This window comes from Procambarus clarkii, chromosome 75 (assembly GCF_040958095.1).
Source record: "Procambarus clarkii isolate CNS0578487 chromosome 75, FALCON_Pclarkii_2.0, whole genome shotgun sequence".
Taxonomy (NCBI): Eukaryota; Metazoa; Arthropoda; class Malacostraca; order Decapoda; family Cambaridae; genus Procambarus; species Procambarus clarkii.
Genome location: NC_091224.1, coordinates 24821326 through 25109683, shown reverse-complemented (window position 1 = coordinate 25109683; position 288358 = coordinate 24821326). Strand labels below are relative to the sequence as shown.

Sequence of the window (288358 nt, the reverse complement as noted above, 5' to 3'; positions counted from 1 at the left end):
CGTCTTGCAGTCGAGGATCCCGTGTTCGATACCGAAGCGGGAGAGGAATGGCGCGCCTGCGTTTCCTCTCACCTAATGCGCCTGTTCACCTAGCAGTAAATAGGCATCAGGGAGTGAGTCAACTGCTGTTGGGTGGCATTCAGGGGGGGAAGGTTTTAGTATATAGGAAGACTTCCATAAGCCTAATTACATATTTCCTCTCCCCGGCAGCACAACTTATGAATGGGATATTATGTTTTAGTGTACAAAAGTTAGATATCTGATTATCAAATAGATATCAAAATATCAAAATATCAAAAAGATATAAAAAAAGAAGATAGATATCTTAGGTTAGATATCTGGATTCTGTTGTTGATATAGCTTTGTCTGAGTGCCAAGATGTGATAATATAGTTTTCTTGAGAATGTTCTCAAGTCTTCTTTCTTGAGAATGGTCCAGGACGGACCGAAACGTCGTCGTCCCTTCACCTTCTAGTGTGTGGTCTGGTCAACATATTTCAGCCACGTTATTGTGACTCCTCAAACCTTGTCAGAATATAAAGAACAAAGGTTAATATGCCAGTGAACGATACTCTCGGAGCAAAGGTTTGTTCAACCCGGTCACCGATGATCCCGTGCTTGTTCAACCCGGTCACCGATGATCCCGTGCTTGTTCAACCCGGTCACCGATGATCCCGTGTTTGTTCAACCCGGTCACCGATGATCCCGTGTTTGTTCAACCGGCCGTGCTTGTTCAACCCGGTCACCGATGATCCCGTGCTTGTTCAACCCGGTCACCGATGATCCCGTGCTTGTTCAACCCGGTCACCGATGATCCCGTGCTTGTTCAACCCGGTCACCGATGATCCCGTGCTTGTTCAACCCGTGACTGTTTCTGTGCTTGAGGAACCTGGTGACTGCAAGCTGCCGTCAGTTCTGCACAAGCACCAAGGACTCCCCGCCTCACCATCTTCCTTACACGGCCTTACACTTTTTACACTTTACACTTTACACTTTACACTTTACACCTTACACCTTACACCACTTTACACCTTTACACCTTACACGGCCTTACACTTTTTACACTTCCTTACACATCTTCTCATCAACAACAAGGAAGGTGGTAATTTCTAAAGAAAAAGCTAACACACCTAATATTATAAAGCTACACATACACACACACACATATACACTCATACACACATACACACACACACACACACACATATATACACACACACATACACACTCATACACACACATATATATACACACACACACACACACATATACACACACACAGGGGGCCTCGTAGCCTGGTGGATAGCGTGCAGGACTCGTAATTCTGTGGCGCGGGTTCGATTCCCGCACGAGGCAGAAACAAATGGGCAAAGTTTCTTTCACCCTAAGTGCCCCTGTTACCTAGCAGTAAATGGGTACCTGAGAGTTAGTCAGCTGTCACGGGCTGCTTCCTGGGGTGTGTGTGTGTGGTGTGGGAAAAAAAATAGTAAACAGTTGATTGACAGTTGAGAGGCGGGCCGAAAGAGCAAAGCTCAACCCCCGTAAAAACACAACTAGTAAACACACACACACACACACACATATACAGACACACACACATACACACACACACACACACACACACACACACACACACACACACACACACACACACACATATACACACACACACACACACACACACACACACACACACACACACACACACACACACACACACACATATACACACTAGTAAACACACACACACACACACACATATACAGACACACACACATATATACACACACATATACACACACACACACATATACACACACACACACACACACACACACACACACACACACACACACACACACACACACACACACACACACACATACACACATACACACACACACACACACACACACATATACACACACGTGCCCTGTTCCTCCCGGCCGATCGATGTCATTTAAAAATGTAGTCAAGTTAAACAATACACGGAGGGCGTCAGCCAATCAAGATGCACACTGCCCTGATAAAGTTATTGATTATTACTCACACTCTAGCAACACAGAGAGAGAGAGAGAGAGAGAGAGAGAGAGAGAGAGAGAGAGAGAGAGAGAGAGAGAGAGAGAGAGAGAGAGAGAGAGAGAGAGAGAGAGAGAGAGAGAGAGAGAGAGAGAGAGAGAGGTATGTAACCAACAATGAGGAAAAGGCTGTATTATTACTGACAGATCTTTTTGCTGCCAAGAACAAGGTGAGTGATCCAGACCAACAACCTCCACGGTGTGATCACTGTGTCAAAACTGTTTGTAGTGGTTATTAAACAGGATGAAGATCAACACTGCCAAGCCACTGGAGATGAATGAGGCGGTGAGGTGAGATAAACTCACCTCACCACTCACCTCACTGCTTCACCGCTCACTCCACCAACTCTTCACAGGTCAGGGACTAACAACTTCCCTGAGGAAGAAGGCTGATGCAGCTCCAGTCGTCCCAAAAAGGAAGAGTCGCTCACTAGTCTGGAAATCAAGATCAGCGTCGCTGCTTTTCAATTACAATCTAGCAACAAATGCCATAAATTTTTTTACTATCATCGTTAACTGTATAGTCCGATGACTACAAGAATGGTCGTTCACCTGCAATGTCTTGTGCTGCTACACTGGATGTTACATGTGCCTTTGATCAAGCAAAGCTTCAAGCACTAGGGTACCTCCAGCGCCATCTTACAATTAATTAAAGATTGCCTTTAAGAATAGGCTATGGTTAATCCTCAACGGATCAGAATCTGAAAGCAAATCAATTGATAGTGCAATCCGGACCAACATAACTGGCAATAACCTAGTAACTCATTAATGACGTTGGTTTCTTGAAGATGAGGCTCCACTCTTCAGTGACCATCAAGAGCCTGTCCTCAACCTAGCAAGCAAGATAGCCAAGAAACTTACACCTCAACGGTGCATCTCATAACTTCTTGACAGAAGAGGTTGCAAAACTTTATGTGAAGTGCAAGAGAGAGAGAGAGAGAGAGAGAGAGAGAGAGAGAGAGAGAGAGAGAGAGAGAGAGAGAGAGAGAGAGAGAGATGTGGGGTGTCAACAACAGTGATCTGTGAAGCCTTGGTCTGTGCACTCAAAAAAATCACCAAACATATTTACAATACACCCCCCTCCCCCCCCCCTCCCCCAGCCTCCTGCAACAGCTGACTAACAGATGGAACAGAACACAGTTTCCAGGAAGACTTTACGAGTTCACTAAACACCATCGACCAGGAGACGGGGTCTGAAGGATGCGAGGCAGTGAATGAGTTAACATCAATATTATCAACTTAATCAGCTGAGCTATTCAGCAGGTAATCTGTTCAGCAGAAAAGATCTAGAGGATCACTCTCAACCAATCACACCATCATCACACGAGGAACAACTCAAAAGATTATGACTTCTGGCGAGGGAGATGTTAAGAGCCTCGGGTTGACGTCGGAGCACTAACTGGGCCTAACAAAAATAGGGCACTAGTACCCCTATGGGAGGCCTAAGCCTCCCTCATTCGAGAGAGGCGTCAGTTCCGAGATATAATACCAGAGATTGAGCCTCTTCATTAATACTGCCCCCAGACTCTTCACTTTTGTATTAAGGCTCCAGATCCAACACATCCGCAATGTAATGCCAGACTTTCATCGTCCACAATGGGGCATCGAACCCTCCCCGTCACAGGGAGGGAGGAGATGGTACACATTGCTGCCCAACATCCTCCACAGGTCTAGCAGAAGGTCTCCAGTGTTCCCAAGGAACAGTGACACACACACCACCTCCCACTAGGCACCACGAGACACTGCTAGTAGGCCAGAATGACTACTGAAAATCGACTTGAGAATGGTCCAGGACGGACCGAAACGTCGTCGTCCCTTCAACTTCTAGTGTGTGGTCTGGTCAACATACTTCAGCCCCGTTATTGTGACTCATCGCCTGCAGAATGACTACTGTATATAACACCCGGAATGTATATGAGGACAGGGTGAAGGAACTACTGGTACCATCGGGGATCGAACGTCGACTAGCCAAGAAGCCAAAGAGGGCGTCGTTCTACCCATCAGCATAAGTGGAGTCAACTACGATTAGTGAAACTAGTCTTAGGTAATATGATCAACCCCATATACCGCTAACCTCTCTGGACAGCACTTGGACGGGTCACACACAACAGCATAACGTAAGGCAGGAAGGAGTTCAAGAATCACCTACTAGGTTAACCGGTTTGGGATCTCAGCAAGAGCCGGAGCCTGATGGAAGAACAAGAGCCGGAGCCTGATGGAAGAGCAAGAGCCGGGGCCTGATGGAAGAGCAAGAGCCGGAGCCTGATGGAACAGCAAGAGCCGGAGCCTGATGGAACAGCAAGAGCCGGAGCCTGATGGAACAGCAAGAGCCGGAGCCTGATGGAACAGCAAGAGCCGGAGCCTGATGGAAGAGCAAGAGCCGGAGCCTGAGGGAAGAGCAAGAGCCGGAGGAGCCTGAGGGAACAGGAGCAGTAGCAACAACAACAACAAGAGCGTGGCTGGGGCGGTAGTTAGGGGGACGGCGCCCCCTGGACGAGTGCCCTCGAGGCCTCAAGAGCCACACTCGTCCACATTTTCCACGGCTCAGAGTGCCACAATTACCTCGGCCGCACATCGATTTACGCGGCGCCCCGCGGCCTCGGCGGCACCCCCCTCGTCTGGCCAGGACACCTGCCAACCTGCCACGGGAGGTCACAGGGGAGGTCACACGCTAGGTCAGATGGGGTCACATTCAGCCGGGCAGGTCATATAGCGCCAAGTCACAAACACCCACTATTGAGGAAGGTCGTGCCAGGTCGTGCCAGGTCAAGGCACTTCCACCACCCGCTGAAGGAGGTCAGGGACTGATGTTAAGGTGCATTACATCCCAGGGACGAACTATCCCATATGGAGAGCGCCGAAACAGAAAGTGGTTACTTCATCAATGATGGAACAAAGTCGCACAACGAGTAGAACAATGAACACAATGCCAAGATGCCTGCCAAGATGTTTGACAAGATGCCTGCCAACCAAAGCTTCAGGGAAGACAGAGATAGTTTGCTCCACATGTCGACAATAGACTTGAACAATGACAAGAGGTAGTTAGCATCAGACACACGGCCGCTGTCAAAGTAGAGGAGGCTTTTTGGTGTAGTGTTGTGAATGAAGGCCTATCAGCCTCTGAAGGGGTTATTAACGCCATCCAAATTACTTACTGACCAACCAGCAAGAATAATTTACTCCTCAACATCGTCCAGGAAGAGAGTAAACTCAGTGTATATGTGAACAAAGAAGCGGGATATACGTTGCATATATTCCTTGAAGAAGTACTTATGCAACTTTATATGTGAAAGGAGACATGGACGCAACAACCTGAAACATGTCATCCAAAAATGCTAAGACCTTAGAGCAATTGTGGGTGAAACGTGCATCACTGGATGAATACATTCCGAGGCATCACTGGATGAATACATTCCGAGGCATCACTGGATGAATACATTCCGAGGCATCACTGGATGAATACATTCCGAGGCATCACTGGATGAATACATTCCGAGGCATCACTGGATGAATACATTCCGAGGCATCACTGGATGAATACATTCCGAGGCATCACTGGATGAATACATTCCGAGGCATCACTGGATGAATACATTCCGAGGCATCACTGGATGAATACATTCCGAGGCATCACTGGATGAATACATCCCGAGGCATCACTGGATGAATACATTCCGAGGCATCACTGGATGAATACATTCCTAGGCATCACTGGATGAATACATTCCGAGGCATCACTGGATGAATACATCCCGAGGCATCACTGGATGAATACATTCCGAGGCATCACTGGATGAATACATTCCTAGGCATCACTGGATGAATACATTCCGAGGCATCACTGGATGAATACATTCCAGTGTATCACTGTATGAATACACTCCGGTGTATTCACTCAACAGTTTTACCAATGGGGAAGCTTCCTCAACTGTGAGTACAACAAAATATTCTAGACCTGGGTAAAGGGGAAAACTCATCCAAATGTATCCTAGCAGTCCTGGCCATATCCTGTGTATCCTGGCAGTCCTGGCCATATCCTGTGTATCCTAGCAGTCCTGGCCATATCCTGTGTATCCTGGCAGTCCTGGCCATATGCTGTGTATCCTAGCAGTCCTGGCCATATCCTGTGTATCCTAGCAGTCCTGGCCATATCCTGTGTATCCTAGCAGTCCTGGCCATATCCTATGTATCCTGGCAGTCCTGGCCATATCCTGTGTATCCTGTGTATCCTGGCAGTCCTGGCCATATCCTGTGTATCCTAGCAGTCCTGGCCATATCCTGTGTATCCTAGCAGTCCTGACCATATCCTGTGTATCCTGGCAGTCCTGGCCATATCCTGTGTATCCTGGCAGTCCTGGCCATATCCTGTGTATCCTAGCAGTCCTGGCCATATCCTGTGTAGGTTATCTTGAGATGATTTCGGGGCTTTAGTGTCCCCGCGGCCCGGTCCTCGACCAGGCCTCCACCCCCAGGAAGCAGCCCGTGACAGCCTACTAACACCCAGGTACTTATTTTACTGCTAGGTAACAGGGGCATAGGGTGAAAGAAACTCTGCCCAATGTTTCTCGCCGGCGCCTGGGATCGAACCCAGGACCACAGGATCACAAGTCCTGCGTGCTGTCCGCTCAGCTGACCAGCTCCCTGTGTATCCTAGCAGTCCTAGATATTTCCTAGGTATGCTAGGGCACCGTGTCCTAGCATACATACTAGCCGAGGTCACCAGGCCGTCACTAAGCTTCCCAGTGTTAATCTCATCATCAGCAGCTCACCGGCTTATTCACCTTGGTGAGTATGTCTGTCAAGTGAGGAGTCTCTGCCACCAGCTGTCATGTGTATGTATGTATATGTGTGTGAGTGTGTGTATGTACTCAGCTATTTGTGCTTGCGGGGGTTGAGCTCTGGCGCTTTGAGCCCGCCTTAAACGGGTACAAATCAAAGATTTATGCAACATGACTATATAATAACATACACAAGCACACATTCATGTCAGAGAACAGCAGCAGCAGCAGCAGCAGCAGCAGCAGCACCATCACCACCACCACCACCACCAGCAGCAGCAGCAGCAGCAGCAGCAGCAACAGCAGCAGCAGCAGCAGCAGCAGCAGCAGCAACAGCAGCAGCACCACCACCACCACCACCACCACCACCACCACCACCACCACCACCAGCAGCAGCAGCAGCAGCACCACCACCACCACCACCACCACCACCAGCAGCAGCAGCAACAGCAGCAGCAGCAGCAGCAGCAGCAGCAGCAGCACCACCACCACCACCACCACCACCACCAGCAGCAGCAGCAGCACCACCACCACCACCACCACCACCAGCAGCAGCAGCAGCAGCAGCAGCAGCAGCAGCAGTACTGCCAGCAATAGTAGTAGAAAATCACACAAATATATAAACTAGCCTTTGATGGGATGGGGTAATATTTATATGATAAAGAATTAATGAAGGTAAAAAAACCTTTCCCATACTCTCTATCCATCCTACCATTAACCCAGAGGGGCAGACTGCCCCGTCACATCCTCTTCCATCTTCCTTTCCCTCTACTGCCCCTTGTTACTCGGCCTCCTCCTCCTCCTCCTCTTCCTTACCTCCACGAGTCTCCCTCCATTTGGTGGCCTGAGGCTCCGCCAGGGGCCGGGGAAGACGCCGCTGCCATTTCAACAACTAAAAACAGGAAGGGTTGGGGCGCCCTGCTCAAGAACCCCCCCCCCCTCTCCACCAGAAGTATGCACGGATGGAGATAGAGAGGCAAGTAGATAGTTGATGGGGAGACCATCCTCGAGAAGGATATGGTTTAGGGGAGAGGGGAAGTGATGGAGTTAGGGTTGGGGGGGGGGACTTGTTTTTGGTAGGGATAATTCCTGCTTCATGCAGATCGGCGTTCAATCCCCGACCGTCCAAGTGGTTGGGGCACCATTCATTTCTCCCGTCCCATCCCAAATCCTCATCCTGACCCTTTCCCAGTGCAATATAGTCGTAATGGCTTGGCGCTTTCTCCTCATAACTCCTCCTCCTCCTCCTCCTGCGCGGGCCTTAAGCTTAATGGTGCCCCAAGTGGTTGGGGCACCATTCATTTCTCCCGTCCCATCCCAAATCCTCATCCTGACCCTTTCCCAGTGCAATATAGTCGTAATGGCTTGGCGCTTTCTCCTCATAACTCCTCCTCCTCCTCCTCCTGCGCGGGCCTTAAGCCTCTGACTGGCCCACTAAGTCTTACTGGTTTCTCCTGTCTTGCTTAGGCGGTGGGTAGGAGAGCTGGAGCGTGATAGGGGATGGGTGAGGACGATGGGTTAGGGTGAGTGAGGGTGGGGTAAGGGATGAATAGATGCAACTCTGCCCTAAGGCTAGTAGTGAGAACTACTAGCATTAGGGCAAAAACTTAGGTCGTACAAGTGCGTGCACTCACCTAGTTGTGTTTGCGGGGGTTGAGCTCTGGCTCTTTGGTCCCGCCTCTCAACCGTCAATCAACTGGTGTACAGGTTCCTGAGCCTACTGGGCTCTATCATATCTACACTTGAAACTGTGTATGGAGTCAGCCTCCACCACATCACTGCCTAATGCATTCCATTTGTTAGCCGTGTGGTGGTGATGGTGATGATGGTGATGATAGTGATGACACTAGCGAGGCAGGATGGGACCAGCAGAGGATGGTGTGTGTGGGGGGGGGGGAGCGTTGTATCAGCTGTGTGTCCGCGAGTAACGTGACACATGTATATTCTGGCCAGAAGGTTCTCTGGGTACTGGCCGGCCTGAGAGAGCGTGTGTCACGCTGCCCATCATTACCCTTGTGTACTCTCTTGTTAACGGCTCTTTGTACTTGATTTGCATAATAGTCTCTAAAGTCTCACATGAAGTATGTGTAGAATGTCATCATTTGTCATTTGGTAGGAAAACGCGCACACACACACACACACACACACACACACACACACACACACACTGTATCATCAGGTAACAATCATGGAGGCCAGTGTGTGTGTGTGCTTAGGATTAAAGAATTCTTACTGGCTGGTCAGTAAGCTATTGTGATAGCCTGCCCCCACCCCCCCAGTGGGTACAATATCCTAGAATAACGTTAATTCAACACTGATGGAATTACTTGTGGATTCTGTGGGTCAGAAGTTAGTAGACCTTAATCCTGACACGAAATCAACAAGATGAGTTTAAAAAGCGTGTGTGTGTGTGTGTGTGTGTGTGTGTGTGTGTGTGTGTGTGTGTGTGTGTGTGTGTGTGTGTGTGTGTGTGTGTGTGTGTGTGCGCGCGCGCGCCAAGACAGTAACTCAAAGAATAATTAACTTTTAATATAACAAATAAACACGAAGCCTCACTTCTCAAACAAATATTTTTTAATCACTAAAACTACACAAAACTAAAAAAAAATGAATTTCTAAAATAAATCGAAAGAAATGTCAATACTGATATAATATGATCTTTAAGAATAGACAAAGGTACGTTAAAGAACAGACTGTTCTTAGTTATTGTTAACAACTTTTCTTACTTTATCATTTCCTTACAATCCGACGTCTGTGGGAACCAGGCAGAACCAACACTCTTAATGCAGGCGAGGAGTCACAATAACGGGGCTGAAGTATGTTGACCAGACCACACACTAGAAGTTGAAGGGATGACGACGTTTCGGTCCGTCCTGGACCATTCTCAAGTCGATTGTGAATTCGACAATCTCAAGTCGAAGTCATCCTCACCATCGACTTGAGAATGGTCCAGGACGAACCCAAACGTCTTCGTCCCTTCACCTTTTAAGTGTGTGGTCTGGTCAACAACACTCTTTTTGATCGCAAACATAACACGCATTTATGAGCCTTTTGTACCAAGGGCTGTTTTGGCGAGTTGCTCAATAGCAGAGATTATAATTGCTATTTAAATAGTATAAAAGTATGTATATAGATGTCTTCCATTATCCGCGTGTGACAGACAGTGGGCGGAAATGACGAAGCGTGGGAATGAAAAGCCATGCACAAATCCACAAGGTCCGTGACGAGGATTCGAACCTACATCCGAGAGCATCCCAGACGAATCCACCCCTTGTGGATTTGTTCATTTGATGCATCACGCTATTGGGATTTCTGTGCGTAATGAAAAGCCATTGTTCTCGCATCCTCTTAGGAGCAACGCCTCCGGGGATCTCCTCAGGTGTCCTAAAGATCTCGACCAGACAGAAAGACGTCCTGGAGGAAGGTGGAGCAGGAGTCTTAAGTCGCCTGCCTCATCTTCATTATCGTTGGGAATCCGTCCACTAAGGACCTCCGGGAAGATGAGAACACCGCCATCATCGAGGCTTCCTCTTGTTCTTCACCTTTTGAAGCCTAGGAGGTGATCTCCGCCCCTCCTCCTCCTCCTCCTCCTGCCCAGGATAAGGTCCTGGGGGCCAGAGGTCTGGAGAGGTACGGGTCGTCCACTGGAGAGACGCAGGACTGAATCTGAGCAGCTAATTACCGTCAAGTTCTTACTCCTTCCGAGTGAGTGAGCGCGGAGAGAGGCCGGGAGAGTGGCGAGAGTGCGGGGATGGAGGGGGGAAGAGTAGCAAAAAATTAGAAGAGCTGGAGCTGGAGCAGTAAGGGGTAGGGAGGCACACGGGGGGAGAGAGAGAGAGAAGGGTGGACGGAGACAGCACAAGAGGAAGGAAGCAGAGTGAATTGGTAGAATTGGGGTAAGTGAAGAAGAGGGGCGGTGGAGTGCAGGACTTTGGAGACAGGCTAATGAGTGAGGACAGATAATGAGGGGGAATCAGAAGGGTGAATAAATCAAGAGAATTTGACCAGGGGGAGGGAGAGGACACACGAACACGGGAGAGGTAAAGAACAGGCGCAGAGTGTATTTGCTGGAGAAAAGGGGAACAAGGGAAGACAGGACTTAAAATACATTAAAACAGAAAGAAAGATATACAAGAGAATATGTGCAATAAAAGGGTAATAATACTTGAGAAAGCTACGAAGAGTAGAAGCTGTGTGCAGACTCGTTAAACAAGATACTGGTGAAGACAGACCTTCTTCTCTCTCCCACTCCCTCTGTCTCTCTTCTCTCTCTCCCACTCCCTCTGTCTCTCCCTCCCTCATTCTCTCGCTCTCTCCGTCTCGTGGAAATAACTGCCAAACTGAAAGCAGGAAGGAGCAACACGAGGAAGAGAGAGCGAGCAATGATGATACAAGTGAGCGCTGTATGCATAAATTACGAAAGGGGGGAAACGAAAAGCGAGAAAAATCACTGCTGAGGCTAACGAATGAGAGACAGACGACACGACGGATCACAAAACACACCAAGAGCAGAGAATATGTAAATAATTAAATTATGCTGTTATGTGTCAAGACGCATAACACAGAACACGGAAATGGACAGGGAAGATAAGAAAGGATAAACAAAGCGAGGAGAATAAAGAGAAACTGAGACATCGTGGCACCGAAAATAATGATGAGTAACTGCTGAGCAAATCATTATTCCATTAAAGTATTGAGATTATGTTACCATCAAATTCCACCTCCAGATCACTCATGTCAACACTTGATCACCTGATCGTCAGGGTAAACACTCCCTCCCCCCCCTGACCCCCCCGACACCTCCCCCTACCCCCCTGACACCACCCCCAGCCTCCTTCACCCCTCCCTCCCCCACCTCCAGTAGTATACACACTGGATAAAGATATTAATACAATATCAATATATACGAGGAGCGCCATTATAATGACCCTTAAGACCATTATATTATGATGGTCGCCATTACAATGAGCCTAAGACAGCCTGGCGATATAGGCCTATATATAATGACGCCACTAATATATGTCCACGCACCATAGCCCGCACCGTTCATACCATACCTTGAGGTTACCTCGAGGTGCTTCCGGGGCTTAGCGTCCCCGCGGCCCAGTCGTCGACCAGGCCTCCTGGTTGCCGGACTGATCAACCAGGCTGTTGGACGCGGCTGCTCGCAGCCTGACGTATGTACAACCAGTACTCACGATAATGGGGTGAGAATAGCTTGAGCTACCTCATCCCTTTGTGTGTATTTTACCTCAATAAACTTATTTCAATTTCAATTTCAATTGAGTACTCACTACACCAGGCTCTTGTCTCCATTCGCCACTTCAGAAAAATACAACTCTATTTTGCCTTTCCAAAAACTTATGAACCCAAAAACGCAACTAACTTATTGAGGCCGGATGCATAGATGAAGTCAATATTCCGGAACTTTAATTCGAATACGTCGCAATTTTGACGGATTGGTCGATTATATAAGAAAAACACGAGGTATTAGGAGAAATAAGGAGCCGAGTCAGCGCGCGTGGTTTCTTTCACCTAATGCCTCTCTTCACCTAGCAGAAACTATAGGTACCTGGGAGTGAGAGATGTGACACAGACGTGGTTCAGCAGCTGACTTAGTAGTTACACACAAATGTTAAAGATAAAAAACAATGTCCACACTACTTCTCTTCTTCAGTGTTCACTTAACGTGACGTCTGCTGTATTTTTATCCGTCCGCCTCTAATTGGATGTATTGCAGAATTAAAAGAATACAACGCGAGAGTTGCATATGCAGAGTCACGTGCATGCGAGGTGTGTGTGTGTGTGTGTGTGTGTGTGTGTGTGTGTGTGTGTGTGTGTGTGTGTGTGTGTGTGTGTGTGTGTACGTACTCACCTAGTTGTGTTTGCGGGGGTTGAGCTCTGGCTCTTTGGTCCCGCCTCTCAACCGTCAATCAACTGGTGTACAGGTTCCTGAGCCTATTGGGCTCTATCATATCTACACTTGAAACTGTGTATGGAGTCAGCCTCCACCACATTATTTCCTAATGCATTCCATTTGTCAACCACTCTGACACTAAAAAAGTTATTTCTAATATCTCGGTGGCTCATTTGGGCACTCAGTTTCCACCTGTCTCCCCTAGTGCGTGTGTCCCTTGTGTGTGTGTGTACTCACCTATTTGTGCTTGCGGGGGTTGAGCTTTGGCTCTTTGGTCCCTTTGTGTGTGTGTGTGTGTGTGTGTGTGTGTGTGTGTACTCACCTAATTGTGCTTGCGGGGGTTGAGCTTTGGCTCTTTGGTCCCGCCTCATTGTGTGTGTGTGTGTGTGTGTGTGTGTGTGTGTGTATGTGCATGAGTGTGTGTGTGTGTGTGTGTGTGTGTGTGTGTGTGTGTGTGTGCATGAGTGTGTGTGTGTGTGTGTGTGTGTGTGTGTATGTGCATGAGTGTGTGTGTGTGTGTGTGTGTGTGTGTGTGTGTGTGTGTGTGTGTGTGTGTGTGTGTGTGTGAGTGTGTGTGTGTGTGTGTGTGTGTGTGTGTGTGTGTGTGTGCATGAGTGTGTGTGTGTGTGTGTGTGTGTGTGTGTGTGTGTGTGTGTGTGTGTGTGTGTGTGTGTGTGTGTGTGTGTGTGTGTGTGTGTATGTGCATGAGTGTGTGTGTGTGTGTGTGTGTGTGTGTGAATGTGTGAGTGTGTGTGTGTGTGTGTGTGTGTGTGTGTGTGTGTGTGTGTGTGTGTGTGTGTGTGTGTGTGTGTGTGTGTGTGTGTGCATGAGTGTGTGTGTGTGTGTGTGTGTGAATGTGTGAGTGTGTGTGTACACCTAGCCTTGCCTTCAACATCATTTTCTTTCATCATAGGTGTGTTCACACGCCAGAATTAGCAGTTACTCCGTCTCGCCCTCTACCATTACAAGTATTACTGCACACTTAACATACTTCCTCAACCTCCTCCCACTTGCTCCTCTTTACAATTTTCAACTCTGTTCTTTCCTCTATTTTTTTTTTGTTCAAACTGCATAGCTTGTCTTCGTCCACTTCGTCTGTATCTTTGAGTATCTTTAATGTCAAGATCGGGTCTCCTCTGTGTTTCTGAATCTCCTATCTCTATTATTTGTGCTATAATAGTATTATTAACTTACAAAAATATGTGATCAAAAACGTAGGCGTTAACACAGAGGACCTATTAACACAGAGGACCTATTAACACAGAGGACCTATTAACACAGTGGACCTATTAACACAGAGGACCTCTTCTTGTGGCAGGTCAGCAGACGATGAGTTACAGTCACTTAGCAGAAGATATGATGACCAACCCACTCATCAGTAAATGAACAAAGGACGACGTTTCGCTCCGTCGTGGACCATTATCATTATCCATAATACATCATAGTAGTCCAGGGCGGACGGAAACATCGTCGTTTCTTTATTTTATGACGTGTGGTTTTGTCATTATTATAATAAGATAATAATAAATAATTATAATAATTATAAAAAATAACAATTATAATAAAGATAATAGTCATAATTATTTGCCATGAAATATAATCCTTGTTCCTAATTCCTACTACGTTCAAACCGGCAAACAAGTAACACAAACGAGCCAAACCACACTTTGGCACTTGGCTCCCAGGAAAACAGCAGCTTCTAGGAGCCAACACATCAGTTCTCTCACAAGAGAAACAACACCATTTCCAGAAGCTGTGCCTAAAAAACCTGCCCTCCCTCCCTCCCTCCCCCCCCCCCCCGACACCACCAGGCGCGCGGAAAGTTTCCTCTGCCTTACTGAAGAACTAATAACTTTTTCCCCCCGCGAGAGCCGTGTGCGCCGCTGACAGCCCATCTCTCCTCCTGGGCTAAATATGCCACAACTGATTTTGTTCCCACGTCACTCTTCCGGCCGCCAGCATCAGCAACAACCCTTACAAAAACATCCCCATGAAACACCAGCGGCGGCGTGTAGCAGCACGCACACACGTTGGCAAGAGCTTCAAAAGCCTGGAGAGAAGCAAGGTTCAGGCCAGAAAAGAACATGGGGTCAATCTAAAAAATCAGTGAAGAGCGTGGAGTGAGGAGCACCCTGGAAACACAAACCGAAACTGTCTCTATTTTCCGCTTGTTACAACTTGTAATAAAGTTGTTACATCTTGGCTTAACGTGTTTATGACGTATTAGAACGTTGTTACAACGTGCTATATTGGTTGTTTTAACTGGTTAGGAGGTGTTAAACCTTGTTCGAACGTTGCACCAACGTCGTAGTTTCGGTGTGTGATTGGTGGGCAGGGAGCTGAGAAGAAACCAAGGGAAACCAAAGCGCCGAGCCATTACGACTATATAGCACTTGGAAGGGGCCAGGATAAAGATTTGGGATGGAACGGGGGAAAGGAATGGTGCCTAACGATTTGGACTCGGGGATTGAACGCTGACCTGCATGAAGCGAGACCGTCGTTCTACCGTCCAGCCCGAGTGGGTGGCTTCATGAGGACCGAAACGTCGTCGTCTCTTTCACTTTCTAGTGTGTGATCTGGTCAACATATATCAGCCATGTTATTGTGACTCCTCGTCTGCACTTGGGGAAAGAGGTTATAGCCACAGTACTGGTAGATGCGTAGGCCTTTATGATAGTCTGCTGGTGAGGGGACTCATGATTGATTGATTGATGAAGATTAAGCCACCCAAAAGGTGGCACGGGCATGAATAGCCCGTAAGTGGTGGCCCTTTTGAGCCATTACCAGTATCAAGAGCTGATACTGGAGATCTGTGGAGGTGCGACTGCACCCTGCGTGACGGGAGATGTCTCCCCGTGGGACTCATGCCCGGGGAAACCGTATATATATGAGGGGTGAGGGAGGGGAGACTGAATTACGGGCTATTCATGCCCGTGCCACCTCTTAGGTGGCTTAATCTTCATCAATCATCAATCAGGAGAAACTCTCACTCCTCACAACTGAGAGAAACCATCTCCTCACACCCATCACCTCATGTCGTATCCATTAACAATACGGCACATTAGCACAAATTAAGATACAGTAATATTAACCTTTTTCTGCACATTGGCCTCAATATGCTCGTTGCTTGGGTTGGTAGGTCAGACAAAACAGTGGCTTTTTTAGTTGTGACAAATCTAGAGAACTGGCCGGACTCTCAAGAGCGTAAGATGATGGAGGACTTCCACAGAGCGCACTCACACCTTCAACAATTTCTTGACAATTAGTTAAAACCTTCGGTTACTATGGCTCAAAATTGGGACCAGAAGCAAAATTTGAAATTATTTAAGACAAATTTTCGACATACTCGACTATGTGAGAATTACTCACATAGTCTAGTAATTACATTACATAGTATTACATTAATACATACATAGTATTACATTAATACATACATAGTATTACATTAATACATACATAGTATTACATTACATAGAGACTTACATTATTACAGTATTACATGTCATGCGAGTGCGAAGCATTATTACTTGTTCAATACTCTTTATTGTCCCGTTTAAATTGTTCTTAATCTGTCTCAGTACGTGTCTGTATCTTCCTCTGTCTCCCTCTCTGTCTCTCTGTCCATGCCTGTGGGAGCCCGTCTCTCTCTCCCTGTGAGTCAGGTATGAGGCGAGGAGGAGGAGGAGGCACGCTGGGGGCTGCCAATATGGAGAGGTAACATGCACAAGCTCGCCATATTTACCAAGGATCCTCTCATGTTTTCACCAACAGATTTACAAGGCAATATCTGCACGCCTCAATGTTTACGACACTTTTACATGGACGGCAAACTTTGTAAATCTGCGACGCCATTTATTAATTATTGCCGATTTCCGCGCCAGTAACTTATTTTGTTTAATGTTGACTATACATATTATTTAATTTGCTTATGATAAGCAAGTTGAAATTGATTTAATTAATTCACTTTATTAAATTAATTAAGCGAAATAATTAAATTGTCGGGGGACAGCCAGCCAGTTTATTCATACAGTACATGTTAGGCTTATATTAAGGTCCCACCCCCCCCCAGGTTGAAATATTGACCCCCCCCCCCCCCCCGATAACAACGATGGGTTGCATCCTGCTCACTAACTCCTGGGTACCTATTTACTGCTAGGTGAGCAGGGGCATAAGGTGATAAAAAAAACGTGCCCGTCTATTTATGTGCCGGCCGGGATTCAAACTCGGAATTTTTGATTGAGTCGGGAACGAACAAGACCGTACTACCGGGCCCTTAAATTACATGAAAAGCCATTACTGCAAGCACAGATTATATATACAGTACATCCTGGCTGTTTATATATATATATATATATATATATATATATATATATATATATATATATATATATATATATATATATATAACCACATATATATATATATATATATTTCATATGTGGCAGAATAACCACATATGAAAAATAGAAAATGCTATTTTCTATTTTTCATATGTGGTTATTCTGCATACTTGGATCAGTGTTTTTGTGATCATTGTTGCATATATATATATATATATATATATATATATATATATATATATATATATATATATATATATATATATATATATATGTGTGTGTATATCACGAAAATAAACACGTGATTAAGAATGTGACAGTGTCAGACCACGGAGGAAAAATGAAACGGGAATTTCCTTAAGTACTTTCGTATATCACCTTCTGAAGATGTATTTAATATACGAAAGTACTTAAGGAAATTCCCGTTTCATTTTTCCTCCGTGGTCTGACATTGTCATATATATATATATATATATATATATATATATATATATATATATATATATATATATATATATATATATATATATATATATATATATATATATATATATATATATATATATATGTCGTACCTAGTAGCCAGAACTCACTTCTCAGCCTACTATTCAAGGCCCGATTTGCCTAATAAGCCAAGTTTTCCTGAATTAATATATTTACTATAATTTTTTTCTTATGAAATGATAAAGCTACCCTTTTTACTATGTATGAGGTCAATTTTTTTTTATGGGAGTTAAAATTAACGTAGATATATGACCGAACCTAACCAACCCTACCTAACCTAACCTAACCTATATATATAGGTAAGGTTAGGTTAGGTAGCCAAAAAAAGCTAGGTTAGGTTAGGTTAGGTAGGTTAGGTAGACGAAAAAACATTAATTCATGAAAACTTGGCTTATTAGGCAAATCGGGCCTTGCATAGTAGGCTGAGAAGTGAGTTCTGGCTACTAGGTACGACATATATATATATATATATATATATATAGATATATATTATATTATATATACACACACACGTGTGTAAATCACGAAAATAAACGTGATAAAAAATGTGACAGTGTCAGACCACGGAGGAAGAGTTGAAACACGAATTTCCTAAGTACTTTCGTATATTAATACATCTTCAGAAGGAATGACCTTCTGAAGCCCACAAGCATCATTCCTTCTGAAGATGTATTAATATACGAAAGTACTTAAGGAAATTCCTGTTTCAATTCTTCCTCCATGGTCTGACACAGTCATATATATATACATATTATATATATATAAACATACAACCTGGTGAAGGAAATCCTACCTGAGTACCTAGGTCAACAGGCAGGGGTACATAATCCCAACTTTGCGGTCTGCAACACCAAATGGGTTTCTCTCGCAGGACCAGCACCCCAACCACCACCTTCTGAAGCCCATAAGCAATCCAGCTGGGATCGCCCCATTGCCGACCAAGATGCTGCGACATGCCTAGAAGCTGCGACAACACATGACACTGCCCGACTTGTTGTAGCAGCTCCCCATGCAGGTGACTTCCTATTAGCAACCCCAATGTCAGCAACCGGCACCCGTCTCACACCGCAGGCCCTCCGAATTGCCATGGATCTCCGCCTCGCTGCTCCAATCCACACCGAATACAGGTGTATTTGCGGCGAGGCAGAGGCCGACAGGTACGGACGGCATGGCCTTCTCTGCCAAAGGACAGGAGGATGGCATGCAAGACATGGCGAGGGTAATGACATTAAGAGAAGCCTTACCAAACCCGGTTTTCCAGCAGAGAGAACCTGTTACCTAATGCCCCGCAACTCTGATGAGTCTGTCGGTCGCCCAGACGGAATCACGGTGAACCCCTGGAAGAATGGTAGACAGTTGGTGTGGGACTACACTTGCGTTTCATCTTTGGCCAACACCTATGATGACTTCAGTGCTGCATAGGCAGGAGGAGCTGCCAATCACCGGGAAGCTGCCAAGTCACGTAAATACAGATATCTTGATCACCATTACAATTTTGTCCCCATTGCCTCAGAGACACTTGGTGCCTGGGGTAAAAGTGAGCCTAGTTTTTTGAAGGAGCTAGGCCCAAGTTAATTGAAACAACTAGAGACCCTAGAGCTGCCAGTTTCCTCTTTCAGCGCCTTAGTGTGGCGATCCAGAGAAGAAATGCTCACTGCATCCATGGTTCCTGCCCACCATCTAAGGAGCTGGAGGAACTCTACAACCTGTGACAAGTAGCCTTGTACCCTGCATCAGCCCACCTTCAATAAATTGCTGTTTTCTTCTTTGTTTACGTCAAAGAAAATGAAAAATATTCAGGGAGTAACTACAGTAAATAAAAATAACAATTTGATAAAATATTATTATATTATTATATTATTATTAAAGATAAACTAAAACGATTGTCATGTCGTTCAAAAATACCTGGACAAAAGTGTATGGGGCAACACATGGCAGATGAAATTTAATGTGAATAAATGCCACGTTATGGGTTGTAAACCCGTGGAACCGCCTGCCTACCCGCCGAAGCCGTAAACACCAAAACTCTGCTGGGTTTTAAAATACAGCTGGAAAAGATCGGGGCAAATGGGGGGTACCTTTGACAAGCCGCCGGCTTCCTGTCCTCGTCGAGGGCCACTAGTATTAGTGGTAAATTCAGGTTATGCAATGTGGAATAGGAGAAAATTTGCTACGCACACCTTACAAATTATGTGAAAGGCCTAAAAGAACTGTCATAATAAAGGAGATCTAGGGGCTGGTTATGGACAGGAAACTGTCACCTGAGAACCAATAAAGAACATTGTGCGACAAGTCTATGTTACGCTGTCAAACTTTACAATGTATCTGTTATCATTTTATTAATTCTGCTAGAATTTACCTACTTAAAATTATCTGTTAGATTAAGGACCTGCCCGAAACGCTGCGCGTACTAGTGGCTTTACAAGATTGTAAATACTATGCTATGTATTCTCTCTAACCCAATGTACCTTTTTGTATATAAATAAATAAATAAATAAATAAAAATATATAAATACTGTACGTGGATAACGAAATGTTAAAGACATTTTTCACGACCTTTGTGAGACTGAAACAGGAATATACAATGGGTGTGTGGTGCCCATATCTTATGAAGCACATCAACAAACTGGAAAAAAATGCAAAGACTTACAATTAAGTGGCTTCAAGAACTGAAAGACAAGAACTAGGAGGAGAGGCTTGATGCGTTAAATGTGCCAACGCCAGAAGATTGAAGAAAAAAGAAGATATGATCACTACGAACAAAATAGTTACAGGAATCGACAAAATTGATGGAGAATTCTTGAAACCCGCAACTGCAAGAATAAGTCATAGACTCAAACTAAGGAACAAAGCTGCCGAAAAAGCATTAGAAAGTTCACTGTTGCAAACAAAGTGGTAGACGGCTGGAACAAGTTAGGTGAGAAGGTGGTGTAGGCCAAAACCGTCAGTAATTTCAAGTGTTATATGACAAAGAGTACTGGGAAGACGGGACACCACGAGTCTAGCTCTCATCCTGTAACTACACTTAGCGTTTCGGGCATAGATAATTACCTATGCGTGTTAATGGCTTTGCAAGAATGTAAAAATACCAATCTTATGTAATTTCGCAAACCCATTGTACCTTCTTGTAAATAAAATTATTACTATTATTATTATTTATTATTATTATTTTATCTGTTTCAATTATTCTCGGTGGTTTGGCTCTTGTTTTCCTATATAGAATTATTTATTAATCTATCCAATAATATAATTAATAATCCTTATTATTTTACTAATTGATCCACTCCTGCATTTTAAGCAGGTCTCTTGAGCTGATGGAGATAATGAGGTGGGTTGAGCCGCACCTTCACATTCCTACTTTCTTCCTGATATATATCCAGGTGATCGAGATGACCTTGTGGATTACAACCTGCCCCTTCACTTTCTTACACTTTCTGTATTTTGCAGCTGATCGAGATGAACATGCGGGTTGAGTGCAAGTGTCACGGCGTGTCCGGCTCCTGCGAACTGAAGACTTGCTGGAAGGCCATGCCAACCTTCAGAGAGGTACTCCATTACCATAGACTTAACTATTTCTTCTTTGAATAAACACCCCCAACCACTTGGGCTGGACGGTAGAGCGACGGTCTCGCTTCATGCAAGTCGGCGTTCAATCCCTGACCGTCCAAGTGGTTGGGCACCACCATTCCTTCCCCCGTCCCATCTCAAATCCTGACCCCTTCCCAGTGCTATACAGTCTTAATGGCTTGGTACTTTGCCCCCTGATAGTTCCGTTCCGTTCTTGAATAAACTTCCAATGGTTTGAGAGATATGTAACTTACAGATTGTGTCCATTAGCACTGACAGTTATATCCCGGCAAGCGCTGCTAGGGAACCGTAGGATCAACGGAGAACAACACTGAATCAACGTTCTTTACCCAGCTTTGCCCGGGGGAGTAATGACTTAAGACAGTTGGAAAATCAGAAGATAATTTGCTTGAGAAGACAGTTAAATAATTATTTTGCCCGTAAGAGTTTATGGAGAATTACTAACTGAGAAGCACTTCGCTAGGGTTGCTCTCATTATGTTGCAACCAATGACTATTCAATGTATAGAATTTATTTATAAAACAAAAAAATCCAATTCGTAGATTCCGGTAAGTTTATCGGATCCTTTATACTGTTTACTTCTGAATGACCTCATGGATCCACTACATGAGCATAGGCCTGAAATCTCCATATTCATTTTTTTTAATAATTTAACATTTGCAATATAGCAAAAATATAAAAATATAACTTAATTGTCACTTGGGAGAAGATTGTAACATGTGTACTAAGAAGTGTTGGTGAAGCAAGCAGTGTTGAGCGAGGCTTGGCTCATTCTCTGGCACTTGTTTTATGGATTGCAAACATTTAAACGCATGTTTACTTAAATAATGACAATTTTTCGAAAAATTATCAGCAGTGCGACACCATTCATAGCAAAAAGAAGGCAGAGGACATTTACCGCCATCTGTTGAGCATTATCACACTTCAACAACATCCTCTGCCACTGAATTACCTGTCCATTAGTCACAAATTCCCCTATACACTTTCTACCTCAACTTCAAATTAATAAACCTTATTCATAAATGTTTGTACACTTAAAAAGGCGTTAATTTACACAAAAACTACATTACCACTCACCTGATCTTTCGGCCATGACTCAGATCGGTGAAATCCTAAAGGAGAAGTTCGACGGGGCGACGGAGGTGCGCGTGAAGGAGGTGTCCGGACGGGCCGAGCTCGAGCCCAATAAACAGTACTTTAAGAAGCCCACCGAGGTGGACCTGGTGTATGTGTCGTCGTCACCAGAGTACTGCGACTACGACATAAACAGTGGCTCACTGGGCACCCACGGCAGACGCTGTAACAAGGTCAGGACTATCATTATTCTCATTAAAGAAACAATGATAATATTTACATAAAGAGATCAACAGTAATTGATCAATAAACTTGAACAGTTCAAGTTCAAGTAAGTTTATTGAGACAAGAAAAAAATACACCTCAAAGGGATAGAGTAACTTAGGCTATTAGTAATATAGTAAAAATAAAAAATCATAATAGGAATTTATACTGATAACCAGCATGTAATATATTTTCATAATGTTTATACGAATCGACAAACTATCCTCCAAATATTATAATACTGGCAGCAAGTACTATAGTCTTGGATGATGGTTTAGAATCGGTATGTATATTTTCCCCCCTAACTAGTCTTTATGTTTCAGACGTCGCGCGGGTTGGACGGCTGCGACTTGCTTTGTTGCAACCGAGGCTTCACCAGCTTCCAAGAGCGTGTACAGGAACGCTGCTCTTGCAAGTTCCACTGGTGTTGCTACGTCAAGTGCAGAACCTGTATACGCGACGTGACGGTCCACACGTGCAACTAGCGAGCGTCGCCGCCACTCTCGAAGCCCTTCCGTTCCTCGGGCTGCTGCTCTTCCCTCCACCCGACTTGTGTGACTAATGACGGTGCCGTTCGCCAGGTCTCACGTTGGGAGGTTGAAGCGCTTGCTGGCGGAAATGCATTTGCAATGTCACACTTACCTGAACATAGTCTAAGTTCTTGTATTTATGGGAATATTTGATAGATTAAAACAAAAAAAAATACATGTACAATTTTAAGCCATAAATTATTAGATTTATCGAGATTTTTCCAGCATTACAAAAAGGTGCCATTGTCGCTTCGTAGTGAGCCGGACCTGATGTGAAATGTCTCCCTCGACAAAACATAGTGAATATGAGCTTATAGTGATGTTGAGAGATCATCTCCAGACTGTTTTCTTAAGGTGGTAATACCTATGGAAGTGCGGAGTCACTGTGGCAATCTAAGGAGCTTAAATATCCCATCCCAAACACTGTAAATAAACCCCCCCCCCTCCCTTTATTCTTAGGCCTGTAGTATAGTGGTTTAAAAAAAAATTACATTTTAGAACAAAGAATATTCGTAGACTTGGTGTAAGATCTTTGGAAGATCGAATTTTGTACAGAAGTCTTATTGATTGTTATCTTAATCAAGTCTCCCCTGTTATTTTGTAAGATGAACACTAACAGTCCGCTACAAGACGATCATATACTGTATAGTTCTTAGTTCCTCCTGCTGCCCTTGTCTTGTTTCATACACCACTAAGCTCTTCCTCGAGATCATCTTGATAACCTGCACACAACTTTATATAATTACGCCTAACCTCATGTATATACGTCCTGTTTTAGGTTTTAAGCTGAATTTATTATATATATATATATATAAACATACATATATATTACTGTATATGTCCTGTACAGTTTTTATATTTTTTTTGCCCCCTAGAAACACTTACGTGTGTCTTACATTGAGCAGGACAGTACTAGGTTTGACAAGTGTTCCGGATGTTTACAACTGTTATTCATCTGATGATAATTCCTGACGCAAAATATTACAATGATTTGCCAAGATGACGAGGAAAGCCAGTGAACATCTTGTATACTTGATGCCTTTATCAAGTGGCTCGAGCATAATATTGCAGAACGTTGTACTGTATTACAAATATGTATTTGAGTGTGTGTGTTGGCCGTACAAGGTTAATCTTGGGAAAGTAATGCAATTACCGTTTTGAAGTGCGTTTCCAACACTACTTTCAAAAGTGTATCGTGTCATCATTTTATATAATTATGAAGTGTTGTCTTCACAACTAAGTTATGGTGTTGCTACAATGACTTACAGCAGGAAATGTAAGTCTAAACTTGGTTTGTATAAAAACCAAATCTGTACTAACTTTTATCCCAGCTTATAAGTCCATTTTTATTGCCACGTTGCTTTCATGCAGTTACCCCTGAATGTTTCTCTTCGGATACAATAAACATGACGTCTGTCTTATCAAACAATCCACGTTCAGCTTATGGGCAAAAATCGAACCTTAAAGGTCATGTACAACCACTTTTTATCCAAGTAAAACCTGACAAAATTAGGTGTATTATAAAAAATAAGCTAAGTTAATAAAATATTATATAAAAACGCGTATATGATGATCTAGCATGGAGAACTATGCTTAACTATCTCTGTCATGTTTCCTCAGTGTAAAAGACACGAATGAAGGCATAGACTAGCCTAGTGTTAGGCCAATAAGCCGTACGGATGTCTCGACAAACAAAAAGTTCACCACAAACATGAATATTTATATTTTCCAGACCTGTAGCCTAACAGTAACGTACAGAAACTGTTACTTGTGTAATTACCTGAGTGTTGGCCAGCTAAGTGTAGAGGCAGGAAGAGAGCCATGCTCGTGGTGTCCCGTCTTCCCTGTAACCTTAGTCATGTGAGGCTCTCATGTTTCACATAGTATTGGCGTGCATTAACCCGTATTGCATTTATTACATCTGTCTATCTGCATGCAAAAAGAAAATTTCGGTATGTCTACCGACAGCTTAGTTTTTTTTTGCAATTTGAATTTATGGCATTTTGTACTCGATGTTGCTGATTTTGTGGTGTGTGTGGTGTGTGTGTGTGTGTGTGTGTGTGGTGTGTGTGTGTGGTGTGTGTGTGTGGTGTGTGTGTGTGGTGTGTGTGTGTGTGGTGTGTGTGTGGTGTGTGTGTGGTGTGTGTGTGGTGTGTGTGTGGTGTGTGTGTGGTGTGTGTGTGTGTGTGTGTGTGTGTGTGTGTGTGGTGTGTGGTGTGTGGTGTGTGTACTCACCTAGTTGTACTCACCTAGTTGTGCTTGCGGGGGTTGAGCTCTGGCTCCTTGGTCCCGCCTCTCAACCGTCAATCAACAGGTGTACAGATTCCTGAGCCTATCGGGCTCTGTCATATCTACACTTGAAACTGTGTATGGAGTGAGCCTCCACCACATCACCCCCTAATGCATTCCATTTGTCAACCACTCTGACACTAAAAAAGTTCTTTCTAATATCTCTGTGGCTCATTTGGGCACTCAGTTTCCACCTGTGTCCCCTTGTGCGTGTTCCCCTTGTGTTAAATAGACTGTCTTTATGTGTGTGTGTGTGTGTGTGTGTGTGTGTGTGTGTGTGTGTGTGTGTGTGTGTGTGTGTGTGTGTGTGTGTGTGTGTGTTCCTTCTAAGTCATAAGCACAGATATTAACATAAATAATAATAAAGCCTAAGAAGAATAAGGCTTTAATGGCTAGTAATATGTTATTTCGTAGGAAGAGTAATATACCGAAACATTTGATGCTTTACTCATTAAAATACCTAAGACTGAAAAACGAAGCTGTGTCTATATTACATTATATAACAATTTCCTTTGTTTAAAGTTGGCAAGCGCGCATGGAATGAAGTTTTGACTGGACCGCTCCACATTACAAAAGTGACCGTCCGAATTTAAAACCAATTATTAAAAATGCGGAAACAAGTATCACAATTCAAAAATATTGTTTTTTTTATACTGTATTACAATTGCGTCTGAGTGGTAGAATTTATTATTTTAAAATAATTTTAATTAAATTTTGTACTGTACATGACTTACGTGAAATTAAGAATGACTGACGAGGATTTCATTGAAAGTAAAGTGCATGGTGCCGGGGCAGGTGAGTCCCTGTTGCCGGGGCAGGCGAGTCCCCTGTTACCGGGGCAGGCGAGTCCCCTGTTGCCGGGGCAGGCGAGTCCCCTGTTGCCGGGGCAGGTGAGTCCCTGTTGCCGGGGCAGGCGAGTCCCTGTTGCCGGGGCAGGTGAGTCCCTGTTGCCGGGGAGGCGACACACCGCATCGCATTCAAATACGATAATTATCCTGACGGTACAGCACACACGGTAGCCTCCCATCCAAGGAGTTGGATGCCAAGTTCGTAACGCTGACTCTCAAGTCATACTGATAATGCACACTCAGAGACGCTCCTCACACATGCCAAACCCAAAAACTACTGAATTACTAACCATCGCATTCTTGCAAGACGAGACGCCTGTGTGTATGTGTACTAGTGATAAATAAGAAACTTCACCATGTCCAAGGAATGAGAATTTAAAACCTTTCAGGGGAAGTCTACACACATCATAGCAATACAAATTCGTACGAAACGGGCCAGAAGAGCATTACTAAGCCTAGCCGACAGGTTCCGTAATGCCTAATATACAAAGAGCTGTGTTCTATTTTCAGAAATATTTGCCAAAAAACTTTCAGATTTGAATGAACGGAGTTTATAATATTTATTTAATCAATTTCAAGTTTATGTAGGTCTAGTTATACTCACGTTAATATGCATATTTTGACTCGAATATAATACATGGTTACTTAAATGGAAATAATATCAGATAAAATGTTCGAAATATTTAAGATAATCCGATATATATATATATATACATATATATATATATATTATATATATATATATATATATATATATATATATATATATATATATATATATATATATGTCGTACCTAGTAGCCAGAACGCACTTCTCAGCCTACTATGCAAGGCCCGATTTGCCTAATAAGCCAAGTTTTGATGAATTAATTGTTTTTCGACAACCTAACCTACCTAACCTAACCTAACTTTTTTGGCTACCTAACCTATAAAGATAGGTTAGGTTAGGTTAGGTAGGGTTGGTTAGGTTCGGTCATATATCTACGTTAATTTTAACTCCAATAAAAAAAAATTGACCTCAAACATAATGAAATGGGTAGTTTTATCATTTCATGAGTAAAAAAATAGAGAAAATATATTAATTCAGGAAAACTTGGCTTATTAGGCAAATCGGGCCTTGCATAGTAGGCCAAAAAGTGCGTTCTGGCTACTAGGTACGACATATATATATATATATATATATATATATATATATATATATATATATATATATATATATATATATATATATACATATATATATATATACATATATATATATATATATATATATATATATATATATATATATATACATATATATATATATATATACATATATATATATATATATACATATATATATATATATATACATATATATATATATATATATATATATATATATATATACATATATATATATATATATATATATATATATATATATATATATACATATATATATATATATATATATATATATATATATATATATATATATATACATATATATATATATATATATATATATATATATATATATATATACATATATATATATATATATATATATATATATATATATATATATATATATATATATGATATATATGTTGTAATCGGGCCTTGCATAGTAGGCCAAGAAGTGCGTTCTGGCTACTAGGTATATTTCTCGACAATATCCAGTACTTGTGGGAAGTAGACGCGAGGAAGAGTCTAAGAGGAGCATATCATCAACATAGCACAAGAGCTATTGAAAACCAGAGGTGATCAAGCACGCTAACCTCTACACTAGCACGGGTTTGGTTAATAAGTCAGTATCCAGATACAATCGAATTGGTTTTGGTGCTTTCTCCTTATAATTACCTTACCTTACCTGATTCTGTCATCAAGCAGTCACTGAAGTCTAGATAAGTTTACCGGTGTCTGGGGGATCGCTAAGTTTACCAGACCTAGAACAACTGTAGCGTTGCTAACGTTCCCATAGTCGTCGAAGCCTCGGTAAGTTTACCAATGTGAGGGCCAGCTGTGGTATCAGTGTCAGTTAAACTTTGCAAAGTTTACAAGAACCAATGTAGCCTAGCTAAGTTTATCAGAGCCAATGAAGAATAGTAAAGTCACGACCGGGAGTAATTTTGACAGTGCCATGGTTTCAGTCATAACACCAGGTCAACTGAAAGCCCATATACCCATAGAAGACATAGTATATCACATCCCTTTGCCTGGCCTCCCTTGTCACTTGTGCGCGAGGCCTACCCCTCAAGTACTGGCATCTTTCCGTTAACCTATTCTACCCCTTCCCCCCCCCCACACACACCATTTTCGTGACATTATAGCAACACACAAAATACACAATAGCAAGCGGTTATAACTTCCACGAGTATCACCGTTGAGATATTTTGTCAGGTTTGACAATGATAAATATTCATAATCTATTAAATGTCGCCAGCAATACATATTCTAGATGCATAAAAATATCCAATAAACATATATGAAGGTTAAAAGCCAAAGACGCCACGCATCTCATTACACCAAACAAAAGCACGGACACTATGCTAGACTAGGCTGCGCCATTCATAATAGACTGAACCAGTTCCTATAACAGAGGATCAGAGAAAATTGACTTCACTCTCTATTCATACTAAATAACAGGAGAGGTAATCATCTGCGCCCGGGTCTCTTTCCACCCCCAACTTTCCCACTACCACTCTCATCTCATTCCGTATCCCGCTCTCCACCTCTCTCCCCAAAGATCCTCCCTCCCTATAACACCTCTCCCCTTCTATCTGAAAATTTACGGGCTATTCATGCCCGTGCCACCTTTTGGGTGGCTTAATCTTTGTCTATCAATCAATCAATCTGAAAATGTAACACACCACTAAATGCACGTTCATAGTTTTCAAGTCAAGAAATCTAGGGACTCAGCCGGCCACCTTTCGCCAATTCGGTGGGTAGGGTCATTATTCATTACTAGGCACGACTCTGTTTTAATAAGACCAATAGGACTTCGACTTGCCCATGTCCGTCCCGTATCCCAGACCATTCACCCTGCAAAGTTGGGCGAGGCTAGCCCTCAGTGTCTAGCCTCCAACCATGGATAGACATTATGTTTGATAGGATTACAACTACAAAAACCTTAGGTTATCACTGGCTATAAGAAATGTTAGTGCGTGTTCGATGCACGAGGCAAGGCGATGCTGTTCCAACACTTTAATGTGAAGTGAATTTTCAAGAAAAGTTTCAGTCTTTACAAATAAATAGATTCAAACGACGAGTTTTATGATTCATTTAATAAATGAATCATTTAATCAATGATTCATATAATCAATGAGGTTGATTATATGTTTATCAAAGGGATCCAAACTGTTAATATTATTTGTTTTGCAGCAATAAGTTTTGCGAGAGTATCCGTCTCTGAATTTGTGATTTTTACATCTGGTTCATTTGGTCGTGTCCTCATTGTATTTAAATTATATTACATATATATATAATATATATATATATATATATATATATATATATATATATATATATATATATATATATATATATATATATATAACAATATCAGACCACGAAGGAAGAATTGAAACAGAAATTTCCTTAAGTACTTTCGTATTTGATAATACATCTTCAGAAGGGTGAAGATGTATTATTAAATACGAAAGTTCTTAAGGAAATTCCTGTTTCAATTCTTCCTTCGTGGTCTGACACTGTGTGTGTGTGTGTATATATATATATATATATATATATATATATATATATATATATATATATATATATATATATATATAATATATATATATATATCTATATATATATATATATATATATATATATTATATATATATATATTATATAAACATTTTTCCATTACCTAAATGTCTCTAATGTCATCAATGAAATGTATGCAACGATCGTCAAACAAATTGTAATATAGATTAAAATTCCCAGAGTTGTTTTATTCTTGTAGCCACAGAAGGCGGCCATTAGCGCAGTCACCAACCACTAGAGAGCAGAGTTAAGTAACACCCACAATAGGCTCGGTACTAACTTTAGAAAGAGAGACTTCAGGCAGCCTACTTCTCTAATCCTCTCCCGGGAACTGAACCCGGGGACCTGGCACCTGAGTCGAGATATAAATATTAAGCCAAAGGATATTCTCTCGGTACGACCTAATGATACGTGAAACACAGTTATCATCTGTCTTACCACAGCTGTGTGAGTTGTGGTGTTGGTGCCGACGGGGCCGTGACGGGAGCTGCTGTAGAGGTATTAAGTAGGATAAGTAAGTGGACATTACCGCGGGAACACCGAATGTTTACACAAAATGTATCGCCTTCTGAATCATGGCGCCGCCGCTGCCGCCGCTCCACCAATGGCACACTAGCACGACCTACCAACCTACGAAACTTATCCTTGTAATATTACACTTCACTTGTAGCGTAAATTTACTACTTTTAAGCAAAAAATTTTGTTATTTTTATACAGATGCATTCCCTGAAACTTGTAGAGCAGTTACTTAATTCTTATCAAGCAAATGTATTACGTTGTTAATCATAGATTTTTTTTAAGAGGGTTGGCAGCTCTGACTCAAATTCAGGGAGCTTTTTGGTGTCTCAATACTGTTGCTCTTCCTCATTATTTAAGGCTTCGGATAACTAATCATTTTTTTACAAACTTAATTTTGTGCACAATAAAATATTACTCTTGTTATAGAGTAAATACAATTTTTGTCCCAACTAACACATATTAATGGAAAATAACAGTGAATGCTTAAACCTAAATCATTGTCAAAGAAACCAATGCGAACAATTGAATGTCTCGTTCAATCAGAAGTTTCATATTTCGAAATCATTTTCGCGGGCAAGAATATAATACGCGTGACATCTATTTATTAAATTCATACATACCTGAATGCTTGGTTTCCATATACAACTGAAGTAAGCTTAAATTTTTAAGTGTTTCTAGTTTTGTCGTCGCCTTTAACATCAATAATTAAAAAAATAGACCTTTTAATGCGAATACTGGAACATTGCAGTCGGCCTGACATATATAACTAGAAATTCACAACGATCGTTCTATATCGTAGCACGGGTGATGGATTATGTAGTGCGAGATTATAATTGAAGGAGTTAGAGAACTGTGAGGGATCCGAAGCTTCCCAACACACTTCAATCCCAGGCTTAAAGCTTAAACCTAATGTATAAAATCTGCTGTTAATTCAAATCTTTCACAAGTTATATCCTCTGAAGAAACAGGAAACGCTGAAATATACGGCCAGAGGCACGACCGACAACTTCGTATATTCACAAGAATTCACTCAAGTTGTATAAAACTTACAAAGTCGTACTTAACCCATTCTTCAACACATACAGACTAAGCTATTTTTTAATAAATACTTTTAATAGCGAAAATAATTATATTTTGTAGGCACGACTGACACCTAATTCTAATGTATTTATCACTTTGTCATTTTCCATAAGTCAAACAAGCGATTGACTTTGACTATTAATTTTAAATATAAATAATACCAAGAATCAGAGCTACCGCGATAGGCTTCAATATTAACCTGAATAATTAAACCTCTTTTAATCCTAGTATTTTACCACAAAATGAATATACACTTTTAAACAATTAAGGTTACATGGTTTATTTCTACAAGATTGTCTATAATCATGCCGCCAAGGCTTAACATGAGAATGCTTCAAGAATAAGGATCCTTCCCTTGGTAAATAAAGAAATATAATATTATATTTACACTACTTATCACTTACAAAGGGATCAGTTCTGAAAGTCACTGCATTACTACATTCTAAACTCTGGTGCCATCTCCCCGTGATTTTACTTCCGGCAAAACATCAGCATTAGCCTACACTTCCTCAGAGGCTACAAATTACAACCCCACAACAAATAACAACTTTATTCCCGACATGAGCTACAGGAAACATTCGTTCGTCAATCTACAACATTCTTCACATTCTAGTAAGTGGACTACACAAGAGAACTGAACCCTAAGCAACACTGAAGGATGTTCTCACCATAATGTATAATATATTACACCTCGGTACAATGTACACATATTCCTGTACGAAGCTCGTGTAGTACTTAGGTTTTAGTGTTAATATTCCCACACAAAATATATATATTTGTAGTCCTCTTTTTCTTTTGAATGACGTTATTATATTCCCTTTGTTTACGGCTGGTTGTACCTAATTAAAAAGTACTTTAAATAATAACATTATATATATATATATATATATATATATTGAAAATCTACCACATCTGAAAGGTGAAATGTATAGCTTTAGCACCTTCGACCGTATTAATTCTGCTTTTGACCCAGGTTCCAAGAGGGTTGAAAGCGCTAAAGCAATACATTTCACCCTTCAAATGTAGTAGACTTTGATATTTGCATCAATGAAATACTGGTGGGTTTAGCAGGCTGCGCGCACATCAACCCGGCATGTGCGCCTTTATTGCTGCGCACGTTGATGCCTCTAAACATCCTCACTACCTTGCACAGTTAGCTAATAAAATACTGATAAACGTAACCAAATCTTAGCCAGAGATAAGCAACATAATCCATATTCATTCGTTATTACATTGATATTAACACTCATTTACCTTCCATATTGTTTTGACTACGATGTCGAGCACCACACTTAGAGAAGTTGTCCACACTTAGAGAAGTTGTCCACACTTAGAGAAGTTGTCCACACATAGAGACGTTGTCCATACATAGAGAAGTTGTCCACACATAAAGAAGTTGTCCACACATAGAGAAGTTGTAAACACTTAGAGAAGTTGTCCACACATAGAGAAGTTGTCCACACATAGAGAAGTTGTCCACACATAGAGAAGTTGTCCACACATAGAGAAGTTATCCACACATAGAGAAGTTGTCCACACATAGAGAAGTTATCCACACATAGAGAAGTTGTCCACACATAGAGAAGTTATCCACACATAGAGAAGTTGTCCACACATAGAGAAGTTGTCCACACATAGAGAAGTTGTCCACACATAGAGAAGTTGCCCACACATAGAGAAGTTGTCCACACATAGAGAAGTTGTCCACACTTAGAGAAGTTGTCCACACATAGAGAAGTTGCCCACACAAAGAGAAGTTGTCCACACATAGAGAAGTTGCCCACACTTAGAGAACTTATCCACACGTACACACAGTTATGCTCACACTAAATTACTTAATTATGTCATCACATTTCTAGTATATTTAAGAGCACATCATTTACAAATAAAATAAAATAAAAAATTAAACAAGTGACCAGATACAAAAATAACAAGAAACTAATTACAATTCTGTACGAACGCTTTCGTGACTTAGGAGACACAGAGCACGTCGACTGGCTCAGGGAGATCAAGGTGCAGGGGTAAAACCCATGAAAATAGGAATAAACAAATGCCTTTTCACATGTATACAATGCTCTTAGGTAATTTCCATTTATATTACATACAAATACATTTACTCACTTCTTACAATCGGCTTCTAGCAAATAATAAAACTAAATGCAGCATTATTACTAAATTACGTAAACGTATGATAATCGAATAAACTGAGAATAAAAAGCTGAGAGACAGATTTTAGCTGCTATTTCGCAGCTAATTATTTGAGCCCAAGAGATGTGCCAATGCTTTGATGAACGTTTAACACCGGCCGACAAAAATAAGTCCTGAACTACGTAGACTCTCATACCAGGAACCATTGAGGGCCACAGGGTTAACAGCATCGTAAACCAAACATGACAGGGCTGATATCATCAAACTTTTGAAATATTGAACAACTTGGAGGATGTTGATCTAGACAACTTCTTCAATAATAATATAATAATAATAATATTATAAATATTAATAATAAAATAATTATTAATTAATAAAATAAAATTAATTAATAAAATAAAATTAATAATTATAATAAAATAAAATAAGTGTAATAATAAAAAGGAGCAACGGAGTCAAGCTCAACAAGCCACAAAGACAGAAAACAGATGTTCTTCACCCATAGGGTTATAAACTCATGGAACCCCCTACCCGCTCAAGCCGTGAATACCAAAACACTGCTGCTTAAGAGACAAAAGATAAAATCATCAGAACAAATGAGGGGACCTTTGACAAGCCGCCGGTTTCCTGTCCTCGTCAAGGCAACTAGCGAGAGTGACCCTCAGGTAAAGAAATTAAAATAAATCACAGCTCTCATGATCTGTGCCCCAAAAAAGGACAGGAAAACACCAGTCCATCCGGGACACATCATTGGCCTCACTACTTCGTCTTATTTAAAACCTATATTTACTTAATATCATGAATCTTAAAGCACAAGATCATGAATGAAAAATTGTGAGATAAGCTAATTTCATTCACATCTCTATAGGCTAGCACACTTATACAAACTTAGCTGTCGAAAAATAAATACATACATCTATTTATTTCTGCACATAATTGTGCATTCAAGTTTCATATTGTTGTATCATTAATGTGAATACCTAATGAGGTATATAGATTTTATATATAATTTAACCTTTAGTACAGAAAGCGTTCCTACTGTTGCTAATTATCACTCATGCCTACATCCGCCAAACAGACAATACAATAGTATACGCTGAAATATATTTTCTATGGTGCCGACGCTTGAACCAAAGAAAACGTATTAGAGATCGAGGTATACGACTTGTGTAGCGGTAACTGCACCACAGGCGGCGAGGACGCTGGCAGCGCAGACGACGGCGGTGGTAGAACCCACAGCAGAGATGATAGAACCCATGCACGACGACAGGATAAACTGCGCCAGGAACACCATTGATGACACGATTGCCACGTCGGTCCCCAAGCCGCGCACCTGTTGCTCCGGCCCGTTGCTTGCCAGTACTGCTGACCCTTCGACAGTCTCAGCCTGGAACTGTTGGTGTTGAGGAAAGTTGAAGTGATTATTTAATATAGCTTTTGTAGGTGTGAACGTTCATTAAGAAACAATGCGTTCATTTTCAAAGCTACTCCCCCCCCCCCCTCCCACACACAATACCCTTCCACTTCCTATCAAGATCTTCTCTAACACAGCAGATAAGGTCAAGAAGAGAAGCCTCAAAGTCTTACCCATCTCAAAGCATATTAAAGGAGAAAATACAAGAAATAAATACAGATATATTGGTAGCGGAGACTATGCTCGCAAGAATGATAATCACTGACGAATTTTGTTCGAACCACAACGCTGTAAATGCTTCACCCACATACTACAAATACATATAATCGCCAACAGAACCTAAACACCTAACCTAACCTATATCTAAATATGCACAATATGCTAATATATAATAATATTAATTTATATTTGAGAAAATTCACGTTTTAAATGAACAGAATGTTACAATATATGAATGCGTCTTTGGGGTCGACTGCTGGATGGACTGGACTTGGTCTGAGGTCGGGATGAATAAGCGAGGTAGTCGCGTCCCAACTTGACCAAGGAAGTGGTCATAGTAGAGCAGAGTAGGAGAGTCATACTTCAAGGTAAGATGAGTTGTGGTGTAGACTCGTCTGAGATCATCACGTATCATCATGTGATGATGAGCATGGGTCCCCAGCGGTCGCCACTCTACACACAACTATATCAAACTTCTTGAAAGCAAAGTCTTACAATAGCCCAAAAGGCTATAATGTTATATTATTCTAAACATTACACACAGAAATCACACTAACGTGATGCATAAAATGAACAAATCCACAAGGGTTTCAACCCTTTTTACCCTGTCGTAGTTCAGTCGATTAAGGCAGTGTCTGGGATGCTCCCGGACGCAGGTTCGAATCCTCGTCACGGCCCTTGTGGATTTGTTTATTCTAAACATGGTAGCAAAATCTACAAAATCTACATCATTATGACTACAAAAAAGTGTTAACCTGAAGATATCCGTCTCATTCTAAAACAAACATCTTATTTAAAACATTAAATATTCTACTTTCTATAAAACTAGATATATAAACTGGTCATAGTTATACAAATACTGATGGACGAATGTACAATTACAACGAACTGTCCAATAAATATATCGGGATTATTGTCTTTAATGTAAACCTCTTGAACGACACGGAAGAATACTTAAGCTGCGAGTGCTTCCTCTCATCCAATAGTTTAGAAATGAACACTAAATACAAAAATATTCTCTGCAAGTACATCACTTTACATGGACGGGTGTACAAGTACATCACTTTACATAGACGGGTGTACAAGTACATCACTTTACATGGACGGGTGTACAAGTACATCACTTTACATGGACGGGTGTACAAGTACATCACTTTACAAGGACGGGTGTACAAGTACATCACTTTACATGGACGGGTGTACAAGTACATCACTTTACATGGACGGGTGTACAAGTACATCACTTTACAAGGACGGGTGTACAAGTACATCACTTTACATGGACGGGTGTACAAGTAAACACCTACACAATACTGAGGACCCCTCCCCCCCCACACAAGGGAATAAGAACACATGTGAACCACCAGCCCGAGATATTGTAATGGAGAGTCATGAGTAGTGTGAAGCACCTACCTGCCCCAGGGTGGATGACCTACCTGCCCCAGGGTGGATGACCTACCTGCCCCAGGGTGGATGACCTACCTGGCCCAGGGTGTGGTGGTAACCCAGCCTGGGTTACCCAGGTGCAGTAAGACCCACCGTCACCCAGCGGTAGCGACAGTGAGGTACGTACTGTCTGGGAGGCATGGTAGGGCTCAAGCAGAAGGTACAGTGGGTACGTACTGTGTGTCAAGCAGAAGGTACACTGGGGTACATACCGTCTGGGAGGCATGGTAGTGGGCGACTAGGAGGTAGGGCATGGTGAAGAGCGTAGAGTACATGACGCCGGCGCAGCAGGAGAAGAGGATGACGGCGGCCGGGTGCCTGAGGGAGGCCATGCACACCATCCCCACACTGTACACCAGTTGGCCCCACACGTACACCGGTCTGGCCCTGCCCGACACAAACACCTCCGTCACAGCCTGCACATACACCCACCTTACACCTCTCACCCAACACAAACACTATACATATTAATACACAACTGGTTTTCCACTGTTGGGGACCAGGAGACTGTCAGGCTTACTGACGTTCTGCTAAGCCTAAGCACTCTCAAGGTAGCAGCCACAACAGTTGACTGACTCACAGGTATCTATCTGCTGCTAGGTGAACACAGCACTCCGGCATAACACAAAAACAAAAGCTTTAAATGTCTCGCCTTGTCCAGGAATCGAACCAGGGGACTAAACGGTTGTGAACTGACTGTGCTTAACTATCTTCCTCATTGTATAATAATGTGGTATCTATGAATGCGAGTGCCTGAGGAGACCAGGGACGCGGGTTCGATCCCACATTATAAGTTTAGTATCTTTTAACTTCCTGCTTATTACCGTGCGTCAGTAAGGGCGGTAACTTACCTCCTGGCGGTAACTTACCAACCTCTTGACGAGACCTTCTATGAGGAAGGAGTAAACAGAACAGGAGAGGGAGTAGAGGGCCATCCCCCAGCACCCGAAGCGGACTCCTTCCTCATACAGCTCCTTCTCTTCCGTGCCATCTGGAGCCTGTAGGAACCCTTCTTCCATCAACACTACATATATTTCAATACTAAAATAACAATATGGAAAACTTGCCAGTCAAAAATAATATTTTGTATACTTCTAATCCATGATTTGCTTTTATTTTGGCTATTAACTTCCTGTGATGCAGATCATTGTTGTGGAATATGAAAGAGGTGTAGCGGCGGGACTCACCCCCGGGTCCCCGCCGAACACAGCCTCGCCCACGAAGTCGGTGAAGTAGAGAGAATAGCACACCAGAGACATCCAGCAGAAGAGATTGGTGAGGCACAGCACGCGCAGCGACTGTCAGGGTGACACAGACTGTCAGGGGTGACACAGACTGTCAGGGTGACACAGACTGTCAGGGTGATGCAGACTGTCAGGGTGACACAGACTGTCAGGGGTGACACAGACTGTCAGGGTGACACAGACTGTCAGGGTGATGCAGACTGTCAGGGTGACACAGACTGTCAGGGTGACACAGACTGTCAGGGTGATGCAGACTGTCAGGGTGATGCAGACTGTCAGGGTGACACAGACTGTCACTTACATTATATTTCATGTGCGGGTTTGATTATTAACTTATAATATTCAATTAAATATTTACTTTATAATCAGCAGTCCTGTATTTATTCTGTTCAAATTGACTTTTCCACTCAGACTGGCCCTTGGAGCCACGTTAGCCAGATATTATAGTGAAAGAGCTGGCACAAGAGCCATAGAGCCATCTGGGGACATGTCTGGGACCAGTAGCAGCCTACTCTTAGTTCTGGGGTGGACCCGGGCCCAGGCCACCACACCTAGAACCCCTCCCCCCCCCCCTCACCCATAAGAACCAACCCTTAACCAGTGGCACATATCCAGGACCTGCCCGAAACAAGCAAGAACCAGCACTAAAGTTAACCAGGAACGATTCGAGTAAACTAAGCTAGCAAGAATACATTAAGAAACATGGCCTCGCACTAGGACCTTAAGACCCCCCCCAGAACTGACTGTGGGACTGCTGAACCCTACACCCTGAACCAGTTGGACGCTCTCTAACCCCCACCCTGGAGCCTTACGACCATCCTAGACCCTTCAAGTCTCACCCTAGGCATGTACACGATGGAGAGAAGGTACTGTCGAAGGGTCGCTCCGGGCACCGCTGCTTCTTCAATGTCTGCCAATATTTCCTCCTCCTCCTCCTCGCCGCCCGCCTTCACCACCGTCGTCGGGTTCTGTAAGACACGCCAGCATCATCACTACTTCGTGATACCCTTCAAATATGAAGAACTCTGAGGAACACAGAACAAGGTGACTAGTACACCCGCCATGTAACTGGCTTTGTGTACTCTCTAGGTTACTTTGTAACTCTCACAGACCTATCGCCACTCTCAAACAAGTCATCACTTTATTAACTACAAAGATGAATTAGAAACATTGGCAGTAGTAGATGCCTACGTAGTAAACAATTATACTTGTCAAAACTGCACCTCCCAACGAGACGTCACTTAAAAAAATTATGTTACAAAACCTAACTAAATCTAACCTAACCTACTTACATAATATTTGCCCCCAAACAGCATACAACGTACATACAGATATGTGCTCACATTAACATAGCAATACTGTACTGTGAATATTTCCTTAGCACACAAGGATGCTTTCCACACACCAGCAAAATATTATTGTATATCAGCAGGAAATATATATCCGTTCACAGTATATAAAGACTTGTGTCTGTTGTACGTCTTGTGTCTGCGGAAGATCTTGTTCCAATGTAGAAGGTCTTGTGTCTGCGGAAGATCTTGTTCCAATGTAGAAGGTCTTGTGTCTGCGGAAGATCTTGTTCCAATGTAGAAGGTCTTGTGTCTGCGGAAGATCTTGTTCCAATGTAGAAGGTCTTGTGTCTGCGGAAGATCTTGTTCCAATGTAGAAGGTCTCGTGTCTGCGGAAGATCTTGTTCCAATGTAGAAGGTCTCGTGTCTGCGGAAGATCTTGTTCCAATGTAGAAGGTCTCGTGTCTGCGGAAGATCTTGTTCCAATGTAGAAGGTCTTGTGTCTGCGGAAGATCTTGTTCCAATGTAGAAGGTCTTGTGTCTGCGGAAGATCTTGTTCCAATGTAGAAGGTCTTGTGTCTGCGGAAGATCTTGTTCCAATGTAGAAGGTCTCGTGTCTGCGGAAGATCTTGTTCTAATGTAGAAGGCCTTGTGTCTGCGGAAGATCTTGTTCCAATGTAGAAGGTCTTGTGTCTGCGGAAGATCTTGTTCCAATGTAGAAGGTCTTGTGTCTGCGGAAGATCTTGTTCCAATGTAGAAGGTCTCGTGTGTAATGTAGCAAGCCTTGTGTGTAAAGTATAAAGTGGTGTGTGCGTAATGTAACAGAAGTGTAAAGCGTAGGAGGTAATGTAGCAGGTGGTGTTTACATCACTGTGTAGACGGTAGCGTTTATGATGGAGGAGGCGGTGGTGGGTATGGGAGAGTAGCGGCCACCCTCTCCACCCACCTGCTGACTGAAGGAGGTCTCCTGCTGTGGCTTCTCCTGGGCCAGCTTCTTACCGTAGCCCTGGTCCTCGTAGCCCTGGCCCTCGTAGCCCTGGCCATCGTAGCCCTGGTAGCGCTGGGCTTCAATTCCCTCATCCGGGTCGTGGCCATTCTGCTATTACGGTCAGAAAAGCAAGATCGTGTTACTGAAAACGAGACATTATCGACAGTTCGCAACCAATTCTAATCACAACTAAATAACACAAATATGAAAAGAATAATCAATAATGAGACTGGAAGGAGTGATGAGTGATGCGTCAACTCCATGTCTTTACAACTCTACACCCAAAATGTTACACCGCTCCTGCAGTACTGAGGGCCAGCCTCGCGTCCTAACCCCCAGAAAGCAAAATAACGTAGCTGGAGAAATTCCAAGAGATTGATGGTAGAAAAGACTAGTCCCAGAGCTGAGAGGCGTGACTTATGAGGAAAAAAAATAGGGGAATTGAATCTCATGAGCAGGCGATGAGTCAATCATGAATCATGATACAGTATCATGAATCTCATGATACTGCAAAAACACGCTACAGGCGCACGCGCGTGTGTGTGGGAGAGAGAAATATATGTAGTAGGTATGATAGAGGAAATATATGTCGGGAATCAGTACACTAGACAACCGACGCTTAGAAAGGCGGGGTCCAAGAGCTAACAGCTCGATCCTGCAGGCATAAATAGCAAATGCACACACACACACACACACACACACACACACACACACACACACACACACACACACACACACACACACACACACACACACTTGCGAGTCCTCGTGGAAAGTGCACCTCATCTGGCCTTACCAGAGATGCAAATTATAATTAACGAGAGGATTTAGCCAGCAGCTCCGCCGGGAATCTGTGATTCATGATAGATCACATCATGATCCACGACGCCTTCCTCCTCACATTAATTTACTTCTCTGCACCACTTTCTGTCGTGTCCACTTTATGGGGTCCCCATTTTCTGGGGTCCCCACTTTCTGTGGTCCCCATTTTCTATGGGCCCCATTTTCTGGGGTCCCCAATTTCTGTGGCCCCTATTTTTTTTACAGTGCTAGCTTCGTGTGCCTATTTTTGTGATGTTATATTTACACTGAAGCAATCCCCTTCCCTTCCTTCCAATTTAAAACTTCAAAACCAAATTCTCTGGTAATTTCCTCGACACTTACCGTTTACGTAGACACATTCCATGGCACTTACCAACGTAATTCCCGACACTTATCCAGATACTTCCTCCAGACAGAAAGGCCCATCCCAAGACACTTACACCTAGTTACTTCCCCTAGACACTTACAGTGTCAGTGTCGTACAGTGTCGACTGTACCCTGGCACAGTCCAGCCCGGATACTCACCGCCAGGGGGAGCGAGTTAGGCCGGAGTGGAGGTAGGCCGGTTGTGTTCATACTGCCGTATCCGGCCTTGGCTTCCTCGTCCTCGTGGCCAGCCGGCTGATCCGTCGACATGCCCTGGTGGCGGGAGTTCACTTATAAATCAGGGACATGTTAATGGTAAACACATCATTACGTTAATTAACAACTCAGTAGTGAGTGGTAATGACCCCGAATTGTCAGCATGACAACAGTTTGAGCCGGAATATAAGGCAGTTGAGAGAGGTGCAACATTGCGTTACCTCGTTAAATCAGCTCATTAACAGGGACAAGATAATTAACGACACCTTTACCTGTAAATTCGTATCAAGGAGGTTGTTGGCTTCTTATCGCTCCAGGCATTAATCACTAATAACAACAATAATAATAATAAAATAATTATTATTATTTTTAATGCCATAATCATAACTTTATTTTACTATATCAAACAACTTCACGATCAGGATACAACATGATATACATAAGACAGCTTCACATACAGAAGATAACGTGACATACAGGACACAGCTTCACATACAGCGTTACCTATCAATAAAACGTTTAACTCTCAGTATAACAATATATTATTTACTTGTCACCATTGTATATCCTAGTGAAGCAATACCTTGATGTGTATACATCGTGATGTGCTCATACACACATTCGTACAAAACAGGATTCAGCCCAACCAACATTTCACCTCAAAGGAGACTTAGCGCGTAGATCACATCCTCTAAAACTTTCTCTCAAAACATTGACCAAAAAAAAACATGATTTACTTCCTAGAAACAACACTATTACCTCTCAAAACAAGATTTGCTTTTTAATAGCATATTTACCTCAGAAAATATGATCCGCCAATTTACGAAAAACTATCAAATTTAAAAAAAACAAGAATAACCAGAAGCCAAAGTCAGCGTCTTGTGTGTACACAAACAACATATTAACAGTCTCATGGGAAGTGTGTTTGCTGGGAGTCCGCAGCCCACGTGATTAAACCGTAAAACACGCTTGTAAAAGCACACAGACACACACACACACACACAGGGTTAATACCAAACCAGACAGTGCTTCTTGTGTGCTATATTACCACAGGAGCACACAAAGGGATAGAAGTCAGGAGAGAGAGAGAGAGAGAGAGAGAGAGAGAGAGAGAGAGAGAGAGAGAGAGAGAGAGAGAGAGAGAGAGAGAGAGAGAGAGAGAGAGAGAGAGAGAGAGAGAAGACAGGAGAGAGAGAGAGAGAGAGATGGAGGGCTCACCTTCTGGAGTTGGGCCTTGGTGGAGTTGCGGAGGACGTCGAGGGGGATCTCCCTGAAGGAGTAGAGGGTGCTGACGACGCAGGCGATGAAGATGAAGGTCACCAGAGTGAACACCGCCTTCACATGCCCTCCCAGCATCACTCCTGCCGTGGGCGGGGGTGTTGAGGTGGGCGTGCGGGCGGTTTGAGTGCAGAGTGTGGGTGTATACATGGGTGAGAGCGTGGATGTGTACGGGTCGCCCCAGTAAACACACGTATGGATGTGTATGTGGGGTGGACACAGAGTAATACATTAAGCTGACATAAAATCACACAAACACATATACAGTTTACATGACAAATATTCAGTTTGATGTCCTAGTTACAAATATAATGATGTGAGAAGATAGGAAGGTCCGCGTGGCGGTGCTCACCAATGAGAGTGGAGTCCCAGTTGATGCCGCCCATGGCGTACCCGAAGCCTCCTCCCAGACCAGCCATGATGGTGAAGGTGGACAGCCCCACGGCGTGGTCCTCTGCCGCCGCCACCACCACCAGCAGGAGCACCAGGAGCACCAGCAGGAGCAGGAACACCAGCAGGAGCACCACCAGCAGAAGCATCAGCAGGAGCAGGAGGGAAGATAATTATCAAGAGAAAACACTAAGCTATGCCGACTATATACTCGTCCTGGGGGGAGAGAGGAAGTTAGTCTGGCTAATGTCTTTTCTTCTGGAGCTCCTGGGTTGAGCTTCAGCTCTAGTATCCCGTCATACTACCTGTTCTTGCAATGACTTGTGACCTGTAAGGCTGTCCGTGTTGGCACTGTCTACCATCTCCTCCCTTACACTTACGTCCCGAAGTGGGGGGGGGGGAGGTTGAAATTCAATTGTTTTTTTCAAAGTCTTCGCTTTGAAAAAAAACAAAATATTACTCTGTATCCATCATTATCTCACTCGACACTAAGTGTTATCTTTCCCTTTTCACAATTGAAATTTAATATTTTCCCCCCACGGCTCGATCCTGTTCATGTTCTACACCACCCCACCATCCATTATCACGGTCATGTTTAACGTGATCTCCACTCACCTGTTGTACACAAGTCTGCAGGTTTTAGAGGGTGGAAATCTAAATATTTTGTAGGGTGTTAGTCTGAATGTTTAAGCAGGTGTTTACCCGGGTGTTTGGAAGATTTAACGGGTATTTGTCTGGATATTTTTGTTGTTAAAGTTTGTAAGTATTGGCGAGGAGAGTTGAGTGTGTATGAACACTGCCAGGTCCGAAGCCTCACACACTCCAACACGTTACACGGAAACCTGCTCCCAACTCATCCAATATTGGTGTAGCGGTGGCAGCCTGCCTCTGTCACGCTACCAAACTTTTCCTCCGCTCTACACAACCCACTTCTGCCTCAAGCACAAAAAACATTTTCGATAAACGTTGAAAAAGAGAGAGAATTGTCTCTCGCTCTGAGGTGTAATTTATAAAATAGATGACTATAATGTTTTATGAAGAAAATGACATGAACGTATCATCAATATGAGGCGATCGTAATTCGTTAGTCTGTTAATAGCCTCATGTACTTATTATTTGAGAATAGCCTAATTTACTAAATATTTGAGACTAAGTCGAGGGTTCCTTGAGTATAATGACATAGAGCACTAAATGGTAGAGTAGAGCTTTATGAACTTATAAATTTATGAGCACTAAATGGTAAAGTAGAGCCTTATGAACTTATGAGCAGAACTCAAAAACCACTTCCAGGCCTCCTTAAAGCACCGGGTCGGTCACTTTTACAAGTGCACATTTCCACCGCCGTGTTCACACTCCACGTCAGTGATGCCATCTGCTGATCCGGTTATTACTTTTTTAATTGGATTCTCACATTTTATAACGTCGGAATTGAGTATTATAGATGAAAGGAATTCAGGTAGATTTAGCGCGATTCTTGTCCTCTCTTTTTTTAAATTCTGAAATCTGGAAATGCTCGCGTGTTCAATCCCACCTCAGTCCAGGTCAACAACACTGTCACCTCCAGTTAATATTGGACAGTTAACCTCCAGTTAATATTGGACAGTTAACCTCCAGTTAATATTGGCCAGTTAACCTCTAGTTAATATTGGACAGTTAACCTCTAGTTAATATTGGAGAGGATGATGAGTCACAATAACGTGGCTAAAGTATGATGACCAGACCACACACTAGAATGTGAAGGGACGACGACGTTTCGGTCCGTCCTGGACAATTCTCAAGTCGATTGTGGCTCATTCTCAAGTCGACAATTGACTTGAGAATGGTCCAGGACGGACGCAAACGTCGTCGTCCCTTCACATTCTAGTGTGTGGTCTGGTCATCAATATTGGAGAGTTAACCTTCAGTTAATATCGCAAAGTTTACTTCCAATGAATACTGTCAATAATCCAACCTTTAAGTAACACATTATACAAACTTTAATAAACTAAGTAACTCAACTCAATCGAACAATGCTCAAAATTGCACAAATTAAAACAACCTCAAACAGGTAAGAAGAATTTTTAAACTTAAGGACAGTGCCGAGTTCCCCATTTAAAAGTTTTATTAAAAAAATGTTAAACATCGAAAAAATTAATAAATCATATTTTAATAATTTTGAGTGACGTTAGTGTGACTTCTGCTCTGCATGTTGGCAGTAAACAAATTGCCAGAGCGACAAATCTCTCTTCAGGGAGACATTCAATTTAATTAACACGGTGGTTGTTATTTTATATTTAATTAATCCCAAACTTAAGTGGGTGTCTTAGTTCAGAGCGAAGTTGGCTGCGTATCGTGACCTCTGAGAGCCACAGGGCCCCCAAGAGCCACAGAGACCAAGAGCCACAGAGACCCCAAGAGTCACAGGGACCCCAAGAGCCACAGAGACCCCAAGAGTCACAGGGACCCCAAGAGTCATAGTGCTCCCAAGAGCCACAGTGCTCCCTAGTGAGCCACAGGGACTCCAAGAGCCACAGGGACTCCAAGAGCCACAGGGACTCCAAGAGCCACAGGGACTCCAAGAGCCACAGGGACCCCAAGAGCCACAGTGCTCCCAAGAGCCACAGTGCCCCAAGAGCCACAGTGGCCCCAAGAGCTACAGAAACCCCAAGAGCCACAGTGCCTCCAAGAGCCACAGGGACCCCAAGAGCTACAGAAACCCCAAGAGCCACAGGGACCCCAAGAGCCATAGGGACCCCAAGAGCCACAGTTCCCCCAAGAGTCACAGTGCCCCCAAGAGCCACAGTGCCCCCAAGAGCCACGGGGACACGGAGGCGCCACCATCCCCACTCTTATTGTGGCTGGCGGCTAAGTCCCGCTAAGTCTTCAGCGCCGCCATGCGAATATGAAACACTGCTGATAGGATTTTGTTGTGTAAATTAATTGAAACCTTAAGACGAGCGGCTTTAAGGAAAGAAAAGTTAGCAATTGGTGGTGTAAAGTAGCTAGGAGCTGCTCTCTCTCTCCAGGCCTGTAGGGCGTCTCTCGTCTCTGGCAGCCTCGGCAGCATGCAAAACAAAGATATCATTCCCTTATTACATAAACAAAATTACTGATTTTTTATCAAGACCTCCAGTTTTTTGTGTATATTTTGTGCGGGTAAAGTGCTGTGTGTTGTGGGAGGCGGGGGTGTGTTGTGGGAGGCGGGGGTGTGTTGTGGGAGGCGGGGGTGTGTTGTGGGAGGCGGGGGTGTGTTGTGGGAGGCGGGGGTGTGTTGTGGGAGGCGGGGGTGTGTTGTGGGAGGCGGGGGTGTGTTGTGGGAGGCGGGGGTGTGTTGTGGGAGGCGGGGGTGTGTTGTAGGAGGCGGGGGTGTGTTGTAGGAGGCGGGGGTGTGTTGTAGGAGGCGGGGGTGTGTTGTAGGAGGCGGGGGTGTGTTGTGGGAGGCGGGGGTGTGTTGTGCGCACCTCTATACTTGCCACAGCTGGGCTAAAGGTTTATATAATAAAGTTTGGTGTTTGAGATGGACCCGGGTTTTACATTTTTGGTAATAGTGATGCTTAAAGTTCATGTATCATAGTCTGGATTATTTATCTTATTCTAGATTAAGTATCATGTCTAGATTATGTATAAATTTCTCAACGTTTGCTATCACCTAATACCACTTGTTCACCTAGCAGTAATCAGGTACCCAGGAGTTAGTCAGCTTGTTGTAGGGGCTGCATCCTGGCGAGTCAGTAGTTCTATCTTGGGGGGGGGGGGGACCTCGATATAACCCTAACTTGCATATATATACACTGGCTGTCTGTTTCCCCAACACAATGAATTATAATAAGAGATTAGATGGAGGACAGGGGTACGGGCTCACCATAGCCCGTGCTACATGGACATTACGTCCTGAGTAGCTAAATCTGACAGGGAGTGAGAGAAAAGGAGGTGAGAGAAAAGGAGGTGAGAGAAAAGGAGGTGAGAGAAGAGGTGAGAGAAGAGGTGAGAGACTGACCGGGAATGGTGACGTCGAGCAGGTAGGCCCTCGAGGGGCTCTGGCAGGCGTCGGCGTCGAAGTCGAGCAACATGGTGCCGACGATGGTGAAGAAGATGCCCCACGGGTGGGACTGGTACCCGGTCTTGTCCTCCTCCTGCTGCTCCTCCTGACCTTCAGAGACTCCTGGCGGCGCTGCTGACGAACCTGTCGGTCGGACACTGTGTAGAGCTGGCTCTCTTGAGGGAGATCTTCAGTGTTACCTCGCTACACTACCGTAAACTGTCTACCACACGACCTGTCTGCTGCTCTCTCTCAGTCACAGACGATGTGTATGTAAAGTGGGCTGTCTGTCAGCCATCGTGGCTGATCTCTTTGGTCTGTATTTCGTATATTAATACATCTTCAGACTCCTTCTGAAGATGTATTAATATACGAAAGTACTTAAGGAAATTCCTGTTTCAATTTTCCTCCGTGGTCTGACACTGTCACATTTTTAATCACGTGTTTATTTTCGTGATATACACACACACACACACACATTTATATATATATATATATATATATATATATATATATATATATATATATATATATATATATATATATATATGCGAACAAGCCTGAATGGTCCCCAGGACAGTTTTTGCTGATGAGTTTTCAGTTATATATATATATATAACTGAAAACTCATCAGCAAAAACTGTCCTGGGGACCATTCAGGCTTGTTCGCATATATATATATATATATATATATATATATATATATATATATATATATATATATATATATATATATATATATATATAATGTCACGAGGGGAAAGGGGATAAAAGTGACAGTCAGAGGCGAGCAACGGGGGATCTAGAACGGAAATAACAGGTGGCGTTGCAAAGCGATTTGGTTAAGATTGGAAGTCTGTCACAGGGAGACAGTTGTACACGCGCGTGTGCGTGTGCGTGTGTGTGTGTGTGTGTGTGTGTGTGTGTGTGTGTGTGCGTGTGTGTGCGTGCGTGCGTGTGCGTGCGTGCGTGTGTGTGTGTGTGTGCGTGTGTGTGTGTACTCACCTATATGTGCTTGCAGGATCGAGCATTGACTCTTTGTGTGTGTGTGTGTGCGTGTGTGTGTGTGCGTGTGTGTGTGTGTGTGTGTGTGTGTGTGTGTGTGTGTGTGTGTGTGTGTGTGTGTGTGTGTGTGCGTGTGTGTGTGTGTGTGTGTGAATATTCCCCTAAATATGTTAGCTGAGTGGAGCAGTAAGTAGAGAGACCCGCCTTAGTACCCGCCCCCTCACCCCACACACTTTACCAGCATCAATGAGAGAGACGTTGTCGGGGTCCTGGAGCTGGGTGACGACCTGGGTGATGGTGCTGGCGTTGAGGAAGCCGGCCTCCGTAGCCGTCATCAGCTCACTCACCTGTCACACATAACGGAACATCAGAACAACACAACCCACGACTCACACCTACCCGTCTAAAGGGAAGTAACAATAACAATGACGATGACAAGACGGGTGAGGACCTACCTGCTGGGAGGTGAAGGGGTCGTTGGAGGAAGAGGTGTTGGCGAGGGTCGTGGTGTTCCAGTCGTCTCCAAGAGCTAGGCCGATGGCCTTCCCATTGGGCACCAGCACCAGGCCTGCAGCAGGCAACACACTCAGTCACCAACACAAAACACCAAACAATGGATATTAATGTGGGTATATATAATATACCCACATGTGAATATGTAGTAGTGAAATATGAGACTACGACCGTCCCAAACCTGAGGAGAACCTCAGTGGATCGAACTCATAGTCAAAAAGTGGTGTAGGAGTCCGTAGAATGGGACGGGTTGCATCAGGGGGGGGGGGGATGTTGTGGGTCGCAGAGGGTAAAAATGTGGGTTGTGGGTAAATACTGGTTTGGAAATAGGGTTGTTGATATGTGGAACAGTTTTACCGGGTCACCTAGTATAAATGGGATCACTTGATTGATTCAAGCGAAGGTTACACATATATATAGGACGCTGGCAAATATTAAACGTCCTTGAAAATACATGTTCTTTCAATTCAGTATATACACCATGTGTAAAGCCTATACTACAATATGCAGCACCGGCCTGGAATCCGCATCTTGTGAAGCACAAAACCAAAATTGAAATAATGCAGAGATTTGCATAAAAATTAATGCGAGAATAAAGATGGAGAGATTACTAGTACAGAGTCTTGAAGACACCTGAACCCTAGCACAGTTATGCCTCTCCTGCTCTGACAGGGTAAGACAACTGCTACAGAAACTAGTGAGTTATTAAGCACTTAACCACTGAAGGTGATTAAGAGATACTTTTACAAGCTCAGGTTATAGTTACATCACATACATTGTATAACAGACGCATTATATAGTCAATCTTGGGTACAAGTCTAGTATATCATCAAGTGTTCCAGTATTCATATAGTTTTTAATTTCATATAGTCCAGTATTCATATAGAGTTCAGCATACCTCAGCCCAGGAGGGCGAAAGTCAGTCAATATGGGATATTCTACAATATAATGTTCAAGGGAGTGCATGTTTTCTCTTTCACAAAGTTGACACATTGTGTATTCGACATTTGCGTTTTGAGAGAGCTTCTCTCGTACATACAGTAATGAAGCGCGTCAATGACTGGGCAAGTACAACTCAAACCGAACTTGCAGGTATATACCTTGCCACTGAAGTTTTAAAAGACAAAGGCAGTGGACTTATATACTGTGACTCGCAGAGTGCACTCCTGGCATTGAACGCACATAGTAGTGACACCCAGAAAATAGTCAGTGATATACGAATGAATGTTTTAGCTGCTAAAGAAAACAGATTTGAAATTAAATTCCTCTGGATATCATCACATGTTGGCATCTCAAGGCATGACACTGTTGATATGCTTGCAAAGACAGCCTGTAGGAAACCAGTAGTAGAAATTGACATTGGTATTTCATTAGCAGTGACAAAGAGAACACTTAAATCATTATTTAATGAAAATCTTATTGACCCAACACATTCACAAAGACCTGAAAGTTGTAGCATTAAACATTATGATAAATATCGTGAGGTAAGTAGTGATAGGTAAGTAGTAATAGGTAAGTGGTAATAGGCAAGCACCACAACCACACCACCACAATCTGCTTCACGCTTCACCAGTCACTGTCCGAACCCCTTCCCCCTTCACCATCCCCCACCATCATCCCTCATACTGGTGTCCTCTTCCTCACACTCTACCTCACCCTCACTACCCGCCTCGCCACACTCACTGTCCCACACACAGCCACAGGTGATGGTGTCATGTTGACGATTTATCACATGGATGTCATTGAGGAGGAGAAAGACGTCACCTTTATGTCCCGACCACAAACCTGACGTCTACTGCAGGTATGTTGACATCTCCTTGAAGGTATGTGAGAGGAAACGCTTAAGACAGCTTTAGGAATCTTTCGAGCTTAAGTCTGTGCTTAGCTTAACATGAAATAGCCAAGGTAAGCTGCCTTTCACAGATGTGAGGCTCAGAAGGGAACTGTGGTGGAGCCTGTAGCAGTTCCCTTGGTACAGGCTGGCCTACTGGAGCCTGTACCTAGGGATCTGACACAGGAAGTAGGTCTTAATACTGATGTCAACCATGTGCCTTCACGCAAGAGGTCAACACTATAGAATCTGTTGACCAAACCACACACTAGAAAGTGAAGGGACGACGACGTTTGGTCAACATATTTCACCCACGTTATTGTGACTCCTCGTCTACACTATAGAATCTGTCAGTATAAAACTCTGCTTCAGGAACGTCTTTCCGACGCCCATAAGACGGAGGATAGAGTCCTGAAGGCCACAATGGACAGAAAAGTGGCCCTTAGGGATGACATCTTAGCAGTAGATGGCCTTACCAGATGCTACAAAAGTAACGTCCTGAATGAGAGGAATGTCGTCTGTGCCTTCACACAACCACTTGGGAGCTGTCAGCCACAACGATGTCAGTGTATAGGTAAGACTACACCATCTATTTCAAGACGTATGACTCCTGGTGGGTGTGACTGGGTGTAGAGAGCTCCTGGTGAGTGGCCCGAGTCATTAACTGGGTTTTAAGACTCCGCAGTTTCTCTCCCTTTCCCTCTCCTTCTACCTCCCGTTCCCTCTCCTTCTACCTCTCTTTCTCCCTCCCTCTTCCCCTCTCTTTCTCTCTCTCTCATAGGCACTTGTTCCAACTTGTCTATTGTTCCACTGCCTTCTTCCTTCCTTCCTTTCTTTTAATCTTTCTTTCTCCTCCTATAATAACGTTTCTTCTCCTTTCCCCCCCCCCCCATACATATCTCTTTATTGCCTGATATCCTTCCCTTTAATATGTTGGAAGATGGACAGCTGTTGGAGGCTAAGGTAGAGGCGGCTTGGGGTTGGAGGGTGACTGGTGGAGGTTTACCAGTGAAGGAGCAATGTTGGAGTGTTGGGTGGTGGAGGGTGAGAGGGGGGATAGATTACGGATAGAAGGGGGGGGGGGAGGTTGAAACTGGAGGCGGGGGGGCGGGGGATAGGATAGATAGAGCCAACTGGTGTGTCAAAGAGTCATCACGTAAGGCTAGAGAAGTCTCCTCTCTGGCTCTATCGATCTATTGTTTTTTGTTCTATTTTGTTCATCCTTCCTTCCTCCTATCTCTCCGTCTTGTCCTTCTTCCTATCTTCCATTTTCCTTCTCTCCAATAAGTCTCTCCCTCACCACCTTCTCCCTCCACCAGGAGCAGCAGTTACTGACGCGCCAATAACGAGAACCACAGCCTTTACGGAAGTGTCATTTCCGGTATGCAAATTAGGTCGACATTGCTTCATTATCCCAATAGGAAGGTGCTTCACCTGACAGGTAAGTCGATACTTCTGGATCACTCGCGTCTCGCCTTGACTTAGTAAACTATGCAGGCTGGCAGGCGGCAACCGGGGCTCAAGAGACGGAGCTCAATCCCCAAAGTAACATATAGGTGAGTTCAACCAGGTGAGTAACTGAGTAACACCCCCCCCCCCTCCCCCGATGGATAGACCGACGATCTGCAATTGTAATGTAATCTCTATATACCTCATTCTTTCCTCACAGCTCTGCTTACTCATATCAACCCTCCTGTTTACTCACAGTCCTGAGTCTTATCATAAGACTCATGAGTCTTATAATAATATAAGATTATTATATATATATAAGAAAGCGCCTTCTCATAAGACTCATAATTATTATTCTGTTCTCAGAATCGTAAGCCAGAGATTAATTGATCAATATGAGAGTTACGAGTCTACAATGATCTACAATGATTCAGATTTATGAATCTATGATGATATTTTAATCTCCAACGAGATTTATGTCTACAATGAGGTTTTATTAGTGTATAATGAGACTCGTTCTTTAATTATATGGGACGATATACCGAAGGGGAAGGGGGTAGGGGAGGGGGGGAGTAAGGGAGGGGGGTGAAGGGGGAGGGGTATATATATGTGGGGGATGAAGACATATATGGGGAGGGGGGAAGTTGAGGAGAGAACTTGTAAATACCAGCAGACGACCAGACAAGGGAACTCACTCAGAGTCGCGCCTTGCTAGCAAGCAGCAGCAGGAGCAGGAGCAGGAGCAGCAGCAGCAGCAGGAGGAGGGCAAGGGAGAGGAGGTAATAAGAAGAGATGGTGTAGAGAGTAGTGAAGAGAGAGAGAGAACAATAACAACAGGCAGTTCAGTAGTGACCCAAGATGGACACATAGACACACACGGAGACACAGCCACCACGTGTCACAGGGACACAGATCTGGTGATACAGTCTCACAGTGAGTGGTTATGTGTCACTGAAGCGTCACTTAACTAGGAACCACTTACCGAGGATAATGGTGCAGTAAGCGCCACGTACCGAGGATAATGGTGAACTAGGCGCCACTTACCGAGGATAATGGTGCAGTAAGCGCCACTTACCGAGGATAATGATGAACTAGGCGCCACTTACCGAGGATAATGGTGCAGTAAGCGCCACTTACCGAGGATAATGGTGCAGTAAGCGCCACTTACCGAGGATAATGGTGCAGCAAGCGCCACTTACCGAGGATAATGATGAACTAGGCGCCCCTTACCGAGGATAATGATTAAGTCAGCGCCACTTACCGAGCATAATGATAAACTAGGCGCCCCTTACCGAGGATAATACCAATAGAGAGGAGGATGATGAAGGGCCGGCGGCGGCCGAGCCTGGAGCGACAGTTGTCAGAGAGGGAGCCGAGGATGGGGGTGAGGAAGAAGCCGATGAAGGGACTGAGGCACCAGATGAGGGTCATGTGACGGTGCTGGACGCCGATCTTGAGCAGCGTCGGCGACACGAAGGCCGTCTCGGCCGCGTAGCAGAACTCTATACCCATCACCGCCGCTGAGATCCGCACCATCTCCATCCTCGTCTTCCGCCTGAGGGCAACACACACATCTTAAATTACATTTTTTTTTAACATTTTGCCCCGAGGGGCGAGGTTATTGGGCAGCGTCACTCATCTTGTGAGTGGTCACACCGCCGTAGCAGCGTGTATTACACTCCCCAATAGGAAGAAAACCCGTCGTAGCAGCGTGTACTACACTCCCCAATAGGAAGAAAACCCCCTGGGTTGTTCATCCTAAGTCAGCAGAGTATATCTTAGTGAGTAGATTATATTCTACACCCACTCTCTCTCTGTGAGAGTTTGTCTCAGACATCTCTGAGATATGTGAGTGTACCTTCCCTGGCCCCCCCTCCCCCCCCCCTATCACTTACCGGCGCCCCCAGCATTAATCACGGGTCAGGTTCATCTACTGGAGTAATTATCCAGACCAATTAGTGAGGTCAACACTGGCCTCCTGTATCTTCCCTAGCAGACTGGGGCAGGTTATGTTGATCCCAGCGGCGGCCCTCCCCCCTCCACACACACACACACACACACACACACACCTACACCCACACACCTACACCCACACACACACACCTACACCCACACACACACACCTACACACACACACACACACACACACACACACACACACACACACACACACACACACTCTTTCTCCTACACCCACAGACACACCTACACCCTCTCCTATACCCACACACACACCTACACCCACACACACACCTACCCTTACACCTGTGTATTTTCACCTAGTTGTGCTTGCGGGGGTTGAGCTCTGCTCTTTCGGGCCGCCTCTCAACTGTCAATCAATTAACTGTTACTAACTACTAACTATTTTTTCCCCACACACACACCCCCAGGAAGCAGCCTGTAACAGCTGACTAACTCCCAGGTACCTATTTACTGCTAGGTAACAGGGGCATCAGGGTGAAAGAAAATCTGCCTATTGGTTTCTGCCTGGTGCGGGAATCGAACCCGCGCCACAGAATTACGAGCCCTGTGCGCTGTTCACTCAGCTACCAGACCCCTGTGAGTGAGTGTGTGTGCGTGTGTGTGTGTGCGTGTGTGTGTGTGCGTGCGCGTGTGTGAGCTCCAAGGGAACAGGAACACAAATGGGAATATAAATTTTAATCCCGGGATAAGAAACTTTTAAATTAAAAGTGAGGTGGACAGAGAGAGGAGGACCCGTCAGGTGAGTGAGATCTGTCTCCTTATCTCTCACCTCTCACACCAGTGAGACACCAGGCGTTGCTCTGTCTCTCTCTCTCTCTCTTACCTCTCACACCAGGTGTTGCTCTCTCTCTCTCTCACCAGTGAGACACCAGGCGTTGCTCTCTCTCTCTCTCACCTCTCACACCAGGTGTTGCTCTCTCTCTCTCTCACCTCTCACACCAGGCGTTGCTCTCTCTCTCTCTCACCTCTCACACCAGGTGTTGCTCTCTCTCTCTCTCACCTCTCTCACCAGTGAGACACCAGGCGTTGCTCTGTCTCTCTCTCTCTCACCTCTCACACCAGGTGTTGCTCTCTCTCTCTCTCACCTCTCACACTAGTGAGAGACCAGGTGTTGCTCTCTCTCTCTCTCTCTCTCTCTCTCTCTCACCTCTCACACCAGTGAGACACTAGGCGTTGCTCTCTCTCTCTCACCTCTCACACTAGTGAGACACCAGGTGTTGCTCTCTCTCTCTCACCTCTCACACCTGTGAGACACCAAGCGTTGCTCTCTCTCTCTCTCACCTCTCACACTAGTGAGACACCAGGTGTTGCTCTCTCTCTCTCACCTCTCACACCTGTGAGACACCAAGCGTTGCTCTCTCTCTCTCTCACCTCTCACACTAGTGAGACACCAGGTGTTGCTCTCTCTCTCTCACCTCTCACACTAGTGAGACACCAGGTGTTGCTCTCTCTCTCTCACCTCTCACACCTGTGAGACACCAAGCGTTGCTCTCTCTCTCTCTCACCTCTCACACTAGTGAGACACCAGGTGTTGCTCTCTCTCTCTCACCTCTCACACCTGTGAGACACCAAGCGTTGCTCTCTCTCTCTCTCACCTCTCACACTAGTGAGACACCAGGTGTTGCTCTCTCTCTCTCACCTCTCACACTAGTGAGACACCAGGTGTTGCTCTCTCTCTCTCACCTCTCACACCTGTGAGACACCAAGCGTTGCTCTCTCTCTCTCTCACCTCTCACACTAGTGAGACACCAAGCGTTGCTCTCTGTGCTCCCAGGATAGTCTCTTACCAATGGATCACTAATGGCCTCCAACGAAGGTCCTAGGATCACTATCACAGGAATGAACTAGGCACATTTCCTAGTAATGATCTAACAACAGTATCCTAGGAGTAGTTCCCCAGGAATGAGCTAAGAATGACAAAGAATGATCAAGCAAGTCTCTCAACAGAATAATCTAGGAATAGTGCCCCAGGAAAAAAAAGAGTAATTCTGGTTATTGTCATAATACAATGCTTACGAGGTGGGAGTGGTAACAGATGTTAGGTTAGGGTAAGGTAGGGTAGGGAGGAGGGTGATGGGGAGGGAGGGGAGGTAGGAGGGAGGTAGGGATAAGGAAGAAAGGGGAATAGGTTAGGTTAGGTTAGGTTAGGTTAGGTTAGGGTAAGGTAGGTTAAGGTAGGGTAGGGAGGAGGGTGATGGGGAGGGAGGGGAGGTAGGGATAAGGAAGAAAGGGGAATAGGTTAGGTTAGGTTAGGTTAGGTTAGGTTAGGTTAGGGTAAGGTAGGGTAAGGTAGGGTAGGGAGGAGGGTGATGGGGAGGGAGGGGAGGTAGGAGGGAGGTAGGGATAAGGAAGAAAGGGGAATAGGTTAGGTTAGGTTAGGTTAGGTTAGGTTAGGGTAAGGTAGGGTAAGGTAGGGTAGGGAGGAGGGTGATGGGGAGGGAGGGGAGGTAGGAGGGAGGTAGGGATAAGGAAGAAAGGGGAATAGGGGAAATCCATTTTCTGTTTATCTGGCGTCTTGCTGGCTCCTCCCCCCCTTTCCCATTACAATTCTATCTCCTTTCTCCCCCCCCCCCTTCCCCCTTCCAGGTGGGTGCAGGAGTAGAAGCCTAACGCTATAAGTTTTCCCCCTGAAACACAACCCGCCAATCAATTTACAACCAGTTCCCCAGTTGTAGGTAGGTGAACAGGAGGTGAAGAGTTAAGGTATTTGCCATTCTGTAAACAACCCAACCTCTCAACCTAACCAGGACCCTAAGAACCCAAGCAACCCACCTAACCTATTGAATTCGATGCATAGAAAACGAGGATGTTTGTGAGCCATTGTTTAGCTATTGTAGTTGTAATGTTGATTAAGATAATGTAAAAAATAGTTATTAGTTAAGAGGACGGGTGCCCAGTCAATCGTTCTTGGGTAGACGCTGGGAGAATATGTCTAGATTTACCATTTGTGCTTGCAGGATCGAGCTGTTAGTTCTTGGACCCCGCCATAGGTTGCTCAATGTGCTGACTACAATTAAATATTATAGCAAGGGGACTGCACAATGCTTCAGTTGCCTTCTTTAGTATCTAAGGCGATATTTTGTCTGGTGTTGCAGCTCATGTCACATCCAGTTTGTGTAGTTACTTTACTACTTCTGGCAACACAGCCATCTAAGTGAGGTGTTCCCGTGTAAGTCTGCCCTCTGCTCCCAGCTTGACCTTCTGGCAACACAGCCATCTAAGTGAGGTGTTCCCGTGTAAGTCTGCCCTCTGCTCCCAGCTTGACCTTCTGGCAACACAGCCATCTAAGTGAGGTGTTCCCGTGTAAGTCTGCCCTCTGCTCCCAGCTTGACCTTCTGGCAACACAGCCATCTAAGTGAGGTGTTCCCGTGTAAGTCTGCCCTCTGCTCCCAGCTTGACCTTCTGGCAACACAACCATCTAAGTGAGGTCTTCCCGTGTAAGTCTGCCCTCTGCTCCCAGCTTGACCTCATAACTCCTGTGGTGAATCAGGTTCCAGCTTGAATACTTCCTGGAAGATTTTAAGTTGATAATATTCCTCCTTATTCTTTGTGTGTCCTTCCCTTATGTCACGTCTGATAACATGATCGTTCACAGTTATCTTCCTCCTGATATGACCATGGGACAGTTCTGGCCCAGACTTTGGCTCAGACTTAGTCTTGTATGCATGTGATCCTCGTACTGCTTCTCTGCCACTCTCTTAGTTGTTCAATAAACCCTTGAACTATATGTTTAACACATCTCTAACCCTGTCCATGGAGGACAGAAGAAAATGTATATATATGCTGGTTAGCATTGTAAATGTGTGGCCACGTCTGTGGTAGGAAAAACAAAACTTAGTTTCTGTGTACCTATTTCTTTCCTCTGTGTATGCGTTGTGATTTCCTTCTGTTCTATGTTCTCTGTATTTCCTTCATGTGTTGGAAATTCCCGACGACATTTCTAACTTCTAACATAATATGCAGAAACTAATATTGCTGCTGATTTTGTATTAATCCAAATTAAACAAATTACTTTAGTTACTCATTCAGAGAAAATTGAATTCGTAGCAATTTTCTCCAGAAACGAGATTATGTTCCTACGTAGCAGGAATGAATTTAATAACAATATAATTAATCAATAAATACTTAATTCATGTCTCCCTTAACTCTTCTGTCTTCCAGTGTCGCGAGGTTCAGTTCCAGGAATCTTTCCTCATAGCTCATACCTCTCAGCTCGGGGACAAGCCTGGTGGCATACCTCTGAAACTTTTCTAACTTCGTTTTGAGTTTAACTAGATGTGGACTCCAGGCTGGAGCCGCATATTCCAGTATTGGTCGGACATATGTGGTATACAAAGTTCTGAATGATTCCTAACACAAATTTCTGAAGGCAGTTCTCATGTTTACCAGCCTTGCATACGCCACTGATGTTATCTTTTTGGGCTTCAGGGGACAGGTCTGGTGTGATATCAACCCCCAGATTTTCCCCTCGTCCTGACTCCTGAAGGATTTCCTTTCCCAGCCCATATTGATCACTTTGCACTTGCTCGAATTAAAATCTAGTAGTCATCTGTTGGACCATCCCTTCAGTCTGTCCAGATCATCTTGTAGCCTCTTGCTGTCCTCATCTGGCTTAATCCTTCTCAAAATTTTAGCATCATCAGCAAACATTGAGAGGAATGAGTCTATACCTTCTGGAAGATGATTCACGTATATCAGGTTCAGGATAGGTACGAGTACAGAGCCCTTTGGGACTCCACTGGTGACATCACGCCAGTCTGAAGACTCACCCTCACAGTAACTCTCTGCTTCCTGTTGTTTAGGTACTCCCTTATCTACTGGATAACTCAACCACTTTCTCCAGCTTGATTCTCCAACTTGTGCAACAGTTGTTTATGGGGGACTGTGTCAAAAGCTTTCTGGCAATCCAAGAATTTGTGTGTGCGTGTGTGTGTGTGTGTGTGTGTGTGTGTGTGTGTGTGTGTGTGTGTGTGTGTGTGTGTGTGTGTGTGTGTGTGTTTACTGTTTGTACCTCAGAATCAAACTCTTAGCTCTTGGACCTCATCTTTTTTGCCATCTACCATCTTATGTACTGACACTCTACCAACTGTTTTCTCTCAATATACTACCCCCCGCCCCCCCCCCCCCTCTCTCTCTCTCTCTCTCCAACCACTTAACTTTCACACCTTCTCTTCACTTTTCTACTCTCCCCTTCCGAAAGCCTTTTTCTCTTACCCCCCCTCCCCTCCCTCTCCTCCCCCTACGTCACTCCCCATCTCCCTCCCTCACTTGATTCTTTTATAATCCCTTCTCCTCCTCCTCCTCCTCCCTTCCCCGCTCCTCCCTCTTCTCCAACTTCATATCTCCAACACAATTCTGGTCGGCAGCTTCCTCACTGGCCTCTCCTGGCTTGCCTCCTCCACCGTCCCGTCACCTGTTCCATCACGGCCATACTCTATAGTCATTTCCCTCCCCCCCCCCCCTACCTCAGTCATCCCTCAACCTGCCCTGATGCCCTTAATCTCTTCTGTCATCCATGCCTCCCATACTACCCTTACCCCCCCATCACCATACCCTTGTATACATCCCGCCAGTGTTGCTATCGCCCCCCCCCCCATCATGGTATGCCCCCCCCCCATATCATGGCAGTGGTCGGTGGCGTCACACACCATTACAACAATCACTGACTGTGAAACAAGCGACCACAACACTTGGGTCGGGTCCCACACCCGCCACGATCTCCTCCCTTGTCCACCCCCCCCCCCCATCCTGTATACACACACACACACACACACACACACACACACACACACACACACACACACACACACACACACACAGAGTGTGTATGTGTGTGTAAGCCATAGAGACGTTAGAAAGAATTGTTTCAATTTCAGACTAATGAAATTGCCTAATGGAATGCACTAGGAAGTGATGTGGTGGAGGCTGACTCCATACACAGTTTCAAAGTGTAGATATGATAGAGCCCAGTAGGCTCAGGAACCTGTACACCTGTTGATTGACAGGTGAGAGGCGGGACCAAAGAACCAGAGCTCAACCCCCGCAAGCACAACTAGGTGAGTACTCACACACACACAAAGAAGAGAGAGAGAGAGAGAGAGAGAGAGAGAGAGAGAGAGAGAGAGAGAGAGAGAGAGAGAGAGAGAGAGAGAGAGAGAGAGAGAGAGAGAGAGAGAGAGAGAGAGAGAGAGAGAGAGAGAGAGAGAGAGAGAGAGAGAGAGAGAGAGAGAGAGAGAGAGAGAGAGAGAGAGAGAGAGACAGAGAGCGAGAGAGAGAGAGAGAGAGAGAGAGAGAGAGAGAGAGAGAGAGAGAGAGAGAGAGAGAGAGAGAGAGAGAGAGAGAGAGAGAGAGAGAGAGGGGGAAGAGAGGGGGGGGGGGAGTTGGTGGCCGTGTTGATTTTTATGGATTATATTGTGCGGTGTTGATAGATTTTTGAGGCTGGTAGGGGTTATGGGGGTGAGAGTGATGGGGGAAAGTGAGGGAGAGGGGGAGAGGTGAGAGAGGGAGAGTAGTTCCTTGTGGAGGGGGGGAGAGGGAGGGGAAACTTTTGAGGACGTGGGACTAGGGAAATGTATTTAGATTTCACGCGGGGATTAGTGTGTGTGTGTGTGTGTGTGTGTGTGTGTGTGTGTGTGTGTGTGTGTGTGTGTGTGTGTGTGTGTGTGTGTGTGGACCAGGACCAGCCCACATCCATCACATACCTTGTAAGTTACAAGTTATTTACAATATTATTTATATTGATATTACTTATATTAAATATAGTCGTGGTAGTAATAGTGGTAGTAGTGGTGGTGGTGGTAGGAGGACAGTACAACTAGTAAAAGTAGTAGTAGTTTCAGAAGTAGAAGAAAGAAAAAGTATTTCTACCACCATAACACCAAAACGTGTGACGTTAAACATGAAGGAACACAGAGGATGGTAATGTGTAAGTCTAGCACCGTGACCCGGGCGGCACTTCCAGTCTCAGCACCACAAGATAACTCCAGACGGAGATCTTGGATATGCCAGGATAACGTGCAGGCAAGATGCCCAGGTGTGACTCCTCATTACTGGAGGACCTCTGGAGAGAGAGAGAGAGAGAGAGAGAGAGAGAGAGAGAGAGAGAGAGAGAGAGAGAGAGAGAGAGAGAGAGAGAGAGAGAGAGAGAGAGAGAGAGAGAAAGAAAACTTTCTCAAGAAGTAAGAAGGTTCATCTCCAGTCTTGACCAAGTCTGGTGGGAACGGTCTGACCATCAGAGTCTAGAGCACCGTCGTCACGACGATCTTACTGTTATGTACAAGGTCAACATTCTAAAAGTACCGCACCTGGCCCAACTCCGTGGACAACCAGTAGTTGGCACCCGTAGCACTAGGCTCCCAACAGTCTCGTGCTGGAAATACCTTTCTCAAGAACATCACTCCATCAGCGATCATTCACTCTTAGGCTGACTGGCATCAGGAACTTGTTCACTCAACAGGTTAATACACGGGAGATCAGGTCAACTGATCACATGAAGGCTCTGGCACACAGTTGGCTACAGGCTCATCCTCTTCCTTATATTATTGTTACCTAATGTTCTTAATGAATAAAGTTTATTCCTATTAATACATATAATAGGCTCATGAAATAAATGCGACTCTAGGAGTGGGTTTCATCTAAGCAGAGCTACGATTACAGCTCTTGCTTGTAGTTTCACCAGGTTCCCTATATGATAGTTCCCTATATGATAGTTCCCTATATGATAGTTCCCTATATGATAGTTCACTATACGATAGTTCACTATACGATAGTTCCCTATATGATAGTTCCCTATATGATAGTTCCCTATATGATAGTTCCCTATATGATAGTTCCCTATATGATAGTTCCCTATATGATAGTACCCTATATGATAGTACCCTATATGATAGTTCCCTATATGATAGTTCACTATACGATAGTTCCCTATACGATAGTTCCCTATATGATAGTTCCCTATATGATAGTTCCCTATATGATAGTTCTCTATATGATAGTTCCCTATATGATAGTTCCCTATATGATAGTTCCCTATATGATAGTTCCCTATATGATAGTTCCCTATATGATAGTTCACTATACGATAGTTCCCTATATGATAGTTCACTATACGATAGTTCCCTATATGATAGTTCCCTATATGATAGTTCCCTATATGATAGTTCCCTATATGATAGTTCACTATACGATAGTTCAATATACGATAGTTCCCTATACGATAGTTCCCTATATGATAGTTCCCTATATGATAGTTCACTATACGATAGTTCACTATACGATAGTTCCCTATATGATAGTTCCCTATATGATAGTTCACTATATGATAGTTCCCTATATGATAGTTCACTATACGATAGTTCACTATATGATAGTTCACTATATGATAGTTCCCTATATGATAGTTCACTATATGATAGTTCACTATATGATAGTTCCCTATATGATAGTTCCCTATACGATAGTTCACTATATGATAGTTCCCTATATGATAGTTCACTATATGATAGTTCACTATATGATAGTTCACTATATGATAGTTCCCTATATGATAGTTCCCTATATGATAGTTCCCTATATGATAGTTCCCTATACGATAGTTCACTATACGATAGTTCACTATACGATAGTTCACTATATGATAGTTCCCTATATGATAGTTCACTATATGATAGTTCACTATATGATAGTTCCCTATATGATAGTTCCCTATACGATAGTTCACTATACGATAGTTCACTATATGATAGTTCACTATATGATAGTTCCCTATATGATAGTTCACTATATGATAGTTCACTATATGATAGTTCCCTATATGATAGTTCACTATATGATAGTTCACTATATGATAGTTCACTATATGATAGCCTCAAAGTACATTCTTATGAAATAAATGAGTCTCTAGGAGCAGACTTCAGATGAGAGGAGGTAGGATAACAGCTCTTGCTTGCAGTTTCACTAGGAACGTCATTTGACAGGCCTTATGAACCCTAGTCTTAGTTAAAACAAAAGCGGGGGGGGGGGGGTTATTAGGTAAGAGTTGAAGCGCTGCTTTACACTCCTAAGAGGTTAATATAGTTACCTTGAGGTGATTTCGGGGCTTAGCGTCCCCGCGGCCCGGTCGTCGACCAGGCCTCCTGTCGCCTTAGTGGCGACATATTTGATACAAGTGTTCACATTCACACCTGTTGCTGCTTGTTCATCTACCACCACCCGCACCTCGCCTCCGGATTAAGGCTATCTTGAGGTTATCTTGAGATGATTTCGGGGCTTTAGTGTCCCTGCGGCTCAGTCCTCGACCAGGCCTCCACCCCCAGGAAGCAGCCCGTGACAGCTAACTAACTCCCAAGTACCTATTTTACTGCTAGGTAATAGGGGCACAGGGGCATAGTGTGAAAGAAACTCTGCCCATAGTTTCTCGCCTGCGCCCGGGATCGAACCCGGGACCACAGGATCACAAGTCCAGTGTGCTGTCCGCTCGGCCGACCGGCTACAGCACAAGTGTTCACTAGGACCAGCACCTTCTACTTCTCTGTTATTGAAGATTCAGCTACTCGGAACAAAAAGTTCGAAGAAGCACGGGCTATGGTGAGCTCGTCGTGGACTTACCTGGCACAGGAGTTGAACTGTATTTTGTGTTCTACTTCTCAAAAGGAACATGAGATATACTCCCCCTCCCCCCTCACCGTGAACTAAACAAGACATCACGTACCTTGACCAGACCACACACTAGAAGTTGAAGGGACGACGACGTTTCGGTCCGTCCTGGACCATTCACAATCGACTTGAGAATGGTCCAGGACGGACCGAAACGTCATCGTCCCTTCAACTTCTAGTGTGTGGTCTGGTCAACATACTTCAGCCACGTTATTGTGACTCATCGCCATCACGTACCTGTAGATGTGAGAGTAGTCGTCGCCTTCCCCGTGGTTCAAGTTGGTGATGGCCCGCTCCTTCAAGCTGTCCACCTTGGACCCGGTCTTCTCCCTCAGCTCGTGGAGGGTGCCCGAGGCTCCCTGCTCCTTCAGTGTGCCCCATTTATCCTTCAGGTAACTCTTGAAGACGTGCAGGCCGCCCGTGTACGAGGCCAACTTGTCCTCCATCTTTGTGGACTTCTGGGCCCTTTTGCGCGAGCTTTCTCCGGATTGGTTGGCGAGCTCCTTAGATGCGACACCTGATTGGTGGATCGTTGCCGGTTATGTGTTTTTCTTCTCACACGTTCTATTATAATATTTAGTTTATCTGTGTCATTTTCTGAAATTTCTAATTGGAATCATATAAAAGTTAATTGTTGTTTTATCAAATTAACTTCTCCATTGTTATTTTTCAATGAATCGCCTCAAACACAAGTACTTGTCAATTTATTGTAGTTGTTTCATTTTTATTTACCAATGCCAAGAGCCGGCTCGTACAGGCAGCCTCACACTTATGCTGTAAAGACCAAAGTCTCTTATAAACTATCTGAAACATATATTCATTATTATTAAAAGAAGGTGGACGAGAGAGAGAGAGACAGAGAGAGAGAGAGAGAGAGAGAGAGAGAGACAGAGAGAGAGAGAGAGAGAGAGACAGAGAGAGAGAGAGAGAGAGAGAGAGAGAGAGAGAGAGAGAGACAGAGAGAGAGAGAGAGAGACAGAGAGAGAGAGAGAGAGAGAGAGAGAGAGAGAGAGAGAGAGAGAGAGAGACAGAGAGAGACAGAGAGAGAGACAGAGAGACAGAGAGACAGAGAGAGAGAGAGAGAGAGAGAGAGAGAGAGAGAGAGAGAGAGAGAGAGAGAGAGAGACACACACACACACACCAATAAACTGGTTAGAAAAAGCTTTAAGATAACAAAATAAACAATAATTCCACCAGTTTCATTACTGACAATATATCAAAATATTATAAATGATGAGAAAACACAAGACAATAACAATTTCTTGGGCTCCTGGAGGTGTTGGTGGAGTTGGTGTGAGAGGCTGGCCAGGCAGGGCGAGGACCCTCTACACTATTGCTGCAGACACATTCTGAAACCCTTTTGTGGCTGGCTTATAGCAGGGGATGGGAGGCTCTGTGAGTGTTGTGTGTGTGTTTACAATTTGTGCCTGCAGGATGGAGCTCTTAGCTCTTGGACCCCGCCTTTCTAACCCTTGGTTGTCTGATGTACTGACTTCTTACCTAATTCTCTCTATCATATCAACTATATGTATTTCTGTCTTTCTCCATCACACACACACACACACACACACACACATAGAGATCTGGAGGTTAATATCACATCGAACCTGTTCCCAGAGGCCCACATCAATAGGATATCATCAGCGGCATATGCTACATTGGCCAAGATAAGAACTACCTTTAGAAACTTGTGTGAGGAATCATTCAGGACCCGGTATACCACTTATGTCAGGCCAATCCTGGAGTATGCAGCTCCAGCCTGGAGTCCATACCTAGTTAAACACAAGACAAAGAAAGAAAAGAAAAAAGGGGTATGCCACCAGACTAGTCGCAGGACTGAGAGGTATGAGCTACGAGAAAAGGCTACGGGAGCTAAACCTCAGGTCTCTGGAAGACAGAAGAGTAATGGGGAGACATGATAACCACCTTCAAAATTCTCAGGGAAATTGAAAGGGTGGACAAAGACAAGCTATTTAACACGGGTGGAACACGAACAAGGGGACACAGGTGGAAACTGAGTGCCCACATGAGCCACAGAGACATTAAAAAGAACTTTTTCAGTGTCAGAGTAGTTAACAGATGGAATGCATAAGGCAGTAATGTGGTGGAGGCTGACTCCATACACAGTTTCAAATGTAGATATGATAGAGCCCAATAGGCTCAGGAACCTGTACACCTGTTGATCGACAGTTGAGAGGCGGGACCAAAGAGCCAGAGCTCAACCCCCGCAAGCACAACTAGGTGAGTACCATGGGGGAAAATGAAGGAATATGAAAAATTAATTATAAATCTTCACATACAAAAGAACACACAAACAACTGTTCACTCTATAAAATAAATATTTAAAATACATTTATGTTCGTGATAATTTATGTAAACATATTAATACTTTCAATGACTGCAATATAACAGTTGCAAAATGATTTTGTGACAATTTTCTAGTATCTTATTTTGTCATGACAATTAATCACTAGACATTCGTTCTTAATCTTTACAGGCTGCATAGTTTGGTAACCACTAGTTAATTACCGTAAGATCACTAGTTAATTACCGTAAGATTACTAGTTAATTACATCACAATTACCGGTTAATTACATTTGAATTAATGATCGTTTTCCTTACAATCACCTTGGAATCACTGGTCATTTTCCTTACAATCACTAGTTAATCACCTTAGAATCACTGGGTAATTACCTTGGAATCACTGGTCATTTTCCTTATAATCACTAGTTAATCACCTTAGAATCACTGGGTAATTACCTTGGAATCACTGGTCATTTTCCTTATAATCACTAGTTAATCACCTTAGAATCACTGGGTAAATTACCTTTGAATCATTGGGTAATTACCTTAAGAGTCTCTGTTTAATTGCCATCGAATCACTGTTCAATCCCCCTCACAATTACTTGGTAATTACCTTAGAATCACTGGACAGTTACCTTGAACTGATCACTTGTAGTCAACATTCAATAAGTTTATAATCTCTGGTAATAATTTATTACATGTCTTTAGATGATTTAGATTTAGACACTTCTGAGTGTTTAGACACCCGCCACACATCACCAGACTGTTGGTATACGCCTGAGACAACCAGGGACCACTCTTAAGACGTCTCTGGCTTCGGTTCACTACCAAGGATCAGCTTTACAACCGCTGACAATATGGTGCTAACCGACACCACTGATAACACCACTACCACCACTGATAACACCACTACCACCACTGATTATACCACTACCACCACTGATAACACCACTACCACCACTGATAACACCACTACCACCACTGATAATACCACTACCACCACTGATAATACCACTACCACCACTGATAACACCACTACCACCACTGATAACACCACTATCACCACTGATAACACCACTACCACCACTGATAACACCACTACCACCACTGATAACACCACTACCACCACTGATAATACCACTACCACCACTGATAACACCACTACCACCACTGATAATACCACTACCACCACTGATAATACCACTACCACCACTGATAACACCACTACCACCACTGATAACACCACTATCACCACTGATAACACCACTACCACCACTGATAACACCACTACCACCACTGATAATACCACTACCACCACTGATAACACGTCCGCTACCGCGAAGACCTGCTGGGAACTGACCACTGACGCGTCCGTGTGTGTGTGTGTGTGTGTGTGTGTGTGTGTGTGTGTGTGTGTGTGTGTGTGTGTGTGTGTGTGTGTGTGTGTGTGTTGTAGTGATAGGATTAGTACATGCATGGAGGACGGAGACAGAAGAGGAAAGGGAGACACGAAGGGAGGGAGGTAGATAGGACTGTTGTGGGAGAGGTAGAGTTACAAAGAGAGGGAGAGAAGGAGGACAATCCCGGAGAAGCAATAGTAGTGGAAAAGGGAGAAGGGAAGGCAGACAGGGAGAGAGAGAGAGAGAGAGAGAGAGAGAGAGAGAGAGAGAGAGAGAGAGAGAGAGAGAGAGAGAGAGAGAGAGAGAGAGAGAGAGAGAGAGAGAAAGTGTGTGGTGCATCATATTCGAGAGAATAATCCTCTTACAGTGAGAGGTGTGGCTTCATCTATTGTGGGGGAGGGAGGGAGGAAACAGAGAGAGGGGGGGGGAGGGAAGAAGAGTGGGGGGGGGGGGAGGCAGAGAGAGTGGAAGTATGGAGACAGAGTGGGGGGTAGAAGGTTTGGTAGCACTAAAAGTAGACGTTCTATATCAATTTTATCTTTAATGAACATAACTGTGACTATGTCGACGCCATCTGTTGAGCGCACCCGACCCTAATTCTTTTAGATGGGGAAGTGTGACGATATCATCACCAAGTGTTGAGCAAAAATAGTTGAGCGCCCCCGAACCCATTTTCTGTTCCCCGGTGGAAGGCTGTGATCTTAATGACACCTGTTTAGTTTCCTTATGCAGGCGATGAGTCACAATAACGTGGCTAAAGTAAGTTGACCAGACCACACACTAGAAGGTGAAGGGACGACGACGTTTCGGTCCGTCCTGGACCATTCTAAAGTCGATAGACTTGAGAATGGCCACCTCTACAAAATCAGACTAGAGTCAAGCCCATTCCTGATCCACTTGAGAATGGTCCAGGACGGACCGAAACGTCGTCGTCCCTTCACCTTCTAGTGTGTGGTCTGGTCAACTTAGTTTCCTTCTTATTATCCATCTGTTACTCCGCAGAAGTGATGTGGGTGGTACCTTGGTCGACAGGAATCAGTTCACCCTGAACAGTTCTGAACTCTAGACGTGTTCCAGTGGGAAGGAAGGAACTGTCAGGGGGAAAGCGCCAAGCCATTACGACTATATAGCACTTGGAAGGGGTCAGGATAAGGATTTGGGATGGGACGGGAGGCAGGAATGGTGCCCAACCACTTGGACGGTCGGGAATTGAACGCCGACCTGCATGAAGCGAGACCGTCGCTCTACTGTCGGTGTAGACTGTGATTTGTCTGTGATACTTAGTGAAGTATTGGGGAGTGGACCGACGCATCTTGGGATGGCCAAGTTGAGCTTAGAGATGGAATTAGTGTCCGTCTGTTCAGGCTTGTTATAGTGGAGGCCAGCCAGTGTGTTGCTGGAGACCTCTGGTGTTCCAACACCACGATCTCTCTTGGACCTTGGAACACTGATCTCTCTTGACCTGTGTCGACCTCGACCCGCCCACAGTGGGCATGTGACCCACAGAGTGCAACAAGGTTAGGAGAGGCGGGACCCAAGCATCAGCCTCCAACCTCCAACAGCTACCAATATCACCATGGCCAGTTTTCGTCACTGCCACCAGTACCATCACCATCATCACTACTACCATCACCACCATCATCACTACTACCATCATCACCACCACCACCTAGATCTCCAGCACAGTAACCGTCACAAGACCGACGAGGAGACCGCGGTCTCCAGCCACGACCTTTACCACACTCGCCCTCACGACGCTGGTCTCCGGACACCATCACCGGGGAGGTGGTGGAGGGAGAGATGTCTCCGTCAGCGTCGCCTGCAGGGAATAAGATGAAAACGCTTTAGATAAGACGCGGATAAATAATGGTAGTGTGTGTGTGTGTGTGTGTGTGTGTGTGTGTGTGTGTGTGTGTGTGTGTGTGTGTGTGTGTGTGTGTGTGTGTGTGTGTGTTTTAAACCTGAAATAATATCGCTGTTTGTCCTCACAATATTTGTTGAATCTACTTCATGTAAAGTTGCTAAGGACAAGGTCACCTAAGGTCAAAGGTTAAGGGCCTAAGGTAAATTAAATCCAGATTCAAGGTTATCATATAAATTTTTGTCAATGGATCGGGTCAAATGAGGTCAAAGATCAAGGTGAAGTGTTGACAAAGAATGAGATTAAAAATGCTCTTGGACAAGACTTAAACATTTAAGCGGAAACTGGAGCTGTGTAGGTCAGTTATTTCTAGAATGTTTAGCAACATTTCTTCCTCCTGTAACCTATTTCGGTCCCCAGTGTGTCCCGGTAAGGCTTTTGTGGCTCGTATTGTGGAGTGTGAGGCCTGTGTAGCAGAGAGAGAGAGAGAGAGAGAGAGAGAGAGAGAGAGAGAGAGAGAGAGAGAGAGAGAGAGACGAGAGATACGAGAGAGAGAGAGAGAGAGAGAGAGAGAGAGAGAGAGAGAGAGAGAGAGAGAGAGAGAGAGAGAGAGAGAGAGAGAGAGAGAGACGAGAGAGGTTGAGAGGATAGAGGTTGAAGAGGTAATGCATCATATAACTGATACAGGAGCTTCGCTGCTGATGGAACCTCCAACAAAGGTGATGAACTGAGGAAAGACCTCAGGAAATAAAGCCAGTTGCAATATCAGCCATGGCTAGAAGACTTGCAGGAGCGGTCACCTGTGCAATGATGACTTGTATAATGTGCTACTTGTATCGGCAAGCTACAAAATGGCTTTCCGGAACTGAAAAGCAAGAGTTACGAGGAGAGACGAGAGGCTTTAATTATTCCAAAACTAGATAAATAGAAGAAAATGTGGTGATATGATCACCACTTACAAAATACTAACAGGAATAGACTAAATTGACAAAGATGAATTCCTGAAACCAGCAAGTTCAAGAGGATACAGAGTCAAGCTAAGGAAACAGGGGCTAAGAAATATTATAACATTTTATTTTGCAAACAGAGTGGTAGACGGTTGGAACAAACTAAATGAGAAGGTGGTGGAGGCCTAAACATTCAGTAGATTCAGAGCATTATACGACAAAGAGTACTGGGTAGACGGGACACCACGAGCGTAGCTCTCATCCTGTAACTACACTTAGGTAATTACACACACACACACACACACACACACACACACACACACACAGGTGGAAACTGAGTGCCCAAATGAGCCACAGAGATATTAGAAAGAACTTTTTCAGTGTCAGAATAGTTAATAAATGGAATGCATTAGGCAGTGATGTGGTGGAGGCTGACTCCATACACAGTTTCAAATATAGATATGATAGAGCCCAGTAGGCTCAGGAACCTGTACACCAGTTGATTGACAGTTGAGAGGCGGGACCAAAGAGCCAGAGCTCAACCCCCGCAAGCACAATTAGGCAAGTACACACACACACACACACACACACACACACACACACACACACACACACACACACACACACGCACGCACACACAAACAGACCGAGTGCAACATACAAGACAAAGGACTATGCATAAAGGTAATGAGCAATGATGATACTGTAGCTGAGGCACAGACGAGGAGTCTGGCCACAGCAACACAGCCCCGCCCCCACAACACACTCCCTCTCAGTGTACCAAGTGTTAACAAGTGCCAAGGGCTCCATTAACTTGTTTACGGTGGCTGGAAGTAAACACACTTTAAATGTATAAATAAGAAATGTCGAATAACAGAATCACTGTTAACATCAGAGTGACACGAAAGGTGACGAGGCTCCTTGGACATAGAGGTGAATACTTGTAGGTGGACAGGTGAGGGGGAGAGGTAGGGAGAGTGAGAGTGACCAAGGGGAAGCCCGCCAAGGTCCTGCACCAGCTTACATGTGTGTGTGTGTGTGTGTGTGTGTGTGTGTGTGTGTCACGTCCGAGGCAGAAAATGACAAGGAGATGGACAAGGTTTCATTCACCTGCTGCCCCTGTTCACCTAGCAGTAAATAGGTACTTAGGAGTTAGAGAGCTGCTCCAGGATATGTGAGTATGTATTAGCAACATATGATACTATATACGATGGAGGAAAATAGGTCCAGAGTCAGCACATTAGGCAACCAACTATTAGAGAGGTGGGGTCCAAGAGCTAAAGGTCTATCCTGCAAGCACAACTAGGAAAATACACATGCATACAAATTCCTAACATTAACACTTGCCGCCAGAGACCTCCGTCAACACGCCGCCAGAGACCTCCGTCAACACGCCGCCAGAGACCTCCGTCAACACGCCGCCAGAGACCTCCGTCAACACGCCGCCAGAGACCTCCGTCAACACGCCGCCAAATCCCATTATCAGCCAAATAACTCACACAGCCTACGCCAAACTTTGTAATTCAATAACCAGTAAATTCCTCCACTATTCATCCCATCTTAAATTCTGCCTCAAATTCTTATTTCATACAGAATATCTATTATTAAATCCTTAAATTCTGACCACGTTTTAAATTCTGCATCAAACCTCAAAATATTAAAACCTTTCTCAATATATATAAATTATTCACCATATAAAATAACACGTGGCGTTCTCACTCTTACCTAAGACCTCGTAATGAGCATTACGTCAAGGTATATTCACGGAAAATTACGAACTCTGCATAATATCGTAAGAGAGGCTTTTTGTGGCTTAAGTAAGAGAACGCATAAACCAGAGGGGAGACTATAGCATTAAGGCTTCCCATGGACGCCATGTTTTATGGTTATCCCGGACTATACGACACCGTCTCTGCCGCCTCGGCACCCGCACACTTACACCCTTGCTACGGGCGAGGGGCCAGATTCACGACGCATTTACGCAAGCACTTACGAACGTGTACATCTTTCCTCAATTTTTGACGGCTTTGGTTACATTTATTAAACAGTTTGCAAGCATGAAAACTTGCCAATCAACTGTTGTTAGTGTTATAAACAGCCTCCTGGTGTTTCGGAGCTCATTAACTGTTTAATAATTGCAAACAAAGACGCAAAAGATTGAGATAAGATGTGCAGGTTCGTAAGTGCTTGCGTAACTGCTTCGTGAAACTGGTCCCAGGAGAGGTAGACGATCTCAGTGTTGCGCTCTACCGCTGGACGGTAGACGGACGGTCTCGCTTCGTGCAGGTCGCCGTTCAATTCCCGACCGTCTAAGTGGTTGGGCACCATTCCTTTCCCTCCCGTCCCATCCCAAATCCTTATCCTGACCCCTTCCCAGTGCTATATAGTTGTAATGGCTTAGTGCTTTCCCCTCATAAATCCCCCCTATCTCTTTCCATCCCTCCCTTTCCCTTTCTCTTCCTCCCTCTCTACTCAGTTCTTCCTTCCCTGTCTCCCTCTCTTCAGTAAACAAACAGGAGATAGATACAATAGACTCACAAACAAAGCCACCTCATAAAAGACCTCCCCCCCCCCCCCAGAGAGACAGAGAGCTGTGGGATCAGGTCGTGTTGGTCGCGTCTTTCAGAAGCCTTTGAGTCCTCGCCCCCGCCTGCAGACCCTCCTACACAATATTGCCACTCGGGGCGCCGCTGGATCATTAAGAACGACTATGAATCCGAGATTTATAAGAACGTAAACAAAAATATAAGAGAAAAACGTCATTTCTGCTTCCACCTTTACATGCAATGGTTTACGACGTATCCTTCAATGTAGATTTTAATTATATATGTAAAAATGTTTTACATCTTGTTTGTAAAAGTGTTTTAGAGTTATATAATGATTTTTCAGTCTATTTATACCTGTGTCAACATTTTGTAAGTTGGGGCATTTAATTATAATTCAAATTGGTAAGAGGATTGTTTCGTGATAAAGGTGTGCAGATCCCTGTCTCAAAAACAAGGTGTAGAGACTTGGAGGGGTAGGAAGGAGGTGGAGGAGCTGAGAGAGAGAAAGTAGCGAAGGTTGTGGTGAGAACCCGGGATCATTTGTCCTCTCATATCATATTCCTTCCTACCACTGACTCAACCAGCTGTTGGTGCACCACCCCAACCACCACCACCACAACTACCACCACTACAACTACCACCACTACAACAAGTACCACCTTTGCCCACCATTCCTACATTCCGTCGTCATACTCTTCACTAGTGTCTAGTCTAGTCATGCTGACTTAGCACTTTCACCTCAAGATTTTCACACCTTAATAAACTTTATTTAACGAAGTAACAGCAAAGAAAAATTATAAACTTTCCCAAACTGAAGACGTTGTCTGAACCTCTGAGAAAGATGTGAAAAAAATAGGCCGAATTACTAACTAAAAATTGAGGTACCTGGAACAACGGAGCCTAGCCCGACCCTGCAAGGACATCTAGGTGAGTACAACTAGGTGAGTACACACACACACCAATAAATAATATGTAGGCGTCTTTAAATGTGAGAAAGTGATCGTTTACAGCAACAAATAATTAGGGGCCAGCAGGTGTGTTAATTAAAGGAAAGCGCCACACCTGTCCGTGTCATCAACAAACACACACCTGTCCGCGTCATCAACAAGCCACACCTGCCCGCGTCATCAACAAACACACACCTGTCCGCGTCATCAACAAGCCACACCTGCCCGCGTCATCAACAAACACACACCTGTTCGCGTCATCAACAAGCCACACCTGCCCGCGTCATCAACAAACACACACCTGTCCGCGTCATCAACAAGCCACACCTGCCCGCGTCATCAACAAACACACACCTGTCCCGCGTCATCAACAAGCCACACCTGCCCGCGTCATCAACAAACACACACCTGTCCGCGTCATCAACAAGCCACACCTGCCCGCGTCATCAACAAACACACACCTGTCCGCGTCATCAACAAGCCACACCTGCCCGCGTCATCAACAAGCCACACCTGCCCGCGTCATCAACAAACACACATCTATCCGCGTCATCAACAAACACACACCTGTCCGCGTCATCAACAAGAACACACCTGCCCGCGTCATCAACAAACACACACCTGTCCGCGTCATCAACAAGCCACACCTGCCCGCGTCATCAACAAGCCACACCTGCCCGCGTCATCAACAAACACACACCTGTCCGCGTCATCAACAAGCCACACCTGCCCGTGTCATCAACAAGCCACACCTGCCCGCGTCATCAACAAACACACACCTGTCCGCGTCATCAACAAGCCACACCTGCCCGCGTCATCAACAAGCCACACCTGCCCGCGTCATCAACAAGCACACACCTGCCCGCGTCATCAACAAACACACACCTGTCCGCGTCATCAACAAGCCACACCTGCCCGCGTCATCAACAAACCACACCTGTCCGCGTCATCAACAAGCCACACCTGCCCGTGTCATCAACAAGCCACACCTGCCCGCGTCATCAACAAACACACACCTGCCCGCGTTATCAACAAGCCACACCTGCCCGCGTCATCAACAAACACACACCTGTCCGCGTCATCAACAAACACACACCTGTCCGCGTCATCAACAAACACACAATTAAGTTTTCCGGAAAGATATTTTCCAGAAATATATGTTTTACCCCCACATATGTTACATAGCTTCCAAGCCCAAGCTTCAGCTCCTGGGCACAGGCAGCGTGGCCTCGGGGCCGGGCCTGGGGGAGTAGAACAACTCCCAGAACCCCATCAAGCAGGTATATAAGCCTTTGCAACTGTGTGCCGTTTAAGGCAATGCTTCCCGACACCTTTATGTGGTGTAGTATGAGGGTAGTACTGCTTTACAGTAGCAGTGGTACCTTTATCACCTCTCTTACCTTCTCCAGGAGGTCCCTTCCCTCCTCTCTCTCAACGGGGTGAGAATAGCTTCAGCTACCTCATCCCTTTGTGTGTATTTTACCTCAATAAACTTATTTCAATTTCAATTTCAATTTCCTCTCTCTCCCTCCTACTTTATAAGGTAAACTATTGTTCATGTAGCAGTTATTACTGCAACTATGTGTAGTCACTTTAGGAGGTATAAGAGGTCTGGGGCCAGATTCACGAAGCAGTTACGCAAGCACTTACGAACCTGTACATCTTTTCTCAATCTTTGGCGGCTTTGTTTACAATTATTAAGCAGTTAATGAGCTCCGAAGCACCAGGAGGCTGTTTATAACAATAACAACAGTTGATTGGCAAGTTTTCATGCTTGTAAACTGTTTACTAAAAATAACCAAAGCCGTCAAAGATTGAGGAAAGATGTACACGTTCGTAAGTACTTGCGTAACTGCTTCGTGAATCTGGCTCCTGGGGTCCACACCCTGCCCTCACTATCCCCAGGTTGGGGGGGGGGGGTGCTGGATAGGAGACACACCTAACCAATCCCAGTGACGACAAAACGAAAAATACTGGAAACATTCTTCCCTTCGAGGTTTATAGAAGAGGGAATTAGATCAGCGAGTCCTTGTTGTCAGACGACTGTGGAGTGGCTGTCCTCCCTGGCCAGACTGGTGCAGGCTCCTGATTGGTTGTCCTGGCTACCTGTCCTCCCTGGCCAGACTGGTGCAGGCTCCTGATTGGTTGTCCTGGCTACCTGTCCTCCCTGGCCAGGCTGGTGCAGGCTCCTGATTGGTTGTCCTGGCTACCTGTCCTCCCTGGCCAGACTGGTGCAGGCTCCTGATTGGTTGTCCTGGCTACCTGTCCTCCCTGGCCAGACTGGTGCAGGCTCCTGATTGGTTGTCCTGGCTACCTGTCCTCCCTGGCCAGACTGGTGCAGGCTCCTGATTGGTTGTCCTGGCTACCTCTCCTCCCTGGCCAGACTGGTGCAGGCTCCTGATTGGTTGTCCTGGCTACCTCTCCTCCCTGGCCAGACTGGTGCAGGCTCCTGATTGGTTGTCCTGGCTACCTCTCCTCCCTGGCCAGACTGGTGCAGGCTCCTGATTGGTTGTCCTGGTTACCTCTCCTCCCTGGCCAGACTGGTCCAGCCTCCTGATTGGTTGTCCTGGCCATCTATCCTGTCTAATTATTTTCCTGACTTGCCCTGAAGAGATAGTCTGTCAGACAGTCCAGCGGGCTTGGCCTTGACCGAGCTTTATCCCTCACCACCCTCATGCCCCTGTTCACCTAGCAGAAAATAGGTACCTGGGAGTTAGACAGCTGCTACGGGCTGCTTCCTGGGAATGTGTGTATGTGTGTGTATGTGTATGTGTGTGTGTGTGTGTGTGTGTGTGTGTTAGAGAGAAATATGTGTAGTAGATATAACAGAGGAAAAATAAATTGACAAAAAAGGCGGAGTCCAAGAGCTAATTAACTCCATTCCGCAGATACAAATAGATAATACAGATAGTAAATACACACTTCCCACTTCTGTCAACTTTCTCTTCAGTTTCCCTGTGGCTCGCGACCCGATATTGGATGGATTGAGAGGTAGACGGCTATCAATCGTGGTGTTGGTCCGGGAGAATTTGTTCACTTGTCCTTGTATGAATGGTGGGTAACGACGGGTCGCAAGGCGGCTATAGGTGCTGGTGACGTGGACGGGGACGGAGAAGGAGAGGTCTGGTGGATAGGCGTACGGCTGGGAGTGTGTGGGGTAGGACACTGTTGAATCATAGGGATAGCAAAGGTTGAGCGGGGTGGATGTCAGTGGCTGGAGTATTCGGAAAAAGAGATATGGAGGGATAGGTGGAAGGGGGGGATAATAACTGTGAATAGGAGGATAGGTTTGTGGCATAAATGAGATAAATGGGGGATATTAAAGCATGAGTTGAAGAAGGATAGGATAGAACTAGTATTATACCATACACATTGTTTGGTCATATTGCCTGCGACAGGAAGCCTACTACGATCCTTTGAAGACCTACCTGGTTGATACCTGGTTGATGGGGTTCTGGGAGTTCTTCTACTGCCCAAGCCCGGCCCGAGGCCAGGCTTGACTTGTGAGAATTTGGTCCACCAGGCTGTTGCTTGGAGCGGCCCGCAGACCCACATACCCACCACAGCCCGGTTGGTCCGGCACTCCTTGAAGGAAACAATCTAATTTCCTCTTGAAGATGTCCACGGTTGTTCCTGTAATATTTCTGATGCTCGCTGGTAGGACGTTGAACAACCGTGAACCTCTGATGTTCATACAGTGTTCCCTGATTGTGCCCATGGCACAATCAGACGTTGTGGTATCAGATAGGCCCTACGTTGGCCTATCCTCTGCATCACCCATTCAGTCATGGTTTATAACCTGACTGACGCCCAGCTGTCTGCTAAGGCAGGCTATCACCAGGGGGCCAGATTCACGAAGCAGTTACGCAAGCACTTACGAACCTGTCCATCTTTCCTCAATCTTTGGCGGCTTTGTTTACAATTATTAAACAGTTAATGAGCTCCGAAGCACCAGGAGGCTGTTTATAACAATAACAACAGTTGATTGGCAAGTTTTCATGCTTGTAAACTGTTTAATAAATGTAACCAAAGCCGTCAAAGATTGAGGAACGATGTACTCACCTATTTGTGCTTGCGGGGGGTTGAGCTTTGGCTCTTTGGTCCCGCCTCTCATGTACGTGTTCGTAAGTGCTTGCGTAACTGCTTCGTGAATCTGGCACCAGTTTTCCAGTCTCGCTAAAGTGTCTAAATCTGTCTATAAATATTTGTGTTTTGTTCCTGATATTATTACTACCATTGTTAAGAAAATAAAGAATATTGTTGTCACAATGAAATAATTTTTAGATATAAAGATACAGTGATGAGTCGGCTCAAGCTGTTCTCAACACGTTCAGTACATGTTCATTACTCACTCGTCACAAGCAACACAACACAACCTGATGACAAACATTTACATGTGTGTTGTAGGAGGTTATCAGCCAACATACAACACAAGAGTTAAGCAGACTGGAAACATGGCAACACCGCCCACACAATACTCTGCAAGGAGTTAATGAATTACGTCAGAAATAACTATACCACATCCCGTAAACACACTTCCAGGGTGTGTTATAGAACGAGTGGGCGGTGAGGGCGGTGAGGGCGGTGTGGGGGGTGAGGGCGGTGTGGGGGGTGAGGGCGGTGTGGGCGGTGAGGGCGGTGAGGGCGGTGAGGGGGGTGAGGGCGGTGGTGCAGGAAGAACACTTACTGCCATACTGGAGCCATCAGGAGGGAGCCCAGGAGCTGAGATCACCAGCCACTAGCCCCGGGAGGATTGGAGCCTAATGAACCACACACGTGGGGGGGGGGTGGGGGGGGGGCGACAACCCCGCCCAAAATCAGGCAAAAGTTTTACCAGCCGCTCCAAATGGGTTCAGTGTTCCGTGTTGTCATATTAGACGACGATATAATCCACAGTATTTGAGGTAGACTTGAGTAACTGAAGGCGGCTTACAGTGTGCTCTGCTGCCCGGCGTGAATTACGTCCTCCACGTCTGGTAATTATTTAATGGCAACAATTGTAGACGATTGATTGATGAAGATTAAGCCGCCCAAGAGGTGGCACGGGCATGAATAGGCCGTAAAACAATTGTAGATGAAGATTAAGCCACCCACGAGGTGGCACGGGCATGAATAGCCCGTAAGTGGTGGCCCTTTTGAGCCATTACCAGTATCAAAAGATGATACTGGAGATCTGTGGAGGCGCAACTGCACCCTGCGTGACGGGAGATGTCTCCCGGACCAAATGGTGACCAAATGGTGGAACAATTGTATGATGATGATGAAGATTAAACCACCCAAAAGGTGGCACGGGCATGAATAGCCCGTAAGTGGTGGCCCTTTTGAGCCATTACCAGTATCAAGAGCTGATACTGGAGATCTGTGGAGGTGCGACTGCACCCTGCGTGACGGGAGATGTCTCCCGTGAATCAACAATTGTAGATTGATTGATAAAGATTAAGCCACCTAAAAGGTGGCACGGGCATGAATAGCCCGTAAGTGGCGGCCCTTTTGAGCCATTACCAGTATCAAAAGCTGATACTGGAGATCTTTGGAGGTGCGACTGCACCCTGCGTGACGGGAGATGTCTCCCGTGAATCAACAATTGTAATATAAACTCGTAATATATACTGCATCTTAGACCTTCAAGTCAGGTGGGACATGAAGATCAGGGGGCCAGATTCACGAACAAGTTACGCAAACACTTACGAACCTGTACATCTTTTCTCAATCTTTGACGGCTTTGTTTACAATTATTAAACAGTTAATGAGCCCCGAAGCACCAGGAGGCTATTTATAACAATAACAACAGTTCATTAGCAAGTTTTCATGCTTGTAAACTGTTTAATAAATATAACCAAAGCCATTAAAAGATTGAGAAACGATGTACACGTTCATAAGTGCTTGCGTAACTGCTTCGTGAATCTGTCCCCCAGGACGGGCGTAGTGGTGACCAAGGAGTCTATGGTGGTTCTCACCATACCTTGAGGTTACCTTGAGGTGCTTCCGGGGCTTAGCGTCCCCGCGGCCCGGTCGTCGACCATTCCTCCTGGTTGCTGGACTGATCAACCAGGCTGTTAGACGCGGCTGCTCGCAGCCTGACGTCTATACATGACCTCTCCTCCTGCTCCTCCTCCTGGTGGCCTGGAGGTTAAGAGGCCGTGAGGCAAGAGGGCGTCAAAGCCTGTTAGTCCCGGGGAAGACGAGGCCACACACACGTCTGCTACACGTCAGACCTGACATGTGGAATCCATTAGTGTGACGTCACGTGCCAACACCCGCTAAAGAAATGACGGGACGCCGTCAACCCATTTTCTATATATTCATTTTCAATGTGTATTAAGGGGTAAATTGAAGGAAAAACTGCTTCTCTATATAATAGTTTGAGATAATTATTAACAAGTTTTGTTAATGTGGTGTAAAGTTCATGTTTTTAACACCGAAACAATATGAACATTACTAATATAAATATCAATAACTCTAAAATATTTATAACAATAAGAGACCACACTATGTGGCACAAGGTTATGTGGGTCAGTACATAGACACCACATATATACTGAGAGGTATACCTCATCTGTGTATATACGCTGACAGTATACTTGAGTCTACCGGCTGACCTTTCCCAGAATACAACATACAACAGATGTTGTATTCGGGCACTTATTTCCTACTTGTAGAACAGGTGGATCAGATGAGAGGAAATGTTACCCAACCGTCTGTCAGGCGTTTGACCTGTTATCTTCAATCAGGTGCCTCCAAAAATCACATGAGACAAGCCCATGACATCACCCTAACAAGAGAAATGTTGAATAAAGACACTTGTACAATAGACAAAACCCAAGATGTAAGAAGATTAAAAATTCTTGAAGCAATCCAAATAAAAGTCGAACAACCTACCATGAACACCCAAATTACAGAACTATTCCCTCTACCCACCATGATAGTAAGAACAAGACAGGAACATGAAGATGCCAATATAGAAGACACTGCTCAACATGCTACGCCCACTACACCTGATTAATCTTTGTATGCGTTTCATATTCTCAAGACAATCGACTTGAGAATGGTCCAGGACGGACCGAAACGTCGTCGTCCCTTCATCTTCTAGTGTGTAGTTTGGTCAATATTCTTGACCCATTTGTATTGGCCTATTTGTCTACACCTGACCCCCAGAATGGTATAAATCCAATATTCCCTGTACTGTCCCATCACTTGAGAATGAACCATGTAGGTTCGAAACACTGTGTAATTTTATAATACGTGTAATATATTCTACAGTTAATTATTTTTTCTTCACTTCGAACGAAGATGACATTTGGAGAACTCCTCTTCCAATTAAACCAAGATGCAAGAACACTGTCAGAGGGATAGAAGCCCTAAACAAGAAAATAATCAATACAGAATATGCAGTTATATTCAATGAAACATTAATAATATTATATATATATATATACACTGTCACTGCTGACTGTTGAGGCAGGCCAGGTGAGAGATGAGGCAGGACAGGTGAGAGGTGAGGCAGGACAGGTGAGAGGTGAGGCAGGACAGGTGAGAGGTGAGGCAGGACAGGTGAGAGGTGAGGCAGGACAGGTGAGGGTGGAGGAGACACAGGCAGAAGGGAAGGAAGAGGATACGGGAATAAGATAAAACATACGAGGTAGAAAGGTCAGAAAAATGGGAAGAGAAAGGTGGAATAGGGGAGAGAGGATAAGAGGAAGCAACTGGGATTGGAGACGTGATACTGAAATAGGGAGTAGGAAGATATAGAAGAGGGAAGTAGAGAAAGAAATAAGGAATCACAGGGTTACTAAGTAGGGGGAAGGAAGAGAGGAGGAGGAGGCGGCAGGAAGGAGGTGGAACCGGGGGGGGGGGGAGGAGTGCCATTAAAGTACCTCTTACGGAGAGAGGAACAATCAATATAAGACCCCCCCCCCCTTCCTCCTCACCGTTCCTTCCCTTCCTCATCTGTAATTGTTTCTCACAAGACTTCCCGGAGACTTCAGTGAGGAGAAGTGTCTCTGTGGAGATGTGTAGTGTCTCTGTGGTGGTGGTAGCTACCAGCCACTGTGCTGGTAGCCACTTAACAAACTACTACAACAATTACTCCAGCAAATAACACGATAACATCATAAGTGCAAATATTTTTCAGTACACTCATATTTTCAAAGTTCATTAGGCTATAAGAGCCTAGTTACTCAAATGTTCCACATTTCTTTAAAATACAGTTTCACTAGATTATATTAAAGTGTCTTTCACTCAAACTCTTCCCCCCAATTACTTGACAAATATAAAACTCGTCAAATGAGGATTTCTAAAACACTTTGATCTTTGATATTTTATTCCCCCGTTCAAATCTTTAATTTCAAATAAAAAACTGTTTTCGATTTGTGCATTTCAACCCTCGCGGCGAGTCATATTTGAACCGGTTCTCGGTCCTATCAGCGTCCCACGGACCGGTTCTCGGTCCTATCACCGCCTCAGGGACCGGTTCTTGGTCCTATCAGCGTCTCATGGACCGGTTCTTGGTCGTATCAGAGCCTCATGACCGGTTCTCGGTCCTATCAGCGCCCCAGGGACCGGTTCTTGGTCCTATCAGTTCCTCAGGGACCGGTTCTTGGTCCTATCAGTGCCCCAGGGACCGGTTCTTGGTCCTATCAGCGCCTCAGAGACCGGTTCTCGGTCCTATCAGTGCCCCAGGGACCGGTTCTTGGTCCTATCAGCGCCTCAGAGACCGGTTCTCGGTCCTATCACCGCCTCAGGGACCGGTTCTCGGTCCTATCACCGCCTCAGGGACCGGTTCTCGGTCCTATCACCGCCTCAGGGACCGGTTCACGACCTGATCATCCTCATTTTCAACGTAAATGACCTACAAATAAGACTAACCTCAAAAGTCTGAAAACTCGGTGATGACTCAATGTGTTATGACAAGAATGGAGAGCTTGTCTACACCTAGAGCGGTACCACTTAGCCCCAACCACTTGGGCTGGACGGTAGAGCGACTGTCTAGCTTCATGCAGGTCGGCGTTCAATCCCCGACCGTCCACCAAGTGATTGGGCACCATTCCTTCCCCCTCCCCCCGTCCCATCCCAAATCCTTATCCTGATTCATTCTTAGGGCTAAATGGCCCTATAATGGCTTGGCGCTTTCCGCTGATAGTTCATTCCTTCCAATAAAACTTTATCCATCAAAATGGAAGTTGCAAGGAACACAGTAGACGGGAGACAGTCTACGGGAGACAGTCAGCTGGGCCAGCAGTCATCAACAGCTCATCAACCTGTACATGTGTTCTCAAATTTTGGCGACTTTGTTTACATTTGTTAGTTTACCAGCATGGGAAACCTCCCAGTCAAATGTTGTTATTGTTACAACTCCTCCTGGTGCTCAGGAACACGTCAGTTGTTTAACAAACGTAAACATACCTGCCGAATGTTGAGAAAAGATGTACAGGTTCGTAGGTACTTGCGTAACTGCTTCATAAATTCGAGATGAGAATTATTTTAGTTCCCATTACTCAAAGTCTCCCGCCTCTCCTCTACACACACACACACACACACACACACACACACACACACACACACACACACATAGCAACAAGTGTGTGTGTGTGTGGATCTCCCACACACACACACATAGCAACAAGTGTGTGTGTGTGTGTGGATCTCCCACACACACACACACACACACACACACACACACACACACACACACACACACACACACACATAGCAACAAGTGTGTGTGTGTGTGGATCTCCCACACACACACACATAGCAACAAGTGTGTGTGTGTGTGTGGATCTCCCACACACACACACACACACACACACATAGCAACAAGTGTGTGTGTGTGTGTGTGGATCTCCCACACACACACACACACACACACACACACACACACACACACACACACACACACACACACACATAGCAACAAGTGTGTGTGTGTGTGGATCTCCCACACACACACACACACACACACACACACACACACGAAGCTGATAGCAGCATCCCAAAACTTTACACAATCTTAACACTGCGGTAAAGTTTCACAGGGGCTCTCCACCACCTCCTCAGACCCGCTCCTGTATTAAATCGCTCCGATCCCTCGTGTCTTGATTGAGGCCAAATCCATTTTCGTTGTGGGGAAGAAAACGGAGGAAGGAGCAACAATTGTCTTCTGGAGATAAGACAAGACACGGCTGGCACTGGGCTGAGAAATGCCACTATTTTCTCTTTATTTAAGATTACAGAAAAAAAGTGGATGTCCACGAAATTACAAAAATATACTTTATACTGAATACAGAAATGTAAAGTTTTTATTTTGAGTTTGGTTTGGTATTAAGTTAAGTCTTAAGGTCCACGTCACCTGGTCATGTCTTCTCCTTACCTTACTGACCAACCGGTAAGTATAGCTTAGTCCTGAACAAAAGTACCTATTTCCTGCTAGGTAACTGGAGCATCAGGGTGAAAGAAACTCTGCCCATTTTGTTTTCTCGCCAGGAATCGAACCCGGGCCACAGGATTATGTGTCCAGCGTGCTATCCACACAGCCACCGGCGCCCCCCACCAATGTACATGTACATACACGTGTGTACACGTGTACATGTGTGAGCATGTGTATACATGCGTTTCGTTTTTATATTTACTTTTGAAATAATTAAATATTCAACTACTTCCTACCACCAAATTACGGGCTCACCATAGCCCGTGCTACTTGCAACATTTTGTTCAATGTAGCGAATCTTAAACAACAACAACAACAAGAACAACCAATTCCAGATATTTGCTCGTTTGTGTCTAATTACCTTTTATAATCCCTCGTGCTGTTATAGCTCGACTCCTTATCTACTTCGTTAATTCCCTTAGAGTCTTACATTCCCTTATCTCTCATTATCTCTCATTTTCCTCTCCCTAGTGTGGTGAGAGAAGTTCCCTCAGTCTTTCCTAACCTTCCCGCCCCCACAGCCCAGGAAGAAGCCTTTCCTAATTTGGTTTCAAACTTTTATAAATTGAGGGGTTCCATGCCGGGGCCGCATACACAAGAATACAAGTGTCTCCCTAACCAAACACAAGTCCTGCTCCTCCCAGGCGATACTGTTCTCAAGTATACCTTGAGGTTACCTTGAGGTGCTTCCGGGGCATAGCGTTCCCGCGGCCCGGTCGTCGACCAGGCCAACCCGTATAAGTATACACAGTATAATATATACAGTATAATATAACCACAGCCTTACTCCCATATTTACAATTTACAAACGTGGGGTCTACACTTATGCATAATGTAAATCCTGGACGATGAATACCATGAATTATGTAAACCGCATCGCTCGCTGACATTGTGCGGGGCTGGGTTTTATTCATTTTTTGCACCACTGTTGGAAAGGAACTTCTCGGGCATATGCATACTGGAAATCTATTTAGCAGTGTAGCCCCTGGGATGGTGAGTAGTCCCTGGGATGGTGAGTAGTCCCCTGGGATGGTGAGTAGTCCCTGGGATGGTGAGTAGTCCCCTGGGATGGTGAGTAGTCCCCTGGGATGGTGAGTAGTTCCCTGGGATGGTGAGTAGCCCCCTGGGATGGTGAGTAGTCCCCTGGGATGGTGAGTAGCCCCCTGGGATGGTGAGTAGTTCCTGGGATGGTGAGTAGTCCCATGGAATGGTGAGTAGTCCCCTGGGATGGTGAGTAGTCCCCTGGGATGGTGAGTAGTCCCCTGGGATGGTGAGTAGTCCCTGGGATGGTGAGTAGTCCCTGGGATGGTGAGTAGTCCCCTGGGATGGTGAGTAGTCCCCTGGGATGGTGAGTAGCCCCCTGGGATGGTGAGTAGCCCCCTGGGATGGTGAGTAGTTCCTGGAATGGTGAGTAGTTCCTGGGATGGTGAGTAGCCCTCTGGGATGATGAGTAGCCCCCTGGGATGATGAATAGTCCCCTGGGATGGTGAGTAGTCCCTGGGATAGTGAGTAGCCCCCTGGGATACGTAACTGTCAAATTATCATCCTGAATACGAGTACTTTTAGGCTATTTAGTGCCTGTGACTTTCCTGTCATCTAACCTACTGTTGTTGAGTGTCAGCTGAGTGCTGTCACTCAACCACTCTCTGTAGCATGATGACTCGCCCACCTCCTCACTCACTCATCGTGATGAGTTATGTTGGAGAGTATATTCACTCGGGTTGTGATGAGAAACTCTACGGAGTATTTGATAAAGTTTTCACTAACTCGTAACATAAATGTTAGACGTTAAGTTAGGATGACAAAGTTAGGTGGTAATATAACTTATTTAAGCTAGAATGATTATGTTAGGGCTAACGTAATCATTGTGTTATGTTATATTAATATGACTAAGTTAAGTTTAAATTTGTTTATGTGTTAAGATAGGATTACTAAGTTAGGTGTAAGTTTAACTTCTCTGTATTTTTGTACTTAACCTGCAGCTGTATCATGTTTGTCTCCAACACTTAGGTAATTACATCATAAGTGTAGTTACAGGATGAGAGCTACGCTCGTGGTGTCCCGTCTTCCCAGCACTCTTTGTCATATAACGCTTTGAGTGTGTAAGTCTGCCTGTGTATGTCTACGTGTACTCATCTAGTTGTATGTACGGGGGATGAACTACGGCTCTTGGGTTCTGCCTGTCGACCTTTAATCAACTAGTAAATAGGTTCTATAGTCTATTGCATTGTCATATCTACATCTAAAGCTGTTTGTGGAGATAAGGACTCCACGCTGTAGCGCAAATTCCAGGATTGGTCTGACATAACAATGTACAAGATTATCAACGACTCTTTGCTCAGATTCCTAAAAGCAGTTCATATATTAGCCAACCTCGCGTATGTCGCTCGTGATATGCTTTTGATGTGGGCTTCTGGGGACAGATTGGGTCGTACATTAACCCCTTCAAATTTGTTCTCCGTTCGAATCCAGGAGTATTTCCTCTACCATATGTCCGGTCTTCTATTCCCTGAGCCTAATCGTAATTTAAGTAAACTACCAACGGGAATAGATTCCCCTTCGGTAGTTTACAAAAGTTCGGAATAGGGTCGACCCCAGCACTGACCATGTGGAACGCCACTAGTAATATCCTGCCACTCTGAGCTCTCTCTCTCTCCTGTCATTATGATTATTCTTTGTTGTTACAGAGGTGCTCCTTTATCCACTAGAGTATCACCTCTGTCACCGCTGCCTCTTTCTCGGTTTTGTGCACTAGTCTCCTCTTGGGTAGTGTCGAAGGCTTCCTGAATATCTGCAGTATTTGTGTCTGGCTCTGTCTGACTGTGTGTCTATCTGGCTGTGTCTGGCTGTGTCTGGCTGTCTGGCTCTGTCTGGCTGTGTGTCTGGCTGTGTCTGACTGTGTGTCTATCTGGCTGTGTCTGGCTGTGTGTCTGCCTGTCTGGCTCTGTCTGGCTGTGTGGCTCTGTCTGGCTGTGTGTCTGGCTGTGTCTGCCTGTCTGGCTCTGTCTGGCTGTGTGGCTCTGTCTGGCTGTGTGTCTGGCTGTGTCTGACTGTGTCTGGCTGTGTGTCTGTGTCTATCTGTCTCAGGTAATCAAAGAGCGGCATCATTACCAAGCCTTTACAGGCGTCACTGACGGGTCTTGGGGGGAACTCTGACAATGGCCAGCTAATTACAATTCACAGATTAAATGTCATGCTCACACCTGTGTTGTTGCAACCCTCCCCCCCTCCCCCCTCCCTAAGCAACTTACGCGACCCTCAACACACACACACCGTCTCACCCACACACACACACACGTAGATCCCAGGTGGTCATACCCCACGACGTAGAACTCCTTATATATGTGCAACATATTATATATATGTGTGTTATGCATCACTAAGACATATTACCGATCACAATACTTTCACTCAAATCATAACTCCACAAATATGGCAATGTAGACATGTAGGAAAGGTTTAAGGGTATTGTAGTGAAGACATCACTGTACAATGGGTATTGTAGTGAAGCCATCACTGTACAATGAGTATTGTAGTGAAGACATCACTGTACAATGGGGTATTGTAGTGAAGCCATCACTGTACAATGAGTATTGTAGTGAAGACATCACTGTACAATTGGGTATTGTAGTGAAGACATCACTGTACAATGGGGTATTGTAGTGAAGCCATCACTGTACAATGAGTATTATAGTGAAGACATCACTGTACAATGGGGTATTGTAGTGAAGACATCACTGTACAATGGGGTATTGTAGTGAAGACATCACTGTACAATGGGGTATTGTAGTGAAGACATCACTGTACAATGGGGTATTGTAGTGAAGACATCACTGTACAATGGGGTATTGTAGTGAAGAACATCACTGTACAATGGGGTATTGTAGTGAAGACATCACTGTACAATGGGGTATTGTAGTGAAGACATCACTGTACAATGGGGTATTGTAGTGAAGACATCACTGTACAATGGGGTATTGTAGTGAAGCCATCACTGTACAATGGGGTATTGTAGTGAAGACATCACTGTACAATGGGGTATTGTAGTGAAGACATCACTGTACAATGGGGTATTGTAGTGAAGACATCACTGTACGATGGGCTGTATTACTGCACTGCGCCAGGGTATTTAGCACCTGTTGCTACCTAACTATAACATGTTAATTTTTAAAAGGTAAAACTATTTAATTATCTTACCCAAAGATCCAATAACGTGGTGATGGCGTCCCCCTTCCACATCCAAACAAGTTACTTAATGAGAAAATTTAAGAGCAATAGGGTGGGATCGAACTTGCGTCTCCGGGCTCCCCTGATACGCACACTTCTAACTCACGCAAGGGCGATATTTAAAGTATCAGAAAGTATTTAAAACAAAAAAAGTCGAGAAACGTGAGTTCGATCCCCAGTATTGCTCTAAAACCCTCATACTTATATGAGTACCACTTATATGAGTAGTTATAAAACACTTATACACGCCGCCATTTTGATTTCAATCTGTAACTTAATGTTACACAAATTATAGACATTTTACGTGTCTTCACTTTAGTGCTGTTACCGCCACCAACACAAAATTGAACGATGTAACGAGCAAAACTATCAACAGCTGTCAACGCAACAACTTGTACAATCGTTATATGGTAGAGCTTGTAATTAGTGATCTTAGATAACCGCTATCGTGGCGCAACGTCACCTGGGTTGAGGGAGGGGGGTTGAGATGGAGAGTAGAGGGAGGGAGAGGTGTGGTGGGGAGTGAGGAAGACAGTGAAAAGGAATATGTAGAGAGCCTAGCGCCTCTACAACTCGTGTCCCAGCCACTCTACAGCCTCTACGACCTGTGTGATCGTTCTAAGCCCGGGCTCAGAGCTCTAAGGTGTATTCTAAGGTGTACAAAATACGATCAGTTACATTTGAACAAGAAAAATCAGTTACATTTGAATCAGTTACATTTGAACAAGAAAAATCCTAACCAAGTGGAGAGGCAGGGAGAGAGAGACAACAGAGAGACGGTGGAGAGGAAGGGGCTGAGGAATGGAAGAAGAGGAACAGGGAGGAATGAGTGTGTGAATGAATGGAAAGGGTAGCGATGGATGAATGAGGGAGAGAGGGAGGGAGGGAAAAGAATGGGATAGGTTGAAAAGCGTGGAGGAGGAGGAGGAGGAGAAAGATAATAAGGGAGTGAGTTATTGGTATAGAGAAGGAAAGGTGTAAGGGAAAGAAATGGAAGGGATGAGGTGTGGGAACAGAGGAAAGCTAGAGAAGGGAATCTGAGACGGAAGTACTGAAGTATGTGGCGCCGAAGGTCCTAAGAGCCACATGAGGAGTAAATGAGAGAAGAGAGGAACTGTCAGATGGAGGGAGATGGTGATTAGGGAATGTGGGAATGAGAAAAAGATGATAATAGACAGAGAGATAATGATATAATGACGGGTAGGGGTAAAGGAACGGGGAGAGAAGGGGGGTGGGGTTTGAGGGGGGGTTACTTACCTGTGCGGTGATGGGGGGGGGGGTAGGTAGGAGCGTCTCCGTCAGGATATTGAAGGTGGTGTATCAGGTGATGGTGATAGCTGGGAGGTGTGGGGGGTGGTAGGTGGTGGTGAGGGGTAGTGGGGGGTGGTTGACGGGGGTGCAGGTGGGTGGTGGGAGTACATGGGGGGGGGTGAGACCTGCCAGAAGGAGAGGTGGTGCCGAACCCTGGCGGGCGTGTTGGTAGTCTTACACTTGGTCGCCCGTGGAGTGGTAGCACCTATAAAGCCCAATAGGCTCAGGAACCTGTACACCTGTTGATTGACGGTTGAGAGGCGGGACCAAAGAGCCAGAGCTCAACCCCCGCAAGCACTATTAAGTGAGTACAATTAGGTTAGTACGCACACACACACACGCACACAAAAGGTCTTTGGGGCCTCGCGGCTAAGTGTACAGCGCTTGGGGGTCGTAGTCCTAAGGGCCTTGGTGCGATTCCCAGCCGAGGTGGAAACAAAGGGGCAGAGTTTCTTTCACCCTGAAGCCGCTGTTCACCTAGCAGTAAATAGGTACCTGGGAGTTAGACAGCTGCTACGGGCTGCTTCCTGGTGATGTGATGTGTGTGTGTGTGTAGCAGAGAGAGATATATGTAGCAGACATAATGGAGTAAAAATAGATTGGTTAGAAAAGGCGGAGTCCAAGAGCTAACAGCTCGATTCAGCAGACACAAGTATTAAATACAAATTAATACCACACACACACACAATACACCATCCTCATCCACCACAATCACCACACCACCAACACCACAGCGGGGCGGTAATATAAACATATACGAGACAGACAGGTTATATTATCTTCAATGACACAAGACTCCAACATGATCCACCGTCCACCACAATCCACCAGGACAGGAGATGGGATAGGCGAGGGGCGGGCGGCTGGGATGGACATGTTTCGGCACGTTATGCCTTAACGCCTCTGCATCTAGCAGTCAACAGGTGCTGGAGTCAGGCAGCTGTTGTGAGCTGCATGACGGGGAAGGTCAGAATAATTTGTCAAGGAGGCCCTAGATAACCCTGAAGGGCTTCCTGTCCCAGACATTGGGAAGGAAAGACAGGAGCCGCGCCAAGCCTCGCGCCATCACCACCAAGACACACGCAAATCTTCAACGCTATTGATCATCATCGTGCAAGTTTGTTGAAGCAACAAGTTGCTGTGCCGCTGGCAAGGCTGGAGGCGCTTGTCCAGCAACAGTTTGGTACCTCGGGCGGAGTGTCTCAAACTCACCAGCAAACACCTTCAAAACGTTACGATTTTTGCACGAAATATGACAAAATCTACATAAATAAAAATGGAAATGTTCGTTTGTTCAAAATAGCAAATTTCCGAAAGTTCTCCAGCGATTGCTTTGAAATTGTTACACAACGTTCCCTTCGCATTTGAGCAGATTTCTATATACATACTATATAGATATCACGTCTGTGATAGGAAAAACTTGTATATAATAAAACAGTAGCCTCACAAAAATTGAAAAAAGCTATAAAAATACTAGGCTAGCCCGCCAAGGAAAACACGTGCAGGAAAATTAAACATTAAAACCAAGTGTTATACAAGCGTGATAAGAAAGACTACTATTGAAACATCTTTCCGGTGTTTTACAGACCAAAGGACAAAGACCATTGTTGAGGCTACGTACATACTACAGTGCTCGCTAAGTGATCACCCTAGGTAACCTGTAGTCTATATGACCCGTAGCCTGTACCTCTGGGGTACAGGCTACAGGTAACCTGAAGTCTATATGACCCGTAGCCTGTACCTCTGGGGTACAGGCTGCAGGTAACCTGTAGTCTATATGACCCGTAGCCTGTACCTCTGGGGTACAGGCTGCAGGTAACCTGTAGTCTATATGACCCGTAGCCTGTACCTCTGGGGTACAGGCTACAGGTAACTTGGAGTCTATATGACCCGTAGCCTGTACCTCTGGGGTACAGGCTACAGGTAACCTGGAGTCTAGGGAATCTGTAACCGAGGAAGTGGAGTTGGCAACAATAATAATCTGTGAAGCAGTTGTCACATTTGCGTCAAAAAACTGTACCTAAAATGCTGTAATCTGTACATAGTGTTTTGCGAGTCCCAAAAATTTGTGTTAGGCTACAATATATTCCAAATTATAATTAGAATAATTATAATTTGCCAAAGTATAATTAGAATATTGTCATTGTGTGAATGATGCTTTGCTAAAACTAAATATTAATTGTAAAAGGAATTCTACACATTTTTAACAAGAAATATAATTGGTTTTATCTAGAGTTCAAAAAACTGCTCGAATGAAAATGTCAGAAACATTCGAAAATAGTTATTATTTGTTTCATATTATTGTTTATTTTTACTATTGTGTTGTCAGTGATTCACAGACAACTACACTACTGTCAATGGTCCACAGACAACGGCGTTAGTAACAGGAAAATTGTACATTAGTTCCACAACAACGGTCCACAGCTTACCATTAACAGTTGGGGTCCTCCGTTAACAGGAGACAAGGCGGGGTCATTGGCGTCTAAAATGGCTTGCTTTACCAAGTTGAAAACGCTTTCCAAGTTGTGAAAATTACCAGTAACAAATTATGAACAAGTTAACACTTATCTCCCCCTTCCAAATCAGTCAACACTTTCATAAAATTAACAAAACAGTCAAATAAAACAACTGAAATATGTAACTTTTAGTCGAACTTAAGAAGCGTTACTTCACGGGAAGTTTGAAGAGGACGGCGGACGACTGAGACCCTCTCCCTCCTGTGTCTCTCGCTCAACAAGTCTCTTCCATGCTCACCACCAGCCTTATATCCCCTCCCATGCCTCCCTCTCACCCCTCTCACTCCTCTCCCTCTCACCCCATCCCCCCCCCCAGAGAAGAGGCTCCCTCTCTCCCAAACTATGATTCCCTCTCTACTTTATCTTTTTCGTGTCCACTATGCTTTATCATTCCCTCCCCTTCCCACACGATACAACACCCCCCATCCCACACGACACCCTTCATTTTCATTGGTTCTAGCTGGCTGACCAATCTAAGCTTAATGAAATTGAAAGCCATTGGCGTCTACGGTTAACCACTGATTGGGCCAACATTTTGTGAGGGGCAAATTCCAACAGCTGGGTCGTTATTTTGGACCAACGCTGCAGGAACGCCATGATAATTGTCCTCACTGAGTTTGCGCTGAAAAATATACCGATTACCAGTCAGTAATGTCCTGGTTGAACGGGTATTTTCTAGAGTAAAGTCTGTGAAAAATAAACTGAGACATTGAATGGGACTAGAGCCTTTGACATCAGTCTTGAGAATCAAAACATATATTTTTCAGTGAACAATCTTGTACAATGGACACATGGGTTTGTTAAAACATATATCCCGCCTTACAAGCCTACTCACATTTTTGAAAACGGGCCACACAAAGGTCCTCAGGTGGATGTAGTATATATGGATTTTACTAAAACCTTTGATTAAGGTATCTCATGAAAGACTGGTAAGAAAATTACAGGCCCATGAAATAAATAGTAAAATGTTAGAATGGATAAAACAATGGTTCAGAGTAAGAAAACAAAGGGTCGTGCTAAATGGAAACGAATCTGAATGGAGAAATGTGAAGTTGTGTGCCACAGGAGTCCATTTTGGGACCAACCCTATTTGTCATATACATCACAGACATAGATGAGATTATTACAAACCACATCATCATATTTGCAGATGACACAAAGATTTATGGTAAAGTGGTAAATGATAATGATATTGAAGCCTTACAAAGAGATCTACATGAACTCCACAAATGGAGTTTGTGTATATAGTTTTATACTCATTAGGGACTTTGCGGTCCCTAATGAGATAGGGACCGCATATCCATGCAGTCCCATCCATTATGTTTCATGCTACAAATATTGGTAAGTTACCCTATTATCGCATTATTTTTTATTAAATACGTGCATTGATTATATTAATAAAAACCATTATGTAGTGCGTTCTGTGCATTAAAACATATTACTCTGAAACCCGTACGAGTGGGTATATTGGGCCTTTTATTACAAATTCGCTGCTTTAGACGTTGAGATGGCGACTTTTAGTAGACGAGACGTGGGAAGGCGAGTATGGAGTGACTATTGTTATGACTATTGTTATGGCAGGCACCTGGGGGAAGGCGAGTGTGGCGTGACTATTGTTATGGCAGGCACCTGGGGGAAGGCGAGTGTGGCGTGACTATTGTTATGGCAGGCACCTGGGGGAAGGCGAGTGTGGCGTGACTATTGTTATGGCAGGCACCTGGGAGAAGGCGAGTATGGCGTGACTATTGTTATGGCAGGCACTCGGGGTAAGGCGAGTGTAGCGTGACTATTGTTATGGCTGGCACCAGACAGCGCGCCACAGTTTGCAAACATCACGTGGTAGTGGACTCTCCAGCTCCAAGACAAAATAAAATCAACATTAACAATAGGGCCACGCTTCATAAAGAAGACAACAGGTAAATGAGCTTTTCTTGAGAGGCATATGAACTAAAGTTTACACCAGGACGGGCTGTCAGGGAAGTAGGCTCAATAAATTCAATTTAGACTATGGTAAGTTCCCAACTTGCTTGGGGGTCACGCCTGCCACAATTAAACACTGCGACCTTATTTTGTTTTTATTTCTATATACAAGAGTTTTTACATTCTTGTACAGCCACTAGTGCACACAGCGTTTTGAGCAAGTCCTTAATCGTGGTATTCCCCGGAATACGACCCCGCCAAAAATAGTTTAGCAACCAGGTACCCATTTTACTGTTGGGTAAACAGAGGCTCCAGTTAAGGATTTGATGCCCAGTAAATCCTCCCCGGCCAGGATACGAACCCATGATAAAGCGCTACAGTACCGTACAGTTAAGGATTTGACGCCCAGTAAATCCTCCTCGGCCGGGACAAAGTGCTCGTGAAATGCCAGGCGAATGTCTTACCAGCTACACCACGAGGACCGCACCTTATCACACTCATCATATCTAGACCTAATGGGAAACCAATTCCATCCTCATAAAATAATTAAAATACCTTTATTATTATTATCAGTATACTGAATATCATGTGACCACCAAGGTAAGCAGACGACTGGCCTACCTCTCCAAATACCACGCAAACGACGGTTTCGTATATTTTCATGGCTGCTGTGGTTGATTAGGATAGGCTGTTAGGTGGGGCGTGGGTGGCTAATTCACAGTGAACCTCCATCACTAAACGGGCAAAGTTCCTCCTCTATAGTTGTTATCAGCCTGAAGTATATAAATGAGGTTTATAAATGATACCTCTTTCATTTCACCTTTTCACTTTGGGGGAAACACAAACTTTGTACATAATAGCATATCAAAGGTTACAAGGGAAATAGGCCTAGGGAAAATATTCTGTATGGTCATGTGTCACGTTTCTGGCTGGAGCCAGAAAACAAATTATGTGCACACCTTTTACTTTGTGATCATCATTATTTCCATACATCCAGAAATGAATTCAATCATTAATTTAAATTTTGCTGTGAAAGGTGAATTTAATACGTTAGAGAACATACTGCCATAACAGCACTTACAGCCCCCCCCCCCTCCCAACAGGAGGGTGCTATACAAGCACCCACAACATAACCTACATTATGTTGTGGGTACAGAGAGAATCTTTTTAAGGACAAAAACAGTCAAATACAGATTTCTTAACTCTAACAATGTAGGATTTATTATAATAAAAAACAATTCTAATGTAATCTTTTATGTAGGCACCAGTTTCTTTACTGGTGGTCAAGGCAGTACAGTATTCTCCTCTCGTACTGCAGATTCAGCAACTCTGGATCTGCATCCCAGCTGTTGTCTCCATCCCAAATCTCCATGGGAACTTATATTCAAGATGAACTCTTCCTTTAAAACATTTTTCCTTGGCCACCTCCATTCCATTCATAATGATTGAGGTCGTTGGCTGCAACTGCATTGTACCCGTGTACTGTAAAGAATCGTCAAGTTGTTCCATCCTTTTTTCCTTGTTTACAGTGTCGTGATGCTCATGCCTGATGATGCCTATAGTTTGTAGTTCTAAGCCTATAGTTTGTAGTTCTAAGAGTTACCTTCAGCACCCTCAGCAGATCTCATTCATTTCCACATATATTAAATTTATAGAAATTCACAGGGACTCTTATCACCCTCCCCTGATAAGCATTTTCACACATCATGATTTCAACATTTGTTCTGCTTTTCCTTCTTTTTTTAGGCTTTGTTATGCAGCTTTTGAGTCAGTGTAAATCACTGCTCCTCGAAGTTTTATAATGCCATAACAATGGCAATGAGCTTTACTTGCATTGAGGAGGTATAAGTCTGAATCTGTATTTCTAATTGCACTATGCTGCTCTAACTTTGCCGTTAGTACAATTAACAGATCCATTGGTGTAGATGTGATGCAATACATTTCCTGCCTCTATTAATTTCCTCAAAATTCTCATCCTTTATTTCCTGTAGTAATTTTATTGTTATCATACATTGTCCATCCTTCTAGGAAGATGACACTGTATCCCTACAGGCATGCACTCACAGGCTTGCACATTTTGTAGTGTTATTTTCACACATTACAGTCATTGTTTTGTCCATAAAGTTTGCTCTAGCAATTTGAAAAGCACCATCATGGTACAGGAAATGTCTTCATAACATTCAGCACCTCCAAGTCATAGCACGCTAACTCATGGCACATATTACGCAATACAGTAGTTGTCTAATTCTTTCAAAATAGTACACTGCTCTATGTGCATGTATCCAAATAGCACACCACTGCATATCCTATAGGCTATCTTATGTATCCATAATCTTATGATTAAGTAAAGGTTGTTTTTTTTTAGATTCACTTATGATTTAATGAGAATTAAAATAACCTGTTTACCGTACATACTGTATACTTATCTTTATTCATTTTATCTGAGGGCCCATCTTTTCTAGTGGCCTTGATGGGGAACAGGAAACCAGCATCTTGTCAAAAAGATATTTTTACCTAGAATTTTTCCAGCCGAATTTTAAACGAGTGATGTCTTGGCATTTACATCTTCAGACAAAATTCCAAGGGTTTACTCTCTGTTGACTATAAAAATCAGACTACAGTACAGTACAGTATTATACGCCTGCCGAGCCCAGGATATGGGTGCTTTTTTTTTCTTCGTTGACTGACTACATTCACTTTATATATTTTCTTTTGACAGTTACTTACATCTTTATACATTTTAAATATTTTGATATAAAAAGCAATGAAGGGGCATAGCAATTTGTTAAAATTCTTGAGATGATTTCGGGGCTTTAGTGTCCCCGCGGCCCGGTCCTCGACCAGGCCTCCACCCCTAGGAAGCAGCCCGTGACAGCTGATTAACACCCAGGTACCTATTTTGCTGCTAGGTAACAGGGGCATAGGGTTAAAGAAACTCTGCCAATTATTTCTCGCCGGCGCCTGGGATCGAACACAGGATCACAAGTCCAGCGTGCTGTCCGCTCGGCCGACTGGCTCCCTGTGTAAGCTGTGTAATGTTCATTTATTATTCCTTATTATTTCAATTAAATTTTCTAATTTAATATCATGAGAACACCTCATCATACTGAAATGAAACTTAAAATACCCAGTACATGTTTAATTTTGAAACAAAACTCTGGATATTATTGATATTGAGTAATGTAATTCCAAAACAATTTTGTTGTTTTCTCATGTGATAGATATCCTATAATGTTTAATCCATTGACTTGAAACAGTAATTATGAATAATCATACAACTAGGATTCCTTTCATTACTGGTTGGTGTATTTTTTTCTGGTTTTTGTATTAAGGCAGGTATTATCTCCCCTATTTCCATATATGACTAACCATCCTGTGAGATGGCAATATTAGTTGAACCTATAAGTAGTTTGTTTATCTACACTGTGTAATATCTCGTATAGAATAGGGTAGCAGCACATTGCTGTGTATACCTTTTTTTTTTTTTTTTTATTAAGGGGTGGACATTTTCTATTGTGTATCATATTTGTTAATTCACTGACAAAATACCAATGTAGAGGTTATACTGTACCTATTTTAGCACCTTATGACCTTTAGGAAATTAAAATTCAGAATTGGTTAAAGTACAATATTGTAAGTAACATTCTGTATAGCAAGTGGAAGTAGGTACTTGCTGTGAATCAGCACACTAATACCATATACATTTTCCTTTTCACAGGTGAAGGAACACAAAGTTGCATAGAGTCAGTCTCAGGAACTTCAAGTGATATGGCAACTTGCTAAATGACCAAATACTGTGTACAGGAGAGAATCTTTAAGCTGTCTTTTATTCTTGAAAACTCCTTCAAACTGCAAGATTTTTGCAGTTTGTATTTTTAGATTTGCCCTTGAATACTAAGGTGGTGTACGAGGAGAATTGATTACATTTTTCACATTGTCTTCCCCCCTCATACAATAATGGCATCCAAGAAAAGATCACTCTCTGATGACTATAGTATAGCAAGTGTTGCAAAGCGCAGGCATTTTCCACTTACAATAGCAGAAAAAGTGGAAATTTTGAAGAGAAAGTATGCAGGATTTCCTATGAAAACTATTCGTGAGAAATTTAATGTATCTGTGACCACCGTTTATGATATAAAAAGACAGGAGGACAAAATCCTGAAAACTTATGCTGAAAGTGACTACATTACAATACATGATAAGAAGCTAATGAAACTAGCCAAAAATATGTGCAAGGAAATGAAGGCTAAAGCTTTAAAACATCCAGTCAATAGTGAGACATACAAATATTTTAATAATGTTACAGAAAATGGCTTATTTTTATCATTTTGCGAGGATAATTATGCTCCAACACACAAACCCACTGAAGAAACAAGACTTGATTTTTTGTGGAGCGAGAGTGAGTATGAGAGTGACACCGAGTGTGATAGTGAAAGCAACAGTGAGAGTGACTGTGATGAGTCCCAGGAGAAGACTTCCATGGATGAGGGAATGCAGCCATTTAATATTTCCATTATTGAGGGAATACAGGCCTCTGGGAATATTTCCTTGAATGAGGGAATACGCCTTGGTAAATGCTATATTAGCTTTCTTGAGGAGAGGAGCTTTATGACCTCAAATAATTTTAAAAGTATTAACAGGATTCAGAAGAAACTGAGAAAGGAAATTTCCATGAATGCTGGAATACAATCTCAGGAGAATATTTCCAATAATGAGGAAATACAGCCACAGGCAGGTATTTCCACGTATGAAGGTATACAATCTCGGGAGAATATACCCGATTTACCGATTATGCCCAATAATGAAGAAATACAGCCGCTAGCAGGCATTTCATTGAATGAGGAAATACAATCTCAGATGAATATTTCCATTAATAAGGAAATACAACCACAGCCAGATATTTCCATGTATGAGGGAATACAACTTGGCAAATGCTATATTCGCTTTCTTAAGCAGAGGAGTTCTATAACTCAGGAGGATATTACAAAAATGTCTAAGATTCTGGATAAACAGATAAAGCAGTGGCCAAAAAACATCCAGCAAGCAACAATTCTGGACTTCTTTAAGCAGGTTTCCAAGAAATAAATAATAAAAGAAGCTGGAGAATATTATACCCAAGTCCTATACAGGACTGTATACAATATTGTAAATTCTCCATTACTGTATCTATCGAGTACAATACTGTACACGACTCAACTTGCTTTAGTGCAATTGTGTGTTCCAAATGTAGACCGCTACACACTAAAGGTGTGTGCACATAGAGATGAGGACAGGCTGGATAACTACAATCGAGGCCTCATTTCTTTTAAGTCTACCTTGCAAGTAGAGTATTTTATGTAATTGCCGTGAGTGAGCATTTTATAAGGATGTAGAGATTACTGTGTCATCCAAATTTTCATAGGTGATCAGTGACAAAATACAGTATAGGATATATTATACAAGGAGGGTGAAAAAATCAGTAGGACCTATGGGGAGGATTTGAACCTGTGCTCTGGGTACTCCCAAGCAAACACCTTAGACCACTACACCACAACATGGTAAAAGCATTGCAACCTGGGATTCAAATGAATCCTCTAGATTCCAGGAGGCTTACACTGAAGCCTAACCCGTGTTTCAAGGAATGCCCTCTATACGCTGGCTTATAGTCTAGGAATTCTACCTCCCACACTTTTCAAATGCACAAAGAAATCACTATACAGGGGGTTATTCAAGGAAGGTATCTAATTAAATAAATCAGGAATAATGGTCTTCCCCTCTACCTTTCTCCCACTTTGTCTCCCATTCTCACACACTGTTGGGTTTTCCCACATGAAACATCAGAGCTGTGCCAAGCAATTTACTTTGCCAAGTGAAGTCAAGTAAATCAAACCTATTATTTTTCTATTGCATAGTATACTATTTAAGTACCCATTTAATTTTGTCATAACTTTACACAAAAGCTAACTATAAACATTCATTAAAGCAAAGTAAATGCTGCAGATACTTTATAATGAATAATGAAGTGAATATGAGAACTGGCTCATTGCCATATACTTTCCGCACTGCATTTTTCAGCTAGTGCATTGTTAATTTCGGTTATTTTTATTAGGTTGCACAAGTTATAATTCAAGTATTAAATAGTGCTAAGAGTGCACCTCTTGTTTACTCTATACTGTAATTTAATTAAAATGTTAAGTTTATGTACAAAACAGTATGTACTTCAATGAACCTTCAAAACTGTAATATTTAACATGTCACTATATAATTAACTATTTTGCAAATCATTGTGTGTTCACTTACTCAAAGTGTTTATTCACAGTATTTGTAATGTTAAGTACAGTACAAGTGACTAGTTGCTCTCACTCTCTCTCTTGAGTGTGCCACTCTAGTGTTAAAATACTGTAAATGTAAAGAATGCGTGTTATGTAGACTTTTGTAAAATATACAGATATACTGTACTGTATATTCTTGAATGATTCTAACTACATAATAAAATCAAATAATAAATGAATTGTGTGTGTTTTTGCTGCCAAGAGCTGTATTTGAATTTTGACATTGTGATCACCAACAATTGACAAATAGTGTCCCAAATAATCTAAATGACATTTAGATACAGTATTCAGGGCTATTATTTGTATCGGTCTAATTATGGGGCATTTTTATGGACTTTCAGAAAAATAATTTTGGATAGCATTGACTGGCTGTAATTCAAGAAACACAAAAGTCAGAGTGAGGACTAAGTAAAAAGCCACTTATAAAAACTACTTTTATGAATATAGTGACATGTTAATTTATAAAAAAAATAAAGAAAATGTATAATTTCCCAAAACCTTGAAGCCTGATGATTGGTTATAATACTCAAGTGCTGTATAGCAGATTGTTGGGTGTCTTAATATTATACTGGTAGCCTATGTGGCTTGGTGCTCTTCTTGTGATACTGTATATATAATTAATCATTCATTTGCTATTATAATGAAACCTTGTAAGTCGTGAGCATATTCTCTCTTCTGGCCTTTTTTTGGTTTATGAATGCAATAACTTAAGAGATACACAGTTATAACTTGAGTAGTTATGAGTATGTTACTTGAAAATAGTTAAATGTCAGAATAGGACTCATATACTTTTATATTATTTAATAGCAACAGAATAAAATATTTTTGTATTTTATGATTACTATTCTTGATAATAAAGACTATAGTACTGTCTTGTATTCTTTTTCACTTTACCACTTATTTACTATACAGTACTACTATTTTGGAAACGTTTTGTAGTCTTGTATGGCAAGCACTTAATTGGTTTTATATACAGTATCTTACCATAAGTTAGCAAAGATCATTATCGTCTAGGATTATGTTCATTGGCATCTTTCTCTGTGTTTGTGGGAAGCATCTGTCTGATCAACAAAACTTGGACATTCAAGGAAATATAACCATGGTACTGTATGTTGACCAGACCACACACTAGAAGGTGAAGGGACGACGACGTTTCGATCCGTCCTGGACCATTCTCAGGTCAACTTTCAATCGACTTAAGAATGTTCCATGGACGGACCGAAACGTCGTCGTCCCTTCACCTTCTAGTGTGTGGTCTGGTCAACATACTTTAGCCACGTTATTGTGACTCATCGCCTGCATATGGTACTGTATACCACCTAGTACTTAGCAAATACATCTGCGGTACACTTGATTACATTTCTGGTATACTAACTAGTATCTGGAGGCAACTGGTACATTGTCTAATATCTATCTGGAGGGCTGTGATAAGGGGTACCCCAAATATTACTCTTAGGACCATTATTGTTTCTAGTCAGTTTGAATGTACTATGCAAAAGAATGAGCTCATGTAAAGTGATGTTACAGACAACAAAAGTAATGAAGAAAGTGTGCTTTTGTGCTCTACAATGGTAGTCGGCCCGTCCTCCTGTTTTGGTAGTATTGTACATACTTTAGTTAAAGTAACCTAATATAGTACATGCATGTGCTATACTAGGCCTAGGAATATTTGATTTAGCTTCATTTGTCTAGCTATAAAGTGAATAGTACAAAGTTCTATAATTGCTTAGTACATCAATGTTTGTACTAATGGTGCACATAGTTACAAAAAATACTATCTAAACAGGAGGATAGATTGGAGTGACTTAACAAATAAATGTAATGCCCAAATAATTAAAATGCACAGAAAGGAGTAGACATGAAACCATCACCATCCACAACTTGAATATCAAGTAATAGCTTTAATATCAATGATTTAAAAAAAAAATGCACCAAGTAAATAAGGGTCAGAGGCTCCTCTATCCCCCATATTCTAGTATGATGGGTAAGTACACCATCACCCTGATACCTCCACATCAACAAACAACACATCACTACAGTACTTTGATCCTGTCCAATTCACCATTTCCGTACATCTGCCTGTCATCATTACACCCCTCTAACAGCCATCTATAGACTCTCCACCCCACTTTCCTTCCAGCTGCCTGTTCTCATTACATGCTCTATTATTCATTATACTTCATGTTCTTATTTTAACACTAATCAATACAACACCTCACATTCTATGATACGCTATTCAGCAAAGGATATCTCGATTGACTACAGTCAAAACGCATCGAGGGAAGGACATCCAGACGGTAAATTTACTACTACATTTACTTCCTGAAATATTTTACAATATTTTGAATATACTATTTAATAATGACTGAGCATGCCCATTTGTTCCTTGATAGGAATAACTTATGATTTTTTCATAGTTATTTTTATTATTCATATAATTTTACCTGACTGGTTTCCATTCAGTATCTTAACAATGCCTCATCACATTGACTGGAAACTTAAAATACCCAGAACTTAAGTTTAAGCAAACATGTATGGTTAATGTATATTGAAATTGAGTATTGCAGCCCTATTGTAGTATGGTTTATCCCATGTGATATCTTGAGAATGCACATTGATTTAAAACTGACAATGCAGTACTTATGTGTGTGATCCTAAGACTAAGACTGTGACATTATTGAGTGGTACAGCCTAATGGCAATTATTTTTGGAAATTGTATCTCTTGTATACTGATATGAACTCTTGTAACACCTTGTATACTGGAGGGCCAGATCCCAAATCTACACAATAAAATACCAACATACCAGAGTGAATGATATGGAATAAAATGCAGAATACTGTACAACCAGTGAAGAGCAGAGGTGCCATAGGCATAATCAGAGAATACTGTATAAACATCAGAGGTCCACAGTTGTTAGACATACTCCCAGCGTGTACAAGAAACATTGCTGGAACAAACGTGGACACCTTCACGAGAAAACTAGATAGTTTTCTTCAAGAAGGGCAGGACCAACTGGGCTGTGGTAGATATGTGGGCCTGTGGACCGCTCCAAGCAGCAGCCTGTTTGAGCAAGCTCTCACAAGTCAAGCTGGACCCATTGGGAAGCAGAACTCCCAGAACCCCATCCAGATCCAGATTGTATATGACTTAGTATATAATGTAGTATAAAGTGTATAACATTTTCATATTTGGCATCTTGCTTAAAATACCTAATGTAAACTTATCTACAGTTGCATCTTTTACCCCCTGTAGGAAAGGGGAATTTTAAGTTGATCTCTAAAACAAGAACAGTTAAAGTACCGTAATAGGTAGCCAATATTTTGTACAGCAATTAGAAGTAGATAAGTGTTGTGTATCGGCACTAATATATTTTCCTTTTCACAGGTGAGGGAACACAACAGCTGTGTGGAAGTTCAGCCTGCAGAGCCTCTGGTGGAAGCTTGTTAACTTTATTAGTGCCCTCTCGTGTACTGTAGAGAATCTAAGGTGTTTTTTATTACTGAAAACTAAAAATTCACACATTTTTAGTTTCTTTTAATTATATTCACAGAAACCGTAGTTTCTGGTGCGAGTGTTTCCTTGGCCAGCACCAACAGTCTGCCCCTTTTTACTGACTTAGTTGTTGGACTTGTGCATGTGGTCTTTACTGTATTTTTCATATTGTTGTCCTAATAATGGCCTCCAAGAGATCTCTCCGGATTGCTGACAGCAGTGCAGCAAATGTTGCAAAGCGCAGGAATTTGCCACTGACAATAGAAGAAAAGGTTGACATTTTGAAGAGAAATTATGCAGGTTTTTCACCGAAAAAGCTTAGTGAAGGAATATGACATAAGTGTGCACACGATTACTGGTCTAAAAGGTCACCAAGACAAAATTCTGAAAAGGTACGCAGAAAGTCAGTACATTACAATGTGCGATGAAATTCGAATGAAAGATGCTAAAAATATGTGCAAGAATATAAAGCGTAGTGCTGTTAAGGAGTCAACCAATAACAAGAATGTTGTATACCTTACAGAAAATGACTTATTTTTAGCATTCTGCATGGATGATTATACTCTAACAAATGAACCAACTGAAGAAGAGGGGCCTGATTTTGTGTCGAGTGACAATGAAAGTGATACTGAGAATGATAAGAGTTATCCTGGAAGTGACAATAAGAGTGAGCCTGGAAATGACAATAAGAGTGATCCTGAAAGTGACAATAAAAGTGAGCCTGGAATTGACATTAAGAGTGAGCCTGAAAGTGACAATAAGAGTGACACTGACAGGAACATGTCCCAGGGGGGAAATTTATATTAATAAGGAAATACAGTCTTAGTAAAAGATTTAGTGAATCTTTAATCCCATATTCATTTAAGAGATTAACTTGATAAAAGTAATAGCCCTAGGATAATTTTTCCATGAATGAATACAGTGGTGAACACTATACAGCATGTGCTTTCTTGAGCAGAGGAGATATGTAAACCAGCGGAAAATTAACAATATCTACAGGAGGAAAAAGAAAGTAATGAAGGCAATTTCCATGATGGAGAATACAATCCCTCATGCATGGAAAATATTTCCATGCATGAGGATATAAAGTTTGGTAAACGGTATACAGTACTATATTCACTTTCTTGTGTGGAAGAATTTCATAACTTGAATATTTGTAGTATTCCCTGATTCAGGAGAAATTGATATATTAGATCCCAAGTTAAATAAAGCTAGTAACAATGCCGGACTTTTAGTAAGGCTTCCTATAAATGAATAACCACCTGTGCAATACTATACTCAAACCCTATATGGTACAGCACTATGTTGACCAAACCACACTAGAAAGTGAAGAGACGACGACGTTTCGGTCCGTCCTGGACCATTATCAAGTCGATTATGATAATGAATCTACTTGACAATGGTCCAGAACGGACCGAAACGTCGTCTCTCCAATTTCTTGTGTGGTTTGGTCAACATTTTTCAGCCACGTTATTGTGACTCATCTGCGTACTCCCTATATTGTACAAACTCCCTTTTCTATTAAGTACAGTATACTACAAGACTCAATGTGTGTATTTTAGTAAAGTTCTGTATATCTACTTTAGAACTACCTTGTACACACCATGTTCCCTCCTGATAACACGTAAGGCTAACCATCCTGTGAGATTGGGATATTAAAAGAACTTAGAGCTAGTTTTTTATCTGCACTAATCTTTTATAGAGAATGGGGTAACACCACATTGTTGTGTATACCTAAGCTGCTTGATCATTATAATAAAGGCTTTGCTTGCAATCTGTGTTCGACTCCCGAAGTTTCAAGAGGTTGCGCACCATTCCTTCCCTCCGTCCAATACCAATTTGTCTGGTATCTTCAAAGTACTATACAGTATAGTCTTATTGGCTTAGTGCTTTCTTCTCAGAATTACCTTAGGTAAGAAGTTTAGTTTAGTTCATTTATTATGTACGCCATATCCATCATGTATAGTCTCAAGTAAATAATTATCAAAAGAAGGCACCAAACTTGTATAGTCTCAAGTTAAACAAATTACATGTTCAGTGAGCTAGTTTCATGCTTACACACACCGCCCCATCCAGTGGGTGACGGTGGAAAGGTTTGTCACTCGCATTTGCTTCCTACAGTTAACAACGAAATATTTTATTACAATTTCTGGTAGTAGATAATTTTGAATTGAATATTCAAACATTTCTTGAACATTATGTACAAATATAATGTAAAAGCTTCTGTAAACTACCCGCCGAGATCCACGTTAGATCTTGTGTGACCTCTTATCCTGTTACACTGCCGCTACCGCTCACAGGAGTCGTCTGGGGTTCATGACAATATATTAGCAGTCGCTGACGACAATCTGCCACCGCCCTAACTAGTTGTGTCTGCAAGATTTTTAATTGCATGATTAACACGTGCCTTGGGTAGTTTTTGGAATAAGCATTGCCTCCATCCCAATTTAATTTCCGGAAATGTATTACTAGTCTAGATATAGAGGTTTATGTTCAGAATGCTTTCTCGGCGGGTAAGTGGGTAATAGTCGTTTTTATAATTTGCCATACAAAAACACTAAAGACAAGAGGATAACCATACACACCAAGAAGTGCACACACTCGATTCCCGGGATCAGCGTCCCCACGGCTGTCAAAGGTAAGTTGTACTTGCTGGGTGATCAGCAAGCAGTTTTATGGTGGGCTTAATAACCTTCCATAGGTTGGTAGTGTTAAGCCAACGCCAAACCAAAGGAATGACATACCTGGAGGTGTACCCACTTTTAGTCCTCGACTATGCAGACGAGGAGTCACAATAACGTGGCTGAAATAAGTTGACTAAACCACACACTTAGAAAGTGAAGGGACGATGACATTTCGACCCGTCCTGGACCATTTTCAAGTCGATTGTTTGAAATTAAAATGTTTATTCAGGTAAAGTACATACATACAAGGTGTAATACAAATATTGATGAATTTCTAGATAGAGCTAGTACATACAATGTGTATGTGTTCCCCCTCACAACACAATCTTGGACTATGTTGGTCATTAGGCTATGGTTGTGGTCTTCATAACACTTCAGAGTGTAGGCCTTATCCCCAACAACGAACTAAAAGGTATGACTGCTTGGACATGTAACATTTTAGCCACATTGCATTCGTCTGGCCTATGAGGCAATTTGCAACTATTCCTTCAAACCTACTCAGACCGTGGTTTTAGAACAAACTTCGGGACCATTTACCGTTTTTATAATTGCCAATATGAGGAAGTATCCAATCAGAGTAGTGTAAGTAATAGATCACTTATCTATAGTCTTAATGGACCTCTCCCGACGGGTTTTGTACTGCGACTTGTATTGACTTAGTCTGTTGTTGCTGTTGCCGACCCGTCGATTACAGTATATCCTTGTTCAACATCAACTTGCAATGAAAGCATATCCTCCTATAGGCTAACAAATACGGCTTTAAATTTTCTGCTACAAAAACTACTATAAATCAACATGTATCAGAAGATAAAGGCCTGACGGCTGAGTGGCTAGCGTTTGCGTGTTCGTAGTCCTAAGGAGTCTTTTGGAATCTCCGGCGGATGTGGAAACAAATGGGTAGTGTTTTTACCTAATACCCCTGTTTGCCTAGCAGTAAATAGGTACCTGAGAGTTAGACAGCTGCTATGAGCCGCTTCCTGGGGATGTGTGTGTGTGTGTGTGTGTACGTGTGTGAAAACTAGGATTGAGGACTTGCCCGAAACGCTAAGCGTGCTAGTGGCTGTACAAGATTGTAAATACTCTTGTATAAATAAGATAATAGCTGTCCTCGTATTGCAGTAGCAAGACACTCACCTGGGTTCGTATCCTGGCCGGGGAGGACTGACTGGGCGCCAATCTTTAACTGCAGCCTCTATACACCCAGCAGTGAATGGGTACCTGGTTAAACGATTTGGCGGGTCGTATTCCAGGAAAAATTAGGATTAAGGACCTGCCCGAAACGCTATGCGTGCTGGTGGCGTCACAAAAAATGGGAAAAACTATTGTATGCATGAATTAAAAATAAAAGATAATGGGAAGCTCCTACAGGGATGACCTTAATCGAGGGTCATTTATGTCCATTACCTGCACATACGATGTACTAAAACTCGTAGTTCACTGTAAGTCTTGACACTTACCTCTTTGGAAGAAGATAGGCAAACACCTCACTTGTACTTCTCTCTTGTGGTGTCTACATTATATTACGGGTGTCCCGCGTGTATCCGTGAGCGTAGACCGTAGTGGTGCTGACGCCGCTCTGGACCACACTGGTGGGCACACAGCTGTTCTGAACAGTCGTCACCTTGGGCGTTGTTCATCTGTGACAACAGTGAACGAGGTGTTCCGTCGTTACCAGCCACGCTATGGTTGTTATTGGCCTTGCCAGTACACATCAACGGCAGCAGTCTAAATACAACACTATACGCTGCGCGTACTAGTGGCTTTACAAGAATGTTATTACTATGTTATGTATCCTCACAATCCCAATGTACCTTCTTGTATATATATAAATAAATAAATAAATGTAGTTACAAGTACGGTCATATTGACTTAACCTGTGATCAAATCAAATTTATATGCAGCCTAGTCTTTATATATATAGCCAGCCTTCTCTGGTGATTGTCTGTGCAAATATTTATAGTAAGCAAACTTTGGATGCCTGTCTAGGATTTTGAGTAATATGTAATTCAGGATTAAACATTTTGATAGTTATTGTAAATAACTGACGAGTTGTTTGAAATTCTTGGATGTTTGTGCTCATATTTAATTACGCAGTGATGTGGTATGTAACTAATTTTGACGACAAAGTTCATATTTAGCTATATCTTCATAAGCATGGGGTTGCAAACTCTCGGAAATAATTATAGATGAGCCTAACCTAGATTTAGTAATATCTATAAGTCTGCAGATATTAGTAGGTGACCCCATATTGTCGACCCTTAGATACAAGTTCCATTGTCGGGAGACATCAAGCTTGCTAGGCTTGTTGCCTAGCAATTATTATTTAAATCTTCCAATTATTTGACCTCCAACGTCAATTACAATAACTGGTATATAAATAGCTAAGCACATTAGGAACTATTTACAATACAATTTTTAACACCTAAAATCGCAAAAGCTGCTTATTATTAACATTATGCAATTTGCATGGCAAGAAGTAAGGACAACAGGATGAAGAATCAGAGCAAATTTTTACAAATTTTATTGTAAAACACCTTATTTACAATATTAGCTACATATAAAATATATAGTCTTTAATAAGTCAAACACAAATATCTTAGAACCATAATCAGTATGTTAGACTAGACGTCTGCTTTAGCAGACTCCAAGTTGTCTGCGTGTTGGTGCTGGGGTACTGCTGAGTATAGAAGTAGAAGCTCCTTGGTAAATATACTGCTCCACTTTTAGAGAACTGAAGCCTACTTGACCACACCTGCCTTAACTATATTGGTTAGCTTACCGAACGACCGCTGTTCTTTAAACCCTATACTGCTGTATGTGAAACTGGATGACCACTCTTGCACATTAAGAATTTATAAAGTTAAAACCATCTATACAAAATGTGTAGTTTTCTGGGTATGCATTTATACATATTTTGCGTCACCTTTGCTGCATGCACTGTTTGTCTTCTAGATACTTAAGGGAGTAGTAGTTTGTGGTATATCTAACCAGTACCACGGAAGACCCATCTACACGCACCCTGTTAAACCAATACTGAAATATACAGTACTGTCCTGGAATCCGCATATTGTGGTGCATAAAACCAAATTTTAAAAAGTACAAAGGTTTGCAAAAACATTAGTTCCAGAGCCAAGAGGGTTGAGCTGTGAGGATAAGATACAAAACTTTATATAACGTACAAAGAAATACGAAGACATTTGATTAAAGTCAGTATATATAAACGGGTTGAGCAAATACTGTAATCTAAGACCAAGGTGTAGGCTGGCACACTGACGCTCCTTGGCATGGACACATCATGCCTTCTACACAAGGATGTCGCCCTTGACAGCTATAAAGCTCTCAAGTCTGAGAAGCCATACCACAGTGTATCTCCAGTCTCTTTTATAAGACCCTCAGTTGTGTATAAAAGTTTCCAGCTTCATTTATAGGAGGACTTGTTAACCAACGAGAACTGCGGCATCTGTTCTAACCTAAGGTGCCAGAAAGTTACCTGGCACATTATTCGACGAGTCTTGCTGTAACATCACACGACACCAAGAAGGATGGCAGTATTTTCAATGGGAAAAAAAGCTACGTTGGAAATCATTGGTGTAATAGGTACGCTGAGACAATTCTATCAACATTAGGGGCTCAAGACTTTATAATCCCCCGGCTTCCTGTCCCCCGTCGCTTCGGATTCATAGTCCTGAGGTTCCGGGTTCCATCCCCGGTGGAGGCGGAGACAAAGGGGCAAAAAGTTTTTCACCCTAATACCCTTGTTACCTAGCAGTAAATAGGTACCTGGGAGTTAGACAGCTGCTACGGGCTGCTTCCTGTGGGTGTGTAACAAACAGGAGACTTGGTCGAGGACGCTTAGCCCCGAAATCATTTCAAGATAACCTGACCTCTCGTGGTGTTCAATAGAGAACTTGATAAACATGGAGTTGACCAGACCACCAACCAGGGACGTTGATCCTCACAACCAATGCAAGTAACAGCAAGGTAAGTAATTATCAAAGAAGGCACCAAGCCGGGAAGGCTATGTAGCACCATCAAATGTGTGGGATATTCAAAAGGCATTAAATATCACTAAGGATACCAATACGAGAACAAAAGTGTAAGGCGAACAATATCAAAGGTATTCGATTCACCAAGGATTCTATCGAGGGACAGGTGACGGCGAGGGATAGTCGGGAAGAAAGACGCTCGCACATCCTGCAAGTCAGGACATTCAACAAGGATATGCACGACCGTAAGAGGGACAATGCAGTTTAAACAATAAGGAGCAGGGCGGCGCTCCATTAAGTGACGTAACCTCTCCAGAGCCATTTCCCACCGCCGGTTAGGAGGAAGGCCACGGAGACACACTACCCTTAAGAGCTCGCAGCTTGTTACTGGTAACAGAAGACCAACGACCCTGCCAACGAGCACGGATGGAAGAATGAATAATAGGGTAGAAGTGGAAATATAGAACACCTTTGCGAGAAATTGGACGCATGCGGATAGCCTCCTTTGCGGTAGCATCTGCTCACACACATTTAAGTAAACACCAATATGGCTGTGAACCCAGCAAAACTCTGCTGTCTTAAATCTGCTGGAGATAAACAGCCAAAATTGAATTTCGACGACCACAAGATTGCAGGATTAAAGGACTTTAGAGCCATGAGAGCACTGCGAAAGTTAACTAGCCGCAGGTAAGTTATGTTGAAATATACACTTGTGATTATCTAATACACACTATCCTATTCTTGGCACCTAAATTTCACTCAAGTGATACTGTCACTGAAATATACACATCTTCCATATTTTTTCCCATGACACTTTATAGAATGTGAACATTCTAGACAGACCAGGTTTGACAGATCTGCCAGAACATACAAAATATTCACAGGATCAAAATATTCACAAAATATTCTCTTGATGCAAAGACTGCCGGAGGACTAGCTTGAACTGCAAGATTCTCTCGCCTCTTATATTGCAAATTTGACGAGTAAAAATCCTCGTAATTTTCTCAAGAACATCAATGACCTGAAAACTCATTTTCAGAGTTGTTATATAACTTATAACTAAGGATCGGTTATAACTTGAAGATAAAGAATAAAAAAGAACCTTCTGAAACTCTTGATGGTAGGAAAAACGTTTATTAATGTCAAAACGTATAATAATCTGAGGTAATCATCGTTGCGGCTGAAGACGTCAAGAAAACATCTTTCTGGAAGTCTTGACGCTCCTGAGCGCCTCTATGACCTGGACCCTGGAGAGTGGACACGAAGGGTAGATAGAGTAGCAGGGAGAGGGTTCCAGTCCTGTGGCCAGCTGGCCCATGTGCGCTGCCAGCTGGTACTTGTAGACGGGAGAGTCCGGGCCCTCCAGCGGCAAGTAATTCCTGAAAATAACATCGTCTTAAAACAGGATAATGCCCAAGTGAACGTAACTGCTCCGTAAATTTTCTATGCAAAATAAGTAACGGGAGGAGGTAAGACTGTGTACACAGGACTACTGCAGTGGTAGTCCAACACGGGACCTGTTCATTCATTGCACAACACTGAACAGTATTGTGCACTGAATGAATCGGGCTGCCAGAGCGTGATAGCCTAGCAGCCTGATGTTCCAGCCCTAAGCTAATATTTTAACCCTAGCTGTAATGAACGGAGGAAATGTGAAAGATGAAGATGGTGTAGGGCCCATGAACGTTACGACAGTGGGGGAGAAGCATGCACATCATTACCGTTAAGGTGCAACAACTTTTATTTCCAGTGAAACTAGAAAAACAATGTCGACACGTTCAGAGTAGAAGGTAGACCAGCCAACATGAAGCAGATGGCCGATATTTATTTATTTATTTATTTATATACAAGAAGGTACATTGGGTTTGTGAGAATACATGGCATAGTATTTACAATCTTGTAAAGCCACTAGTACGCACAGCGTTTCGGGCAGGTCTTTAATCTAACAGATTATTTTAAGTAGGTAAATTCTAGCAGAATTAATAAAATGATAAATACATTGCAAGAAAAAAAATGAGATGAGAGAGATTAGCAAGTATATTAAAGCTCTGATTGAACAAGATTTACATGTTCTACATGATCTACATGTTGAACAAGATTTACATGACATGTTGAAGATTTACAACAGTGAACAGTAGGAGACAAGAGGGGAGGGTAATACACGTGATATAAGGCAGGATGGTAACAAAAAAATCTGATGGATCCACTGGAAATTTTCCAGAACGACAGGACGCGCATTCCTAAAATATATATGTTAGCATTTTAAAAACAAAATTTTATATCTGCTAAAATCGAAATTTAGAAATTTGTGTAAGTGCTTGGGTTGCTTCTCTGAATATTAAAACTGTAACCAAGGTGTCTTTGTAACCGGACTCTTCTTACAAATCTCGCGATTACAGAACATTCTGTACCCCATCTGTGCTTTGATGCTAGAGAAGGAGTATTCCCCCCCCCCCGTCATCAATGTAACATTTAGATTAAATTTTGGAGTTTTGTTATTGAACCCATTAATGCCACAGGATGGGTTATGGAGGTCTATCACCCACAGGATAGGAATTGGGGGTCCACTACCACCCACAGGATGGGTGCGAGGAACATAATGAACTAAACAACTAGTGCGAAATACTAACAAGAGAAGTGGCTAATGTGACAAAGGCCATTTAGCAAGATAAAAAACCTATATAAAATGAGTATTTACAACGAACAAATTAATTAAAAACCAAATAATAAATATGTAAACGCGAGCTGGACGAGCTAACCTGAAGAGATTGATGATATCGAGCTCCAGTCTGGAGAGGTCTGCCTGGGAGGCCTGGGCGTGCACCTCGCACACAAAGCGAGGTAAACACGAGTAAAGGTCGAAGTGGAACATGGGCGTCTGCACGTACCATCCTGGAAGACAATTTTGCTATGAGAAAATAATGAGCATTCCTGAACTTCCCGACCACACGCACTACCTACTGAACTATGATAGGCTTAACTGTTTCTCTACGAGAAGTACTACCTGACTTGACTTGAAGTTAGTGATGCGGTTTAATGATGGTGTCTGCAGAAAGGTATGGATGCGTTCACATGCTTGAAGAGTACCTAGATTTCTAATGCTTTAACAGTATCCCCTCAGTCAAACTCTGTAATGAGATTGTCAGGTTTTAGTAGGGGGGAATTTAGTATTTCATTCTTAACAAAAAGATTCTAGGCATTCTTGGCAAACTAGAGCCATACAATTTAAATGATATATATTATAAGACAACCTCTATGGTACCCATACACAAACTTCTAACTAGTATCCTCATCTGTGAACACGGGATAATAACACAGTAAACTAATTTATATGTTGCCAACACCAAAGTAAACTCGCTGCCAAGCAATTCGCCAAGGCCAAAATTAATCCCATGCTCGAAATATACATATATGACTGCAAATTTTTAAAACTAATTGTTATCTATACAACTTTTTCAAGAACGGGAAATTTCCGAAGGCCATGGAATTATAAGGGAACCTTTGGCAGGCCGCTGGTTTCCTGTCCCTACTGAGGCAACTAAAGTTCCCCCCCCCCCCTCAGAAAAATTCAGGTAACTCACGGGACTTGGCCTTGAGAGACTTGGCAAAGGACGGCGTCCCCTCCTCATCTTCCTCGTCTTCTAAGTAAATGTTGCTATATTCGTGCACATTGTTGTGTCCAGCTGCTCTCTTCTTCCTCTCCTCCTGACCTTCCAGAGACTTGTCCTGCCTCCGTGATGCTATCTGTGAAGAGGAGACGTCAGAAAATGTATCACTTATTCACCAACATGTGTATTTTCACCTTTCACAACCCACTGTACCTTATTTGTGTTATTTACAAATGTGGAACAAGAGTGCGGACTGTAAATGCCGAGATCTGCGGCGCAAAACACATGAAGACAAGGACAAAATAGTGACAAAAAACAATAAAGCCCTGGCAAAAAAAAAAAAAAAAAAAAAAAAAAACACTGAAACCTTTGCAAAATAAGGAAAAATGGTGGCAAAAACTGACATCTATGTTGCAAAAACTGACATCTATGTTACAAAAACTGACATCTATGTTGCAAAAACTGACATCTATGTTGCAAAAACTGACATCTATGTTGCAAAAACTGACATCTATGTTGCAAAAAATACTGTGAATAAACACAAAACCACAGCTAGTCACAAATGGCATTGTCACGTGTTTTGACACGCTGATACTACTTTATAGCTCTATATCCTATCATGAGGATACGAATTATATTGTAATGACCGCTTCCCTCTGTCGTAATAACCGCGGCCTCTATTGTAATAACCCAATGTTCCCCAGTATTAATCCTGTTATCTTGTTATCTCTCGTGATCGTAATATACGCTCTCTGTTGTACATCTCTGTCTCTTCACTCAATACCCCAGCTCAACACTGTTACAGTCCAGCATGACCCCTCACTGGACTGCCACGTATGTAAGAGGAATATTAAATGAGGAAGATACACCAAGGACAAGGGTTATTAGTTAAAAAAAAAACAATAACAAAACACATTTACACTGCCACCACCTTCCTGACCAACCATACCTGAATGTGTCAATCACCGATCCCCCAGGAAGGCAAGGAATCAGTAACCATGGGACTCCGGGTAATATGAATTTCAGAAATAAATTTTGGAAAATTAGTTTGTGTAATTTACGTTACTTATTTAAATCCAAGGGCAACTTTAGTATCGATTAATTGTTAGGAGAACCTGGGGGCTTCCAATACAACACCTAAAAATGACAAAGTAGCAAAATATATCAAAGGGGAGTTAAGTGAATACCACTGGACAAGCTATACAATTTATTTTATGAAACATGTAAATTAAGACAATTTGAACACATCACCTATTCTATTTCCCTAGAGGCACAATGGATATTTACCGAGGACACAAAACTCAAGTGCACTATACCTTAAATACCCGCACTACGGCCACGATGTTGATGGCTGCCCTCAGCCCCGAGGATACGGGCTTGCGGCCCTGTTCCTAATACACTCCCAAGACACACTGATGAAATTTAGTTTTTCCAACTTATTGCTGGGAAGGATTGCTCCTCCCACCATCTACTACAGCCCCAGGGCTCCACCCATTATTTTGGCAATGGCCAACCATTTAACACGTAGGCCTGAGGTCTGGCTCTCTAGGGCCAATAAGGACTTGGCCCTTATCTCAGGCCAATCACCTTCACTGATCTGTCGTGGAAAGCTACATGAATTTCTGAAGATTGAGTCAGCTCTCCCCAGCTAAAGAGAAGAGGGACAAGGCGCGTCTATGGAGCCCAGGCACCTGCGAGCAATGTTTACAAAACTGATAATTTATGTTCAAGCCTGTCTCCTCTAAGATAGGAGTAGGGACATTTGACTCTGCCTGGTATGGGGAAGGCCGCTGCTGAGAGGGAAAGAGAGGGAACATTTGAGTGGGGAATTGAGTGGGAGAAGCCAAGGTATCCACGACCACCCTACCCTCAGGTCAACCTCTTGACCCTGACAAATGGGCGACAGGGGGGGGGGGGAAGAGGAGGAGACGAATGACGGCCAAGGGGAGGGGAGAAGGAAGGAGGGGACAGGGAGAAGGAAAGGAGGGGAGAAGGGGAGGGAAAAGAGGGGAGAAGGGAGAACCAGAAGGGAGAACCAATGATCTGAGCCCCAGATCATTACAATATGGCAACAGGTACAACAAAACTAGGAGGCGAGGCATAATAACTAGATCTCCACAAGATACAGCCCCGCTCCTGGTAAGGCCACTACGGGCTCACCATAGCCCGTGCTACTTTGGAACTTTTGTTCCGAGTAGCTGAATCTAAAAAACAACAACAATTAGAACAAATCCACAAGGGCCGTGATGAGGATTTGCCAAATCCTCGTCACGGCCCTTGTGGATTTGTTCATTTAATGCATCACGTTAGTGTGATCTCTGTGTGTAACAACAATTAGACCTCACTCCCCCAATAGTCACTAAAAAATTAATGATCAGCTTAGCGCATGAAGTAAGCTTAAGACACGAAGAAAGGCTGAACTGTAAGAAGCAACAATTAGGTCAGCGTCAGGGGTCAAGGGTGACCACAACAGCCCTCTGGTACCGTCCATGCTGCTTGCAAGCCAGACATGCTACAGTTTCCAAATCTAACTCCAGTGTCATACTTGCAAAGTTAATAAGGTGTAAACTTCACAAAGTAATTATCAAAGGAAAGCACCAAGCCAGGGAGATACTCTACACAAAACTGTAGTAGGAATTGAAACAAAATTTAACAAAACTGCCTGAACAGGTTTAGATTATAAAGGGATAAATTGTTCAAGTTTATTTTATTTTATAAAACTTTCACAAATATAAAATGGATTACCGTTCTTTGTTTGAGACTTTCACTGAGGCTACACATAAGGAGCAGAAGAGGCTTTCACTATACATAAGCATAACTGGCCGACCCCTCGCAGTGTTCAAGAGAAAACTCGATAAACACCTCCAAAGGATACCTGATCAACCAGGCTGCGAGCAGCCGCATCCAACAGCCTGGTTGACCAGTCCAGCAACAAGGAAGCCTGGTCGATGACCGGGCCGCTAAGCCCCGAAACCAACTCAAGGTACAGTATACTCAATGTAGGTATAGGCTACGTATTTTGAAATATTATCTAAAAGAAAAAAATCCCCCAACATTACATACATGCATGCATGCATATTATTATTAATATTATATTATATATATATTTATTTTACACACAAATTTGAAATTACCCAAATTAATGTAATTCTTTATAAATTTTTTTAACAAACATATCTAGTAGTTTTGTCCACGACTCTTCTCAAACGGCAAAATGTATACTGAAGCCTTCTTTGATAACTAATGAATAAGCTAGTTCACTTTCGCGTACATTTTTGCTTTGCTAACAAAAATAAATTACTACACTGACCTTCAGCCAATCACTTAACAGAACACCCATGACGTCAACATATAAATACACCAATCAAGGCATTGCCTGTTTCTCATTTCACTGATAGCACGCTCAATAAACTTAATTATGCAAGTTTGACAATTTAGCGATAATATCGTTACTGCAAATACCCTATCTTGGTATTCCAAGTTAATTACACACAATTTGTTGGACCTGAAAGCCACCCTTACTAGGTTATAAATACTGATCATAGCAAACTTTATACAGATATTTAAAAAGTTTAGCAAAATGCACACGAGGCTATAAATAGCAATAACGGTAAGCTTAGCAAAATACACACCAAGATAAATATCAATAACGCTCAGAACTAGACAGCGAAAATTTCATACAAGGAATTTCTCACACCAGTCTTTTTATAATGGACGGGCACAGGTAACAGTAACGATATTATTTATATATTTATATATATATAATAAAACTAACACCAAAGTCACAAAGGGACAACTTAACTAAAAGAAATAAACAATGAAATGGCAGGAGATTTAGTAAAATGAGAGGTACGAGATGGTAGGGTGTGGGCTGGACCTTGAGCGAGTGTTGGGGTGTGGTCGTCCATCTGTGGCTCACAGATGACCCACAGAATGAGAAAAGATATAAAGGTTCGTAAGTAGATGGGTAAATGCTTGCTGAATCCTGACCCAGATGAGAGATGGTAGGGGGGCAGACCGAACTTTAGGAGAGTCTCCAGCAAGACTCAACTAAAAAATTTTTATAGGCCGAGAAGAGAGGATTGCAAGCAAGGTAAGAGGAGCTTGACAGTGATTTATAGGGTAAAGATGACTCGTGTAACGACAAGGAGAAGTTAGACAAGGGAAGTTAGAAAGCGAGAGAAGGGAAGGGCCAGAGACTGCGGTAGAGGTGTAAACAGGAGTTGGAGAAAGTTACCAGAGCTGCGCGGGCGCCAGGGTCGTGTTCCAGAGGACCCAGGAGTGTGTCCAGCCAACTGAGGGCGATCAACAGCACCAGCACCACCAGCAGCCTCAACAGTCTGGTCTGACCGTCGGGGTCCATGGTTAGCGTCCTTCCTCTATTACTGCTTCTGTTGTTCTACCTCTCGCACTCCACTTAACGGCTCTGCAAGGTAGTAGAAATATTAAATACCGTTCCAAGATACATTAATACTTTCTAAACGTACAATAAGAACATAAGAACAAAGGCAACTGCAGAAGGCCTATTGGCCCATACGAGGCAGCCCCTATTCATAACCGCCCAATCCCACTCATATACATGTCCAAAAAATAAACTGTGGATGTCAACAAATTTATTTATATTACTGCAAACCAGTGAAACTGTCAATAGTGAACAAGGTTTACAAATAATACTGGTGTCTATATACATCAATACATTCCTAACTATGACCCTCTACTGACTATTTACGATAACTTAAGATAAACAACCTAGCGGATTTTCTGCCTATTTGTGGGAGTTTTTTTTTTTTCTACCGCAGACGTGGTCACACATTTACAATGCTAACTAGCATATACACATTTTCTTCTGTCCTCCATGGACTGGGTGAGAGATTTGTCAAACACAGTTCAGGGATTTATTGAACAATCACAGAGGTGATTGTAGGGCTTTTAAAATGCTAGGCTAAGCTACATACGTGAATACATAGATACACAGATTTATATATGCTACATATAAAAGACACATCGAACACTATGTATTCGTGGGAGTGATTGTACACGTTGCTATGGCGGAGTTGTTCACTCACAGGATCACTGAAGCTTCCCAATAAATTCTACGCCCGGGCAAGATTATTTATTAAGCCTAATTGAATACATGAGAACATATACGCTAAACTCATATGTTGGGAACGTGAATAAATTTAAATATAGAAACGTAGAAGGAAGGTGCAGAGAATGAAGAAAAACAGGCAACCCGTCCTCAGGCCATTACGGGCTCACTATATCCAGCGCTACATGGAAATTTAGTTCAGAGTAGCCTACTTCAAAACAACAAACTCAGACCAAGTCCATTCCATCCAGCGGTCGACTCCAAAGACGTGTTCGTCAATTTTAACATGCTGTTCATTCAAAATAGGAATTTTCTCAAATATAAATTAATATTGTTATATATTAGCATACTGGGGAGATTTAGGCACTTGTTAGCTTAGGCTTTCAGGTTCTGTTGGCCATTATTTATATTTGTAGTACGTGGGTGAAGCATTTACAGCGTTTTAGTTCGAACAAAATTTGTCAGCAGAGCACTTGTTCTGGAAGTGTTCGGACGTCATTAGTCGAGTCGTGTGTAAACCGTTTTTCATTCATAAACAGGGGGTTTGGCGGGTGCATGGAATGGACGTTGGCCTTTGTTTATAAGGACGGACTGGAGAGAGAAAGAAAGAAGAAAAAAGAGCGAGAGAGGGGAGGGGGGGGGGGTTGTCATGTGGTGTGAGGTGGGGTGCAGCCTAAGCACAACTGCCTCAAGGTTCACATTTTACAGACTTGTCACGTATGTTGATATAAGCAGTAGCAGTGGATATAACCTGGATGTTAGATTCAGGAAAGACCTGGGTAAATACTTTGTGCAAACAATTTACCGGGTAGCATAACGCTATCAGTTCTTACGTTAATGACTCGCTCCTTATTTATACCGTGTCTTAAACGTCAGCTGTAAGCTGTCTTACAGCTCTCAATCTCGCTCTTTGCAGGATAACTCTTCTTCGTTCTTCCCTGCTACAGTAATCTTGTAGAATGGACCACTTTATATTTTCCACCCAACACCTTTCATCTCCACTCTTTCAAGAGTCATGATGTTACCGACGCCAACATTTGAGACATGTACTCATCCACCGCCCAAGACAGAAATGATTCCACTGGGCCAGCCAGAGGCTTAGGGCCCGCCTAGGACTACCCTTAACAAAAATTTTGTTTCTCTAGCATATACCAGGGCGGCATCGTCACTCAAAATCTGCAGAATTACCCCTCCCCTACGTCTATGGTATACACCGATAACCAGGCCAATTAGGAAACAAAACAATATGATCATTATTGCGGTCAATACACTCGCATGACGTGATTTTTGTTAGGATACGAGCGTTATCGTCATACTGCTTCCCTTACATCCAGAAGCTGATGTACTTTAAGGCCTTAAGGGCTCCAGGAAGCGACAGCAAGACCGTTAGAGCGCTAGGCTTCGTGGTAAATGAGGGTCAGCAAGACCCTCCTGGAGTCACCGACCACACACAGCAGTTGTACACCTGCAGGGTTCACCAGGCGGCCGACACCGGCACTCCACATCAACCTTCCACCTACAGTGAAGCAACAAATACAAGATGGTACATGTGGCAATGCCAAACAATATATGTATACAAGAGGAGGCGCGCGGGTGAAAGTGAGGGGGTGTTTGATAATGTGAACCCGTAATAACTTACGGCAAGACTTGTGCATACAAAGTGTGACGTCATAATGCCCAGCAAGAGAAAGGAGTATTACAAAATTAATGTATAATATAAATATGAAAAGAGGTTTAGGGTGATGACTCGCACAAGACTCACACGAGTGGTGACATTCAATCATTTCTCGGACAGTTGGTATTGGAGCCTAACAATCTCTGGAGGGTTATAAAGGCTAACACAATTGTTTACTGACCAACCACTATGTATAATTTAGTCCTGAACATAGTCCAGGGCTAAGTAAACAAAGTATGTATACTTGGAGAAGCGGGATACACCTCTCGCTGTATACACACATCCCTGTTTCAAAAAGTGCGCTTTGCTACCACCATGATATCCACTGTCATGTCATCCACCTCAAGGCTCCGTCATCCATTGTCAACCCCTTCCCAAGAAACTCCTTATCATCAGCTTTACAAAAGTCTGGCACCAACAGTATGGCAAATCTGATTTCCTTGTAATCGCTGGTCCCTCACTTACTCCCTATTTCCATGTTATAATAAATACCTCCCAATTTGATAACACTAAGTCTCTAATATTATTTTCCTGTTGTTTAAGGAAGCAACCATCAGCTATAGCAAACCTGCTTCAGCATTCCCTGTTGTGTTAGTCCTGTTAAAATGACGAGGCAGGAGTACAACATTCAAAGTCAGCGAAGGGTCGACTGGGCGTAAGCGGGAAAACATGTAACAGAGAAATATGAGAATTAAAGAAACTGAAGATAGTATCATGAACCATTTATTGGTCACAAAAGTACTGCAACAATGGAGGTATTTGCAGCAAGGGTAGTACGGATGTGGACCTCCAAGTCCACCAATTAAGATATCAGTCGTGCTGACACTTGCGAAAGCCAAATAGAGAGGTGGAGAGATAGCGATGGTGTTCGGTTAACCATTAATTAAGGAGGCGCAGTTGTCGGAACTAAAGATGGAGCCGCTCCAGGTGATAAGAGAATCACCACTGGGGACTGGCACTACCAAGGAAGTGGGAGGGAAACACAGAATTTGTTGGGAAAGCCAACGATGAAGCCGGGTTTGGACCCAATGTAACTTACTACGGAGCCCAATCTTCTATTACCGTCAAACATCGGGGCCCCCGTCACCCACCCCACGAATCTGTTTCTGAAATCGTTTCAGTCACCGTATATCTTTTTGTTTTCAAGTTTAAGCCTCAGAGCCAAAGGATATCATCTACCAGGGCAGCGAGGGAGACCAAGTGCTTGCCAGTGCACGAAAGGGTGCATCATCCCAAGCAGTGCTGCCCCCTTTTCAACAGGGAGAGTCCTACAGCATCGTACATTTTCTCACCAGTGCAAAGACCTTGCTCTACATATCGCCCCAGCCCGGACATCCAACCAACCTCCAAAGGGCGGCCCCTCACGGCCGACTTCTCCGGAGGGTGGGTTGGTGACCCGAGGGATACCCTACCTCAGCACTACCCCTAGAGAGGGAAGGGGGGGGGGGCCGAGGACGAACCACCAGCCCCTGGGAGCCCTATATTTTATTTATTTATTTATAATATATACAAGAAGGTAAATTGAGATTGTAAGGATACATAGTATAGTCATTACAATCTTGTAAAGCCACTAGTACGCGCAGCGTTTCGGGCAGGAGCCGTATATGAGCCCTTCACTTCACGTGGAGACCACCGAGCGGATTAGATAATGTCAGCAACACTCCATACTACTGGAACAACTTTAGAATGGATGAAAATAATGGTATTAATATGTTAAGAGAACCACTAAACTCTAACTTGAATTATACAGGGAGTAAGAAAATCACTGACATCAGCGTTGGCTGAAAGTTGTTTACCAAACCCTAGGCTTCCGCCTATTGAGCAAGACCTCCAGTTTGCCATGTTTATAGGAAATAGGAAAGGTGTCGGCATTTCATTTAGCCAGACCATAATTCCTTTCCCAACAACCGCTCTGAGAAAAGACCCACGAGAGCACGGCCTTGGGAGCAGGAGCGGCCAGGTCTCCGCCACCAGCACGAGAGGGGAGGCCGGGGCCGTCCAAGGTCACCTACAGACGGACCCAACTTTCAACATGTTAACCTGCACAAGGAAAACGAATCACTGCAATAAACAACCGAAGGGTTGAAATGCGTGGAATAGGATGTAGCGCTCAAGCCTACAAGCACAAGAAGGGAAACTGTTGTTGGAATGGTTAAGAACATATATACGGCCTTCGCAATCCCCCTCTCACCCCCCCCGGACGTCACCACCAGATTGTCACGCACGGCTGCCAATTGTTCCGTTAAAACTTTTGTCTCTGCTAAATTCCAGCCCCAAGTCCTACACAACATTATGATTAACAACCATATTTGGTTATGTACCTATTAATGAACAGCTTCACTCGTAAACGATCGCAGCCTAACAAACATATCTGCGACTTTAGTTTGCAAAATATGGCGTAATTGTAACTAATACTCACTGTCTGAGGTTCGTCATGTTCGCGGTTGACCCAAGGACACCGTCATTATAGCCGCCACACCTTGTGGCGAGGCCGGGGGGCGGGGTTGTAGACGTGACAGTATATCACAACCCCATTGTAACGCTTAAACTGTAGTTTTAATTGTCTATAACTGACATTTCATTCAAAACTATCTGCTACCAGAAATCTTAGCCAAATATCCCCAGTTTGCTAACTGTAGGTAGTAACTAAGTGATTGTAACCTATCCACCGCTGCCCATTGGATGGGGGCGGTGTGCAGGATACACATATGAATTGTGACACTATTGCTCTCAATATATGTTAGTTGCTTAATTCAGAAACTACCTGTGGTCGATCTCTAGCCTATTGTTGATATGACGATGTACATTGAATTTTGTAGCTAGCTCATCAAGATTGTAACTTGCTTAGCTAAAATGAATTGTGTGGTTCAGATCCCTGAGCCCATTATGTGCCTCTGTAACCCTTTATACTACCGCCCACAGGATGGGTATGGGGTGCACAATAAATGAACTAAACTATAACTGACCCGTTGTTTCGCGTCATTGCAAAATTCAACCATTTGTTTTTATTCCACTAATAAGTTGTAATTATTTTATGTAAATTCTTGAGTAATTAAAAAATACTCAAAGTTATCGATATATACACCCCCCCCCTCCCCCTGTGATGCCCCCCCAGTGGACCAGACTCCTGTCTGATCTGAGACCGCAGCACACACTCCTTCAAACAACGTTGTTTTTGTTGTTTTAGATTCAGCTACTCTGAACAAAACGTTCCTGCAAGTAGCACGGGCTATGGTGAACCCGTAGTGGACTTACCTGGCACAGGAGCGGGGCAGTAACTTTATATTTTGAAACAACTTTGGCCCCAGCTTTTGTCACTATCCCTCCTGTTTCCGTTGGATTATTACCACACCTGAAGCTGGTAACTTCTTAGTAAAGGGACTAGCCCGGCCAACCTTTGAAACTACCCGAGGTCGGGTTTGTGTGACCCCACTTCACCTCCCCCGGGACAAAGTGGTAAGGCAGGTCACCCTACAGGTCACCTTAACAACTGTTGAAGTATAGTGTGGGGTATAGTGAAGCGCTATAGTGTGGGGTATAGTGAAGCGCTATAGTGTGGGGTATAGTGAAGCGCTATAGTGTGGGGTATAGTGAAGCGCTATAGTGTGGGGTATAGTGAAGCGCTATAGTGTGGGGTATAGTGAAGCGCTATAGTGTGGGGTATAGTGAAGCGCTATAGTGTGGGGTATAGTGAAGCGCTATAGTGTGGGGTATAGTGAAGCGCTATAGTGTGGGGTATAGTGAAGCGCTATAGTGTGGGGTATAGTGAAGCGCTATAGTGTGGGGTATAGTGAAGCGCTATAGTGTGGGGTATAGTGAAGCGCTATAGTGTGGGGTATAGTGAAGCGCTATAGTGTGGGGTATAGTGAAGCGCTATAGTGTGGGGTATAGTGAAGCGCTATAGTGTGGGGTATAGTGAAGCGCTATAGTGTGGGGTATAGTGAAGCGCTATAGTGTGGGGTATAGTGAAGCGCTATAGTGTGGGGTATAGTGAAGCGCTATAGTGTGGGGTATAGTGAAGCGCTATAGTGTGGGGTATAGTGAAGCGCTATAGTGTGGGGTATAGTGAAGCGCTATAGTGTGGGGTATTGTGTATTGTTGCTTAATCTTTTAAATGGTTCACCCAGAGATGAATTCAATTGTTTTTAAAGTAAATCAAACAAGAGTTGTGCATCGAAGATGAACGACTTAATTTACTTGTATATTTGTTTTCCTATAATTAAAAAAGACATTGCCATAAACTCTATTATATACACGACTCCAAATTTTTAAAAACTTTCCAAACTGAATTAAGACAAAATATTTGCGTAGTGTTGTGAATTAATTATCAAATTACAAATTTAATTAAGGCAAGTACCCGGAAAGATATTTTTCTCCCTTCAGCAACTTTCGCGTCTTCGGACACAGCACTGTTCCCCCCCCCCTACTACCATTCTCCCTCACTCCCCCCCCCCTCCTCCTCCTACCATTCTCCCTCACTCCCCCCCCCCTCCTCCTCCTACCATTCTCCCTCACTCCCCCCTCCTACCATTCTCCCTCACTCCCCCCCTCCTACCATTCTCCCTCACTCCCCCCTCCTACCATTCTCCCTCACTCCCCCCCTCCTACCATTCTCCCTCACTCCCCCCCTCCTCCTCCTCCTACCATTCTCCCTCACTCCCCCCCTCCTCCTACCATTCTCCCTCACTCCCCCCCTCCTCCTCCTCCTCCTACCATTCTCCCTCACTCCCCCCCCCTCCTCCTCCTCCTACCATTCTCCCTCACTCCCCCCCCCCCCCCCCTCCTCCTCCTCCTACCATTCTCCCTCACTCCCCCCCTCCTCCTCCTCCTACCATTCTCCCTCACTCCCCCCCCCTCCTCCTCCTACCATTCTCCCTCACTCCCCCCCCCCTCCTCCTACCATTCTCCCTCACTCCCCCCCTCCTCCTACCATTCTCCCTCACTCCCCCCCCTCCTCCTACCATTCTCCCTCACTCCCCCCCCTCCTCCTACCATTCTCCCTCACTCCCCCCCCTCCTCCTCCTACCATTCTCCCTCACTCCCCCCCCCTCCTCCTACCATTCTCCCTCACTCCCCCCCTCCTCCTCCTACCATTCTCCCTCACTCCCCCCCTCCTCCTCCTACCATTCTCCCTCACTCCCCCCCCTCCTCCTCCTACCCTTCTCCCTCACTCCCCCCCTCCTCCTCCTACCCTTCTCCCTCACTCCCCCCCTCCTCCTCCTACCATTCTCCCTCACTGCCCCCCCTCCTCCTCCTACCATCCTCCCTCACTCCCCCCCTCTCCTCCTCCTACCATTCTCCCTCACTCCCCCCTCCTCCTCCTACCATTCTCCCTCACTCCCCCCCTCCTCCTACCATTCTCCCTCACCACTCACCTTTACCTTTGTGAAGCAGCGAGGAGACTGGGGTTTCCAGTGTCTGAGGAGTGGCTTACTGTGCGAGAGAGGAAGGGAGAGGCAAAGTTGGACTTGGTAACCCAGCGGCTGCTCCGTCGTCTACACCAGCGAGGTGTTCCAGTGTCTTGTCTATCTCTCAACTTCTGGCAATCTTCCAGACTCTATATAACTCAAACGGGATTTCACACAAGTACACAAACACCTGTTAAATGTTTCCTAATTGTCTTCCTGCGATGTGGTCGAGTCAAGTGACGCAACGTTCTCATGGTTACACACACACACTTGAGTGTTTTAAGTCTTATACCTCGCTTGTACAGTCTGAGGAGGACCCAAGACTCACATTAAGGTGAGTGAGAAGTGAGGAGGAAGAGTTGACTCACTGCACCAGTGACTGGACATTCACTGAGTGTCTGGGCCTCACTCTCCGTCAGCACGTGGTGAGAGTTACCTGATGCACATTGCATTTGAATTAAATTTTTCCGTGAATTATTTCAAACCTATTTTATTTTGGAGAACAACGATAACTGTAAGACATAGTTTACATACTATGCTAAATATATGTCATAACATAAACATTGGTGGAACTACATACCTACATGGTGTGGGAATGTTGGCAGCCTCATAGTGAAAGTGCTACGAAGGTCTGTTTCCTGTTGTGTCCACAAAGACTGGATTATTTTATGTTTAATTCAAGCTCCATAATGGAGGTACAATTATATATTTACACATAAACAAACTACAAGTTGAACATTGACGTTATAGTTTAACCAGAACCATTATCAAGGCTAAATTGGACTGTGATGGGTCCAGGTCCAAGAGTGTTGTCATATTTTTATATTTCTGGTGAGTGGAGGCGCCTAGGGAATTCCCCTTCCAGGTATATAATAGCTAACTTTATTTGTTATAAACTAAATAACAAAAGTAATTGTAGAACTGGATAAAATGTGTCAAGCTCTAGTAGCAATATAATTTCATTATTTGGAAACGATGAACCTAAAAAAAAAATATATGGTTATTAAATGATTTGTTTATATTCTTTTTTTTAATATTTACCTAGAAAGTGAGATTTTTGCCAAACAATATGTAGCATTGATGTTTACTGTGACTGGCAATTCTTAAGTTACGCTTTCCAAAGTTGCAACTTGTGATGCAATGAAAGTTATAGGGATAGCGTTGTATTGCAACAGCCATTATATCCGCACGGTGATTGGTCAGTTACCATGAGTGAGCTCCTAGCTCGCCTCCATCACCAAAACAAACCTAGGCTGACCCAGCCAATCATTAACAATAAATCCATATTTTACAGTTCTGGATTAATACTTGAACGGTCTATCTAGCTGTTGCTTATAGACGATGGTTATACTTGAACTAAAACACTATTCTTAACAAAATATATATATTTTTTAACTATTCAGTTAAATCAGCCCTTATTATACGCCTCCAAACAGTGAGTAATTTTAGTAATCTTAATTTACCTGGAACATGCCAAGTTCTATATAATATACCATTGAGTTGAGGTGAGCATTAATGACTGTTGGGTAGACAGGTGTGACCTTACCTGGACCCACGGCTTTCACTTTCACTCCAGTGCCTAAGGAAAGCCTCGTACTGGGGATCCATCACTTGACGCTTATTAAACTCATCTTGTTGATTTCATGTCAGGATTAAGGTCTACTAACTTCTGACCCACAGAATCCACGAGTAATTCCATCAATGTTGAATTAACGTTGTTCTAGGATATTGTACCCACTGGGGGGGGGGGGGCAGGCTATCACAATAGCTTACTGACCAGCCAGTAAGAATTCTTTAATCCTAAGCATATGTCAGGGCTAAACTCTCAGTGTGCAATTTGGTGCAGATCCGACTTGAAGTTAATTTGACCAATTGCACCCAATTGGGCCCAGCACTAGGAGACCTTAACTGAAATGAACTATATAAAAAATAATAAATATAAAATGTTATAGAACATTTTCCTAATTATTAATTCATGCCTCCCGATAAGAATGATACGGATAACATGCATTCAAGCAGTAGTATGAAACCTGTTACCACTTAATCCCACACTACATGCACCCTGCCAACGCTTAATCCAGCACTGTATAGTCTCATCAAAGGTTATTTCAACACGTGAGAGACAACGATTAAAGACTGCAGTAGCACATTTGACACCATATCCTGTGGTGCATGCGGGAAGCAGACAAGCAAGTCCCAGCTGTGTCTGGGTACAAGTGACAGGATGAGCAACCCAGCGGGTTTTCTTCCTATTGGGGAGTGTTGTACATGCTGCTATGGCGGTATGTCCACTCACAAGATGAGTGGCGCTGCCCAATAAACTCGCCCCTCGGGGCAAAAATTTTATTTTTTTTTAAAGCCTAGCAGGTGCGGGGTCCGCTGTGATGCTGGAGGTCGCCTACATGGTGGCTCCTGGACCACTCGCAACTATGTTTTCAACTTTAAATTCACTATCATTATTAGTCCGGTGGAAAACCCTAATTTTATCTTACCATGTAGCAATGATTCACAATTGTCTAGTACTGTATCTCCTCTCTATACTGCTGTACTTCATGGTATGTCTTTTTTTCACCCTGGGTTTGGCTCGGTTTGGCCCGTGAACTTCTGAAGAGCTATTAAGACTACTATAATAGTTTACTGGCCCCCAGCAGGTATGTTCTATTCTGAACATAGGCCAGGACTAGGGCAAATTAACTCTATAGGTGTATATACCTTCGACAAGCCGCCGGCTTCCTGTCCTCGTCGAGGTCACTAGTATTAGTGGCCCTCAGGTATATACCTTACCTAGAGCTGTGTATAGGTGTAAGACAAGCAAGAAACGCTATATAATGCGTTACTAGTTTTGCCAGAATGTAGCACCTACCAAAATACAATATAGATTATTGTACATTCTTGCATATATAAAAATAAATAAATAAATATAACCCAAATAATAATAATAATTCATTTCGTCGGGGACAGGTATCCTGTGTATAACACGTTAGGCATATAATTCATAGTAATTCATTGTGTCGGGGAACAGGCAGCCAGAGTGTATTCATACACGTTAGGCTTATATCAAAGTCCCCCCCCCGAGGTCGAATTACAGACCACGCCCAGGATGCAACCACCACAACAATCTGTCTACCTCTTGGGAACCTACTTACTGCTTGGTGAACAGATGCATTAGGTGATACGAAATACACCCAACCATTTCCGTCCCTTCCCGGGGATAGAACCCAAGATTCTCGATTGTGAGTCGAGAACGAACCACTAATTAGTTGCTTCGTAATATATTGACATTCTTCTTTATTCCATCGGATGCAAATGTGAAAGAGCGGCATGGCTATGTGTATGTATAAAGTCTATGGAGGGTAATTTCAGGTAAGAAATCAAACAATACCAAGTTTGCCCGAAACAGATTCAGATTCAGATTCAGATGTTTATTCAGGTAAGGTATATACATACAAGTGATGTTACATTAATGGATTGATATATAGATAGAGCTAGTACATACAATGCCTAAAGCCACTATTACGCAATGCGTTTCGGGCAAGAAAACATTAATATCTAGAACTTAATACTAATTGAGCATAAAGAATAAAAGATGTTGAGAACAAATACAAATAAAGATAAAAAAAAGGGGGAAACATGACTGAAAAAGCAGCACAAATACAATAGGTTGACAAACAGTGTTGATTAAAAAAAAAAAAAGAAAATAACAGACATGGGTTGACAATAGAGGAGTGAGGTAGATTACAGGGAATTTATTAGGTAGTGTTTAGTTTTTATCTTAAACTGGTTGAGAGAGGTACAGTCTTTAACATGGTTGGGAAGGTCATTCCACATTCTGGGCCCCTTGATTTGCAGAGCATTTCTAGTTTGATTAAGACGTACTCTAGGAATATCAAAACTGTATTTATTTCTGGTGTGGTGCTCATGGGTTCTGTTACAACCTACTATGAAGCTTTTAAGATCAGGATTGGCATTATAGTTTAGCGTTTTATATATGTATAATACACATGAGAGAATGTGCAGTGACTTAATATCTAACATATTAAGAGATTTGAGTAGGGGTACCGAGTGATGTCTGGGGCCAGAGTTGGATATTGTTCTAATAGCGGCTTTGTGTTGGGTAATTAGAGGACGTAAGTGATTTTGGGTAGTAGAACCCCAAGCACAAATACCATAGTTGAGATAAGGATAGATAAGGGAGTAATAGAGAGTCACCAGGGCAGGGCGTGGTACATAATATCTGATCTTAGAAAGAATGCCCACCGTTTTTGAAACTTTTTTAGATATATTTAGAATGTGTCCCTGGAAATTCAGCTTGTGGTCAATGAGATTGCCAAGGAATTTGCCATCTAATTTGTTACAAATTTGGGTATTGTTTATTTTGAGATTTATAAGACTAGAGGATTTATTGCCAAACAGAATATAGAAGGTTTTGTCAATGTTAAGGGTGAGTTTGTTGGCAGTTAGCCAAAGATGGACTTTATTTAGCTCAGTATTTACTGTGGCATTTAGAGCAAGAGGGTCAGGACTGGAGTAAATGAAGGTTGTGTCGTCAGCAAATAGAATTGGTTTGAGGTGTTGGGAGGCATTTGGAAGGTCATTAATGTAGATGAGAAAGAGGAGAGGGCCAAGTATGCTGCCCTGAGGAACACCAATGTTGATGGGTAGGGTGGGAGAAATTGTATTATTCACAGAAACATATTGGAGCCTGTCAGTAAGGTAGGGGCAGCTATGCGCTATGCATACTAGTGGCTTTAGGTATTGTATGTACTACCTCTATCTTTAAATCAAACAGAATGTTTGTACTGTAACTCTGCAACTATGTATGTACTTTTCCTAAATAAATTATTATTATTATTATTATAGTAAAATATAGATATGTTAGTCACTTAAAATGCGTATTAAGGAATAGAAAACGGAGACTTATTTACAAAGGGAGCGACTTCACGCCCTAACTAACCAAATTATGCTGTGATAAATTTTTCCTACATTAAAAATACTTGCAAGAAAGTAAACAAAAAATTTACCAAATTAACAGTGTTGGTGGGAAAGTTACAAATTCCACAAAGCCACTAACACGCACAGCGTTTTGGACAACTCTTAATATACTTATATGCTCTTAATAAATTTATTTATTTATTTATTACTGAATTTACCTGAGAGCCATTTTTCTCCTACATCTTGCCCGAAATTCTGTGCATATTAGTGGCTTTAGGAATAGTATATACTGTACTAGCTATATATCTATTAATCCAACATTCTGCTTGTAACTCATTGGTTATTATTTTATAGCACGGTCGGGTGAATTGGAATGTTGGAGAGACTCAAATAAAATCATGAGCCTTAATCAACGCATCAAAACATACCCAAAGGGTTGGGGGACCGTTTCTTCACTTCGTCCTCCCAGTTCCTGCCCCAGCATCTATCTCTTTGTCTACCCTGCCTTAACGCAGCTCCTGACATGTCCTATTATCCCTGCTCCTACTCTGACCTACTATTCCTGCTTCTACCATGTCCTACTATTGCTGCTCCTATAATATCCTGCTATCCATGCTCCTACCGTCCAACTATCCATGCTAATAACATCCTACTATCCCTGCTCTACCATGGCCTACTATTCCTGTTCCTACCATGTCCTACTATCCGTGCTCCTGTTCCTACCATGTCTTACTATTCCTGCTCCTACCATGTTCTACTATCTCTACTCCTGTTCATACCATGTTCTACTATCTCTACTCCTGTTCATACCATGTCCTACTATCCCTGCTCTACCATGTCATACTATCTTTCCTCTACCATGTCATACTATCTTTCCTCTACCATGTCATACTATCTTTCCTCTACCATGTCATACTATCTTTCCTCTACCATGTCCTACCAGGGTGATAGAAACTGCCCATTTATTTCCTGCCCGAAACGCTTTGCGTAATAGTGGCTTTAGGCATTGTATGTACTAGCTCTATCTATTAACCCAACAAACTTTGTAAAATCTCTTTATGTATGTACCTTACCTAAATAAAAATGATTATTATTATTATTATTATTATTTCCATCTCCGTCGGGGATCGAAGCCGGAACCTTAGGACTACGACTCCCGAGGGCTGTCTACTCAGCCGCAAGGCCCCCGACCTGACTCTTTACACTTTGCTTATCACAGTGCATAAATATAAATCTTGTATACTATTTCTCATAATTCTTACTTTGTTATGGTCTGTTTATTTGTTATAGATGATAGTGGTAGGGCTATTATTACTAATATTAAATGCTTTCCAGTATTATTATAGATATATTGATATTTTGTTTGCGAAATATTTTTGTGTTCTGCATATGTGTCTTCTGAACCTGTGTCCAAATAAAATATTGGTAAATAAATGCAGCATGTATGATTATTAATAATATTTTGATAGGTTGTGAACTAAGGAAGTCAAAGTTGGCGCGTGATGACGTCATGCGCTCAACAGTGAACTCTGCGGTGGTGAGAGTCTGTGCTCGGCTAGTGTTCATGTTCCTAATATTCCCCCGCTCCACACCCCTCTAAGCCACACACTCATTATAACTCTACTACACTATGGCCGCTCCTTAACCTCCTAGCTAACTGATCTTAGAGATGGGTTAAAGGGCAGGGAGGAAAATAGTGTTAGTGTGTGTGGAGGCGGCGTGTGGCAGGTGGTGGAGGTGTTGGAGTAAGAATGGAGGACTGGCAATAGTGGAGGTGGTGGTGTCAAGTGCGGTGACTTAGTCCCTTCCTACCGTGTCACGGCCTGAAAAAATGGCTTCCTCCGACTTCGTGACGGAGGTGGAGGTCCAGCCGGAGATACAGGAGGTGGAGATAGAGGCCATACCGGTGGATATGCCCGTGGAGACCATAGAGACCTACGACGGTGAACCCATCATCGCTCTCCAACAGTTGCCCGAACCTGGTCGCGAGGAGATCATTTTCCAGACGCAGGAGGAGGTGGTGGGCGAGCAGGAGATCCCCTACGAGATCCCGGTGCCCGTGGACAGTGACGTGTGTGTGGAGTCGTCGCCGGGGCCCTCCAAGAAGCACCACAAGAAGGGCCAGAAGCGGAGACGAGAGCTGGACGAGTTCACCTCCATCGCCAGTGTGGGCCAGAAGTGGGAGCAGAAGCAAGTGCAGATCAAGACGTTGGAGGGGGAGTTCTCTGTGACGATGTGGTCCTCGGGGGTAGACGAAGGTAGGCGTGAGTGTTGTGTATTAGTCTCTTGTCTCTCTCAGCAGGATCTTGTCCCTATCACGCCACTACCACCTACACCGCCTCCTCATCCTGGCCTGGAGATCGATAAGGCGCTCTTGCTCCACCACTGGTGGGCTCTTAGCGTTAAGATGGCTGGATTTGGCCTGGGTTATGGCTGGGCTCTCAATGTTTGTTTTTGTTTTGTGTCCGCCATGAAGGCCTGGGCGCAGCCATGTTAAATATGGCACCGAAATATGGCGGAAAAGCAACAATGGCGGACGGTCGCCATTTTCAGGCGGAGGCCGGGACTCGCTCCCAGTATTTTGTGGCGTTTACTCGGCCGCGGGCAGAGAAACATGTTGGGAGGACAGTATATCCCCGCGTGCCGACCTATTTATAACCTGGGTGTGGGTTTGGGCCAGGGAGCCGCTGGAGGACGGGGACGAGGAGCAATATAATTGAGGATGAGTGTGGAGGTCGACCTTGGCCCTCGGGGCATGGGGAGGGAAGGGGGGCTAGAGTCTATCCTCATACTCTTGAGTATAACCATACAAGGTGACCCTTGACTATGCCAGCATGTGGGAGGTCATACTCTAGCAGCGCTCACACTCACGGAATGTGATATTATTTAAGTTAAGGGTTTATATTGGAGTAGGAGATAGGTGTACGAAGTGCCTGACAGCCGCCATTGGTGCCAGATCTCTGACCTTGATGAATATATTAAGAGAATCGAATTTATTTTTGAAGAATGTTTGCATTCCTGATCAGTACGGGGGTTGAAAGTCGCAAATTAACTAACAATTTAAAATTGAAGAAATCTTTTATATGGGATGTAGGCTGCATATATGCACAAATGAACTATTAACTTTTGTAATGTTTGTCTAAAATAAAAAATGTTTTTTAATTTCTTCAGGGAAAGTTATTACATTTACGATGATAAATGCCAAATACAGTAGTTAAAGAAAAGGATTTCGTCCTGGTTGTTTTGTTCATAAATTATAATTTAAAAACTAAATTTTGTGTTAGAAATAGTTTTACATCCAGTGCTACAGTACCCTAAAATACTTTTATAGGTGATGGGTTAGATTAGATGGCAGAATTCATCTGCATACCTCAATTACCAACATAAAATATAGTAATTTTCACATAAGGCAAATAAGAGAAACGATATGATAAAATGTTTAATGGGCAAAGTAATGTCAATAAAGCTGTAAGCCTATTGTAGAGGAATCCTCCACACAAGAATCTACAGTTAATATAATATTTTTTACAGTTCTTTTGGACATATTAAAGTTAGAATGTGGAAGAATAAATGTCATGCAGTGTTAATATTTCAGTGGAGGAAGTTTTTAGTAATGACAGTGTCTGCAGTAATAAATCTAGTTTATCATGTAATTGGTAAAGATTTTTTTTTAAACCTTTCATTTGAAAATAAGTAAAATGGAAGCGGGTAAGATAAGTGGCTTTTTTGTTATCGGCATCCAAATAGCACAACTCCTATTGTGCAACTTCTATCGGCATCCAGATACAGGCACAACGTGCCTGTATCTGTATCTAAATTGAACCTGTATCTAAATAGTTTACAGCACTACAGTGGCCTGTATCCAAATTGTACAGTCCCCATTGGCATATTTGTATTGAATTAGCACTGCTCCCAAAAACAGTACAGTATTCACATTCTTGTATTCAGAAATACAGCACATCAGCTTTCATATATTCAAATAGCACAGAATCCCTATGGCCTTTATGCAAATAGTACACTTTCCCCAAGGCCTTTATCCAAATAGCATAGCATCCCCTGGCTTTTTTGCAAATAGCTTAGCATCTCATGGCCTTTATGCATAATAGCACAGCATCCTCATGGCCTTTATACATAATAGCACAGCATCCTCATGGCCTTTATGCATATATAGCATAGCATCCTCATGGCCTTTATACATAATAGCACAGCATCCTCATGGCCTTTATACATAATAGCACAGCATCCTCATGGCCTTTATAGAAATAGCACAGCATCCTCATGGCCTTTATGCATAATAGCACAGCATCCTCATGGCCTTTATGCATAATAGCACAGCATCCTCATGGCCTTTATACAAATAGCACAGCATCCTCATGGCCTTTATACATATAGCACAGCATCCTCATGGCCTTTATGCATAATAGCACAGCATCCTCATGGCCTTTATGCATATATAGCACAGCATCTTCATGGCCTTTATACAAATAGCACAGCATCCTCATGGCCTTTATACATATAGCACAGCATCCTCATGGCCTTTATACAAATAACACACTTCCCCAGCTGCCTGTATCCAAACAGTACAGTGCCCCATTAACATACAGTACATCCAGATAGTACAGTGCCCCATTAACATGCATCCAAATAGTACAGTGCCCAATCTGCCTGTATCAAAATACTGTAGTACAGTGCTAAATTAACCTGTATCCAAATAATATTCACCTAGTTGTGCTTGAAGGGGTTGAGCTCTGGCTCTTTGGTCTCGCCTCTCAATTGTCACTCAACTGGTGTACAGATTCCTGAGCCTACTGGGCTCTATCATATCTACATTTGAAACTGTATACTGCACATCATTGACTTGTTTCTAGATAACATGACCTCATTTGGCTGTATCCAAATTACAGCACCACATTGCTTTAATCCAATAACACCACTATGTGGCCTGTATCCAACAACATTGTACCACATTACTGTACCATGTTCTATTAGAAAGAACTGCCTTCAGGGAACTTGTGTAAGGAATCATTCAGAACCTTTCATACCTCATATGTCAGACCAATACAACTCCAGTGTGGAGTCAACATCTAGTCAAACGCAAAGCAAAGTTAGAAAAGGATCAGAGGTAAGCCACCAAGCTAGTCCTCATAGCAAAGAGGAGCTACGAGGAAAGAATACTGGCACTGAACCTCACGACACTGGAAGACAGAAGAGTTAGGGGATACATGATCACTACCTATAAAATTTTCAGGAATTGATAGAGTAGATAAAGATAAAATGTTTAGCATGGATGGTTTACAAATAAGGGGACACAAGCAGGCAATGAGTCACAATAACGAGGCTAAAGTATGTTGACCAGACCACACACTAGAAGGTGAAGGGACGACGACGTTTCAGTCCGTCCTTGACCATTCTCAAGTCGATTGTGAGAATGGTCCAGGACGGACCAAAACGTCATCGTCCCTTCACCTTCTAGTGTGTGGTCTGGTCAACAAGGGGACACTAAGTGGAAACTGAGTACCCAAATGAGCTACAGGGATGCAGAAAGACATTTTTCAGTGTCAGAATAGTTAACAGATGAAATGCATTAGACAGTGATGTGGTGTAGGCAAATTCCATACACAGTTTAAACTGTAGATATGATAGAGCCCAGTAGGCTCAGGAATCTGTACACCAGATAAGTAACAGTTGAGAGGTGGGACCAAAGAGCTAAAGCTCAACCCCTGCAAGCACAACTAGGCGAGTACATTGGCCTGTATTGAAATATTCAGTACTCCATCGACCTCTGTTGGGATTGGGATAGCACAGTATCACATCACCCAATTTCTAAGTAGTACAGTGGTCTGCATCCAACGTAGTTACAACTCTTAGGTTTGGTGAGGGTTATGTATACTTTGTGCTCTCATTTCTTACAATGGAAAACACTTTTCTCCTCCTGGTCTTTGATATATACAGTATTAGTATATCACCAGGAAGAAAAGGCCCAGGATGAGTACAAAAGTGGAGAAAAACAGGAAAAAACAATTACTGTACTGTACTATATGCCAAATGAGAGAATGGAAATAGCGGCAGTATCAAACGACACACTTAACAGACCAGAAAAAGGAAATCTTGAAAACCTGACAGCCAGACAATCTATATAAGAGATTCAGAGAATACCAGACTAGAAATTGCTACAGATAAAGTATGTACAATAACAAAATAAAAGTCAATAACAGAACAGGCAATGTAAGAGAGACTGACAAAAATGGCAAATTTATATAAATACTGTACTATGTCAGGGGAATATGCAGTCACATTGAATACTGTAGCTATCCATGTCCCCCCAAAATTCTAAAAAAATCCCCCCCCACCCAAAAAAAAAAAAAAATAATAATAATAAAATAATAATGTACTTTTGGAAAAGGATGAAGTTATCCTCCAGACATCAGTGCCTAAACAAAAATTAGAAGAAGCCACACCAGTCCATAGAATGAAACCTGAAAAATACCAGAAACTCATTGAATATATTTACCACATTAAAATAGGAATAGAGTCCTAGAAACTTGTTAGAATACGAATAAATATTATAACATTAATATTTCCATGATTTGGTGCATGGTCTTACAAAAATAATAAGATTTTTTCCAAATTTTAGGGGATATATTTTATTTTTTGTTCTTTTGTTTTCAGGCAGATGTACAGTTCATAATATCTAAAAAAAAAAAATGATGTAATAAATAGTGTCTGGAGACTAGCCCCATAATTTGCCTCTCTTATTTTTGACACCAAAACAAAGCATTTCCAAATTCTGTACAGTAATGTAATAAAGATTGCCAACTCTCCACCATATTGCCAACTCTCCACCACAACAATGCCTCATTAAACTCCCCCAACAAACCCCATTCCCAACAACCCCAGAACAAACCACCTTAACAACCCCCCCCCAAACAAAGTTACTACAGCAACCCCTCCCAACATTAGTGCAACTACTAACATTATAGTATTCAATTCCAAAACTTATGCACACCCTGGATTTGGCTTAAGATACGTATACCGTAATAGCCCTATCAAAACCTCCTGAAAATGGAAATGCACTTGGATTTGCCAAAAATCAATGCTTAAAGTCAACAATGAAGTCAATTTCTTTCTTAGTTATGCAGTCCATACCCATCCCGTGGCCGGTGGTGGAAAGGGTTACAAAGGCACATAATCGGTTCAGGTTAACTATGTAACCTCCATAGTTAATTTAGCTAAGCAAGTGACAATCTTTTGAAGCTAGTTATACAGTTGTTAATGTTACATACACCTGTATATACATACATACACCTGTATATACATACATACACCTAGTATATACATACATACACCTGTATATACATACATACATAATATATACATACATACATATATATATATATATATATATATATATATATATATATATATATATATATATATATATATATATATATATATATATATATTCCTGGGACCATCAGGCCTGATGGTCCCCAGGAATATATTTATATATATATATATATATATATATATATATATATATATATATATATATATATATATATATATATATAATTGCTACACAAATACATATACTGTACTTATCAATAATCTTTTTTATATCACAAGTGAGGAACAGTTTTATTTATAAATGGCCTAAGAGTCAAATTCAATGTTTAGTGCATGCACAGACACTCAAATTAGAAATTACATGGACAGTTAAGAATGGTCAGCAAAATCTAATTATAAACAGTGTGATAAAGAGTGAACAGGTCAAATAGCGGAGTATGTCTGTTGCATTTTATTGGGCAGTTCTGGCACAGCCTCATTTTGCCCTTGGCATGGGTCTGTCTTGTTTCCTGTTTATTAGACCAGGTAGAGTACAATACCTCAGAATGACAATAGTCATTCTGCCCTCATGCTCTATTGGAACCTGCCTGGTCTCGATGCAATCTTGTAATTTTTGTGTAGACTACTTTGGTTTTGAGCATAACTATCATTGAAGACTTTAATCTTAAGATTTTGTTTTGTTGGCTTTGGCTACAGGTATGTAACTATTTGGATGAATTTCTTGATCACTGTTGCTGTTCGAGTTTATCTTGTTTGGAAGTGAGGGGGGTTTTGTGAGCAAGGTTCTGCTCACGTTCGACCAGTTCCCTCTTGGCTAAGCTTTACTAGCCATCTTTCTGGACAGGTTCCTTCTTGGTATTCGCTTGGGTCATTCAGCAGCCAGTCCATCATTTTGTGTCCTGTGGTGGCCCTGCAGTGGTATCTTAGGGTGTCTCGTCACTTCATATGATTCTCTGTGATGATTCTGTTTCTCAGCCCGTGTAAAGTACTGTACTATTGTGCCTCACACTAATGTGTGGTTACCTCGGCTGCTTTGCAAAGAAGTGAAATGCATTCAGCCACAGGCTTGGCACCATGTTCATGATCTGTGGAAATTTGGATTGACCTAGAGATCACTTGGAGCTGGATAGTTTTTTTTTTTTTGTTTCCCACTCAGACCCAATAGGGACATTTAAAAAGATCCCTACTGGACCAAGAAGTGCTGACTTAATGTGGCAGTGTCTTTCTATTGTTGGAAGAGCAGAAGTGCCCAAGGAAGTACAGTAACTATATTGTCTGCTCAGAAAGGAGCTCTTCATCTACATTCAAAGAAGTATTTTATCTTTGTTTTAAAATTTAAATATTTTTGAATGCTTGTCATATGCTGTCATATTGAACTGTCATATGATTTACTGACCCAAGTTTTGGTTACTCTGTGAAATGAATCCCAGCTGGTGTAGTTTGGCTCGTACAAAGATTTTAAAGATCAAAAGTTGGACTATTAATTAAGAAGTCACTTTTTAAAATACTGTAATTATCTATCAGCCTGTTGTTTGTGTGGTACAGTATTACATAATGCTGATATGGATTTATGTGGGTGAGCAATTTTACTATAATTGTTTAATGTGCTGGCAAAACTTTCTTTACGTGGGTTGAGCATAATGATTAATGGGATAATAACCTTGCATAACCTAACCAAAACCGGTTTCCCAAGCTATATCACCATAAGTGGAAGATTGAAGAATGGTGTTTATTAACACAAGCGTCCATAATGGTACTGTATGTGAAAAGTTTTATTTCTGACAGTGAGGGACCCTGTCTTGCATCATTTACAAAATTACTTGCATCACTTGCCCCTGCTGGTTGAAATATTGCTATTAACCTGCCTTCATATAATTATTCAAGTAATCAACCCTATCTCTACTATTTTGTTCTAAATAAAGTAAGAATTATATGTGTAGTGTTTAGTCATTTCAAGAAGTGCATCGAGTCACATTGTTGTGTGGTGCAAGTATGGTGGTGGTCAGTGGTAAGGCGACCTGTTGCAGCCAGTGGTAAGCTTACTACTGGCTACCAACTCTTCTCTTTTTATCATTCTTTACACATTATCAGTCTCAACCATACTATTTTACCCTAAGTAAAGTAAGAAAAATCATAAATACTGTACTGTACATGATTTTGTCGTGACAGGAGCTATAAATAAAAACAAATTCGTATGATAAAAGAAGTGAGTGTTATCAAGAGTGACAGCTATCTGCCGCTGCCTCCAATAGTGACAAGTGTAGCTGATGCAGTAAATATAAATTTTCTTGCTTTAATCTCACAATAAATATAAAGTGAAAGAAGGGAGACATAGAATGCATAATAATGCAAGAATAAGAAATAATGCATGTTTTGGGTTTATGTATGATTTATAGTCATACTGTACTGTGTATCCGGTGGCATTTGCTGCTAGGCTTATCAGTAGTGTTTGTTTGAAGGACTGTCGAACTCACTCCCTTCCATCCTTACCTAGCCTTTTCAATTGACAATATTTAAGTTGATGGATGAGGTAGGCCTACTGAGCATTTCAGTAAATTAAATTTGCTCTGTAGGTGTTCTGTCAAGAGTGAAAAGAAGTAGAGTTTGAAAGTTTCTGGAACCTAGCCCTATTTTTCACATGTTCAGTACTTTTGAGTTTTAGTTATGCGAGTTTTGATTTACACTGTGACCTCTGCACACATCACAAGCCACTTGTTTTATACAGTATAGTCGTATCAAAATCTAAATTATTTATATTAGATATACGGTACAGTATTTGTGAGAGCCTCTTGTATTGTTACTGTATTTGGTTAGAACAGAATAAATTGCTGTTTAGTCTTCTTTCTTTAACGGGTCATGTTATTTGTGGGGACTAACCCAACACCAGAAGATAAGGAGACGATGACGTTTCGGTCCATCCTGGACCATTATCACAATCAAGATGACCAGACCACACACTAGAATGTGAAGGGACGACGATGTTTCGGTCCGTCCTGGACCATTCTCAAGTCGACTGTGAGAATGGTCCAGGACGGACCGAAACGTCGTCGTCCCTTCACATTCTAGTGTGTGGTCTGGTCATCATACTTTAGCCATGTTATTGTGACTCATCGCCTGCTTATTACAATCAACTTCATAATGGTCCAAGAAGGACCGAAACGTCGTTGTCTCCTCATCTTGTGATGTGTGGTTTAATCTTCATATCTTCTGCCACGTTATTGTGATTCATCGTCTGCTTATTTGTGAGATTTTATGAAATGGGTAGTTTTCAAAGTTTATCTTTCATATCTTGAAGGTTCACAGACTAAACTAGTCTTTGAAATTTCCAGATGACCTCAGTAACCCAGAACCAGATCCAGACTATACAGAGTACATGGCCGGATCAAACAAGAAGTTGGCTGGTATACCTGGAGTTGACCTATCCGACCCTAAACAGCTAGCAGAGTTTGCAAAGATAAAACCAAAGAAATCTAGTAGTGATGACATTGCTAGAACAATTGCCTGTCCACACAAGGTTTGTGTGTTGAATTAACCCTATTCTAAACATGAAATACTTTATTTAGTCTTGTCAAATAACCATTACACTTTTCAAGAACAAGTATTAAAGAGTAGTAAACCCTTTCTAGCAGCCAAATCCTTTAAAAATCTAGTCCATCATCTTGGTTAATTGCTGTCTACATTACTCCTATAGTCAACACTATTATCTTGACCTACAGACATGCGTACTTGTTGCATATTCTTTCCATTAGGAGACAGCTGATAGCAAATCATAGCCATCTATCTAACCTCAGCTGCTAAAATTGCCAGGGTTTTCCTCAAATCCTCCCTTAGTGTCCTGGTACTTTTATCAATCCAGCTTGCAGCTTCAACAAATAATGGAACATCTGCATGTATAATACTCTGCTGTTATATCTATTAAGCCTATGCTTGAAATGTTCTGCAGTATATTTAATTTTTCATCTAATTTAATGTTTTATGAATAAATGTGATTTCTTTCCAACAGGGTTGTAATAAAATGTTTCGCTGACAATTCTGCCATGAGAAAACACTTACATACTCATGGTCCTAGAGTACATGTGTGTGCAGAATGTGGTAAAGCTTTTGTAGAGTCTTCAAAACTTAAAAGGCACCAGCTTGTACACACTGGAGAAAAACCTTTTCAGGTAGGTAAAGCTGTGTAAATATATAATTAGTACCGTATTCATAATGAAAGATTTTATTGCTGGAGACATAGGTTCAGTAGTATGCATGATAGAGAAGTTGGTTAATTTAATTTCTTATGGGATCTTTTGTGTATTTCAGTGTACATTTGAGGGCTGTGGCAAGAGATTTTCATTGGATTTTAATCTAAGAACTCATGTACGAATTCACACAGGAGATCGACCCTATGTATGTCCATTTGATGGATGTAATAAGAAATTTGCTCAGAGTACCAACCTTAAATCACACATCCTCACCCATGCCAAAGCGAAGTAAGTTTCCCAGATAGTTTTTGTTATATGCAGGTTTTTTTCACATTTCTTTAGGAGCCATGTGTTATGAGGTGATATTAAAATCTGGCCACCATGTTGCCAAATGTGGGTGTGTTAGGAGGAGGGGCTGTACATATACTGTGGTTCGTATTCATGTCATGTTTTGCACATAATTTGTTGTACTGCACATGTTTTCAACAGAGCAGAGGCAGGCTACAACCTGATAAGTAATGAGATCTAAATAAATTGATACTGCAATTTAAAAACTGATGTGAAATATGTATCCCTACTCAAAACATGCACAGTAGATTGATCACCTCTAAAGACAGTGCTGATTTTTTAAATAAATTATTTAGTATACTGTACCACAATAAAAAAAAGGTTAATATTGTTATTTTCCCTATTAGTCATTCTGAAGCAGGAAACAGTTTGTTAGTGTCTGGGAGCATTTATTGAGCAATTGTGCCAAGCTTAGTTTATAAGCTAAGAAGTGTAATTCTGGGTCAAGTTGATATGCAATACAACCCCTATTTACCAAATTCATTGGTTCATGCTTTACTGGGCAGTTGCTGGCAGAAGTCACCTCATTATGTACAATAATTCCACATTAAGAACATGAGAATTAAGGAAACTGCATAAGACCTATTGGCTCATATAAGGCAGCACCTACAGTATTTATACAGTATCCATCCAAACTCACTCCTGTATATGTCTGACTTACTTGTGGCCAAAAAGTCATGTATAACATGTAATATTTGCATGTTATTTATGAGTTCTTACATTAATAATCATTTCAGTTCTCCCATTTTCACTTTATTTAGGGGGAAGACAAGTTTACATATATTTATTTGGTTGAGAGGCAGAGGAAAATATTTACATTAACTGTCAGCCAGTTTATCATTGGTACAGTAGTGAAGAATAGTTCTTCACTGCTGTTAATTGACGGCGCTGAATCAGTAACTTTGTCTTTGTCTTAGTATTACGGTACAGTATATTCATGACTGACTTCAAGCAGAATTGTTTGTCAAAACACACTGTGGAACATATTATTGTACAACGGCAAGTATATTTGTTAAGAGTATTAATACAAATTGGTGCAAAACTGACAGTCTGTTTCTTTTCTGCAGAAACAACATGCGAGCAGCTGCCAATACAACACCACAGTACGAGACAGATTACAACTCGACTCAACAGTACGTGCAGGTTGAGATGCCCTCACCAGATGACCAACAGTTTGTTATTTACACCAGCTAATTTATGTGTAAAATAATTGGTGTATTCAGAGACAATTGACTGTTGTGCACAAGCGTATTTTCTATGTGAAGTGACTTTTAAAGATTCCAGTGGATATGAACTTGTGCACAGTTGTACAGTACTGTAAAGGAACATTTTACAAATGAACGCAGTGATAAGCTAACAAGTGCATTATTATAATTTTGTTTATTGTAAATTATATAAATATGGCTTTAGTAAGGTAGGCCAGTCAGTGCTTTGGAAACTACTAAATAAATACTGAATAAGTTTTGGTGCAGTTTCAAGTTATTTATCTCCAGAAAATATATCATTTTCAATCAAAAGCTACACAAATGTGAGCAGCAGCAGCAGAAGTCTACGCATAAACCAAGCAGACTAAAGGGGCCGGGAGCTGCACTGGAGAGACAAGTGCCATGGAGCGATTTGCAAATCCTAATGCAAGAAAGCAAGAAGTCATAATTATTTGATTAAGAAGACCAGTTGTGATTTTGACTGCCAAACTCAAATGTCAGTTGATAAATACTTTCTATTGTTGTAATTTTGTTTTTGGATAAGCAGGTTTTATATTGTAATTATCAAGTAGTACTTGTAGTGGGTGAAATGTGTTTTCACAGATTTTGATTCAATTCACTAAACAAACTGCAAGAAACAAAATTACATTTTGCTACATTATTCTTATGTATCTAAAATTTTGAACGTTATATATAAATTACATCCAAGGGTGAAATATTTACTTTGCAATTGTAGTTTGGAGAAGACTTTGAGCTTGTGCATTATTAACCAACAGGTGTGTGTGTGTGTGTGTGTTTTGTAAGAATGTTTGTTGTATGTGTAACATTACAACTCTGGTAACTGGTTACAGTTTGTTTCCCCTATACCAGTGTACATAATAATGTTAACAGTGCTCGTGTGCATGTATTGTTGGCCCGTACTTTCTCTACCTCTCATACAGAGAATCTTAGGTGTTGAAAATGTAGTACAAAAATTATATAAATAATTTTTTATACATTTATAATTGGAAAAATAACAGCAAATTTTTTAATAGGTTTAGTTATCTTTCTTATAGCTAAATTGTATTAGATAACTGAAATTCAGTTGTTTCAATGAAAAGGAATGTGATATAATAATTTAATCTGTAATTTTGTTACAAATGTGAGGTCTTCATCTTTAATGTAAATGATATTTGGAAATTATACCAAAATTACTGAAACCAGTTTGTGGAGGGCACTGTTCAAGTTTGCAATGGCTGAGAAAATGCATAAAGATGCTAGAGTATAAACCACTCTGCTTTAATAAATACACAAGCTAGCTAGCATTTATTAAACAAAAAGTGGGATATCAAAAGGCTAGCATCACGTGCACCATTCCCTCTTTTTGAATTAGCAATTTTGACATTGCTATTGACTGGCTCCATGCATATCATGGAGAATATTGCCCTTGAAACTTGGCACGAGTTTGTGACGGACTCCATACACATCATGGACAGTATTGCCCTTAGAACTCTGCTCAAGCAAGTGACCGCTCCATGCACATCATGGACAGTATTAACTTGACAACTCTGCCTGAGCCTTGAATCAAATTCCTGTCTCATGGCTTGCATCTCCCGAGTATTAAAATTTGTCCTTTGTTTTGTAATAATTATAGTTTAGGTAATGCATTGCTGATGTAATCAGGATAAACCATGTATAGACAACTTTCCAATGACTGCTGATCACGTTTATTTTAGAGAAGTCCTGTGAGGATGAACCAAGCAGGTCTCTAAATTATAAACTAACTTAATAGAGCTGACAGTACTTTCAATACACTAATATTTATTCAGGCATATTAGTAATAAAGAAATTGTATTTTATATGAGTAAAATTTTGATGTAGATTGGTTGGTCTTGCTTGCCCATAGAAATATTGCAGAAATTAATTCGTTATTTGTTTTTTATCACTTTATAATTCATTAATGTTTGGCACAAATTTTAGCTTATATTTTTTACTTTTTTTTTCCCCCGTTTCAGCTTCATCTTATTTCCTCCCATCTTCTAGACCCATGGGGATGGTGCATTCTATATTTTTTTTTTATTTGCACAAGTGATAAGTGCTTTGTTGTAGCCAAACTATCCATGCACAATTTGTTTTGCAAATGGTCCAAGCACTGCTGAGTTTTTACACTGAATATGGAGAAACAGTAATAGCTTAAACAATATAACGTATTAAAGAAAAGAATGGTAAATTTTTTGTCTTGTTAAATTTGTCAGTTTTGTTAGACAAGACTATCTGCTGTGCTTACCTATCAGTGACCACAGACAAAAAAACAAAACTAGCCTGATTACAATATGGCGTTATATGACAGTGCTGGGAAGATGTGACACCATGAGCGTAGCTCATACTGTAACTACACTTGGGTAATTACAATTACTTAGTTCTGTATTACAATACCAAAATCTATTATTACTATTATGGCAATTTTAAGTTGATTTGCAGGATGTTTGTGTGGTACCAGAACCTAAAGTGAAACATGTTCCCATGTAGATAGTTTGCTATTAGGTGAGGAATTGCCTTCATGAAGGCGTGCACCGAACTATGTCTTAGCACCTCGGCAGACCAACTTGCCATCCATTCTGTATGACGACTTGCATATTGGCTTTGGTGAATAAGTGACTATTTGCGAGAGATTTTGTTTATATTACTTCTCATTGGTTTCGAGTTACTTTTTATGCTAATTATTTGTTTATTACTTTGACCATACAGTATGTGTACAAGGAACATACCATCAAGTGTGTGTTTATAGTACTGTAAGGCAGGTGAAGTACAGTAGTTTGATTTCTTAAATTTTGTTATGTAGTATAGTGACGATTTCTTAAATTTTTGATCTAGTATAGTGATGGATAATTAACATATCTTTTACCTTGATTTTACTTATTTAAATAACATGAATTTTGAATTTTATAATTATTGAACACTTAAGACTGAATATAAATAGTATATTTCATTATAAATGTTCTAAGTAATTAACAGTAATGTTTCATTATAAATTCTAATTTTAATGCAAAGTAAATTAAATATTTCACAATTTTTGTTAATCTGGAGAAGGTATGGTTGCATTTGTGCGTAGTTCCCTTTCAAAATCATGTTATGTTTTAAACAAATCAACGTGGGAACAAGTAAGAACTCAACTTTGGGTATGACGTTAATAGTGTCTGCTGTGCAAGATTTAAATTGACCAACTATGATGATTTAGAATTTAAATGATTACTCTTATTCACTTGGCTACTGAAGACATTATATTAATTTGTTCTCAGCTGCTTTAGTTTGTAATAGCCAAAGTAGGAAGTTTCATACTTTTTACAATAATAAACAAGATCCTGTGAGTACTCATATTACCACAACAAATCAAACAGAAAATAAATCTCGGCAGAAAACTTAATCTATTAAATATTAACACCCTTTAAAATTCACGTCAAAATTATTTCCAGTCATAATATAAATTAAGTTTAGTCCACCTCGATAAACAGACTTGCTAATGGTCTTGCTGTTCATTGAAAAAGACTCGTACGAAATCAATTTAGTATGGCCTGTAGAACAAAAGCGAACTAGTACAGTGATGGAAAAAGTTGCAAACGGAATTTTTCCATTGAAATCAGTACTGTTTCCTTATAGGAAGAATTCAATTTGTTGTTAAACACTAAAGTTAATATGCATAAAGTGCTTCACAGACATGACTGGTGTGTTTAATTAGAGTTAGTATTTTATACAAATTTATTAGCGTCTGGATTACCAACTTAGTAACCATCCTGAGAGAAATCAACTTTTCCTATATTCATTGTATCTTCACTTGGTAGTTTGCTATAATTTCTCTACCTTCACGTAATCTTTTCACTGGCAATTGCTGTTGCATCGTCTTATTTTACTAGATACTTGTTTTTGCTCCAGTCTATGTAACTGCCACTTAGTTTCGGCAATCAAATGTCGTAAGAAAAATGACAGGTTGGATAACAAGGACCTTTCAAACAAGGGATGCCATACCAATGATACTTTTCAAGACAATAGTGCTCACTAGGGTGGAATATTGTTGCTCTCTAACAGCCCCATTCAGAGCCAGAGAAATTGTTGACCTAGAGAGCATTCAAAGATCCTTTACTGCTAGAATCCACTCTACAAGTCACCTTAATTACTGGGACCGATTAAAAGTTCTAAATCTGTATTCTCTAGAGCGCAGGTGAGAGATACATAATAATCTACACATGGAAGATATTAGAGGGATTGGATATCTGAACACACAAATAATATAACACGAGACCAGTAGGCATAGCAGGATGTGCAAAATGCCATGATCCCCGTTGAAAAGCTGAGGTGCAATAGGTACGCCGAGGAAGAACTTTATCAACATCAAGAGGCCAAGACTTTTCAACACTCTTGCTACATGTAAGGAACATAACTGGATGGCCTATCAGTGTTCGAGAGAACCTGACAACCCCCCCCCCCCTCAAAGAATACCTGATCAACCAGGTGTGATTCATACACCAGGCTGCGAGCAGCTGCATCCAACAGCCTTGTTGACCAAATGACCAACTGGATGGCATGGTAGGAGACTGGGCCGCGAGGCCAATGTTTCCCAAAAGCTACACAAGGTAGTTGCAATAAGAAAGCTTTGTGTAACATCAGTAGCAAGCAGTGCATGGGAAATAGGCTTATAGGTTCCAGAAGATGAGACAAAATGTCAGCACTGTGGAGAAATGCCCGACAGACCACTGGAACATTATCTAACACAGTGCAAGGTTACAAACCCATTAAGATTTCAACTTAGATTCAACAGAGCAGTTGTTGTTAAACACATGGGACAAAATACTGAAGCGACCATACGAGTCATAATACTCATACTCCGCCCAAGTAAAACAAACATTGAACACTTAGTGGGCCAGCCAGAGGCTTAGGGCCCACGTAGGAATATCCCTAGCAAGCATGTGTAATGTTTATTGTGAATTAGGCTTTAAAAGGAGGTTTTCTACCAGTCTGCCTCTATCCATTTGCAAAGTATTTGCTACTACTGGTTTTTCATCATCCTCTGCACATTTGAAGAATGAGAATATATCCTCATTCTTCCATACAACATTCTCCTTCCATTCACCTGGACTGTATGGGTCGCGAACTGTGGACCCCACGGGTGGGAGACCATAGCTCTATCGACTGGGCTATATGAGAACAGGAGGACACATGGTAAACAATACCAAAGGTAACAGATTCACCCAGTTTTCTAAAGAGGGACAAACCACGGGAGACATCTCCTGTCACGCAGGGTGCAGCCGCACCTCCACAGATCTCCAGTATCATCTATTGATACTGGTGATGGCTCAAAAGGGCCACCACCTACGGGCTATTCATGCCCGTGCCACCTTTTGGGTGACTTAATCTTCATCAATCTTCATCAGGGACAAACGACCCTTAAGAACATCAGGAAAACAAGACACTTGATCATGCCAAAAATTGGGGCAAGCTACAAGGTGAATGACTATATATGGGACAATGCAGTTTGGAGAAAAGGGAGCAGGATGTTGTTCAATCAAGTTAGGCAGGTGTGCCCAACATGCAACCTAGCCAAAGTCATTTCCCAGTGCCTATTATGGTGGCAGGAGGATAGCCAAGGGAAAAGGTCACTTTTAAAAGAACACAGTTTATTACCTGCAATGCCAACCCAAGAAATCTGCCTATTGTTGCATGAATGTCCAGGTAGAAAACTGAATAAGGAATACTTTCCAGGAAATGTTGCAAGTATGAATTGCATCCTTAGCAGAGGCATCTACATGTTCATTCAAGGTAATAACTCCAATATGGTTGAGAATCCAACAAAATTATACCCCTCAGTGTATCTCACCAGTGGAATTGGTGAGATACACGAGAGGGGTACTGGGGTTGGGTTGTCTTACTTCCTGACAAGCATAATTCTCTGGAAACCAGAAAATGTCATTACAATTAAGAGATGGCATGTCCAAGAATAAGAAACTAAATATAATAGTAAGTAATTAATTATCAAAAGAAGGCACCAAACCGGGAAGGCTACGTAGCACCATCAAATGTGCGGTATAATCAGAGTGCGCTAAATATCACCAAAGATGCCAATACGAAAACAAACGCATAAAGCAAACGGTATCAAAAGCATCCAGTTCACCAAGAATTCTATCGAGGGGACAAGCGGCTGCGAGGGACGGTCAGAAAGCAAGACACACGCTTGTCCTGGAAGTCAGGACATTCAACAAGGATATGAGGGACAATACAATTTGGACAATAAGGAGCAATTCTGTTGGGTACAGAGGTGAAAAGGGCTGAATGGTGCCCAATCAATAAACTCTACTCAGGGTTAGCCCTCCCCCAATATACAAGATGGATACATGTTAGTGACAGGTAAAATTTAAGGCCTCATTTCTCTATTTCTTGAATATGGACACCTATTTGTAGTTTTTTGAATTTGAGAATTTTCCCCCCCATTTGTTAATGACACATGACAAACCTTAATTAAAGAGTTACATATTGTTTGCTGCCTTTCAACATCAATGTTAAGCTCTGGTTCCACAGGTTTCTTTGCATCTAATTCTTCCAGGCAATGGGTAAATATCTAATCTATGTAGGCATACAATTAGTGGTGTGGGCATGCAGTTAGTGGGTGAGAGCAAGCATATAATTTAGGTTAACGTGGGATATGCAGTACTGTACTTGCCTATCAGTGTGTACGGGGAAGTGAGGTCTAGCTCTTTATACCCAACCTACTAGCCTTCTACCTGTTGCATTACAACCTAACTACTGACTTTCAAATTCTTTGTCGAATCAGGCTTTAAAGTTGTGGATGGCGGTAGCTTCCACAACTACCTCTTTTAGAGCATTCTACTTGTTAACTACAGTACCTGTAGATGGTACGAGTACTTTCTTACATACCTTCGACTCATTTTCACTTCCAGCTTCCACTTGTGTCTTGTCCTACTTTCTCTCTAAAGAAGCTATCCTTATCCACCTTATCTATTCCCCTTAGTATCTTGTAAGTTGTGATTATATCAGTGTTCATGTGTTTCGATGCTGGGGTGAACATATTATTGGTGGTGGTTGAGTGTTAGTAAGTATGGGGGTTGGAGTGTGACCAAGGTTGGCATATGGTTTGTATGAGGCAAATAAGCAGCAGCTAATAATGTGTACTGGAGGAGGGGTTGTGCAAAAGAATCATGAATCATGATGAATACCATATATTTAGCAATATTTATCCATTAACTATATTAAAAACTTTGCATATCATCAGCCATTGGTACACTGTACTCGGCTAGCGTACGGAAACATATGATCATCTATCTCTCTCTCTCAACTCTTGCTCCCAATTCAAAACACGAGATGCCATTATGAAAACTTTGACAGAAAATTCAGAGAAAATAGTCTTATATTGGTGGAACTGTAGCACCCATGCAAGTGATATAAAAATACAATGCTTACAACAGGCTAATTTATTTGAAATAAAGTGATAAATGGATAATCTTTATTTTCCACTAAAAAAAAAATATTTATGTACCATGCTGGATATAACACCCTTAACACTTTGCTGCTTCTTGCAATGTTTCTGTACTACTCATTGGGATTACAAAAATAAATTAATCGTAACTCGCTCAAGACATTCACGTACATGTAAAAGGGTTTTACTTTAATATCCTTAAATTCAGAACATGGAAATCTGTATACAGTATATATAACAAAATAATCTATAGAGCAAATACTTCTATTACAAAAGATAATTTTAAGAAGCTGTAAACTGAATCATAACAAAAAACTTTAAACAAACCTTGTTCAGAATACTTTATATTCGGCAACAAGAAAAGTAACATCTATCTTGGTTATATGAATATCTTAATAAAACCAAATTATAGAAATAAATTCTTGCTAAACAAGCCAATTTCTATTAATGTATCTTTTTGTATTCCTTTTCAACATACAAGACAAATGTATCTTGATATAAACTTTTCATAAACTTCATTAAGAAGCCAAACCCAAAAGTGCCACTCCACAAACACAAGTGGCATTAGTTGATCACTTGAGTAATGACCACTTGAGCTGCTCACGAGCTGACTGCAACACCTGCATAAGATAATGCATCCAATTAACGTTTTCCCTTATGTACAATATTGAACCAAGCTGGCTTTGTAAATGGTGAATTTGTTATAAAAATTACTACTGTATAATATTTGGCACAAGGATTTTTCTTCCTGAAAATGAACAAGCATGAGCATAATACAAACAAATAACTGACAAGGAAAGCTTGAAGAGCAGATATAACAAAATTAACAACTACAGTAATTAAAAATTGGCTAAACACATACAAATACCACAAACCAAACTCCTTCAACGCCCATCACACCTACACACACACACACACACACACACAAATGCTTTGCAATATAATCTCGGGAAAGAATGGAGACAATGAAACAGTTGATAAAACTTGATTCCAAGAGAGGACACTACGGGAAACTTAGAAAATTCTTTAAGGAGTTTAATTGCTTAGCAACAAGTCTTTCCAAAGAAGTAAATGAGATGTATGCCAAATTTTGCAATATATGTATACAATGAAGGCATACAAACATTCATACCAAAACAGAGATCTAGGACCAGAAAACAGGATTGGTTCAACAGAAATTGTGAGAGGGCCAAAGAGGAAAAGACAAAAAAAAATGGGGTCAATATAGGAAGAGGTCCAACCCACAAACATACCAGCACTACAAGCAAGCAAGAAACAATTACACAGCAGTGAGGAGAGACGCAGAAAAGGAACTTTGAAAAAGGTACAGCAGACAAATGTAAAACAGATCCAGGCCTTTTCTATAAATTCATTAAAAGCAGGCTGGATGTAAAATATAAAAACCAGAGATTGAGAACGTGAAACAGGACTACTGAGAATGAAAAAGTAATGTGTGAAATGCTAAATGAACAGTTCCAAAGTGTATTTGTACAAAATGAGGATTTCAGAGAGCTGGACGCAATACCACTTTACAGAGCATGCCATAAAATACATAGAGGTATCTCAAGACGAAGTGAAAAATTTACTCGAGGGGTTAGAAAGAAATAAAGCAATTGGACTTTGAGTTTCATCTTGGGTGCTGCAAGAATATGCAACTGAGCTGAGCATTCCACTCCAATTAATATTCCAGACATCTTTGTGCACAAGAATCTTAGCAGATATATGGAAAAAGGCAAACATAGTACAGTACCAATTTATAAAAATGGTAGTCGAAAGGAACCTCTAAATTATAGGCAAGTGTGGTAGTCAAAACACTAGAAACAATAGTTAAAGCCAAATGGGTTGAACACCTAGAGAGTAATGACATAATGACGGACAGACAGTATGGTTTTCGAACAGGAAGATCCTGTGTAACAAATCTACTTAGTTTTTATGATAGAGCCACAGAGATACTACAGGAAAGTGGTGGTTGGGTTGTCCCACACAAGAGGCTGTTCTGGAAACGAACATGCTGGAGGGGTGACAGAGACTTATGACATCGATGACAAATTTTTTAACCGACAAATGAGGGCAGTAATTAGACAATGTATCTGACTGGAGGAGTGTCACTAGCAGAATACCACAGGGTTCAGTTCATGCACCAGTAATGTTCATCATCTACATAAACAATCTACCAGAAGAAGACAAAATTATAAGAACATGTTTGCGGATGATGCTAAGATACTGGGGAAGATAGAAGATGCAGACAATTGCAATGCCCCTCAAATTGATCTAGATAAAATAAGTGCTTAGAGCATCAAGTGGCAAATGGAATTCAATGTGAATACAATACCAAGTTATGGAATGTGGAATTGGAGAAAATAGACCACACACAACTTATAAATTACAGAACTCTAATAAAGAACGAGACCTAGGAGTGGTTTTGTATAGTAAGCTATCGCCAGAGAACCACAAAGAACATTGTGAGAGGAGCGTATGCATCGCTTTCCAACTTCAGACTTGTTTTTTAATTATATGGATGTGAAATACTAAAGAAACTGTTCATGACAGTTGCAAGACCAAAATTGGATTATGCAGCAGTTGTATCATGTCCAAATCCCAAGAAGCCCATAAATAAACTGGAAAGATACAACAGCACGCTACAAAATGGCTTCTAGAACTGAAAAACAGAGTTACGATGAGAGACTAGAGGCGTTAAACATGCCAAAACTAGAAGATAAAAGAGGTGTGATATGATCACTACTTACAAAATACTAACAGGAATCGACCAAATTAACAAAGAGGAATTCCTGAAACCAGCAACTTCACGAACAAGAGGGCACAGATTCAAGCTAAAGAAACAAAGGTGTTGAAAAAATATTAGAAAGTTGTCTTTTGCAGAGTGGTAGACAGTTGAAACAAGCAAAGTGAGAAGTGGTGGAGGCCAAAACCGTCAGTAGTTTCAAAGCGTTATACTGTACAAAGAAGAGAACTGGGAAGACGGGACACTATGAGCGTAGCTCTCATCCTGTAACTACACTTAGCTAATTACAAGAAATAAGATAAAGACCTAGGAACAGACTTACACTAATCCCAACATTAACACTAGAAGCTCATGTAAATTGGATAACATCAGCAGCATATGGGAAGTAAGCAAACATAAGGTCATTTAAGAATCTAAACAATGAGTCTTTTAAGGTCACACACATTACCTATGTGAGACCATTACTTTAGTATGCAGCTCCAGCTTCACATCTTGTGAAGCATAAACAGAAACTTGAGAAACTTCAGAGGTTTGCATCCAGATGTGCACTAGAATAGAGAGGTCTCAGCTATACAGACAGGTTGAGAAAACTCGGCCTCAGAACCTTAGAGGAAAGCAGAAACAAAAGGGATCTGATAACTACGTACAAGATCTTGATTGAAATAGATAAACTGGATAAAGGAAGCCTATTTAAATTAAAAAGAGGTAGAACAAAGTGGCATCCGTGGAAGCTGGACATGCAATTGAGCTGGAGATGTAAAGAAATTCTCGTTCCCTGTATGGGTAGTAGGCATGTGGAATGTACTGAAGGAAGAAGTTGTCAAAGCCAATTCCATCCACAACTTTAAAACGAAATATGATGAAAACAATGTTGGGGAGGAGTAATTAATGCACCAGGAGATGCTATCTTACCCCTCGCAGTCACTGAAAGGAAATCATGCAAACACACGCACTGTGATTTATCTTATTCCATTACAATTAATAAATGTGTTAGAACTATGTTAATGACTGCCAATTTCTGTAATATTGGTACTTGTGGATACACCTGTAGGAAGTGAACTAATGTAGCTAGATAATGAGAGACTTTACAATACAATTATGAATACCCAACAAAAAATACAGTACTGTACTTGAAATGTGCTTTTGTACATTATTATCAAGTTTGCTGAATAAAAACCCTAGCACAGAAACTTTCCTTATTGTAATGTATTTAACATTAATGATTACACGATCACTCGAGCTCACAACAATACACTTGCCTCAAAATGACAAGTCAAATACTGTGCACCAATGTAAATTGATGGTATGATTTATTAGATACATTTGGAACTACTGTAGCCAGCAGTGTCGCATAACTGTGCACCACTACAGACGCATACCAGCCCATCCTTCCATTGTAAGAGAGAGAAGTTTTGCATGGATTAACAATACCCCGTTATTTATTCATAAGTTGGAGGTAAAACTAACCTTACTACCAAATACAATCAAAGCTTAATTATGCTGTTTAAATCACATTTTATCCTGTACAATGCATGATGCTTTAATAGTGCATACAATAACCAATGCTACATGAAAGTGTTGTGCACACACACAATCCTCTCCCAGTCATACACCATTACACACACACTCCTCCCAGTCATACACCATTGTGTACACACACACTCCTCCCAGTCATACACCATTGTGTACACACACACTCCTCCCAGTCATACACCATTGTACACACTCCTTCCAGTTATACACCATCATTGTGTACACACTCCTCCCAAAGTGCTAAGGTACTAATCTGATATGCCTTCCATAACAACCCAAAGTGAGGCTCATCTGGCCCAACTACTCTACTTTGTTTCAGTCTAATCCATTGAGCAATTTTTCTACCTCATCTTTTGACACTTCTAGGTACTTTTATGTTGTGTTTCAAAGTCTTTATTGTGACTGGTTCTCCAAAAATCTCACTTTGCATGAACACACTTTGGAACTTTATAATTTAGTATTTCACATACTGCATTTCTTTTTCAGCATCCGAGTCTGTCTCCCATTTTCAGTGTTTGGATTTTGTTTTTCACTTCCAATATGTTTTTTGTGAATTTATAGAACATGCTGGGTTCTGTTTTACATTTGTCCTATTTGTCCATTTGTTTTGTTTGTTTATTTACATGCTGTTTATAGTACAGTACATTGATTAATTCAATATTCATTCTCATTTTCTCTCACATTTACTCTCTCTCATTTGATCTGTCTCATAGGCTTCCACTGTAAAAATAGTTATAAATTCAAAACAATTAATTACTGTACATTAAGATTACCAATGGCAATACCACTGCATAGTACCAAGTTATAAAGCTTAAATCATACATATTGATGTTCAGTGTTCACAGCGTGCTCTTGCTTTAACACAACACTCTACAATGCATTCAAATGATGAACAAGAAATTCTGCATTCTATTTATCAGTCTTTTGTGTGTATTGAAACTCTCAGCACACACAATATGGAAGTCTGTGGTACTCTGTTTAAAATTCACTATGTTCCAAAAACATGTAAATGGTGAAACAAACCCATTTCTTAATGAATGCTGCAAGACTCTCGATGGCTGTCATAGAAAACTTATTACTGTGAGCATCCACGTGAGTTCAGTCAAGTTATTATTGACACCATGTAATTCCTGCTCACTAATATTTAATACATTTGTACTTTCATTTCAATACTATAATACAAAATTAATTTTGTTTACAAAATAACTGAACAAGTCATACTATATTTAATTGTAATATTGGTAAGAGTGCCTAAATGCTCAGTGTGCAACAACTCGCTGTTATTTAGGGAAATTGAAAAATATATGGCATAAATATACAATATTAGATTACAATTTTAATTAGGTTTACATTATTAATGTCTAAACTTTCATTGAATAGTGCAATATTTAGTTAATCTTCATAAAGCTGTCACCATTTTAATGAACTTTATATTATTATATCATATGCTGTATTCTGTTTTTAGAATTATATACTTGTTATCTTGAGGTTATCTTGAGATGATTTCGGGGCTTTAGTGTCCCCGCAGGCCCGATACTCGACCAGGCCTCCATCCCCAGGAAGCAGCCCATGACAGCTGACTAACACCCAGTCATAACAGTCACCCAGTTATGCATAAATAAATATTTCAAAATTTGAATGAATCGAGTAAATACTGTGTAATGCCATGCACACTGCACTTGCGTGAATTTTTCACAATAAGCAACTTCAAAGTGGTATCAATGTGGACATAAAATTAGATTGTGCTATCAGAAAACTGGGCCAAGTCACCGAACTATACAGCAGTGGGGTGACTGCATAAGCTCTCAGGATTTATGTACAACACACACACAACCTCAATGCAGTTTCACCTTGTTAATTTCATTAGTAAAGCAACAACCAGATTAATGGAAAATATGCACAAGAGCAAAAATATAAAAATGAACCAATTACAACGGTCCCTCCATCATGTGTAAAATTAGCACACTAAATCTGACTCATTACGTGGAAACGACCATCAAAGAAACAGGCAACAGGTAAAACAAATGGCGAGAATGAATACCAGCAGAGGATTGCCAGGGGCATAATTAGCTTACATGCAAAGGAATGCTTATAATAATTTTTCAAAGACTTTCTGCAATACGGTTCTGGCATACTGGATATAAAAAAAATCAAGTTAACACTTTCGCGCTTTAGATTAGAGATAACTCGTCGCTGTTTTTTCTTACGATTCCGCATAACAGCCTACTTTTCTCGTCCATCGAAAAAATATTTCTATAAATTCCATTTTTTAACCGAAATGGATGGGGATACTTTTGTTTTGTAGAGAATTTATTTGCGAATTTTTGGTACCAGAATGAATATTATATCACATAAACTTCTATGAGTAAAAAAAAAAATACACAAAGTATGTTTGGGGGTGTGGCGAGCGTGTGGCAGTGGGTTCCCTTTAGCCGTTGATATATCCAACACGTGAGAAATATTTGTATGTGTTATGTATATGTCTGTGTAGGGAATTTTACTGCGATCACTATCATACAAATTATAAAATGTTTCAACAAGTATAAACATGACAAACATCAAACGAACGAAAACAATGCGTTCGTTTCTGCCGCGAACGCATACTGAGCGATGTGGTTCTATATTTGGCGCTTCTCTTACACATGCTTTATACAAATGTTATACAGTTCATCTTATAGAAAATTTTATTGCGAACACATTGGTATAAAAAAGAAATACGTACATAGAAAAGTAGGGTCAGGAAACGTATAAACTTTCCAAGCATGATTTCCCCCCCGTGTTTTCGCCAGTGCGCTCGCGGCTAACTACTCTCCACTTCACACACTCTTGCGGGTGGGCAATTACCTATATTAAACATTCATATGCATATGTCCGTGTAGAGAATTTTATTGCGATTCCAATGATACCAAAATTAGCGATGTAGGACAACTGTAGGCTTCGCAACCATTAAGAGAGTGGAAACATTTTGTTGCTGTTTGGTGCTCTCGGCGAGTAATCTGCATAGTTTTTTATTTGGTGTTGATACTCCTTATGCTTGGGCGGCATTTTATAGGTATGCTCTTATAGACAATTTCATTGCGAACAGTGATACCAAATTTAAATATGTGCGCCTTCAATTATTGTCAGGACAGTCAAAAGAGTGTACACTTTTTCGGTCTTACCGCGTAGGCGCGCGAAGTGCCGAAAGCATCTGGGGTATTGTTTTTTTTTGAGCGCCGAGAGCGCGAAAGTGTTAAGGGTTCTATGTATCATTACCTAGACAATCAGATATTGACATATATTTGTTTTAATTTTATTTGAATTTGATTGAACTGAAAACTTTCAATGGTCTGATCTCCGTGATCAATGGTGGAGGGAAACAGTCGTGTGAATATTGGTTGACAATTTATACTGTACTGTACGTGAATTAAAGAACAAATATAGAAATATAAGAGAACCAAATGTTGATGAAGTGTGAGACTTAGAAGGGAGGCATAAATGGGGAAAAGTTGAAGTAACAGTAGAAGAACGAACTGCAGGACAAAGACACAAAAGTGTGCAAATTGCAGGACAAAGGAAGATTTGAGAGAGAGAAATCGAGAGATAGAGATAGATATAAAAAGAGAGAGAGCAGACCATCCTCCTGTGTAGACAGTGCTTTTTGTAACTATGCGGACCATCATACATATACTGACATAAGACAATTAGAAAGTATAATTTGGTACTACTGAACTTTGACAAACTAGAAACAGTTTTGTATTTATTTTGCTAATAAAACTGAACCTAACTTAACCATCCTAGGCCTAATACAGTACATATATATGCTATACTAGGCCTAGGAATGTTAAAGTTGTTTTGCTTTATTTTCCCCAGACTTATAAAGTGAATAGTACCAAATTCCACAAATTATCCATTACATCAATATAACCGCCGACCTGCCCAAGATGTCAACACCAAAACTGTTGGGGTTTAAAATACAGCTGGAAAAGATCATCAGGGCAAATGGGGGGGAGGGGAGGACCTTTGACAAACCTCCTGCTTCCTGTTCTCATCAAGGCAACTAGTATTAGTGGCCCTCAGGTAAATTCAGGTAAATATGTATGCTAGTCAACATAGTTACAAAAAGCACTATGTAAATAGGAGGATGAGTTGGAGACAGGAAAGATAGATAAAGCGAATAGAAAGATAGAAGAGAGAGACTGGAAAACATTATACAGAAAAGCTAATGCAATTAGTGAGTCACCAAAAGGTTTTGTGCACCTGTTCTATTGCAGTGAAAAGAGAATGATACAAAATTAAAAGACAGATGTCTGAATACTTTCAAAAGTAACTAGCTCACAGTGTATATACCACAGACACCAATATAAAAATCAACCACCAAACCCATGTACTTGTCACTAACACTTACCGCACCAGTTGTGGTCTCGAGTTTCTGCCGCACTTGCTGAACCAACAAATTAATATCACCATTAATAGGTAATCCTTTCTTGCATGACCCATTACTATAAAGCAGATATTGCATCTTTTCATGCAAACAGTATACAAATACAGTATACAGGGAGCATTTAAGTCATTACATGCAGCCCATCATCACTTGAAAAATTAATATTTACAAAGCAGTACATCGCAATTCCTACCTTGATAATCTGTAAAGGATCCATAAACAAAATTGATGTCCAATACCTATACATTAAAAAACAAGTATATATATACTGTATACATCCATCCACAGTATGTATACATACTGTATACATATATACAGTATATATATATATACACATATATACAGTATAAAATATTATTATTATATATATATATATATATATATATATATATATATATATATATATATATATATATATATATATATATATATATATACATATATATATATATATATACACACAAATAAATAAATAAATAAATACTGTATATAGAAATAAATAAGTAAATAAATAAAATATATAAATAAATATATATCTAATATATATACTGTACACAGTATATAAATTAATGTTTAATAAAGATTCTAGCATCAGACAAAACTCAGGATGTAAGAAGATTACAAATTCTTGAAGGCCTTCATACAAAAGCCTAATCCAAATAAATACCCAAATAAAGGAACTATTCACTCTTCCCACCATGAGAGTAAGAACAAGACCGGAATACGACGATGCCAACGTAGACGACACTGATCAAAACGCCATGCCCACTATACCAGATTAATTTTTGTACGTGCTTCCTCCCTTTTTCCACTCATTTCGTCCCCATTTATGCCTTATTCTTCCCCCCTCTATGCCATTCTTCTCACCTATTTGTATTATGTACCTGACCTCCCTAATGATATAAATCCAATATGCCCAGTACAGTCCCATCATTTGAGAATGAACCATGTAGGTTCGAAACATGTAAATTAATAATTAGCGCAATATATTCTACAGTTAATTATTCTTTTAGTTTACCTCGAACAAAGATAACATTTGGAGAAATCCTCTTCCAATTAAATCAAGATGCAAGAGCACTAGTCAGAGGGATAGAAGCCCTAAACAAGAAATAATCAATACAGAATATGCAGTTATATTCACTAAAACATGTATAAATGGAAACCTGCTGCCATATTATATATTACATATATAAATATATATATATATATATATATATATATTATATATATATATATATATATATATATATAATATATATATTAGTTTTGTAATCAACATACAAAGCCAGCCATTTTAAAGAGGAAAAGTACTCAAATACTGAAGCAAGCAACTTCATCATATAAAACCAGCAATGTAACATGAAAGACATGTACAAGCAACTGTACAAACAAAATGCACAAGTGTTAACTGGTAAAGTGTTAAAAATGAATGTATGCAAATGCTAACATGAAGCTAATGCATTAGAAGCAAAAGTGGTCAGTACAGGAAATCTTCAGATTCCATTAGACTAAAAATTAATAATCTACACTTTTCCAATCATTTTTTGTCAAAAGATTTATGTAAACTACAGCATTAGACATTGTCAGACTTCATATCTATCCAACTTTTAAATTCTGGTTGCTCAACCATTTTAAGAAGCTACACATAGCAACTACTGTTACATTACAACAGCAAAATGCAGCAAACTGACCTGAGTTACTGTCTGGTCATTGAATGGACTTTCTTCCAGCCTGAGAGCAACTCGTTGACTCACTACCTGAGGATCTGTCTCCAGTGGAACACTGTGGAAGGGATAATGTAATTAATCATCTTCTGTCTATATTATACAGTATGTGTACAGTAGCCACTCATTTGCATAAGAGCTGCATTATGGGAAAACCTTGTGGAAATTGAATTTCTGCAAATCATACATTAGGTTATATGGAAACAAATAGAAATGCATTCAAATCAGTAAAAAGACTTCTTTTCCAGTCTTCTTTAAATAAAGCACAAATACAAGAACATTATTACTAAACACTGTACTCCTACCATTTTCCAGTAGATTTTAAATATAATAAAGTTTCGAATAGTTCGGAGGTACAATTATGCAAAAAATTATAAACAAATTATGTAAAAACATTGCAAGTGTGAGAAATAACTAGGTCACATTTATTTTAGACATTTACAGGTATTCAGGATAAAAAAAAAATCCAGACAGGAGTTAATTTAAAAATGATACATTACTTTCCTGTACAGTGTATTTCATGTACGAGCATTCTGGTTAGGACAAAGTTAAATTTCATTAGGAGCAACTTATGAATAATTTTGGTATGGAATAAGTTTGATATGGAACAACTTGTACCTGAAATTTCAGCAATCCCCAAGTCACATGAGACTTCTCACGTGGCAAAATGGGTATTCTCACAATGTTCATATGGGAGGGGTTGTGTAGCAAGTTCTGGATCTATGAATTTTGATACTTTAATACACTTGAAAAATTCAAAAATTGCAAACCCATGATATATATTTTAAATACTGTATGTTGTATATTAAAATACACAGAATTCAGCCACATTTAAAATTTACCAGATATGTAGTGAAAGCATGAGTTGCCCCACTATTAATAAAAGCAAGCAATAAATTGCTCTATGTAAATTTTTTACCAATAATTTTAAATTTTTAACTCACCCTCCATCACAAATTTCATCCAGTGCTAACATGATGATATCAAGGTTGTCTAATAAAGTGCGTTTCTCCACATTTTTTCTCAGTATTGCAGAAACAGAATCATAGAGACAACTCAAAACTGACACAAGGATCAACTGAAAAGATGAAAATTTATTTCTAAATTACTTAATGTTATCGTAATACTGTACTCAAGAGATGCTAAAAGAATTATCACCAACCTCATTTATTTATGACCCCACTAAAAATAATTGTCCCATATTCAATCTACAGTATATTTCATTTTCATGTAACTAGCAAATAAAACATTATCCTGTACAAAGATCCCATATGAAACGTACCTCATTTTCATGTGACAACCCCATAACATAAAAGAAGAGATCAACATTGGAACGATAAACGCAAGTTAACCGATCCAGCATGATGACCTCAGCATTAGCCCGGTGTGTCTTCTGAAACAAGTTTTTCTCAAATTTCTTTTCTTCTTTTACAGATGGAAACACATTTGGGTCATAGTATTTTGCCAGGAGACGGTTTCCATCATTGTCAAGAATGGCAATTCCTTTGATAATATATAAGGTTGGTTCCTGGGGAAACAGAAAAAAAAACTTGAGACTGATGCAAGGTATGAATGTGGAAATACCTGTACACTTAAAAGAAATATACAAATTCCAAGGTAAATAATATGAAAGGCAATGACAAAGTTAACTCATTAAACAACCAGGGTTGCATGAATCTCAATGTCTAACAAATTACCATGTTATATTAATCCAATACTGTAAATGAATGTTATATACTGTATTTCCTTTCATATCGTTCACTCCAATAAGTTATTTGACTGCAAATTTGGAACCTGGCCCTCCAGTACCGTCCATGATTACATTATTTGATACTTCTCTCGTCTCCTTTCTAGAGAGAACATTTTGAGAGCTTTGAGACAATCCCAGTAACTAAGTGCTGCAATAGTAGTCAAATACCATAACAGAACAGTAAAGAAGCAGCAGTAACATAACGTACCACAACAGCACAGTAACGTTACTAAAAGATAAACTGGTGTAGCAAGATGTGGCACCTGCCAGGGGTAATTGAACATATAAAAAGTATACACAACTTCTACAAGCCGAGCCTACCAAAGCCAAGATAATATACATGTAGGCCTACAGGTAGGCCTACAGGAAGCGTGTCAAGGGTGAGAGAGGGAGGGAGTTTTCAGGGGGAAGCACCAAGCCATTACGACTATATAGCACAGGGAAGGGGTCAGGATAAGGATTTGGGGATGGGACGGGGGAGAGGAATTGTGCCCAACCACTTGGACGGTCGGGGATTGAACGCCGACCTGCATGAAGCGAGACCGTCGCTCTACCGTCCAGCCTAAGTAATTGAGTCAAGGGTGAGAGAGAAGGAAGAACAAGTATGAGAGCAGGAACACCCCGGCGACCTTACCAGCAGCCCCGACATGTTGACGTTTCTCCTCACTACTGTGGCCACTATATCAGGGTCTCGTCAACATTAAACAATGTACTTTAATCAACTAAAATCCTTAAAATAATTTACATTTATTTTATGTAAGATAGTACCTTATATTTGTTTATTGTTAAGAAAAATTAAAGTTGGCTTTTAATTAAATATTGAAGCAAAATTAATGCGATTTTATAAGGCGTGTATAAATAGCGCCACTGACACGTCTTCCACACAAACATTTATTTAAAGATATATTTAAAGCATTTTCAGTGTATAATTAGCACGCATAAATATATATAAACATTATTTGTAGTAGCCTCCTATTAATAGAGCTATTGGCTCACAATAGGCTATTGCTTTTACCTAACAGTGCTTACCTACTCGTGCCTTGTCTTCCCCCCCCCCCCCTTTTTTCTTTTTGTTATTCCTTTTTTAACACTTTATACTTTAATCCCAATTACTATTACGTTTCAGTCTAAGTGTTTTTCCCTACACCTTGCCCGAAAAGCTATACGTATTAGTGGCTTTAGGTATTTTATGTACTTAGCGTTATTTATAAATCCAACATTATGTTTGTAACTCTTCATTTCTTACTGTGTTCTCGGCGAGAACAGGAATCTCGTGGCTTGTCAAAGGCCATTGTTCTTGGGGATTTTTTCCCAACTGGATTTTGAACTGCAATAATTATGACTTAGCATTGAACTGTTTGTCAAGAGGGGGGACCTTTGACCCAAGCCTCCGGCTTCCTGTCCCCATCGAGGCCAACAGTGTTGGTGGCCCTCAGGTAAATATTGATCTGTTGTCTATCTCACAGTACTTATGTAAATCTACTTCTGCTGAGTCCTCCTCTGTTCATGTATAGTGTTTACAGATGGTCGTGGAACCTGTATTTACCTAGTTGTGCTTGCGGGGGTTGAGCTCTGCTCTTTCGACCCGCCTCTCAACTGTCAATCATTCAACTTTTTTTTGTGGAAGCATGAGAGTTCCGTGACCATCCATCACTTGTATAGACAATCGAAAGTAGTGTAGTATTAGTTCTGGATAGCAAGTGGAGGGACAGCGGTGTTAACTGGCTGTTGATAGCTGGGTTTGTTTTATGTGAAATGGCTCGCCAATCTTCTATAATCGCTGTATCTGTTAATTATTTTGCTGTTGTTTGTCAGGATATCTCTGGTGATGATTTGGTTGTGTCGAGACTATATGTTCCTTGATCTCTTTCAAGGGGGTTTGTTTGGCATAGGAAAGTTTTTCATAAGCAATTAACCGTTTCAAGATCAAGAAGCCACTCTGAAGGATTAAAAACAGGAGATGCTTTTTCACCCACAGGATTATAAACCTGTGGAACCGCCTACCCGCTGAAGCCATACATGCCAAAATTCTGTCGAACTTTAAAATCCACCTTGAAAATCTCATCAGGGCAAATGGGAGTACCTTTGACAAGCCGCCGGCTTCCTGTTCTCGTCGAGGCCAATAGTGTTAGTGGCGCCTCAGGTAATTCAGGCAAGTTCGCGGTCTTCTTACTCGTATAGTATAATTTTAATTTAATCATCTTGATGTCAGTTGGTAAGCTAATGGGCCTATTGGTCCATAAGTGAGGGGCACGACCGTCACCTCACCCCCGGCTGCTCAAAAATTTGTATTCACTTGAACTGTGCCTCTGATGATAATAAGAGTCAACTGAATATCCTTAGCGTCAAGTCATAATCAAATGAATTTTGCAGGTAATTTTTAAACTTTCTTTTCAAGTGAAGAAAAACATAAGAAAAATAGAGAAGCCTCGTGATCTCACCCTTTGTCATATTCAGTAACTCAGTAATAGGAGAAACTCCTACCAAAATAAACAATTATATTATTATATTGTCAGGCTGGTTAAGAGAACACAGTAAATGCTTTCAATAATTTTAATATAAAAATTAAGTACTACGAAATAATAGTTTAACAATATTCAACAATAACACTTTCAATACGTATAAACTAACAAACACAAGACATACTTACAGTAATATATACTTAAGGTAAATCATGTGAATGAGATACAAGTTAACTCCCCAAAATAATTCAAGGAGTTATAAATATAAATACTTCTAGCTAACTGTGGTGTCTTCTCAAAAGCATATTTGCGTGTTATCAGTCTTAGACTATAATGTAGGGTGTTTAAGGGTGGATTTTGGGCGTGGGCGTGAGTGTTCAGGGGGAGGAAAAGATAATTTTTGAGTGGTGCACTGCAGAGGCTTGTGCGTCAACCACAGGTATGAAGGTGGGTTTGTTGGATGAGCGACCATGATGACCCCATTCATCCACAGATTTACAGTATCAGCTACTGGTAATGGCTTTAAACAGCCTCCACTTACTGTGTCCAATTCATGCCCGTGCCACCTTTTGGGTGGCTTAATCTTTATCAATCATCTGTTACACGAGTCGTAGCGGGTATGTTGTAAGGGTATGTCGTGGCTGTGACGTGTCTATGATAGTATATTGTGACTATGAGAGTAAATCGAGGGCTTAAGTGGGCGGTCGTGTCAGGGCATCCATTCCTTGAGCGAAGCGAAGCTCCACCATGAATCGAAGTCCAGTAGCCTCTAGCCAGACGACAGCGAGCCCTGCCCTCTTACAGGCCTCCTCGACTAGTAAATCATACCATACATAAGAGGGTGGGATGGGCAAACGTGGAATTATTTATTTTTACAAACATTTGGCATTTAGGAATAATAATTGGAGACCTGTCGTCTGTAAAACTCCAAAGTGTCGCCGCAGTGTCGTCAATGGATGCAACTCGTGCGGTGGATGGCCGAGGGAGAATGGGAGGTAAGGAAAGTTTGGTAAGGTGTTTATAATATCCTGTTCTTACTCCCGCGGAGAGGAGTAAGATCCTTCCTGGATTTCACGCGGTGAGGAAATAATTACTGGTATGTTCTCGGATGGGTATCCCTTCGGAGGTCCGTAGGCAGGCTCCACAGGTCCGTAGACGGGTTCTGGGGGCCCATAGGCGGGTTCCGGACCTTTGTAAACGTCGTGTTCGGGGTATTTTGGGCCATGGTTATACTCCCAGTAGTGCTCGCCGTACCCGTCGTATGTGTCAGACCACTTCACCTGTGTATATCACGGCTTCTGGTTAAGGGCTTCAATTCAAGCTAATTATTAGATCTTTTATCTCTTAATTTATTGCATAATAAATGTTAAAAAGCTTAGAAAAAAACAAACCATGAGAAGGGAGAGGATAGTATTAATTAAAATTGGTGATACGATTAATGTAATCAGGAATATAGAGCAATAGCGAATTAGCAGATGTGCAAAACTGGAAGAATAACTGAACTCAACTTACCCTAGTGCGGAAGCGGTGGTCCTTGGCCTGCTCGAAGCGGGATATATAATGGTGAGGGTTGCCTCTATTCCAACCAAACTCGTATTCTTTGTGACCGGGAACGTTGACGTACTGGAAGTATCCCTCAGGCTGCTTGTAGCCTCCTGCCTGGGGCCGCCCCTGCCCGCCCGCCACCACGCACGCCACCACACAAACCTTCCCAGTCAACGTTATTTATTATTAACAAGCCTAGATACACAACACTGTGATGTTACCCTGTTCTATATGAAGGATTGCAGGGTATAGTTAACAATACAAATGTTTATACGAAATGTTATCTGCCTAGTGATAACATGAATGAAGTCAGGAGGGCGAGTCTTGTGCTTCAAGATGCATTAATATCCTAACATGAGGCAAGTTAGTTTAGTTAATTTATTATGCACCTCATACCCCATCGTGTGGGGCGTAGATGAAAGGGTTACAGAGGCACATAATGGGCTCAGGGGCTGAACCATGGAGGTAAGAACTAAAATTCCCTACTTTTCTAGACACTCCAGCAAGGCAACTTAACTTTGCCCTCAATAATAATGTAATAATAAAACGTTTATTCGCATGTAATAATAGTACAGTTGTAGGTACAGAGGCTGTATATTAAATAAGGACACATCCTACATTTTTCAAAATTATTTTTAAAAGTAACTAGTTACACAAGTTAGCTTTATTATGGTTCTATCTTAAACTCTTGGGAAGTTATAAGTAAAACAACATCTAATATGATTATATAGCTAAAAGTAATCACTGAAAATAACCTGTGACAAAATGAATATGTTTGAGCAATAACACTCAAGTTCGTCTATATTAATCTAACGGATGAGTTTGTGTTCTTCGTCTGTAAAGAACACAGAGAACAAATATAATAACTTACCACTAGAGAGATCTTCATTACACCTGCACACTACAGCTTCTCCGGTACACTGAACTTCTCACACACTCTCGCCTATATATAGTTCTCTTCCTGGGTTGCCATACTGCACCATGGGGATCAACACCCTATGAGTATTTATCCTTGTATTCCAATTTGTATAATATTAATTGTATTAAGAATATTTTTTAAAAGGACCAAATACAGTTATTACAATATAAACTGGCACATTTAGACTGACAAACAGAGGAAAATAAAATATTGACACAGGGAAGCGTGAAAGTGTTAACCCAGACTTTCTCTCAAGGAGCCAGAAGGAACGCCTATAGCATCGTTCTTCTTCACTGCTTCACTGTTATTATATTCTTCACTGCTTTATATTGACTTATATCCACTTATTGTCTCAGGGAGCCGGTCGGCCGAGCGGACAGCACGCTGGACTTGTGATCCTGTGGTCCTGGGTTCGATCACAGGCGCCGGCGAGAGACAATGGGCAGAGTTTCTTTCACCCTATGCCCCCCCCTGTTACCTAGCAGTAAAATAGGTACCTGGGTGTTAGTCAGTTGTCACGGGCTGCTTCCTGGGGGTGGAGGCCTGGTCGAAGACCGGGCCGCGGGGACACTAAAGCCCCGAAATCATCTCAAGATAACTTCAAGAAGGATATAAGGACCACTGACTGGCTAATTAACTGTAGTTTAAGGTATGCACAACAGGTGCATCATACACATTTGTATAGTTTTCTAAAACACTGAACTTTTGCAAAAATTATGTAATTCAGACATTGAAGCAAAATATTGTTGCAGTATACAATTTTGTCGTTCAAAATATAATTCAAAATGGTATGAAACTGATAATACATATTTTCATGCTCTTAAAGTAGACATTGACGTGAGAGTTTAATTACTAATTGCTATATTTGATTACTAATTAGATATATATACCGCTAGAATTAAAATTGCAAATAATTAAACAAACCAAGGCCAGCATATACACTTATTAGCTCAACATAAACTTGGTGAACACTCACAACATGACATAAAAGGTGATGTAAGCGCAGAGTTATGCATGTAAAACAAAAGATCACATTTTTATTACGACCAATACATATATTAATTATGTCTAGGGCGCAGCCTAGCGGTCTTCACATACGGCAGCGCTTAGTCTTGGCTTTCATGGAGATCTGTAAAGTAAATCTTGTATCCCCCGCGCCCCACATGACCCCCTCCCCCGCGCCCCACATGACCCCCTCCCCCGCGCCCCACATGACCCCCTCCCCCACGCCCAACATGACATGACCTAAGGGCACAACTGCCCCCCCCCTTCACAGTGGTGCGGCAATAGGCCACAAGAGTGGTAGAGGTAACGAGGAGCTGGTAACTTTCTTTACCCCTTAGGACTCTTAGCCAGTCTCTAACGTACGTATAATGGTATTAATTTGTTCCCACTTATGTCAAGGGTCAAGAACATGTCATATATTAGGTCAAGAACATGTTTATTTATGTCAAGAATATGTTAAATTATGTCAAGAATATGTTAAATTATGTCAATAATGTTATATTATGTCAAGGGCATGTTAAATTATGTCAAGAACATGTTTAATGATGTCAAGAGCATGTTTAATTATGTCAAGGGCATCGTAAAATATATTAAGAGTATGTTAAACTGCAAAGGCTTGTTAAACTATCAGGAGAATGTTAAACTCTCAGAGGATTGTGTTGTACACGTTAGCCACTTCTAACAAAGTTTGTATAAACTGTGTGGATATCTTCCAGCACATGAGTATGGATACAACAATTCCAGAGCTCCATATGTGCCTCATGCCGGCAGGTGTAAAGTGATGATGATGTTCAAGATTCACTACCTGGAACAAAAAGTTTCAAACAGCTCGGGCTATAGTGAGCCCGTAGTTGAAAAAACGGATGAGCAGTCAATATGTAATGCATAAGACCCATGACTCCGTCATGGCTGACACTTAGGGCGCTCAGAGGTGCCTGCTTCAGGAGCCACCAGCCTCACGTCACTCCGTCATCCTGGTGAACGCTGGCTCTCCTCCTTATAATAATGTCCAAAATCACAATAAATCCTAATTTGAATACTAGCGAGTTCAGGCCTTCAAGTGTCGCATTCTCTCCTGTCAGAGCAAGTTGCTTGGAGCAATGTTTTTGGTCTAGATCTAATTTAATTTGATACTAATTAAATGCATGATTTAATTATCTGCTTTGCTAGAGTCATCCTGGCGTGTTATTGGGACGGTATGGGGTATTGTAGCGTAGTAGTCTTACTTAATAACTGTCTAGAAGACAACTGTTCCGTTAACAAGTTTAACGGAACAAAATGGCCTTTTCGATTGAAAGTTTAAGTGAATTTTTTGTTTAAGAATAATTTATTCAGACTCACATGTTATATTAGTCTTTCCGAGCTTGGCGCCCTCTGGTGATATAATTAATTGTGTGCTAGAAACTGTCGGACAAATGGTGCAAGGAAAACTAGGAGGCAATTGAGTGAAAAAGAGAAGCACAGCTTCCGGACCCCATCACCCCACAACACTGCAGCACATCATCAATTTACTGATAATTTCTCTTCGACGTTTCTTTTTTGTGTGTGATTATTGCTTTCTCTCCGTTGCTACTACAAGAGATGTTTTCTATTAACAGAGGCCATTGCTTCGTGGTATTTTGGTTCTTGTCAAATATTCTTAATAAGGTACACACGCACTGATGTTAGCACATGCCCATGTCTGCGCACGCACGCATGCACACACATGGATTGAGAACCTCTAATAACTGTTAAAAGCTCGAGTAACCATATATGCGCTTCAGTCAAAACCAATGTGACTCTCGAGTTTGCACCAGGTTAAGTTAGCTGAGAATAGATTTGGTTTCTATTCATGGTCTTTCCCCCTTTCTACTGTGGGTGAGTAGGGAAACCTGCCTTTACCAGCATATCCTGCAAGGAGGCTTCCCTTTTCCAGACTATCAGAGGGGGTTGGCAGGGACATGTTGCCACGTTGGGTGTTCCTTAACCCTTGCACTGCTCACCTATTTTCGGTAAAAACGTCTTGGTGCAATTGTCAAGGACATATTTTTGTTATTTTTACAAATGTTCAGGTAAATTTAATGTCAAAATGTTTGCAAAGTCAACTATTTCCATTTCAAAACACAAATAGTAATGAAAACATTAAAAAACATTAAAATATAGTCAAATTAAAAAACAAAAAGCACAACTCTCTGAGCGCCTAAAGGCGCTTTGCGCAGTGCAGTGGTTAAAGGTACCCAGACCCGAGGGGTCTCTTGGTTCTGAATGAAACTTGTGTGGTTACTGAGCTTCCAGCAGTTATGAGCTCAACCTAACCACACTCTTCGTATCACTCAATTAGTAAACATTAAATCATATTATAACAATCTTATTCACACAAATTAAAGTAACCCAAGCGGGCTTGTAATAAAATATATATAAACCCAAAGAAAAGAAACTATTTAGCACGGGTGGTGCATGAACAAGGGGACACGGGAGAACTTAGTACCCAAATGAGCCAGAAAAGTGGTCGAAATGAGCGGCCGAAACGCTATGCGTATTAGTAGCTTTAGGTATTGTATGTACTAGCTCTATCTATAAATCCAACATTTGTAACTCATCATCTATATATGCACTTTTACCTGCATACAAATTTGAATTTGAATTTGAGGGGCGCCCGGGCTGCAGTGTGCCCACCAGCATACCCAATTCCTGACTCCGCTATCTTGTCCTTTGGAGAGGGCGAGGAGAGAGTACTGTAGTGACTTAGAGAGTGGTCACAGTTGGGAGTAGTGTACTGAAAGTAGTGTAGTTCAACTTCAGATAGACAATGTTAACATTAGCAATACAAATAAGGGAAAGTTCCTTGGCCTATACATTGACAAGAGACTAAACTTCAGCATCCACATTAAACACAGCCAAATTGAGTCTAAAAACTGTAGGTATACTTTCTAAAATCAGATATTACGTGCCCCACTTTGCTCTCCTCTCATTGTACTTACTAGTTAATCTATCCCTATCTTATATGACTCAAAGTTACAAATTCTGTCTTCAGACAAGACACAGCCCCACTGTGCAAGTCCCTAAACATGCTAAACATACATACACTCCACACATTCTCTTGTCCTATTTACACGTACAAAACTTTGTTCCTAAATGCCAACCCTGATCTGAAACTCTTCCTTGATAGATGTAACGAGCTTCCTTGATATAATCCCAGAGCACCACACCAGATTTTTTTTGTTATATTTATATTTACAAGAGTTCTTATTCTTGTGTAGCCACTAGCACGCAAAGCGTTTCGGACAAATAAATATATCTTTGATATTCCTAGTCAAACTAAATCTGTGCAAACACTCCATGCAAATAAAAGGACTGTCTTTGAACCTCACGCCCCAATGAATTAAACAATTGTCCAACCTATGCTTAATTCAAAAGTAAAACCAAAAAGTACTTAATTTCATCCTCAGTTTCCTATCTTGTGCTTCAAACTCACACTGTATCTTGTGCTACCCAATATTAGTACACAAGACATACATCTTCATCAATGTTATCGTAACTACAATTTATATTGTAGTTATTATGTTGAACTCAAATTTTGCAACAATATACCTATTCATGTTACCTTAACTGTTTGATTAAGGCCCTGCCCGAAACGCTATGCGTGTTTAGTGACTTTGCAAGAATGTAAGAACACCAATGTTATGTACTCTCTCAAACCCAATGTACCTTTTTGTATGTAAATAAATAAGTTTGAGAGATCACACCGGTCTATTATTGATTGAGAGGCGGGACCAGGAGTCTGAATCCGACCCTCACAAACACAGGTGGTACACACGAGTAAGTAAATATTACACTTTGAGAGAAACTCTAGTGTTATCGACCAATGTGTTTGTTGCTTGGTCATAATTACTGATTGCTTCCCCCAAAGTGGCGTTAACCACCGAAAGCGTTGTGGCCTCACCCTAACTGCCTCAAGTCTCATCTATCGCCAACCATACCTCTCCCATCACCTCCAGCACCAACAGCACTGTGGACACTGGGCCCTCTACCTAGATGATGGGCCCCGCCCTTCCGCTCAAATGCAGGATTACGCTCAAATAGTTATGTAGAAATTATTTATATTATAAATCATCATCCCAGAGCTAAGTCAACTTTCGTATCAGTAACGGTTTAGGGCCACAGTACTAACACTGCAAAGCAAGCATAACAGGGCGGATCTCATTGAAACTTTTAAAATGCTAAACAATGAGGGATACTGATCCTGATAATTTCTTCAAAAGGTCAGATATAACACATGAGCAACGGTTGCAAGCTCATCAAGCCACATTGTAAGAATGAGAACAGGATATGCTTTTTCACCCACAGGGTTATAAACCCGTGGAACCGTCTACCCGACGAAGCCATAACTGCCAAACCGCTGCTTCATTTTAAAATCCAACTTGAAAAAATGATCAGGGCAAATGGGGGGAACCTTTGACAAGGTCAAAGGTTTCCTGTCCTCCAGGCCACTGGTGTTAGTGGCCCTCAGATAAATTTAGGCTTTTCAAATATAATTTGAATCTCATGTCTTACCTGCGGCAGGTAGTGTAACTGTGCCAAGAGATCTTTCATGGACCATATCATTTTTTCCCTCATCTCTACTAATACCACCACCACCAGCCTCCGCCAATACCGTCATGTCTAGCTCCTTCAGAATCCCCAGGACTGTAATCACCACCATTATCCCCGTTTCCACACCCCCCCCCCCTCAGCAACTACGACCACCCATATCACACCTACAACCATCGCAGTTTCCCATCCGGCAGCAGTACTGGTACGTCAGAACTTTCTTCAAGTCTAACGTTAGTTACTCAGTGAAAGCCTGACTTCAGGCTGTTGCTGGAAAAGGGGGGAGGGGGGGAAGAAAATATACGAGAGAGCGAGAGATAAAAGGATGGGGGGTAAGAAAAGTCACGTAAATTTTAGTGTCATCTGCAAATTTGCTAATGTGATTTGTAATATTCTAATCTATGTCATTGATGTACATGACGAAAAGGGTTGGCCCTAAAATGGACCATTAAGATACCCCACTCAACACATTTCTCCAGTCAGATTCACTGCCCTCATCAGCCCTCCCAAACACTATCATTCGTCTGTCACAATGGCGTCTATCCTCAGCACGTGCTGCTGCTCCTAACCCGTCCTCTGTTCCCCCTACTTATGCTGTCAGCACCAATTACCCTCTAAACCCTTCCTAACTTGTTCGAGGTCCTCCTCAACTTGCAGTCTCCCCCCAGTAACATACCCACTGTCCTCCCCCAGATGCCATCTAACCCCCCTAAGTGCCATCTACTCGCCCCAGATACTTATTATCCACATTAAATATGCTCTCTACCCTTCCCAATCATTCTCCTTGCCATCCTCAACAGGCTGACCGTATGTCTAGTGTCCCCTAAAGACACGGTTGACGTAGCAGGAGAAGCAGAAGTTTCTCTTCTGCTCTGCCACTTTCACTGCTCCCAGCTCCGCTCACACTGACGCCCCCAAAACAAGTTAAGTTACTGGTAAATATAAATACCGTAGTTGTGCCATATGAAGAGGTCGTCAAAGCGCTGGCTGGAGGGACTAGCACCATCATTTATGACACTAGAATTGCCATTGGTTAAGAATTAAAGCCTGTCTCCTTTGTAATGTACAGAGGTTTTCAAAAATGTATTATACTGTAACTAAATGTGCAATGTTTAATTAAACAACTGGTAGTTATGGATTACGCCCATAAATAAAACCACGGGTATTTGAATTACAAAATAAATGTCATACGGAGGATATTACAAATATTCACTGATAAATATCGCAAATTTAACACTTAAAAAAACATTAACCTAAAAATGCTACAAACATGCTAACAATTACTATTTAAATACTGTAAATAAATTAAATAAAAACAGATTCCTAGCAATTAATGTAAAACTGAATTATCAAAATGTAGAAAGCTGAATATATTTTATGCTCTTTTGCATGATGCCATTGGGTTTTATTGCAGATTACAATGAAGATTACTCAACTCTCTGAATATGTTAGATATTAAGTCACTGCACATCTTCCCATGTGTATTATGTATATATAAAACGCTGAACTGTAATGGCAATCCTGACCTTAAAAGCTTCATTGAAGGTTGTAACAGAACCCATGAGCACCACACCAGAAACAAATACTTTTTTGATATTCCAAGATTACTACTTAATAAAAGTAGAAATGCTCTACAAATCAAGGGACCCCAGAATGTGGAATGACCTTCCCAACCATGTTAAAGACTGTACCTCTCTCAACCAGTTTAAGATAAAAACTAAGCACTACCTAATTAACTCCCTGTAACCTACCTTACCCCTATAATTGTACAAGTTATACCTTACCCCTATAAGGCATTGTATGTACTAGCTCTATCTATAAAGCCAACAAACATTGTAAAATCTCTTTATGTATGTACCTTTACCTAATTTTTAATAAAAATTATAATTATTATTATTATTATTATAATGTCAACCCATGTCTATTATTTTTAAACAATGCAGTTTGTCGACCAAATTGTATTTTTGCTGTTTTTCTGCCATGTTCCCCCTTTTTTATTTTTATATTTTCTCAACACATTTTATACTTTAATCTCAATTAGTATTAAGTTTTAGTCTTTAGTGTTTTTCCTGCCCGAAACACTTTGCGTAATAGTGGCTATAGGCATTGTATGTACTAGCTCTATCTATAAATTCATCAATATTTGTATCACCCCTTGTATGTATGTACTTTACCTGAATAAACATTTGAATTTGATTACCAGATTTTTATCTTGGCTACTTAACTGCTGACACTGTTAATGAAAATTTGTACTGGTAGCCTATTTGACAAAACCACTGTCATTATTCGTTATTCACGTTTTGTAGTTGAGAGTACAGTATAAATACATAATTTTTTGTATTAATAATTGTAATTCACAGTAATTCTGGTTGCCATCAAACTCACTGGGAAGGCACTTCAGTGGTCTATGTTATTTACTCTCAATTGTGAATCCCAAGATCGAACTCTATTAGGACAGAAATGGTTGGGAACATTTCCTTTCACCTGATACTGCTGTTCACCTACCATTAAATGGGTACCCAGAGATAGGAAACCGTTGTGGGTTGCATTCTGGGAAAGTTTGGTAATTGGACCTTGGAGGATCTCGTTACACAAACAAGTAAAGGACTCCCATCCTCCACAACAGGAATTAATACCTTAAACAGTGTATTACAACCCTCGAGAGAGTGATGATTACGTTCAGCCTCTAGTGACATAATATACACACACTGGGAGTTAACAATGCATGTAGACATGTGCATATAATCATTCAGAGATGTCCATATAATTATGCATCACAGCACTGGGAAAATTAAGATAAAATGCACTTCACAATATAAACTGGGAATCTGAACTCAACAATACACAGGATATAAATTCATTAGCCGACATCTTTCTCTCCAAAATTCAAAGCCTCTACAACACACACTGTCCTCTCCTCACTAAGAAAGTAACTGCCAAAAGATTAAACAACCCCTGGCTCACAAGTGGCATACTTAAAGCAGTTAAAAAGGAATACGAATATGAAAAACAAAAAAATGATCCTAGTTACAAAAGAAGTTAAGAGATACTCATCAATGCATACCAATATAATACAAAGAGCCAAAGCTTCCTTTTATGAGAATAGATTTAAAGAAGCAAAAGGAAATATGAAAAGTACATAGAAAGTCATCTCTAACATCCTAGGCTCTAAACAACAATCACATAAGCAGATAAAACTCTCCAAAGATTGTTACACACTTGCAACAGACTTAGAACTTAGCAACTGAATTCAACAGCAGGTTCTCATCAATTGGTGCAAACCTTGCCAAAAAAATCCCAGAGACCCAGACACTATATATCTCACAGGCAGCTATCCTAACTCCCTACTTCTTTTACCAGTCAGCATGACAGACATTATATCCATAATTCAATCACTTAAAACCAAAGCTGGGAACATTAATGAAATACCATCCATGATATATAAGAGTGCTACCCTTGCTCTTGCACTACCCATAGCTCTGCTATTCAACAAATCTCTAGAGTGAATCTCTCTCAAATCTCTGAAATCCGTAAAAAAGCAAGAGGGACACCAGTTGCTAAAAGAGGCGAGACAGCTGACAAACAATTACAGACCAATATCAAATCTACCTATACTATACTTTCAAAAAATTTGAAAAATATTTACAAACAGCTCTATATATTCCTACTTTATAAAACTTTTGATACTGTAAACCATAACTACCTCTTACTTAAACTTTAACACTATGGTATCCGAGGCCTTACTCTGGACTACTGTATATTCGTTCCTATCTCAGTGACAGACACCAATATGTAGTCATCAATAGCATAACCTCCCCCACTTTACCACTGACAGTAGGGGGTGCCACAGGGTAGCATCTTGGGACCTCTCCTATTTCTTATATATAACAATGATCTGCCAAATGTTTCTAACATTCTTAAATCTATACTATTTGCAGATGATGCTACCTTTGTCTATTCTGACCCCAACCCCCACACATTAAATAATATTGTCAACAGTAAATTTAAAATGTTCACTCATGGATGTCAACTAACAAACTTACACTAAACATAGAAAAAACCTTCTACATTTTATTTGGTATTAAGTCATCAAATGAGATTCAACTTCAGATAGACAATGTTAACATTACCAATACAAATAAGGGGAAGTTCCTTGCCTATACAAAAACAAGGGACTGAACTTCAGCACCAACATACAACACATAGACAAAAAAAAAAAAAAGTCTCAAAAACAGTTGGTATACTTTCTAAAATCAGATTTTATGTCCCCCACTCTGCTCTCTTCTCATTATACTATACACTAATCTATCACTATCTAACATCCGGTATCTGTGCATGAGGGTTCAACCACTGCAAATTACTTCAAGCCTATCATCACTTGGCGGATACTTGCTATCAGAACTATAACAAAACTCTGTCTTCAGACAACACACAGCCCCCCCCCTCTATTTAAGTCCCTTAACATGCTAAATATACACTCACTCCACACATTCTCATGTGCTATCTTCATGTACAAAAACCTTGTTCCTTTGACAGTTGAGAGATGGGGGCAAAGAGCCACAGCTCAACTCCCCTAAGTACAACTAGAAGAGTACAACTAGGTGAGTACACACACTGAAGGTAGCTGATGGTGAAGTCTACACTTTGATCATGCATATATATAATATATATACAGTATATAATATATATATATATGTATAATATATTTCAGCCATGTTATTGTGACTTATCGTCTGCATGTACATAACCTCTTGATTACATAATGTATTGACGGGGGCGAGATGAAGCTAAGCACTATCAACACCCAAGTGTGAGTGGGTATCTCATGAAACAAATTATGATACCAGATGGTGTCTTCCAGACTTGAAGCAGCTGTTGTTGTTTTAGATTCAGCTACTCTGAACAAAAAAGTTCCAAGTAGCACTTGCTATGGGACTTGAGGCTTAGTGCTATATATATATACATTAAGGATAATACCCTTTATCCAATTAGTCTTAGGGTTCCTCCTTGAGCATACTTACCATGGCATTGGATATTCCCCTTAAATATTTTAATTTAATGGAATTTGTTTACAATGTTCAAGAAATGTGTAAATATTTCATTCAAAATTATCTACTACTAGAAATTTTAGCCAAATATCCCCAGTTTGCTAACTGGGGATGACTAGTAAATGTAAATGACAAAACCTTTCCACCGCTGCCCACTGGATGAGGAAGGGGGGGGGCAGTGTGCAGGATAAACATCAATTTTGACACAAGCTCTCCACATATGTAAGTTACACAATTTAGAAACTACTTATGGTCAGTCTTGAACCCTGAACGGTTATGTAACAATATACATTCAATTTTGTAACTAGCTCATCAAAACTATAAATTCCTTAGCTAAATGAATTTTGGGGTTCAGTCCCTGAACCCATTATGTGCCTTTGTAACCCTTTCCACTACCACCCACAGGATGGGTATGGGGGTGCATAATAAATGAACTAATCTAGCTATACTGTTCCATCCAATAGATAGAATTCTTCAACAAGAGTTTAAAATGTTATTGTAGTTTTTTTTAATCTGAAGTTGCCATGCATTACTAAATGAAATATAGCTTACATGTTGTGGACATCATTCTTCTGTACTGAGGAGTTTGAAAGTGGAAATATAGAGTATGTTTTCAGTAATTATAGCTGCTTGCTCTCAGGTTTTCTAAATATAAAAAAAACCTAGGCACAAAATATATTCTGAAGGATATTGCTTGTATAATTACCTATGTATCACTGTCAATGTGCTTTATACTAGTTGAATTTAATAGAGTTGTTTTACTCTAAGATACAAAAAGAGATAAAAAAAAATACTGTACATTAGTACCATTAAGTAAATACTGTTTCCACAAATTAACTTTTCCAAATGTAGATTTTTGAAGGAAAGAACAGACATTAACATAGAGAATAAAACAATAATTAAATCACAGCTTCATCTTAATACAAATTTTGAAGCCGAGAGAAGTCCAGCTCATTTACAACAATATATTCATTCACATATACAGACAATCTTTAAATAATTAATAATATGGTTCATTCTCAACTTAGAACTGTAGTCTCATCTCAAGTAAAGTGCTGTCATGTCACTGACAAGGACAAGAAATTACCATGGCTGCCATTCTTTCTGTCAACCTTAATCAATTCCCAATTTAATGGGGTAGAAAAGGTACACAAAGTCTCACATAAACTACAACAAATCCAACAGATTCATCTTCCACATGTGGACAGCTGTCACCTCATTTATTGATCAGTATAAAAGAAAAAATAAATTAGAAAATACTAAATATATTACAATTAACTTGAATGGTAAAAAATTAACAATATCATGTACAAATATATAAAAGCTAAAGAAAAAACACAGTACATCTATAAGAAAAGATTAAAAATGAATGAGTTGACTTTATATTTGGCACAGGTGGCATTTTCAACACCAAATTTCATGTTCAGCTTACAATGAATGATGTATCCTATGTGTATTTAAATAATCGTGAGTAGCATAAATGAGATTAGGGTATAAACAGATAAATATATTTTTCTATACAATACTGTTCGAGACAGATTACTGTAACCAGTCATTTTGTGAGGGGGGTGTCTCTGAAAAGTGGGTGCCAACTGTACAATAGGCACTGCTGAAAGCTGCCATCTGTACACTATGCACCTCTGAAGGCGCCACTGCAGTTATTAACTATACATTATGCAGCTCTGAAGGCACCACTGAGAGCTGCTATCTGTACACTAGGCACCATTAAGGGCTGCCATCTGTACATTAGGCAACACTGACCCTGATTTGATCTTGATTATCTAGTACAGAAATCACAAACACAGTCAGCTTCACAGAGAACTATGTACACATCACCTGTTTTATTTCTATAGGGATGTCATCGCAGGAGGCCGAGCGTAAGCCTTTGGTATAAAGCCATACTTTCGAGTCTTTGGAGCATATGCCCACAGCCATCCATCTACAGTCTGATTGTTCAAGTCAGCATAGATCCAGTCTCCTCGACGCACTGATAAGTCATCTGGGGCTTGTGCCTGTAAATAAAATAATACAATTAGAACTTATTAGTAGCAGGGGAAAATAATCTAACTTCAAAATATATATAACTGTCCTACATCTATGAAAGAACTGCAAAGCATTAATTTGCATGAGAATCTCTCAATGGTAACATGCAAATTATCTTAAAAGTCAAAAACAAAATGAAACCATACTCAATGTAATTTATAACACATGGATAATAGTAGGCTATTAAGATTCTATATTAACAATGCACACTTAACAAAAGGAATGATTTCTGAATGAGTTGGGACCAAGTTGTAATGAACAAGTAAGTAGTACTGTTGGCTTTATTCTCTATTTACAAACAGGGATCCTGAGTTTGATTCCCAAGTGAGACAGAAATGGTCGGGCATGTTTCCTTTCACATAATAAACCTGTTCATCTAGCAGTAAATAGGTATCTGGGAGTTGGAAAACTGCTGTGGAGTTGCATCCTGGGAAGGGTCAGTAGTTCTACCTTGGGGGACCTCATACAAGCACAAAGTGTATATATACAGAGGCCTCCTGTTCCCCAACAATGGGAATTAGATTATTACAAACATTATCCTGTTAGTGCTGTGTTAGTGCTGTGTTTCCCATTGTCAGAAGCAGGTAGCCTCTTAAGACTTATAGAAGTTCCCTAGGCAGATGACTGACCTTTACCAGGAGTTGCCTTACTCCTAGGTGCCTATTTAATGTTAGATGAGCAGAGGTGTAAGGAAACATGCCATAATGTTTAGTTGTGCAAAAATTTAACCCATTTGTGTTGTATAACATATAACACACCAGGATGGTATTTAAATACTGTATACAATGTGCTTGTTCTACATGGAACCAGTACCACATTATACAAAATGGCATTACTGTGTTATACAAGTAACATACCAAATAATGTTAATCTGATCATACACAATACATTCATTACACACACATTTAACAACACTGTGACTGATGCAACATTAAGCATGCACTAAAGTGCACAAAACCACTGTCATTCACTTCTTCCTGCAGGTTTCTCACCTAAACACTAACGCCTCATTGAGCATGGCCCACAGGAGTAACATGAATTATTCTCAATGAATGCCCTTTAGTGGCAAATTTAGTTAAAAAGTGTAAATTTTGACTAAACAAGCATCACAAACAAATTTAGTGAATAAAATGGCACCAAGAGGCACACACCTTATAATCATAGAGCATGACAAGTTCCGAGCCATGAAACCGAAGGTCGTCGCTGTTCCCAGGATTTATATGATGCTGGGAGGCCCCATAGCCCAACTGGTGCCCCCCGACGCTACCTAAGCCATGTATCGTGCCCACCATCACCCCGCCACCAGTTGTACCCCCACCTTGATCCAGGTGATCTGAAATATTTATAAGATAAAACTCTATTTACATCATGTATACAATTTGTCCATAGTGTAAACAAGGTGACACACAGGTTCACATATGTAAACAAGGTGACACACAGTTTCACATATGTAAACAAGGTGCACACACAGGTTCACATATGTAAACAAGGTTCACACACAGATTCACATATGTAAACAAGGTTCACACACAGGTTCACATATGTAAACAAGGTGCACACACAGATTCACATATGTAAACAAGGTGCACATACACATTCTTCCATCGGGTTTGACCACATCTAGAGCAACACCAAATATTTGTAATGGTAAAGATCAAAATGTACAACTAAACTCAGTGAGTTTGGCTATAGTATCAACATAGCTTTTTTATACTAAGGTAAGGAACATCATCAGAATGAAAGGGATTTATCTAATCAAAGGAGAATCACAATTGATGTAAAATGATGTACTCATTCTTAAATGGAGTTCTCACCCTTGAAAATTACTAACAATAATCATTAAACCTCTTAAATTACAAAATTCATACAACCTTATTATAGTGTACAGTATTCTAATTAACTTTTCTCAGGCATGTGCAATAGCATTTCACATGGCAAAATTCTTTATCATCAAACCACAATTTCCACTAAATAATCATTTATAAGATTCTACATGTGAAAAGGACAAACAGCAATTAAATTTTTACATCAAAACTAGCAAGACATACCTTGTATTACATCCGCTGGATAGACAAATCCAGATGGAACAAAACCTTCCTGTCCATCTGATCTTAGAACCCAGTACCAATCAGGATCTTCACGGTTGAGTACAGTTACGAACTCTCCACGCTCTACACTCACATCATTTTCATCACGTGCAATAAAGGTGTATAAGACAATGTACCTGCCAGCAGGATCCTTAATGAGAAAAGAAATTATTTTAATCATTAATAAGGGAATTCTTTAACCCTTAAAGTGCGGTTATCACCATATGATGATTCATGGGATAATGCAGTTATCATTTACCTGAATTTACCATTTGATATTATCATATCATAATTTAAACTATTATTATCTGGGTTTCACATGTACGATAAAAATAAGGATCATAGGTTTATGTCGATGTAATGATTTTTACCTTGACCCATGAAACATACACACTGTGTATGGCAGTGCACAATAGAAAGTTGTATTTACATATTTGTACATAGAAAGGTGTATACAGTCTAATGTAGTTGATTATAACCATGATATATATATGTGCTTCAGCCTACAGTTTAAACCTATTGTGATGTGTATGATCCTCTGTCCTGTGCAACAGAGAATCCCAGCATTATCCTCACTCTAATAAGACCTAATTGAATTCATCATATTCAGATTCAGATGTTTATTCAGGTAAGGTATATACATACAAGTGATGTTACATTAATGGATTGATATATAGATAGAGCTAGTACATACAATGCCTAAAGCCACTATTACGCAATGCGTTTCGGGCAAGAAAAACATTAATATCTAGAACTTAATACTAATTGAGCATAAAGAATAAAAGATGTTGAGAACAAATACAAATAAAGATAAAAAAAAAGGGGGAACATGACTGAAAAAGCAGCACAAATACAATAGGTTGACAAACAGTGTTGATTAAAAAAAAAAAAAAAAAAAAAAAAAAAGAAAATAACAGACATGGGTTGACAATAGAGGAGTGAGGTAGATTACAGGGAATTTATTAGGTAGTGTTTAGTTTTTATCTTAAACTGGTTGAGAGAGGTACAGTCTTTAACATGGTTGGGAAGGTCATTCCACATTCTGGGCCCCTTGATTTGCAGAGCATTTCTAGTTTGATTAAGACGTACTCTAGGAATATCAAAACTGTATTTATTTCTGGTGTGGTGCTCATGGGTTCTGTTACAACCTTCTATGAAGCTTTTAAGATCAGGATTGGCATTATAGTTTAGCGTTTTATATATGTATAATACACATGAGAGAATGTGCAGTGACTTAATATCTAACATATTAAGAGATTTGAGTAGGGGTACCGAGTGATGTCTGGGGCCAGAGTTGGATATTGTTCTAATAGCGGCTTTGTGTTGGGTAATTAGAGGACGTAAGTGATTTTGGGTAGTAGAACCCCAAGCACAAATACAATAGTTGAGATAAGGATAGATAAGGGAGTAATAGAGAGTCACCAGGGCAGGGCGTGGTACATAATATCTGATCTTAGAAAGAATGCCCACAGTTTTTGAAACTTTTTTTGATATATTTAGAATGTGTCCCTGGAAATTCAGCTTGTGGTCAATGAGAATGCCAAGGAATTTGCCATCTAATTTGTTACAAATTTGGGTATTGTTTATTTTGAGATTTATAAGACTAGAAGATTTATTGCCAAACAGAATATAGAAGGTTTTGTCAATGTTAAGGGTGAGTTTGTTGGCAGTTAGCCAAAGATGGACTTTATTTAGCTCAATATTTACTGTGGCATTTAGAGCAAGAGGGTCAGGACTGGAGTAAATGAAGGTTGTGTCGTCAGCAAATAGAATTGGTTTGAGGTGTTGGGAGGCATTTGGAAGGTCATTAATGTAGATGAGAAAGAGGAGAGGGCCAAGTATGCTGCCCTGAGGAACACCAATGTTGATGGGTAGGGTGGGAGAAATTGTATTATTCACAGAAACATATTGGAGCCTGTCAGTAAGGTAGGACTCGAGGTATTGTAGGGAGTGTCCTCTGACTCCATAATGATGTAATTTAAGAAGAAGGTTATGGTGGTTGACAGTATCAAAAGCTTTACGCAGGTCCACAAATAACCCAACAGGGAACTCCTTTTTATCAAGAGCTGTATGAATCGAGTTAAGCATACTAATAAGTGCATCGTTAGTGCTTTTTTTGGGTCTGAAGCCATATTGGCAAGGGCTAAGTATATTGAGTTTGGCTAGATATGAGTAAAGCTGCTTGTATATAAGTTTTTCAAAAATTTTTGACAAGTTTGGCAGGATTGATATAGGTCTGTAGTTGTTAACATCTGTGGGGTCACCACATTTGTGGACAGGCGTTACTCTCGCTTTTTTTAGAATATCTGGAAAGGTTTGGAGTTCAAGTGACTTGTTGAAGAGCAAAGCAATAGCAGGGGCTAAAGATCTGGAGGCTTTTTTGTAAATTAAAGTTGGTATCTCCTCAAGGGCACCAGACTTGGTTTTAAGGGAAAGGATTATCTCATTGACGTTAGTGGAGTTAATAGGCTTTAGGTACAGAGACTGTGGATAGTTACCTGTAAGATAGTCCTTAATGTCAGTACTGGAAGATGGAATATCATTTGCAAGGGATGAACCAATGGAAGAGAAGAACCTATTGAACTCAATAGCAGAATCAGAGGCTGAAAGCTGACCATCGTTATTAGACAGGAGAGTCGGTTTGTTATTTAAAGATTTCTTTGATCCCAATATTTGTGAAATTGTGCTCCAAGTTTGTTTAATGTTGCTCTTTATTTGAGTAAATTTATCTTCGTAGTATTTAGTTTTGGCTCGTCTAATTATCTTAGATAGCAATAATGAGTAATTCTTTGAGAATTCTTTGGAGACAATTCCTAACCTATACTTCTTCTCAAGGTCGTGTTTTTTGTTAATGGATTTCAGTATTCCCTTTGTAAGCCAAGGATTGTTAAGCCTTTTGCTTGTGACTTGTTTTGTAAGCCTAGGACAGTGGGTGTTATAAAGGCTAAGAGTTGTTTGTAGAAAAGATTGCACTGCTAGGTTGATGTCCCCTATGTTACCTAACTCGGACTCCCAGTTGACATTATCAGCAGCAGTTATAAAATTGTTTATAGCAGTTTCATTGTGCAGCCTAAAGCTTAACTCCCTTGTTTCTAGAGGTGGTTTGCTAATGTTAGTTAAGAGAAATGTGGGGTAGTGGTCTGTAGTGCTATCGGTGATTATACCTGAAGTAAGCGGAGAGGTTATGTTGGTCCAGATGTGATCTAGAGTCGTGGCAGTGCTATCAGTGATTCTAGTAGGTCTAGTGATTAAGGGTATGAGGAGGCAGGAATTCATACAGTTGAGGAAGCTAACAGCAGTAGGGTGTTCTGGCTCGCAGAGGTCAATATTAAAGTCCCCTGCGATAATTAGGTGGTTTTTGTTCAGTCTGTTATCAAGTATTAGATTTCTAAGGTTTGAGTTGAATACAGACTATTAAATATTAGGCAAATTGTAATTAATGTTTGTCAATAAAGATAATAATAATAATAATCCCTGATGACAGATTGCCAAAACAGATCCTAAAACATAAACTGGGAAAAACATAAGCTTAGAAAAATAAAAATAATGACAGTTTAGGTATGTATAACAAATTCCAGGCTAAAAATGTATGAATATAAAGACAGGAGTGTAAAGCTATAATAAAATCTCATTACTTGGTGGCCTTCATGCCATCATGTTTCATATGTATTTTAGGGGATAATTTGAGGAGTTATCATGATTATCAACTTCATTAAATAAAGACCAGTAATACATATATGATAATTCATATATGATAACCTCTACACTTTACATAACACACTTGTATGAAAATTCTATTAGTGTAAAACATATTCTAATGTTTACACTTATAAAATACACACACACTTCCCCTATTTTCAACAGTGAATGTTTCTCACCTTTAGCAGTTATAAGACAAGTCAAGTTTTGCTGGAAATCCAGTCATATTAGTGTTGTCTGCGATGTCCTAGCAGATATTGCCCTTAAGGAAGCAATCTGAATGTGTCCCATCTCGGAAATCTATTCCATATTCGGGTTCTATCATGTCACTCAATGGATCCATAACCATTGGAAAGGTAGTTAGTTAGTTACTACCAATAACAAATTATGTGCTATGAAATGTGACTTATCCCCATGGCCATCCTCCTTCCACCATACAGTAATAGGAAGTGGGAAACCTCCTTGGCATGGTCACTTACCAGCCACACAAGGTTAACTCATGGGCACTAGGTGGAATAGAAACACGGCCCCTTACTCTCCGACGGTAGAGCGACAGGTCTTGCTTCATGCAGGTCGGCGTTCAATCCCTGACCGTCCAAGTGGTTGGACACCATTCCTTTCCCCCGTCCCATCCCAAATCCCGACCCCTTCCCAGTGCTATATAGTTGTAATGGCTTGGAGCTTTCCTCTGATAATTGACCCCCCCCCCTTACTCTCCTAATTGCTATGTTCTACTTAGTCAACTTTCTTCTGGCTCAATATTCCAATTTTCAGGATAATCAGAAATTTTACTTTCTCACTGTCTTTATATTCACATAAAACTTCATAATTTTATTCATAAGAATGTGTACACAAAGTACATAAGAGGAATAGACAATTGAAGGGACAGGAGTTACACATACTAATGAAGCCACTAGTATGCAAAGCAAATATAAATTCTTTAACACAGAATGCCTATGACTGTCTTTCTGCTTCTGTATTGGCATGCTGAGTGATATCTAGGAATTCTTGAATCTCTTGAGACATGCATAATGCTATGCAGTATAGCCATGTTTAGTGCTTTCTTTATATAATTACTGTCTTGCTTACTTCCTTTACAATGTATGCAAAGGACAAATGGTTGGCCTATATACAATAAACATAATGAACACAAATTAATACAGTGTATATGTTGGCAAACCTTGAAAAACGGATGAATGTCCGGTGTAGCCGTGCCACTTTGGATAGAAGAATCTGAAGTTCTATTGGGCGGACTGCCTATTAATTTCCCTCCATAACTCTCATTATCTGATCCCACCAGTCCTGGATTATCTGTAAGAACATAACACTCATATCTGTTATTCAAAATGTAGTTGAGTTTGTGGAGTTAAGCAATACATTATTTATTTTATTTTTATTTATATATATATACAAGAAGGTACATTGGGATTGTGAGGATACATAGTATAGTAATTACAATCTTGTAAAGCCACTAGTACGCGCAGCGTTTCGGGCAGGTCCTTAATCTAAGGAAATTTTAAGTATGTAAACAAACAAAAAATACAAAATCAAACCAACTCTAAAAAATCAGCAGGATAGACAAACACGTCGCCTCTTATATATCTTTTTCATAAAACCTTTAAAGGTTTGAAAAATACAGCTAAGCTAATTTTAATAGTAAAAGTTAGGTATGCAGTGTACGTAGAACTAAAAAATTTCACCTTGTTATCAATATTAAGAAACTTTTATGTTAAAAATAAAAAAATTCATTAACATTTCGAACGATGCAATACATTTTCATCTTACATTTCTGAAAATAATTTAAATGTTAAATGTTTAAATGTTAAATAAACCTTAGTTAAATAACCTTAGTCTCCCATGACACTACTGTGGGAGGTAAAAATGAGATTTGACAGTTTTGCAAGTGCATCAGGGTGGGTGCCAGATGGTAATGGGTGCATTAACTGGTATTGGGGTTCCACATGGTAAAGGGTGCATTAACTGGTATTGGGGTTCCACATGGTAAAGGGTGCATTAACTGGTATTGGGGTTCCACATGGTAAAGGGTGCATTAACTGGTATTGGGATACCACATGGTAATGGGTGTGTTAAATGATATTGGTGCCACATGGTAATAGAGGTGCCCTTTCTCTGGCTCATTGTCCTTTAGCTACACTCTACACTCACTCTAGTAGTAGGTGACGATGATCTGCTACACTTACCTCTACGAGTATTCCTGCAAACTTGATATTAAAGTTTTGTTAGGCTATTTTTATATCAAATATTTGGTCAGTGACTTGAATGACAGCCAGATGAACACCAAACATTTGTTAACATATGCAGGCCACCAAGACATTTATTAAATCATTTGACAGTGTCTCAATAAGTCTCAGAAAGAGGCTCTTCCGTTGATAGTGAGTGAAGTTTACAGCAAAAGCAAGGCATGAAAACCGAGTTTAAATGATTTACTATTCCATTAAACATACCTCATTACTAAGTAAATGAACAAATGCAGTTTTACATGGCTGGGTGACTTACCTATCCAACTGTAATGGACAATGCCATTCAAGATCTAAGGTAGTCCTTTTTTATGTAAAGCCTGTCATAATTTGTCACATCTGAGAACAATTTGAAATATGATAGTAAAACAATAAGGGAAACCTCAATAAGCATAATAAGCTCATTGTCCCCAACACTGAGACATGAGAAGCCAAGACACGTGCCAACTACTACACCAAATACTACCCTATACCTTCGAACCCAGAATGATTGCACAAAATATTAAAACGATTTCATAGTGTTTCATATCTCTCTTAAACTGTTAAATTACTGAGAAAGAGAAACTTGCAAACAGTACCAGAGACACAAACTACATTAACTGAACATCCCAAGTGTCCAAACAGTACATACATCATAACAGTGACCAAATATACACACCTGTGCCTCCAGAGTTGATAGTACCTATTGTAGTGTTGTGGTCTGTATCAAGGCCACCTCCGCCTCCTCCTTCCAATGAGTTATGTTCACGAGGCATTTTTTTCTGTGGTAAAGAAAATTAAATTGATTTTTCATGTATGATATAAGTTCTCTGATTAGAAAATGTGTCCACAATACTGTATACTTAATAAATGTACTTTCTTCAATCAAATACTGAACTGACACCCTATTCAGACATCCAAATATAATATACACAAATGCCTATACAAGGATAGCTGTTTACAAGTTATTACTGTGGTTCATAACAAGTGTCAAACCATCTGTTCAATTGTATTAGAATAACATAAATTGTTTTATCCACATGGCAAATATGAAGTAGGGGCACATACTTTATGGTTCATGGTAAGTTCCCCGAGCTGTGACCCGAATGGTGCGCAGTAGGAGTGAGGGATGAAGCCTTCCTGTTGGCCATGCTCCGCGATAACGTATACCCAGTCATTTTCCTGATAAAGTACATTTACAACCTGGAAAATGCATAAACTGTTTCAGAGCTGAGTATTTATATATTTTATTTATTATATAAGGGAGTACCACCATTTATTTATTTATATATACAAGAAGGTACATTGGGATTGTGAGGATACATAGCATAGTAATTACATTCTTGTAAAGCTGCTAGTACGTGCAGCGTTTCAGGCAGGTCCTTAATCTAAGAAACTTATAAGTAGGTAAATACTTGCAAAGTACAGTACTTTACAGTACTCGAGTAAGACTTGAGTGACAAGATAACAAGATCACAGCTACACTATGTATGATTTTGAATTTAAATACAGGATAACATTAAATTTAAAGACTTAAAAACAGAGCCATTCTGATACAGTGTACAATACAAAAATAATATTCAGAAAATGTTATTAATATATAAAATCCAAGATAAATGGATTAAGGTAAGGTTTGGTGATGATAAATCACTATTACTGAACATTAATTACTGAATCTGTAAATTTGCTGTGTAAAAATAAAAATAAAATTGTATTTCTTCTGTTTATTTAGTGTAAATTACTGTTGTTCTGTTGCAATTTCTGCGGTACCAATCACCATGTAATAATTGTCATTTTTTCAATTTCTTTACTTCAGTTCATTTTTGCTTTTGATCTCAAATAGTTTTAAGTCTTTAGCTTTAAGTATTTTTTCCACATCATACCTAAAATGCTCTGCATATTAGTGACTTTAGGCATAGTACTGTACTTGCCTTACCTATAAATCCTACATTCTTCTTGTATCCTATTTTGTATGCATGTACTTTTGTTTAAATAAAAATTATTATTATTATTATTATATAAGAGCCTTCCAAGCACTGGCACAATATATTCTCACATAAAGAATGATGTGTGTGGAACAATCAAGCACTGTATGATTATAAGAAAGCATTACTAAACTGATGCCACAACTACAAACACTGTATACACTTGAATTAAGAGATTTAGGAATGATCGCTGTGCTACAAAATTTGTATAAAAAAGGAGAACAGCTTCCAGGTTCACTTGCAAGATTTGGGAGAGCCACAAATAATATAAAACTAAGACCTTTTGGGAATTGTGTAATCCTTTTGTGCTACTGCTCACAGGGTCTAGTATGAGGTGCGCAGTAAGTTAGCCATTGCTGGCAACTACACGAAAAAATCACAAGTAAAACCATGAAGACTTTGTTTCTCGGGGGGGGGGGGGGGGGGGGGGGAAATTGGGTTGCCTTTAGGGAGATTTGTTTGGATGTGACAGGGGCAGGTGTTGAGGGGCATCTACATCTACCCCTCATCACTTTATCAAGCTGAAAACTTGCTAACAAAATAGCAGAAATATAATAAATTGCATATATTAAAAAATTTCGGGGAGATTTGGTAGAGGAATTGTTTGAATTATTGTAATGGGCCTAAATCTACTAATAACTTATAATATAATTAACACTTTCACTGGCTCAGTTAGGCACCCAAATCACACGGGAAGGTAGGCCGAGCATTTCCGGTGAGCACACAACCTGATGTTAAACTCATTCACGCACAATGTTTATACTTAATAATAAACCACTGCAAAAAATTTTGCATGCACTCTCCGCTTTTTGGTTTTATGACGGAATATGCATGATCAGGCAGCGAAAGTGTTAATATTAGTACAGTACCAGTGCTCAAAAAAGATGTAGTTCAAATTTGTTAAGACAACAGAAACCTATATAAAATGTTAATAAAAGAATGGTTGGAATGCAGACGATGAGTCACAATAACGTGGCTGAAGATATGATGACCAAACCACACACCAGGAGATGAGGAGACGACGACGTTTCGGTCCATCCTGGACCATTATCACAATCGACTTGATAATGGTCAAGGAAAGAACAAAACGTCATCGTCTCCTCATCTTCTGGTGTGTGGTTTGGTCATAATGTCTGGAATCACAATATAAATAAAAATAAAATAAAATACTAGTATGCACAAAATCAAGCATTGAATTTAATGAAACATTTATGGGTGGCTTCAGTAGCTTCCCAGTGGACTGCTCTTTTACCAGACACATCCACAAAACTAATCAGGGCTTTGGATTAGTGCAGGCCTACCAACCACAACAAACAGAATCTGGTGTGTTCATAGAGAAACAAAGGAGCATTGTGACCCAAACCAAGTAAAACCACCCATAAAGTACAGGTGGTGCAAAAGAAATTACAACCCCTGGCTGGTGTGGTGAGAGCTGGAAACTAACTCTACGCTAAGGCCCAACACACTGGGCACCACAGAACCAAATCTTAAAGAACCTTAAGGGTAAAATGAAGAATAAAAATTCCTTGAAGGAACAAAGAAGCTGCAACATTTTGTTCCGGCATTGGTGAAGCACCAACCTGTGCAGAAAATGTTACAATGCCTTCAGCCAAACTTGGCAAAATGGGAACACTATGCAGGTAAAAATCAGGTGATCAAGGTGTTCAATGTTCTGACAGGACAGATAAGGGCATCATAACACTAACTGAAGATGGTGGCAGCAGCCTAATAGGCCAACACCCAGGGTGGCAGCACAGCCAACATAGATGTCCAGCAGCAACAAATATCCCACCTCTGCTGGTGAAAAAAATACTGTACATAAAACTCATCATCAAAACTCATCATGCAGTGACAGCAGCAACAGAAATGTCTGTTAGGGCTTAAAAACACTGATGATCATCCATAAGAGTGAGCATGAATTCTCATTCATTCTGAAAGCTGAAAACAGCATAATTTAACTCATGAGTATGGGAGCCATCCCATAACCATCACAAAATACTCAACAAAGCCAAAGAGAAAAGCAAGCTACCCAGCCAAATAGGAACTGGCTTTCCAAAACTGAGCAAACTACCCTTCCCCTGAATCCATCTTTTCTCTACTGAATCACGATATACAGAACTGTAGTTTATTTTGCTTCACCTATACAGTATAATTTTTGGCCTGGTGTACTTAGTTTTGGGTAGATTTCAAATGCCCTGGCTCCCCTTGTCAGAATGTGGCACACCACATTCCAGTCCTGGCATTCTGTTAGGCCAACAAGTCTATAGGTCCAGTAGTTTTGTGGATGTCTGTGATACCAGAACCAATGCACCAGGGAGTTACCGAGAGCCAACTAAGAAAAAAGCTAAATTACTAATACAGTAACTCTTATCAAAATACATTTCATGAAAATGTGTTAAAAAGCAAGCAATAATTGCATAATAACTTACACTACCCCTCTTCACTTCCAGTTCATCATCAACGCAGGGCGTGAAGTCATGTAGGACAACCATCTTGCTGTCGGGCGAGAGGCCAGCCTCCTTCTCCAAGCCAACCCGCACCAGCGTCTCTATGGAAGCAGAGCCTGTGATGCGACCGAGCCCAGGAGCCCGCACCACCTTCTCCTCCCCCTCCGACACATACCCCCCTGACCCTGAGGAACAAACCCATGTTGTGAGGCAACCAATTAATTCAAATTGCATCAGACAAATGCTGATGGTACTACTGAGTAATAATTTTATAGTCAGACTCTGAACATGGGCAAACCTCAATTGAGTGTCAGGTTTAGAAAATATATCTAGTGGCTGTGTTGTGTTAGGTAGCTATTGACTAACCTCTTAAAGGAACAGAGATTGAAGGACCCACGTAAAGTAGAATAGGGCAAGAAATTGCTCAAATATAGAATTTTGAATACAATAAACACAAGCAGTACCTGCAAGATGAGTATTGTGAGGTCCCACAACAAGGGTAGAAATAGCTGCTCCTAACTCCTTATAACACAAACCACAGAAATATATATATAGGAGGGAGAGAGATGATGTGTGCGAGATGAGTAGGCAGGCTGGAAGTAAGGACTTCAGTTAAATAGACAGATTTTCTCGTATTTTAAACAAATGGAATAAACACTTGTCCCATACTGTATATAAGAACAATATTCACCATAAGGATTGTATTAATAATATTATAAAGTTAAGACAGCTGATTAGTTGTACTGAACTTCTAAATAAAATTATAATTAATACAGTACAATGGGGTTTATTCTTAACTCACAATCGGGAATCCCAGGTTTGAATCACACGCCCAACAGAAATGGTTGGGTAAGTTTCCTTTCACCTAATGCCTTTGTTTACCTAGGTACCTGGGAGTTAGACAAATAAATAAATAAATAAATATGTTTATTCAGGAAAGGTACAACAGTTGAAGGGTTGCATTCTGATAGCCCAGGTGAATGAAACGTCATTATCCATGTTTATTGTGGTTAGGAATTTCTACGACTGGGACATGGATCGGCTAATTCCTCTATACTCAAGTCGCAACCTAGGGAAGGCCTCATCTCAAATGGATACAAGCTGCATTTAGTAGAGCTCCTCCTTTATTTTGGGTGCCCAGAAGTGAGGTGGTTAAGAGCTGCTGGCTACTGCTCTGGTGATCAGTTGTTTGAGGCTTTGATAGTCCAGGTGAATGAAATACAGTAATATAAATATATAAATACAGTAATATAAATATATATATATATGTCGTACCTAGTAGCCAGAATGCACTTCTCAGCCTACTATTCAAGGCCCAATTTGCCTAATAAGCCAAGTTTTCCTGAATTAATATATTTTCTGTAATTTTTTTCTTATGAAATGATAAAGCTACCCATTTCATTATGTATGAGGTCAATTTTTTTTATTGGAGTTAAAATTAACGTAGATATATGACCGAACCTAACCAACCCTACCTAACCTAACCTAACCTATCTTTATAGGTTAGGTTAGGTAGCCGAAAAAGTTAGGTTAGGTTAGGTAGGTTAGGTAGTCGAAAAATAATTAATTCGTGAAAACTTGGCTTATTAGGCAAATCGGGCCTTGCATAGTAGGCTGAGAAGTGCGTTCTGGCTACTAGGTACGACATACATACATACATACATAATATATATATATATATATATATATATATATATATATATATATATATATATATATATATATATATATATATATATATATATATATATATATATATATATATATATATATATATATATATATATATATATATATATATATATATATATATATATATATATATATATATATATATATATATATATATATATATATATATATATATATATATATAATATATATATATATATATATATATATATATATATATATATATATATATATATATATATATATATATATATATATATATATATATATATATATATATATATATATATATATATATATATATATATATATATATATATATATATATATATATATATATATATATATATATATATATATATATATATATATATATATATATATATATATATATATATATATATATATATATATATATATATATATATATATATAATGTGTGTGTGTGTGTATATCACGAAAATAAACACGTGATTAAGAATGTGACAATGTCAGACCACGGAGGAAAATGAAACAGGAATTTCCTTAAGTACTTTCGTATATTAAATACATCTTCAGAAGGAATGAAACCTACCTAACCTATTCCTTCTGAAGATGTATTTAATATACGAAAGTACTTAAGGAAATTCCCGTTTCATTTTCCTCCGTGGTCTGACGTATATATATATATATATATATATATATATATATATATATATATATATATATATATATTTATATATATATACATATATTATATATATACACTGTATTTATAAATTAGAAATACTGTATGTCTATGTGTTTAAGGTTGGAGGCCAGATGCTTGGTGCCAGCCTGAACCCAACTTTGCACCCTGATGTCTATGGGGTATATACTGTATGTGTCTAACATGGTCAGGTTGGGGTTGCCACAATTTAAAAGGGAACAGCATGCCACAGTCACATACTATATGATAAAGGATAAGTAGGGTTAGGTTAGATAAGGATACATACGATTTGGTTAGATAAGGTAGGTTAGGTTTGGTTAGATAATGATAGGTTATCATGCATATCTAATAGGAAGACTATCAGCAACCTTGCCCTAATACATTATTAATGCCAGCTCTCACATAAGTGTGATCAACAATACCACTCATCTCAAATGTGCAGCAAATGGAATATTGATGCTGCTCTTCAAAGACAATACCCCCTGTGGTGAGTTTAAGGGTAACATGATGAGTTACTTGAATTTCCAACACACTAATAAGCTAAACTAGTTACTGTAACCTAGCCTAGCCTTGAAACATATTTTAGCCTAACCTAATATATATCTTGCATGCCGAGGGCCACAACAAAAGTGGCTAATGGAATTAGCCAAGTTGGAATTGGGATGACTTATCCTGAACCAAAGAACTAAAGGTTATCAAGACAAGTTGCTACAGCTTTAACTTGCGACAATTTTCTGGACGTTTGGTTTGCTACCGTTGGTAAAGTTGTCCAGTTTAGGTTACGAGTTAGTTAGTTTAGTTAATTTATTATGCACCCCATACCCATCTTGTGGGCGGTAGTGGAAAGGGATACAGAGGCACATAATGGGCTCAGGGACTGAACCCCACAATTCATTTAGCTAAGCCAGTTACAATCTTGATGAGCTAGTTACAAACTTTAATATAAGTCGTCACATCAACAATGGGTACGAGTAGAGGCAACGAGTGAGGTGAAATGGGGGAAAAAGACTCATTTAGTACCTCAGTTTACAGAGAATACTTTGATGAATGTATTAATACATAACTGAGAAAATGTTTTAATGTACTGCAATTATAAGTTTTCTTTGTCTTTTCCTTCTGGAGAGCACAAGTAAACTATAAGATCGTTCTGACACAAGTAAGATACTGTAAATCACGAGTGAGAGACTTGAACAGAGCAGTAAGAACCCAGCTCAGTCAAAATGCCGTTTATTTATCGCTAAAACCCTCTCAGTGCCAAGAGACTGGGTGTAGGAGAGAGAAGAGTGGAGGGAGGCGAGAGTGTGGTTGAGGGCCTCGAGCTGGAGGGTGTAGGAGGCCAGGACACACACTCACACCACACACTTCACATGATAAACATAAACACCCCGTTTGTTTACGCTCCAGCCACCCACCTCCCACACCGACCAAAGAGGGTCATTCCCTTCCTACCTATTTTAACCACATTTCTCACTATCTCTCACTAAACTTGCTGACGAAATCGCCTTGGATTTTTGCGGACTGTCACCGAGAGGAGCGCGAGAGTTCCCCCGTGCCAAAGAACACACGTATTACCTTTCTTTTTCTTGTTCCGTCGGATTCTGACTGGGCATAGGAAAGCCATCTTGCTATAGCCTGCATCAGGCCGGTGGTGCCACGTTTATGAGCGTATTGACCTCAACATCAATAAAAAACCGTCTACACTGCACCTGAGTTTTCGGGTCACTCCGCTCATTGGACGGATACGATGTATTACCATAACTGCTCTAATCCTAATTAACCCGGCCTGATTCTAAGGGGCAATTGTGATGTTAGAAATAAGTGGGTATGGGAAACGTGGCACCAGTCCGTCGCGTATCTCAGAATGAGTCCACCTCCCCCCCCCCTCTCTCTGATTTACCTGAGGGTCATTACCACTCTAGTGGCCTCGATGAGGACAGGAAGCCGGCGGTTTGTCAAAGATACCATTTGTCCTCATGATAAATCTCTATAATGATCTATATCTATAATGATCTCTATCTCTCCCTCTCTTTTTTTCTATAAATTCATTAAGTACTTTCGTATATTAATACATCTTCAGAAGGAGTGATTTTACAGGTCAAGTATTGGACATAAATAGGCAGGAGAGAATGGAGTGAGGTGAGGTACAATAACAAATGAATGGGAATTAGGTGGACACAAATATGAGCCGCACAAGAAATGCTGCAGGCCTATTGACCCATACGATGCAGCTCCTATCCATACATACCAACAGGCCCACACATGGATTATAATAGCATAAGATAGTAAATATTTACAATGAATTAGTGAGACAAATGTGTTCCAATGATCCTACTCAGATCGCCCTTTAATTGATCTATCAAAAATGTATCTAAGTTATATAAACCACTGCTAATGTTCAAATTACTTTCTTTTGTAATCTGTATCAAAGCAGATTCAATTATAACAGATCCACTTATAACAGAAACATAATGTCAAAACATAATATCAAAGCAGATTCAATTATAACAGATCCACTTATAACAGAAACATAATTGAATCTGCTTTGATACAGATTACAAAAGAAAGTAATTTGAACATTAGCAGTGGTTTATATAATTTAGATCCATTTTTGATAGATCAATTAAAGGGCGATCTGAGTAGGATCATTGGAACACATTTGTCTCACTAATTCATTGTAAATATTTACTATCTTATGCTATTATAATCCATGTGTGGGCCTGTTGGTATGTATGGATAGGAGCTGCATCGTATGGGTCAATAGGCCTTCAGCATTTCTTGTGCGGCTCATATTTGTGTCCACCTAATTCCCATTCATTTGTTATTGTACCTCACCTCACTCCATTCTCTCCTGCCTATTTATGTCCAATACTTGACCTGTAAAATCAGGTTTTCACTCAGATACTTTAATTTATATTTAACTAGATGGGTTACCCAGCTGTGCCTAGGTGTCTCCCCTTTTGCACTTTCCTAACCTTCCCCCTCTTCCTCAGAAAATGTAATATTAAAAGCACTGAAAAACTTAAATTAAATAACTCTTCTGAAAACACAAGCTCTATTTCAGACACAAGTTTATGAAAATCGCAGGAGAGAAGGTCGCTATAAATGCTGATATTTACTCAAGTGTGACAATGGAGTCAAACCTAACTGACCAGTGACACTCCCATACCTGCCATATGTTATCTTGGACAGTTGGGCAAGGCCAGCTCCAAACGTCTAACTCCCAACCTCAGACACACACTATTTAATAAAGATGTTTCAGCAAAATATAATCTACTATCATATTGTTGTCAGCACCTTGACAAATTCACAAAAATGAATTCCTCAAACCAGCAACTTCATGAACAAGAGGTGACAGATTCAAGCAAAGGAAATAAATGTGCTGGAAAAATATTAGAAAGTTTGTTTGCAAATGGAGAGGTAGATGGTTGGAACAGACCAAGTGAGAAGGCGGTGGAGGCCAAAACTGTCAGCAGTTTCAAAGCGTTATACTGTACAACAAAGTGAACCGAGAAAACAGGACACCACAAGCGTAGCTCTCATCCTGTAACTACACTTTAGTAATTACCCATTGATCATCACTACCAACACTATTCATGTTCATCACTCGAAAGTCCATCTCTATAAACTTTGTTGTGTCTTTTCTAGGTCCATATATGCATGCATGCCTTATAATTTCACTTGCATGTCTTTTCTATGAGCTATATCAATGAGAACATCTGATCTGCACACCTCTTCCACCATGAAACCCACCTTGTTAATCACTGACCCATTGCTTGGCAATTTCCTGAACTTCCTTAGGAGCAAGTTCTTTCTTTACCATCTCTGGTGCTCTCTGGGTACATATACTCTACCTGGAACTGAATTATCTAGTAAGTTCCAATACCTGAACCTCGTGCTTAAATCCCAACAAATAAATCTTTTAATTACCATTTTACCATACACCTTGCCTTCTGCACTTAATAAACTTATGTCAGGGGCCTGACAGAGCTCAGGATTCATAGTCCTAAGGTTCCAAGTTCTATCCCAGGTGGAGGCGGAAACAAATGGGCAAAGTTTCTTTCACCCCGCTGTGCTTGTTCATCTAGCAGTAAATAGGTACCTGGGAGTTAGACAGCTGCTACGGGTTGCTTCCTGGGATTGTGCAACAAAAAGTAGGCCTGGTTGAAGACCAGGCTGCAGGGATGCTAAGCCCTGAAATCATATTAAGATAGATGTCTTTATACTAACATTTGTTTATTTTTATAGTGGTACAATCTCAGCCTTTATTCAAACATCTAGTACAGTATAACCATCCCTGCCTTCTGTAAAGTTCCTTTATCAGCTGTAATTATCAGTTACAAAAGACCATCAAAATGCTAATATTACAGTAATAATGACAGGTTTCATTAATGTCCTGAGGTTATAATCTTGGATGAAATTCTCAAAGTATTTTTGTGTAAATATTTTCACTTTACCATTACAGAGGTATATCTGCCTATAAATAAAATTCAGGAATAAAAAGGGCAAGATCTTTATTAATGGAACATTATAAGATTTTGGGAAAAATATGACTAGCAATGGCAGTACAAAACAGAAACCAGATGGAGAAACATGGTTACAATATGTACAATCAATCTGCATGAACACAGTCTTACCTGGGACGCGGTCGGGTCAAGACCTCTGCTCCGCACCTTCCCCCTCCCCCTCCCCCCATGCTGGGTACTGAGATGGAGACTCAGTCACCAGTAGAACTGGCTGCTTCCCACGGAGATATTAACATGGACTCTGAAAGCAGCCAGTCAGACGAGGAGGGCGTGTTTCAAGAAGTTCTGACAAGGAATAAGAAGAAACGCAGAAGACAGGATGCAAGGCGTAGTGTGGACAGTAATGGTACACTTAACGGAAACGATAAAAGAATGAAGAACGACGCCGAGACTGATGCAGACAAACGGACGGAACGATGTCAGGAAGGTGAGGATCAGCGGAGATGGAGGCTTCTCTTCCCTGCCTCATGCACGTTGGCCTATCATCAGAAGCTGCTGTGGACCGTCAAACTCGGAAGAGAACACCGCAAGTTCGAGCCCCTGCTGAAGGAAGGTGTAAACAGACCTTACTTAACGGTAGGTTCTAGGGAGGCAGTGACGTTTCTTAGCCAGCAAGGATATGATGGAATTCTTATGGAAATACCGGAGGGGAACGAGAAGCTGACGAAGGTAATTATCTATAAATACCCTCAGATTCTGGACCCCGAGTTTATACTCGACGACCAACGATTTGTGTGGGCCAAGCGTCACCTTATTAAAGGTGAAGCTAGGAGTCAGGTGGTGGCTCTAGTGAGAGGTGACGTACCCGAAAAAGTGTTCATCACCGGGGCTGGCTACAGGCATGTAGCAAAGTATGTGGAAGAGCCCATAATATGCCTGAAATGCTGCAGATGGGGGCATAAATCCTGGAGCTGTCAAAATGATCCACGATGTCGTTTCTGCGGAAAGTCTCACCTCTCTACTGTGTGTAGAAACAGACTGAATCTGGGTGAGAAAATAGTTCCCAGATGCTGCAACTGTGGAGGTGTTCACAATGCGAGCTCGGCTGTGTGTAGCAAGAGGCCGAGTATGGCTGTTCTCCGGCCGGTGAATGTTACAGAGCAAGCAAGAGCTCTTACCCAGACACCGGGAGCACAGCAAAACAGTCTGCCCCAAACAGTGCCAGTGAACCGGACGAATGCGTGGGTAAAGGAGTCACCTTTACTTAGGCAGGCTCCAGCAACAAGCAGCCACGCCACCACTCAGGACTCCGGCAGTGACAGTGTAACGGTGAGTGAAGTGGCTACTGTGGCTCAGAGAGAGGGTCATAATAATATGGTCAAGGAAGTGTGGGCTGAACTTAAAAAAGTTGGTGAGTTCCTCCAAAATCTGGGGCAGAGAATCGAGTCCATCGAGGCTAAATTAAACGTTCAGGAGGTCAAGGAAAATCACAAAACGGTGAAGGATAGTCAGGATATAGTGGTTGAGGACAAAAATGAAATATTGAGTGATGAAATGAAGGACAGTGAAGTGTGTGTGAATGATGGTAGTCGTAGTGAAAGGACGAACCCTATAATTACACATAAAATGAAGGAATCATTTGGGCCAACAATGGACATCTCAGGGCTGAAAAAATCTCTTGAGAATCGCAATGTCGCTTTTACTGGTGAACTTGGGAGGAGGTGGGAGATGTTATACAAGGTATGGCTATCATTTAGTGAACTTATTGGGGATGACTTAGGCAATGAATTGATTAATAATGGATCACCCTAGACTGAAAGTGTTGTCATGGAATGTTAATGGTTTGAGAAACAGGGTTACAGATGTTCATTGTTATGTGATGGGAAATGATATTGATGTTGTAGCTCTCCAGGAGACAGGGGATAGGAATGAAGGATTATTGAAATTAAATGGTTATAAAGGGTTTCACCTCTTCGCTGCAAATAACATCAGAGGCACGTCGATTTATGTTAAGAACTCCATACCAGCAGAGTTAGTAGAACCGCCATCAAAAACGCAAGGTATAGAGAGTGTCTGTGTTAAATTATCATTAAGGGAAGGGGAATTTATTGTAGTTAATTTGTATGTATCCAGGAACTGCTTCGACGCTAACTATTTACCTGACTGCATTTATACTAATCCTTCACTGGTCATTGGGGACCTTAATGCTCGGCACACAAGCCTTGGGACAGTGGGTAGTATTAATGCTAATGGGGTCAAGTGGTTACAGTTTCTACAAGATCATCCAGATACCTGTCTCTTGGGAAACAATGAACCAACTCACATCAGGGGAGGACGGCTTGACTATGCCTGCGTTTTAAACTCTCAGGGGATTATGGGGGAGGCTCGGGTTGTTCGGGAACTACTTAGTGACCACTTTGCCTTGAACGTTGAATTACCACTGGGGAAAAAACAAGTCCACTTTCAAAGGAAAAGGCTAAATATTAAGAAAGATATGAAAAATTATTTTATTCAAAATATGGGAGATTGGTATCAACATTACACGCCGCTCTGCGTTGATAGTTTTTACGAGGACATGGTCGAGAACATAGAGAAATTAGTACAGAGGGAAAATAACGGGGGCAGGGGAAGCAAGACGCACGGACCTAAGAAATTTAAATATTCCAATGATCAGCAAGTCAAGGGATGGGAGAGAATGCTACGGGGTGCGCATAAAGCATGGTTAAAAAATGGAATGAGGGATGAAGAGAAAAATACAATGTTGGAAGTGGCTAGGGAATGCAGTCAGGTGAGGAAGGAGGCGCGGGACAGATACTGGCAAGACTTTGCTCAGGCCATTGGTAATACTAAGAACCTTAAAGACATATGGAGAGCAGTAAATAAAGTCAGGGGTTGTAAGACCAAATTCATTGCTCACTCAGATCCAGGGAAAGTTGCTAATGAGTTAGTAGATAAATGGGCAAGTGCTGCTGGTATGGAGTCCTTACCTGCAGACACGAGAGTCACCATTGAGTCATGGGAAAATATTAGAAATGGAGTAACTTTATGTGCCTTAAATACAAGATCTATAGCATGCACTGAGATAACCCACGATGAGCTACTGGATGCTATAAAAAGTGGCAGCTCCACTGCTCCGGGAAAAGATGGAGTAACGTATGACATACTTAATTATTTAGCCGGTATGAAACCTAATCCCTTACTTGATTTGTTTAATATGAGTTATAGAGAGGGAAAGTTACCAAGAAAATGGAAAGAGGCTGTCATCATTCCTATCCCTAAGTCAAACGGAGGCTACAGACCTGTCTCCTTAATATCCTGCTTTTGTAAAATGATGGAAAGGATTTTGTTAAATAGGCTACTCTACCTTGTAGGTGATAACATGTCCAATAATCTCTTTGGTTTTATCAAAGGCAAAAGTACTGCGGATTGTCTCTTAAAGTGTTTGTCTAATGTGGATGACAATTGTAGAGTTTTTGTTGATCTACAAGGAGCGTTTGATAAAGCCAATGGGGAAGTAATCTTATACGAATTAGCCAATCTTGGAATAACAGGGAGATTGCTACACTGGATAAGGGATTACCTGCAAGGCAGAAAAGGTCAGGTGTATTACCAGGGATACATGTCTGAGGAACGGAGGTTTCAGTTAGGTACCCCACAAGGGGGAGTATTAAGTCCCACCTTATTCAATGTATTAATGAACAGATTAGCATCAGAGATGTATCCTCCAGGGGTCACGACGATCATATATGCTGATGACATTCTTATACAAGGCACTTCTGGGAACAAAATTCAAGATGCTCTTAACATACTTGGTACAACCTGTCACAAGTTAGGCTTAGTTATAAATGCAGATAAAACCAAATACGAGTATAGGAAACGAAGAAATATAACACTTACTCTAAATGGTGTGGAACTGAGCCGTGTACAGAAGTACAAGTATCTGGGCATGTATGTTGGATACACATGTGAGAGTAAAAATGCTGAAATAAATCATATCAGCACCTTATGTAAAGCCCGTCTGCATCCTCTAAAAGCACTGGCTTTTTCTGGTAAAGGTGTTGGGGTACCTATCTTGCGGATGTTATACATAAGCACTGTTCGCTCCCTGATAGACTACGCAGCACCCGTATTGTCTTACACAGGCCAAGGCAGAATTCAAAAAATAGAGCTGATACAGAACGAGGCTATGAGGATTATTCTTGGATGTCAAAGAAATGCAATGATTGAAATAATGAGAATGGAATTAAATTTACAGAGTGTGTGTGATAGAGTCCGTGACATTAACACTAGAGTATCTATTCGTTTCATGCGGAGAAAAGGAGGGGATAAGCTGTTTGAGAGCGTTCAGACCTGCTTGAGTGACGTACACACTTCCAGGAAACTGAGGGAGACACGCTATACGAGAGGATTAGCTCATGACCTCAGGGAATACGACGTACTTGACTGCTGTAAACCCTCTCGAAAGTGTAATATGTCTGCTCCCTGGAAAGTACAGAAAATAGACGTCGAAATTGTACCCCTCAAGGTGAAAAAGATTCATCATGAACCGGGACAATTACGGTGTTTGTATGGAAGCATGATATCTCGGTTACCAAGAGGCAACAGTTTACATGTATATTGCGACGGGTCGGTGGCGGAGGATGGCAGGGCAGGGTGTGGTGTCCTAATAAGGGATTATACGGAGTTTGGGACTGTGGACAGGATAATTGAACTCCGGCTTAGTAATTATATATCATCCACACAAGCTGAACTGCAGGCCATTCTGGCGTGTTTGGAGGAAGTACGTCATGACGACAAAAATGTTTTTGTATTTGTCGATAGCCGAGGAGCACTGGAGTCCTTAAACAGTCGAAACCCAGTCTTCATGTCTATAGTGGAGGACTGTAAGAGAAGAATAACTGAGATACAGCTGAAAGGTTATAGTGTGAAATTCATGTGGATTCCATCTCACGTTGGAATAGTGCTCAACGAGGTGGCGGATGACTTGGCCAAACGTGCCACATCAAAACCACAAGTTGACATTGAATGTGAATTCACAATGAGACAAATAAGAAGCAAAATCAGAAATATTCAGGCACAGGCGGGAGTGGAGAGGAGAGAGATAATGTATGAGAGTAGTCAAACCATGCAACACTACATGTATGTGAGTCAAAACACCCATTTCACTTATGGTAAAAGGAGAAATGCTTGGAGTGACTCTGTGTACATGCGGCTCAGGCTTGGGTACAAATATTACTGGGAATATGGGATAGATGTTCATGGTAATGACACGAAGTGTAAACTATGTGGTATGTTAAGGTCTCACACCCTTGCCCATTATATTCTTGATTGTCCGTTGATTAGTGTATATAGAAACACTGAGATAAGGACTGTTCCTGAACAAATAGCCTGGATGTGTCACAACGGAAAGGTTGATGATATTCTTGAGAGATATAAGAATTTTGCACCAAGATTGTAATATTTTGTTGAATTATCTGCAGGTGTCTTGCAATTTGTCTATACAGTATACCTAGGTCATAAAAGTATTTGTGTGTACGTCTGATACCTACTACTTGTGAAGGAGGAAATATATATTTTTACCTCTCAAAATGTTTGGTAATGTGTTTATTTGTGATGTGTGTCTATGTATATATTAACACGTTGTACTGAACGGGGTGAGAATAGCTTGAGCTACCTCATCCCTTTGTGTGTATTTTACCTCAATAAACTTATTTCAATTTCAATTTCAATTCAATCTGCATGAACAATGCCATTGAAATTCATGTTAGATTTAGTTCTCACTACATGTCTGTCTAAATACTGCATAGTATAAATACAATGACAAGTGCTTTAACTGAACACTTTATAATTTAAGGTAATGTGATAAATAAATACATATCAAATTAAAAAAAAGACACGCATAAACACATTACTTAAGAAAGCAATGGCTTTTATTATTACTTTTTGTCTCTTATATTCAGCTCTTACACTCAACTTTATAATCTTCCATGAGAAGTGCAGTTTCTGCAGCAACAATAATGATCTGGTTATCCATGTCATTATTTACTCCTGCCTCGGTATCAACGTTAAAGTGAAACTCCATCTTTGCATCAATGTCAGAATAAAACTTGATCTCGACATCATTATCATAATTTAACATTGCCAGTATAAAAAATACAGATTAAAGAAAATAAAAGCTTAAATAAATAAAAGCAACCTTAAAGATTTCTATCTATAGTTGTTCCAGAGATGGTTATGTTCACCCACAACAGCCAGACAGACACAACCCATCATTATTATTCACCACCAATCAAAATCATACTTTAAAAAAATTAAAATTGACTCTTGCTGGACATCCCCTCTTTCCCTACCTTTCCCAAGGAAACCAAGTGTTGGTTGTAAAGTGACCCTCATTTATCGTGGGATACTAGGTAACTGACAGAGCTAAGTGTTAGTCTAGCCAAACATTAAGGAGATGCACCAAGTCTCTGAAACCCACCCTTGCCTATTTGGAAACCAGGATCAGAATCTGGTTCTTGGGAATTCCCCCTTGGTTGAGGAGTGATGTATTTTAGAAAAAGGTAACAAAAGCAGTACACAGAAATTGTGGTGAAGGTTTACCCATATGAGAGATGGCCAAGGCAGAGGGTTATATGCAGCATGCCGAACATCTTAGTGCATCTCCTGTGCCAGGTGAGTATGACAGGCTCACCATAGCCCGTGCTGCTTGGAACTTTTTGTTCCGAGTAGCTGAATCTAAAACAACCACCACCTTAGTGCACCATGGTAACCACAGTGATTCAGATCAGCAAATGATGACAGCATGTTGATGGTTAAGCATGAAGCAGAGGTCAGACCTCAGAGGTACTGTGCTCTCTGAGACTGCAACCATGCATAAGAGTAAAAGAGCAGACTGACAGACTGGGATCCCAGTTGACATGAGATACCACCTGATGACAGTTGGGCACATCATGGCTAGGTTGTTTACACCATGGCAATGATCCTTGCCTTGATACTTGAAGAAACAGGTACTTAATTTTCTTCAAGCAATGGCTTGCTTTGCTGTACTTATGCTTTCTGGTGAGCTTTTCTCAATCTGAGGTTTATTTCTGATCCCTAAACTTTCTTCACCTCATAGAAAGAGCCAAAATCTGGTCCTGGGGCCAGGATTTATCAAGCATTTACAAGTCTACTTATGAAACCTATACTGTACATTTTTTCTTATTCATGGAGGTTTAGTATGTATTTGTTACAGTTTATAAGCTTCAAAACTTTGTATCTGAAAAACTCTGGGGCTCATAAGCTGCTTAACCACTGCACTGCGCAACGCGCCTGACGGGTGGTGTGCAACGCAACTCGCAACACGGAGATCTTATAGGTATAGCGTATGATTCAAAACTTCTGCGGCTACATGGGGTTCACATCAGCTTCCTCAGGGCTCTTGTAAACAGATGTCATTAAAAAAAAAAAAAAATCGTGGGCAACATTCCCAGGTGTGAGAGCCTCAGTACTGGGTGAGCAACCAAGGCTGGCGCATGCAGCATGAGCACACAGCACTGCTGCTCAGCTTGTGACCGCAGCATCGCCTAATAATGTTAAAATATATATGTAACTGGTATTATTTACCCCATGATAGTATTTACAGAAGAACCCGAGTGTGATAATGACTGTGTACGACGTTCAAATTTCAGTGAACCAATGCTGTTCGAGATGTTCACAGCACTAGCCACAGCACCACAGCATTATTTCATCCGTCTAGGAATCTTCAAACGACTTCTTATGTTCCTTTACAAAATAAACATGTGGTCAATTATTCATCTACGGGATTCAGTGACCAGGATTGTGGTGATAATTAGCGCTGCGCGTTGTATTGTGTTAGGAGGAAGGGAGTCAAGGTAGCGTCACTGTGTGTGACAGCCATTCTTGTTTGGGCTCACCATACTAGCTTAGTGATTTGCTATGAACACAAATGTAGATACTTATATATGACGTGTGTATATAGTGTAATAACAGCAACAGGAGTATGTTGGGAGGAGCCATTTTGGTGAGGGAGGTGGTGTCGTACTCTTCTGCTGTGTGACTTGTCATGCAGTGTATGGTGGCCACTGTGCTGTTTAGTTGTATAGTTATGGTGAATAAAACATGTAGATACTTATACATAGCGTGTGTAAAGAGTGTAATAAAAACAATAACAGTATGGTGGGAGGAGAATGTTGGCAAGTAAGGTGTTGGAGGAGTGAGGGAGGGCTGGCTGGGTGTGGCAGCTCACTTGTTTTTTGGGCTCACTATACCAACTTGGTGGTTCGTTATGGTGAACACATATGTAGATGGGTATATACAATGTGTGTGTATATAGTGTAATAACAGCAAAAGCACTGATTAATTGTAGAATATAATATATGTCACATATATGAGACCCATAATTTTGAGCATAGCAATGTTCCACACTTTGAACTATATAAATTCCACACTTTTGAATATTATAGCAAAAAAAAACGGAGAAGAAACGAATGAGAAATATCAAAATAATTCTGAAACATTATATTCGCGGCAACTACCGTCCCACGGGGTGGCAGAGTTGACTGACCCCGAGCGCTCCATTGCTCAGCGCCCATAATTTGCTCAACTTCCCAGCTCCATCATGGCTAAAATATGTCACATAAAATATATTTTTTTTTAGTTTCCCGTGATCAGAGACTGTATTTTAACAATATAAGTAGAGAAAAGTTTTTTGGCTAAGAATTTATTTCCTGTGCACAGGGAGGGTGCCATATTTGGGGCCAGAGCAGTACAGTGGTTAATGAATGTAAACTAAGCTGCCACAATTGAGGAAAGACGTACAAGTTTCATAAATGCCTGACAAATCCTGGTCCTTGTTCCCAGTAGGCAAGGGTTCCAAGACCCTGGTTCATCATCTTTGGGCTTGGCTAGACCAGCACTTAGCCCAGGGAGCTATTGATAGGGCCCTCCTGGAAAAATTGGTAATTGCTATACAAAATATTGATTAGTACATCAATATAGCATAAGTAGAGCCCAAGAAAAAACATTCATGAAAAATTAACATTATATGGAAATAAACAATATTTAGTATTATAGGTAAACTGTAAACACATCACAGCAATCTGCCTCGACACTTTCGAGCCCCACAATAGCAGTACTTGATCTTGCCAGGGACACTATCAACCTCATAGTTGTAATCCCAGGTAAGTTCTGTACCTGCTCGGATGTTAACCATGGCAAAGAATGCAACCCAGGGAAATCGTAGATCATGAGTATCCACAAAGGCGTTCTGGACAAACACATTTGGCTCGCATGAATGCTGAAAAAACAAAAACAATTATAAGTATACACTTTAGGTACTGCACAGAGGATAAATGCTACATATGAAGAGTAGAAAAGTCCTATCTAAACTACGTCATTTGTGAGAAATTTAAAGGAAAAGGAATTTAATGAGAGTAAAATAATTATGTGAGTAAGAGTTAGTTTTATTTGTAATAACTTGTATATACAGTATATATATATATATTGTTGTAACATATCACCTCACCCAAAATGCGGGTATAAAATGAAAGCTGTTTAAAATCATAGCATAGTAGAACTCTGTTTAGTGTTTGCAGGTTATAGTTGTGTGTGTAAACTAGTCTTTGAAAATGTAATAAGTTATTACAAAACGCGTTCAAGTGTCGCGTCAGACTAGAAATAAAAATGAATTTTGGAGAATTGATTTTTCAATTACCATCAACAGTGAAAAGAAACATAAGAAATATTGAGAAAATTCGTGTTGGAATTATTAATCTTACTTTTTCGGTCATATTTAATGATATATGTCTACAGGAAAGACTGCTACCAAAATATACTAATATATATATTGATGTACTGTACTTCATTTTGTTTAATTTGGTGTATGTTATAGTGGATACAATGGTTTTCAAAAGTTTGCTTGCCATATATTTACTGGTGTACAGTTCACATTATGAACCAAAATTATGGTTCACCTCATGGTTTTCCATAGTTGGGGGACAGAAAGCCTTGATTGTGTATAGAAAAAAAGTTTGACATATTTTGGGTGTCCATCCCAGGCCTGATATTAATGCACACACTTGAAGAAATAATTCACAAATATCATTTTGTTTTAAAGAAATAAACCAGCCAGCAATCTCGATCAATCTTTTTTTTCCATGGACTCGCTTATCGCTGGCCACTTGTACTTTTCCAGATACACAAACTAAATTATAAGGAATGAGTGGTGTATATAATGGTGCAGAAGATCTACATGATAAAATAAAACACTAGTCAGCAGAGACCCCCAGTTGGATATTTAAAATTATGAAGGAACTACTGTCGCAAAGATGGATTACTGACGGGCATTCCGAGACCTTCTGAAGTCAGATCTATGTTATATGAGCTGTGTGTTTATAATGATTTTGATCTGGGATAGTTCCAGAATCTGTTGATAAAGAGTACCGAGGGTGCGCAAATTTGTTTAACTTTGAATTATTAGCTTACATTAGTTCTACGGTATTTTTAATTGTCTTCTCATGATCCTAATTTTGTGATATAAATTATGCCCATATACGTCTTACTGCACTAATGGTAAACTACACCTTGTTTTTATAATATGTCACCTTTCTAAATGTCACTCATTTTATGTCAAAAATATAAGTTCGATTTTGATTGCTATTTGCCTGTTTAGTCCAACCATTATTGTAATTATTTGTACAAGTTGTTATGAATAAGGTTTCAGATTCTTATACCATAACAACAATGTCTACATGCTAAGCTGTTGTTGGCACTCTTATATAATAAATATACTGTAGTTTTTATGTAAACTTTCCCAATTATAAATGTACAACTGTTTATAAATAAAGCTTACGATTTTGATTGGGTTAGGCTTATTGAGGTCACCCGAGGTCAACTACTGATGACGTAGTTGTAATGTGCGTTACAGGATGTAACACACAACAATTGCCAAAGCCGCCAGCAACCGATTTACTGCTAAATGAACAGCGGCATCAGGTGAAAGGAAAAATACCAATCAGTCTTTGCCCTAACTGAGGACTGAACTGGGATCCTTAGATGTAAGTCAATGATGTAGACCACTGTGCTACCATTGTCATGTATCAAATTGCAATATTCAAATGTAAAATATCAAATTTTAATGATCAGTGTCTCATAGTTTAAACCATGAACCATCAAGGATATTCCCCATCACTTGTTGGGAAATCATTAATCATTCCCGGTTTTAAATTAAAAGATAGGGAGCTGGTCGGTCGAGCGGACAGCACACTGGACTTGTGATCCTGTGGTCCTGGGTTCGATCCTAGGCGCCGGTGAGAAACAATGGGCAAAGTTTCTTTCATCCTATGCCCCTGTTACCTAGCAGTAAAATAGGTACCTGGGTGTTAGTCAGCTGCCACGGGCTGCTTCCTGGGGGTGGAGGCCTGGTCGAGGACCGGGCCGCGGGGACACTAAAGCCCCGAAATCATCTCAAGATAACCTCAAGATGGTTAAGCATTTCCAACTTTTGTATCCAAACCTTATGTAATGCTAGGTAAAATCTATTTGAACTTTTGTAGTTGATATTTATATAATATTTGTCTATTACAAAACTTGTAGATGCAGCCATTATAAATGATTCTGGTAAACCCTGTGAATTAGCTAACAAGCACCATGTAACACCACAATTGAAAATTAAATCTTTTGCAGAATGATGTAAATATCCGAGTTAAGAGCTTTTTCTGTGTGATTTTGTAAACTATTTTGTAAATTATGTAAATTTTTGTTAATAATTTTGTAAAATTATGTAAATTTTTGTAAATAATTTTGCAAATTATTATTTTTTGCAATTCTATCAGATATAGTTTCTTTACATAACTGAAAAATATGAGTACAAGAATCTAATTAGGTACCAGAAATATATTTCTGAAATTGTTAAAGAATATTCATTATGGTGTTATTAATAGTTCATGTTTAAAAATTTCATGCACATGCAAGAACTCATTCTTATGAGTTGTAAACAACACATTCCACAATACTCTTACATTAAGAAAGCGGCCAATGTTGCCCGTCTGCTTGGCATCCATGATGTACACAGCCTCATCTTTTCCAAAATAATCCCGAACACTTTGGTTTGGTTTAATTTGGTTCACCGATGCCAAGAGTTGAGTTGGGGCGAAGGTTTGTGGCTGACGCTGTTGTTCATCTGCCAAAAAACACAAAAGTACAGTAGTAGGTAAAATTCAACTACAGAATTTTATGAAATGTCCTTTTCCGAGTAATCTCTCGATTGCTTTACTTTTATTTCACCATTATTTTGGAAAAAAATTGAATGCGCGGTGACAAATCCTCCCAGAAGTAAGTTAATTTTCACACTAGGAAAGATTGAGGGCTGTAGGACTACTGCCACTACAACCCACACACAACCTGGCACATTTCATCGAGGACCTTTAAAATGCTAAGACAAATTGGAAAATATTAGTCGAAACCACTTTTTTTTTTTTAAAAAAGGTCCAATGTAACTAACACAAGAGGTAACAGCTTCAGGCTCAAAAAGCCACAATGTAGGACAGAGAATAGGAAGTGCTTTTTTCACCCCACAGGATTATAAACCCATGGAATTGCCTTCCTGGTGAAGAAGTAAATGAAGTCAGTATTCCAGTTTAAAATTCAACTGGAAAAATCTTTTGAAAAATGGAGAACATTTGACAAGCCACCAGCTTTCTGTCCCCATTAAGGCCAGTGAGATGGTTGCCCTCAGGTAAATTCAGTAATATATATACTGTGTTCAGAAAAAAATATCCATTCATTTCATTGGTATCATCAAAAGCCCTTACATTTTGGTCTTCACAGTGAAACAAAAGACAAGCACATTTCTTAGTACCTATTTTCTAATAAATAATATGGTCTAAGTAACTGGGTATCAGGTAATAAGTGTTCCTAAGACAAATTATATTGTGATAAATATAACCAATAAGCAAAATTGCCCAAGAAATTTTGTTTAAATATAACCAATAAGCAAAATTGCCTAAGAAATTTTATTTAAGTTTAAATTTTTTTAATTTCTATTAAAAAATGGAGTCTTTCATATTTATACCATGACAAATCCCTAATAATGTCTTTAGAGTGACTTAATGAAACTCCAAACTGTATTTACATTCAGTTCATAAATAATTCCTCTCCACCATACATAAACTCTCTTGCATTTCTAAATATTACTGAATATTTTATTTTATATTAAAACAATCCTTTAAACTGGTTATGCTGAAAGTTGAATAAATTAACACAAATTTAAACGAGAAGATATGTTCCCTTCAAGAGTTTCCTCACCAGCTTCATCTTCTCCCTCATCAGACTGCTCCTCCTCTTCATCCATATTTTCTGAATTGTCTTTCTTGTCATCTGCTTTCTTGTCATCCGCTTTCTTGTCATCCGCTTTCTTGTCATCCGCTTTCTTATCATCCACTTTCTTGGCATCCAGCAACTTAGCAGCTTTTGTTTCCTTGTCTTTTGCACCCTCTTTCTTCTTGCAATTACGCTCACTATTCTTTTTCTTGGTTCCTTTGCTCGTTTCATCATCTGACACAGGTGTTGAGCCGGAGCCGCTACCTTCTTCCTTACCTGCAAGAAGCAAAATTTTTCAGTTGGAAGAATACAGTACTACACACACACACACACTCACACAATCATCAGCGACGTATGCAAGGTTGGCTAACATCAGCGCTGCCTTAAAAAACCTATGTAAGACATCATTCAGAGCCTTGTATACCACATATGTAAGAGTAATTCTGGAGAATGCAGGCCTAGTATTGAGTCCATACCTTGTCAAGCACAACAAGGTGGAAAAGACAATGCTGGAAAAAGTTCAGAAGTATGCCACTAGACTAGTCCCAGAACTAAGGCATGAATTGTGAGGAAAGACTGCGTGAATTGCACTTCACTTTGAATTGCAATTGCAAAGGCACTGCGTGAAGTGCAATTCACGCAGTGCCTTTCCTCACAACCTCGCATCCTTAATTCATGTATAAGCATTCATTCACTTCTCAACTTTGTGCTTAACAATGTCTGGAGTCGCCACTGGTGCTGCATATCCTAGTCCTAGTTTAACAGAGCTGTTTAAATTGCCTTGTAAGAGTCCTTGTTTATATTTTTAAATACCAGTGTGCCTGCTTCTTATACACAGCTGATGTTATCCTGTTTATGAGAGCTTGTTGTTATTGAAGGGATTATATCCACCCCTATACAGTAGTTTTCTTATCTTTCAACTGTTACAGATGCCTTTACCTTCTTTTGTAGATTCCTTCTGATCTCCTGTCACTTTTTCCCCATCACCATTACCTTAATTTTTTAACTTGTTGGGATTGAACTCTTAACATTCCTCCTCAGTTTTTATATTCCACTTTAACTTTGCATTGTCCACACACAAGGGCAAGTAGGCAAGTAAGACTGCACTTCCTCAGGTAGGCCATTTACATAGATTAACAATAAACCTAGGAAGACCCTGTTTGCTACCTTCCCCCAATGTTACTTCTCACAGACTGTAAATCTGCATCTTGTCTGTTAGGTGCTCCCTTGCCCAGTTCAGTGTCTTACCAGATACCCGATGCACTTGCCTCTCCATTATGTACAATATCCTTTTTATGGGGAATAATATTAAATGCTGTCTTACCATACAGGATTATGCCTATAATATAAAAATACAAATGAGAACTATATGTTTTATTTACCTTCTTTTATTTTCCCACGTTCAATGGCTGCATATATTGAGAGAAATTTTAATTTAAACTCCTTATATGATGAATGGAAACCTCATTATACTGTATAAAGTTTTCATCCACATCCTCAGACTACCATTTGACGAGCCCCTAAATTCTATTTTAGAAAGGAAGCTCCATGACTGTTTAATATATCACACTCAAAATGTATTAGATAAACTGATGTGCCTACCACCATCTGTCACTAAAATTTTAGTGTGTTTGGCACGCTCTTGAAGGCGAGCAGACTTTTCCCGCTTGGTGAATCCAGCCTTTTTAATATGAGACGGATGGTTAAAGTCATGGTCTTCTTTTGGATTGTCGACTTCATTCTCACTGTAGAAGCCATCACTCTCATTGGACTCGGACCCACCTATTGAGAAATTATTTAAAGAGAATTACAAAGGTATTGAACGGGCTTCGGCATTCAGTGTTGTGCAAGGGCTTAATGTATGAAAAGGACTCCATGTACAGAATGAGATGGCATACTGGGTCAAGGGCAGACACAGACCATCCTCCTCTACAAGATGCCCCATAATAGATACCAATACTATCACAACACACCATTACTAGTCAACACCATTATTAAACTTTGACTTTTAAACTTACTGAACAAGTATATAAACAAAAATAAGGAAATTGGAACAAATATATTTTTAAGCCATCTAAATCTCACTAAAAATGTGCATTAGTTTATCTTACCATTTTACCATTCCTTGCAATATAATTTAATAAATATACAAGAATCTTACCAATATGTCTGTCTTCTCCTGCAAAATTATTGCCAATTTCCTCATCGGGAGTAGAAGCCTCTTCCTCATATCCCTCCTTGGCATTCTCCATAACTTCAATATAATCCAACTCTGCATAATAATCATCTCCTCCCATAATCTTTCCTTCCTGGAGACGTTTAACAAGGAATTAATTACTAGAGACATTTTATCCTGCATCCCAAATTAATGTGCTGTAATTCCTGCTGTTGGGGAAGGGAAGCCTATACATAGGTTTATCAAAGCCCCACTAGGGCAACTACTGACTTTCCAGAATGCAACCCACAACAGCTGCCTAACACCCAGGTAACCATCTAACTTCTAGATGAACAGATGAATTAGGTGAAAGGAAACATGCCTAATTGTTTCTCTCCTGCCCGGGGATTGAACCAAGGTCCCTCAGTTTTGAGCCGAGGATGTAAACCACTGCGCTGCTACTGTACTAAAACATTACACCAAAACACTCAGTGGACTGCTGATGTGTTTTGTGTCAGACATCCTCAGCCGTAAAGTGTTTATGCCTCAAAATCAAAGCAAGGTAACTGCAAGATAGGAATTAAAATGTTGAGATTACAGTAGCTTAATGAAATTGGTTATCTGGGAGGGGTGTCCTCAGTGGCCCATCCCCCCTGACATGGGAGGTCCACCAGAAAGATGCATTTCATAACATTTAATGCTGAATTTTTACATCATGGAGGTAAAAGCAACTTTTAAAAGACATACAATACTGTATCTCTTTTTAGTTATAAATAAATACAAGAGGAACACTTCAAATGTTTCTCAGCACATGAAAGGAATGTATGTTTAATGAAAAAGGAAAGGGACTAAATATTTCAAATTTCAAGTCGGTTAAATTAATGTAGATCAAAGTTTAACAAACTGTACTGGTGATAATGTATGATGGTCACTAATCTGCAACTCTCCTCTTCAAAATCTAATAAAATCAGAGACTGTACCTCATTTGCTATAGTTTCGTTCAACATTCTACCAACATAGACACAGAGGAAGCCTCCTTTTGGGATGTCGTGAAGCGTTCTCACACCCCATCCTCGTCTGGCAGTCTTGAAAAGTTGAAGTTTTAGTCTGAGAGGGTGTTGGACTACACGGTTTAGACAGTGGTTGCTGCACTTGCATCTGTAATGGGAAAGTTTAATGGTATTACTGTATTCATTCTAAATCAAGATGTTACCTTACCTTGAGGTTACCTTGAGGTGCTTCCGGGGCTAAGTGTCCCCACAGCCCGGTCGTCGACCAGGCCTCCTGGTTGCTGGACTGATCAACCAGGCTGTTAGACGCGGCTGCTCGCAGCCTGACGTATGAGTCACAGCCTGGTTGATCAGGTATCAATGCTGCACTGTATTTAATTTTATTTTCTTAAATCAATATTCTGGTAATTCTCTAACTTGACGGACGCAAAAAAATTGTGTAGACATATTTAACTCTAAATTTAGACCGATATATATTTTACTTGTTATGCATTATTTAATGAGCAACTTTGCCTTTGCTACAACCAATTCTATATGTTACGGTAATTTGCATCTTTTCCATTAAAATAATTATAGGTGAAGTGTATGTGCTCACCTTGAGTTACATTCATATATTCCACTCTGAACTTGCTCAAATAAGCGTCGGTAGTGGTAGCCAGCAGTTGAATTCTCATTGCGTTCCAGGATGCGCGTGCCTTCTATGGTCAATTGCCAACACGAGCACTTCGATTTGTCCTTAAAAAAAAAAAAAAAAATGTATGTTTGATTCCATCACATTGCATCAATATTTTCTCATGGATACATCAAGTTCTTGCGATTTCATTGTGCAGACATATGTAAACCAGGGAATCTAGCTCGAGAAGCTCACCTGACAGTCATCCTTACAGTCACAACAAACAAGGAACTCTGGATCCAAATTCAGCGGCACATGTTCCGTGGGCAGTCGTACATTGCAGTATATCAGCGACTGAGGAACAGCTTCGTCCAGGGAGTTCACACACGAAATTGGCACATTCTCTTCACCTCTGGACATGTCCTGAGATGATATGAAATTTTATTATTATGTAAAGTTTGTGTGTTTTGTTAATGGAATCTATTAATCATTTTATTGTATACCCATATACTAAATTCCAATCTCAGGCGCTTATAATTAACTTCTCGTTATCTTGAGATGATTTCGGGGCTTAGCGTTCCCGCGGCCCGATCCTCGACCAGGCCTCCTTTTTGTTACACACCCCCAGGAAGCAGCCCATAGTAGCTGTCTAACTACCATGTACCTATTTACTGCTAGGTAAACAGGTGCATCAGGGTGAAAGAAACATTTTGCTCATTTGTCTCCACCTCTACCAAAATATTCTGATCAAAATATCCTCCTACAAAATACTTCACCCAAAATATTTAAATTTAGTATTATGATATGGTATTCTTTTTTTTCACACTGAAAATTTGTTACCCATAGCCTAAATTCTCTAACTGTTGAAGGTTATCACACAAACAGGTACATAAATTATAACTCTCTCATTTCCCACATATGTAGAAGAGGCATCAGCCAGATAAATAATAAAAGGATGAATAAATGAAACTGCAATTTTTGAGCTTTACCTCGGTAGTCCCCTTAGCCACATGCACACAACATGTTAGGACACTCAAAATGACTCCAACTCCAGGAAGACAATATGTCTTGCAGCACCAGTGCCCAGGTCCAGCCCAGGTTCAAAGTTGAACTACTCGAGTTTCCCTAATGAGCCTCAGAGAAGAGACCTAGTGGTGTTAGAGAACACAAATAACATGGAAGGTGAAAGTTAAACAATCAGTATCCTACAGAAACCTAACTGGTGGGACCTCCATAAGTGAATCTCTCGGGACTCAAAATACAGCTACTAAAACTCTGGGAAGAATCTCCAAAACAAAAGATCTAAATCAAGATGAAAGAAAGCAAAATACTTGCCCCAAACAAGGAAGGACAAGGGTAGTCATGACTGATGTATACAAATGAAAAGATTAATGTATATTGAAAATGGTACAGTACCAAAAAAGGTTCATGACAGTTGACACAGTAACTGCACAGAGATATCCACAAGAAAAGCAATAGAGTATAGAACTGCCAAGGAATCATCCAAATGAAACTGTTGGTTTCACTAGGTAAAATGCAGACAAACAGTCGTGTCACCAAGGGTACCCCACCTCCCACCACTAAGGAAAAATGGTCCTTGGGTAAAGGGCCAGAGAAATGACAACTTGCTAACAATGTGAGTATGGTAAATGCAGGGTTGATTCCACAATTTTATTCTACTATTCTATATTTTGAATCTACATCATTTGGGTGATGCCTTGGCAGTTCTATACCCTACTGCTTTTCTTGTGGATATCTCTGTGCAGTTACTGTGCCGACTGTCATGAGCCTTTTGGTACCATTTTCAATATAGAAGCAAATGTAGAATCTACATTTGCTCAATATACAGTATAGAAGCAAGCCATAAAACATGAGAAATGCAATTTGCTCAAATTGTGAAAGTCTGAAAACCATGTTGTACTGTGCAAAGGAAACAGACTACCACCCAGGCAGGGTGTCTAGCATATGGTAGGCATGAAATGGAGTGTCATGCCCTGAGCCTAATAGGTATTGGTTCTGGGAGTTCTTCTACCCCCAAACCTGACCTGGGGTCAGGCTTGAAGATGTGGGTTGGATGACACAGATAAATTTTTTTCTTCTCTCTTACATGTGTACATTTAGGTACAAGAGAGTGGAGAACTGGGAAATGTGCCAAGCAAAACCGAACAGAAGCAGCAGCCAGAAGAGCTGGCAACACTCCAAGTGAGGAGTGGCTTCTTTACCATCCCTGCCTCTGCCCTTCCCCCCCCCCCTCCCTCCTCTTATGTCAATCAAATACACAAGGTATTTAAACTAATCAACCACTTTATTCACATCACACACAGAATTTCCTTCTCTTTCCAAGAACATAATTTGTGATGACACATATTATTTAACAGTATTCTTTCCAACACAAAATTACAAACTTGTCTACATAAAAATAAACTTACTTCAACATTTAGTATTTTTTTAAATGGCTCCCACTCATGAGACACATCAATGTTTGTCTCGTATGAGAAGCAGTCTATCTCCAGGTTTGATTCCGTTTCTCGGAGGTACCGAAATACTTCCTCTATTGAGCGTAAGCGGCGACCACAAGGACCTACGTAACAAATTTCATTTTTGGATTGAGTCTTGCGACGCTGCTTTATGATTGTTCTGTTGGGTGAAAGAAGATTATGGATTATAATCTAAATTTCAGACTCCCAGAGAAGAGAAATTCAGCATGAGAAATGCTAAATATATTGCAAATCTACAGTATAGAGTTCTCATCCAATTCCCATTTCATCCATTACAGGATTTTCCACTAGTTAGTTTTTTCCAAAATACCTTTCAGTTTTAACTCTAACAAATAACATTTGACAAAATAAAATCCAAATTGACAATGTATATAGTACAAGTGTCAATACCTGTGCCAACCAAAGAGAAGAGGATAGAGAAGAGGCGACAATCCTTTGTGTTTGTCCATACTGTCTCCTGATGCACCGAGGCACTTCGATGAACACGTATGTGGGGTTATTCTTATTATCTTTTCTAAGAAGGAATGTTTCTGTTGGGAAAAGCAAATCTTTTATCAGTCGAAGATTAAAAGAAATTTGATTATAATGTCTATGCTTGGTAATCTGAACCACAGTATATGGGGCCCACTACCATTTGAGTCGGCCACATTTTTGTCAGGAATGACTAAAAATTTACAAATTTGTGTTCAATAACCTGACTATTCCCACCCTTTACCCAGTTACTTCCACCATTTACTTGAAAACAATGAATGTGAATTCATTTGGTTTACCAAAATTTAGATTACCAAGCTCTTACAGTATAACTTAAAATATTCTTCATGAACTATACTGACAATATATGATAGTACAGTTTACTATGTAAAGCAATAATTATTATATATACAGCATGTGATATAATTGTAAGTTGAACTTGCTAAAGAACTTTAATCACCTTCTATGGTTAAGTACTCAATAACCCGCTACAATATGTAGTGGAACAGGTGTTTAACCCTGTCTGTTTAGGACACACACAAGTACACAGTTAATATGTTGGTTAACAATGTCAATGTTACTTTATGGAAATCAAATTAAAAACACTTTCAATAACTTTTTGGAAAACTGTGGTAAGAATAAAGAGAAAAAAGTTTATCTATAAAATGGCACATCAGTCCAGTTTGTAGATGCAATCCTTAATCAAAAGTAAATAACAAAAATTTCCACCACATCATTAGTAGATGGCCAGGCATATATCTTACCCATTATTAAAGGCATTTTACCAGTATAAACACGTATGAGACAAAGCTAGAATGGTCCCCAAGTTATAAATCACTAAGAACTCTATAACCCCACCAGGATTCGAGCCTGCATTGCCAGGCAATCACTGGTGGAGTGGTATTAGTACTGTGTAAGCCAGTGGTCAGTAGTGGTGGGCAATGGTAACAAAGAGGAGGTGGCCTAACTACTGGGGTGGATCGTGAGCTTTGTTTTATGCACTCTCTGTTGACCTTGTTGTTGTCGGTCTTGCTTTGCTTCTTTCTGGGGGCTTCATTTCTCAGTGAGGATGATCAGGTATCCCCTGCTCTCTATACCACTTTGAGGGAGCCAGGTTTTGGCCTCTGGTCTCCAGAAGGCTTTAAATGACTCACAAAAGAGATGATGGGACCTAATAGTGTGGCTAGCAACAGGGACCCACCATTCAGCCCTCTAGAAAATGTCATTACTAATGTTCTCTTTTCCAACTTACATTTGTGAAGCCCTTGGACTCTTGTTCTACTCTGAGTTGCACTTCTCTAGGCGGAGTGCCAGGTCGAGACGATGTGCTCTTGCGTGCAACGGCCCTGCGTTCCCCAGGTGCTTCTGTTGTGACAACATTAAAACAAAAATAAAACTACCGTTGAATGTAATGAAGTGCCAATTTCTTGGTGAGCCCTGGTGGCTCCCTGAAGCTACTATATACTGATACGGTACCATCTACTAGGTTGCATCAGCAGTGGAGTTCTATAGGCCTACCAGGGACCACTGGCCTATAAGATAGCCCACTCAAAGAGGCTCATGGAGAAGTGACATTTATTTTTCCCACCTAAACGGGGAGGGCAACTAGAAAGTCAGCGAGTCAAAACAAACCCCTGCTGGCTTCAAGAGAGACCAAAGTCATGAAATCTGCCTCAAGAACTCCCCCAACTATGTAAACAAACTAGTGTGAGCTTATCTGCCCCACCTTCCCCTCTTGTTTGGGGAGGGAGAGGCAGCCCACTGCCAGCTAGCATCTCAACCCACCAGTTCTCGAGCAGATGTAGGCATCTACCTGATGACCTGGGAGGGAGGGGATCCGGGAGCCACCAGGGTTGACCCAGAAATTGACATTTCATTGAATTCAATTCTGGTTTGCTGTGGGAAGCCTCTTGTGGTCCCCTGAACTCCCCAGAACAGAGAAAGTACCATAGGATTTATGACAAAGAAGAGACCCCTGGCTAAGAGACATGACCCAAAGCCACACAAAGGTGCCAAGTCCAGGAACACTTGACAAGATACCAGGCTGCCAAACCCGGTTCAAGCTCAAAAAACCCCGCCCCCAAATATCAGCCCAGGAGATGTTCGCCAACAGAGCAGCATACTTTCTAACATCATGGAATCACCACCCCTGTGTATCTTTGAGTGGGCCAGGTTCTGGCACTGGTCCCCAGTAGGCCTATAGGACTTCATTGTTGATGGGACCTAGTAAATGGTAACATATCAGTATATAGTACCTTCAGGGAGATGCAAGGGGCTCCCCCAGAAACATAAAAAATGCTTCGTTCACTTTGAGTGGCCTCATTTCTTTCCTGATCTTTGTTTAATAGACAGACAGTATATGTAGAAGACATTTGTAGAAGTGCTTTAACCGTAGCCCAAGAATTATGTATGGTAGTCGAGCTGGCACTGAGAGGCAAGAGTGTGCTTGTTTAATTACCAAAGTGTAGAGGCAAGATGAGAGCTATGCTCATGGTGTTCCATCTTGCCTATAACCTTTGTCATATGAAGATTTGAAACTACTGGTTTTGGCATGCACGTCCTCCCTTAAATTGTGCTATGTACAACTCTGTGTGTACTTGCCTATTTATGCCTGCAGGATCAAGCATTAACTCTTGGACCCCACCTTTCTAGCTGCCAGTTGTCTAAAGCAATGGCTCTTGGCCTATTTTCCTATCATATCTATTTGTAAAATTATGAATGAAGTTTGTTTCTGCAATCTGTTCCTTTAGTTCATTCCATTTTCCTACTACTCTTATACTAAATGAAAATGTTCTAACATCTATGACTCGTCTGAGTCTCAAGTTTCCACTCATGGCCCCTTGTTCTATTGGTATTCATTTTGAACATTTCCTCTATTTCCACTCTGTCAATCCTATTAAATATTTAGGAATATTTAACACTGGAGATAACACTGAGATACTGAAGGAACTAAACGTAGGTTTAGTTCCTTCAGTATCTCTTCATATATCCCATCCCTTGCAATTTTGGAACAAGCCTCGTCACAAACTTCTGAACCTTTTCAAGTTTACTTGTGCATTTCTTTAGATGAGGGCTCCACCACCCTAGACCACTACACCAGGACTCGGTACAGGCAATGCAACCTGAGATTCAGCTGAATCCACTAGGAGTCCTGAGGGTCCCAATTGAAGCCCAAATCAGGAGTTTCACACATTGCCCCCCATGCTCTCTGGCTTGTGGTCAAGTAGTTCACCTCCAAACACTTCTCGTCAAATGTATTTAAAATCATTGCTCTGCTACTCTTATGACTCATGTACTCATTTCTTTAGTGCCTCGATGTTGACTTGCATGTTTGGTTTTCTGTACTTTCTGTACAGCTGCATTGGGAGATGAAAACTGCACTGGCATAAACTGGAGTTCACAATGTCCCATGGGGGAGTGGGAGCCAGGAATGTGTTTATCTAATTCTCCAACTTGTTCATTAATACTACATAACTATTCCACAATTATACATTAGGTTTAAAAATTTCTGCTGTTAGAATCTAGTGATGTACACTAGCATTCTTTCTAGTGAAAGAGACTAAGGCAGATATATTTAAGCAGCAGCAGCTGATCTAATTAATAGTTACACTAAAACCATGATTTTTTTTTAATAAAATATTATACAATATATGTACACAAAACTGCATAATGGATGAGCAAAGCAGCTTCTAATATATTCTTGTTAATATTTTTAAACAATCATTACAATAATTTTATTATCCATTAAAGAATATTGTTTGTTGGTTTACCTATATAAATGGAGATAATTGCCATTTGCTTGAAGTAAATATATAATTAATAAAAAGCATAAGATAATTAGTACTGGTTAGATTCAGTTTGCCAAATGCATTCACGGGCAAAATCAGCAAGTTTGTTATATCTTGTTGATGTCGTCACTATTATTAACAAATAAGAACCTAAGACTCAAGGATACTGCAGAAGGCCTATTGGCCTATACGAGGCAACTCCTATTTATATCCACCTAAAGGTTCATATATATGTCAACCTATGGTTGAAACACTCCTTCGATCCCAGGTCTGTTATATTACTCAGTAATTTGTTCCATAAACCAACAAGCCAGACTATCTAGGTCTTTTCCTAAATTTAGGGAAGACTTAGGGAAGACTTTAGGGAAGACTTACTGGATGGCAAATAAATGCATTTATTGACAACATCAAGTAATTGCACTAATTTAATTTAATTTAAGTAATTTGCTGATGCCGTCACTATTGTTAAAGTTTTTAGCTGGTTTATGTTCCTTTATTTGCTCAAGGAAACAAATTATAAATCTAATTTATAATTTGCTCAATTATAAATAGGTTTTCACTTATTTATAAGCTGCACATAACCCATTAAATGTTTTAGCAAGTGTTTTAAGGCTTGTTTATGTTGACAACATTTGAGGATGAAGAAGAAATTATAGAAGAAAAAAAATTAAATGTAAGAATTATATAGAATATTCTACAGTCTATTACTAGTACAGTACTGCAAAGAAAACAATTTGTGTAAAAAGACAATTGCATTAATCATAAAATTAATTTTTTTAAATTAATACAAAATTATGAAAAAAAAGCATTGAATGTAATGAAACACTATTTTCTGGGCAAGACCCTCCGGCTCCCCGGAGCTATACCAGGCGGATGTGTATATATTAGACCATGGCAACAGTCAATCGATGGAGTTCTAGGACTACCGGGGACCACAAGCCAGAACCTGGCCGCCTCAGAGAGGCAAGAGGAGCAATGGCCTATAGACACCCCCGTCATGTAGTTAGAAGCAGTCTATGTCTGCCATCTACCAAGTCAGGCACCCAGAAAGGTAGGAATCCCGAAACAAACTACAGACGATTAAACATTGCAAACCGAAAGCCAGATAAGCAAGCAGAACTCCCCAATCAGAAAACAAGCAAACAAGCATGATGTCACCACAATCACTGCGTTGCTGTCTGCACAACTCCTCTCGACCTGGGAAGGGAAAGAAGTGTTTCCCCAGACCTTCCGCGCCAGCTACCTAACCCCAGTTCTGAGGCTGTTGTGTTAGGTGGCGGTTGATCGACTCTGGTTTCAATCCTTGAGTAGGGCTGTGCAGTGTGGTGCTTTGCTGCAGTGTAGTGGTGTGCGAGCCAGGTGTTATTCCAGAAGTACAGAGGCTGCATGCACCTAGGGTTTTCTTCCCTAGGTGCACTGTAAGTACTGCCCTTGCAGTTTGGGGTCATCTTCCACAAACTGCAGACAGATTGCTTCCAACTACTGTACAGTGGAACCTCGGCTTTTGTATTTTTCGGTACTTGAGCTCAATTTCTTGAAAAAATTTGATTCGGTACTCATTGTTTGCCTCGGTGTTCGGAGTTTGTTTATACACGTACGGGTCCAACGTGGACGGTTTACCAGCGTCCTGCCGAGGTGACGACTGCGATTGAATTCTTTGTGAAGTATTTCATTGTTTTGGGGCCTTTTTTTAGTTTCTGAACAAAAAATTATTATATATCATGCCATGGGTTCCAAGAAAGTAAGTGGTAAAGTTCAACCTAAGAAAATAGTTGCGAGGATGATGATAGAGGGAAACAAGAGATCATTCTCAGTGAGACAATGTGATGTCTCACTACAGACAAGTGTTAAAACATAGGGAAAAACAAGTGTCCATAAACAGACTCTTAGTAAGACGAGCAAGCAGTGAGCCACAACCAGGTCCTAGTGGTATGCCTGCAAAATGTAAGAGAGTACCCCAGAATTGTAATCACTGTCTGACGTTATAATGGAAGCGGACTCCTCTTCCAAACACTAACACCTCTGAACAAATCCACAAGGGCTGTGATGAGGATTCGAACCTATGCACGGGATGTTCCCAGATGTGTCTTAATCAACTGTACCACGACATGGTAAAAGAATAAATTGCCATCTTTTGATATATAACACTATTGTGATTTCTGTGTGTACTAACACCTCTCCTCCTCATTGTCTTCCATACGCCAACAAGAGTCCTCCATAAAGGTATGGCACCTATGAGTGATTTTCTGTATAAACTGTATTCTTTAGTTAATATTTTTGGGGGTGTGGAACGGATTAATTCAATTTACATTGCAGTATTTCTTATTGGAAAATTCAGTTCGATTATTGTATTTTCAGTTTTCGAACCGTCTCTGGGAATGGATTAAATTAGAAAACGGAGGTACCACTGTACATGGGGGTGTCTATAGGCCATTGCACCTCGTGCCTCTCTGAGGAGACCAGGTTCTGGCTCGTGGTCCCCAGTAGGTTTATACTTCCATCGATTGACTGTTGTCACGGTCTAATATACACACATCAGCCTGGTATAGCTCCGCGGAGCCGGAGGGGCTCTCCACAGAAAACAAACAAAAATATAAAATAATTTTTACCAAAGGCATCAAACAGCTGGGAAATGTTTTATTCCAACACTTAACTCAGAGATGATATCCACTTACCAATGGCTGATGCTTCTGGATACTTACCAGTCATACTAGACTCAATATCTTGCTCTTGGCCAAATGTTCCATACTCTACCACAGCCTGCAATTAAAGCACTATCTGATACTCAACGTCTGCAAGCAAAATTCATACTAATAAAAACGGTAATCACAAGTAATGGAACATTGGAAAAGTTCAATGGGTGGAAGATTATATTGAAGTTAGAATAAAGTGTCACTGCCAGTATGATATCTACATGAACCAGTCAAGGGAAATAAAAGGTGTATAAGCTAATAAATACCATTGCACTATAGCAATATTCCTAGAAATTATAGTTCTATTAATTTAAATGTGCACTGTATAGCTTTGGCAAAGTTCACTAAATTCCACTGGAAACTATGGAAAGACATGCTTATACAAATTTATTATGACAGGCAAATTAAGATGGACTCATTATCATATACATATTCTAAAACACACATCTTAGACACACGTCTTCCCAAAGCTGGCCTGAATGCTACCTTGTACACATTTGCAAATCTTCCAAACACTCACTCTTCCGGGAAGAGCTGCTGTACGTCTACGGATAGTCCTGAGGGGCTGCTCAGCTTGAGCTTGGATATTCAACTTCTTGTTGAAAAGTGGGCTTAGTCGTGTTGATCCTCTGTAGATCCATTCAGAACGTCCGTCCAAGGGGAAGAACATTTTGACAAGTGATCCATCAACTTCTTTCACCTGTGCTTTCCACCATCTCCCTGTTTTGATGACAAATTAATAGCAATGTTAATGTCAATATAAATATTATGACTCCACATAGCAAGCAGGTGGTCAGAAACACAAAAATGTAAGGAAAGTAAATGTTTTCATGTAATGTGAGCATTTTTATTTTTTCCACAATACAGTCTTACTGTTCACCTCTGAGTGCACGCTTCTACATACACTACGGCTGAACAAATATTTCTCCAAATTTCAAATGTCTCTTCCTAAATCAATAACCATGAACCAACAATAACTGTTCTCAACATTCATATGGTATACATATATGAATATTCTATGTATATTTTACACAACACAAATATATATAGACATTTAGACATATACACACAGACAGTATACATGTCAAAGCTAATAACTAGAGTTACCTAACAGTTTCCTTAAATATAAAATGTTTCAAATATTTTATCATAAGTACTGATAAGTTATTTCCATTTTAATTAATAATTTTTTTAATTGGGCCAAAACTAACTTAAGACACACGTAATTAGGTAATTAGCAGAGCAGCAGAATAGGATTGTTTAATTCTGAGTAATGACAAATATAGAATGTGGCACACAAGGATGAAAGATTAAGTTTATTTTTCTTAATAAATTAAAATGCAGAACAGGTATATTTCTTATTAGTATTATACAATATATGTAATACTTTAAGGAATAAAGATAACAAAGACAGGATGCATAGCAAAATTAATCCCCTAATCTTTTTCCAAATATATAATTATTCCCTGAAAACTGGGCTAATTATAAATAATAAACTCCCGTGTGAACAATATAAAGATACCAACCATTCCATTCTGTCTTGACGTAGTTCCACTTCTGAAGGCGCACCATTGGCCGCTCAGGGTACATTTGTAAATATTCCTTGATAAACTCTCTTGAGTCAGAGGACACATCCTCCCAAGGGCAAACAGAGCTTTCCGTCACAACACGGATGTCGTGGTGGAGCACGTACTGGGCATATCCGTCGTCGAAAAAGATTAAATATCTGTAAAAATATGAAATGTATTTAGTTTTGTGATGAGGCATTTTCAAATACCCTTTTTAACAACAAATCACAAAGGCTCAGACAAATTCTTTAAACATCATGGTAACTACATATTGACAACCTTTTCCACACAACTCATTATATAGGTTATGCAAATTATTTAAATGAAAATGATACTGACAAACTTTTCTCTCTTTGTAGCACAGGATAATTAGTTAGTGATAACATTATGACTTGTTTACCTCTTTATTGCACAGGGCAGTGTGTGAATAATTTATTTGGTTATCTGTAGATAGCTTGTGGGTTTACCACTGACAATTAGCATGATCTGAACTATGGTTTAATGTATTTATAAAATAACTGATGTTATGAAATACCCTTAACTTACAAATCACTTTCAATATATGTATGATGTACAATACAAAACTGTGTATTGACAAAATATTTTTGAAAAAACAGGTGTGTCCTATACGCTAAAAAACACGGTAACTTGGTAAATGACTTGCAAGATTTCCAAAAGGTCAGGGTAAAACAAATGTTCAATAAAAGAAATTACCTGCATTTGTTAGCAACTGTAGGAATTACCAGCAATTGTTAGCAGTTGCAGAAGTTACCTGTATTTGTTAGCAGCTGTAGGAATCTCAGCCACTACACCCACGTAAAAGGAGCCAGATATTGTAGTATTTTTGGGGTCATCATCTCTATACTTTGCAATGACACGAGTACCAACCGGAATACGAGTAGCACATGGATTTATATATGCCAGCTGCCTCCCTGGCATGATTCGAGGAAGCCCCGAGCCTTTGGCATTACGATTGTACCGAATCTTGTATGTTGTGTTCTGAAGCAAATGAAAAGATATATCAAGATCCATTTCCAAATAGGCTCTTATATTAAAATAAAAATACTGTAATATTAAAAGCAAAGACTTGGTAAAATAAACTGTCAGGTACTAAAAATAAAGAAATTTACTGTAATCCGAGAGAACGCTTTATGCTAATATCTAGTGGTACGATGACACTGGTGAATGGATGTGAAAGTGATGAATGTATGTAAAGTTTTGAGTTACTCTAGTCACAGCCTAAGTACAAAAAAAAGGACAGCAGGAGAGATGATTAGTACGAACCTTAGCTTCTCGTCTTTCCACTTCAATAACTTGTGCCTGTACCCAGCGGGCAAAGAGGGAATACTTCATCGAGTACACCAACTCATTGGGTTGCAGCTCCCATCTATTTAATGGTCCAACTGGGGGTAAATTCTCATTTGGAACAAAGACGGAGGGTTCTGCAATCACTTCCCCAGACTGTAAATTAAAAATGACAATCACCAGAACGGACTCACATGATAAATGATAACATTACAAAACTATTCTGCTTGAAATTTATTCCTAACATGAACAAATTTCCTAAAGTTTGACAATATTAAAGGAACTAGGGGCCAGAACTGCAATGATGTTAATGTTACTGTTTATAAACTTACAAGAATGAAAAAAGTCAACAGTAAATGTTGAACAATATCAAGAGCTTGGTAATTTACCACACATTAAAAATTGGTTCAATATGTTCTTAAACTTTTCATTCAGGTAAAAAGAATACCCAATTTAGAGCACTTACCAAATAAACTGAGGGAATATCTGCAAAATGGCATTACAGTGTATAAAAATGTCAAGAAACTAAAATTAATGACCAAGGCATGTGGATAATTATTTCCACTATTCATAAAAATAAAAAATTTATTCAATTAATATCAGTAATTTATAGTATTAGTTACACAGACTTTCCAGGACACTGGTATGAGAATACCTAAGCATACGTGACTTGCTACATTACATGCAACAACATTTCCTAGGTAATGGATTCCCAAAAATATGCATGATAAATGCATAAAAAATTAGATTTGCTGTTTCTTACCTAAATTAATTTAAATCATTATTGCAGTGTAACTATGATTATCACCAAGATAATTTCAAGTTGTGTTACACATTAAATCAAGAATTAAATCAAGAAACAAAAGAACAAAGAATACATGGTAATCACTCATTTGCTGCTGTTAAAACCTCCTAGTATGGTTGCCCTGCACGTTGAAACATTGGATGGTGATGTGCCAGACAATCGTCCTCATCTGTTTACCAAGGGCCTACAAGGAAAGTGCAAAGACTCGGTCTTTTTTTTCAAGATGGGGAACGGTTGCTGGAGGCCTGAGGAAGCAAATGTGAGCCCCTTGGGTGTGAGGGAGTTTTAAATTTTATGATAGGCTAAAAACAACACTGGTTGTGGTGCACAGTTGAAGGGTTAAGCAGCAGGACAACAAAATATTCATGGGAAGATGAATATTGAGTGTACAGAAGTTAAGATCAAATCATATTCTCCACCAGTCTCCGTGGTGTAGTGGTAAGACACTCGCCTGGCGTTCCGCGAGCGCTTTGTCATGGGTTCGTATCCTGGCCGGGGAGGACTTACTGGGCGCAAATCCTTAACTGTAGCCTCTGTTTAACTCGACAGTAAAATGGGTACTTGGTTGTAAAAATGATTCTCCGCGGCAGGGGATCGTATTCCAGGGACCTGCCCGAAACGCTAGGCGTACTAGTAGCTGTACAAGAATGTAACAACTCTTGTATATATCTCAAAAAAAAAAAAAAAAAAATAAATAAATAAATAAATAAATAAATAAATAAATAAAATAAAATAAAATATTCTAATAGACCGAGATATGCAATAATACCTGTGCAGAATATTGCCACAGCTAACCAGCAGCTTATTAATTGATAATTTTTGTGGGTATTGCCGGAACTGATAACTGGCTCCGCATTACAAACCAAGTTGGTGATGACTTTACCAATACTAAAACTTTTCACAAGTGGACTGCACAATGGGACAAGGATTTAATTCAACTAAGTTTTTCCTATATTTATCAATCACTTTAATGACTTATATAAGTAAATAATTCCTAATGAAATGTTTTGGGAGCTGTGTTAGCACTACTTGTCTAGATTTGTTTCCATTTATGTTCTTGGGACATTAGGCTATATTAATGATTTAATAGTTTTCTTTACATTTTTGTTATCAGAATTAACTATTTAATTGAGTGAACAAGTTCATCATTAGTTGTCTTATAATTTTCTCCATCTGGAGATGGTCCTTCAAAGTTGCATTGCAAACCAATTTACACTTCTCTGTATTTCTGGTCCTTTGACCTCACATAACTAGAATTTATAAATGCTAACTGACACTAGAAGTGTATACCATAAAAACCTGACAGTAGTGGTCCTTCTTATCTGGAGGACCACTATTGTGGGGTTAGTTAGTAAAGTCCCACACATCCAATGGTAACTTACACCATCCTGCTGCACAATGGTACTTGATGGTCCAATATCCAGAGCTGGTTGCCACTGTAATAAAAACAATGAAAGTCTATTACAAATACAGCAACATATGTTAATTAAAGATGTATACAGAAACTTACAAAAATATTCCTACTTTAGTATACAAAAAAGCTAACATTGAATGTAATGAAATACCTTTCAGGTAGGTCCCTGATGCTTGCTATCTGGCAAGCTCCACCCAATTCAAACCACACCAAACCTTTATGACACACACACACACTCATACACACACTAAGTGAAAAGGTGGTGGAGGCCAAAACCATCAGTAGATTCAAAGCGTTATATGACAGAGTGCTGGGAAGATGGGACACCATGAGCACAGCTCACAACCTGTAACTACACTCTTTTCAATCTGGTTTGTGTCTCTGAGAGGCTGCAGGATCCGTGTGAGGTCAGTGGAACTCCCGGTTGCAATTCTTTTACCATGTCGTGGCCAAGTTGACTAAGGCAGCGTCTGGGATCATCCCAGGCTAAGTTCGAACCCTCATCACGGCCCATGTGGATTTGTTCATTTGATGCATCATGCTATTGTGATTTATGTGTGTATAGGGTGGACAATGTCTGGAGGAGGGTAAGGGGTGGTAATGTCTGGAGGAGTGTAAGGGAACTGAATGTCTGGAAGCATCTTCTAACTTGTACCAGTGCTAACTTCTGGGAAAGTTAGTAGTAGTAGTGAACAAAATAAATGTATTGAGAATAATTTTCTTTCATAAATTACAAATTTACAAGTATTATGTACTAACCATAATTTCTGGACGGAAGTTATTGTAGAAATCCTTCCGAACTTTATCAAGTTCTCCTTCAATCTTTGAGTACTCCTCTGTATGAAGATTCTCAAAGCCCTCTGAAAGTTTAATATAACAATACTAACTAAACAGCAGTTGTGGTGGGTGATACATGATGAACAGAAGATTATGTAAATAAAAATTACAACATTATCTTGGTGTCTGCCCTATCTCTTCCCCCCTGTTTATACGTCCCAGAGACCTTAACCATTAAAGCCTGCAGCTATTTTAAAGTACTACATTGAGGTGTGTATGACTAAAAATAGTTAACAAATCAAATGGGGAAAAATTGCATATGACACTTGAAGCAGTGCAATGGTTAACAAGGGTAACTCTCCCTTTTCACAATGATCTATCATTCATTTAGTTAACCATTATGAAAAAAAAAATTACAGGTGGTAAATAACGGCACAAATAACTAGTGGGGAGGGCCGAGGGCAAGGATTGGACTGAAGATCGGCAAAGCTCATCAGATACAGAAGACTGAAGAACTGTAATCTCTGGATTATCAGAGCAGTGGTTAGATAGCCACCTAGAGAACTTATCTGAACTAGACACTAGTTCCTCACTCTGAAGATTCACATAATCAAGAAACAGTTACATAGTGGGGAGAAAAATTGTCTCCTACCTTACTTAAATTAACATTTCTTCCTAATATCCAATTTTAGCTTATCAGGTACCTAATGTGACTTAAGAATATAAAGGAAGAGCAATTAGCTCTCTTGTTTTATCAGCTGTCAAAATAATATAATCCACTACTGTAATTAATCACTCACAGTCAACTGTGATACTTTTAGATAGCTGGACATTTTCCATCTCGATTTACAACAAACTTTTATCTTATAACAAATACTGTAATATAATGTGTGACTAGAGCATAACTGTACCTTGTACAGCCAAGAGTCGCTCCTCCAAATGCTTGACGCCTTCTGTAATTTGTCTGTCCAAGCCCAAATCGACGATTAGGTCGGACATAGCCTCCTCCAGGGTCTTCCCATCATCGAATTCATATTCAATGTCTGTTTCTGCACTACTGGAATTTTCTGCATCAAATATGAATGGTGAACACTGATGAGTGAAGCTGCACTATCAACACAAAGCTATAACAGAAAATTTTACAAATCCCAAATTTACAAAACACATTAATTGAAATAGAGTATTTAAAGAAATGTGACTTGAGCGACAACAAATATATTGCTAAGAAAATGGTAATTTGGCAAAATTATATCCATGAGCAATGTACCAAGATTTGTTGAATGAGATCAATTTAATGGATGACTAAAGTTATTTGCTCTTAATTAGGGCACAAGCAGGCTATATCAATGTTAAAATGAGACATGAAGGAAAAAGATAAGGTGTTGAACATTATCAAATACTCCTTTCTAAGCCAGAGCCTATATGGTGCACCAGGACCCAAATCTCCCACCTGGCTTTCAACAACCTTGTCCCTCATCTTGACAAGGATCTTTGCAAATTGTCTCAAGGAAATTAGAGAAGAGAGTCAGAGGTAAGTTCCTTAATCTGAAGAGGAGTGAAACTTCTCTTGAAAAGGCATCAAAGATTGAGGAAAGATGTACACGTTCGTAAGTACTTGCGTAACTGCTTCATGAGTCTAGCCCCCTGGATCATCCAAAAGGGAAGATCCCAAAATAGCCAATCTCTGAATCTTGGATGGACTAGTACATGTCAGTTTTACAATAAACCTAAAACAATACAGTATAACTATTTTCAAATCCACAAAGAACTTCAACTTTCTTCACTGTCCGAATACTGTACCAGCATCTATACCATAAAAACCTGTCAGGTGGCAACAAACACTTCACACAGCAAAAGGGTTCATAGCCCCGTTAGAAAAGCAGAGGTGCAATAGGTATGCTGAGAGATCTCTGTAAATATCAAGGGCACATGACTTTTCAACACTCACCCTCTGAACATAAGAGACATAACTAGCTGACCTCATGTGGTGTTCAAAAGAGAACTTGATAAACACCTCTAAAGGATACCTGATCAACCAGGATGTGATTCATAAATCAGGCTGCAAGCAGCTGTGTTTAACAGCCTGGTTGACCAGACCACCAACCAGGAGACCTGGGGCCAGATTCACGAAGCAGTTATGCAAATACTTTTGAACGTTTACATCTTTTCTCAATCCTTGACAGCTTCGGTTACATTTATTAAACAGTTTACAAGCATGAAAATTTCCCAATAAACTGTTGTTATTGTTATAAACAGCCTCCTGGCTGTTTATGAGTGCTTTTGAGTATCGTTAGCCTTTAGGACAGAAGTGCATTTGATGCACAACACAATTATGAAGAAATATTTCCACATTTACAAAACTATTCAATGAAACAAATAAAATAAAAATTATTTACATTTTTTATTTATTAAAAATCCCTATGAACTACACTTGTATATTTTGCTTTGATGTTTTGCAAGCTTGCAATCATCAACAATGTATAAGTTAAGAGATTTTCCTCATCATCAAAACATTATTCAATGGTTCATTCTGCTTGGCTATATTTTGAAATCTTTAAAATCTTAAAGCTTCTATATACTGTACCTATCTTGAGGTTATCTTGAGATGATTTCAGGGCTTTTTTAGTGTCCCCGCAGCCCAGTCCTTGACCAGGCCTCCACCCCCAGAAAGCAGCCTGTGACAGCTGACTAACACCCAGGTACCTACTTTACTGCTAGGTAACAGGGGCATAGGGTGAAAGAAACTCTGCCCAATGTTTCTCGCCGGCGCCTGGGATCGAACCCAGGATCACAAGTCCAGCGTGCTGTCCGCTCGGCCAACCGGCTCCCTAGGCTTAATTCCGTGCAAACATACAAGACATACTTACTGTCAGAGGGATCTGAATCTGAATCCGTGAGAACAACTGTTGTCTTTGGGGGAGGTAATTTCTCTGCCAGGAGCAGCCGTCTTGAGCGTAAAGTATCGACCAAATAATCCTGCTGAGACTTGGCCTCCCGCAGACAGGTTATACATACTCTCTTTTTCCTGTAATAAACCAAAATATCAGAGTAAAATATATAGCAACATTTAACCGAATATTCAGCCATTTATATAACGTAAACTGTTTGTACACCATTAACCACACTTTTCGGGTCACTCTTGTATTTATGTTTGTCTCATGAATAAATTAGATTGCAAACTTGATACACAAGAAATGGTTAAGAGTACAGTATATATTTCTAGTAAACAAAAGCTCTTTTTTTATTATATTTAAAATAATAAAAGACAGCACAGTACTATAAATATTAACATTAACAAAAAATTAACCATAACAATTTTAATTTACAGATTGTCCATTCTTTTGTAAATAGAAATTTAACAAGCATTTTACTGACAACAAACTAAAAACACTCACTTCGGATATGAAAGTACTCCAAAGTATCTACGGACAAAATCTTCAGCACGAATCAAATCCTTCTCTGCACGGCAGTCAGAATTGAGGCAGCGAAAGGGTCGCTTCACACCCCCAGGCCCTTTCTTTCTGTGGACTTCCTCTATCACAATCTGAAGCCCCCCCAAAATATATAAATTTTTGGTGAGTACTGTGACAAGCAAAAATAAGTTCAATTAAATTTGTTATAAATGGTGCCAAAAAGTAATGGGTAAGGAACATTAAAGTTATTTATAAATATGCAGTTCAGAGTAGTACAACCATTTGCTTTATCATTCTGGGAAGTTTTGTTGCATATCCAGAGACAGTTAGAGCTGCTTATGGGTCATGCGATCTTGCTTGCTTCCCTGTGACTGGCAGCATTGGTTCCCAGTCTTTCTTATGAATTGTCCCTATCCAGTCAATAGTTCTATTTGAACCATTCCTAACTTTGGTCTGATCTTCACAAGTGGAGCTTTTAGGGCAGTTCTCTAATGCAGAGGTTCAGGAAACTGTTATTTAAACACATCAGGGATCCTCCAGTAATATGAGGTGAATTAGTAGTCTCGCAAAATGTTCATTGCCTTTATATATGTCTCTTATTTCTTAGCATTCTTGACATAATTGTTTCAGGCTTGGTGTCTCAAGTCTAATGCTACTGCTTCATATCAGGCAGACAGAATATTTCTACGTTTCCAAATATAGTACGTACATTGATATGAGTCTTGCATGCTGAATTCTGTAAGATTTTCTTCCAGAAATAATAGCGGAACAATAATATGGTGCACAGCTTTTGCTGATCTACTAAACAAGAGAGCATAAACAGCTGATTTTAGACCGAGATTAATAAACCTTTCTTAGTGAACTTGTCGTGTATCTAATACACACCACTGGTGACCTGAGTAAAACCTTTAAGTTCCAACTAGAAGTTGCCTGAACTACTACTATATATGACTGCTTAAAGAACACAACCTTAAGTCCCTACAAGCAACCTAAGTAGGAAAATTTGCCAGTCTCTCAATAGAGAACTAGCCATTGGTTATTCCCAGTAAATACACACAGGCCCTGCCAACTTGATACTGACTCAGTCAGAATACAGTATACGGCTTCTGGGCTGTTGCAAGGCCTACCTTGCAACAGCAATGCCAACTGGTGGGGTCAAGGTACTGTACGGACGTTTAGATTGACAGACTGAAGTTTTGCCATTTCCTTGAAGATCATGCACATAACATCACTGGAATGTATTTCTGGTAGGCCTGATAACACAGTCCTTCTTAATATCTGCTATCCTGGCCAGAAGTCAGTACATAGCCCATGGTGATTTCCAACACCTTTATATAGTCCTGCAAGGACACTATGACCTAGTGTACATAAATATTCCCTTGCAGAATCAATTCTATATAAAGCCTGCTCATGCTTGGCAATAACAGTATCTTGATACAGACCAGCACTATAGGTTAGGCAGTGACAACATAATACAATACAGCTCAGAAAACCACACAAATATACAGTACTGTACTGTACTGAATGTCTTACAACTTCAGAGGTACTACATATAATCAAATATTTACACAGGTATTCATGTGTATAGTACTGTACTTACATCATCATCCGAGAGGTCAATTATTTCCGCCATGGTGCTGGTGTTGCTTAAATTGTAGTGTGTGTTATCTGAAAATAAAAATCTTTATTTCCCAAATCTTTGTAAAGCCTTGACTAATAAAAGAGAAAGAATAAATAGTCCCTTAACATCTGACTACTTGAAATAAGATTATTGTTGTTACATAATACAACGTGCATGTATGCATATACAGTACTATATGTACACTCTGAAACACTGGGGGAGCTAGGTCTTGCATTACACAAGAGGTGGGAAGGATGATACATGATTGTGATGTTTAAAACCCTAAGGAAACTTATTGACAAAGTACAGTAAGTTAAAATGAAATGTTTAGCACTTGCAACAACAGAACACAAGAACACTGATGGAAGCTAGAAACACACAAGAGCCATAGGAATGTCGGCAAACATTCCTTTAGCTAAAAACAAAGAGAGAAATAGAATGAAATAGGGAGGAGGTTATCATGCCATATACTATACATACATTTAAACATTTATATGATTAAACTCTATTGGGTCGAACTATTGCAGAGAGGATGGTAAAGCAGTGGAATGAGCTTGATGCAGTAATAATAAATGTAAATTACACTCATAGCTCCAAAAGCAGTGAAATGAGCTTGATGCAATAATAATAAATGTAAATTACACTCACAGCTCCAAAAGCAGTGAAATGAGCTTGATGCAATAATAATAAATGTAAATTACACTCACAGCTCCAAAAGCAGGTATACTGGAATGTTCGGAGATAAAAATGCACCAGGAAATATTGCTAATAGGTGGGACTCGAGAGTTAAGACCTCATTTTGAGTAAACAATCCGGTAACCATAATATGTAAATTACAGCAGAGTACTGCCAACCTAGCAAGACTCCTCAGTCCTTTTATCTTGTAATGGGAGCTCATAATATGTACAATTACAGTATATAGGAATAAAGCTAGGTGGAATCAATTACTATAGTTACAGGGGAGTTAAAATTTAACATATGCTGTATTTTTAATGGCAATTCATGAAGACACTTTACCCATGGTTGCATAGTGAGGGTACTTACATAGATATATTGCTAGAGTGTGATGGTGCTACAGTAGTTCTATGTCATGCTACAACATGTATTGTATGTGGAAGATATGGTGAATGGATGAGGTGTTCTTACAGAATTTTTAAATATTTGTTTCCTCTATTGTTCTATTGTTTTTTCATGGTTAATGCCTCCATAGCCCATGAGAGCGGAAAAACTGGCTAAATAACAATGATGTTTCAATACAAGCACCGTTTTTTACAACCGAGATCAACACACGCCTACACACTTCTGTAACCTATTTCTGTAGTGTCTAAAAATCCATCCTTGAATGTAATGAAATGTCTATTTCTGGTGGTCCCCAACATGGCGAACTTCAGGGTACCACTGTGGGGCCAAACTACCAAACTGAACATCAACTGTATGCTACTTAAAATAGATTACAGTATACTGTATATATAAACTTATCATTCTAATGTAAAAATAGGAATTTCACAAAAATTAGTCTAGTGATTATTCAAAAAGGACTTGTTAAATTACCAGTATGTGTGTTGTCAGATCACAAGCTCTTAAAACCAATATAACACCTAACATATGACTAAGAGGATGCACCATTAAACTAGCTCACTAGTGACACTAGCTCAGTTATATACATTTGTGATACAGTACAGTATTATATTAATTAAAAATTACTTCTTCAGCTTCAATTTATGGGCTACAGCATGACAACAAAATTATTCAAATTTAGACACAGTAAATAATTACATATTTACTGTGCATTTATTCAATTTTAAACACAATAAAAACAAATACAGTATTAAACTTAAAAAAACATGACTACGTATTTTATAGTAACCAACAGTACAATTATGAAAATTATAGAATGGGAATAAATTCATCAACCTAAAGATGCTAACTGTTGTTGTGTGACAACAACAACAACACCCACAGCCACTCCAATGATGGACTTTTCTACTGCCGGATAACTTTCTCATTCAAGCCGTACTTGTTTTATTGCACTATGCTTTATGGTGGGTTTTATCCTGGTTTTGGGTCGATCTCTGATCTCCCAGTCTCTCCGTCACCTCATAATACGAAGCAGATCAGGGACCAGATTCATCAAGCAGTTACACGAGTACTGTACTTACAAACCTGTACATCTTTTCTCAATCTTTGGCAGCTTTGTTTACATATATTGAACCGTTTTTAACTCCAAAGTGCTAGGAGGCTGTTTACAACAACAACATTTGATTGGGAAGTTTTCATCCTCATAAACTGCTTAATAAATGTGAACAAAGCCTCCAAAAGATTCAGAAAAGACGTACAGGTTCATAAGTGCTTGTGTAAATGCCTGGTGAATCTGGCCCCTGATCCTGGACCAGGATTCATGAAGCATTTATCCATCCACCTACTAAATTTGTACATCTTTCAACAAACACGGCATCTTTGTTAACATATATTAAACAGCTGACAAGATTCAAAATATCACAATCCGAGGTTATTATTGTTATAAACATAGTACTTTAGAACTCATAAGATGTTTAATAAATGTAAATAAAACCAAAATGATTGTTGAAAGATGTACAGGTTTCATAAATGGGCGAGTAAATGCTTAATGAATCCTGGTCAAGGTTTTCAGTAGGTAATGGATGGTTCTCGGGAACCTTGTGTGGGTGTCAAAGGCTAAGGAAACTACAAGAAGGCACTTCCAAAAATTACAAAATAAGAAATTAGTTTCTTGCCTAATGTAAAGGGCATTTTCATTGAAATCAGCAGCAAGACATTTGGTATCAAACAATAAAATCCAATACAAATGTGTGGATAATGTGTGAACAAGCCCCTACTGCATCATACAACACTGAATCAAAAGCTAATAGAAATGGTGACAAACTAAGTGGCATGAGAAGGAAGGAGACAAAAAGGGAAGTAGAGCAGTATTGTACTTTGAAGGAATTCAAAATGTTAACGTATAATATTAGGATATGATAAACATTTATAAAACTTACATTTTTTTTTATCATTAAGACACTACAGTATTTGAAAATTGCTATCAAGAAAACTCATATTTAAGTACTGTATTTAGTGTAACTGCTCCACTTTAGCATCCTCTAACTTTGTTGCAGCCTCTCACTAAGTACACTACTTCAAGTCCAGTCCCCACTTCACTATAATTTTGTTTCTTCTCCTTTCACAAGGATAATTCCTGAGAGCTGACTGCTTACTCAATATTGTAAAGTATGCGTGTACTGTTTATTCCACTTATCTTGATTCCAATAATTTTATAAGTGAGATAGATGGAGGTACTATTCAAAATGCTGAAAATGCATAACTGGTCACATTTATTGCAACCATTTTTTATAATTATTGTACTTATTGTCAAATCTACAAAGACAAACATGCAAGAATGTACAACAGTGAACAAATTATCAGTGTCAGATCGACTCACTAAATACTGCAAGAAAAATTAACAATTGTCTTGAAACTCTCATGTTAAACTACTGTTAACCAAAACCAATATGGTATAAAGTACTGGGAACTGATGAATGAACTATAAAACTACTTATTTTTGTAAGAAGTACTCTAAATTTAGTGGTTCCTGCTGACTGCATGCAGTTTACAAGGAATTAACAGTTACCATTTTCTGTGTTATGCTTCAATGATGATGTCTTCAGGAGAATGCTGGAAGAAGAATGCTCATGTCCATTTAAGTTGTTTGCTTCTTTTGACACTATTACTGGGATTATCTTAACTTGTTCAGTCTGTTGTTTCACTGACTGTGTTGGTACTAATCCTATGCTAATACCAGTACTCTCTTTCACAGAATTCTCGGTCTCAATAGAAGATTTTTCTATTTCACCTCTTGGTCCTTTTTTCTCTGTGCACCTGTGTTTTCTAAATTTTTGATAAGTACTATAATTATAGGAGCACTTTGGACAGTATGTACACTTGTGATAGTTAAATCTGATCGATGATGAAAAAGTCCGATTGCATTTCACACAAAAGTTTTCCTTTGCACAATGATGATTTTCTAATCGTTGAAGTGATACAAAACATTTTTTACATTTCTGACAAAAATTATATAAATGTTCTTGCAAGTGTGTGCTCGAAGAGTAGGAGTAGTTGCAGTGCGCACACACATACTTCCTCTCATTGGACATGAAGGAGCTCTTATCTTCAAGAGAATAAAGGAGACACCAACTGTTTCTGAATAATAATACTGTACTGTAATATTAATAATAATAGTAATAGTAATAATAATCATAATACAGTAATAATAATAATTAATAAATGACCAAACCACACACCAGAAAAATGAGGAGACGACAACATTTCCGTCCATCCTGGACCATTATAAAGACTTTAAAATGGTCCAGGATGGACCAAAATGTTGTCGTCTCCTCATCTTCTGATGTGTGGTTTGATCATCATATCTTCAGCCACAGTATTGTGACTCATCATCTGCAGCAGCAATAACAATAATATTATATTTATTAACAGATTAAATGTAATAAAACGCTTCTTTATTGGGAAATCTCAGTGGCTCCCTGTTGCTCGCCACACTGAGACAGCTCCATATTATTAAGTCACATCAGCCCTTGCAAATCATTAAAAGCCTTTCACACAAAACATTTCCCTTTCTTTTCCAGCAAATTATGCCAGATGAAGAATGGAAGGAGGAAACATGAACCGGTAGAATTCACCAGTCAGAGAATCATTAGGAGCCATGAGGATTTGAACCTGAACCCTGGGTACTCCCAAGTACACGCCTTAAACCACTAGGCCACGATATGCTACAAAACTAATACAAACTAAGATTCAACCGAATCCTCTAGGGGTCCCCGAGGCTTAATTATGCCCTAGGTGGAAAACTAAATAGTTTTCTCCAAGGAGTGCTGAACCAACCGGGCTGTGGTGGGTATGTGGGGCCTGCGGGCCGCTCCAAGCAACAGCTTGGTGGACCAAGCTCTCACAAGTCAAGCCTGGCCTCAGGCCGGGCTTGGGGAGTAGAAGAACTCCCAAACCCCATCAAGCAGGTATAAAGCAGTTAAAGCTACTCAAAGCTTCCTAACAAGCCACCCAAATCTTCCTAACATTAGGTTAGCAATGAATAAATATGATATATTTATTCATTATAATGTTGGTGCTGAACGTAGAACATGGAAAACCATATTTTTACCCCGAGAAAGTATCCTTTTATAACGAAATTAGACGAAAATAGCTGCCGGTGATGCCAAAGCAACAATGTTGTGGAGCGGCTTATCCAAGACACATTGTTGCTAGGAGATTGTTTGCTGGCATATCAGCCTTCTGTACCTACCTAGCCTAACCAACCTACCCAAACCTAACCTAACTAAACCTATCTAATAAAACCTGTAGGCAACAATATATCTTGGATAAGTCGCTCCACAACATTGTCGCTTGTATCGTCGACTTCCTATGGCCTCTCATGCCACTTAGTTTCATCTAATTTCGTTATAAGTGTATATTATTTCAGAGTAAAAGTATATATATTCATGTTCTACCTACAGCACCAACATTATAGTGAGTAAATATATCTTATTTCTTCATTACTTACATAATGCTAGGAAGCTTTAGGTAGCTTTGAGTAAATTTGGGTAGTTTTGGGTAATTAGACGGACCGCAAAAGAACATATGAATAAAGGTAACTGCAGTAGGCCCATTGGCTCAAAAGAGGCAGTTCCTATTTATAACTACTCAATCCCACTCGTATGTATGTCCAAAACACGTTTGAAATAATCAAGGGACCCCACCTCCACCACGTTACGCGGTAATTGGTTCCACAAATCAACAACCCTGTTACCGAACCAGTATTTACCCAGGTCTTTCCTAAATCTAAAGTTATCCAATTTATACCCGTTGTTTCGTGTTCTGTCTTGTATTGATACTTTTAATACCCTATTAATATCCTCTTTGTTATGCCCATTCATCCGCCTGTACACCTCTATCATGTCATCCATAACTCTTCACCTTACACCAGGAGCCTCGTTTACACCACAACACACCAGGAGCCTCGTTTACACCACAACACACCAGGAGCCTCGTTTACACCACAACACACCAGGAGCCTCGTTTACACCACAACACACCAGGAGCCTCGTTTACACCACAACACACCAGGAGCCTCGTTTACACCACAACACACCAGGAGCCTCGTTTACACCACAACACACCAGGAGCCTCGTTTACACCACAACACACCAGGAGCCTCGTTTACACCACAACACACCAGGAAACTTGTTTACACAACACACCAGGAAACTTGTTTACACAACACACCAGGAAACTTGTTTACACAACACACCAGGAAACTTGTTTACACAACACACCAGGAAACTTGTTTACACAACACACCAGGAAACTTGTTTACACACCACACCAGGAGCCTCGTTTACACCACAACACACCAGGAGGTGTTTACACACCCGTCTTCCCACCACAACAGTCAGGGGAAACATTCCCATGGTGGTGAAGACGGGTATACTCACCGTTATTAGAGGCGGCAGCCCACACCTTGGGCGGTGAACCATCGTCCAGAGACAAGCACTGGGCCAAGAGCGGTCAAGTACTCACATGTTACATGAGTGTGAGGTGAGTACAGGAATATGAAGTGAATGTGAGGTGAGTATAAGCGTTGGCGGGCGATAGACGCCGCCCAGGATCCTCACACTCCCGCCTTAGTCTCACACACCAGTAAAATATAACCTCTTACGAGGCAACCTAATATCCAGGATACTTTGCATTAACTCTCATTCCTCTTTACCTTAACTTAAAGGCACATGTTATTATATTTAAATGGCAACAAACATTCCTAACAAATTAGCACTACATTTTTATATCTCCAATAATATCTCCATCAGGAAACATCCTACACTAGACGACATTTTGTTAATTTAATATAAATATATCCTAAACTTAATCGCCTACCGTATTTACAACATTATTAATCGTTTTGAATTTACTTTTAGATGTAATATTTCATAAGTATTGGAGTGTAGGGTCAGTGTAGGAGTGTCATCCTCGTGTAGTAAACACAGTGCAGGAAGGTCTTGTGTTGATGACCCTTATGTACGGGCGCAGTAAGGCTCACGTCTTCTGCCTCACCTTACACTCCTTCACTCCCGTGGGTTATCTTAGGTTATCTTGGGTTAGGTTAGGTAGGTTTCAAAATCCGTTAGCGAATCGTTTTGTGTAATATGTGACTTGTATCCTTCTAGAGCAACTCATACAATTAATAATAATAATAATAATTTATTCACAAGGTATAATACATTTAGTGGGTGCACAAAGTATCTACTAGACAGTGTGACATTATAATTGCCAGAATTGGGCTGGAATATTGATATTTATTGCATATAATGACTCCCCCAATGGTGAACATTCCAATTGCAAACTGTGTGAATAAGAGCTATAACAATGAGCGAACAACTGGAGTGAATTAACACGATATCTGTGATTGCTCTGTAATCAGTGACTTCTGACCGAATAGCATGAGGTACTTTGACATCTGTAACTTCTTAATTTATACACCCACGAATATTGGAAGATATTCTTGTGCTCGACTCTGATTTTGCTATTAATAATTAATTCAGTGTGTCCAGGGACAGGAAGCCAGAGTGTATTCATTCACGTTTGGCTTTCGTCTCATATTTTGTTTCTATGTTTGATTTCCTTTTTTTCATTTTCGCGTTTCTCTTCATTTTGTATAATAATAATGATAATTTTATTTAGGGAAAATTACATACAAAATGAGTTTCAAGCAGAATGTTGGATTTCTAGAGTATATACATAGATATATAGAGTATATTTCAAGTATATACTGTGCCTATAGCCACTAGTACGCACAGCGTTTTCTACTTCATTTGCTTAACTGCTATTAGGTCTTCTGTAGTTTTCTTTAATATGTTATCTCAGTTTTCATATTTTACGTTATAAAGCAGCCAGGATTCAACATTATGTGAACACTTACAGAACTTGTACATCTTTCATCACTCATATGGCGTCTTAGTTTACTTAGTGTTGAAACTTTTTATGTATATTTAATATAGGATAAATTAAAAACACAATAAGCAAAGGGTAAGATAGTGCCAAATAGTAAACATCCATCTTATGTTAGGAAAGAATGCTATGCATTTAATTGGTAGCACATAGCAAGCAGAGATCATCACTTTCTGTGGATAATTATTCATACTGTCTGGTGGAAGTTTTGCACTGTTTGTACATAAAATTATGTTCTAAGCAGATTATAACTCAATACGTCTGGTTCTTGCTGTTAGACAGTACGACAAATTCATGATCAGAATTAGAGTGGAATATTGTTACTTTAGGCTGGTAGCGAATCTTTAACACACGCCATTATATGTAAACACCCAAGCTAAGACGCTCTTCATTATTGTATTTCTAATTCCCGATTATCAATGATTTTAAATCAAATGGCATAAGATATATGGAAATTTTTAACCCAATTTACACAAAGGTATTTGATAGGCTATCCTCCTAGCATATCGAAGTTTGCTAGTACAGGCTCCAGACTAAACCTTCATCCTACATATGACCAATCTAGATTACCAGTAAATTACTGTCTCTCCTTAATAATATTATTATTTATTAACAAGCTTAGGTATACACAGCAATGTGCTGCTACCCTATTCTGTATGAAAGATTACAGTATAGATCAAAAACTACTGTAAGTTCATCTAATATCCGCATCTCACAGAATGGTTAGTAATACATTGAATCAGGAGAGAACATGAAATGTTCTATGTTGCTATTATATATATATATATATATATATATATATATATATATATATATATATATATATATATATATATATTATTAAATTATGACTTATATATATTAATTATATATATTGAAATATATGACCATTAGCCTCCACTAGCAAAATCTGGATACAGCACAAGAATGTCTTCCAATATTCCTGAGTGTATGAAGTAATTACAGAGCTCAAAGTACCTTATACCATTTGATCTGAAATCACTGATAACAGGGCACTCATAGATATAGTGTTGGAGAATATGTATTAGCTCTTGTTCACATAGTTTACAATGGGAATGTTCACCCATTGGGGGATTCATTACCTGCAGCCACCTGCCATAGATATCGATATCACAGCCTAATCCTGTCAATTACAATGTCATACTGGCTAGTGGATGTTTGATACCGCACGTTGTGCGACTGGAATAGAGCAGTAGCTATTATGGCAGGTCTTGTGCCAATCGCACATTAATAAAAAAAAAGTAAAACAGAAAAACACTGCTTGTGTCCTCTACAGTGTGAGAGCTGCGGGTGAAAATCGAAGAGAATAAAAATTTCAAACATTTAATACAATTACTTTAATAATACACAAAAATAATTAGTAATTAATGAAAAACAAAGCCCTTAAACACTTGGCTTTACAAAAGAAAACAAAAGAAAAATATATGCAAGTGGAATTTACGTTAATATTAAGGGTGCAAGTAATTCTTTATACAAAAACTGTACGTGTCTACCGTCACACGGGGAGCGAGAGTAGATGTTACAGCTGAGAGCACTGGAAGTGTATTCTAATGTCTGGACTGTTGTTGTTTTATATTTAGCTACTCTGAACAAAAAGTTCCAAGTAACACGGGGTGTGGTGAGCTCATAGTGGACTTACCTGGCACATGAACGGGGTTGTGAATGTCTGGACGATTGATTGATGAAGATTAAGCCACCTAAAAGGTGGCACGGGCATGAATAGCCCGTAAGTGGTGGCCCTCTGGAGCCATTACCAATATCAATAGATGATAATGGAGATCTGTGGAGGTGCGACTGCACCCTGCGTGACGGGAGATGTCTCCCGTGAATGTCTGGACGATTGATTGATGAAGATTAAGCCAACCAAAGGTGGCACGAGCATGAATAGCCCGTAAGTGGTGGCCCTCAGAGCCCTTACCAATATCATTAGCTGATACTGGAAATCTGTGGAGGTGCGACTGCACCCTACGGAGAGGTCGTGACTTCTGAATGTCTGGACGCCGGCGAGCCCTATTTTTATGGGGCATGACGTCAAATCTGGCGCGAATTCTGTAGGTAACTATCGGCCGGCAGATGAATGGTTGTTAGTGGTTCGCGTCTGGTCGCCTGCCGGGACTGCAGGTGTGGTGGTGACTTGGACCCTGGAGGGTGGACAGTGGTGGTCTGTATGACATTACTTGTGGGCACGTATTGTTGTCGTTGATGTCGAAGCATGCAGATACGTTGGTGAATAGGCGGTAAAGGAACAGCCAGGCTCTACTGCTAGGCAAGTGATTACCGTAACACCGTACATATAATTATCGATTCTAAACATGTCATAGCTCTTTATACTTGTGCTTTCTGGCCTTTGAGTGTCAGTAACTGCTCTTCTGTCTTCCCTAATTTCCTGAAATAGTGCGGCTTTTACAGCAGAAATTGGAATGCCCATATCCAACTTAAATTCAGGCTAATCACATACAGTTTTAGCTGCCTTGTCTGTGTCATCATGCTGGACAACACCTGCGGCAGATGGTATCCATACAAATGAGACTGAAACTCTTGCGTTTTGCATTAATAATGTTTATAATGAATGTTACACCATTCCTCGTATCTATTTTGCATGTTGGGGTTTTAAGGGCCTGAAGAGCTGACTTTGAATTACAGAAAATTACTCCTCCACTATTCTTCAGTGCGTCAGTGCCAAGTTGTAGAGCAGCTAATTCTGAGGGACGTGTAATACACTTGTATTTTAATACAAATCTTATTCCCTTCGATATTACCGTGAACCAATTTTTATAATCTCAATATTAAGATCAATTTGTTATATTTAAGATACTAAATTGCCTTTAAAGTATATTTTGGCTAAGATCATCTTCTCTGCATTAATATTCAATGAAGACCACAGTAACTTTCAAAATACACAAATGCAGGAAATGAGGGCCCTATGCACAAACTTAGAATTTAAAAATTTGCATTTTTCTACATAAAAACATATATTTCAATACAGTGAAATAGCAGTGGGAAAAATATAATAACAATTGACTGTATAATATTTACTATTCTTGAGCAAGTTGGACAAAAATATATTAACAGTGTCTACAATAGACACTGAACAACTGATATAAGGTACAGAGGCACGGCTTCCCCTCAGGGGGGCGAGGGCCACACACATGTTACACGTGGCGTGAACGTTGGTATATCCGTCTCCAGGCCGGGTAGAGGCTCCCGTGGCATATATGACACCCCAGGCACGGTAAGGGAAGGGTTAGACGACTGGAGCCTCCCGGGTTATATTAGAGACCAAGGCATGGTTATAGGGTAAGGGGAAAACTCTCGTACTGAGGTCAGAATAGAAGGAGTGGGAACGGACGGGGCGTCGGGAGACAGAGGGGACGGAATGTCTTCGAAGACACAGGACGGAATGTTAGGGGAGAAAAGGAGAACGTCGGAAAAGAATAGACGGAATGTCCATGGAAGAGAGATTTAAATAGAAAGACAAAATAGTAGCCCTGGGTACATGGAAGGAAAGTGTCTTGGACAATCACGAGGAAGGGTTAGGGTAGGGTAGAGCTGTCATGAGGAAGGGTTAGGGTAGGGTAGATCTGTCATGAGGAAGGGTTAGGGTAGGGTAGAGCTGTCATGAGGAAGGGTTAGGGTAGGGTAGAGCTGTCATGAGGAAGGGTTAGGGTAGGGTAGATCTGTCATGAGGAAGGGTTAGGGTAGGGTAGAGCTGTCACGAGGAAGGGTTGGGGCAGAAAGTGTGGGGATGGGGAAGAGAAGGTTCACACCGTGGGAACTGGACGACATCTGCATCACTCATCACAACTGTTACACACAAGACTTTTTCCTCTTCAATCTGTTATAGATTTTAGTTGTAACAGAAATCAACCCAAATGATAGAACATATTACACAAATTGCGGTCATTACATATTTATAGTGCAACTGAAATAATTTACCTAAAAATGAGCACCAAATGTTTTAACATGGAATCTTGAGATAAAGTAATGTCATGATATGCCACTGTTCATTTACATGTATGAATTACTACCATATTTTCCACCAGTGATGGCTGGAAGAGGAGGTACCTTCACTGATTGCTGTAACTTATACATCACAAAGAACTCTGTGTCATTAAGTCTATGTCCCAAGAGAACCCATTGGTTGGAGAAGAATAGTTATGTTAAAGTGGCTCCACTTCCCTTTACCTACAAACTTATATAAAAAAACAAACTGACTCTGCTTCATATAACGTACAAACAAACAAAGAATAAGAAACAAGCGTTTGGATATCAGTTATATAATATGATGAATTTTGTTGTTTAGAGGAGAGAGGTTGGACACTCATCTACTTTCCAGTTTTCCTAAAAATGTGATTAAATATAATAGTGTTTGAGATCGTCTCTTAATGATAAATACAAATAAATAAATCTGGAACTAAGCTAAAGTTAACTTTTTTGTTTACCAAAAATAGCAATGTTCCACACTAGGCTAGAATAGATTATTTATAGACTCTTTTTCCCAATTCAACGTGGATTGGAAACTGCTTTTAATTCTAAGAATTGGCCACATCATATTAACAGCCATCTCCAAGTAGACGAATCTGTGTAATGCCTCTTTACTGAAAAACACCTGCTGATTGAATACTCTAATATGTGAATGGAACAAGTTCATGATGAATGCACATTTTGCTGTTTCATCGTCAACTTCATGAATTATATACCCATATGACTAGTTACAAAGCGGAGCTCCACTTGTTTGCATTTACTAAAATCTTAAGATACAGCCAATGTTGGATTTCTGAAGACAAAGTATCAGGGGTTAAACAGTGTGTGAGCTAGTACGGGGCTCACAGTGTACAACAATAACCAAACTGTTTCACTAATATCAACCACTTAAAACACTTTTTAAACTGGATTTTTTTTATACTATAGATAAAATATAACGTAGAAAGACCATTGCAGCCTACTCATAATAAATCTATAATGTTAATAAATAATTGTTTAACCACTGCCAAACCCAGTTATGTGTATTACTAATTACTCAACCATTTATCACAGTCCAAGTGATTCAACACGTCAGTTCGTATCATAGTAGATACTAAATTCAACTTGTAAAAAGTCACCAATAATCCGCCTATGACCTCGTAGTTGTAATTTGATTACTATTGATTACATTTCCTCAACACTTTTCTTTTATGAAATAAATTCCTGAGCCGTTTACTGAAGGTAAATATTCGGATACAAAAATAAATGATCCGAGAAGCCGCCATACTGTAGTTGGCTTGAAGTATGTGTGAACAAATCCACAAGGGCCGTGACGAGGATTCGAACCTGCGTCCTCGTCACGGCCCTTGTGGATTTGTTCATTTGATGCATCACGTTAGTGTGATCTCTGTGTGTGTTGAGGTATGTGTCTTGTTATTGGTCATTACCAAGTATTGCTATATTATAGCACCTCCAACCTGATATACATGCCTTTATTAATACTGTATTTGGCTCATAAACTCCTAACTTAATACACAATGGAATCACAAGAAGGTGATATATCAAGGAGAAAATACAGCCGTACAATGGGATTAAACCAGACAGGTCAAGTTACAGCCCCGCTCCTGTGCTAGGTAAGTCCACTACGGGCTCACCATAGCCCGTGCTACTTGGAACTTTTTGTTCCAAGTAGCGAATCTTAACAACAACAACAATTAAACCAGAGTGTGCTTGAGGAGTCCACAGGCGCAGGTTCGAACCCATTGTATAGCTTTGATCAAAGCTATACTTCCTTATTAAGACTACTCAATAGTTCGGTGGATAGAGCTTCGGCCTCACACACGTGGGGTCTACGGTTCGAGTTTCCCAGAGCCCAGGTGAATGGAATAGTTTTGATATTTTCTCTGTTAACTAAATATTTATATATTTATCCATAAATATATAAATATTTATACGTACAGCAGTGGTTCTCAACTGTGTTTTTAATTTTTAAGCCGCACAATTATTAAATGTAAACATTCTAATTCTGAAACAGATATACAATGGAAGTTATTACTTATAGACTTCATCAGCAGTGACTGATGAAGTCACTTCATCATCAGTGGTTAATAGACTTCATCAGCAGTGACTGATGAAGTCACTTCATCATCAGTGGTTAATAGACTTCATCAGCAGTGCATTAGAGTCGAGTTATTAAGACCTATGCTACGAGTCGCTCACGGAATCCTACCTAAGCACTCCCAAAACCCCAATTGAGAACTACTGCTCCAGGTGGTGGCTCAACCAAGGCAAAGGAGGTAGCTAATGTAACTGATAACAGTGAAAAGCGTCAGCAATTCATTCATGGTGGAGCAAAAGGAGTAGAGCCGTGTTGAGCACTTGTGATCACGTGTCGCAGAGGACAACAGTGGCGACAGTCTCCAGCAGCTCGCGTCTCTCTAAGAGTGGCCGCCATTGTGGGGTGTGTGACGCGAGCCTGAGATGAGGGGTCGTGGTATAATGCTATATTTTTAAGGTTAGCTGAGGTACAAATTGTGGTGGTGAAGGTCTACAAAACTTGTGGATAAGATGGTTAGAAGTAGTGAGATGGTTGTAGCGAAGACTCCTACGTTTACGGCTGACATTACTGTCAGATTAATATACTTCTACATATGTGAACATGTGTTAATGTCTACATCTGTCTCAGAGGAGTAGCTGACGGGATTACAGCACACATAAATTACTTTCCTACAAGCAAGTTCAAGACGTATATGGTTGTGCTGAAATTCTTTTCTAGTTTTCTTAAGACGATATGAGTAATGCAGGTGATGTGTTCACACTCCAGGAGTAGAGATGTGTAGTCACGTGACTCATGTCTCGCAGTAATGTGTCTACACTCAGGGGTAGAGATGTGTAGTCACGTGACTCATGTCTCGCAGTAATGTGTCCACACTCAGGAGTAGAGATGTGTAGTCACGTGACCCCATGTGATGTGCTGCATAACAAGGGCTACAGCAGGTGAAGGACGGGACTGAGATAACAGTGGATAAGAACAATACATCCCTGATACAGGAATTCATAACACAGCAGCGGTAGAGGAGTTGACCCATGAAGGAATGTTGTTGAGGTCGAAAATGATGACCCCGAGTGTGTTGATCATGATGGTGATGACCAGGACACACAGCACGTTCATCACCAGTCCTGCCCGCATCTGTAACACCATACTACACTGTAGTTACCCTCAACAATGTAATCACAACAACAACAACGTCATATATGTATGAGCAAATATTGAGGCAGCACCGTGGATGCCGGAACACTGCACGAGGTCCAAGGAGAGCAGCGACGTCCAACAACTTGCACACAACACCGCTCCTGTGTCAAGTAAGTCCACTAAGGGCTTACCATAAGCTCTGCTACTTGGAACTTTTTGTTCCGAGCTGCTGAATCTAAAAGAGAAAAACCACCGGGAATGGTGCAAGTTATTGGGCATCGCAACAGGGCCTTCTTACGCAGGCTCTGTAAGAAGTGAGGGCCGTCTCTCTACCGACCGCCCCAAGTTACAGGACAACCATAGGGTGGGATCCAGCCCGCATCCCTGAACTCCTCAGGCACGAGCACTACCAACTGGACCACGATGGGCCTAAAAAGTATCTGAGCCAGAAGTACTATAGTTGACTTGCTTGGTGTGTGGAAGGCGGGAGTGGGAGTGCCCGAGGAGCTGAGGGAGGCGGGCTCCAGCCCATCGTACGGCTTCAATATTTCCTCTTGAGTTATCCTGCTGTGATATACTTGCATAATTGTTAATACCTGGAACACGAACATGAGGGTGCATTTAGTCACTGTTACTTTAAACGACCAATATTAATAAGACTATACATTTATATAAAATACTTCAATGAATGGATTCCTATTGTATTCACCGTCTCACAGTTAACAATCTTGTTAAATCAACGCAACATGGTTTTGTTGAAAATAGTTCCTGCCTTACAAACCTGCTCACATTTTTGGAAATGGTAACCAGTTATTCAGACAAAGAACTCCCGGTAGATGTAGTATATATGGTGAACTCCGTTAAAGATTTGGACAAGGTACCACATTAAAGACAAGCAAGGAAATTACAGGCTCATGGAATAAATGGTAGAATGGAGAAGGAAAACAAAGGGTCGTGCTAAAAGGAAATGAATCTGACTGGAGAAATGTGGTAAGTGGAGTATCACAAGAGTCCATTTTGGGGCGAACCCTTTTTATCACATACATCAATGCTATAGATGAGAATATTGCAAACCATATCATCAAATTTGCAAATGACACTAAGATTTCTGGTAAAGTGGTAAGTGAAAATGATACTGAAGTCTTAGAAAGAGATCAACATGAACTTCCCAAATGGTCAGAAGACCAGCAAATGCTTTTTAATATTGAAAAATGCAAGACCTTACATGTGGGGCATAACAACCCACATCACAACTACCAAATTAACAACACTGCCTTGCAGCAGATTGACGAAGAAAAGGTCCACGGAGTCAGAATCCATCATTCACTGAATGTTGCACAAGCGGCAGTAAAAAAAGCTAACTAAACCCTAGGAATAATCAAGCGTATCTTTAACTTTAAGGAAAAGAAGGTAGTTATTCAACTGTATAAATCTCTGGTGTGTCCCCCACCTGGATTTTTGTATCCAATTGTGAAGACTCATCTTCAGAAAGACACAGCTGCTTTAGAGAAACTCCAACAACGGGCAACAAAAATCATTCAAGAAGTAAGTCAACTCTCATACCAGGAGCGGTTGAGGGCCACAGGGCTAACAACAGTGCAAACCAGGCATGACAGAGCGGATCTCACTGAAACCTTCTAAATACTGAACAATTTGGTGGATGTTGATCCAGATAACTTCTTCAAAAGATGTAAGAAGCTCAACTAGCCACACTGTATGGCTGAGAGCTATGCTTTTTCACCTATGTAAACCGCCTACTTGCCGAAACCGTAAATGCCAAAACGCTGCTGAATTTTAATATCCAGATTGAACAAATCATCAGGACAAATAGGGGGGGGACCTTTGACAAGCCGCCTGCTTAAATAAATAAACGGTGAACCAATGATGTCTGTTATCATGACTGTAAGGCGCATGAGTTATAGGAGCGGCTGCCTTACCATCTCGTAGGTGTTCATGCGAGCGGCTGTCAGGATGATAGCGTTGCCGGGGGTGGCAACAGGCAGCATGAAAGCATAGGCACAGCAGACTGTGGCTGGCAGCATCAGGTACAGAGGGTTAACGTTGATTCCCAACGCCTGAGGGTACACATATAGCAAGGTAAGTTGTGGCTCAACTTCCACAAAGTTTATTGAGACAATAAGATGCATCTTAAAAGTCTAGAGTAACTTAGGCTATTTCTATCCTCCATTTCAACACAAGGAAATCCATTGGGAGGGGTGAGAGCATACACTAGTACCCCCCAGAGAAATATATACACTTGTACCTCCAGAGAATCATATACACTAGTACCCCCAGAGAAACATATACACTTGTACTCCCCAGAGTAACACAGAGAGTTGTACCTCCAGGGAGACACATACACTTGTACCCCCCAGAGAAACATATACACTTGTATCCCCCAGAGAAAAACATACACTAATACCCCCAGAGTAACACATAAGAGTTGTACCTCCAGGGAGACACATACACTTATATCCCAAGAGAAACACATACACTATACCCCGAGATAAATGTATACCCTACAGGTCATAAACAAAAGAGTGGGCACCAGGTCCTTGATGACAGGAAGGAGGACGGAAGCGGTGGCGGTGTTGGAGGCGACCTCGGTGAGCATGGCGGTCATCAGACACACCACGAACACGATGAGCTCTTTGGGCATGATGACGAAGTGCTGGAGCTGGTGGCCCAGGAAGACGGAGAGCCCGGAGACCTTGGCAGCCTCGGCCATGGCCAGCCCTCCCCCCAGCAGGAGGATCACACCCCAAGGCACCTTCTCATGAACCACCTCCCACGTCAGACACGTCTCCAAGCGCCGCCTGCTCTTCATATTCCGGTCGTCTGGGGAGACGAATAAAGCTATCACTTATTTTTGTTTATCTCAAACAAATTGCTTACATTTATCTTGGCTTCAATTATATAGCCGGAAAATTTTGAAAATATTCTTTCGTAAAAGTCATCAGGCAACAATTGAATCATACCCCTCAAATAACAGAAAAGTACCGCAGAAGGCTACAGAAGGACCTGGACAAACTGCAGTTCTGGTCTGAATGATGGCTACTCGACTACATCCCAAATAAATAAAAGGTAATGAGAGTCAGGCATGTACACGAAGAGAAGAAGGAAACAAAGCTTCAGGAATCGGAAATGGGGATAAATAGTAGAGCACTAAAAATACAAAAGAAATCGAGGGCATAGGTTAAGTAATAATTGTAAATAAGAAGCAATAAGATGCTTATCTTAACATACTAAGAAGGTTACGTGAGGTCGGTGTTTTCTATGACGCTTTTCAAGGTAAACTAAAATATTCACAATCAATTAGTACGTCACATATGCACTTATTAAATAAGCCAATATTGACAGTAAGCAAGTGCGAGAACGGGTTGCAGCTCATCGAAGCATCACCATGCTGAGGAACTGTTCCTTTAACGTACCTCTAGAGTTTATCTTTAATTCATCAATTGAGAGAGGCAAGCTGCCTAACAGCTGGAAGACTATTAACGTAATACCGATATATAGAAAAAGTGAGAGGCAAGAGTTGCTGAATTACAGACATGAAATAAGGGAAAGACCGGTGGAACATATAGATAAAATTAGGTTAGTAATCAAACACCACCATAGTTTTACTGAAGGATAATTGTGCCCAGACAAACCTACTTGACTTTTATGACAAGTTAACAACAATCCAACAGAGAAGAGAGGGTTAAAAGACTGCCAAGATGCCTTTGAAACATTTTTGCATAAGTGGCTGTTACACAAACTTAAGAAGCAGATGAGAGTAGCTAGGAGAGTACTAACGTAGGGTAAGAAAGTACTTAACTGAAAGGAGGCATCGCGTAACAGTGAAGGATCTGTCGTGGGATCTACATAATTTCCAATCAATGTCTGTTAGGATTGAGTAGTATGTGTAGTATTTATTATTACTTATCATCCATGCATATAATGATATCGATTTTCTTTTGTTTTCAGTTACTTTATGTTTTTGTCATATGTTTGTACCTGGAGTTTATAACTCCGTCGGTGTGGCTTTTGCTTATTTAAACAAACCAAGAACAGAATGGTTTAATTCTTCAGGCCAAACCATGACAATGTTAATGACCTAACCATGGGGACAGTTATACACCCCCCCCCCTGAGTCAGCGTCCCTGGAGATTACCCATCACACTCACCAGACTTGTGGGTCTGAATAATACTCGCCTGAGTCGGGGGGTCTGTGCAACACTCACCAGGGTTGGGGTCTGTGCAACACTCACCAGGGTTGGGGTCTGTGTAACACTCACCAGGGTTGGGGTCTGTGCAACACTCACCAGGGTTGGGGTCTGTGCAACACTCACCAGGGTTGGGGTCTGTGTAACACTCACCAGGGTTGGGGTCTGTGCAACACTCACCAGGGTTGGGGTCTGTGTAACACTCACCAGGGTTGGGGTCTGTGCAACACTCACCAGGGTTGGGGTCTGTGCAACACTCACCAGGGTTGGGGTCTGTGCAACACTCACCAGGGTTGGGGTCTGTGTAACACTCACCAGGGTTGGGGTCTGTGCAACACTCACCAGGGTTGGGGTCTGTGTAACACTCACCAGGGTTGGGGTCTGTGCAACACTCACCAGGGTTGGGGTCTGTGTAACACTCACCAGGGTTGGGGTCTGTGTAACACTCACCAGGGTTGGGGTCTGTGCAACACTCACCAGGGTTGGGGTCTGTGTAACACTCACCAGGGTTGGGGTCTGTGCAACACTCACCAGGGTTGGGGTCTGTGCAACACTCACCAGGGTTGGGGTCTGTGTAACACTCACCAGGGTTGGGGTCTGTGTAACACTCACCAGGGTTGGGGTCTGTGTAACACTCACCAGGGTTGGGGTCTGTGTAACACTCACCAGGGTTGGGGTCTGTGTAACACTCACCAGGGTTGGGGTCTGTGTAACACTCACCAGGGTTGGGGTCTGTGCAACACTCACCAGGGTTGGGGTCTGTGTAACACTCACCAGGGTTGGGGTCTGTGCAACACTCACCAGGGTTGGGGTCTGTGCAACACTCACCAGGGTTGGGGTCTGTGTAACACTCACCAGGGTTGGGGTCTGTGTAACACTCACCAGGGTTGGGGTCTGTGCAACACTCAGACCTCGCTGGGATGCAGAAGAGCAGAAATACTATCAGCATCACAGGTGTTGCATCCCGTATAAGCCTACGAGGGGTGGAGAGATAATATTTAATACAGAAGACAAATATTCTGACTAGTGATAGTGTAGATCAACCAATGTTTGCTCCTCCTCCAGAAAAAAAAACAGAAGCTTACCAAGCAAAAACAAAACTATGTTGGATTACCCATCCAAAAGGTTGATCTAGAAAAACTTTCCATTTAGCTTTTGTGTCAGTGAAGCAATAAATAACGGATGACTTGAGGATTTATGTATTTCACAACATTCAGAAGTGTATTAATAACAACTATTGCTTATTCTTGATCAAGTGTGTTGTTGGGAGCTGTGAGAGACGCCTGTGAGACTTAACAACACTGAACCGGTTATCTCGAAGTGGTTTCATCCGGTTTCAAGCACATAACATCAGCAATGTTAAATATAAACACGAATTTTTGTCAAACTTATTATTTGATGTGACCGTAATTATTACGGTGTCCTTCACCATACTGAGTCATGGCAGTGGCAGGAGTCATGGGAGTATGGAGAACCTAACTAAGTAGAATTCGCTCAAAATATAGTTTAATATCTCACTCTTAACAAGGGCTTGAAGGGGGTCCTGATATTATCCTGATATCCAAAATAAAACAACTCGAAAGACGAACACTTTCTCCTCGAAGGTGTTGGAGATGAGTTGGGCCCAGCCTGGGATGAAGCCAGGAGCTCTGAAGACCCACAGGAACACCAGGAGGGTGAAGGAGAGCAGCACCACCAGCTCGTGTTGAGTGATCCTGCCCAGGGACTCGTAGTGCTCGCACAGGAAGGTCTTCATCGCTCGCTCTTGGGCTGGACTCGACCTCTGCACTCTGTTGTTCCTGAAAGATGATCAAACCTCGGTTGGAAGAGTTTTTATTTATTTATTTATTTATATACAAGAAGGTACATTGGGTTTGTGAGAATACATAGCATAGTACAGTATTTACACTCTTGTAAAGCCACTAGTACGCGCAGCGTTTCGGGCAGAAACGCTGCCCGAACTTTCGGGCAGAAAGTTCTAAACCTTCTGTTTGGAAAATGTTAGAAACTGTCTCGAATCTGTTTGTAAAATATGAGAATATTCCTGATTTTTTTTTTAGAATCTGTTTAAGCAGATTCTATTGTAACCATGACATTTGATATTTGGATAAAATCATGAGTGAAATTTGTGGAAATGGATGTTGTGTATAAAACGAGGCGCTAGTTTTAACATTTTAATCAATGATTATATTTTGACTTAATATCCAAGGAAACATGGGATCTTGATAGAATCCCAATAAGAAATATGCAGCTTGAAATTTGCCTAAGAAAATTTTGACATTTTACATTCTTATATAATATTAATACATTTTGCATAGTGTGCTAAACAAAGAATAAAAGCCTTTATGAACTTCAAACGAATATAAACAAGATCAAGCACGTATGAAACGATCAAACATGTATTTAACAAGAACAAACATGCAGGGACCAAAAACATATACGCATGGAAAAAAAAAGCATGTCAGTAACAAGTCAAAGAAAAACTTACATGGTCCAAAACTTTACGTTCTAAATATAAACAAAACCGAGAAAGATAACCCTTAACACACACAGAGATCACACTAACGTGATGCATCAAATGAACAAATCCACAAGGGCCGTGACGAGGATTCGAACCTGCGTCCGGGAGCATCCCAGACGCAGTCGATTAAGGCAGTGTCTGGGATGCTCCAGGACGCAGGTTCGAATCCTCGTCACGGCCCTTGTGGATTTGTTCATAACCCTTAACATGTGAAAACATACGGCAAAGATACATGGCACAATGTGTATGGAACAAAGTTTAACCCTTAATAGGGCACAATAGGAGACATACAACTGTATGTGAGAACAGCAGCCTTACCCACAACACATGTAGAGGACCTGAAGCCAGCACCACCCTAGAAGACAGCATAAAATCATTCCAGGAACGTTGAACATCATCCAAGTAGCGAAGTTCAGGTCAGTAGGCTCGCTGAACGTGCTGTGGAATGTAATACTTGTCATCTAAAGGTTCACTGGTGTTATAATATGTTATTTATTTATTTGGTTGGAAAGTATAAGGTCAGAGTTGGGAGGTGCTTGCATGGTGGTAATGATAATACCTGGTTAGTATGGTGATACTAACCTGAGGGGTTGACTATGGTTATAATAGTAGTATTGAGAGTGATAGTATAGTGATGATTGTGGTGTTAGCATACTGACGAAGATAATGATGTTTATCGGCAATATTATGCATCATACATACACACACACACACACACACACACACACAATTATATATATATATATATATATATATATATATATATATATATATATATATATATATATATATATATATATATATATATATATATATATATATATATATATATATATATATATATGCATGCAAAAACGATCATTAATCGCCGATCAATTAGGTGCTGGATAAATCACATTTGAAAGGTAGAAAATATTGCTAAAACGTTTTCAACCGTCATGGGGCCTTTCTCAGTAGCAGAGTGTCAGGCAAGAAAAGCAGGAGAGGCATGTTCTCTCCTTACCGAGAGAACCGGAAGTCAAGGGGGTCACACCAGTGTCTCTCAGATCTCAGGGAAGCCCAATGATCTGGCCTGATAACCCCGCAAAGACACCGACAGGAACACCAGGTTAAGAGATAAGGCAAAAGGAAGAAGGAGGAGGAGGAAACACACAGAAAGACACAGTAAAGATATGCAAAGGAAAAACTCAATTGATAACACAGGGGAAGGAATTTAAAGGTTATCATTGTAAAGAACCCATTTAAACTCGCATAGAAAACGAACTGCATTTGTGGGGACCCATAGCCTCCAAGAAGGAAATATATTGTTGTGTGTATGTCCTGTAGCACTGCGTTAGTTTAGTTCATTTATTATGCACCCCATACTCATCTTGTGGGCGGTAGTGGAAAGGGATACAGAGGCACATAATGGGCTCAGGAACTGAACCCCACAATTCATTTAGCTAAGCAAGTTACAATCTTGATGAGCTAGTTACAAAATTCAATACAAGTCGTCACATCAACAATGGGTTCGAGATCGACCTCAAGTAGCACTGCGTAATAGAGAAACCTTAAGGAAGGTCCTTGCCTTACCTCTGAAGGATGCCCATCACCACCAGGTTTGGGCCACAGCCGAGGGGAGACCCGGTGCCACCAATGTTGGCAGCGAAGGCCACGGACAAAAAGAACATCTTCCTAACAGACTGAGACTCCTCGTAAGCGTCGTCGTCGTCCTCGTCGTCCTCTGGCAACGAGAACTCTGCCGCCTTCGCTGCTTTCTTCTGGTCCAACTGAGGCGTCCCATCTCTAACACGAGAGGAAAACCGGGTGTATATTGGCCAAATGTGTTAGTGTTAAGGGATGAAGGAGGGGAGATAGGGCAGGAAGGAAATGCAGAATGGTGGAGGGTATGGGTAGAGGAAGGGATCAAAAGACGGTTATGCAGGCGATAAGTCACAATAACGTGGCTGAAGTATGTTGACCAGACCACACACTAGAAGTTGAAGGGACGACGACGTTTCGGTCCGTCCTGGACCATTCTCAAGTCGATTGTGATTCTCACAATCGACCATTCTCACAATCGACTTGAGAATGGTCCAGGACGGACCGAAACGTCGTCGTCCCTTCAACTTCTAGTGTGTGGTCTGGTCAACAAAAGACGGTTATAATTTAAAACTATTCCACCAAATATAAAAATAAATCACCAGAATAAAAACCTAGTTCACCATGAGAAAATTACATGGAGAAGGACCGAGATGATGACCTTCTAGGGAAGACTCACTTATAGATGATGTCGGTGAAAGTCGCGTCAGAATCACAGAGCTTGAGGCAACTCTGTTTGGGTAGTGACACAGTGACCTCCTGTAGGGTAGGTTCCATACCCTCCTGCTTTCGCCGGGCCTCTATCATCTTCATCTATAACAAAAGATAATACTGTTTACGCTAAAACAAAAACCATCCCATAAAGTCTATTATCGGCAATCTCTTAACACTATTTTGACGAAATTTAAAGACCTAATAACTCGGGTTTCATTATCGCTATCGAGATACAGTCCAAGATGTTGTGATCTAGTCGAAAATAATTGTTGCCCACTGTGGCAACAGTTCATAGTGACGTCACAGGTTCAGGGTCAATTTACTGCTCTCTTTCACGCATGTAAACTTGAACATTTGTACTTCATTTTCAATATATGTATGGTAAAACTACATCTTATTATTTTACCTACGGGCTCACCATAGCCCGTGCTACTTAGAACTTTTTGTTCCAGGTAGTGAATCTTAAACAACATACATCTTATTAGCTGGTGTCTCTCTACGTGAGAAATGGCAACATTTATTTGAAATTATTAAAATCTAAGCTGCACAGAGAAATCACATTATCGTGATATATCAATGAGAAAATTCACATGAGCCGTGATGAGGATTCGAACTTATGTGATGAGTATTCCCAGATGCGCACTAGACGACTAGACCACGACATGGTCAGAGGAAGAATTGTGTGAGACTCTGACCGTGTCGTGGAGTAGTCGTCAAGAGTGTGGGCATGGCAGCAGTCCTGCTCCAATGGGGCCCACCAAACCTCTGGTGACTTAAAAGAACTGCCCAGGTCTCTCACTGTTGATATATTTACTTAATAACAACTTTTTCTCCTACTATAGTTATAAAATCAAAAAGCAACACTACCAATTACAAAATACTCAAGCAATACTTTGCCATATGACGTTATCGTGCCGCGAAGAGACTTATTCTGGGAGATTTAAGACGTGACTCCGTTGTTACACACACTGTCTGATAAACAATAATCATCCTTCACCTCCACGGGAGAGTTAAGCTACATGATAATAATTATTTAACAATTTTGACGGGTCTGCTGGTTGCTCATGGAAAATTACGAATAACATGCAAAAAAGTACAAGCTATGCAAAATGCTAACTCGAATATGCAATTTCCTGTGGCTCTTCCATTAAAGAACTGTAAGCTTATCAGTCTATTTGCAAACTTTTTGCTTTTCCTGACTGCAAAAATATATAAATTAATTTACAAGCACACCTTAAATAGCTATGCATAAAAATATTTAGTTATCAGACTGCTAGGCGAATTTACATATTATAGCCTAGCAACAAAATTACCCTCGCTCCAACATTCTCTAAGAGCTTAAATTTATATTGATGTTACTTCACAAATGACAACATGAAGGAATGAACATTGCCAGCCCTGCAACGGCAAGTAAATTACTATTTAATCTTGGCTGATGCTTGCAAACTAAAGAAAAATTACAATTTGATGAGCAGTAGGCTGTGAGCAGGTTGGTGAAATGAAGCACTAAAGTAATCCAGGAGCTTACTGACCTTTGCCAGCTCGAGCACGACGGCATCAACTATGGGTACAATCATGGCTGCGGCAGCCGTGTTGGAGATCCACATGGAGAGGAAGGTGGTAGTAATCATGAACCCCGCCATCAGCAGGCGAGGACTCTGGCCTGTAGGTGAGACATATACACACCTTCAGAACTGATTGATTGATGAGTGATGAAGATTAAGCCACCCAAAAGGTGGCATGGGCATGAATAGCCCGTAAGTGGTGGCCCTTTTGAGCCATCACCAGTATCAATAGATGATACTGGAGATCTGTGGAGGTGCGACTGCACCCTGCGTGACGGGAGATGTCTCCCATCCTTCAGAACTCTTAGATGCCCGCTCTTATACATACCTCGTGGTTCTCGCCAGTTAAGCGTATAGTTTATACTTGTATGCTTCTCTCCTCAAACATATTTGGCTCTCTATATAATGGCTACAGTTTTAAACATATCGGATTAGTCAGTGTTCCGTTTTGTAGCCCTTAGCCTAGGCTACATTAACCGACCCATATATTAGGCTACTGTATCTTATAGAATTTGAGCAACGACTTATTAATTAATTGTGGTGGGCGACTTGTGCTTATCAGAGGTGTAGTTACACGCTCATATATCGCGGTGCTATATATATATATATATATATATATATATATATATATATATATATATATATATATATATATATATATATATATATATATATATATATATATATATACATATATATATTTATTTATTTATGTCATGTTATATGTCACGGGAATAAATGTCATGTTTTCGGTATGTCGATATTAAAAAAAAGAAAAATTAAATGGCATGTTCAGCAGACGCCTGGGTCACGCGAGAAAGAAACCAACATTAGAAGTTGACACACTTTCTGCAGGAGTTGGGTATATATTTTATTGACACTGGTTCCTGGTTCTGGGGAGGGAATCACTATATTCTGACCCACATAAAACTAGTAGGTAGTGGATCAACAATTACAAAAAAACGAGTTTAATATATATATATATATATATATATATATATATATATATATATATATATATATATATATATATATATATATACACACACACACACACACACACGTGGGTGTGTGTTCCCGCGTGCTATTTGACATGGTAACATCTATTACTCATCCAAATTCCCCGATTGTCATGCCAGACAATCATCTACGGCATAACTTAATAAAAAAATCCACAGGAGCTGTGATGAGGATTCGAACCTATGCGCTGGGTATTCCCAGACGCACGCTTTATACGACTAGGCTACAACATGGTCAAAAGAATTGCAACCTGGAGGTTGCAATTTGCAACCCAAAATCACGTTACTGTAATTTCTCTGTGTATTGAAAGAGAAGCATGAGAGGTAGAACTACTGAGTGACAAAGCCAGAGTGCATGGGGGGGGGGGGAGGATAGTGTGAAATCCTAGTTCGACTTCAGTGGAAGCCATGGGAATCCTTGTGGGTTCAGCAGAACCCCAGGTTACAGTTCTTTTGACCATGTCGTGGCCTAGTCATCTAGATTCTAGAGCACACATCTTGGAAAACTCAGGACATATGTTCGAATCCTCCTCACGGCCCCTGTGGATTTTCTCATTGATACATCACGTCACTGTCATTTCTCTGTGTAATAATAATAATAATCATAAAACAGAAAATAAACTATAAATACAACTATAAATACCAGCCGAAAGACCGTAGTTATATTAACATATAAATGGGAAGTTAAGAAGAGGACAAGACAGGCAGCCGCAGACTCTCGCAGTCAAGGAAAATAAAAACGGCTAAATATACACAAGAAAGATAGAAAACTCTTAGTTACTTGTCACTGTTACCGACTCTGACCCAGTGGTTCCTAGACTTTTATGTCTCATTCCCTTTTACACCCGATGTGATCTACTTCCTCATATAAGGTGATCGCCAGATACTTGTACTTAAGTCATATTCAAGGTGTGACAACATCTATCACTGTCCTGATTATGTTACTTGCTCCATACCAGTCTTTTGTTTGACACATTTCATTGTGATAGACAACAGATCTAGTTCCTGTTTGCTCTCATTGCTTTCTTCAACTTATTATGACAGTTCACTCCTGATGATATTTTTTAGGTTTGTATTTAATAGCTCAAGATTATATTGAAAATGGTCTTTATTTACTTCAAGCTTAATTGGCACGGCTTAATACTGTCAGTGATCTGTGACAGTATTACTAGGCCTTACTCTGTGGATGGTTGGAGGGAGGTAGAAAGGGCCAGGGCCACTGGTGTTGGACTGAATGTGTTGCTGGACTCTGAAACTGGGGAAGGAAGACTGTGTTTTGGACTGTGTTGACATTTTATTTTAATATGAAAAAAACCTGAATGGTCCAGAAAATGTAAATCATTAAACACTCTCTGATGCCGACAAGATTTAATACATAATGCATGTATGTGGTAGTATGTATTATACGTTTCAGGGTTGAATTTGTTAAATTATATACACTCCGTTCTTTCTTTCAGTCGATATTCGTTACTTTGTCTATTGTAATCTATATCTATCTACAGTATCTCTTTTTAACTTTCCCCCCTGAGTCCGCCCCCTCCCCCTCCCTTGGATAGTAGGCTGTCTCGTAGCCTAAGTATTTAGCCTCCCACCTCCAGACAAAGCCTCGCTCCCCTGTCACGTACCCACGTGCAGTATGACGAAGAGAGCGATGCGTTTGTGAAGATTGCAGTGCTCTACGGCCACCGCCATGATGAGACCGCCCATGAACATGACGTTGGTATCCTTCAGGTAGACCTGACAGACGGCGCCCGTGGAGAGCACCCCCAGTAGGGGAAAGGCGAACACCGGCACCAGAGCCGTCACCGCCAGTGGAAGCGCCTCCGTCATCCAGTACACTGCCATTACCATGATGACGTAAGCGCATCGCGCTTCCTGCAGGGAAGAGGAAGGATGAAGAGGAGAGAGTTGAGATAAGGACAGTAGCTGGGAGAAGACAAAGGTAAGTTGGCTACTCACGGGGCTAGGGGCGAGAATAAGCAGGAAGGATAGGATGAGGGGCGTGAGGATGACAACAATAGGACGCCACCATTCCAGGACAAGGCTCCCACTACAATGGGTCTTCATGTCACTGTTCCGGCCGCCTCTCTCTCTCTCAGGTCTTCGCTTGCTTTCTCCTGGAGTTGAGAAAAGAATAGAGAGTGAACTTCTTTATTTAAAGACAAGTCTATGTGGATTTAGAGATGAAATACAAATAATTCGGTTGAGTTGAGAGGGAAATGAAGGGAACTATCAGGAGAAAACGCCAAGCCATTACGACTATATAGCACTTGGAAGGGGTCAGGATAAGGATCAGGGATGGGACGGAGGGAAGGAATGATGCCCAACCACTTGGACGGTCGGGGATTGAACGCCGACCTCCATGAAGCGAGACCGACGCTCTACCGTCCAGTCCAAGTGGTTGGGAGTGAAACGTTTTGTCCTTAGCAGGTGAATCTAAAACAACACAGTGAAGCACGTTGGGTGTGGTTGGCAACTGTGCCTACACCTTCGTCCTTGCCTAAGGTAACCCCAATAAGCCAAACATGTTTTCTCTCACCTCAACCTTGACCCTCTAGTTAAATGCATTATTTACCAGTCTGTTTAATATTTCAAGTAAGATTTTGTTTAGCCTAATTAATATAATTAGCCTCGTGAAAAACACGAAAATAATTTTACGAGCGAACAAAGCATTTGGTGTTAAGATGACTGGTCTGTGCTCGTGGGAACTTTTGTTTTTAACCAATAGCTATGTTAACGCTGTACGATAACATCTCGGAAACGTTGCGTTGTACAGTGGTGTGGCGGATTGTATCGTTGCTGCCAGGAGTGACATTATAAGAACAGGGGCACATGTAAGCTTCAACCCTGACATTTGTGGAGTACAAGGTCTCAACACCGGAAGTTCTACTTCTCTGTGCATATATCTTATTGGTTACAATACTGCCACTGCTCAGGTGTGCAAGATAGATGTAATTGTTAATGAAATATTCTCCGCTGAGGTCTGATAAAGACCTTCAGTTGTACCTTTTGTAATCCTTTTTGCGCTACCGCTCACCGGATGAGTATGGGGTGTACAATAAACTAGCCACCTTCGGCGGCAACAATAAAAAATCTGTACATTTATACTTTAATGTATATTTTTAACTTTCTTCGGGATTATAATAATGTAATACATACAAAAATTATGAAGTAGTTTTTTAACTGACAGACTGACGAGGGCAATAATAAGAGGCCACACGTTCAGTAGTCTGCACTGGTAAACTTTGGGTGCAATATAAGGATATCCTCAAGAACGCGAAAGTGAATAAAGTAACTGCAAAGCTCCAGGAACCTCATGCCAAAGGATATGAATGGTGTATTTACTGAGCATTCAGTGATGCAGTGTGCGAGATCATGCCCCACTTCCTGCTCACAGAGCTTGCACCTGGAGTGCTCAGGATTGGGAGATCCTGAGCCACTCTTTACCGTCACCTGTAGCCACCTGCCACAGGTAACGGTAACCCAACCTGATCCTGGCAACCACTGTGACGCTCAGTTTGGTGGACGTTTTGTGCTGCCCATAAACATTGGTTTCAGATCTGAACAAATCATAGTTTTTATACTGATGTTTTCAGGTCGTTGGGAGTCAGTAATTTCTCTCCTATCAGACCTGAATGTTAGGAACAATATAGATTTGACAGCAGAGGTGGGGATACCTGGGTCTAATTCAACTTCATCTTTGTTACACGCTAATTTGGCTGCAATGTCTGTGTCATTATGATCGGGTTATATTTATGTGTAATGGTATTCATACAAAGGAGATTCGAAACCCTTTACTCTGTGCAGCAATTAAATCGTCGTTACTATAGGTACTGCCAAAACAGGAAGAAGGGTTGCAGTAAATAAGTACCTGAGAGTTAGACAGCTGCTACGGGCTGCTTCCAGGAGTATGTATGTGTGCGTTTGTTTGAGAGAAATATATATGTAGTAGACATAATAGAGGACAAATAGATTGGTTAAAAAGGCGGAGTTCAAGAGCTAATAGTTCGATTCTGCAGATACAAATAGTAAACACACACACACACACACACACACACACACACACACACACACACACACACACACACACACACACACGTGGTGTGTTCGTACCCCAGTTAAGAATACATTAAGTTCAACTGGCAATCAATAAAAAATTTTAAGAGCCACTTTCCTGAATTACTGCGTAACGCCGGAGGGTGTTAGGAGGGGGGTGATGTTTCCTACAATAACTGCTCTTATATACTTACTCCTGACTGTAACCTCCTTATAGCCAGTTTCCTTTTGTGCACTCGCTTATCTGTGCTTCATAGTCGAGATTCAGCTCCTGCGTCCCACCTCCCTGCCTTCAAATCCAAGTATCGAGTTTGCTGCTTTAATTTATGACACGTTTTTACTATCCTGATTTAGGTAGTGCGTGAGTTGTGCCTAGATGTGCATGCTGGGTAGAGCGCCAGCTCCTAAACCCCGCCCTTCTAGCAACTGAGCCAGTAATAAAACAACTCACTTTCCCTTCCCTTCCGTTTTTTGTAATATTTTATTTTTAAACTTAAATTATTTGTCTGTACAATCTCTATTTGTCTCTATAGTCCTTGCCTCTACAGTATAGACGTACACAACGTTGAGGACAACACCCTGACACAGACTTACACAACGCTGAGGACAACACACTGACACACACTTACACAACGCTGAGGACAACACCCTGACACAGACTTACACAACGCTGAGGACAACACCCAGACAGACTTACACAACGCTGAGGACAACACCCTGACACAGACTTACACAACACTGAGGACAACACCCTGACACAGACTTACACAACGCTGAGGACAACACCCTGACACAGACTTACACAACGCTGAGGACAACACCCTGACACACACTTACACAACGCTGAGGACAACACCCTGACACAGACTTACACAACGCTGAGGACAACACCCTGACACACACTTACACAACGCTGAGGACAACACCCAGACACACACTTACACAAAAGAGATGACAGCACCATGAAGCTCATCGGTCGCCAAGTTGCAATCACTAACGGCACATCAGTGAATATCCTGCAGGTGGACTCACTGTGTGAGACACACCTGCAGGTGGACTCACTGCACAATATACACCTGTAGGTGAACTCACTGCACAATATACACCTGCAGGTGGACTCACTGCACAATATACACCTGCAGGTGAACTCACTGTGCGAGACACACCTGCAGGTGGACTCACTGCACAATATACACCTGCAGGTGGACTCACTGCACAATATACACCTGCAGGTGGACTCACTGCACAATATACACCTGCAGGTGGACTCACTGCACAATATACACCTGCAGGTGGACTCACTGCACAATATACACCTGCAGGTGGACTCACTGCACAATATACACCTGCAGGTGGACTCACTGCACAATATACACCTGCAGGTGGACTCACTGCACAATATACACCTGCAGGTGGACTCACTGCACAATATACACCTGCAGGTGGACTCACTGCACAATATACACCTGCAGGTGGACTCACTGCACAATATACACCTGCAGGTGGACTCACTGCGCCAGATATACCACCAGTCCCTCTGTGGTCACAAATATAAACACTAGCAAGGGGATACGTACACCGAAATTTATCCTATTCCTCGGTGTATATGCAGCGAGAAATACAAATTTACTAAAGTATACTTGCTGTTGGCTTTTGTGTTGGCCATAATAGCTCTCCGGAGGTTGGTAGGCCTTCAGCCCTCTCTAGACCAAGAGGGACCAGGAAGGTGGTGGAGGAGATGCAGAGTCGGTGGTGCGAGCATCGTGGGAGCTGTTGACAACATTCTTCATAATATTGGCTGTAGCCTAAGAGCGTCACACACTACCAGACGGACCAGTAGATCAGTAAGGAGAGGTTTCTTGGCGTAAGAAATGATGTAATTAGAGATTACATTGGGTGTTCCAATATATAAACATTAATAATTCAAACAGCCGTATGTATGATATGTTTCCAAACATGGAAACACATCATGCATACAAATTCAAAAACTGTCGATGAAATCTTGCATTTGACCTATTAGTTCATCAGCATTTTCAACAAGAGAGATCGCCGCGGCCTTACTGCTAGTTACAAGACCAACGTCCTCAAGGTTCCCAACCTGACCCAACTTTGTGAACAACGGGAGCCGGTCGGCCGAGCAGATAGCACGCTGGACTTGTGATCTTGTGGTCCTGGGTTCGATCCCAGGCGCCGGCGAGAAACAATGGGCAGAGTTTCTTTCACCCTATGCCCCTGTTACCTAGCAGTAAAATAGGTACCTGGGTGTCAGTCAGCTGTCACGGGCTGCTTCCTGGGGGTGGAGGTCTGGTCGAAGACCGGGCCGCGGGGACACTAAAGCCCCGAAATCATCTCAAGATAACCCGATGACGCAAATTACAACACAAGAGCGTCAGTCAGCGGCAGCGTTACTTTGGCGGTACCACTCTAGAGAACATCACAACTACAGCCATCATTCATTCTCCGTGTGATGGTATTTGGAACATATTCCCACAACAACTAGATATTGGACAAACCTAGTAAACCCCACAATGTGAAGGTCCGTTAACTCAGTAAATTTATGAATATATTTACATAGAAGAGAAAAGAATTAAAGAGAATTAAAGAGAAGAGAAGAGAAGCAGAGTGAGCAGTAGTTGGGGCAAGCAGGCAGGTGAGGGTGGAGGCCAAAGCCAAGTCAATACTGTTCACAGAGGAGGGTGTCGCGTGACGACCTCACGTGTTGTGTGGAACACTGTGGGCGGGGAGCACCTGCTGGGGGTGATGGAGGCCTGGCAGGGAGAGTGGGGCAAGGCACAAGGGGGGGGGGAGGGAGGGGGGGGGGGGGGAGAGAGAGAGAGAGAGAGAGAGAGAGAGAGAGAGAGAGAGAGAGAGAGAGAGAGAGAGAGAGAGAGAGAGAGAGAGAGAGAGAGAGAGAGAGAGAGAGAGAGAGACACGATGAACAACCCAGCGGGTTTTCTTCCTATTGGGGGGTGTTGTACATGCTGCTATGGCGGTATGTCCACCCACAGGATGGATGGCGCTGTCCAATTAAATTTAATTAAGAGATGGAAAATTTGTTTCAATTACCTGAATCGATGGTAACTGAAGAATGGCGAGAAGGGCAGAGAGAATACTTTAAGTTTATGACAATAATGCAATATAATATAAAATGGAAAAACAAAGGTAGGAGGAAAGGGAGAATAAAAGAGAAGAGATATGAGGAGAAATATAAGGAAGGTTATTGAGGTGATTTTCAAGTGATTTACGATGTGGAGGCCTGAAGTGAGTGTTGCCATGACGACCAAGAATGTTCTGTATGGCAACGATGGCCTTCCTCCTCCCCCTTGTAGGCAAGTATACACCAAAAACACTACGTGGGAACACACTAAACTGCCGCGAATGTTGTTTGAACTCCCTGACGTCACAAGGTTCATATTGATCCCTGACCAATGGTAATACAGGACGATGGCGTGGTGATGACGTCTCAAGGCTCACACTGACCTCCTGACCAATGGTAATACAGGACGACGGTGTGGTGATGACGTCACGAGGCTCACACTGACCCCCTGACCAATGGTAATACAGGACGACGGTGTGGTGATGACGTCACGAGGCTCACACTGACCCCCTGACCAATGGTAATACAGGACGACGGTGTGGTGATGACGTCACAATGACATACAGTCAAATTCGTTTCCCATTTTTGGTGACTGGAAGCCTGTTAGGCCTATTAAAGTCCCTCCCCCCCCCCTTATTCAAACAACTGATCTTTTTACCAAGATGCAACCCACAACAGTTGCATACCTCCCAGGTACCTATTGACTGTTAGGTGAACAGAGGCATCAGATACAAAGAAACCTCCCCAAACACCTTTTGATTGTGAGGTGAATGCCGACCATTACACCACAGGGGCCCCCATGTATAGATTCATGCATTTCAAGGACAAGAATGCTTACCTTTATTTAATATTTCATATTACCACAAAATTTGCTACACACATCAGCGAGGCGCAACACTGCCTGACCTTGAAGGACATGTACCTGGGAGTTAGGCAACTGTTGTTGAGGTGCATCCTAGGGAGTCAGTTGTCATCCTAGGGTCAGTTGTCATCCTAGGGTCAGTTGTCATCCTAGGGAGGGTCAGTTGTCATCCTTTGGAGGGTCAGTTGTCATCCTAGGGAGGGTCAGTTGTCATCCTAGGGAGGGTCAGTTGTCATCCTAGGGAGGGTCAGTTGTCATCCTAGGGAGGGTCAGTTGTTCGACCTGGGGGGGGGCACGATACTAGCCTAAAGTATATACACAGGATTCCTGTTCCTGATAAAACTAATTATTAAATGACATTATCATCATCTAGCCTAATAATAAGATTCGCAATAATAATACCAATTAAACTATATTAAAAATAATAACTATCATATATAAATGAATTAGCATTGATAAATATTTGTAATATAAACATTTGATAAGCATTTTTGTAAACTGAAAAGATGGGGAGCATTTGTGGGGGTGGGGGGAGGTGGATGGTGTAGGGGTCAGTTAAGGGTAAGCTGTACATGACTCAGTTTGGGCCCCATACATGTCTCCTCTCTCCCCCACCGCCTCTATAACACAGGTATTAACGTGCATATATTTAACGTTGTATCTGGATGGATACATACAAAGAAAATGGTATATACTAAATAATAACCCTATCATCACCAATACCACATTTCTCGTCTTTACCAACATGCTCAATCATATTTCTCACCATGATCAATCATATTTCCCACCATGATCAGGTATTAACGTGCATATATTTAATGTTGTATCTGGATGGGATCTACACCAACAGAATCACCACTTATATTTTACATTCATATTGTCCATCAGTAACTTATTCCTAATACATATATTTAATAATAGTCCGAAACTAGTGGACTATTAGCTGCTAATTTAGTTCATATTTTCTTTGTTAATGTATAATATAACTTTAGTGCTTAAGTCTAAGAAGGCATAAGAAAAGCCTGAATTGTCGCCACATCGAAGCAAGGAGTCACCGCCGGGTCAGACACGGGTTCAGTAGCCTCCTTTACGAAAATCAATCCCTGTCGATCTAAGACATACTTAGCCTAGGCTAGTATTATTACTACGTATTGTTTGAAACACTACCATGAATGTATGACATGTATGCATACACGAGGGTATAAGAGAAGAGATGGGGAAACTTGAAACTTGATGAAAATGAGGAAACTACACTTGAGGGGAAAACCAACACATATTATGATAGAGTATATACTTGATGGAAAAGCAGCACATAACATAAGGAAGCATGTACTGGATGGAAAAACTGATATAGAAGTTATCTCCATTCGTGGTTTAAGTAGCTAGTCGCTACTTAAGTATAAGCGGGCAAAGGTCCTAATGTCTCTGTTCACCTAGCAGTCGCTACACAGTATTAGCGACCAAAAATACGGATCCAGGGACTCGAGCTCGCAAAAATAAATTAGAGGGTAAACGGATAAAACTAAGGAGAGAAAAAACGTAACAAAAGAGCCTAATGCAGAATGTAGGTAAACGATAGCTAAGTTCAGCAGGGAAGTGGACCCATCAATAGAGAACGTGAGCGGGAACATCAACACTACAAATTGACTACTACAGCCTCTCTCTCACTCACACACACACACCCGTCTGATAAAACCTGTGTATTATTTTAAGTTACAATATTTTCACTGAATTTTAAGAACTACAGCCTAATAATCGAACACCCCACAAACTGAATTGACCCCATTTCCAAACGTAACATTGTAAGTAGTTTTGTCCAAACCAAAGCGTACGACCCAAGGTACAGAGCCTAATATATGGAGACCTCAGCAGGTAGGGTATAGAGGTCCATTAGTGTGAGGTAGTGTGAGAGAGAGGAGGGCAGACTGCGCCAAGGCTTCCAGCTCGGTATTGACATACTGCCCCCTTGTATTTTGCCGCAACACAACCCGAGCTCAGGCACCTGAAACACAGTTGTGTGTGTGTGTGTGGCGTCACCTCCCTACACTCTACACGTGATTAATGCTGTTATGATTCATATTACTGTACAAGTCATCGACGAGGCTGCTGAAGATAGCAGGGTTATTAATCTTCTATCATTGTTTTTGGTGTCTTACTTAAGAAAACTAACAGACTTGAGCGTTCCATTCAGTGGTAATGACCTGTTTAACTTACTTATATTTCTAATATTAAAAGGAAAGCGTTGCTAGGTACACATTAATGTTTAATCTTGCCGTGAACACGCTTGTCATAAGCAATTTATGTACTGCTCAATTTTCCTCCATAAGTACAAATGTTGAGGCGGTAAAGCAACATGTTACATTACAAACATCAGTCACTCTGAAGCTCTTTATGGAAAGCAACATTTACGAAGTGTATAACAGTTATGGAGAGGTAGTGACTTACTTGATGATGAGAGCCTCAGCGGTCCGTCCTCTCACTGTGGCACCATATGCAGTACTGACCGACTGGTCCTACCTCAGGCGTGCCCGGCCAGCCCTGTCACCCCAGCCTTGCCTACCCTAGCCTTACCCACCACTGTCACCCCCAGCCTTACCCACCACTGTCACCCCAGCCTTACCCACCACTGTCACCCCAGCCTTACCCACCACTGTCACCCCCAGCCTTACCCACCACTGTCACCCCAGCCTTACCCACCACTATCACCCCAGCCTTACCCACCACTGTCACCCCAGCCTTACCCACCCCTGTCACCCCAGCCTTACCCACCACTGTCACTCCCAGCCTTACCCACCACTGTCACCCCAGCCTTACCCACCACTGTCACCCCAGCCTTACCCACCACTGTCACCCCAGCCTTACCCACCACTGTCACTCCCAGCCTTACCCACCACTGTCACCCCAGCCTTACCCACCACTGTCACCCCAGCCTTACCCACCACTGTCACCCCAGTCTTACCCACCACTCTCACTCCCAGCCTTACCCACCCCTGTCACCCCCAGCCTTACCCACCACTGTCACCCCAGCCTTACCCACCACTGTCACCCCAGCCTTACCCTCCACTGTCACCATATCTCTGGCAATTGAATTTGCATGAGACACAAGAGCATTAGATACTAGGCTGTTGAAATGAGAAGGTACATTGGGTTTTTGAGAGTACATACCGTTGATGTTTTTACATTCCTGTAAAGCCACTAGTACGCATAGCGTTTCGGACAGGTCCTTAATTTATTTATCTAACAGATAATTTTAAGTAGGTAATTTCTAGCAAAATCGAAAAAATGTTAACAGGTACAGTTTAAGAAAGTTAGAGAAAGATTATTAGATACATTAAAGTACAATTTGAAGGTAATCAACAGGTACATTGTAGCATAATTTGAGGATAATTTCAAGGTATAATGCAGTAAAGTATGGGTTCAATATAACAACCATGATATAAGATGATAGCAATGATTACAATGGTAAAGGTACATATATTGGGGAATTGGGCAGCACTAGATACAGTACTAGTTTAAAGCACTAGGTAGGAAACTAAGATGAAATTAAGTACTTTTTGGTTTTATTTTTGAATAAGGAAAAAGTTGGATAGCTATAAGATAATGGAAAAAATAAGTTACTTATAAACTTAACCGCTAACCTTGTGTAACTCCACGTATTTATACTTTCTTGTGTCCAGTATTCAAATGTAAAATATGTATTTTTACATTTTACATTTATGTAAAATATTACTTACATAACTTAGGTAAATTTGTAAATATTATAGTTATACATAGAAGTTGCAGTGCATGTATAGCGGTTCAGTTACCAGCAATGTCATTAGGATTAAGTATAATATGTAGGCTATATAGCATTTCTAACAATAAATAAGTGCATACAAAAGTACATTAGGGGTACCGGTAGTACAGTCGGGGTCGTTCTTGACTCACAATTGAGAATTTCGGGTTCGAATCCCGGGCGGGACAGAAATGGTTGGGTGCATTTACTATCACCTAATGTGCCTGTTCACCTGGTAATAAGTAGGAACTCAGGAGTTAGTGAGCTTGTTGTTGGGTTGCTTCCTGGGCGGGGTTAGTATTCTACATTTGGGGGAATGGGACCTCGATATAAAATTAAACTAAAAACTATAATGTTTGTCATATAATGACAGTGAGAAAATGTAAGCCATAAGAAAGAAAACGGACTAAAGTTAAACAGTAACGTTATCAAAATAACAGATGATATTGTATAATAGCCATATAGTGTCTGGAACAGGTACGGGCTAACTATAGCCCGTACTACACGGACATTTCGTTCCGAGTAGTTAAATTTAAAACAACAGTTGAGACAGGAAGCCAGGGCAAGGCTTGTCGGCTATCGCAATTCCTCTAACGAGGGATCGCCCGTCCAGCCATGAGGCTTCAAGCAACCCGAACTCGACTCAAGTCCATTACATCCAGAGGTCTACCCTACAGACGCATTCATAAATTTTTACATGCTGTTCATTCAAAACGGGAATTTTCTCAAATATAAATAAATATTATAATACATTAGCATATTGTGCATATATGGTTAGGTTAGGTTAGGTTAGGTTAGGTGGTTAGGTTCTGTTGGCGATTAGTTGTATTTGTAATACGTGGGTGAAGCATTCATAGCGTTGTGGTTCGAACAAAATTCGTCGGTGAAGCACTTGTTCCGGAAGCGTTCGAACTATAGCAGTTGTGAGTCGTGTGTAAACCGTTTTTCATTCATAAACAGCGAGTTTGGCGGGTGCATGGAATCATTTTTGGGTGTTTGGAGGACTGGCTGCTTCAAGAGGGTGAGGGCATCTTCGAGAGGGAGCCACCAATGCACCTTTTAATCACTCCTTTTCCTAAGTATTAATTTTCCCTTCCCATCTAAGCTGTAGTCATAATGGCTTGGCGCTTGTCCCTAATAATTTCTTCCTTCCTTCCCTTCCCACCTAAGAAGATAATTTGATATCAATCCAAGCTTCGACTTGGAGCAAGGCACAATCTTAAAGGCTCAAGCCTTGCGTAGTCTATTGTTACTAAGTGTAGTTTGGGTTGCTTAACCATTTGTTGCAAGAGTGGAGCGTCTAGCCTCATCCAACTTTGTAAGATCTTGGGTACGGGACGGCCATAGGCTGGTCGGGAGTCACGCCCCTTTGCACGAAGACCTAGGACAGATTTCAAGACCTGGGATTCGAACCCAAGATGGGGATAAGGGGATGCATGAAATGACAAATTACACTGATTTTCAATCTCTCTAAATAGTGACCTACTCCTTACATAATCGGTGAAAATTCCAAGCCTACTACTTTATCTCGCTAAATACCCAGACTTCATTCTCTATTAGATGATTAAGCATTGCCTGGCTATTAGGCACGATATATATATATATGCATAAACATATAGCTTATCCATCTACGGGCTTACCATAGCCCGGCTGTACTTGGAACTTTTATTCCGAGAAGCTGAATCTATAAAAACAACAGCTTATCCACGTCGAATGAAAGACTAATAATAATTTATTGACTTAAACATATATTCTGTTTAAACGTGTATATTTTTGTCTTGCCATCATTATCATTACTTAATTATATTAAACATAATTACGGAGTGGCGTTATTCACTTATTTATGACATTGCCTGTGATTGGTGGCTCGAGTTGCCAGTTAGTAAACACCAAACAATATTTGTGGTGAATGTGGCGCGCAAGTTGTCCGGTAAAAATCATGTTTTACGCAATGATTGTCTGGCAAATGTGATAACAAGTGGAATATTTTAGACTTTTAGATATCAGATGGAGAGTTAGATATTTAAATGTACGAAATTGATTTTCTACAGATGCAGAATAAGGTTAGTGATGTTACCTGCTGCCGGGATGGATGGGTCAGTGTTCCTGCCATGTTTAGGCTCTACGTCAGGCTGCGAGCAGCCGCGTCCAACAGCCTGGTTGATCAGTCTAGCAACCAGGAGGCCTGGTCGACGACCGGGCCGCGGGGACGCTAAGCCCCGGAAGTACCTCAAGGTAAGGTATGTTGGGCTTGAGGCCTATGATCCGTGGGTTGGTTATTAAGGCCAACTCTAAGCTTATTGACTAACCAACAAAGACACTTTATTGTGAACATAGTTCAGGACTAAAGTAAACTCAGTCCGTGGAGGACAGAACAACATGTATATAAAGCTGGTTAGCATTGTAAATGTATGGCCACGTCATTAGTAAAAAAAAAGTGTATTTACACTTGGTATAGTAAGGGGGCCCTGACAGCTGAGTGGACAGCGCTCGGGATTCGTAGTCCTGAGGTTCCGGGTTCGATCCCCGGTGGAGGCGGAAACAAATGGGGAGAGTTTCTTTCACCCTGATGCCCCTGCTACCTAGCAGTAAATAGGTACCTGGGAGTTTAGATGGCTGCTATGGGCTGCTTACTGGGGGTGTGTAACTAAAAGGAGGCTTGGTCGAGGACCGGGCCGCAGGGACGCTAAGTCCCGAAATCATCTCAAGATAACCTCAAGATATCACCGAGAAATGAGGTACACAGGGGTGTATATCCCATGTGTGATCTGCCATAGTCAAGACCCCAGGGGTATACAACCTTCTGGGCATAGAGCTTGCTCCTCGTAACTTCTTACTAGTTGAAGACTCCGTAAAACACAATACTTCATAAATTTCTCAGGCAATTGCATGGTCTTTTTCCAATTGAGTCGTCATTTTAATATCTTTATATATAGTTCTGGCCTTCATAATGCTTTTTATGAATACGTTGCTTTCACTGATGGTGTTAAGGATATTTTTAATATTAGGACGAGTAATATTAAGTTTTAACATGGAGGTGTATTCTATATTGCTGTTATACTTGATGTCTCATTCATACCACGTCGCTACAACCTCCCATAAAAAATGCAACTGTATTTATGATATCTTTATACAAATTGATGCTTTTCTGTTTAATATAATTGAAATAAAAGCATTGTGGTAAGTCAATTAGTTTGCCATATGGTATGATGGATGGTTTCGTCCAATTTCTCCTCGCTTCCCTCACCTCCAAACCTTGAGATGACAGGCATGGCTCGAAATAAAATAAGAAGCGGAATAGTGCTCTGACAACATTCTCCTTCTGCAATTAACTATTCTATTAATTTTTTTTTGTAAGAACTATGCCAAGTATGTCTTTCACACTATGAAGCATAACTTCCTTTAAAATAAATGTGATGTAATCTTAGACTGAAAGCTTCCTTCGGTCTTTTGCAATAAATATATCATAACTTATGTCAGTCTTCTTTTTCATCTTCTCTTCTTGGTGAGTGGGCATTGTTCCTTCCTTGAATCCTCATATCCCAGCACGTATCCCTGCCATGTGTTGTATAGCCATCTTGACATTGAACTTTCATCTCATAATTTCCTCGTTTCGTTCATTCTAGCGGCTATATATAGCTGTCTTCTACTATCAGGCCAACTTTTTATGCCAGTATTTTTCTTCTAACATTTAAGCTCTAGTCGTTTGCTTCTCGTCTCAATTGAAATTGAAATTGAAATAAGTTTATTGAGGTAAAATACACACAAAGGAATGAGGTAGCTCAAGCTATTCTCACCCCGTTCAGTACATCGTGTTAATACATACATATACATACATCACAAACAATAAACATATTACCAAACATTCTGAGAGATAAACATCTACATTTCCTATCTCGTCTCAAAGTTTCATCATTTTTAAGCGTATACTCGATTACTCGTTCAGTGGCTTCGTCTCAGTTTCTGGGTGTACGTATCTTAGTCTGGGTTTTAACACTTTTGTTTTCCATTTTGTAGCCATAATGTGGAGTTACCAACATCTCCCTCCCATCCTGACACATTCGATCTCCAATAACTATATAACTTGACTAATATTTACCCGTTTCCTAGGATATACAATGTTTAAAGTGTAACTTAATATTTCCAGTGATGAATTACTCTCATAAAGTCTTTAATATGATTAGCAATCATCAAACAAGTTTTTTGTTACTGTGTTAATGGTTATTTAGGCTACAGACTATATCCCTATATGTTTAAAATTAGCATTAATTCAAAACATTTGAATCTGGGGGTTTGAAACTGGAAAGAAAACTAGGCTGCAATTTTAAACAATATACCGCCAAATTTTTAATAAAATTTATAAAATTACCTATATTTAAGTATTTCTTATAGTGTACGTACATATAAATATATATATATATTTTATCTAATTTTATTAAATAGCCGCTTTCGACTGGAAATTTAAATTAACAGAAGCAGTGATAAGAAAGACCCATTGAAATATATGCAGAATTAATTAGTTAAATGTTATATAACTTACGCAATCCTAACCAGTTCATGGAGCTTATCAGTTCCTGGAGATACCATATTTGAACTATATTTTGAACATTAATGATGTAATTCTCTAAATTCCTTGATTTTTGTTCACATTCAATTTCATGTTAATTGTATGTAGATAGTTTTACTGAAATAGTTTATATTTGGCCTACATTAGCAGGTGCAAAATCCCAGATACTTATAGACATGACAACGCCTAGCTGAAGCATCCTCTAGAAGATTATTGACGAACTGGGATGACCTATGGAAATGTGGCTCATTTAGCATAGTAGATTGGCAGCAGATGGAATTGATAGTGCAAGTTTCACTTTGTATCAAGTCTTTAGCATTTTGTTGATATTCTTATAGGCTGCTCATAAGCAATCCAAGATTATAATCAACTCTCTCTTAAAGAGCACTTACATATTTTGACAAACTCATAAGTTCTGTCTGCCATAAAAGAAAGACGTACTCATCATGAATTATTTGATAATATATGCGACTTGATCAAGACACAAACATGTTACAGTTATATCTTGAGGAGTTGAGAACAATCGGAGATGATCGAGCATTATTTACAATAAATGTGCCAGTTTTGGATCCATGTATAGTGGTTGTATACGTTTGACTCTTTTTTTTTCTACTACAGACGTGGCCATTCATTTACATTACTAACAAGTATATATATATATATATATATATATATATATATATATATATATATATATATATATATAATATATTATATGTATATATAATATATTATATGTATATATATATATATATATATATATATATATATATATATATATATATATATATATATATATATATATATATATACACACACATTTTATTCTGTCCTCCATGGAGAGGACAGAGTAGGTCTGTTAAACATATAGTTCAGTGATTTATCGAACCATCGACCACAGTAGGTGAGAGTAATGCTTTTAAAATGCTAATTTAACCTACGCACATAAATATATAGATTTACGTCTGTCCAATATAAACACTGTTCGAGGTATTTTTTTTACATATTGTGATTAATGTGCGTTTACAAAGTAGAAATGTAATTTTGACCAGCTTACATATCCCCTGTATACACCTTATGCTCACGGCATGATAGTTCTTGAGAGCCACACGGTGTACCCAGATCTACTCACTTTCAGGTAGAATTACGTAACTAAATTCCAAAACAAAGCCATGTGAACCTATAGAAGAAGCTTTACAGTAACGCTCATTTTATCCTCAATCCTAAACCACCACCCTTTCCTGAACACCTTTCTTCTCCTTCTTGGTGTAAAATATATAAGGAGATCTTGCAGATGGTTACCCGATAACGACCGCATTATCACAGGCAAACACACCTTATTAATAATAATAATAATAATACTAATACTAATAAAAATATCATTTGTAGCCTGATAACAAATAGTAACCTTATAACAAAATAAGGTAGTCGAGTAGCTATAGCATTAAATAGGATGCACACACACACACAATATACCTGGCATGTGGAGCGCTGTCAAGTATCACCCGCTCTGTGGAAATGTTGGCAACAGTTTACCAGGTGAAAATGTCTATACGCCAGCGCTGGAATTACCTGCATTGGGCCAGATTTGAGTGTTATTGTGGCTGGTACCTGTGTGGTGTTGTGAGAGTGGGGGTGATGTGTTTTGTGTGTGTTGTAGTGTGTGGGAGTGATGTGCGAGGGGGAGTATGGTGTAATGTGTGTGTGTGTGTGTGTGTGTGTGTGTGTGTGTGTGTGTGTGTGTGTGTGTGTGTGTGTGTGTGTGTGTGTGTGTGTGTGTGTGTGTGTATTCACCTAGTTGTGCTTGCGGGGGTTGAGCTCTGCTCTTTCGGCCCGCCTCTCAACTGTTACTAACTACTTTTTTTTAGTATAATGTTAGTGAATTGGTATTGCATAATACTATCATTGTTGCATTATTAGTATATTAGTACTGTATTATTAGCACATTAGTACTGTATTATTAACGCATTAGTATTGTATTATTAGCATTTTGTGACAGAATTTTTAGCATATTATGAGCATTGGTGTATTTGTCGTGTATTATCAGCACGATAATATGATTGTTAATAACAATAACCCGTTACTAACATTACCAGCACGATTGGTAATGTTATTAACGGGTTAATGTTGTATTATTAATGTATTAGTTCTGTATAAACGTATTAATATTAATAACGTATTGTGGTAGTTTTGTTAAAATATTAGGGCTGTAATATTTGCGTATTAGTACTTTATTATTAACGTATTATTACCGCGTTACTAGTGCATTAGTCTAGTATTATTAACGTAATAGTTTTGTGTTAGTAGATTACTAATACTTTAGTCATGATGTACAATGAAAGTTAATATCATACTATATTATTAGTTTATTAGTTTCGTATTATTGTCATAGTACTGTATTATCAGTGTGTTAGTAGTGTATTGTTTGTGTATTAGTGCACTTCATCTAAATTATTAGAGTATTTTTGTGTAAGTGAATTACTATTAAATTATTTGCGTATAGTGTGTTATTTGTGTATTATAATTGTCTTATTAAAGTATTGGAAGAGTATAATTAGTGAAGTGCACGAGGCTCGTTGACACAGTTAGAGGGAGGCCAGGCTGTAATTATCTGTGGTAGTTTATGCAATTATCGCCATATAATACCACCGTTTGCCTCCTCTCAGCTGATGCTTTGTGACCTGTGATTGGTCGCCTGATTGGTCAATTCTCTCTCTCTCTCTCTCCCTCTCTCTCTTCTTCTTCAATTCCCCTCTCTCTCTTCTTGCTTCCCTCTCCCTGTTCCACCATCCATAGCCTCACTATTCTCAGTTCCTTCTCTCTCCTCCCCCCCCCATTATCAACCCATTCCCCCTCGTCAGCCTCTTCACGCTCCTCTACCTCTTTCCTCTTTATTCTTCTTCCTCTAGCCATACAACATACACCCCGCAACACTCAGCCATGCGCCATACACCCGCAGCCATACACCATACACCCGCAGCCATCAGCCATACACCCGCAGCCATCAGACATACACCATACACCTGCAGCCATACACAATACACCCGCAGCAATCAGCCATACAAAATACACCCGCAGCAATCAGCCATACACCCGCAGCCATCAGCCATACACCATACACCCGCAGCACTCATCCATACACCTGCAGCCATCAGCCATACACCATACGCCAGTAACAACTAGCAATACACCATACATACACCCACCACTGTCGCTCATAGCTACGTTTTTACATTAAATAAAATCCTCCACATGTACAGTATAATTTCCGAAATTCTGATATCAGATATTATTCTCTTGTCATTCCATTTCGCATAATTGTATTTAATTAAATTTCATGTTCATGAAAGGATTAGGAGAGAGGGGGAGGAGGAGGAGGGAAAGGAAAGGGGGAATAAAAGAATTAAGAGAAGGAGGAGGAGGAGGAGGAGAATAATGGGAAGAAGTGTTGGAGGAACATTCAACTAGTTAACAACATGCTGTGGCAACTCAGTGTTGTGTTCTTAAGGTGTACGCCATTGCCTGAGGTTCGAAAGCATCAAACACATATATATAAACAAACCACATAAAATATGTCATCTATCTGAACAAATCCACAAGGGCCGTGATGAGGGGTCGAACCTATGCACGAGATGTTCCCAGCTGCGGCTTAGTCAACTGTGCCACGAAATGGTCAAAAGAATTGCAACCTGGAGTGCTACTGCCCTCACTAGGATCCTGAAGCTTCTCCGAAGCCCAATCGGGTTTTCACACAATTCCGTGATAGGGTTCCATCACGGACCTGGTGGATTTGTTCATTTGATATATCACACTATTGTGATTTCTGTGTGTATGTCATCTATATGTTATCTGTGTTATTTGTTTTGTGTTTAGGTTGTGCAACACTATGTCCATATTGACTGGTTCGGATATATATGAGAAAGTGATCTTTCAGCACCGTAATCACTTCTAGCAATACACGAGTATAATCTTGGTGGTAGTTGTTACCTTTATAACCAGAACTACCGCCACATCATAGTAATTTATGGTCGCGTTTCTCTGTTTTAACTTAAATGTAAAAATATTGATCATATATAATATAATGGAAAGCTTTATCATTCCATAAGAAACAAATTAGAAAAATATATAACTTTAGGAATATATATATATATATATATATATATATATATATATATATATATATATATATATATATATATATATATATATTTTAAAACCTAGAAGGGGTACCACCTCTGGTGCAAGTGTAGGGACCCATAGCCTCGGAGAAGAAAATAAAGAGTACTCAAAGAAGACCTTGTGGATCCTCACTGAACACTTTGATATTTTCTTCTCCTACCACCCCTATTCTTTTGGTATGTGTGTATATTTATCTAACTTTATTTGAAAATGTCATTACACAAAAAAGTTACAATATTGATTACATGCAGGGTGCAAGGCTGCTTGTCACAAGTTGTACAGCTCTTCCAGCTCCTCAGATGGCGGGCAGGAACCATGGATGCAGTGAGCATTTCCTCTCTGGATTGCCACACTAAGGCGCTGAAAAAGAAAACTGGCAGCTCTAGGGCTGCCCCTATATATATATATATATATATATATATATATATATATATATATATATATATATATATATATGTCGTACCTAGTAGCCAGAACTCACTTCTCAGCCTACTATGCAAGGCCCGATTTGCCTAATAAGCCTAGTTTTCATGAATTAATGTTTTTTCGACAACCTAACCTACCTAACCTAACCTAACCTAACGTTTTCGGCTACCTAACCTAACCTAACCTATAAAGATAGGTTAGGTTAGGTTAGGTAGGGTTGGTTAGGTTCGGTCATATATCTACGTTAATTTTAACTACAATTAAAAAAATTGACCTCATACATAATGAAATGGGTAGCTTTATCATTTCATAAGAAAAAAATTAGAGAAAATATAATAATTCAGTAAAACTTGGCTTATTAGGCAAATCGGGCCTCGCATAGTAGGCTGAGAAGTGAGTTCTGGCTACTAGGTACGACATATATATATATATATATATATATATTAAAATGAATAAGAAAACCATTGATATAATAAACATTTTGTTTCGATTCTTTACTTTAAAATGCATAGCATATTCATCATCAGATCTAAAAGAAAAAACAGAAGTCACAGTAAAATAACTAGCAAACAGAACTCATACGGAATTAAATTACCTATGAAAGAAAAAAAAAGACATATCAAACGACACAAGTTATAAAACAAAGCACTTAAGCTTACTTTAAGTGATCAAACCGGATAAAACTTTATAACTGGCATATAAATAAAGCTAAATCAAAGCTATTAACTACTAACACAAACCACACTATTTAAACTTACGTGAAGTGATCAAAAGGAGTAAACCTTGCTAATTATCACATGGATAATCAACGCTAATACAACTATTATAATAAAAACTTCACACATACAAAAAATGTATATAAAACACAAGCAAATTAGAAGACAATTATAAAATACTAGACAAAATCTTATGAAAACTTAAATATCAAACAAAACTAAATATCAAAAAATTAATTATATGTCTTAAATAAAAGACAATAATAATATACAATATCGACACTTGAAACAAGTAAAAAAAAAAAGACAAAACATGGTAAACTAAAAAAAAAAAAAAAAAAATGCGAGTACTGGGCTTCAAGATTGGCTTATGTGCTCGAGACAGTGACGGGGTTACTATTTCTGGGCCTCTGTTAAATAGGAACCTTTCAGCGGTTCAATTGAACACTGTATAGTGCACAGAAAGCCTTGCAATTTGATTTATAGTTCATACTGGCATTTTTTTATTTTTTTTAGTTTACCATGTTTTTGTCTCTATTGTTTACTTATTTCAAGTGTTAATATTGTATATTATTTTTAGTTTACCATGTTTTTGTCTCTATTGTTTACTTATTTCAAGTCTTAATATTGTATATTATTATGGTGTTTTATTTAACAATATAATACTTTTTTGATGTTTAGTTTTGTTTCATATTTAAGTTTTCATAAGATTTTGTCTAGTATTTTATAATTGTCTTGTATTTTGCTTGTGTTTTATATACATTTTTTGTATGTGTGAAGTTTTTATTATAATAATTGTTTTAGCGTTAATTATCCATTTAATATTAAGCAAGTTTCACTTATTATCACTTCACGTAAGTTTAATAGTGTGCCTTGATTTAGTAGCTAATATTGTATTAATATAGCTTTTATATATGTAACAATTATGAATTTTTATCCTATTTGATCACTTTTAGTTCTTTGATTTGTAACTTTTGTCGTTTGATGTCTCTTTATTTTTTAATAGGTAATTTTATTCAGTATGAGTTCTTTGTTTGCTAGTTATTTTACTGTGACTTTTTTTTCTTTCATCAAAGCACTGATGAGGAATTCCAGAAGTATTCGAAACGTCATACATTTTAAAGTAAAGAATCTGAAATAAGTTTATTATATCAATGGTTTTACTATTCATTTTAAAATTATAATTTCCGAAGCTAACATCGATCATATATATATATATATATATATATATATATATATATATATATATATATATATATATATATATATATATATATATCCGTGCCGTGTAGGCGTCCTCATGAGCAACTTGACTCAAGTTGTGGTTCTTTACAGTGTCGCAGAACTTGACGCGTGACTTGCGACGTGTTCCGTACGCTAGG

The 288358-nt window shown here is 40.7% G+C and overlaps 10 protein-coding genes and 1 long non-coding RNA gene across 31 annotated transcripts in view; 3 read left to right on the top strand and 8 right to left on the bottom strand.

Annotated features, from left to right (window-relative positions):
• The window catches only part of LOC123750424 (protein Wnt-4), a 312716-nt gene extending 288085 nt beyond the window's left edge, over nt 1-24631 (top strand). For all 3 annotated transcript variants that reach the window (XM_069313400.1, XM_069313398.1, XM_069313399.1), the window contains 3 exons: nt 21064-21162; nt 22305-22511; nt 22866-24631. In XM_069313400.1, coding sequence (XP_069169501.1) covers nt 21064-21162; nt 22305-22511; nt 22866-23027 — 468 coding nt within the window. In that variant the 3' untranslated portion in view covers nt 23028-24631. The remainder of the gene's footprint in view (nt 1-21063; nt 21163-22304; nt 22512-22865) is intronic.
• The window catches only part of LOC138356902 (uncharacterized), a 381031-nt gene extending 350482 nt beyond the window's left edge, over nt 1-30549 (bottom strand). For both annotated transcript variants that reach the window (XR_011224707.1, XR_011224706.1), the window contains exons 1-2: nt 30404-30549; nt 22282-22501 (exon numbers count right to left, since the gene is read on the bottom strand). This is a non-coding gene — a long non-coding RNA (uncharacterized lncRNA). The remainder of the gene's footprint in view (nt 1-22281; nt 22502-30403) is intronic.
• A 1549-nt stretch (nt 30550-32098) lies between these two features.
• Nucleotides 32099-108462, bottom strand: lovit (loss of visual transmission). The gene is made up of 16 exons (XM_069313397.1): nt 108189-108462; nt 69280-69360; nt 64075-64611; nt 53493-53755; nt 48863-48975; nt 48646-48754; nt 47361-47546; nt 43347-43448; nt 42935-43077; nt 41660-41773; nt 40271-40423; nt 38875-39003; nt 37979-38089; nt 37665-37789; nt 37004-37178; nt 32099-35105 (listed from the first exon to the last, which is right to left on the bottom strand). Exons 3-16 carry the CDS (start codon nt 64281-64283, stop codon nt 34857-34859), a joined length of 2181 nt encoding a protein of 726 aa, XP_069169498.1. The 5' UTR covers nt 64284-64611; nt 69280-69360; nt 108189-108462; the 3' UTR covers nt 32099-34856.
• Nucleotides 94055-105821, top strand: LOC123771668 (uncharacterized). 2 transcript variants are annotated; one of them, XR_011224705.1, is made up of 2 exons: nt 94055-94238; nt 103940-105821. XR_011224705.1 is itself a non-coding variant. In XM_045764298.2 (2 exons), the coding sequence occupies exon 2, from the start codon at nt 98200-98202 to the stop codon at nt 99325-99327; it is 1128 nt and encodes a 375-aa protein (XP_045620254.1). In that variant the 5' UTR covers nt 94085-94238; nt 97961-98199; the 3' UTR covers nt 99328-101422. The 2 variants fall into 2 exon arrangements, 1 of the variants encoding a protein (XP_045620254.1); XM_045764298.2 differs by lacking the exon at nt 103940-105821 and adding an exon at nt 97961-101422 and having other exon boundaries at nt 94085-94238.
• Nucleotides 108463-109236: 774 nt separating the features above from the next.
• Nucleotides 109237-126917, bottom strand: LOC123771670 (uncharacterized). 3 transcript variants are annotated; one of them, XM_045764304.2, is made up of 5 exons: nt 126826-126917; nt 118563-118751; nt 114299-114461; nt 113477-113609; nt 109237-112096 (listed from the first exon to the last, which is right to left on the bottom strand). In XM_045764304.2, the coding sequence occupies exons 2-5, from the start codon at nt 118686-118688 to the stop codon at nt 111907-111909; spliced, it is 612 nt and encodes a 203-aa protein (XP_045620260.1). In that variant the 5' UTR covers nt 118689-118751; nt 126826-126917; the 3' UTR covers nt 109237-111906. The 3 variants fall into 3 exon arrangements, with proteins under 3 accessions (XP_045620260.1, XP_045620259.1, XP_045620258.1); XM_045764303.2 differs by having other exon boundaries at nt 126471-126912; XM_045764302.2 differs by having other exon boundaries at nt 126465-126911.
• Nucleotides 126918-132962: 6045 nt separating this feature from the next.
• Nucleotides 132963-146374, top strand: LOC123771669 (transcriptional repressor protein YY1). The gene is given in 6 exon segments (XM_045764300.2): nt 132963-133687; nt 142106-142290; nt 142780-142800; nt 142802-142939; nt 143079-143248; nt 144376-146374. Coding segments are annotated over 6 exon segments (1068 nt in total). The 5' UTR covers nt 132963-133260; the 3' UTR covers nt 144503-146374.
• A 5581-nt stretch (nt 146375-151955) lies between these two features.
• Nucleotides 151956-164854, bottom strand: zetaCOP (COPI coat complex subunit zeta). Of its 4 annotated transcripts, none has more exons than XM_045764306.2 (6): nt 164783-164854; nt 163681-163926; nt 163343-163476; nt 162366-162456; nt 160639-160674; nt 151956-152595 (listed from the first exon to the last, which is right to left on the bottom strand). In XM_045764306.2, exons 1-6 carry the CDS (start codon nt 164795-164797, stop codon nt 152548-152550), a joined length of 570 nt encoding a protein of 189 aa, XP_045620262.1. In that variant the 5' UTR covers nt 164798-164854; the 3' UTR covers nt 151956-152547. The 4 variants fall into 4 exon arrangements, with proteins under 4 accessions (XP_045620262.1, XP_069169495.1, XP_045620263.1 ...); XM_069313394.1 differs by lacking the exon at nt 164783-164854 and adding an exon at nt 164470-164505; XM_045764307.2 differs by lacking the exon at nt 160639-160674.
• A 1833-nt stretch (nt 164855-166687) lies between these two features.
• LOC123771675 (uncharacterized) lies at nt 166688-169168 on the bottom strand. Its single transcript, XM_045764313.2, has 3 exons — nt 169027-169168; nt 168123-168317; nt 166688-167890 (listed from the first exon to the last, which is right to left on the bottom strand). Exons 1-3 carry the CDS (start codon nt 169042-169044, stop codon nt 167645-167647), a joined length of 459 nt encoding a protein of 152 aa, XP_045620269.1. The 5' UTR covers nt 169045-169168; the 3' UTR covers nt 166688-167644.
• An 11427-nt stretch (nt 169169-180595) lies between these two features.
• Dlish (Dachs ligand with SH3s) lies at nt 180596-198435 on the bottom strand. Of its 4 annotated transcripts, none has more exons than XM_045764296.2 (8): nt 198147-198435; nt 194177-194379; nt 190831-190965; nt 190442-190544; nt 188706-188836; nt 183788-183977; nt 182891-183072; nt 180596-181708 (listed from the first exon to the last, which is right to left on the bottom strand). In XM_045764296.2, the coding sequence occupies exons 1-8, from the start codon at nt 198193-198195 to the stop codon at nt 181544-181546; spliced, it is 1158 nt and encodes a 385-aa protein (XP_045620252.1). In that variant the 5' UTR covers nt 198196-198435; the 3' UTR covers nt 180596-181543. The 4 variants fall into 4 exon arrangements, with proteins under 4 accessions (XP_045620252.1, XP_045620253.1, XP_069169493.1 ...); XM_045764297.2 differs by having other exon boundaries at nt 194177-194295; nt 198147-198434; XM_069313392.1 differs by lacking the exon at nt 198147-198435 and adding an exon at nt 198024-198046 and having other exon boundaries at nt 194177-194295.
• Nucleotides 198436-201068: 2633 nt separating this feature from the next.
• Nucleotides 201069-245199, bottom strand: egg (SET domain bifurcated histone lysine methyltransferase eggless). Of its 7 annotated transcripts, none has more exons than XM_069313386.1 (24): nt 245007-245199; nt 242135-242721; nt 238468-238535; nt 236850-236998; nt 236322-236479; nt 234366-234521; nt 233437-233537; nt 232646-232699; nt 230438-230614; nt 229926-230152; nt 229112-229311; nt 228106-228305; nt 227568-227652; nt 222357-222469; nt 221024-221163; nt 220565-220772; nt 218391-218558; nt 218118-218257; nt 217493-217670; nt 216519-216666; nt 215960-216139; nt 214343-214633; nt 213058-213218; nt 201069-210335 (listed from the first exon to the last, which is right to left on the bottom strand). In XM_069313386.1, the coding sequence occupies exons 2-24, from the start codon at nt 242655-242657 to the stop codon at nt 210129-210131; spliced, it is 4032 nt and encodes a 1343-aa protein (XP_069169487.1). In that variant the 5' UTR covers nt 242658-242721; nt 245007-245199; the 3' UTR covers nt 201069-210128. The 7 variants fall into 7 exon arrangements, with proteins under 7 accessions (XP_069169487.1, XP_045620247.1, XP_069169490.1 ...); XM_045764291.2 differs by having other exon boundaries at nt 242135-242703; XM_069313389.1 differs by having other exon boundaries at nt 227595-227652; nt 242135-242703.
• Nucleotides 245200-249554: 4355 nt separating this feature from the next.
• On the bottom strand, nt 249555-275879 carry LOC123771666 (Na(+)/citrate cotransporter). 3 transcript variants are annotated; one of them, XM_069313384.1, is made up of 13 exons: nt 275759-275801; nt 270999-271124; nt 267258-267415; nt 266924-267173; nt 264247-264377; nt 262680-262813; nt 261992-262204; nt 260738-260857; nt 259488-259697; nt 258781-258872; nt 256242-256531; nt 255631-255768; nt 249555-253690 (listed from the first exon to the last, which is right to left on the bottom strand). In XM_069313384.1, the coding sequence occupies exons 2-13, from the start codon at nt 271018-271020 to the stop codon at nt 253556-253558; spliced, it is 1893 nt and encodes a 630-aa protein (XP_069169485.1). In that variant the 5' UTR covers nt 271021-271124; nt 275759-275801; the 3' UTR covers nt 249555-253555. The 3 variants fall into 3 exon arrangements, with proteins under 3 accessions (XP_069169485.1, XP_069169484.1, XP_069169486.1); XM_069313383.1 differs by having other exon boundaries at nt 270999-271212; nt 275759-275799; XM_069313385.1 differs by lacking the exon at nt 270999-271124 and having other exon boundaries at nt 275759-275879.
• Between the last annotated feature and the right edge of the window lie 12479 nt (nt 275880-288358).

What these genes read in the sequence shown, in the direction of transcription:
- lovit (XM_069313397.1), bottom strand. Translation starts at nt 64,283, where the DNA reads ATGGAGGACAAGTTGGCCTCGTACACGGGCGGCCTGCACGTCTTCAAG. An exon ending in CTGGGACTCCACTCTCATTG is followed by an intron (nt 43,078 to 43,346) that starts GTGAGCACCGCC and finishes CGCCCACGGCAG; the next exon opens with GAGTGATGCTGGGAGGGCAT. An exon ending in AGACCTCCTTCAGTCAGCAG is followed by an intron (nt 39,004 to 40,270) that starts GTGGGTGGAGAG and finishes CGTGTCTTACAG; the next exon opens with AACCCGACGACGGTGGTGAA.
- LOC123771668 (XM_045764298.2), top strand. Translation starts at nt 98,200, where the DNA reads ATGGCATCCAAGAAAAGATCACTCTCTGATGACTATAGTATAGCAAGT.
- LOC123771670 (XM_045764304.2), bottom strand. Translation starts at nt 118,688, where the DNA reads ATGGACCCCGACGGTCAGACCAGACTGTTGAGGCTGCTGGTGGTGCTG. An exon ending in CTGGCGCCCGCGCAGCTCTG is followed by an intron (nt 114,462 to 118,562) that starts GTAACTTTCTCC and finishes TCCTCTTCACAG; the next exon opens with ATAGCATCACGGAGGCAGGA. An exon ending in GTCTCTCAAGGCCAAGTCCC is followed by an intron (nt 113,610 to 114,298) that starts GTGAGTTACCTG and finishes ATTGTCTTCCAG; the next exon opens with GATGGTACGTGCAGACGCCC.
- zetaCOP (XM_069313394.1), bottom strand. Translation starts at nt 164,490, where the DNA reads ATGTATATTATCTTGGCTTTG. An exon ending in ATGACCAGACAGTAACTCAG is followed by an intron (nt 160,675 to 162,365) that starts GTCAGTTTGCTG and finishes TTGTTGGTTCAG; the next exon opens with CAAGTGCGGCAGAAACTCGA. An exon ending in TCGAGACCACAACTGGTGCG is followed by an intron (nt 152,596 to 160,638) that starts GTAAGTGTTAGT and finishes TATCTTATGCAG; the next exon opens with GTGTTGCAGTCAGCTCGTGA.
- LOC123771675 (XM_045764313.2), bottom strand. An exon ending in ACCACCGCTTCCGCACTAGG is followed by an intron (nt 167,891 to 168,122) that starts GTAAGTTGAGTT and finishes TGATATACACAG; the next exon opens with GTGAAGTGGTCTGACACATA.
- Dlish (XM_045764296.2), bottom strand. Translation starts at nt 198,195, where the DNA reads ATGGCTTTCCTATGCCCAGTCAGAATCCGACGGAACAAGAAAAAGAAA. An exon ending in AACTTACCATGAACCATAAA is followed by an intron (nt 190,545 to 190,830) that starts GTATGTGCCCCT and finishes TCTTTACCACAG; the next exon opens with AAAAAAATGCCTCGTGAACA. An exon ending in TCCAGCGGATGTAATACAAG is followed by an intron (nt 183,073 to 183,787) that starts GTATGTCTTGCT and finishes TAAATATTTCAG; the next exon opens with ATCACCTGGATCAAGGTGGG.
- egg (XM_069313386.1), bottom strand. Translation starts at nt 242,657, where the DNA reads ATGTCCAATGAGAGGAAGTATGTGTGTGCGCACTGCAACTACTCCTAC. An exon ending in AGTCCAAGGGCTTCACAAAT is followed by an intron (nt 221,164 to 222,356) that starts GTAAGTTGGAAA and finishes TTTTCCCAACAG; the next exon opens with AAACATTCCTTCTTAGAAAA. An exon ending in ACTGTAAGGATGACTGTCAG is followed by an intron (nt 218,258 to 218,390) that starts GTGAGCTTCTCG and finishes TTTTTTTTTAAG; the next exon opens with GACAAATCGAAGTGCTCGTG.
- LOC123771666 (XM_069313384.1), bottom strand. Translation starts at nt 271,020, where the DNA reads ATGGCCAACACAAAAGCCAACA. An exon ending in GTCCTCTACATGTGTTGTGG is followed by an intron (nt 259,698 to 260,737) that starts GTAAGGCTGCTG and finishes ATCATCTTTCAG; the next exon opens with GAACAACAGAGTGCAGAGGT. An exon ending in TTGCACAGACCCCAACCCTG is followed by an intron (nt 256,532 to 258,780) that starts GTGAGTGTTACA and finishes TCGTCTCCCCAG; the next exon opens with ACGACCGGAATATGAAGAGC.